This window comes from Narcine bancroftii, chromosome 12, assembly GCF_036971445.1.
Source record: "Narcine bancroftii isolate sNarBan1 chromosome 12, sNarBan1.hap1, whole genome shotgun sequence".
Taxonomy (NCBI): Eukaryota; Metazoa; Chordata; class Chondrichthyes; order Torpediniformes; family Narcinidae; genus Narcine; species Narcine bancroftii.
In genome coordinates, this window is record NC_091480.1 from 29,862,154 (window position 1) to 30,150,511 (window position 288,358).

Here is a 288,358-nt window from a genome sequence, read left to right on the forward strand (position 1 = left end):
AAGTCTTAGTTTCAAGAGATTCACCAGGCTAAGAGAGCACAACAGTTTGTGGTGGGGGGAAACTGATATAAAAATTTACAAGTAGTCATCTTACTGATTGAAGAACAGACTCTTTACAGCTCCATGTGGTTTTCTTTTGCTGCTATTCCCTTACACTAGTCTGGACATGGCAATAATAAATATGTTTTTTAGGATGTAACAAACATTGATTTGGACAGAGCTGTAATAAAATAGGTTTCCACCAAGGGAAATCTGCCCTAATACTGAATTACAGCACAAAGAAAAGCTACATGGTCTGGCAAGTGTAAGTATCAGGTATTTTCAGTGATACAGTACTTTGGTTATGCTGCACTTGGAGTATTTGCACATTTCTGATTGCCCCATTCCAGGAAGGATGTGTCAGCTTTGGAAAGGTACAGAAGAAATTTACCATAATACTACCTGGGTTAGAGGGTATGAGTTATGGGGTGAAGTTAGACAAACTTGGATTTTCTCTGGAGCATCATAGACAGATAGTTTATAAAATTAAGAGAGGTGTAGGTAGGTTAGACCGTCAGAATATTTTTCCCAGGCTAAAAATATCAAATACTAGAAGACATACATTTAAGAGAAAAGTTTGATGTGTTTTTACACAGAGAGTGGTGAATGTCTGGGACAGGCTGCCAGGGGTCATGATGGAAGCAGATACAATAGTAGCTTTTGAGAGGCTTTTAGACAGACACACAAACAAATACGTAGGGATGGGACGTATATGGATCATATGAAGGTAGAGGAGATTTAGTTTAATTTGGCATCACGTTCTAACAAAACAACAACCTTGCACTCACTGTCACAAAGACCAAGGAGCTGATTGTAGACTTCAGGAGGGGAAAACCAGAAGTGTACGATCCAGTGATCGTTGGTGGAATCAGAGGTGGAGAGGGTGAGGAAATTTAAATTCCTGGGAGTCACTATTGTGGAGAATCTTTCCTGGACCAAACACAAATATCATCATTAAGAAAGCACATCAGCGCCTCTACTTTCTCAGGAGTTTGTGGAGGTTTGGCATGACATCGAAAACCTTAGCAAACATCTACAGAGGTGCACTGGAAAATGGGCTAATCAGCTGCATCACAGCCTGGCATGGGGGCACCAATACCTCCGAGCAGAAAGTCCTTCAAAAGGTAAATCACAAAAACTCTCCCCACCATCAAAACAATCTGCATGGAATCAGAGAGAAGCAGCAATCATCAAGGATATACACCAGCTGGACATGGTCTGTTCTCTCTGCTGACATCAGGAAAGAGGTACAGGTGCCACAACTCTCGTACCACCAGGTTCAGGAACAGTTACTACCCCTTCACCATCAGCCTCCTAAACAACAGACTCAATCAGAGACTCATTTAAGGAGTCTTACTTTGCACATTGTTTATTATTGAATATTTATTTTCAGCATTCCAGTTTGCTTGCACTTCTTTCTTGTTTACATTTCTCTCTTTTGTATACGTATCTTTGATTTTATAGTTTTCTTTTTGCATTACCAATAGGTAGAAATTCTGCCTGGCCCAGAGGTAAAAGAATGTTAATGTGATGTATGTACTCTGACAATAAATCTGAACTTTGACTGTTCAGTATGGAATTCTGCAGCGAACTGTTGTACATTCTATGTTGTAAGCTTAAGTCAGCTCTTTTTAGCCACTCTCTCTTCCTGCCCTCTCCCTTTTGTATTTTTTTCTTAAAGACTTCCCTTTGAATGCTATAAATGAACCTGTCTCCCCTGGCTGAATATTTCAGACCCTGAATTAAAATGTTTTTCATTGTGTTTATTGGTTTTTTTTGCCAAAAAAACCCTTGTTCATGACCATTGTAAATTGCCTCTAGCATTGTTTGAATTTAGAATCTGTGGTGAGTTGATGGGAATGTGGGAAAAATATATTATAGGGAAATTAGTGGTATAGGCTGTTTTGCATGCCATGAATTTCAACAGGTGTACTGGGGAAAGTATAGTGACCAGTGGTATCTCAGCTTGGTTTGGGAACTGAGTGCCCAGGTTGACAGGAGGCTTCAGAAAGTGGCAAACCTAGCCAAGTCCATCACAGGCACTGACCTACTGTCCATTGAAGACATGTCTGTGAGGCTTTGCGTCAAGAAGGCAGCCAACTGAGAGGGGGGGGTGGGGGGTGGCTTGGGAGGAGGGAGGTGGGGGGGGAGAAAAAGTCACTGTATATGTGTGAAAAAGAAAAAGTGTATATCATGGCTAATGTGATTTATGGTGTGAAAAATAAAAAATTAAAAAAAAAAAGAAGGCAGCCAACATCGTAAAGAATCCCATCACCTTGATCACAATCTCCTCTTCCTGTTACCTTCAGGCAGAGGTTCAGACACCTTAAGTCCAGCACCTTTAGGTTCAGGAACAGATTTTTTTATCCAACAGCTACCAGGTTTTGAACCTCCTTACACTGCCTTATTCCTTAACAAAAGTTGCTCCAAAACCACCAACACACTATTGTAATGCCTCTTTAACCATATAATCATATAACCATTTACGGAGCAGAAACAGGCCATGTTGGCCTTTCGAGTCCACACCGGTTCACTGATTTTGTGCACCATATTTTTATTCTAATTGTAACTGCGAATATTTATTTATCTATCCTTTTATAGTTATAATTTTTTTTGCCTTGTAATATAAATTTAATTTATATTGTACTAGATGTAACTTATATTCCTGTGTCACTGCAGCATGTAAGAATTTCAGCGCATCTGTACTTTGTGTATTTGATAACAAAGACTCTCAAAAACTTCTACAGGTGTTCCATTGGGAGCACTCTGTCTGGTTGCATCACTGCCTGGTATGGAGGTGCCAAAGCTCAGGAGAAGAAAAAAGCTCTAGAGCAGGGGTGGCTAACCTTTTAATTTTTAAATTAGATGTACAGCACAGTAACAGGCCAATATGTACCAGGGGTGTAGGTTAATTGGGCAGCACGGACATGTGGGCTGAAATGGCCTGTTACCGTGCTGTATGTCTAAATTTAAAATTTAAAATTAAAAGGTTGACCACCCCTGCTCTAGAAGGTTGTTAACTCGATCTGTGACATCATGGGCATCAGACTTCACCCCATCGAGGACATCTACATGAGGCGGTGTCTTAAGAAAGCATCCTCTATCCTCAAAGTCCCCCACCACACAGGTCATGGCCTCTTTAGTCCGCAACCATTGGGAAGAAGGTAGAGCCTGAAGACAAGCACTCAACAGCACAAGGACAGCTTCTTCCCTGCTCCCATCAGACTCCTGAATAAACGATGAACCATAGACACTACCTCGCTGTCTTTTTTAAAATTTATTTTTAAAGATGGTTTATAGAAATGTTTGCACAGTGACGCTGCTGCAAAACAATAAATTTTGTGACATGTTCATGACAATAAATTCTGATTCAGAAACTCATCAACAACACTAGCTTCACTGGGTCTATAATAAACATTGCTTTGGTCTGGGTATAATGAAACCTAGTTTGAATTAAACTGTAATGAACATTGTTTTTAATAGGTCTGTATGGACTGGATACAACAATGGGGAGCTACGTTAAATGCTAGTTGGACTTGGCAAAATGAAATACAAGTTTGGACAGGAATGTAATAATCCCTGGTTTATTTGGCATTATTTTAAGCACTTTTTGGCAAGATTGTAAAAACTTTTGGTTTGCAAAGGGTATAATTAACAGTGATTATGATTAGACTTTTAATAAATAATAATTTGAGGTAGGTCGGTAATAAAGTTTTGTTTGTAATAATTTTTACATTTAGACATACAGCACTGCAACAGGCCAATTCAGCCCTACGAGTCCAGGCCACCCAATTTACATGCCATTAACCTACACCCTGGGATGTTTTTGAATGGTGTGATGAAACTGGAGCCCCCAGGAAAAAACCCAGGCAGACATGGGGAGAACATTAGATTAGATTAGATTAGGTTCAACTTTATTGCCATTGTGCCAAGTAAAATACAAAGCCAATGAAATATAATTAGCATCCAACTAGAAGTTAAAAAATAGTGCTGCATACAAATAACTACGTGCAAATAAAAACAAGCACATTCAGCAAGCAAACAATTGTAAAAGTACTGACAGTACAATGTGAGTGCAGTACCACACTCCATACAGACAGCACAAGATTCAAACTCCTGTCAGGTCCAGATATGTGTGTGTGTGTGTGTGTGTGTGTATCAGGACAACCTGAGTTTTCTTACATATCACACACACACACACACACACACACACACACAGTAGGAGGAAGCAACAATAAATGTTGGTTTGGAGATGGTGATGTATAAACTATAATTCACATTGTTTACTTTAGCATTCTTAATATCAGTTTGAACAAGAATGAGTTTGGACAGAAATGTAATATATGCAGACTTTGGGGAGTCATTCGCTGACTTCTGGCTTTGATAAAGAAAAACAGGACTGCATTGAAGCAGATTCGGATGGGAGCATTACTAAATTGCACGAAACTGAAATGAATGCATGGAGACGTCAGTGGATTTGGAAAAGATGCCTTTGGGTTTGATTGACAGCATTCTTGCGAGGACGAACTGGTAATTCTGAATTGACAAACTTTGGCTCCTCCTATTTGCCTAAGACCTTTTCCAAAGTTGTTTTTCCGTGTTCAGATTGGTTTTCTCGCCCTGAAGGCGGGTCGTATCTGCTTCTCCCTATTTTCAGCGCGATATGCCTGGAACTGTCAAGAGTGCCTGAGGCAGCGACCGGCAGCAGTAGGTGAGGCGTCCGGGGGCTGGGGAGGGAGGCGAATGGTGCAGGTGAAGTGTCGGGAGTTGGGGAGGGAAGAGAGGGCTGATGGTACAGGTGAGGTGCCGGGGAGGTTGGGACTGGAGGGGGGAGGGAAGTGCAGGTGAGACGCCCGGAGGTTGGGACTGCCTCCAGTTGGCAGAGAGTGCAGATGAGGCGCCGGGATAGGGGTGGAGGCGCCCGGAGATTGGGACTGGAGGTGCCTGGAGGTTGGGAAGGGAGGAGAGGGGATGTGGTGCAGGTGAGGTGCCGGGAGGTTGGGGAGGGAGGAGAGGGGATGTGGTGCAGGTGAGGTGCCGGGAGGTTGGGGAGGGAGGAGAGGGGATGTGGTGCAGGTGAGGTGCCGGGAGGTTGGGGAGGGAAGAGAGGGGATGTGGTGCAGGTGAGGTGCCGGGAGGTTGGGGAGGGAGGAGAGGGGATGTGGTGCAGGTGAGGTGCCTGGAGATTGGGGAGGGAGGAGAGGATATGTGGTGCAGGTGCCTGGAAGTCGGGACTGGAGGCGGCAGATAGTTCCCGGGGTGGGAGTGGGAACGTGACAGGGGCGCTGCGTTGGCAGTCAATAGGCTTTACCTTGTGGCAGCCGATAGCTTTCCAATGTTTTTATTTCTCCCCGTGGGAATGTCTCGCTGTCTCTGACACGTTTATCTCCCTCGCTGTCCCTGTCTTCCTTGATTCTTGTCCTCCCCTCGCATCATCCCTTTTTCTCCCAGGGACGCATCAAGCGTCCACTTGGGCTGTGAAACTCCATCACATTGATTCTCCCCTCCTTCCCCGGCTTCTCTCTCTCTCGCTCTTCTTCGCAATCTCAGAGCCAATGTGCGTATTTGTCTTCCTGTCTCCGTCCCTTCGCCCCCAGCCCTCCATTCCACTCTGCCCCCCTTCTCTCTCTCTCTCTGCCTCCCTCTCCCCTTTTGCTTTTTTGCCTCTGTCTGTGTCTGCCGTGCAATTGCGCTTCAAGTCATGACGGTCTCCCTGTCTGTCACTCGCCCCCTCCTTCTCCTCAGCCTTCTCCATTCCAGCCCTTCTGAGGGCTAGTGCACGTCTTTTTGAGTTGCTCCTCTCCGGGTCCAACTCCACATCGCAATCCTCTCCTTTCCTCGTTTCCTTCTATTTTACTTTAGCTGATCTTTTTAATCACGCCCCGTCTTTCTCTCTCTCTCTCACCCTCCGCCAGTTCTTTTACTTGTGTTTACTGAAACAAACAGAAGTGTCAAGGAATAAAATGCTCTCTTCTTGCTAAGTAATGGGGTAATAAACAGGAAGGTTTCGGCACCGGGGAGGATATCTGCGTGACTGATGGTGCCCAGAGACGGTGAAACAAAATTCTGTCCAGCCAATGTCACACATTGTTGCTTCATCGAGCGCTGCAGCTTCCTTGAGGAACTGGCCCCGTTTCCAATACCAGCCCGTAGGGGATTTATTTCGTCGAATAAATAAATAATAGAGACGGAGAGAAACTTCAGCCGATCGCGGCCGTGAATTCTGAGGCCGGGCCGTCAAAACCTGGGACCCTGACTTCCCCAGAGGTGTTTGGGGGCGTGGAGGGGAGCAGGGTTGTGAAGCAAGGCAGGTGGACGGGGGTGCATGGGCGAGACGTTCAGATCCTCTGAGGATTGCGTCCATTTCCTTTCTTTGTATCTCCTGTAGTCTGTCTTAACGGGATGTCTCCTCGATTGGGTCATACCTTGCCTTCCTCTTTGCGCAACACCCTCGCCTGTCTGATGTCCCAACTTAATTAGTTGCCCGTTAAACAGTTAACTACTTTTACCTTGGCCGGCTAATGAGCGGTGGCACCCAGTCCCAGCAAATGTCCACTTGGCAATCCACATATATTAACCTTGCACAAAAAGGAATGAAACACATCGACAGAAGGGTTTACCTAATGGATGTGTGCCTCCTGCGCTGCCCACTGCGTTAGAGAGAGGGACACGAAATGGAGATAAAGTATCCTCAGTAGCCACAAGTTGCAATCAGACTCGGCGACGCGTTTGACTTCGACAGGAGACGGCCTCGCCTGCGCTTGGAGGACTGAGCAGCGAAAGGCCACTTGTCGGATCGCTGGGCACTGCGAGCCCGAAGACGGGAGACGGTCTGCTGGCGGAGTGGAGACTAGGAAACACTTGCGGCACCAGGAGTCCTGGTCAAGAGGGAGTGAAGAGGCTGGAAGGGTGGATATCAGCTGTCAAAGGGAAGGAGAGTGGGTCTTTGGATGGCGACCTCCCAGATGGATGCACGCAATGAAACTAATGGAGATCAACTACCAGGGTGGTGGACATTGGAAGAGATGGGCCATCCGAGCGCTGAAACCCATTAGAGCACCTGTCAAGTGCTGGACTGGATTGGACCATCCCATTGGCCCACCTGCCAGAGAGCTGGATCACATTGGCCCTCGTGCCAGAGTGCTGGAGCCCGTTGGCCCACGTGACAGACGCCCATTGGCTTGCGTGTCTGAGGGCTGGACCCCATTGGCCCACTTTGTAGAGGGCTGGACCATATTGGAACACTTAGTCCATTGGCCTAAGTGTCAGAAGGCTGGGCCCCATTGGGTTACCTGTTAAAATCTGGATCCCATTGGGTCACCTGTTAGAGGTCTGAATCCCATTGGGTCACTTGTCAGAGCTCTGGATGTCATTAGGTCACTTTTCAGAGGATTGGACCATATTGGCATACCTGGACCTGTCAGAGGTATGCACATTGCAATAACACCCTTTAGAATGCTGGACAATAGGAGAAGACCTACCAAGGGATGTTACCTGTCAGACTAGGAAAACAAGATGGACATTAGCATTATATGTTGGGAATACTTGTTAGAGAAGGGAAGTATATTCTCAGAGGAATTCCCCTGATGTATTCTAGGAGAAATTCTGTAGATCTATGTGGTGTATTAACATAACAATTACAGCACGGAAACAGGCCATTAGGCCCTTCTAGTCCGCACCGAACCAAACACCCCTTTCTAGTCCCACCTCCCTGCACAATGCCCATAACCCTCCATCTTCTTCTCATCCATATACCTGTCCAACCTTTTCTTAAATAATACAATTGACTCCGCCGCCACTATTTCTCCCGGAAGATCATTCCACACGGCTACCACTCTCTGAGTAAAGAAGTTCCCCCTCATGTTACCTCTAAACCTCTGTCCCTTAATTCTTAACTCGTGTCCTCTTGTTTTAATCTTTCCTCCTCTTAACGGAAATAGTCTAAAATATTGTGTGCTGCATAGTCCCCGAGCCAATTCTTGTAACCTTGCAGTGTGTTTTCAGACTGCCTTGGTGTACATCTGGGGGTTCTGTGTACTAATATATAACACAGTACTCCAATCATGTATTCTCAGATTAGGTTCATATACCAGTGCAATATAATGATTATTGTGAAGTTAAAGCTTCAAGGTTACACTTGAGCCACGTCAATCATGGAACAGCAAAAAGGTTTGTTTTGCATGCTCTCCAGTATGATCACCCATACATCAGTGCAGCAGAATAAAACCCAATACAAAGTAGAGTTACAGTAAGGGGTCAGTTTGAATGGAGTAAGAAAAACATCATTTTACTAGTGTGAGGTTCATTTAGGAGTCTGATAGTGGCAGGAAAGAAACCGTCCTTGTATCTGATGGTGTATGATTTCACATGGAAAGATCTGTTTACTCATGTACCACATTCCCATGTACCCATACGGTATATTTCAACAGAGACCCTCTGCACTGCACAATGAATTCCCATAAGTGCATGTGTATCTGTTTGGTGTACTCAGGGAGAGGGGCGATGTGTGGTTGATGCAGATTTTAAAATTTGGACATACAGGAAAGTAACAGGCCATTTCAGCCCACAAGTCCATGCCACCCAATTTACCTCCATTTAACGTACACCCCCAGTACGTTTTGAACAGTGGGAAGAAACCAGAGCCCACAGAGAAAACCCACACAGACGCAGGGAGAACATACAAACTCCTTACAGACAGCCCAGGATTTGAACCCCAGTCCAGTCCTGATCACTGGTCCCATGAAGGCCTTGTGCTAACTGCTATACCAACCATGCCACCCCATATATTTACATGTTTTCTGAATAGAAATAGCAACATTATGCAGAAACACTAAGCACCTTTGTTGTAGTTTGAATAACTGAAACTCAAGACCTGGGTCTGATCTGGAGTGTACTGGCCCTTTAGAGTGGAGATAAGTGATCTCTGACAGCAGGTCAATTTGGGAATTTGATGTGCTGACAACTGCAAGGTATAATGTGCAACTTATGTGGGCACATCACAGATGTTGAGTCTGAAAATGACTCTAAAATTATGCTAATTTCTTCACTATTTTACATTACCTGTTTTCTTCTTGCAGGCTTGCATAATTTCCACCAGCTTACCAAGTTACACTGATCACATTGGAGTCCAGAACTTGTGCAATGCAGCAGGTCCGGAGTCACCAATCAGTCCGGAGGCCAGCAGCAGAGAAGGAAGCCTGTCCCACTGTGGGCAAGTCCAGGTAAGGCAGTTAAGAACTCATTCACTGCCTTCCCCATTGGCCCAGGTTCCTCTGTGCAATGTCCCTCCTTTCAGATGCGATACCAAGGAGGAGAAGGACCCCTTATTCGCTAAAACCTAACTCTGATGGGTACTTATGATATAAACTGGAGTTGAGAAACTCTTGGAAATTTATGTTGGCTGATGACTGCTCCAAACCATTTCTACCAAAAACAAGGTTAGAACTGCAGAACTATAGAACACCGCAGCACAGAAAAAGGCCTTTCAATCCTCCAGTCTGAGGTAAACTATTCTTCTGCCTAGTCCCACTCACCTTTACCCAGGCCATATCCCCTCCATTCCCCCCCATCCATGTATCTGTCCCAATTTTTCTTCAGTAAAAATTGAGCTTGCATTCCAATTTAGCTGGCAGCTCACTCCACACTCCCACTCCTCTCTGTGTGAGATTTCCCTCTAATGTTCCCTTTAAACTTTTCCCCTTTCACTCTTAGCCCATATTCTCTAGTTTTTAATCTCCCCTAACCAAGCTTGGATTTACTCTATTTATATCCATCATCATTTTTTACATTTCTATCATTTCTCCCCTCTTTCTTCTATGCTCCAGGGAATAAAGTCGTGCAATCTTTCCCTGTTTCCATCTGGATGTTAAGGAGTTGTAGATTATTCCTGCACGAAGCATATTATCAGAGGCTGCTGTTAGCTCATTGGGGCTATGAACCCTCTTGGTTGCGAGCTGTGGATTGCACCTCAGGACAGGGCAGGTTGAAAGTCCAGTAACTGCCTTCCGCAGGGATCACACCCTCCATGACTCCCTTGTCCACTCATCCCTTCCCACTAATTTCCCCCTTGGCTCCTTCCCCTTTGGACGCAGGAAGTGTCACTTCCTCCCTCAGGGCCCCAAACAGTTTTTGCAAGTGAAGCAATACCTCATTGCTAGTGGGAGTGATCTACTGCATCCAGTGCTCCCATTGTAGCCTTCTCTTCATCAGAGAGATGAGACACAGACTAGGAGATTCCTTCACTGAGCAACTTTGCTCAGTGACAGGGATCACCCAGTGCCCAACCATTTCAATTCTGTGTCCCACTCCCATGCTGACATGTCTGTCCATGGCCTCATGTACTGTCAAATTGGCATTAATATTGACTTCTCCAGTTTCTGCTAGCCTACTCCCCATTTCCCCCTCTTCCCATCCCTCTGTCTTTTTTCCTTCAGCTCTCCACCCCCTTCCCTCTCAATGCACGGAGCTATTCTCCCTCTCCTTGCTTGCAGGTGGGCCCTCCCTCCCTTATCAACCTCCTGCCTGTGGGACTGGGCCCCTCCCCTCCACTATTTTTTTCAGCCACCTGCCACATTTTGTTCATACCTTGATGAAGGGAAAACATTGGTTATGTATCTTTATCTCTGCTATATTAAGTACACTGACCTGCTGAGTTACTCCAACATTGTGTTTTTACTTCAATCATGGAGTCTGCAGACTTTTGTGTCTTACCCCTGTAAGTCCACTTCACTAAAAAAATCTGGGGATAAGGGAACATGTCATCAAGGGCAATGTAGAATAAATATATGTCATCAGGATTCTGTATTCCAATCCCTGGGCACCAGGGGTTAATAAATGAGTTGCTCAGCAGATGGATCTTTGTCCTTGTGCAGGGTAAATTAGAAGCATGCAAGGTCCAGCAGATCTGGTCCTGTTCTAGCAATGAGGTGAAGTGCACCAACAGCTCTTTCCCAGAGGGTGAAATTAGGAAACGGGTAAGCAGTCTACACCTGGTCACATTGGGGGATAGGCATTAAGTAAGAGGGAAGGTCAGTTGACTATATCCCAGTCCTTGGGATTGGGGTAATAAGGTAGTGAATCAACACACTATACCACAGGGAGGGAGATCTCTTTAGTTGCTACACAGGAGGAATTACAAGATGGTCCAGTGATCTGCAACCTGGTTCCTGTGTTTAATTAATCGTGATGTTTCCTGCTTTCTTTTTTTTTTTAAATTTTTTTATTTTTCACACCATAAATCACGTTAGCCATGATATACACTTTTTCTTTTTCACACATATACAGTGACTTTTTCTCCCCCCCCCTCCCTCCTCCCATGCCACCCCCACCCCCCCCTCATCCATTTTAGGTATATAATCTAGGTTGCATTAAGCCAGTCAGACAATGTTGTCATTCAACAAATATACACCAGAAATTCTACGGAGTCCATTCTTTTCTTTTCTTCTCCTTCCATCAACTTAGGTAATGTTTGTTCCCGGTAGGTTTTCGCTATTGTATTTAATGTAAGGCTCCCATACTTGTTCGAATATTTCAATATTATTTCTTAAACTATATGTTATTTTTTCTAATGGAATACATTTATTCATTTCTATATACCATTGTTGTATTTTCAAATTATCTTCCAATTTCCAGGTTGGCATAATACATTTTTTTGCTACGGCTAGGGCTATCTTAACAAATCTTTTTTGTGCATCTTCCAAGTCAATTCCAAATTCTTTATTTTTTATGTTACTTAGGAGAAAGATCTCTGGATTCTTTGGTATATTGTTTTCTGTTATTTTATTTAATATCTGATTGAGATCATCCCAAAATTTTTCTACTCTCTCACATGTCCAGATTGCATGAATTGTTGATCCCCTTTCTTTTTTACATCGAAAACATCTATCAGATACTGTTGGGTCCCATTTATTTAACTTTTGCGGTGTAATGTATAGTCTGTGTAACCAATTATATTGTATCATACGCAGCCTCGTATTTATTGTATTTCTCATCGTTCCAGAACATAATTTCTCCCATGTTTCCTTTTTTATCTTTATATTTAAATCTTGTTCCCATTTTTGTTTAGTTTTACCATTTGTTTCCTCATTCTCCTTTTCTTGCAGTTTAATATACATATTTGTTATAAATCTTTTGATTAACATTGTATCTGTAATCACATATTCAAGGTTACTTCCCTCTGGTAAAATCAAATTGCTTCCTAATTTATCTTTCAAGTAGGATTTCAGTTGGTAATATGCCAGCGCTGTATCTCCAGTTATATTGTACTTATCTCTCATTTGTTCAAAGGATAAGAATCTACTTCCTGAAAAACAATTTTCTATTCTTTTAATCCCTTTTTTTCCCCATTTTCTAAAGGAAAGGTTGTCTATTGTAAAAGGGAGTAGCTTATTTTGCGTCAATATTAGTTTTGGTAATTGATAATTTGTTTTATTTCTTTCTACATGAATCTTCTTCCATATATTGAGGAGATGGTGTAATACTGGAGAAGTTCTATGTTGTACCAATTTTTCGTCCCATTTATATAATATGTGTTCAGGTATCTTTTCCCCTATTTTATCTAATTCTAATCTTGTCCAGTCTGGGTTTTCCCTTGTTTGATAAAAATCTGATAGGTACCTTAATTGTGCGGCTCTATAATAATTTTTGAAGTTTGGCAATTGTAAGCCTCCTTGTTTAAACCATTCTGTTAATTTATCTAGTGCTATCCTTGGTTTCCCCCCTCTCCATAAAAATTTCCTTATTATTTTCTTTAACTCTTTGAAGAATTTTTCTGTCAGTTGTATTGGCAATGCCTGAAATAAGTATAGTATCCTTGGAAAAATGTTCATTTTAATACAGTTTATCCTTCCTATCAGTGTTAGTGGTAGCTCTTTCCAATGCTCTAAATCGTCCTGTAATTTTTTCATTAGTGGATTGTAATTGAGTTTATATAATTGGCCTAGATTTTTGTTTATTTGTACACCTAGGTATCTTATTGCCTGCATTTGCCATCTGAATGGGGATTCCTTCTTAAATTTTGAGAAATCCGCGTTATTCATAGGCATTGCTTCACTTTTATTTACGTTTATCTTGTATCCCGACACTTCTCCATATTCCTTCAATTTCTTATATAGTTCTTTTATTGATAGTTCTGGTTCTGTTAAGTACACTATCACATCATCCGCAAATAGACTGATTTTATATTCCCTGTCTTTTATTTTTATTCCTTTTATATTATTATCTATTCTTATCGATTCTGCTAGTGGTTCTATAGCTAGCGCAAATAATAATGGTGATAGTGGGCATCCCTGCCGCGTTGACCTGCTTAAGTTAAATTGCTTTGATACATGTCCATTTACTGTCACTTTCGCTAACGGTCCCTTATATAATGCTTTAATCCAATTAATATACTTCTCCGGTAAACTGAATTTTTGCAATACTTTGAACAAATAATTCCATTCTACTCTGTCGAAGGCCTTCTCTGCATCTAAAGCAACTGCTACTGCAGGTGCTTTATTTCCTTCTACTGCATGAATTAAGTTAATAAATTTACAAATATTGTCTGTTGTGCGTCTTTTTTTGATAAATCCAGTTTGGTCTAAATTTACCATTTTCGGTACCTGTTCTGCTAATCTGTTTGCTAATAGTTTAGCTATTATCTTATAATCTGTGTTTAGCAAAGATATTGGTCTATATGACACTGGTGAGAGTGGATCTTTCCCTTGTTTTAGTATCACTGTAATTATTGCTGTTTTACATGAATCTGGTAAGTTTTGTGTCTCATCAATCTGGTTGATTACATCCAGGAGGGGCGGTATTAATAGGTCTTTAAATGTTTTGTAGAATTCTATTGGGAGTCCATCCTCTCCTGGTGTCTTATTATTTGGTAATTTTTTTATTATCTCTTGTATTTCTACTGTTCCCAATGGTTCTGTTAATTTATTTTGTTCCTCTATTTGTAGTTTTGGTAGTTCAATTTTAGTCAAAAATTCATCTATTTTCCCTTCTTTCCCTTCGTTTTCAGTTCGGTATAATTGTTCATAGAATTCTCTGAAGTTTTCCTTAATTTCTTTTGGATTATATGTAATTTGTTTGTCTTTTTTCCTTGTTGCCAATACCATTTTCTTAGTTTGCTCTGTCTTAAGCTGCCATGCTAAGATTTTGTGTGTTTTTTCACCTAGTTCATAATATTTCTGTTTTGTCTTCATTATATTCTTCTCCACCTTATATGTTTGTAATGTTTCATATTTTATTTTTTTTATCCGCCAATTCTCTTCTTTTGGTTGTATCTTCCTTTATTGCTAATTTTTTTCTATGTTTATTATTTCCCTTTCCAACTGTTCTGTTTCCTGATTATAGTCCTTCTTCATCTTGGTTGCATAACTTATTATTTGTCCTCTAATGAATGCTTTCATTGCGTCCCATAGTATAAACTTATCTTCCACTGATTCCGTATTTACTTCAAAGTACATTTTTAATTGTTTTTCAATAAATTCTCTAAAATCCTGTTTTTAAGTAGCATGGGGTTTAATCTCCATCTATACATTCTTGGAGGGATGTCCTCTAGCTTTACTGTCAGTATTAAGGGTGAATGGTCCGATAGCATTCTCGCTTTATATTCTGTTTTTCTTACTCTATCCTGCATACTAGCTGATAACAAAAATAGGTCTATTCTTGAGTATGTTTTATGTCTAGTCGAGTAGTATGAGTATTCCTTTTCTTTTGGGTTTTGTTTCCTCCATATGTCCACAAGTTTCATTTCTTGCATTGATTTAATTATAAATTTGGTTACTTTGTTCTTCCTGTTAATTTTTTTCCCCGTTTTATCCATATTTGGATCCAAATTCAGATTGAAATCCCCTCCTATTAGTATGTTCCCTTGCGTATTAGCTACCTTCAAAAAGATATCTTGCATAAACTTTTGATCTTCTTCGTTAGGTGAATATATATTAAGTAGATTCCAAAGCTCCGAATATATCTGACATTTTATCATAACATATCTCCCTGCTGGATCTATTATTTCCTCTTCTATTTTAAATGGCACATTTTTGCTAATTAATATAGCCACTCCTCTTGCTTTTGAATTATACGATGCTGCTGTTACATGTCCTACCCAATCTCTCTTTAATTTCTTGTGCTCCAATTCAGTTAAGTGTGTTTCTTGGACAAATGCTATATCTATTTTTTTCCTTTTTCAGTAAATTTAGTAGTTTCTTCCTTTTAATTTGGTTATGTATTCCATTAATATTTAAAGTCATATAGTTCAGCGTAGCCATTTTATATTTTGTTTATCTTCTCCTTCCGTTTTTCCATCATTACCTTTCCTCCTTTTCCATTTCTGTTTTCTTATTTTCAACTCTTTACAAGACAACATTCCTACAACATCCAACATTTTCCTTATTCTCCTATTTCTTGTTTCCTGCTTTCTGATACATTCTTCACCTGAAAATTTTCAATTCATCTGAAAATTTTATATTTCACCTTTATCACCTCTGTTCCTAACAAACTGTATCTACTTTTCAATATTTTTATTGAATTTTGTAAGTAAAGCATACATAGGTAATAATAAGTATCCAACAAAGTAGATATTCTATAACATATGGCTACAAATAACCAATGTTACATTGAAAAAGACAAAAAAATAAAAAAGACATAATATGTAAAAATTATACTAATAATTAACCGCTCCCTTGTAATGTTAAAGTTCATTTCAGTCTTAGAACATCTAATTTTTTTCCAAAGTCGAGGATGTCATCACATCTGATAGTAGGAGGGAAAGCATCCTTCCATCTCACTAATATAGCTCTTCTTGTGATAAAGAGTGTAAAGGCAGCTATATGGGATTGTAGCCCAGACAAATTAAACTCAATTGGCTTACTCATTCCAAACAGGGCAAGAAAAGTTTCAGGAGTCATATGAATATTAAGAACGAAAGACAAGGTGGGAAAAATACTTTCCCAGCAGATGGAAAGAGAAAAACAAGACCCAAACATATGAAACACCGTGCCTTCTTCAGTCTTACAGTCACATTTTGAAGAAATATTAGAATAGAATTTAGCCAATCAAACTTTGGAGAAGTAGCTCGATGTACTACTTTAAATTGTAATAATGAGTGTCAGTCACGTTGTATCTTCATCTGTATATTATCTTCTCCTGCATTCTATCTGCACCTGTAAATCACCTCCTATCCCATCTGTACCTGTACTCACTTCTGCCTACTCTACTCCCACCTGTATATCTCCCAAACTCATCACCTGTACTCACTTCAGATTTGTGTCTGCCCATACTCTACCTCCATGTTCCCATGTGAACTTTCTCATCCCAACTTCCACCTCTCCCTGCACTCCACCTCTGCCTGTAACTATATCTATTTGTTATTTCCACCTGTACTCCATCTCAACTTTACACCACGTCCAATTCGTGCCAAAATTTGCTGTCGCTGGAAATCTGACATGGACAAATATTCATCCATACAAAAATAAATAAATGAATATTGTTTCATGAATATGAGAGTCTCGGATGGTTAGTGCGAACAGTTCTTTTGGTTGTTCCGCGTTCTCGCTGCCTGTGGGAAGAATCTGTTCCTCGGCCTGATGGTACTGGCTCTGATACTCCTGTATCTCTTTCTGTCAGGAACAGCTGAAAGATGCTGTGTGAGGGGTGGAAGGGATTTTGCACTCCCTCTTCAGATAACGATCCTGGTAGATCATATGGAGGGGGGGGGGGCATTGGTGATGGGGAAGGGTGACTCCAGTGATCCTCTCTGATGGTCCTGCAGATTGACCCCCAATCCATTTCTTGGGAGCCACCACACCACACTGTGATGCAGCCAACCATGATGCTCTTGATAGAGCTCCTATAAAAGTTTGACATAATGGTGGCCGGTAGACTTGCCCGCTTCAGTCTTCTCAGGAAAAGCAGTGACTGTTGTGTCCTTCTGACAAGTGGGGAGATGTTGAGTGTCTGCAATAGGTCACTAATTAGGTAAAAGACCCATTATTGACACGTAATACTACATTTAGAATTTAACATACATGAAATTCTTTAACTTTTGCCTGCCGTAAGACAGAGAGTTGTCACTTTGTCAAGTTCCCACCACAGAAATGAAACCCCAGCGAGGAATGAACTTGCAACCCCTGTTTACAAGACCAGTGTTCTAACCACTGAGCTCTCGGAACTGGAGTTAAGTGAACTTCAAGGAATTTGGTGCTCTCCATTCTCTCTTCTACAGAGTTGTTGATGTGAGGTGGAAGGTGGCAGTTCCTGGTCCTCCTGAGGTTCACGATCATCTCCTTCGTTATCCACATTGAAACTCAGGTTGTTAGTCTCACACCACTTCATGAGATTTTCCTCCTCTTCTCTGTAGAGCAGCAGGAGGGGCTAAATAGGGAGCAGAGGCCAGTAGACGGGCTTGTGTCCAGGGCGGAGAATTTGAATTTCAAAAGCTGGGGTGAAGCCCAGAGATGATGCTCATTCCCTGCAGGTAAACTGGAAGACAGCAGTTCACACATGGACCTTGCTGCATCCAACAACATGCCTAGTTTTCAGGGTGGAGTGAGGCATTCTGCTTTGAGTGTTTCAGCCTTCCTGGCTCACCTCTCACTATGTTCTCCAGGAAATTGTTTGCCTGGATCCTTTCAGTAGGCTTTGTTAAACGTTAAACTCTATGCTGAGAATTCTTTTAATTCCTCATTTTGTACTGAAAATTGGAAACTTTAGCTCTGGATCCTGTGCATCATTTTGATTCGGTCCCTGCGATATACTTGCAATATGAACAACACTTCACATACATACAAATTGTTGTTATGTCATCTCTCTTCACCTTTAAATTACAAAGGCTTCTGGGTATTAACAGGAGTCTGTGATGTTGTTCAGGAGAGGGGGACATACTGTTCCACCTAACAACTTCATCAAAGATTCAGCCCACATTGACATGGCTTCAAATTTAATTAATACAGGAATGAAGACATTCAATAATTGTAAGTAAACACATCCAGAAAAGTATATACTTATTATTTCTTAGGGAAGTTTGATAATTGACATTGCTGGTAACTTACAAATCTCAATGGGAGATATATAATTCATGCTCTAAAAAGACATCAGCTAAATTCATGACTTTGCACAATTACATTCACCATCTTTGAGGAGCTTAAGTTCAATTTCATAAATCCCCTCTCAAATGTTTGATATTGATCAGTGGCTCTCTCCTTGATTATATGAAACTAAAATATTTGAACTTATTTTAATAGCTTTGCAATAGCAGAGTTGAAACCTCTGATTTCACAACCAGCTCTCTATACCAACCTCTTCTTCCACTTCCCCTGCCACTATAATTCTTCCTGTTTTCAAATTCCCCTTTTTGCGCTCATACAACCTAAATGAAAGAGGTGCCTGGTGAATGCAGAGAATGAGACTTAATTATTGTATCAACACAGCTCTTCACCACACACACACCAGGAAACAGCAGGATCAGGGATTTTTACTGGAAATCATCTGTATCTGGGAAACCAACAGGATGAGGGAATGGGACTGAGGCACCATCAATAACTTCACAGACTAGAAGTTGTAGAGAAACTGATGGGCTTTTATTCGCAACAGAATGGATGTCCGTCCAACATAGTCGACTGTCCTGGACTGAGGAGGGGGCTGTGACACAGTTGCCTTTATTTAGGGGCCAGTGGGAGGAAGCTCAGGCACAGTCAGCCAAGGGGATGGCCTAGTACATCGAAACATATAAAGCACATACAAACATATATACAGTGATTTACCACAGGGACCTCACTGCAAATAAGCAGGATTAGTGGTGCTATGTGCTCTGAGTTGAAGAGGCAAGGGATAAAACATAAAGGTACCCAGTCAGAGGGTTTGAAATGTGTCTGTTTCAATGCTATTATTAGGAATAAAGGGGATGAACTTAGAGCATGGGTCAATACGTTGAACTATGATGTTGTGGCCATTACTGAAACTTGGCTGGAGGAAGGGCAAGATTGGCTGATGCAGGTACCAGGGGTTTAGGTGTTTTAAAAAGAATAGGATAGATGGGAGAAAAGTGGAGGGAGTAGCATTACTGGTCAGAATAGTATCACGGCTGTAGAAAGGGAGGATGCTGCTAAGGGAGTGTCCACTGAGTTGATATGGGTGGAAGTCAGAAATGGGAAGGGAGCTATCACTGTGCTGGGAATGGTCGATAGGCCCCTAAATAGCCATCGGGTCACTGAGAAGCCGATAAGCAGGCAGATTTGGAATGGTGAAGGAAATACAGGGTTGTAATTATGGGTGATTTCAACTTCTCTATTATTGACTGGCACCTACTGTCTGCAAGTGGGATAGTTGTCAGGTGTGTACAAGAAGGATTCCTGACACAGTATGTGGACCAGCCAATTAGAGGAGAGGCCATACTGGATCTGGCTCTGGGGAATGAACCTGGTCAAGTGGTGGACTTCTCAGTGGGGGAGCATTTTGGTGAGGGTGACCACACTGCCTTAGCTTCAACATAGTTATGGAAAAGGATTCTGATGGTGGAGGGATAGCAGCTGTTCTTGAACCTAGTGGTCCAAGTCTTGTGGCACCTATACTACTTTCCTGATGGCAGGAACGAGAACAGACCATATGCTAAGCAGTGTGGGTCTTTAATGATTGCTGTTGCCTTCTGACGGCAGTGTTCCCTGTAGAGGTACTCAATAGTGGGAAGGGTTTTGCCTGTGATGTCCTGGGCTGTGTCCACTATCTTTTGGAGGGATTTACGCCCAGGGGTATTGGTGTTCCCATACAAGACCACGATGCAGCTAGTCAGCACACTTTCCTCGGTAGAAATTTGCCAGGGTTTCTGGTGTCACACCAAACCTCCGCAAACTCCTGAGGAAACAGATGTGCTGACGTGCTTTCTTCACGATGCCATTGGTGTGTTGGGTCCAAGAAAGATCCTCTGAGATAGTGACTCCCAAGAACTTAAATTTGCTCACCCTCTCCACCTCCAATCCCCCAATCATCACTGCGTTGTATACCTCTGCCTTTCCTTTCCTGTAGTCAACAATCAGCTCCTTAATTTTGGTGACATTGAGTGCAAGGTTGATGTTGGGCCACCATTCAGTCAAGTTTTCAATCTCCATCCTGTAAGCTGACTCAAAATGGAAAAAGTGCTTAATTGGAGAAACTCAATCAGGGACTCCTTTATAGACTCTTACATTTGTACTTTATTGATTTTCTTTCTCTCTGTATTGCACAGTCAGTTTATTTACATTTCTTTACATGTGTACATTGAGTACAGTTTTTTTTTGCACTACCAATGAGTGGTAATTTTGTCTCACCCATTCAGTAAAAGAATCCCAGGATTTTTGAGATGTCGTGTACTTCATGGCTTCTGAAAATAAATCTGAAATCTATATATGAAGTAGAAGTAGGATAAAGATGTCAATGAGGCTCCCAGCTGGGTCAAGTTCCAGTGCACAACCACACACACTGGGTGCAACAGTCACAGCAATTCTGCCATTGACAGATCACATCAAATCTCTGTGATCTTACCAAATCAAGTTTTAAATCATTGCAGACAATTGTTGCAGCGAGCTAGTGAGAGAAGACTCCAGAACATCCCCATCCTCAGTGATGAAGGAGCCCAGCTCGTGAGACAAAGCTGAAGTATTTGTGATCATCCTTAAATGGAAATATTGAGTGAATAATCCACCTCCTGATGCTCCCAGACTGAAAGACAGCTGAGAATACTGAACGCAGGAAAGGTAACAGAATTTGACAATGTTCCAAGAAGGCTGTCTCCAGTCAAGCACTAACGGTACAATTACACATGATCAATACTTGCAGAAAGAATTGCCCAGAACTGTCCTGTTTAAAGAGTCTATTCAGACCTTTCTCACCCAAATCTCAACAAAGTGATGGAAAATGTTGTTCATCGTCCTCAGATGTTCAGTTTGTCACCAGAACCGTTCAGAACCAGACTTAATCTCAGCCTTGGACTAAAGAGCTGAATTCCAGAGGTGAGGTGAGAGTGAGTGAGGCAGCTTTTGGCAGAGAGCACCACAAAGCCCTGTTGAAATGTAAGTCAGTGGACACATGGTCAAGCACAGTAAGAATGCTGTGTGATTGCCTGAGTCCAATATTTTCAGTCCAGGATATTGATGCAGGAATCTTTCAGCATCTGAGGCTTAATTATATTCAGCAACTTCATATGAACAAACAATGAGAGGAATGAGGAACAGCAGTGGGCCTCTCCTCCAGTTAATAAGGTCATGGCGAATTGGACCAAGGCCTCAAATTTGATTTCTGGCATACCTGGAGTAATCTTTCACCCTTTCACTTGTCAAGAATAAATCTCTGCCTTGAAAATATTCAGACTCTATTTCCAACACCTCTTGATGAAGGAAATTCCAAAGACTTGAGACCCTCTGAGAGAAATCCTTTTCCCCACAGTCTTAAATGGGTGACTCCTTATCTTTTAAACAATAATTCTCTCTACATCTGCCCCTAAGCATCTTAAGTGTTTTAATCAATATCCCTCTCATTCTTCTAAGCTCCAGTAGCCTATCCATTCTTTGCTTATAACAACTTGCCCATTCATGGTATTAGTGTAGAAAACCTTCTCAATCTACTTCTAACGTATCTTTCAATAGGGATATCAATACCAAATCCAGTACTCCAGCCATAACCTCCCAACATTTGGACTCAATTCCCCTCACAGCAAACTTTCCCATTCTGTTCATTTTTATAATGACTACTAGCCTTTTGAAAACTTTGCACCAGACAACAGATCTCTCCACAGCTCAGATCTCTTAGCAATATCCTACTGTAGCCCTTTCATGTCCTTTTCGCAACTTACTTTCCTTTCAAATGTAGCAATGCCATAATCCAAGTCATTTGTATGATGTGTAAAAGTTCCCAGCAATGATTCCCGTGACACATAGTCTTGCCAATCAGAGAAAGATCTATGTCTGCCCACTTTCTTCAGGCTAGCCAATCTTCTATGTATGCCAGTATATCACCTCCTACACCACAAACTTTTATTTTCTGCTATAGGCTTTGATGTGGCACCTTATCAAATTCCATCTGGAGATCTAACTACACTATATCTACCAATACCCCTTTATCCAAGGTATGTGTTACTTCTTCAAAGGATTGCAATAAATCACTTAAACATCAATTCCTTTTCAAAAGGCCATGTTGACTTTGCCTGATTACTTTCAAGTCCCCTTCTATAAGGTCTTTAATAACAGTTTCATGCATTCTCCCTCTGGCAGATATCAAGCTAACAGTCTTCTTCCCTTTTTAAATAATTTGCTAATTTCCAGTTTAATTAAATCCTTTGAATCTTGGAAAACTGAGACCAACACTTCAGCTATTTCATTAGATATTTGTTTTAATATCATGGGATGAACCCAGCAGATGATTGTCATTTTGCTGGGTCTTCCCTCCTGTCTAATTTCCAAGTTAATGTCATATCTGAGATTTTATTTGGATTCTCCAGGGTGAAAATTGTTATAAGATGTCTGTTTAATTCATCTGTCATCTCTATCTTTCTATCTGAGACCTGTGACCTATAATGCCCAAAGAGATAACAGCATGGGAACACTGAGACTTTCTTGTTCCCTCCAAATCACACACCACCCTGACTCTCAAATATTCCTTCATCATGGATCTTCCTGCCCCACTGTGCCATGAATTGTTTCAGCACCTGCTCCATAGCGGCTCAAGGATAGTTCAATATATCAATTTAGCCTCCTCCTGCCTGGGAAATTGTGTGCAATTGTGTCCGACCAATTACAGAAAGGACATGGGCACTCTGGAAAGGGTACTGAAGAGATCTATGAGGATCTATGGACCAGTAGAACTCACATCAACAGTGATGAAGTGTTATGAGAAGTTGGTGTTGAAGCATATCAGCTCCTGTCTGAGCGGTGACATGGATTCATTCCAGTTTGCCTATTGTAGTAACAGGTCTATGGTGGATGCCATCTCATTGGCTCTACACAAAGCCCGGGAACACCTGGACATCAAAGGTGCATACATCAGGATGCTCTTTATTGACTCCAGTTGAGCACTTAACACCATCATCCCCTCAAAACTGATCAGCAAACTCCAAGACCTGGGAGTTAACACCTCACTGTGTAATTGGATCCTGGATTTCCTCATCTCTAGCCCACAACCAGGGAAGATTGGTAAGAACTTCTCCTCTACAATCTCCATCAGTACCAGAGCACCACAAGGCTGCATTCTTATCCCCTAGCTCTACTCACTTTACACCTACAACTATGTAGCTCTGCATGACCATAACACCATCTACAAAGTTGCCATGGTAGTGGGTTGTATAAGGATGGGATGAGTCAGCTTACAGGATGGAGATTGAAAACTTGACTGAATGGTGCCCCAACAACAACAACCTGGCATTCAATGTCACCAAAAATAAGGAGCTGATTGTTGACTACAGGAAAGGAAAGGCAGAGGTATACAACGCAGTGATGATTGGGGGATCGGAGGTGGAGAGGGTGAGCAAATTTAAGTTCTTGGGAGTCACTATCTTAGAGGATCTTTCTTGGACCCAACACACCAATGGCATCGTGAAGAAAGCACGTCAGCACCTCTATTTCCTCAGGAGTTTGCGGAGGTTTGGTGCGACACCAGAAACCCTGGCAAATTTCTACCGAGGAAAGTATGCTGACCAGCTGCATCGTGGTCTGGTATGGGAACACCAATACCCCTGAGTGTAAATCCCTCCAAAAGATAGTGGACACAGCCCAGGACATCACAGGCAAAACCCTTCCCACTATTGAGTACCTCTACAGGGAACACTGCCGTCAGAAGGCAGCAGCAATCATTAAAGACCCACACCACTTAGCATATGGTCTGTTCTTGTTGCTGTCATCAGGAAAGTAGTATAGGTGCCACAAGACTTGGACCACTAAGTTCAGGAACAGCTGCTACCCCTCCACCATCACAATCCTCAATGATAAACTCAATCAGAGATTCATTTAAAGATTCTTGTGCATTTTATTGATTTTCTTTTGTTCTCTCTTATTGCAGTTTGTTTACATTTGTTATCTGTTTACAATTCTTTTATTCATTTACATGTTTACGCTGAGTACTGATTATTTTTGCACTACTAATTGGTGGTAATTTTGCTGTGCCCACAGGAAAAGGAAGCTCAGAGTTGTATGTGATGTCATGTATGTACTCTGACAATAAATCTGAAATCAGAACCAAAGGAGAAGCTGGACAAACCTGGGTTGTTTTCTGTGGAGCACAGTGCTTGAGTGGGAATCTGATAGAAGTTTATAAAATTATAAGAGGCTAGATCAGGGGTGTCAAACTCAAATTCACGGAGGGCCAAAATTAAAAACTTGGACTAAGTCGAGGGCCGAACTAAATATTTATTGAAAATTTTCAACAACATCTGCATGTTTTCTCTTCTTTCAACATATGTAATGTTAAACTTTCTCTTATTAAAATAAATGTTTAATAATAGTTTTGGATAAACTCTTTCATTGTCATTGTCACTGGCCCATTTCCTTTGGAGCTCTGAAACCGTGCACATGACGAGTCAATGAGGGATGATTAAAGCAGTGGTCTTCAAACTTTTTCTTCCCACCCACAGACCACCTTAAGCAATCCCTTACTAATCACAGAGCACCAATGGCACAGGGACGCGAGTGGAAAGAAAAAGGTTGAGAACTGTTGTATTGTGGTAACTCCACATCTGATTAGGTTAATTGTTAGGCAAGTGGTCAGAGAGGACCCCCCCACCACCCCAAGAAAGGCTTAAATCACAGGAACAAAATAAGCTTCCGTCTCACTGCTCCCAATCTTCCACACAGTCCTGATGTGGAATGTGGGGTCACAGCTCCACGTTCACCCGAGTTCAGGTGCTGTCTGTGTGGAGTTTGTACGCTCTCCACTTGTCATGGACCAACAGGTCGGTCGCCTGATGAAGGCACCCGAACCTCCCGTTGAAACGCCGGCGTCCGGGGCGGTGGAGGAGTTGGCTGAGAAGAGCGCGTTGCTCCCACCCCCCTCCCATGGTTGGAGAGGGATTAAACTGCGATCTCACGGTGCCGGGCTCGTCTCCAACAAAAGGAGCGGGAGGCAGGGTCCGCCGCGCATGGAGCGAGGGGGAAGGCATCGCCAACGAGACGTTCGGTCCGGCGTCGCCGCTGAAGCGCAGACCCAGCGAGGATGGTTCCCCAACTCCAGCCGCGTCTGTGTGTCCGGGAGCCGGGCGGGCTGAGTGCAGCGCTCCGATCCCCGGGATTCGGGACTCTGAGATCCCTCCACACCTCCGGCGTCTTCATTTTCACCTTCAGTGTGCATGCAGTATACTGGCGCTGCGGCCAGTGGGCCAACTCTAATATATATTTAATATGATCTTGCGGGCCAAATATAATTATATCGCAGGCCAAATTTGGCCCGCGGGCCAGAGTTTGACATGTGTGGGCTAGATAGTCAGACATTTTTCTCCCAGGGTAAGAATGTCACATACTATGGATTTAAAATGAGGGCATAAAAGTTTAACGGAGATGTACAGAGTATTTTTTTATATATACACAATGAGGGGCGAGTATCTGGAACAGGATCCCAGGATTGTGGGGAATCAGATACAATGATAGCATTTAAGAGGCTTCTAAATAGGCACATGAATCCACAGGGAATAGTGATGTGTAAATGTCATGTGCCAACAGCAGGGTTTTAATTTAATTTGGGCATCATGTTCAACACAGACATCATGGGTCAAAGGGCCTGTACCTGTGGTGTACTGTTCTACATCCTCGGCTCCCATTTGTTATGTCTCATCATAACCGAGAACGATAATGGTCAAAGTGCATGTGGAGTTTGGTTGAGCACTGGGATGAAAGAGTGGGAGGAAATCAGTGGCTGGAAAACACAGCTTGTGGCAGTCACCTGGGAGACCAGCCTGCATGAACACATCCTAACTGTATGACTTCCAGCTGCCTGTTCCTGTCTGTCCTTTTTGACCTAATTCCCATTTGTCCCTTCCTGGTTTTGCTTCTTCCTCCATTCCCTAATGGTATATCTGTAAGTGCATAAGTGCATCTTTCTCTCTCTCTCTCTCCTCCCTCCCTCTCTCTCTCTCTCTCTCTCTCCTCTCTCCCCCCCCTCTCCCCTTATCTATCTACCCTTCCAATGTTTTTCTTGCTTATCTAGTGAATCTGGCCATCAGGATCAGGATGATCTTTAACTGATGGTCTCCTAGCAACAGGTCCATGGCTCAAGAATATTTCCAAACCGTAACCTGATTAGTATTCAAAGCACCTGTCTGCAATTCCCCCACCCTTCTCTTTACTATATACATGTCAAAACAGTTTTCCGTAACTGAATGAATGTGGTTCCAAAATATCTGGGGATCTCTATCCATCTGAAGATTTTGAAATCAGTATTTGAGTCATTTTCAGTAATGGAACAGTGTTAGTGTCAAAGATGGCCACAACCTTCATTAATGTCTGTACTGCAGTTGGATCAATATTCATTGTGTACCTGTGTCTGTAATAGGGGCATCAGAAGTCAGTGTGGGCACTGTGTAGGTACAAGGGGAGGTGTTGGTCAAAATTCAGTATGGAAAAGAGTCTGTGTACTGGAGAAGCCAGTATCTTCATGGAGGAAGGGGTTCAATGTTGGCGTTCACCTATATATGGGAAGGCAACAGCATTCAGTGCGAATTCCATATCTACTTCAGATAGGGAAATAAGAACACATGAAATTGTTCGCCCTTCAAGCCTTATCCTCTCTCACTCGAAGAGATCATTGCTGATCTCAGATGAAAAAACAAACGGCTGGAGGAAATCAGCGTGTCAAGTAGCATCGATGGAAGGAGAGGAATTGTCACTGTTTCAGCTCGAGACCCTGCATCAGGACCCGATTCAATCTTTGGCCTCACTGCAATTTTCCTGCTTAATTATCATGATTTGCGACTTCCCAAAATTCAAATATTATCTCTCCCTCCTCCTCAAAAATACTTGATCACTCAGTGGCAACAAGGTGACATTTAAGTTACCAAAAGGGCTCGGGTGGGGAGAGGTAGGAGGGATTTTAAAGGTGTGAAAGGTAAAATAAATGGCTGGTACATTTTATGCATTGCTTTGAGATGGATATTAGGGTGGAAGTTCGCCACAGAAATGAATTGGGACACGCTAAAATGTTCAGGGGTAGAGATATCAAAGGTTCACCACCCTCAGAGAGAAATAATTCCTCCTCTTTCGTGGCCAAACCTTCATCCTGAGACAATCTCCTTAGTTCCAGGCTCTTCCACTGAGGGAAATGTCCTCAGCTCAGCTGCTTAGAACTGAACGTATTTCGGTGAGATCACCACTTACTCCTCTACATATCAAATATCACTGGCTCATTCTGCTCAGTCCATAAAAAGTTCTGATTAACCTAAAGCTTTAACTCTGCTTCTCTCCCCACAGATGCAGCCTAATCTGCAGAATATTTCTACTTCAAACTTTCAAGGGCCCGCATAATATTTATTTTAAATTATTGCTTAGCCTTTTTTTTAGGATGATTCCTTATCATATGAATCAATTATTGAACCTCTAATGTGTTGCTTCTAATGCAAGTATGTCCTTCCTAAATAAGAACCAATGCTGTACATAAGGTGTGGACTCACCAAACCCCTTTATAGTTGAGTATGTCATCCCTCTCAAAAAAAATCAACATTCAATTTGCCATTTTAATTTGTTTACACTAGCATTTTGTGCAATTTGTACAAGGACTTCTAGTTCTTTTCACACACTGACAATTAATGATCTAACATGATTTAAATAATTTTCTGCCTTACAACTCTTTAATCAAAAAAGATACCCATATTTTCCCACACTGTACTCCACCTGTTATCATTTGCTTGGTCACTGAACCTTTACATCCCTTCCCAAATCTGTTTTCCTTGTCACTTCCCCCATTTCTTTGTACCTCAGCAAACCTGTTGACTTTTCGCTCTTTACCGCCTTCTAAATCACTTATATAGATTGTGAATAGGGTCATAATGCCATACAGGCATAGAGGGGGTACAGCACAGAAACGGGCCCTTCAGCCCATCACTTCCATGCCCATCTTCACTCATCCCATTTGCCAGCATTAGCACTCTCATTCTATGCCTTGCCTATTTAAGTATCTGCTTAAGTACATCTTAAATATAACATTGTATCTGATTGCTCCACCTCCTCTGGCAGCAAGTTCCAGACATCAATCAGCCTGCTGAGAAATTCCCCTCAAATTCTCTTTAAATTTCCCGCTGTTCACTTGAGAATGATACCCTCATTTTTGATTATCTGCCCTTTCTCTGCCTCCCATTTCAGCCTCCTCCACTCCAAAAACAAGCCCAGCTTATCAAATCTCTCCCTGTAATTAAAGTTCTCCATTCCAGGCCACATCCTCTGCACAATTATATCACTACTCTAAGTGTGGTCTAACCAGACTCACAAAGTCCATCACTTTGCACTTATTGGGGAATTAAGTTCCATCTGCAAGTGTTCTGCCCAATTTTGAAAAGAATCTTTTATTTTATTCCATGCCTTGACCAGGAAGGCAAGTTTATCATCTGGCATATGCACCAACCTAATTATCTATGTTGCCACTTTCAGGGAACTGTGGATTGGCCCCTAGATCTCCCTGATCATGAATATTTCTCAGTGGGCTACAATTTAATGGAAACCAGGACGTGCAGTGCTAATTTTCTTAGGTGCCAGAGCTCACCAAAAACTATGACAAGGAGGTGCTGGAGCTGCCCCATGAGATGCCTAGAGTGGCCCATTGAGGTGCCAGTGCGGCTCTCCACTGAGCGCCAGCAGCACTGCACCCCTGCTGTAAACATCCTACCACTATTTGATTTCCCAAAGTACATCAGCTCACACTTGCTGGGGAATTAAGTTCCATCTGCGAGTGCTCTGCCCAATTTTCCAAAGAATTTGCATTAAGCTGTAGACTTAAACAACCTTCCTCACTATCCACACACCACCAATTTTCATATTATTTGCAAGCTTATTAATCATTCCTCCTAGAATCACATCCAAGTCCATACAGACAACACCTATCATCTAGTTTTCACCAATCCCCTTGGTTACCTCCTCAATAAACTCAATCAAATGAACAGGGAGGATTTCCCCTCACAAAGTCATGCCGATTCCCCATCTCTCCAAGTAAATATAAATCCTGCCCCTCAGAATTTTCTCCAACGATTTTCCTGATGCAAAGCTCACTGGTAGTTATCTGGCTTATCCCTACTGCATTTTCTTTTTTTAAAAAAAGAGGAATATAATGAGCTATTTTCCAATCTTCTGGTACCTAGTCTGTGGCTAATGAAGCTGCAAAAATCTCCATCAGCTCTCTTCCCCTTTGTTCTTCGTAGCATTCTGTGATGGATCTCATCTTCAAGATATCTAACACCTCCATCATCTTAATACTTACATGGTCGAAGCAATCAACATATCTCTCCCTTCACTATCCTCCCCATCTGGGTGAATACAAATGAGAAGTATTCATCGAGGACCTTGCCACATTGCATGGCTCCACACACATGTACCCTTTGGGTAAAAGAGCTCTTAATATATAGAAAGACTGAGAATTCTTTTTAATCTTGCCTGGCATGGATATTTCATGGTCTCTTTTTGCCATCATAATTTCTTTCTAATGTATTCTTCTGTAGTCCTCATTGGAATTTCTTGACTGTTGATGTCTATTTCTATCATTTGTTTCTTTTATTTTCCTGGTATTCAAGGTTCCCTGATCATTACTGTCTTTTCCCTACACACTTACATGGTGACCCTGAACACTTGCCAGTTCTTGTGCAGGAGGCTCCCATTTATCTGATGCCGTTTTACCTGGTGAGGACCCAACACAGATCCTGATTGTACTCCAATAGTTTCTGATGCCAACCTGAAACTGATATTTTTTAAAATCTCTGTTTTCCAATCCTTTATTCCTGCTAAAAACCATTTACTTTTTATAAAACCAAGTTGACTCTGCCTAAGCTCTACTATGTAATCTATCATTTCCTTAATTATGGACAATTTCCAGGCTGATTCAGATGCTTTTAATAAATATATCTTTCCTGTAACAGGACCGATCATGGAGGTAACAATGACTTTTTTGACACGCTGACTGCCATTGAACAGAAGCAGGAGATCATGAAGCGGCCAGACTACACACTGGTATGGAACTGTTGCCAATTCACACTCACTCCCAGAGAACGGTGATCCATTATTCTGCCTGGATATGCTGGCCTTGGCTCCTCCGCAGTTGGACAACAGTGATCCAGCAATTGACCGTGTATTAGCCACATGGTGGGGGGGGGGTGCACCCGTCGAGGGGATGACTTTCCGGATGTAGGGCTGGGAGCAGAAAGTATCGAAGGGCACCGGTAAGCCCGTGGGGCCATAGGTCACATCAATAGTCACCACCTCAGGCAATTCCATATGGTCCATTCCTGTCAGTGCAGCTATTGTGTTCAGAATATATTCAACAGGTTCAAAGAGAACCAATTTGGACACGTTAGACTTTATTCACGCACAGGAAAATTCACAGAAGGTCACACACTCACAAACACAAGCAGAGCAATAATACACAAATAACGTCGGGTGCAAGTAAATAACTGCTAAACAATTTCATTTTCCGATTGTGAAATGAAGGTTAAATTTACAGTACTCACCACCCACAGGCATGGTATACTGAATAACTAAATGAGGGTTAAATCTACAGTACCCACCACCCAGGGGCATGGCATAAAAAGTAAACAGTAACCTAATCACAAGTAATGAGTATGTACACATGAACCTGGTCTCCAGTGTCATGCACGACTCAGGATCCAGAATGATCCTATTATAGTCGGCCCTCCAGGGCTTCCCATGGCCCGCAACCTGGAGTTCAACAATGATCTTAGGGGAGCAAAGTGAGCCAGCTGCTTCACATGGTGGGTTTTTTCAATCCAGAGCCTGTCCACACGACCTGCAAGGACCAGTCAAGCATCAGCCTCATCTGTGGGCAGATCTAACCATTGATTGGCAACTGGAGGACCAATCATACAGCAAATGTGAGAATCAATCATACATCAGCCTCACAGGTTGGCAGATCTAACCCTTGATTGATAGCTGAAGTCACTTCAAATCTGTTGCCTGCTGGAGAAGTCAGGTGACCCTTCCACTATAGCAGCAGACAGTGGATGTCAACAATGCCCAAAAGTGGTGCTCTTCAGTGCCTATGGTCAGTGCCGAAGGAAAGCATCCCTGGTCATGCCTGACAGTGTCCATGATCAGTATCCATAGTTAGTAAACCTAGTCAGTGTCCATCAGTGCCCAGTCAGTACCCATAGTCAATGCCCATCAATACCCATGGTCAGTGTCCATCAGTACCCATGGACAGTGCCACACTGCAGATGTCTAACAGCGTTTTGGAAGCAGTTGGAAATGTAATGAGACCTTTAATTGTTCACTGCAGCCTCCAGAGGACCTCAGCGACTTGGTTCCTCCTCAAACATCTGGATATAGTGACAAGCTGAAGATCTCACACAGAGAGGTAATGCCCACCTTTAATGAGAACTGTCAGTGACCTGAGAAGGTGGGGGTGATTTAGATGGGAGGTGGGAGAGAATGGTGCTAAGTGACATTGTGACAGAAAAGAGAGGGTGCAAGAAAGGGGATCTGGGTGGGAACTCAAGGGAGAGAGTGGAGATCGAGAGCGAATCACTTGTGTTGGGAAGGGATAATATTGACAGAGGCGGTGAGGTGACAATGGTGGTTGGGACATTGCAGAGCTGGCGAAGTGAGCTTGATAGAGGGATTGGGCAGGACTGTGTTGGGATTGTCATGAATGTAAGATTATTGGTGTTATATCTATCACTGCAGCTGTTGCTACTCTATGAGGATGCGCTCTACACCCTGATCCATCAAATCGGGGTTCCATCCAAAACACACGTCACAAATCAAAAGGAAATGATCCACTATCTACAGAAGGTAACCCTGAGAGTTCCACACTCTGTTGCACTATTTGGTATAATCACACTGAAATCCCAAATCGAGTGACAGTTCAACTGGATCACCCAGGATAGCTCTATAAGAGTTTTCTGAAAGAGAGAGAATTTCATATTGAAACCCCAGGATGGGGAGAGGAGAGAAAGAGAGAGAGAAAGAAAGAGACTGATAAGATTGAAGGGCCGATGAAAAAGAGAGAATCAGATTTTAGTTGCCCACCTGGGTGTTAAAGAAATCCTGCCACTCTCCCTTTGTTATTGTTTCAATAACAAGCAACCTTCAAAGCAACCAGTCTGCATCTTATTGAGAAATAGAAAATCCATTCACTGTAGGTTTATGGAGTTATGTAATTGTAGGTTACTGGTTGAACCTTGTAGCACAATTATCCTTTTACCTAAATGCCTGCACTCTCTGCTCACAGCATAGCAAAGTAGCTATTCTTGGGTTATACTTCAGACAGGGAGTAGGCTGGCATTGCCCAGGGTTTCTGCTTCTCTCCCCTGATGCAAAATAAATTAGATTTTCAGATTTTAGATTTATTGTCAGAGTAAATACATGACAATACAACCGTGAGATTCTTTTTCTTGCAGATGAGGCAGTATTACCACATTGGTAGTGCAAAAAAAAAACCCCCAGTATTCAATGTATACATGTAAACAAATAAAGAAATGAAAACAAACTGACAGTGCAATATAGAGAAGATTAATAAGGGCACAAGTGCGAGTCCTTAAATGAGTCCCTGATTGAGTTTGTTGTTGAGGAGTCTGATGGTGGACGGGGGAGCAGCTGTTCCTGAACCTGGTGGTACGAGTCTTGTGGTAGCTATACCTCTTTCCTGATGGCAGCAGTGAGAACAGAGGGTGCGATAGGTGGTCTGGATCCTTGATGATTGCTGCTGCTCTCCGACAGGAGTGTTCCCTGTAGATGTTCTGAATGGTGGGTTGAGTTTTGCCTGTGATGTCCTAGGCTGTGTCCACTACCTTTTGGAGAAATGGATGCCAGCATCAGAACAAGCTGGGAAATTAGAAACAGGGTCCCTGGCAGGGGAGAAAGTGCCCAGTCAGAAAAAGTGACATGTTACTATGCTGTGCAAGAGGCTGAAGCAGCTTTAAATGTTTTGCAGGTCTTCAAGCTTGACCTGTGTGACCAGGAAGCCATGATGTACAAAGTGAAAGAGGCTAAGGTAAAACTGTTGCCAAGTATTAGAATACAGCGCTGGGGTGACCCCTCACATTCTAAATCCTCCTCCAGTACAATCAGGAGACCAGCTGAACAAAGCCACCAGCAAAGGTGGTAGCGTATGTCAGAGTTTCTGCTTCATAGTTCTAGCTGGTGTCAACTTAAAATGATTGATAACTTCTGGTCTTCTGAACCTAATTCATTCATAAAATTACACTCCCTTCATATCAGCCCTAGCTGCAGGAGTAAACTCAGTTTACACTGCTTCCTTCTGCTAAATGGGTCTACCCATTCAAGGACATTGATCCAAATGAGACCAGACAGAAAGAAATGGTCAATCAGGTGCTTCTCTCTGATACTGCTGTTTCTTTTGTGCTTGCAACAAGGTGCGCTCTTGTATTATGTTCTCTTGACTGTCTTCCCAGGGTTTATTTTTGGTGTGGTTCTCTGGGACTATTCTAACTGTCAATTCTTGGGTGTGATTAACAGACTGTGTTGCCAGAGTGGGTTTCTGGGACTTTCTCCAAGTTCACTCTCAACATGTGTTTGTAGGGTACGCTCCTCTGTTGCATTTCAAGAACATTTCCAGAGTTTGTTCCAAGCTGCATCCTAAAAGAATAGAATGAATGTCAGTCCCTGAGGTTTACTCCTCAGATATGATATCCAGAATTCATTTCCAGGATGTCTTGTGTTTTGGGAACTTTAATGACAAAGTACAAAAAGTATCCTTTAGCTTGTAATGAAGCAGTCACATTAGTTGCAACCCTCTGATCTTTCCCCATATCTCTGGAAATCACTTACATAACTTTCCTTTGAAAGTTATCATTTGATTGTCTCCAACATCTTGAGTCAGGCTGGGATGTGCAATCCTTCTGCACTTTGTGTATGGTCTTTCAGTGCCTCCCTCCGAATATATATTTTAAATGGAACTTGAATTGAGAGAATAGAGGGCTGTAAAATCCAGAAGCTCTACCTGAAACATTGGCTTCCCCTCCTATCTTCATTGTCCCTTCTGTGGATAAGCAGAGATTTCTGGCTTTATCTGTAACACTAGACAACAACTTTTTTTTTCTAAAAGATTTGCTTCTTGAAAAAAAATGGGGATTATGATAGACAACTTCAAGCTGAACACAAAGATAATGTCAGATTTGCTGTATCACGTAGGAAGTTGAAGAAACATTAAATTAACTTTTAATGAAATGGAAAGTTGACTCTTCACCTACAGTGGTTACATGATGTAATGTCCTATCTAAGTTTGGAGAAAATTAGATACAACATTAAAGATAGAAAGTTTCAATTTGACAAGACCTGGGCCCTATTCATGGACTTTTATCACAACTGATAAAAGATTTAAGAAGCTTGGAGGCTCCTGGGGCTCTCAATCTGTTGTCTGGAGGTCACTATTTGATCCATATCTTTACAATTTCTACATTAACTTTGGTTAGAGGGAAGGGTTAGATTAGTTATATTAATTTGTTTTTTTTTCCTTTTTAATTATTTTTTAGAATAAATATATAACTATGGGTTTATGTGGTGATTATCATATATCATATCAACAAATAAGATGAAATTATATCTTCATCTACATAAAGGGGTTTTCAATTTTGTTCCATTTAATTTTCATTCAATACTATATTGGATACATTATGAGAAATGGATTAATCGCTAATTAATATATAATAGGATTAGATCTTAAGATGTGTGATATGTATAATGATATGACCTGTTATGCTATTACTAAGACTATGTATGTAGGTTTATATTAAACTCAATAAAAATATTTTAAAAAGAAGAAATGAACTTTTATTGAGTTTAGCGTGTTTAATTACATAATAATGCTGACACATTGCTTTAGTTCAACTGACCTAAAAATATTTTGCCGGTGATTTTCATTTGTACTCAGCATCTGATACCTCTAGTGTCAATGTTCAACAATAGTTAGCCAGCATTGATGGATTCCAGTTGCCCTGGTACCACTTTTCCATGGTCGCAATGTCCTGGTGAAACTATGTTCGTCACTAACTGCACCAAGAAGACCAAGTGCAAATGCAGAAAATGAATTTTCAATGAAATGCTACATTTCATGGTTTTGAATGCTTGAAGGAGACTTAAAATATGGCAGGAAATCACAAAAATAGGTTATATCTAAAAAAACAGTACATATTAGGAAAATTTTAAGGTAATATTTTGTGATCAGCAGCCCAAAATCAATAAAAATACACCCAAAAGTGTTCAGGAAGCAAAAACTTTGTTATCCAGTGTAAATAGACAAAGCATAGTTTAATTTAATGTGGTGATGTAGTCTCCTTCTTTATTGTGCTTGAGCAGGGAGATAGGAACTGCTGCCTTTATTCCCATGCTTGAAGTGATCGATTCTCAGCTCTTCTCATATGTCTACTTCTTTGTGTCTCCCACAGGCACCCTCTCTCAACCTGAAGGTGACCATCTTGGAGGCAAGAAACCTGTTGGCCAAAGATGCCGATGGTGCGTTACCTAGGACCTAGGATCTGCCCTCTGGCAGAAGATATTTCTTCTAATCTTTTCATTAACCCTCAATGCTGGGGCCCTCTGTGGAGGAACTCTTGGCATAAATCAGTTAATAATAAAAAAAACACATTGAAATGCTGGAGGAACTCAATCGATATTTTATCGATGATCCTGGCCTGAGCCCTTGTCGACACTGTGAGACCAGCTGAGTTCCTCCAGCAGTTCTGTGTGTTTTTACTACAATCACAGTGAATGCAGACTTTCAAGTTTTGCTCCATAAATCAGTTAAAAGATCAGGGCTGAAAGTAGACACATTAGTTTACACAGAAACTAATAATGAGCTAAACATACGTGTTAACACTGAGGTTTCTGCACCCATTTGTTCTTTCCCAGGTTTGGGCTATTTGTTATGTTCCAGTATCTTTCCCATTAAAAATAATGCCAGTGTTATGACGCAGCAGGTCAATGGGCCAGCAACCTGTTGAACAACAAGTGGCCATGCTGGAGATGGGAGCAGAGAATGGTTGGGCGGTGGAGTGGAGGGTATGGTGGTGGGGGGGGGGTTGCTGTGTTAAAGCTTTGCGGCCTTTATAATGCACAGGATCTTCCAATCAATTCCTGAGTGTGCACTGAGAGGGCCTGATCACACACATACCAGGCTGGAGAATGGGGCAGCCAGGAAACCAATTGGCTTGCTCATTTCAGAGTGTTCTGTGAGTGCCAAGGTCTCCCATCCCACTGATTACTCTGTCATCGCATTGGTAATTCTATGGTTCATGTGATCAGTCTCAGTGATGTTCTGCGCTACAGGCCTACCTCACACCCACCTGTGGCCTCTTCCAGTGTGCCTTCCCCACTTTTCTTCCCATACTCCCCATGCCAACTGTCACTTCACCCAAGCAAACACCCATCAACCTAGTGATGCACAGGAGAGCTCTCCCACTTTTGTGGATCTCTGCAGGTTTCAGTGATCCCTACTGTATGTTGGGAATCACACAAGGACACACCTCCCAGGAGGTGGAAGAGAAGAAGGGTCGCAAATTCAGTTTTCGGAAGAAAAGGGAGAAGATAGAGAAGAGGTCGAGCTTAAAGGATGTACTTCCAGCCAAATATATCCAGGTTACCGAAGTCAAACCAGACACATTGAATCCTGTATGGAACGAGAGCTACATATTGTGAGTATATTTATGGCTGAGCTAACAATTGTTTGCACTTTGATTATCATTCCCACAGCACAGACTAACAATTTCCATATTTGTCAATACTACAACTTTCTCTCCTCAATCAACATGTCTGGTGACCTGCAAGCCTGTTACAGTCTGGCACCAGCACAGCACTGACAATTGTCTGCACTGTGGGAGGGACAGTACTGAGGGAGCTCTGCACTGTGAAAGGCGCAGTACTGAGGGAACTCCCCACTGTGGGAGGGGCAATACTGAGGGAACTCCCCAGTGTGGGAGGGGCAGTAGTGAGGGAGCTCCGCACTGTGGGAGGGGCAGTAGTGAGGGGTGTTTCACAGTGTAAGGGCAGTACTGAAGGCTGTGTGAAACAAATAAAGGGAGAGATTGGAGCAAAACCAAGAAAGGATCTCTGATGGCAGGTGAATGGTAGTAACTCAGCATAACCAGCCGATCTTTGCATGGGAAGTTTACAGGCAGTGAGGCCAGCCAACAGTGTGTTAGAATAATCAGACCTGGTGGTTACAGAGGAAGGGATTAGCTAACTGGAGCTGAGTGAGTTGACAGAGATAGATGTGGGAAAAACCTCTGCCCAGAATGCTGATGAACACTTTAAGCTCATTTCTGGAGACAGTGGTACAGCAGTGGTGTGGTAGAGCTTGGAACCATCACTCAGCAAGTGAGAAATGATGCCAGATGCATGAGAGAGATCATCGTGAGCAAAGGAAGGGTTTCAGCAAGAGACCCGAGTGTTTGATCTGCTAGGCTCTTGCGTTGTAGCCATCATGTACACCACTCATTTGCTGCTGCAGCCCTCCTTTGTCACCCCAGAGTTTGTTATAATGATTCCCAACTGAATTTGTCAGGCTGACCTATTGACAAAGCCAGTGTCATGCAGGTCTCATCCAAGTATAATACTACCACCCCACCTCCCCCACCCCCTCCCCCGCCATATCCGCATCATCACCCCTTCTAGCCAGCACTCAGACAACTGGAGGTTCCAATGCATTGCAGCTTTGTTCATAGGGAAAACATTCTCTCACAAGTAAAAGGTCTGCAAATTCACCATTGTAATTTTTAAATGTCTTTCTGGTCTTATGAGTCTATATATTTTATGTTGAATCAAGCCTAAAGTATTTAGCTAACTTCCATGCAAATGGATCAGGACTGTTTTACTGCTGGGAGTAGTATTCAGATCCTTTATTCAGATCCTTGTCCTGTCTGCTTTCTGTCAGACAGCCCAGAGTGATCCAATCTTCCAGGGCTTGATGTTTTTTTCAGCTTGAGTGCCACTCTTTGCAGACGATGCCGCTTTAGTTGCCCATTCAGAGCCAGCTCTTCAGTGCTTGACGTCCTGTTTTGCGGAAACTGCCAAAATGTTTGGCCTGGAAGTCAGCCTGAAGAAAACTGAGGTCCTCCATCAGCCAGCTCCCCACCATGACTACCAGCCCCCCCACATCTCCATCGGGCACACAAAACTCAAAACGGTCAACCAGTTTATCTATCTCGGCTGCACCATTTCATCAGATGCAAGGATCGACAACGAGATAGACAACAGACTCGCCAAGGCAAATAGCGCCTTTGGAAGACTACACAAAAGAGTCTGGAAAAGCAACCAACTGAAAAACCTCACAAAGATAAGTGTATACAGAGCCATTGTCATACCCACACTCCTGTTCGGATCCGAATCATGGGTCCTCTACCGGCATCACCTACGGCTCCTAGAACGCTTCCACCAGCGTTGTCTCCGCTCCATCCTCAACATTCATTGGAGCGACTTCATCCCTAACATCGAAGTACTCGAGATGGCAGAGGCCGACAGCATCCAATCCACGCTGTTGAAGATCCAACTGCGCTGGGTAGGTCACGTCTCCAGAATGGAAGACCATCGCCTTCCCAAGATCGTGTTATATGGCGAGCTCTCCACTGGCCACCTTGACAGAAGTGCACCAAAGAAGAGGTACAAGGACTGACTAAAGAAATCTCTTGGTGCCTGCCCCATTGACCCCCGCCAGTGGGCTGATCTCGGCTCCAACCGTGCATCTTGGCGCCTCACAGTTCGGCGGGCAGCAACCTCCTTTGAAGAAGACCGCAGAGCCCACCTCACTGACAAAAGACAAAGGAGGAAAAACCCAACACCCAACCCCAACCAACAAATTTTCCCCTGCAACCGCTGCAACCGTGTCTGCCTGTCCCGCATCGGACCTGTCAGCCACAAACGAGCCTGCAGCCGACGTGGACATTTACCCCCTCCAAAAATCTTCATCCACGAAGCCAAGCCAAAGAATACAATAAACCCAAAGAATCTGGCACCTATGGGGATGCCAGATAAATGAATTTGAGGTTGCATGTTGTGTGGATTTGGTAACTGACTTCTTTTTAATATATTTACTTCGGCAATAATTTTGCTGGTTACCTGAGGCTGCTTGCGTTCCAGATAACGGGGGATTTTAACTGAATGCCATTTGGCCCATTGAGTTTGGAAAAATCCCATTAATCCTAATCCCCCCAATGGACCCCCTGAAGCCCATTCCTTCTCGTATGCCCATCAACATCACATGATTCTTCTTCCCTGCCCCTGTTACGGCGTAATTTATGGAAGCCAATGAACCCACCGATCTATTCAGTGGACTATGAGGAAACTGGAGCCCTGGGGGAAACCTTACATGGTTACGGAAAGAACACACAAACTCCACATGGAGAGCGCCAGAGGTCAGGATCCACCCTTGGCTCCTGGCGCCACGTTACACCTCTGTGCTGCCCAAGTCCTTCCCGTGGCTTTACTGCCACAATTAATTTGTGGCAATTAATTTGGAAATGGCCAGCACTCTCAAACAGTATTACTGTAGAAAAGTGGGGAACCTCCTGACCTTTCCAATATATGTGGGCGCTCTGAGTGGAAGAATCCCCTGGCTGAGTGAGACCCTGACAATCTCCAGCAAATTAGTTTCAAGACTACTTCATTGGCTGTGAAAGTATCAAGAGACAGTATGGGGTCCTGGAAGGGATTGTGAAAAAGCAAATCTTGCTTTCTTTGTTTAATGGCCATTGATTTCTTGTTTATTCCAGTGAAGTGGATGACATCCATATTGACCAGCTCCACCTTGACATTTGGTAAGTGCTTTTTCCCATTGATGTTTGCATGATGTCCTATTTCTGTTTTCCGTCTCTCTTTTTTCTCTCTCCATCTCATTGAGACATATCGTACATACGCGTATAATAGCCGATAACTTGTAAAAGTCGACCCCCTATTTTTAGCCCCCAAAGTTTTCCCTATATCGCATGTAAAAGTTGACCCACCCCCCCCCCCTATTTTTGGCCCTGGCTGCCCACCCACGGTTGCTCCCGATGCCTCAACCGCGGACATACCACTCGGTCCCAGCCGCCCACCTGAGCTCCCGACGCCTCAACTGATGCAAGTATTTACAGTGGTCGAAAGCAGCATGCGTGTAATTGTCAACCCTCTAAATTTTATCCAAAAAGTTGTTCCACAAAATTTGACTATTTCACACGTATATATAGAACTATCCTCTTTCTTACTGTGATTCCCTTCTCCCTCACTTTCTCTTGCTCCATCTGTTTCTGATCACATTCACCCTGCCCTTGTTCCATCTGCCATCCCTCTTTTTCTCATATTTTTTTCTTCATCTGCTCTATTCTGTATCTCTCTCTTTCTTCATATCAGTCTCACTCTCACCCTTGGTCTTTATTTCTTTATGTTGCTTTTACCTTTCTCTTCTTCTCTTGCTCCAAATCCCTTCCTCCTTTGCTGCCTTTTACTTTCATACTTTGATTCTCTTATTACAATTCTTTCTCAGTCTCTCTCTTATTCTCTCTCTAGAATGAGTAAAGGCATGAACACAGGAATTCTCATTCCCCTACCTTCCCAATCCAGAGCTGAGATCCTACATAATTCTGCCTGGGTTCTGAGAGTATGGTGATGGTCATGGTGCCAGGCAGTAATGGCTGTGGCTCCTATAACCCTGGAGTTAAATTGAAAGGAGCACCTTGCTCTAAGTTTGGCAAGAACACCTGTGGCAGGTCTCTCTGAAAGGGAGTGGCCTTTCAGCAGGCTGTTGTTGAGAATGACCTTCTCTGTTACTCCTGGTCCATCAAGAGAGGGGCACAGAGTTAAAAGAAGGGAATAAAGTATGGTAAAGTCATGCCTGACCAAGCCCAATCTCCTCCCTCTTCCTCTCCTAGGAGAAAAATATTTGCTTGACCACGATGTGCCTGGCGAAGATCTCGCCAGTGACACCATGAACAGGAAGGAGGTACAGCTTACACTCATCACCGAAAGACTGGGGAAACCTATTTACCTCCTTGAGCCTATTCCACAATACATTAAGGGTACAACAGATTTATGATTTAAGTTCATACACACTTTTTTCCCAATTTCCTTGAAACCATTGTTAACAAAAAAAAACTCCATTAATCTCAGATTTAAAGTAAACTATGTGTCAATGGCCATTTGTCGAAGGGAGTATGGTCACTCCCCCATCCCATTGGAAATTGTTTTCCTCCACCTCATCTGTTCCATTGAATAAAATGAGCATTTTGATCAAATCGTCCTGTAACATTCTTATTTCCAGGGTATATGACCCCATTTTCAGTGATGTCTCCTTGGGAATCCAGGTGCCAGCTTGTAAATCTGTATTGCACTCCCTCTCAGGAATTGTACTGTATATTTTCCCTAAGCAATGGTTCCCAGAACAGCTCAGGGAACTCTAAATGGGGTCCAACCAGGTCTTTGTATAGCGTTAAGTTGTACTCCAGTCCTCACTACATCCACTGGTCATTTTTACAACCAATGTGCAAGGATGCACAAAATCTTTGGACCACCATTTAGAATGAACACTATTCTATCATTCTCAGATGGAAATTGGACTTATTTGTTTGAAATCCATTTAACACAGTTCTTTTCAATTGTTTAAGCTAATTTTAATAGATTAAATGAAGACTAATCATGTTTCCAACCTTTTAGTAAGACTGGCAATGATTAGGCATCTGGTATATGAGTATCAATTCCATAATCTGAATACAGTGAATCTTTCTGACTTCCAGCATACATCCTTGCAGGACACCATGAGACATATCCTGTTGATTTGACAGCATACCCATTATCTGCCTCCTAGTCAGGCCATTAATTCATGAGCTTTATCTTTAACTGTCTATCACAAGGGATGTCTTCTTTACTGCTTGGAAACTCTTATGAATAAACATTCATAGACTTTCCCTTCTTCATGCTTTAGTTTCATCAATATGATCCACCCATCTTGCAAATCTATGGTGGGTCTCTGAGCAACTGAAGGTGCTCAAAATATTCTGTCTCTTGACATTTAATTTCAGACACATGGTTTCTGGCCCTCTCCTTACTCAGATTCCACTCACTTTCAAGCTGCTCATCCTGCAGGTATCTGAACCCTCCCTCAGAGGCCTTGGGAAATATGTCCATCCAGTGCTACCCGACCGCAGTTTCTCATGTTCAGAACTAGTTGGGTGTTTCATTCCCACCATGACTGTCATTAAACCAACAGGGATCCCACTCCCACCACTGACCCTACACAGGGCTTTTGTTTACCACTAACCACAAACCCACAGTCTGTGTCTCCCCCTGATCCCAACCCACAGCTTATGTTTCCTACTGACCCCAACCCATGGGGCCTGTGTCTCCCCCAACCCCAATCTACGAGATTTGTGTCTCCTACATGATCTCTTACCTCACCACCCCTGCTTCCATAAATGAATGTTTGTCTCTCTCCATTCCCAGACCTGAAACATTAAGTGTTTTTCCGTCCACTCCTGCATGCTGAATAATTCCAGTATTTTCTAATTGCATTTCACATGACTGACCATAGACTCCCAAATCAATTCTGTGTTCTGACCAGCATCATGACAACAAGGTTGCCAAGTAATCTGAGGTAAAGGTTCAAGGATTTTCTCACAGCCTTCTTCAGAAGGTGAAAGATCCACACTGCCTCACTTAAAGTTCAGAAACTATAATGGGAACAGCTTTGCATTCATTGCGGATGCTCAGAAGTCCAAAGTAAATGCCACCATCTCCCAAACTCCTAGAACTGACATCAAGCATTTCCTGCCTTACTTGAGGTGGCTTTTGTGGGTCTCTCCCTGAGTATATTGGCTCCTTCAGAGATTACAGGAGAGAAAGCAGGTCACCTTCAACCCCAAGGGACTGTTGAAGGAAAGGAAGGGTATTAAAGACTAGTCATTTCCTGACAGCCAGTCAGATTAATGGTCCATAATCCTCCACTTTTCCTCACAAGAGTTTTAAGCAGCAGGCTGACATGCTATCTAATCTAAATGATGATTCCTCAAATTAGACAGTGTTGGATAATTATAGTTAGACACCTGTAGCTTCTTTTAACGCTCTGAGATCATTACCATCTGCTCCTGGGAATATGTCATTCTTTAGTGTAATTTACTTCTTCCTCACTCTTATTTTGTTAACGTTCACTTTGGTGTATTACGTCTTGACTGATTAGCATTTTCTTGGATGGCTGAAGCTGCCTCTCTTCTGTAACAAATGCTGAAGCAAAGGCAACCATTTAATTTACAGTATTCGTTATCTCATGTTCAGGAGCCCTCTTTGTTGCTGGCCACTCTTATATTCCTGATACAAGAATGGACATTTTTGTTTAATTTTGATGGTTTTTTTTTTACCAATTTCTGTTCATACACCCTTCTGTTGCTCCTGTTCTCCCATTTTCCAAGATCTGTCCAGTTTTTAACACTTTGCATGCTTTCCATTAATTTCCCTCTGTCCTACATTCTCCCTGGATTTTGCGTAACATCCTGAGCTCATGCCTAGTGATGGGCCTGAACTGATTCTCCATCACAGTAAATTCTTCCCAAACTCTTCCACTGCACTTGAGTGATTTGCAGGTTTGCACAATTCATCATGGACAATCTCTGCCTCGACTGTAATCTAGTCTAAAATCTTAATAGCTATGTTTGTATTTCTAATTAAAGAATACAACATTGGACTCAATCATATTATAATTACAATGATTAAGCATTAAAGATGGTCACGATAATGAGATTGTTACCCATTATTAAGTGTGGCATAACCTGACACCATTTTGTGGATCACATTGTTGCATACTGCGAACCTAGGTTCACCATTCTTCAGACACTGCTAATTTGCTTTTCCTCATTCTCCATGAGAGTTAAGCTCCCCATCAAAATTCCACTATTTTTTATATGCTTGTCTGATGTTATGATGTATGCATTTCACAACGGCCTTCACTCGACTCCAAGTAAGTATTTTTTTCAATGTCTTAATTCTAGCGATGAAGCCCCTCGTCTTGGTTGCTGTTTATTCCCATTAACAATGCACGTGCAACATGAAGCACAGACTATTTATGCTCACTACCATTTTTTCTACCTTACCTGTGGACCTTGCAACTGGATATGTTTACCTCACAGTCCTGAACACCTTGTAGCTGTTTCATACCCTCCAACTTGAACTTGTGCAAGTAATTCATTCAATTTTTATACATTGCGCATTTTCAGAAAGCCAAATTACTCATAGTTCTAAATCATCCATTTGTCCAGTATTCACTCACACTTTTTAAATTTTATTCTCCGCGTTTATTACTTGCATCCTTTGGTTTTCCCTTTACTTATGGTGCCTGACAATTTTCTTCAAATGATTGGCATCCTTTTATCCCATTAACAATACCCTGTATCTCTCAGCATTCCCTAATACGTTTAGGATCCTTTCTGCTAGGATTCTGGTTCCAGTCTAATTTGAGGTTAATGGGACAGTTGTTGCATGTCGCAGTACATGTGCCAGTGTTGCATGGAATGAACGTGCTCAGGGCCACACTAAACAATATCCTTGTACGTTTTGCTGACAGAGGAGTCCTATGATGTGAAAGGGATAACTAATCAGTGCTGTTATTCACTCTTCAGGGACCATGATGATGATGTTTCAGTTGCTGAGGCATGTAAAAATCTAAATCAGATCAGTGGTTTAAAAGGAATGGGCAGGTAGGTCAAAATGCCCTATTCACTCTCAAATCAATCCTTAAATGTCATAAGCTTTGAACTTTTCTTAGGAGACCTTTACAACAATCTTAATTTTAATTCTGCTCCTTGATTCGATTGCCAATTAAGAGAGCATAGATACGCATGATGGATTTCTTCTTAGCTTCTTCAGAGTCTAACAATGTCAATCATGCATTTGCTTACCTTTAGCAAGAACATTTTGTCCTAATGTTCCAGACAGAAGCCACTGGATAAGTTTTTAAAAATAATTTAAATTTAGACATACAGTATAGTAACAGGCCATTTCGGACCACAAGCCCGTGCCTCCAAATTTACACCCAATTAACCTACAACCCCCAGTACGTTTTGACCCCCCCGTGGAAAACCCATGCAGACATGGGGAGAATGTACACATTCCTTACAGACAGCACGAGATTCGACCCCGGTCTGATTGCTGGCACTGTAAAGGCATTGCGCTAACCGTGCTGTCCCATTAGTTCCTTTACCCAGTTTCTTAATTAAAACAATAATTTTACAAAGAAAACCATAAGGTTTTGTTGTAACAGTGTGTAGACAAGGTTCTTCCACGCTCCTTTTCAAGCTCATAACCACCCATGGAAAACTATTACAAATGTTTTCATTTAAAAAAAAATAATTTAATTTAGATATACAGCATGGTAACAGCGTTCCTTCCAGCCCACGAGCACACACTGCCCAAATGCACCCAAGTGACCAATCAACCTGTACCCCTTTGGAAAGCTGGAGGAAACCTGAGCACCCTGAGGAACCCATGCAGTCGTGCGAAGAATGTACAAACTCCTTCTGGACAGGACTAGATTCAAACTCAATTTGCTGGCATTGTAACAGTGTTGCACTAACTGCTACGCTAACCCTGCCACTCATTATCTACCCTAGTCTCCTATTGTTTCAGGTCCTAACTTTGATTTGTTTAAAAAATGCAAATATGTTTTAACTCGATATTGATGCTCTCACAGTCAGTTTCTTTACAGGCATTGTGTCAATAGCTTAATGATTTAGTCAGCTGTTTTACTCCTTGAGCAACATTAACAAATCTGAGACCTGTTGCTAAATGTATTTTGACATTCTTCCTTCCTCAACAGCTGCACTCCCAATGGCACCTCAGTATCTTGTCACATGTCATTTGGTCTTTGGTCTCCGTGTCTCAGATAGTGACCTGGTTAGCTCAGGTACTTCTCTTAAAATGTCATTGTCAAGGACATGACATTGGCAAGAGAAAGATGACTCAATTAGATTTTTTTTTTGCCCTGAGCTCATCTTCTCTGTCTTCCTCACCTTATTGTCTTCCTCACCTTATTCCTATCATTTCTTTTCACCTATTTTAGACATCCCATAAACTTCAGTTAAACCTCAGAGGAGGAATGTTATCATCTAATCTCGTGTCAAAAACAGACATATAGATGAAATATTTATATTTGGCCCCAGTTATTAACACATTCTTGTTTAGTAGTTTAGCTACATAATGTACTGAAAGTACATAATTTATCATTTAAAAAATAATCCCGATTCCTTCCAACATCTGAATTGACAGTTTAATCAATTATAAAACACACAAATGCTGAAGTATCTCAGCGGCTCAGGCAACATCCATGGAAGGTAATACAATAAAATCTCCGTTATCCAGAATTCAAGCAACTGGCAGCCTCAAGTGGCCGTCCAAAAATTTTTGTGGAAAATAAATAGGCAAAAATCACGAAAGTTTAACATTGGCACCCACAGCGGTTAGTTCGCCAATCCACGCAACATGCAACCTCAAGCAACCGCAAAATTCACTTATCCAGCATCTACCAATCCCCATGGTGCTGGATACTGGGGGATTTTACGGTAGATTGACAGGATTTTAGCCCAAAATGTCTGTGATCTATTGCCTTCCATGGTTGCTGCCTAACCTGTTGAGTTCCTCCAGCATTTTGTGTGTTTCTCCAGTTTTCTAGCATCTGGAGTTGCTCTTCCTTTACAATTATAAAATTCAACTTTCCATTCCTCAATTGAAACTCTATTCTTCCAGTGCAAACCCCACATCATATTTTTTTTCATTTTCGATCAAAGTTTTCATCATTGCCTTAGAACAGTTAGCTTCTGCTCTCAGGTCATGAGCTGCTCTTTAAAGGAAAAAAGTGAGATGAAGTTGTCCCCTGTGAGCCACAGGCCACATGATCACTGATAAGCCAAATTGCAGTCCTCAGGAGCAGGCGGCAACAGGTTAGAACCTTGGTTCCAATATACTCAAATCTATCTTAGGAATTCAAAATATTGCCAAATTTCAAGGAATGGTCTGAGGTCATAAGATTCAAGATTCCATTTTTGTCATGTAATAATCCAAAGAATGTAATATACACAAAATTTCCTCTGCCTGCAAGAAGGCAAATCAAGAGTTGCCATTAGCATTGCCTGGTGCACCTTACTGTAAGAGAAAGGAAGCAAAAGAGAGTCCCTTCAGAGACACTGTCTGCGGATTCTCTTTGTGGATCCACAGCCTCTGCAGCCACACAGACACCTATTTGATTCATCAACAACCCGAGCTCCAGATCCAAACCTCCAATATGATTAGCACCCGAGCCCTTGGGGAGCCCTTCATGCCCTCAGCACCTTCTCAAATCCTGGTTTCGATAGCTGGCTCCCATGAGCCAGTCTCCAGCAGACCACGACCTGTGTAGGTCCTTTGACTGCAAGTCGCCAGCAGCCCACAGCCTGAGTGAATCCTTCATTCGCTGCTCGCTGGCCTGCTGCCAAGGTCACCTTTCTTGTTGGGTCATCTCCCATACTTCTCCTTCTCAACGGGGGTGGGGATGGGGGGGGGTGGGATGTCCTCCCAATTTATGGTGCCCTGCACCAGTCCACTGTTCCCCAGGAGTCTACAACCCCTTGTGGAACTCTGCCCAATTTAGGCCCCGCATGGCTTCGTAGTTGTGGAATTAAAAATAAACACCTACCACCTCCTGCTCTCTCATGTCTTCACCAACTGCTGTGTTGCCATTACACCAGCTCTGGCACGCTGCCATTTTTTGGGGGGGGATTTAAGTCCCACAGAATGTTCATGCAATTTAATAACTTGATAATGATATCATAACTCAGGGATGTCATAGGCAATACATTTTTATGTACAATATTTAAGAATGCCGACAGCAAAGATATGACTACTAGGGATTAAACTGTGGGTGACAGGATAATGGCTAATGCTAATAGCAGCAACAACCACTCATTAAAGATGAACTTTTAAACTAGATTAGTCAAACACCCAGAAACACTTTCAAACAAAAGGGATTTCCAGACCATTAGAATTCCAATTGCTCAGTAATTCTTCACGTTCCATCTCTGATTCACTTTTAATTCAAATTTCCTGCAAGGCAGAGCAAACAACACTAACTTTTCACCTCCCAAGTTTTAATATTGGTCTCAGCTGCTTTAACATAACTGAACATATATCGCCTGAACACACTCTGTGTTGGATTCCCTTAAATATGAACACATATTTTGAACCTTCTCCAACAGCAACTCAGGAGCCTTGGCATTCATCCTTAGCTAACTGAAACTCCCTGCACTATGCGCAGATCTGTTTTCCCTGAATGATTAGACACATATTTCCCATCTCCTTCCCTCTCTGCCTTCTGCAGGGACTGCTCCTTCCATGATTTTCTTGTCCACTCCTCCCTCCCCACTAATCATCCCCTTGGTATCTACCCCCTCACCTCCATTTGGGGTCCCAAACAGTCCGTCCAACTGAAGCAACATTTCACTTGTGAATCTGTAGGCGTCATCTATTGCATCCGGTGCTCCTCTTGTAGACTCCTCTTCATTGGAAATTCTGGACGTAGACTGGGCGATCGCTTCATTGAGCAACTCGTCTCTGCCCGCCGCAATACCGTGGATCTCCAAGTAGCCACCTATTTCAATTCTCCATCTCATTCCCTTGCTGACATGTCTGTGGGTGGTCTCATGCACTGCCAGACTGAGACCACCTGCAAATTGGAGGAACAACACCTCGTCTTCTGTCTGGGAAACTTCCAACTGGTTGCCATTAACATCGATTTCTGATTTCCATTAAAACACTCCCCTCCTTTCTTTCCCCTGTTGTCTTTCCCCCAGCTCTGTCTGTCTGTCTGTCTGTCTCTCTCTCTCTCTCCCCTCTTTTCCTTCTGTCTCCTTTCACAGAGCCAAAATCAATTCTCACCTTCTTATCATATCCAATGTTGCACATTTTATTGGTCTGGAGCCCTCCCCCAACCATTCTTCAGTCTTTATTCTTATGCCTTCCTGTCCTTTGTTTATTCCTTGAAGAAGGGTTCAAGCCCAAAAAATTGGTAATATATTTTTACCTCCTATGGACATTGTGAGACCCGCTGAGTTCCTCCAGCATTTCTGTGTGTTTTTGCTATTTTCACTAACAAACTACTTATCCACAGTTTCTGGCTTCATTCAATCAGTCAAACTTGAGGTACACCAACAAATAGTTCACAGAGTTTCCCATGGTTAGCAGCACCAACTCAAAGCACAGCCAGTCAGTAGTTCACAGAGTTTCCCATGGTTAGCAGCACCAACTCAAAGCACAGCCAGTCAGTAGTTCACAGAGTTTCCCATGGTTGGCAGCACCAACTCAAAGCACAGCCAGTCAGTAGTTCACAGAGTTTCCCATGGTTAGCAGTACCCTATCTCTAAGGGTCTCTTACTGCAACACATGAAGTTGAGTCTTATTAGTTTTCCACATGGTCCAAGTCACAAGCAAAAGTGAGAAACTGAACTAAGACAGTTCTTGAGAAACCCAAACCCTTTATTATCTCCAAGTTGGTAAATCTCCTCTGATAGCAACTTATAGAAGATATAATAAGTAAAATGTCATTGCAATGTTGGTTAGGATGTCAAAAAGATGACAGGGAAATCTTCAGCAGTGGGTTGAGAAATTGAAAGGGAAAGTGATTTAGCAGGAACAATCAAATACAGAATGTAAACATTCCTTGAGATCTGTAAAAAGAAAGGATTAGTGACTGTCACCTAGAGATTGAGAGAAGTTATCCTGGGGAATAAGGAAATGGCAGGAATATTAGATAAATAGGTTGTGTCTAACTTCATGAAATAAAATATTAAAGCCTGAAAATGGTGGAGAATCTTAGGTTTTTAATGAATGAAAAGCTCAAAGAAATTATTATACTGGAATAAATCCCCAGGGCCTGGTACACTGCATCCCCTGGTTTTCACAGAGGTGGCCAGGATCACTGTTATTTGCCTCCCAAAATTCCATTGATTCCAGAATGAATCTCACAGATTGGAAGTACAAGTAAGAAAATGGGGAATTACTGATTTTGACATCAATAGTAGTGAAAGCTAAAATGTATAACAAAGAAAGTGGATACAGAGCACTTAGAAAATAATACAATGGAATCTCAGTTATCCTGAATTCAAGCAAGCAGCAGCCTCAAGCAACTGGCAAAAAAAATTGCAGAAAATAAATAGGCAAAAAATACAAACATTTAGAATTGGTACTACCAAGTGGTCATTTAGTCTTATCCAGCATCTACCAACCCCCATAGCTCCTGGATACCAGACTTTTACTGTATTTGAATTAGCCAAGCACAATTGGGATTTATACTTGAAATTGTACCGGCACTATAACTCCCAGAAAACATCGAACCGGCCATGTGACATCAGTGCATGATGATGTCAGCGCGTGTCAAGCACATGATTCTGGCTTTTAAAAGCTTGCATGGGTGATGAAGAGTAAATCCATTTGATTCATTCTAGAAACGCCCTGGGTGGTTATTTTGTCGTGTCCACTGCAATTCCAGTGGCACAAAGTCATGCTTGACAAATTTTTAAAGAGTTTCTTTCAATTGTGACAGCTCAGTAGCTCCATGAGAACTGGTGGGTTTTCAGAGACCTTTGATGGGGTGCCACTCAAGAGATCAGTAAACAAAGTGCATGGGATTGGGCATCATAAAAGGGAGTGGACTGAGGATTGACTGATAGAAAACAAAAAATGGGAATAAACAGGTCAATTTCATGTTGGAAGGTTGTGACTATTGGAATGCTGCAGAGATGAGTGCTTGGACTCGAGCTATTAATCATGTTAATTTAATGTCAATTACTGCTGTTAATATCAAGGGCAGTATCTCCAAGTTCATCCAAAACTGCTGGGAGGGGGGGGGGGTGGCCTTTAATTTGCGAGGAGCATGTCAGGAGTTTTCTGCATACTACAGACAGGTTGAGTGAATGAAGATGGAATGTTATATAGAAAATGTGAAATCATCCTCTTTGAAAGGCAAAGTAATGAAACAATTGTTAAATGGTGAGAGACCGAGTGTCATCATTCATCAATTAGTGAAAATTAAGGGGGGAGGGATGGGGGGGTGGCTTGGGAGGAGGGAGGGGGGAGGGAGAAAAAGTCACTGTAAATGTGTGGAAAAGAAAAAGTGTATATCATGGCTATTGTGATTTATGGTGTGAAAAATTAAAAAAAAAAAAAAAAAAAATTAGTGAAAATTAACATGCAGATAGTAATTATGAATGCAAACAGCACATTGGTTTTTATTGCAAGAGGGTTTAAGCACAAGGCTAAAGACATTTTACTGTAATGGCCCTGGTGAGACTACACCTGCAATTTACTGTGCAGGTTTATTCTTCCTAACTAGGCTAATATGTGATAGAAGGAATACAGTGAAGGTTGCTTTTGCCGATTAATGGATTCTCAAATGAGAAATGAAACAGGTTGTGCCGATATCCTCCAGAGTTTAGAAAAATTGGATAAGATTTCATTGAAAGATACAAAATTATTACAGGGTTAATTTCCCTTGGGTGGGGTGGCCAGAAGCAGGGACAATGTTTCAAAATAAGAGGGTAACATTCAAGAGAGAGTTAGAAGATATTTTTCATCCACAGTAGTGAATCTTTCTGTTGAAGAGGGATTTGGAGGTTCAATCACCGGGTATAAAGAAGATAGATTTTTGGATATGAATGGAATGGAGAAAAATGTGTTAGTACAGGAATTGAAGTTTAAAAGAAAATACATGCAAGTCCTGCTTTGATTAAATGGAAGAGTAGGTAGGAGAGGTCAAATGCTCTTCAGCTCCTTCTATTCCGATGTTCCCATGTTCACTGGCCTTGGAAGAGGCGGAAAGGCAATGGTCTAGAATCCACTCTCTGCAATAGCTCTCGCTCTTCCCCTTGGAAGGCTCTAGTCATTGCACAGTCTGCACAGTTCAACTTTACAACGGAAAGCCACTGGTTCTTTCAGATGTCCTCTAATCAATTGGGGCATTAAGCTGAATCCTTTCCCCAAGTGATTCTACCCTCTCTCCCTAAATCTTTCCTGGAACACTCTACCTCACTTCCTCTAAATATAATTTTAAAAGAAAGGCAAGACCCTGACTTCAATCATTATTTTAACCACAAGAAGGATTTCTTCTGTGGTGATCTCAGAATAGATCTCAGCCTTTTCTGATCTTCCCTTTGTTCATCTTTGTTCAAAGAACATTTAACTACACTGGCCAATGGAGATTTTTCTTCTTGAACACTTTTGGGTGTATTTTATGGATTTGGTGCTGCTGATCATGAAGATCACTTTATCACATACTGTTTTTTAGATAGTGTCATATTTTAAGTCTACAAGAATATTGCCCATAAAGCAAGCTGTTTTGGTCAGTCCAAGCATGCCTGGGTATGTACTCAGGGCAAGTGCTATGCAAATGTTGACTTGGGCCTGGTCATGCTTAGTCAGGATAGATGCAGTCAGGCTATAAAAGCAGCTCACAGATACAGATGCTGTGCATTACATTGATTATCAATCTATAATCAGGCATATTGATGCACATGTTCTTCAGGCAATTGCATAATGAGGGTACTTAACAATAGCATTTATTGTCTTCGGGAAAATTCAAAACAGCAGAAATGTCTCGTCAATGTAGCCGCAGCCGCAATATATTCAGTTATATTTGTAGCAGAATTAAGGCTCAAAGACGCAGCATGACTGCACTTATTAAGAAAACCAATGAGCTCTACATTGGTTGTAAAATTGGTGACCAAGACAAACCCTGGGGTCCTCACATTTGTTGTGCAACATGTGCAGTCAATCTGAGAGCATCATTATGTGATTAAGCATGCTAAATTCAACAAAAGCTCACTTAATGTTTCTCCAACTTGCTACGTGATGTAGAAAATATGAAATGATCTTTCTGTTCATCTTGAAGTTGTCTATCGTAAACCACCATTTTTTTTCAGGAAGCAAACCTTTTGAAAATATTTGTTGTCCAGTGTATCCAGGTTAATAACAGAATCAACATTTGTCAATCAGCTCTATTCCTTCCTACCCTGGTTTTTAACTCTTCCACCAATGGGAACTTCCTTCCTCTTGATCTATTGAGTTATTCCAGAGCAAATACCATCAATCCCATTCCCCCTCTGGTCTAATAACTCCTCCCACCAGCCACCTGAACTGAGTAATTTACATTATTTACCCACTGGCCCACATATCTTTGGCATACAAGAGGAAATAGAAGCACTTGAGGGAAACCTATATGATCACGGTTAGAACATGCAAATTCCACTTTATCTACACTCATTGGCCATTATCAGTGCTTGAACGAGTAGCAAGATTTAGAATGTACTTGGCAAGAACCAATCAATGAAAAGTATGGATTTCGGTCAAAATAGCCTTAGCTCTTTCTCATTTGGGCACGGAGACATTTTATTCCACCTACCTTGGAAGATTTTGTCAGACCTTTTCTAAACAAGACTTTTTTTCTTTCTTATTAGGTTTATTTATAGAAAATTAAATATTACAGTAAAACCCTCATTATCCAGAATTCAACCAATGGCAGGCAGCCTCAAACAACTGGCAAAAAAATTGTGAAAATTAAATAGATATAAAACATAAAGTTTAAAATTGGCACCTGCAGTGGTCAGTTTGCCAATCCATGCAACACAGAATCTCAAGCAACCGTAAAATTCACTTATCTGGCATCTACCAATCCCCATGTGCCAGGTACCAAAGAGTGTTCTGTACCTAGAATTAATTGCTCTTGACCTCCAACTGCATAGAATCATAGAATTCTACGGCACAGAAACAGTCCCTTGGTCCATGCCGACCACACCTGGCTCACTTTTCTCTAAACCTTTCCTGTTAATCCATATTTTCCAATGCATAAATGTAAAAGCAGTATGAATTAATTGGGAATTTTCTTTCTATGCAACAGCATACTGGGAGTTCTGCAAGCTCCAGCCCAGCCTGTATAAAAGGGAGCATTGATATTTACTTTGCAGTTGCTGAAGGAGTTTGGCTAAATGCTCAGTTCACAATCCCATAACCACCATTCGCTTGGTGATGGTTTGTTTGTTAGATCCTGACCTCTGACGTCAAAATATCTTGACTCTTAAACTTCATTGACTGTCATTTTGATTATTTAGGTATTTCAAACAGATCATGAAGTCGGCTCGAGCTAATGGGACCTCTGGATCACAGGAAGAAAACAATGACGATTTTCTCGGCTGCCTCGATATTCCTCTCAGTGTGAGTGTGATGTTGGAAACAGGCAACAACAGGAGGAAGCAGATCTCAGGCTGCAGTCCAGATCCCCACAGGACCTAGATTTCAGGGTACATCATGTCTCACCACAGGTCCCCTGTCTGTGATCCAGATGCACTCAACCTGTACCCAGTCCCATGAACTAGCATCAGACCCACAGGCAAGGTCGGTCCTTAAAACAGAAAAAGACCATGTTGCAGAGCTTGGCTTTGGGCTGTGTTCTAGGCAACATCACTGGCCCCAGACCTCACCAGGTTACACCACTAACCCCAGATCGCAACAGGTTACAGCACTGATTCCAGACCCTAGCAGGTTACACCACTGTCCCCAGTGCCCAGCAGGTTACATCAATAACCCCAAATTCCAGACTCCAACAGGTTACACCACTGACTCCAGACTCCCAGCAGGTTACACCACTGACTCCAAACTCCCAGCAGGTTACACCACTGACCCCAGGGCCCTGCAGATTACATCAATGACCCCAGATCCCAGCAGGTTACACCACTGACTCCAGACCCATCAGGTTACACCACTGACCCCAGGGCTGAATAGGTTACACTATTGACTCCAGGCCCCAGCAGGTTACACCATCTACAGAAACCCAAGAGGAGTCCAAACCCTGCCACGGTTCAATGTCAGATTCATTTTGGACTGAAATCTAATATTTTATGTTCCTTCATCAGGAAATTCCAGTTGAAGGGATTGATATGTGGTATAAGTTGGAGCCTCGTTCAAGCTCTTCCCGGGTGGAAGGAGACTGTCACCTCCTTCTCTCGCTGACCATGATGCAGGTATTGGGATAGGGGGCTGGGATGGCACAAGCACAATTGCATTGGGAAAGTGATGCCACCATTACATGTGCTCTAGCATGGCTCAGTATTATGTCATCTGCTTCTTACTGAAAGGCTGGGCTTCTGTTTGTGGGAACTGAAGACTCAGCCAACCTGAAGCTTCAGGTTGCACAGCTTAGTATTTTGCTGAGGCTTCAGACATTGAAATATCACTGAGCAGAGATAAAGGAAAGGCTGATGAGAACAATGGGAAGATTCACCACCAGCTTCAGGAAGAGGGCCTATACATAGGGAGAATCAGTGACTGCGGGAGAATGAGAAACCTATTCCCCAGTAAAAGTCACTATGGGACAGGGAGGGACCCATTCCCCAGTGAGAATCAATGTCTGTGGGAGAGCGAGGGACCCATTCCCCAGTGAGAATCAGTGTCTGTGGGACAGGGAGGGACCTATTCCCCAATGAGAATCAGTGTCTGTGGGAGAGTGAGGAACACATTCCCCAGTAAGAATCAGTGTCTGTGGGACAGGGAGGGACCCATTCCCCAGTGAGAATCAGTGTTTGTGGGACAGGGAGGGACCCATTCCCCAGTGAGAATCAGTGTCTGTGGGAGAGTGAGGGACCCATTCCCCAGTAATATTCCATGTACCAGAGTCAGCACCTTCAAGAGAGGGACCGAAACCTGCCAGGTCTCATTTTGTTCGGTGAGAAGGGAAGAGCAGTGGGCTTACTGCCTGTGATGGCTGTTACCTCTTCTTGCAGAGAGATACAGAGTCATGCAAGATGATGGCACCCATGATGATCCATGAGTTGCTGCTGAGACAGCTAATAACAACCGACCTTTCCAAACTCCGGGTAAGTGCCTCTTGTCACAAAGGACTGGGGCAGGTTTGCAGATCTCAGGCTTACGTGGACATAGCACACACGAACGTTAACATTTCTCATGCATGTTCACACTCCTCAATTGAATGTTTTGTACCAACAACAGATGTAAAAGCATTTCTTGTTATTTATAATTTAAGGCGTGATAAGTGGGAGTTTCCTCGCGCTGCATGTAGATAATGAGGTGTCAGCTTCTGTTACTGTTTTGTGTTGATTCATCACAGTCAAAAAGAGATGAAGCAAGGAAATAGGCCCTCCAGCCCACCTGACCTGTGTTGGCCATCAACACTCACATGGTAAGGGATGGTTGGTTATTTGCATCCTGTGTTCCAGTGGGCTGAGGACTAAAGCCTAGCAAGATCCCATTCTTGTCTTCGTCATGAGAGGAGATCGTCATCAACAGTGATGGCCAAAACCTCAGGATTCTGCTCCCCTCTCACCATCATCAGTCCTTCTGGCTGAATGCTGAGTTGGCACCTTCATGACCAGGGCAGGGAGGAAACTTCTCACAGCACTTGTATGGCTGAAGGGGGCCAGTGGGTGGTTCTGACTCCTCTCCTTTCCACAGACTGACCAAAGCATTTTCCATGGAGGCCTCAGCAATCACGCTGTCACCATTCTCTCCCAGCATGCTATGCAAATGGACCTTTCACCTCAACAGAAGACATCTATGTGCGTATAACTCTCATTGTCCTTTTCCATAAGTAATAAAACCTTCTGAAGGTAGTAATGCTTTACATATTGTTATTGCCATTCATAATTTTGAGAGCCAAGTATTGGGAAGACATCCTTTATGAAGAGAGCTACGTCAATCACCCCCAGGACAGTTACAGCACAGGTTAGATGAAAAATAACATTTCCTCTACACTATCCTTTAAATATTCTCTCATGGAAAATAAGCAAGGGTTGGATATGGAATGAAACTCCATTTTTGTTGTTCATCAGATACTTTATAAATGAATGAACCACATGTAACAGAAAAACTGAGTGGGTAACTTTGTCCCTCATCCCTCCAGTGAGTGGCTGGCTTACAGCAAACATCATCAGCTCCAGCCTGTGGACTATGGCTTCCTTCTCCAGCTCCTTGAGGACATGGATGGGAAGTTAGACCTGAATGTTCTCACTCAAGAGCAGGTAAGGTTAAGGTACTGGGATCACTGACTATCGCTGGTAAAACCTATTCCTCTCTCCCACCACTTCACTGCTTCTTGTGGTGGAAAATTACAAAGATCCTGTCAGTTTACATTGTTCCCATGTGCTCTACTCTCTTTAATATTTCCCCATGTTACCAAACTATCCCCAAGACACAGCTTTAGTCAGGCAATGTTTGGATGGAATGTTTCTTTAAATGGAATGGTAGCGCGCGCGCGCGAGTTACTAAGCAATTCTGCATTTGTTTGTGTCCCTTGTTTGTTGATGTGTGAGTGAGTGTCTGTATCATGCATCTTGCTCTCTTTCCCATGCTTTTAATAAGGTACACATTACTAACAGTCGTGTGAATGCTCATGTGCACATCTCGATCTACGGGCTTTAATTTCATGTGCCCTGTTGTGTATTATTGCTATACTACATTAGTGCACTTCCTTTATAAGAATATTTCTTCTTAAAACTGCATGCAGGCTGAGCCTTTCATAAAGAAAGCAGCTATTGAATTACATCATTAAGTAGTGAATTTACCCAATTAATCATGTACCACAAGCATTGTTCAGATACAGTTTGCACTGGTGATGAACAAAGTGGGATTGTAGTTAACACTCTGAACATCCAGATCATACTTGTGTTACTGATTCTAGTCCTTTTCATGAGATTTACTCACAGCTGTCGGTAACTGTGACAGGATGTCAGATTACTCTGCGTCTGCAGAAGTAATTTCTAACAACTCGTCTCGTGAGCACAGTGTGCGCAGGCCAACCAAGATTGACCATTTACATTTGAACAAACAGTAAGACATGGTACATTTGGTGCAGCAACACTGCATTTGCTCTTTCGTAAGATGGCGACAGAAATGCCTAACCTTGTGCATTTGAAGCATCCTTGGTTCTGCCCACTGAACAGAGGATGGGGCAATGACAGGATCTATAATGACAGATAGTGCAAGGTACCATCAGAAGTGAAATAAATACCAGACAAGAACATATCTCTTGAAACCAATGACGGAGAACAAACACCCAGAACTCGAAGCAGTGTTGCTCCTTTAATGGCAGTTATCATGGTGCAATAAAGTCAAAGAGTTCTGCAACATGGAAACAGTCCCTTCAGCACCAAACCAGTTCCATCTGCTTGCATTCAACCCATATTCTTCTAAACCTTTCCCACTCAATATACAATACATGTCTAAATGTCTTTTGAACTTGAGAATGATCCCCACTTTTACCACTTCCTCTGGCAGCCTTGGCATGAAGAAGGTGCCCCTCAGGTCCCTTATAATTTTTCTCCTCTCACCTTAAATTTATGTCTTCTGGTTTTAGATTCACCTAAATTTAGGAAAAAAGCTGTGACTATTTACCGTATCGAGGCTCCTCGCGTTTTTATAAATCTTTCAAAGGTCCACTCTTGGCCTCCTAAGTTCATGGAGAAAATCCCACCCTATCTAGCCTCCATTTGTATTTCAAGCCGACTGGTGCTGGCAACACTCTCATGAACGTTTTCTATACCTTTTCCAGTTTAATGATATCTTTCTTGGCTCATTTATCCAGTTATCTGGATCATATTGCAACCTTAGATGACCTTCTTCACTGTCCACTTTACTGCCAATTTTGTTGTCATCGCAAACTTAACTCCCATGCCAACTACACATAGAAAAATGACCTGCTAAGGGGAAGCCCCACAAGTCACGTTGCAAGAGTTTGTCATTCAGTAAACCCAGTGCATCAAACCTCATCAGATCACAATTGGCGTAGCAGTTAGCACATTGCTTTTACAGTGCCAGCGATCGAGACTAGGGTTTGAATCCCGTGCTGTCTGTAAGGAGTTTGTATGTTTTCCGTGTCTGCATGGATTTTCCCTGGGGGCTCCAGTTTCCTCCCACCGCTCAAAACTTACCAGGGGTGTAGGTTAGTTGCGCGTAAATTGGACAGCATGGGCTCGAGGGCTGAAATGGTCTGTTACGGTGCTGTATGTATGTATATATCAGACAGCAATGTTGAAGCCAATGCAGAAGTCAATAATAATGCTAATAATTCTGAGTTATTTATCACATACATCAGAACACTTAGTCATGGCTGGAAGTGAACCTTTGTAGCTTGCCATTCAGTGTACTCGTTGATACAGATGGATCTATTAACACAATAAGTGAACCAGCATTTAACTCAGTGAGGAAATGCTCTGTGAGAACATTTCATAACAAAATAGTATCATATCTTTATAGGTTTGAAGTGTATTTCACCTTTAAAATAATATTTTCATCTCAAATAACATTAATTCCACGAAAGTCAACATGACATTTTATTTAATCTCATGTGGACGTGATACTCTTCTGAGTATTAACACAGCTCAGCTCCTTCCATTGTAAAAATCACAAATGAATGACTCCAGTGTTGTGAAGAAAGTGCCATAGACAATAAATATTGGTTATCGGAGTATGAATACAGGAACATGACATTAAGAAAAATCAAAACAGTAACTCAGCAAGATTTGTTTCATCCCTGAGAACAACAATTCAGGCACAAAATGGAAAACGATCATGGAACATACCCCCTCTAGTGATGTTATATATACACTGCAAATATACCTTTAAGTGTCCAACTGCACCGATCTAAGAACTTGAACTTGTCCCATTTTGCACAAAGGACACTGTGCATGGAGCTGATGAAGGAATGAAGAAAATTAAACAATGGTTAAGAAAGATTGGGTTCCTGAGTAGATGTTGTTTGATTGGTCACAAAATTACCAAAAACACATGAGAAAGAACCACATTTTTAAGTCAAAGGAACTGATATAAATGTCAAGAGTTTTCCAGAAGATCAGGGGTCAGTATTGGCTTTGCAGATCTATATTCTGGGGATCATTTGCTTGTGATTGTCGATGACCATCCTGCTGTAGCAATTATTAAGAACATAAGAAATAGGAGCAAGAGTAGGCTGTCCAGCCTGCGGTCTGCCATTCAGTGTGATCATGGCTGATCTGATGATAGGCTCATCTCCAGGTGCCTTTTCCCCAAATCCCTTAATTCCATTGCTATTAAGAAATCTATCCAACCTGGTCCCCTCCACTGCTTCAATGGGCAGCAAATTCCGCAGATTCTTCACCCTCTGGGAAAAGCAGTTCCTCCTTATCTCTGTCCCAAATTTACTACCCTGAATCTTGAGACTATGTCCCCAGTTCTGTTATCCTTTACTAACATAAACAACTTACCTACCTCAATCTTATCTACTGTATGCCTTTCATAATTTTATGTTTCTATAAGATCCCCTTTCATTCTTCTAAATTCCAACGAGTATAGTCCCAGACAATTCAATCTCTCCTTATAGGCCAACCCCTTCATCCCTGGAATCAACCCTGGAACCTCCTCTACACCACCTCCAAAACCGGTACATCCTTCTTCAAGTAAGGAGACTAGAACTGCACGCAGTACTCCGGGTCTCACCAGTACTTTGTACAGTTGCAGCATGACCTCCCTGCTCTTAATAAAGGCCAAAATTCCATTTGCCTTCTTGATCGCCTGCTGAACCTGTAACCAACCATTTGCAATTCATGCACAAGCACTCCCAAGTCCTTCTGCACAGCAGCATGCTGCAATCGCTTGCCATTTAAATAATATTCTGATCTTCCATTTTTCCTTCCACATTTGCCAACATTTCACTCCATCTGCCGGATCCTTGCCCACTCACTTAACCTATCTATATCTCTCTGCACTCTCTCTCTTATCCTCTGTACAATTTGCTTTTCTATTTAATTTAGTGACATCAGCAAACTTACTCTCTCCCTTCTTTCAGATTGTTTATGTATACAGGTATACCCCGCCTTACGAATACTCCCTTTATGCAAATTTGCTTTTGTGAAGAAACCGGTGTTCGCTTTTATAAAAGGATTTTTGCTTTTACAATAAAGGGGCCAGTGAGGCTGTCACAGGGAGGCTGGTGGGACTGTCACATGGTGGCCGACAAGTTGGTCACAGGGTGGCCAACGGGGCTGTCAGCACATGGCTGGTGTGTCTGTCACAGGGTGGCCGGTGTGGCTGTCAGCATGCGGCTTGCGAGGTGATCACAGGGCGGCCAGCGGGGCTGTGAGCGTGCGGCTTGCAGGCTGATCACAGGGCATTGGTGAATCTGTCACAGGGCGGCTGGCGGGGCAGTCACAGGGTGGCTGATGTGGTTGTCAGCACGTGGCTGGCGAGGCGATCACAGGGCAGCCAGCGGGGCTGTAAGTGGGGCTGTCAAATCTCGCTGTCTTCCCGATTCTGGTAAGTGAAACAACACTGTACATACATTATTTCTACTTTATATCGACTGTGTATTTATCATATCATTCCTGCTTTTACTATATGTTAGTGTTCTGACCATCGGTTGAGGATGGAGATCTTGTCGCTGAGGAGGACTTTGCCGTCTGAGCTGCGCAGCGGGCTTTGGACTTGGGGTGAGGGGCCGTACACAGCCTTTAGAGCCTCGTAGAAACCCCTGAAGTCGCCAATGTCCGCGCTGAGCTGTGTTCGTTTGGCGAGGCTAGTCCACCACTCATTTTGGATCTCCCGGAGTTTGCGCTGAAGATGGCTGCATGCGCGACGGAAGGCTTGTTTCTTCTCTGGACAGGACGGCTTTGTAAGGTGAGCCTGGTGGGCAGCTCGCTTCTTTGCCAGCAGCTCCTGGATTTCCTGGCTGTTTTCGTCAAACCAGTCCTTGTTTTTCCTGGAGGAGAAGCCCAGTACCTCTTCAGTGGATTGCAGTATGGTAGTCTTCAACTGATCCCAGAGGGTTTCAGGGGACGGGTCCGTGAGGTCCCTCAACAGCCCCTAAGGCTAGAGCTGGATGAGGTTCCCACCCTGGATGAGACATATAAGGCAATCGAACAACTGAAAAGTGGCAAAGCAGCAGGTATGGATGGAATCCCCCCAGAAGTCTGGAAGGCTGGCGGCAAAACTCTGCATGCCAAACTGCATGAGTTTTTCAAGCTTTGTTGGGACCAAGGAAAACTGCCTCAGGATCTTCGTGATGCCACCATCATCACCCTGTACAAAAACAAAGGCGAGAAATCAGACTGCTCAAACTACAGGGGAATCACGTTGCTCTCCATTGCAGGCAAAATCTTCGCTAGGATTCTACTAAATAGAATAATACCTAGTGTCGCTGAGAATATTCTCCCAGAATCACAGTGCGGCTTTCGCGCTAACAGAGGAACCACTGACATGGTCTTTGCCCTCAGACAGCTCCAAGAAAAGTGTAGAGAACAAAACAAAGGACTCTACATCACCTTTGTTGACCTCACCAAAGCCTTCGACACCGTGAGCAGGAAAGGGCTTTGGCAAATACTAGAGCGCATCGGATGTCCCCCAAAGTTCCTCAACATGATTATCCAACTGCACGAAAACCAACAAGGTCGGGTCAGATACAGCAATGAGCTCTCTGAACCCTTCTCCATTAACAATGGCGTGAAGCAAGGCTGTGTTCTCGCACCAACCCTCTTTTCAATCTTCTTCAGCATGATGCTGAACCAAGCCATGAAAGACCCCAACAATGAAGACGCTGTTTACATCCGGTACCGCACGGATGGCAGTCTCTTCAATCTGAGGCGCCTGCAAGCTCACACCAAGACACAAGAGAAACTTGTCCGTGAACTACTCTTTGCAGATGATGCCGCTTTAGTTGCCCATTCAGAGCCAGCTCTTCAGCGCTTGACGTCCTGCTTTGCGGAAACTGCCAAAATGTTTGGCCTGGAAGTCAGCCTGAAGAAAACTGAGGTCCTCCATCAGCCAGCTCCCCACCATGACTACCAGCCCCCCCACATCTCCATCGGGCACACAAAACTCAAAACGGTCAACCAGTTTACCTATCTCGGCTGCACCATTTCATCAGATGCAAGGATCGACAATGAGATAGACAACAGACTCGCCAAGGCAAATAGCGCCTTTGGAAGACTACACAAAAGAGTCTGGAAAAACAACCAACTGAAAAACCTCACAAAGATAAGCGTATACAGAGCCGTTGTCATACCCACACTCCTGTTCGGCTCCGAATCATGGGTCCTCTACCGGCACCACCTACGGCTCCTAGAACGCTTCCACCAGCGTTGTCTCCGCTCCATCCTCAACATCCATTGGAGCGCTCACACCCCTAACGTCGAGGTACTCGAGATGGCAGAGGTCGACAGCATCGAGTCCACGCTGCTGAAGATCCAGCTGCGCTGGATGGGTCACGTCTCCAGAATGGAGGACCATCGCCTTCCCAAGATCGTATTATATGGCGAGCTCTCCACTGGCCACCGTGACAGAGGTGCACCAAAGAAAAGGTACAAGGACTGCCTAAAGAAATCTCTTGGTGCCTGCCACATTGACCACCGCCAGTGGGCTGATAACGCCTCAAACCGTGCATCTTGGCGCCTCACAGTTTGGCGGGCAGCAGCCTCCTTTGAAGAAGACCGCAGAGCCCACCTCACTGACAAAAGGCAAAGGAGGAAAAACCCAACACCCAACCCCAACCAACCAATTTTCCCTTGCAACCGCTGCAATCGTGTCTGCCTGTCCCGCATCGGACTGGTCAGCCACAAACGAGCCTGCAGCTGACGTGGACTTTTTACCCCCTCCATAAATCTTCGTCCGCGAAGCCAAGCCAAAGAAGAAGAAGATATGTTAGTATTATTTTAGTTTTTATGTGTTATTTGATATGATTTGGTGGGTTATTTTTTGGGTATGGGAACGCTCAAAAATTCTTCCCATAGAACCAATGGTAATCACTTCTTTGCTTTATGCCATTTTGGCTTACGAAAAGTTTTGTAGAAACACTCTAGATTCGTAAATACTTGGAGTTAGTTGTTAGTTCTACATCTGTGAATGCCACCATACCAAAGCTTGAATGTATCGTGCTATTTGATGCACTGCAAGTAGTACGAGTAGATAATGTTCAGCAGTGAGAACTTCAGCAAGTACTCAAACTTACAAGGTTCACATATCACATCACACATGGCTGGCCACAAGCCAATGACAAAGTAGAACAATTTAAACAAATGATAAAAGAAAATCATCTGTATTGTTCATGTCATAGTGAAGCTTATTGGTTACGAAGCAATGCTGCAATCAGCAAATGGAACAGTACAAGCCACACTTGTTTTTGTGCAAACTCTGTATGAACATCTTCCAAAGATTACCCTGAGGCTGATAATCAACATCTGGGTCAACATGTGAAAAAACAGCAGGAAATAGATCATCATTGAATAAGAAACTGAAAGTCCTCAATTGATAAACAACCAGAATTCACCAGTTCTGCCCATCATCAGAACTCAATCGTAAGCTGAACCATTTGGGCCAGTCAAGTCAGCTTTGCAAAATTCTGTGGCTCCTCAGGCTCTGGTAATTTCTACTGACCAATTGGCAGAGGAGATGACTGATTGGGGTCTGTCGTTGAGGAAGTCCAGGATCCTGTTACAGAAGGATGGGTTGAGTTCCAGGTCTTCAGCTTTGAATTGAGTTTTGCTAGTACGATGCTGTTGTACGCCAGGCTGTGGTCAATGAACAGGAGCCTTATGAAAGTTGTTCCTGTGGTCTAGGAGAACTCCTCCTCAAGAATGCCTCATCCAACTTGATTCGCCCATTTATATCCAAGTTAAACCATTACAACTGCATGACATTCTACATGCATCAGATATTTCTTGGTTACAGTCTGTGCCACTGTAATTATATTATTTGGTAGCCTATAGACTTCTCCCACCAGCTTTTTCTTTTACCCCCATACTATTCGTAATCTGTACCCAGATGGATTCAACATTCTGCTCTTTCGATCTTGTATCATTTCTCACTATCACTCTGTTCTCATCCTTAATTAAGAGAGCTACCCCATCTCCCATACCTTCATGTCAATCGTTCTGCATTACCTGATACTTCTGGATATTTTATTCTCCTTTGTACTGATTTGTGCCAGAAGTTCATTGACCTTGTTTCGAATGCATTCAGATAAAGTCCTCTTACACTCATTCTCCTTTTAGAATTTAGGGACCTGCTCTGATTTTTTGACCAGACCCTCTAACCTTAGATATAGGAAATTCATTTTCTTAAATTAATTAGAAAACTTTAATCATATCACTTATGGAATGCAGCCATAGTTTATGTATACTTGCCTGTTTAACCTTTCCCTGTAACTCAGTTCTTGAAATCCGGGCAACATCCTAGTAAATTGTCTGTATACTCTTTCAATCTTGATATCTTTCCAGTAGTTAGGTGACCAAAACTACACACAATACTCCAAATTTGGCCTCACCAATGTCTTATACAACTTTACCATAATATCCCAACTCCTATACCCAATACTTTGATTTATGAAGGCCAATATGCCAAAAGTTCTCTTTACAATCCTATCTGCCTATGACACCACTTTCAAGAATTTATGTTGATGAGGGCTGAATCCAGAAGCTTGTAGTCTTGTCAGAAGAATTAACAGCAAATTGTAAGAGCTGGTTACTTTCTCACCATCTTCCACCATTAAACCTACATCACACCCACCCCTGGGGAATACAGGACACCGATGGTTTATTGCATCTAACTCTTGAGGCACCTAGCACAATACCTCCTCAGTGATCTTTTCCAACTGTTCTGGTTGTCTTATACCAGAGGCAGGCAACCTTTTGAGGGGTGGATGGTGTGTCTGTGAAATGAAATAAATACTGAAGCACAGATATTATGTAATTGAAGTTATAGATTGTCTCTGCTTGAAGTAAATAAGGTACAATGTATAAACATAAATGACAATAATTTATCAAAAAAAACCAATCTACAGAAAAGGTTCAAGCAACAAGATCAATCATATTCCTTTCAAAAAAAAAACTCCGACGATGCATTTCAGATCAGGGAAGGCATCTTCAAATCTGGAAATGCACCAAGAATCACGAGTTGAACAAATACACAAATGCTGGAGAAACTCAGCAGGTCAAACAATGCCTTTATGTAGCAAATGTAAAGATACATCACCAACGTTATGTATCTTTACCTTTGCTACATTAAAGGCACCTGTTTGACCTGCTGATTTTCTCCAGTATTTATGTGCTTTTTCACTGAACCACGGTGTCAACAGAATCTTGTGTTTTACCAAAAATCACGAGTTAGTCATTAAAATGACCCAAAAAACACATAAAAGTCACAAAGAAGAAAAATTAGTCATAATTTGAAAGCAAAATAACTAATCCCAAAACAGACATCAGCTCAATGAGTGGGAAACTTGATTTTGTTTGTTGTTCGAAAGCATTTTGATGTTGGGTGACATCGTTGTTAATGCTAAAAGTAAGACATCATCTAAATGGGCATTAGTCATATTTGTTCTCAAGTGGCACTTGGTGTACTTCATTTCTGAGAACAGTTGCTCACACATGTATGTACTGCCAAACAGTGATGCCATCTTTTTTGCGTACTCAACCAAGTTTTAAAAATTCTCATATGGAAGATCATTTTTGTCGGAGACAATCAAAGACACATTATCAGCATTCAATTTGGATTTCAGCTGATCGCTGCACTGCATCTCAATAAGTTCCATCTGAATATGGTTGGCACAGCAGTTAGCGCAACGCCTTTACAGCGCCAATGATCAGGAGTGGATCTGGGTTCGAAGAGTTTGTACGTTCTCCCCATGTCTGCGTGGGTTTTCTCTGGGGGCTCCGGTTTCCTACCATCCTTCAAAACCTACCGTGAAGTAGCTTAGTGGGGCATGGGTTGGGTGGCACGGACTCATAGGGCCGAATTGGCCTGTTACAGTGCTCTATGTTTAAATTTATTTTTAAAAATGTGTCCTGTTTTTGTGAGCACAACAGACTCGGGTAATTTTCAACATTAGTGTTTTGATAGATTAGACACTAATGAGCAACTACCACTAAATGTGCCACCCGACCTGAACCTTAGCGTTCATAACAATTGGCACCTGAGAAAAGGCTCTCAGCTCCTTTAACAAGAATCAGGCCTGGCTCAGTAAGAATTAATGGGAGAAGAAGTTTATCAACTGCAAACACAATGCTAAGGTATCAAGTTTTACCTTTCTGCACACGAAATAGCTCCATAGGCATAGACTTGTGGGATCCTGACACTAGCTTCACTCATTCACTGCCACTGGCCCAGTCTCGCCCTGCTGGCCTGATGATGTTAGTGTCTGTTACCTGTGAACTGAACCCGCACGTTCCAAATTCAACACTTGCCCGTTCAAAATTGGATCCCACTGCCCGCCTAGCATGGCAGCACTCAATTGTCCCACAATGCACTGCACTATGCCAGCCCAACCAACTGCTTTCGTGCAAGATGGCAATGTTGGTGGGGTTTTTAAAAAATGTGCAGCTAATTGCTGAGCTTGGGTTGCTGGCTGTATCCGGCCCTTGAGCCGTAGGTTGACCAACCCTGTCTTATACCTTTAATTTTGGTTTGTTGCAGGAAGAATCCCTGGGTGATAGTTTTGTCCTTTTTGTCGATTACTGCTGGATGTTGCTACACAAGATGAGGCAGGTCTTTCCCTTCAATGATCCGAAGGCACTGAAGCAGCTGGAGCTGATGCTTAGGTAATGCAGACTGAGTTGTGCTAGACCAAGCCATGCCAGATTAAACTGGGACAAGCAAAACCAAGCCAGAGCAAATCAGAAATTCTGATTTAAACCAGGCCAGACCATACAAGGCCAAAATGAGTCAAGCCAGACAAGACCAAGTGAATCTAATTGGCCCAACCAAATAAAGACAGACTGGGCTATGGTGGAACATGCTGGGCAAGTTGAACCACACTGAGATTGGACAGACTGGATTGAGATAACAGGATCTCTCAGCTCTGAATACACATGCAGGGTTTATCAGTGTATATCACACTTGAAGAAATGATAAATTGTCCCTTGCACCTTCCCCACTCCTGCCAGAGTGGTGTCTGTGATTAGAGAGCATTTCCAATGCAGCGGAAACTCAAAGGAGGCAGAGAAATTCCAAGACAAGGGAAAAGGCAGATCTTTATCTTCAGTGATCTGATGGTGATGAAGTGGCCAGAACTAATAGAGACTAAGTCAGGCCAGGTCAAGTTATAACAAGCCAAGGCATTCCAGGCCAGACCATGATGGCAGAGTAAGCCATGCCAGATCAAGTCAAACTGGGCCAGTGAGTGCAGTCACATTATTGATCAAGGAGAACTGATCTGAACCCCAACCCAGCCCATCTTCTCTTCACTGACTGGTGATCAACAGTGGTAGTCATGTTTGATACATTATCACAACAATCAACTCTTCAGTGACCAGCTCAGCCATTCAGACAGATGATTGGACCTGGGGATTTCTTGGTCCATGTGGCCCAGAAAGATGGTCATCATAGAAATGGTGCTGGGTCCACGGTACTGAAGAGAACACAGTTTAGCCAAAAACAAATGACACTTTTGCTCTCTAATTCTCACTCCCCATCTCCATATCTCTAATGGGAAGGACTTATTTTCCTTGAGGTAAGGAATCAAAAATTAACGGTGTAGATTTAAAGTAATTGGTGGAAGGATTAAATGGGAGATGAGGAAATATTTTACATCCTGAGAGTGGTTAGGGTGTGGAATCCATGCCTGAAAGGAGATTAAGGCAGAGACACTCACCACCGTCGAACAGTACTTGGATGTGTACATGAAGGGTTGTGATCTGCAGGGCCACAGACCCATGGCAAAAAGATGGGATTAGGTAGGGGAGCCCTTTTTTGATTGGTATGGACAGCTGGTTGACTCACCTTCTCCCGTGTTGTAAATTTTTCTCTCCCTCTTTTGCCTTTCACTCACTGTTGCACCCAATGTCAAACTTTCTATTATTCTTTCTAGCTTTCTCTTGCTTTTTCTCTCTCTCCTGTTTATTTTTGAACCAAATCACTCTCCCCCTATCAATTCTCACCTTTCCTTTCTCCTGGTTTCTTCTCCATATCCAATTTTCACCTTTTCCTACAGGTCTGCACTCTTTCCCCTGCCATTGCTTTTATTCAAGAGCTGCCTGCTTTTCTCATACCTTGAAGAAGGGTTCAGGCCCAAAATGTCGGTAATATATCTTGACCTCCAATGGATGCTGCAAGACCAGCTGAGTTCCAACATTTCTGTGTTTTTACTGCAATCGCAGCGTCTGCAGACTTCCATATTTTGCTCTATTCCTCTGACCCTGTCCTGGTTCTTTTACTTTATCTTGTTCTTTCTCCGATCCTCCAGGCTCCCGTTTCATCTTCAATTCTTTTTTTCAGGTGCATGCTGAAGATTTATTCCATGGAAGCTTTTAAAGTCCTAGGTCCTGTTCACAAACCACTCCACACAGAGATAGTTACAATTGTAAAGGTACGTTGTGAACTTCATTGCCAATAGTCTGAAATGGCAGCATAAACTAGAAAGTAGTATCATAGACAATCTACCTCAGTTGAACATTGTTCATGGAAGGAGAGGTAATCTGTAAGCTTGGGTCTCTTATTAATTAAAATATTCTTGAATAATTATAAATATTTATTTTACATTATATTTTTATTTATGCAATTATTATACGGTTGTGTGTGCGTATTTGTGTGCACACTGTATTTGGGGTGGAGGGCAGGTTGGGTTTGTGATTTTTGGGTGAGAGGTTTGGTGGTGTGGGGTGGTGAGCAAGCTGGGATTTTGGAGGAGAATTGTGTTTGGGCGAGAAGGTAAGTTTGAGTTGGGATTATAAAGTTGAGTTGAGTTCAGATGGGTACAAGTTGGATTTAGGGCTATGAGGGTGAGTTGGTTTCAGAGGGGGGCAGGTTGGGTTGGGGTCCAGAGAAACACTTTTTCGTCTGGTGGTAGATGGACAATCAGATTATTACAAACTTACTTTTTAACTTGATGCAAAGCTTTCAATAGGGTTGTAGATGAAGTGTCATTGGCGAGACCTCTCTGCCACATAATCCTGGATGAGACATAAAATGTCTATGGAGGAAGGTCACAGTGGGAAAGATGCTAAAGGATCCTTTGTTCATCCTTATTTATAAAGAAGAGGTGGAAACATAGTCTCAACAATATATAAATTCACCAGACATATAGGCTAAGAGTAGACAATCAAGGGAAAAAGTCAAATATGGATTAATATCAACAGAAATGCTGCACATTTATTGTTCTTGTTAAATAGTGGCAAATGGCATGAGGGCTCAATGGGAGTTGGAGAGAACACACCGAGGTGGTGGATGATCACATTCCTACCGTACTAGTTGCCATTGCCACGTAGCTCAATTTTTCCATTACCTTCATAGTGAGAAGGAAGGCAAGAAAGGTTGTTTCAGAATCTGCAGTCATCTCTAACTTTCATCTGTTGATTCAAATGGATAGAGACATGTCAGCAGAGAAAACTCAGGGAGCCACAGGAATGAGTGTTCAATTCCTGAATTGTAAGTTTTGTGCTGGTGCCAGTGAGGGTTAGATCTGAGGCAGTGATTAGATTTAGAACTTCAAATCTTGGAATTTACAATGGTAGCAAGTGCCTTCGTTCAACACAGTTGCAATCAGACTCAGGATATGTTTAGATTGTGACAATGCATCAATTGGCCCTGCATAAAGTGACATTGAGTTAATTTGTACCATGCTATTTTTATAGAAATCCACATCTGAATGGTATGAAAAAATGGATCATAGCCTCAAACCCGAAAATGAGGTATGTTAAAGTGAGAAAGGCAGGCCGTGCAGATGTTTGGAATGTTGCCCATCGCGGCTGGGGTACTCAGTCTCTCTGTTCATTAATGAATTCATGGCCAACTTGAAGACCATTTGTTTGAACTCACTGGAAATCATTTCATCAGTTCTGACAAAAAGAATTTGGCCTAAAACGGGTTCTTTTCTCACATATGCAGCCAAACCTGCTTAGTACTTCCACCATTTTAGATTTAGAGACATTCTCTTTAGCATTCCAGCATCTGCAATTTAAAAAAAATTAATGATAAGTTTAGATTATTGGGAAATTATGACTGTTTCAACCGAGTTAAAGGAGCATGTTACTGCATCCTTTAGTTAACTGAGACTAAATGAAGTGGCTCCATCCCAAGGGATCTGTCTGCAGGAAAGCAATGGGCATGCTTGAGAGTGGGAAAGACAAAAATAAAAATAGACCTGTTGGGATTCTGAAATAATGACAGAGAATGCTGGAGATAACAGTCAAGTGGCATCTAGGAGAGAGTAAAATGTAGGTAATGTTTCAGATTGAGAACCTTTCATCAGAATGGGGTGAGTTTTGTTTGGATAACATTATGTTTGGAGGATTTTGAGGTGCAGGGTGGGTTGAGATTTTGGGGATGAGCTGGGTTGAATTGAGGTTTGGGGGACGTTGGGTTTAGGGTGGAGGGAAGTTTAGGGTTTTTGGTTTTGAATTGTATTTGGAGTGGAGGGCAGGTTGGGTTTGTGATTTTTTGGGTGAGAGGTTTGGTGATGTGGGGTGGTGAGCAAGTTGGGATTTTGGAGGAGAATTATGTTTGGGAGAGAAGGTAAGTTTGGGTTGGGATTATGAGGTTGAGTTGAGTTTAGATGGGTACAAGTTGGATTTAGGGCTATGAGGGTGAGTTGGTTTCAGAGAGAAGAAGGTTGGAGTTGGGGCTGTGGGGATGAGTTGGTTTCGATGGGGGTACAGGTTGGAGTTGGGGATGTGAGGGTGAGTTGGTTTCAGATGGGGGCAGGTTGGAGTTGGGGATATGATGGTGAGTTGGTTTCAGATGGGGGTACAGGTTGGAGTTGGGGCTGTGAGGGTGAGTTGGTTTCAGATGGGGGCAGGTTGGAGTTGGGGATATGATGGTGAGTTGGTTTCAGATGGGAGCAGGTTGGAGTTGGGGCTGTGAGGGTGAGTTGATTTCAGAGGAGGGGACAGATCGGGGTTGGGGTTATGAGGGTGGGTTGGGTTCAGTCTGTGGGGGAGATTATGGTTTGGGGGTGGAACCGAGTTAAGTTTAGAAACAGATGATTCCTTGCATTGTAAAACACTAACTTTACATTGCAGTCGGACCATGCTCGGCTGAGGGCTCTGGTCCAGCTGGTCGACACAGTTTGCACAGAGCTACGCAAAAAACAAAACGTCTACAACAACATTTTTGTAAGGTAAGGATCAGTTTTTTTTTCTCTTTTATAGAAATTTAATTACTTTATGAAGGATGTCCATGCTATAAAGTATAACCTGTACTACAATTTGGATCAGGTACATTGTAAAGCTTCTTCCTTTCCATCACTCTATGGTGTATTCTATGGAATTATTTTCTGTTCTGTTTGAGGGCAGGTAATTCACTGCAAACATCACCAGATCTAAAGCCCTTGCACTGAGTAGCTTCAATTTTTTTTACTTATTATAGACTATTTTCTCAGTTCAAAGCAAGCTTGGATTTGGTGAGGAAGGTACAGGGATGAGATTGCAGGATCTGGTCAGAGACCAGGAGCTGGAATAATGCAGACTGAGCTTGTTCTTGGAAAATGGCTACACATTCTTGTTTTCTTGAATCCAGTTTTGGTTCACGGATCTGGCTGGACCATTTTGATGATGTGCTTTAGTCTTTGTCAGGGAGTAATAAGATGTGCCATAGAGAGGATGCAATATTCATGGAAATATTCAAATAAACTTCTTCAGAGATTATAACTGCACTGAGCTGATGATCCTTGTAAAATGAAGATTTCTTTCTGTTTCTACTAGTGTTCTGAAGATCGATTACTTCAGTGTGACTTACCAACACCTGGAGAAACAGGTAAGATTAGGAATATTTGAGATGGAATCTACTGTGTGAGAAACTGAGATGCTCAGAATAAGCCCCCAGTCTCCATCTGAGAAACTCCTAGTGTAAGCCCCTGATGTATGTGAGTGAGTCACAGAAGAGTCTCGTGTGAATGTGAACCATCTCATGTGAGGGACAGAGAACTTCTGAGTCTCCTAGGTTCTGAGAGTAAGCCCCACTCTTCTCCACAATGGGAGACTTTGTGAGTGAACCTGTACTGTGAGGGGTCCGAGCACCCCATGTGAAAGGCCAGGTTGTAATCAGTCACTGTCCAAAGACAGTGTAAACTAGGGATGGGTAACCTTTTAATTTTTTATTTAGGTTGTAATCAGACGCTGCCAGGGATGGGCAACCTTTTAATTTTTAATTTAGGCATATAGCACAGTTACAGGCCACTTCAGCCCACGATTACGTACAGGTTGTAGGTTAATTGGGCAGCATGGACTCGTGGGTCGAAATGGCCTGTTACTGTGCTGTACGCCTAAATTAAAAATTTAAAGGTTGACCACCCCTACTGAAAAGATTTCAGTGACCCAGCGTCCAGGTTCTGCTCTTCACTGATAATGTGCCTCAAAATATAATCTCACAGCATTTATTTATTCCTCTAACTCCCACACACTGTTTATGTTTCCTGTACCACATCTCCCCCTCCTTATTTAAGGATTTATAAATGAGTGTATTGTAGAGCTCGTCGAAAGAACCAAAGACTTGTTGATCCAAACCAAGGCTTTTATTAGCAAAAGACCGGAGCTCTTCACAGGTGGCCGACCAGTCCGGAATGATCCGACCTGGCTAGGGACACAACCCTTTAAGGCCCAAACAATAGGTGTGGCTTAGCTCTCAGCCAATCGCTGTAAGCACAGTCTAGATACAGTAACTATATACACTATGTACATTGGTGATAGATCTGTACTATCACATGTATGATCTTGGAACCCAGGATATTTCTGTACCTGGCTGTCACAATAAGGGCATGGGATCCAGTCTATATGGATATTGTCAATCACAAATTAACCCTGTCATGAAAAGAAAACTTACTGCATTCAGAATCAGAGGATTAATCATGACCTGCAACTCCACTTTATGTTTACGGTCCCTAGCAGCCACCACATGTCCAGCACCAGTATATCTCCTTAGATCTATCAGATTGTTTCTGATTGGCTCTTTCGGGGAAGAGCCCAATAAGATTATGACAAAAGAACACTAGGGTTCTCCTCAATCTACCTCTCCCTATCTCCAGGTGAGTCACAAACTGTTTTGTTAAGCTGTCTGTTTGATGCCTCTTGCAGGTTGCAGATGATGTCCTGGCACTAATGGGAGAGCTGGGAACAGAAATAGAACAGGATAAATCAAGAATGACTCAGCAGATTGCAGAGACCCTGTTTGAGCTGTACCTGTCACTGAAAGAAGTGAAAAACTTCAAGGAATTCCTGTCATTGAAGTGAGTGGATGGAAGCCACAACTCCTTAAAATAAAAGATAAAAATTGTTAGAAATACCCTCGATAAGAGAGCTCCAAGAGAAACAATTAATGTCTCAGGCCAATCACCTTTCATCAAAATTAGACGTTAAAAAAATAAAACAAGTTTCAAAGGGCAAAGAATGGGGATCAATGCAGAGAGGTGTTTCTATTGAGGTTGAGGGCAGAATGACAAAAGGAGTCTGGTGGGAATGATAGAAGGTACATAAGCGTGGAAGAGGAAAAACAGAAGATGAATAAAATATACAATTTTTAAAAGTTGAAAATTAGAAATGCAAAACGTGGATTTGTTGATTATCTGAAATAGTTAAATTTACTGTTCAGCCTGAAAGTCTGTAATGACTTTAGCGGGAAGAAAAAGTATTGTTTTTCAAGCTTACATTAAGCTTTATTGAAAAAGTGTAAGATCCAAAGACAGAGGGAGTCAGGGAGGAATAGACTGAGAAAATAATAAGGAGGAAGTGACAAAAAACTGGAAGATTGGATCGGAACTTATACTCCACATGACCACTAAAACTGGAAGAGGTATAAGTACTTCCCCTCAAATATTTGGAGGTAAATGAATATTGCCTTGCATTTCAATAGGAAGCTGCTGTGAACAGGGAGTGTATATTATTGGAGCTAGAAGAATGAACCAGAGAATCATGAAAGGAACAGTTCCTTCAATAACTTAAAAGAGGAGGGGAAGATGCATTGGTGGTGGCATTACCCTGGGGGTGTTAGAAATTATGGTGAACCATCCTTAATGTGGAGGCTGTTCAGTCGCATGCTGATGGCCACCCTTCACTCTCCCGTCACTGCTGTTTTTGTTACCCTCTTCCACACACTGTTTTTGATAATTTCTGATATGAACTGTTTGGGTTATAGTTCTCAGGGACAGAACCCTAGTTTAACCTGGGGACTTCCTATAGAGAGTTTTGTGATAAATAAGGTTACCAGGTCTAATCAGCAATGTAAAGTTAAGATGATAATTAGATAAGGTATAATCGTAGGGAATATGTAGCAGGTTCAAGAGGGCCAGTAGTTTACTCATGCACCTAATTTTTGTGTTTATATGCAGGTTTATTTTTTTTTGCTGAATACAGTATTTCAGATCTCAGTCCCATGGATATCAACCCTTCTGCCACTGAAAATAGATTCTCCTTATTTACTCCATTTGACGACCTTGATGAAAATTTCCCTTAATAAATGATAATAAAAGGAACCCCAGCTTCTCTACAATGAAGTGACTCAAAGTCCTTTATACCAGGATTGTTCCATTCCATTTCATCTTCTCTCTTCTCTTTGGCTTGGCTTCGCGGACGAAGATTTATGGAGGGGTAATGTCCACGTCAGCTGCAGGCTCGTTTGTGGCTGACAAGTCCAAGGCGGGACAGGCAGACACGGTTGCAGCAGTTGCAAGGGAAAATTGGTTGGTTGGGGTTGGGTTTTTCCTCCTTTGTCTTTTGTCAGTGAGGTGGGCTCTGCGGTCTTCTTCAAAGGAGGTTGCTGCCCGCTGAACTGTGAGGTGCCAAGATGCACGGTTGGAGGCGAGATCAGCTCACTGGCAGGGGTCAATGTGGCAGGCACCAAGAGCTTTCTTTAGGCAGTCCTTGTACCTCTTCTTTGGTGCACCTCTGTCTCGGTGGCCAGTGGAGAGCTCGCCATATAACACGATCTTGGGAAGGCGATGGTCCTCAAGAAGGAAGCCCCTTTAGGAAACATTCTGAACTTGAGCATGAAATCTACTCTGATTATCCGGTGCAGCAGAGTTGAAGCAACTTTAAATTGAGGGAAAAACCCCTCCCGAGAAGAAAAGCAGTTGTTCCATTTTAGACACCATCAGGCAGGGAATGTCAAACACACATACGCCACTCAACAAGCAATCATGTAAACAAGAGAGACTGCAGATGCTGGTAAATATCTCGATGAAAAGTTCCCTGATCCCTGATGAAGAATGTTGACTCTATTGTCTTCTGCAGAGAGTTCCTGGCCCACTGAGTTCCTCCAGCATTTTACGGGCTGTTTGCAATACTCTTTCCAATGAGCAGGCATTGGTCTATCATCAGATCCCAAATAAAATTTTATTTTGCTGAGCAGATTGTGTCTAATCCTGGATTCCTAAATCTGTTTATTCCCCTCACTCCCTCCCCACTCTCAAACAGGGACTCAGAGCTAAGAGTTGGGAATTTCCATGACTGGTTCCAGACATCCATTAATGAGTGGCTACACATTGTTTACGAGAAGGCATGTGAACGAATCACAAAGGCAGTGATGATGGATCAGGTAAATGGGATCCGCTAACAACTTTTCATGTGGTGAACACATCGACAAGGTAGGCCATTTGCTCCTATTTTCTTCTTGCATACAACTGTGCTGAGATTCAATCTGTTGTGCAGAGACTACAAGGTAAAACACTCACATCAGTAAACTGTAATTCATTATGAGGGGGTAAAGCCATGATGGGTTTGTATGAGGTATTCATATAGATGCAATGAGAGTTCATGATAGGAAGGTGCTTATGTAGAATGTGACAGCAAATTTTGTGGGTAGGTAGAGATGGTGACGGGAGAAAGGAGATTCAAAGTTTGGATAATGTCAACAATGGGAAATTATACAAGGTTTTTATGTGTGATTTTCTCCATGTGGTGCTGATCTGTGGTCTCACCGACTGAATTCATGCTGTGCACGTCTCTCCATTGGTGAATTCCGTGCTGCTCTGATCTTCTTTCTGTTGATAATGACTACATGTTTCTGTGTTTTTTACCAGCTTGATCCTGTTGACACACTGTCCAAACACAGCAGCTCAGCTGTCGATGTGGTAACCTGTTTCACTCAGATCAGGAGCTTCTGGCTGCAACTGGCCTGGCCTGACCCAATGGGAGCTTTTGTGTTTGTAACCAAGATTACTGATGTGAGTACCCACTCAGATTCCTCCAGCTTTCTTGACTGAGCCTGAGCAACCATGCACACTCGCCCTGAACATGAGAGAACTAAGTGGGCCTCTTCTCTTTTTATCAGGTTCCAGCTCTTTGTCTTCTAATCATCCGCTCCCCTCTGTATGTCTCATCATCCTCCACCTGGGCATTTCTTGCCTCTCTTCCATTGTTTACGGAGAGAAGGCGGGGACGGGGTACTGAACTTTAAGATCAGCCATGATCCCGTTGAATGGCGGAGCAGTCTCGAAGGGTCGAATGACCTACTCCTGCTCCTATCTTCTATGTTTCTATCTGCCATTCTCCTGCCTCGTCCATCAAACTTTGATTCTCCCTGCTTCACCAATCCCACGTGAACCTCTGTCCTTCTCTTCCCGCTATGCCTTCTCTTTATTCCTAATCATGATGAAGGGTTTTGGCCTGAAATATCCACCATTTTTTTTCCTTCCACTGATGTGGCTCAACCCGCTGGCTTTCTCCAGCAGGTTGTGTTTAGCCTCGGGCTCCAGCATCTGTAGTCTCCTGTGTGCCTCCATGCACGTTAGGCCTGCTGGGATGTGGAACAGTCTCCTTCCTATATTTAATTAGTAGACCTTCTAGCTGGAATGAAGGAACTGGAATAGTGGAGCTGAGGACTGAGTGATAGTCACAAGGCAAGCATCAAGCATGATTGCTTCATAAACTGAGTTTATGGTTTCCAGCCAAAATAGTTTCCACCTCTGTAGATCCAGAGTTGTTAATGTTCTACATATATTTCATGTAAAACACAGGAATGATGGAGGTACTCGGCAGGTTTTGCACGTCCATAGGAGGTAAAGATATAACCAAGATTTCAGGCTGAATCTTTCTTCAAGGTAGGAGCAGAATGTAGACAGACACCTGAATAAAAAGGCTGAGGAGAACTGAGGAAAGAGCAAAGTGGAAAAGCATGAGCCATCAAATAAAAGGCCATAATTGGATATGGATAGGACAGGAGAGAAAAACATTGATCAGGGGAAAGGGTGGCTCTGTGAATACAGAGCTGGAGGAAGGAAATAGGGATGAGGGAAGGTAAGATTGTGAGGTGGGGGGGGGGGCTAATGGAAATTGGAGGTTGATGTTAATACCATCTGGTTGGAGGGAGCCCAGACGGATTATGAGGTGTTATCCCTGCAATCTGCCATTGGTCTCAGTATGGAATGCATAAGACCAAAGACACACTCCTCCAGTGGCTGAGGGAAAGTGGTGAAGGCTGTCTTCAGGAGATGAATACTAATAGAGATGAATGGGACAGACAATGCTGGAACCATGAGTTGTAGAATGTTGCCATTGCTGGCAATCTAGCAAAAAATGCAGGGAAATACTCAGCAGAATGGACAGCATGATGGCAGAGAACTCTCCTTGTGGATCCATCTTATTCAAACACACTAATATTTCTTTCAGGATATTTGTAATGCAGCCGTAATGTACTCAGAGAAAATCAGACAAAAAGCAGATGATCAGAAGAGAATTACACAACAGGTGAGCATTGAGAAACTGCACCTCATTCTTATTTCAACTAGTACAATAGTCGATCCCGTGTAATAGTCGAAACCCCGCCTTTTTTGCCCAAAAATCACATTATTTTCTGTATGATCCGTGTAAAAGTTAACCCCCCCCCCCCCCCCAAGTTTTGGCCTGACTGCCCGCTCATCCAAGCTTCCGGCACACCAACCACACTCCTACCCAAGTTCCCAATGTTCTGACAGCCCGCCCACTGGAGCTCCCAAGGTCTCAACCGTGGATCCTTGCCTTTGCCACCCACCCACTGGGGCTCCTGATGCCCCAATCGTAGAACCTCACCTTGACCATCCATCTACCAGAGCTCCTGATGCCCTGAAAATGGACTTCATCCTCCCATTCCTGGCCATCCCAACGCCTTGAACGATGCAGTTACTTACCACAGTCAAAAGTCGACCCCCACCCCCCCAAATTTAACCTAAAATATTGGTCAAACAAACGAGTATTACACGAGAATAAACAGTATCACATAATATAGTCTTTGACTCCAGATAGAATCCTCCTTTCTATTTACTGCTAGTATACAAAAGCCCAAAGGACCAAACCTTCCTATTCATTCCCACTAAACAGAATCCAGATGGGCAGTGTCCTTTCCATTCGCTCCAATTCAACAGAATCCCAAGAGGACCAAAACCTTTTCCATTTGGTTCCACTGTACAGAATCCCAAATGACTTGACTCTTTTCCTTTCATCCCAACATGTGAGAAGATATTCAGAGTAATGGCCTACGGTGTTGCCTCCAGGTAGCTTTGGTGGCCCAGAGGCAAGCCATATGTTGTAGCTCTCTGTTGTATTCCTGGTTGGAAGGAACCACTCCAGCATACACAAGCTTTTCTTTGTCACCTTAATTAATATGCCTGAGATGGAGTCAGAACACGCTGTGGGACCAGGGATGTCTAATCCGTGACCCTTGGGTTTTGAATGGGGTGAATGTTGGGGGAATTTGACTCCAAAGCAAATACATCAGGCAGGAGTACTTTACCACATCTTTCAATTTCTCCTAGTCTCCTTTTAGCTGCTAGATCTGGAAAACCCTCCAGTTACATTTAAAGCTACAAAATTTTCAAAAAATAAGCTTCCAAATTTTATTAAAATATTTAAATAATCAAAACATTTGGGGGGAATCGTCTAGCTTCCCATCTTTTCTCATGCCTATAATAAATCAAGAAGTGACAAGTTGAGAGAAGGTCTTGGAGAGTAAGAATATTACCTCTCTCCGACTAAAGCTTGATTTACCTCCAAATTAAAGTTAAACTCCATTGTCCTTTGAACAGAAATGTCCTTCCTCTTCTGCTCTTTATGTCTTGCAATGAATCTTTGCAGTGAAGGTCTAATTGGGTCAGGTGAGAAAGGGGCAAAGTTACTGAATGCTGCAGTTCCTATTACTGGGACAGTGACAATGGGACAGACCTCTCAGAGACTGTCATGTTGACTGAAATCTTTCCAACTCATGGCAGTGTGGTGGCATAGTGAGGTGCTACCTCACAACTCCAGGTTTGACCCTGACCTCCTGATCCTGTGCGAAGCTTGCACACTCTCCCTGTGACTGTGTGGATTTCCTTCGGGTGCTCTTGCTTTCTCCCATATCCCAAAAACATGGGAGTTGCTCTGACCATTAAATCTAGTGTAACTTGTGTAAGTGGTAGAATCTGTGGGAGTGGAAAGATATGTGATTAGTGTGGGATTGGTGTAAATGGATGCTTGGAAGTCTGCATGACTTGATGGGATGAAGGGCTCTATGTCACTGCAATTAAGTTCCTGCCAGTTTTCACTAAGGGAATTGAGTGTCTGCAAGAAAGCAACTGAACAACCAAGTGCAGATGCTCTACCTGACAACTGCTGATTCCAATCTCCTGTTACTGTCTTGGTGTTTCTCCTCCTTGGCATAGCTATTACCCTTTCTCCCTCCTCAGCTGTGCATGGTCCTGAATAATATCGAGCATGTGCACAAGTACATCTGGAGTCTGCCAAAGGAATTGCAATGGCAGGAAGTGGAGACCTCTGTGGAGCAGCTGTGCGGGCTGGAAGGGAAGCAGCATGTGCAGAGAGCACTGGACACCCAGCTGCAGAGCATTGATGCAGGCATGCAGCGGCAGTCAAACTACATGATCAACCAGTTGGTGGAGAAGGTAACCAGCAGGAAGCTAGAACAAGGGCAGCAACAGCAATTATATTAGGATGGCGACTAGATTCATTGGTGAAATTCAGAAATCACCATGGTCTAATGATGATCAGGACAATCCATTAGTAGATGGTTTAAACCAGTGAATTTGACTTTGATCTGGTATGGATAGATTTGATCCAGTTTGGATTGTTTCAGTCAAGTTGGAATCAACTTGCTCTACAGGAATCAGTTACTTCCAGTTGGATCCACATGCATCCACTGGAATTAGTTGGATCTGGTAGAAAACGATTCGATCTGGCCCAATGGGAATCATCTTAACCTAATGGAGATTTAAATAATTCAGTGTGTCTTATTGTCTCCAGTTTATTATTGATCAAACTGGAATTAATTGATCAGGTGAGAGTCAGTTTGGTCCAATGGGGTTCATTGTTCGCAAGGAACTAGTTTGATCCCATCAATATCTGTTTGATTCAGTAGGAATCTGATTAATTTGGCAAGAATTAGATCTGTTGTAGACAATTTGATCTATTCAGATGTGACATTCCTTTTTTAAGATTGATTTAGTGGAGATTAATTTTACCCTCCAGAAATTGGAATTATTTGGCTAATATTGATTTGATTCAGTTGAGAATTAGCTGGGGTTGTCTGGATATGTAGGACGGGAATTCAGGGTGACCTAATACCAACTGAATCCAGCCATAAAACTGGTCAGCACCCTCAAGGTGCAAAGGATGTACATGCCTGTTCCTCATTCATCAATCTGACATGATACTGTTTTCTACGGCTTTGTTTTACAGATGGTCATTGACTTGCGAAAGTACATTCAGCACATTAGCCTATCTCCGGATTCCATCCAACATGATGACGTACGTGTCTTGGTGAGATAGTTCTACTAGAATGCCTAGGAACTGCTCAGCAATAGGGGCAGGACCCATCCCTTATCCTCACACGTGGATCAAATCCACATCAATTTACCTGATTAAGCAGGAAACCAAACTGTGTTCTCAGAGGGGGAGGTTGAATGGGGTGTTGGGAGGAAAGGGTAGATATGAAGGTTGATAAGCAATGAGAGGTTGCTGAGGATGGTATCGTGGATAGTTTTCTGAGAGGGCACATCTCTGAGAAGATTGGATGGGTAGAATGGGCTTGAAAGTAATGCCATCAACCACACGTGCTTCTGTCTTGTTGCAGGCAGTATCTCCTCTGATGAAATTCCTGGATGATAATCTAATCATCCTCAGTGAATGGCTTGTACAGGAGAACCTTTGCAGGTAACTAAGTTCAACAAGTTGGAAATAAAAACACAAAACAAAAGCATTTCTACAGAGATGTCTATACCTTCAACACATTCCAAAGTTCATTTCAGGCAACTGCATGCCTCTGAGGTGTAGTCACTGTTGTAATGTCAGATTGATAGGGGTTATTGGCTTCAATTTGCAGAGTGATTGAAGTTGCCCCACTTTGAGGCCTTGTTGCAGCAATTGAATGAGACAATCATCACATTTGATTCATGATCTCTTGGAACCTGGAGTCCAACCCAATCCAGACTTTATAATCCCTACTCCTTATCAGGTCTTGGGGGGGATTTTATTCTGATTTCATGAATGCTGTTCTTGTCCAGAAATGGCTTGTGGAACAATGAGATAAACTTTCATGCTCTACTACTTAGTGATAAACTTTCATGCTCTTCTATTTAGCTAAGACAGATGGCTCAGAGATTAAAGGGAGCATCACTCTATTTTAAATTAAAACGGAATATGCTGGAAATACTTAGGCAGCATCTGTGGAAAGAGAACCAGTGTTAATTTTCAGGTCAAAGTCCTCGAGTCAGTTTCTTCATTTTATTTCAAATGATCAGAATCTGTTATTTTTATTTTTTGAGTTTTATATTTACCCCATGTTTTGTCTGTGCTACAGAACTTTTTAGTATTTTGGCATTTTGAAAAGAATCCATTCCAATGACTAATGAGCTACAGTTCCACTGTATGGCCTCATTGCTTCTTACTGGCATCACTGCCAATAGATTTTTTCTGTCTTTCCCCAGGATATTGACTACTCTGTGGAAATTGCTGTTGGATTTGATTGCTGAGGCATTGGATACAAATACTGGGGTGTCTGCTGAATTCTACGAGCGATTTCATTTTACTCTGGAGGTTAGAACACAGTACGAGGTCTAGACACCAACACTTGCACCAGCCCATCCCCATCTTGTGCTCAGATTTCTGTGTGGCAACAACTGTATCTGTATCCATTGCATCCTGACCTTGACCACATGAGTTGATGCTTAATACTCCACAAAAACATGCAAAGATCTTCATTATCACATTACATGTTGCTTTGTTTGTCCAGCTTACTTCTATCTTCAATGTCTGACCATTGGGTTAGTACATAGCTCAATAGTGGACTTGTTAAATGGTTGTTTAGCTAGCTACAGATCCAGGTATTTTTAACTCCACAATTCTTTTGCCCTGTGACACACAATTCCCGAAAGCAAACAAAATGAATGTGGGCACAATTATTTGCTTGTTTCCCTATTGGTTAAGAGAGGTTATTTTATTTTGCTCATTCACAGTGAACACAAATTAGAAATAAAGTGTTTGTTTTGAGTCACAGTGTCAGAGAGAAACACCATGGAAACCAGCCTTTGAGCCCACCAAGTCTACATCGATTATGAACAACCCATTTACACTAATTAATCCCATTTTTTATTCTCTCCACTCCTGACAGATTTTAATATTCACCAACACACTAGGGCAAATTTACAGTAGCTAATAATCTTACCAACCTGGATGTTTTTTAGATGTTGGTAGAAACCAGAAAGTACAAACTTCACACAGCTCCCGAGGTCAGGATTGAGCTTGGGTTGCTGCTTTGTGACTACACTGAAATTGTATTACCTGCTAATCTTTGCGCAGGGAATTCCATCCAATATCCATTAGTTAACAGGATTACATTTCAGCCTGCATTCCCGCAAGATTAAAAGTTTTTGCCAAAAGCTCTATAAAATTTTTATTGGTCTCAAGATGTCTTTGTTCTCATCTGCTCTAGGCTGCTTCTACTGTCTTATGTTGGATTTCCTGCTGGAGTAGGGTGACCAGATAGCAAGTGTACAAAGTAAGGACCCATTCTTTCAGTAAGGCATGCATTTGGTGCTAGGGGTAGTAGCATATGAGGTGTTAAAACATAGCAGAACAAGCACATAGATTGGGCTCCAGAGCCTCAACTAAGTTGACGTATAGGTCCTCTGAATAATGGATTTGTAGGAAGTGGGTAAAGAAGCCCTTGGTGGTTTTATATGTCATTTGCCCAAAATGCTTTCAATGTCTGTTTAAAAATAATGTTTAGTGAATTAAATATTGCTTTGCAAAGTTCATGATGGGAACATTCATTTTATGCAGTAATGAGAATGGCCTTATCAAAATTTGTCACATTTTCTCTTCCTTTGAAATTCAAAATTCAGCATCAAGTCTCCTGGCATCTTGTTTCCCAATTCTATAGTTTCTCCATGGAGACCCGTCCCTAATAAAAATAAAGATTGTTGGAAATTCTCAACAATTCTGGCAGCATTATGAGACATAGAAACAAGTCAATGTTTCAGGTCAACAGTCTTTCACAATGGAATAAATTTGAAATGGAACAAATTAAATGTTGCAAAAGGAGGGGACCGAAAGAGTGGAGACAAACAAAGCGTAACCTAAGAAGTGAAGGCATTACCTGAGAGGCTGGTAAAGGATAGAAAATAACATTAGGTGTGTGTCTAGGGAGGTGTAATTAGAAAGAGGCAAATGAAATATATTATAAAAAATTGTAGTTGGCTGAGCGACCGCTACAATGGGCCAAATCGCTGCAACACGCGGCCAGTCCAAGATGGCGTGGGCTCCCCTTCACTGCCGAGAAGGAGCCCGCAGATGACATCTGTAGGCTAAGCCACCCTCCACTTCTGCGTAGCGCCCCACCGGCCAGAGAGTGTCACCACGGTAATAATCTCTGGATTGCTGCCCGTGCCACGAGCTAGTGAGGGTAGAAATAGGAGGATGTGGAGGATGAATGCGTGGCTAAAGAGATGGTGCAGGGGGCAAGGGATAAGATTTCTGGATCATTGGGATCTCTTCTGGGGAAGGTCGGACCTGTACAAGAGGGACGGACTCCACTTGAACTGGAGGGGGACCAATGTGCTGGCAAGCAGATTTGCTAGAGCTGTGGGGGAGGTTTAAACTATGTTGGCAGGGGGGTGGGGAACAGAGTGTGAGAGCAGTGTCCAGGGAGAATGGCCACCTAGATAGGAATAAAAAAGATAACAAAGGTAGGATGGAGATTAGGGTAGAAGGTAAAAAAGAGAATATATGTGAGGGTCATTCTCTGAGATGCATATATTTTAATGCAAGAAGCATAGTGAACAAGGTAGATGAGCTGAGAGCATGGATAGATACTTGGGGTCACGATATTGTGGCAATTAGTGAGACCTGGCTACAGGAGGGGCAGGACTGGCAACTTAATATTCCAGGATACATTTGTTTTAGATGTGATAGATCAGGGGGTAAAAAAGGAGGAGGAGTTGCTCTGCTTAAGGAGGACATTACTGCCGTGAGGTGGCAGGATGCTATGGAGGGATCGACCAGTGAGGCTGTTTGGGTGGAATTGAGGGGTGGAGGAGGCAAGAGGGTGCTAATAGGGGTGTATTACAGACCACCAAATGGGCCAAGAAAATTAGAGGAACAAATTTGTAGGGAGATAACGTATATGTGTGAAAATCATAAGGTAGTGATCATGGGAGATTTTAACTTCCCACACATTGATTGGGATACCCATACGGTTAGAGGGCTGGATGGGCTGGAATTCGTTAAATGTGTTCAGGATTGTTTTCTAAATCAGTTAGTAGAAGAACCGACTCGGGACGGTGTAATACTGGATCTCCTGTTAGGGAACGAGCTAGGTCAGGTAGCGGACATTAATGTTGGAGAACCAATTGGGTCTAGTGATCATAATTCTGTTAGTTTTAGGGTAGTTTTAGGGAAGAGCAAGGAGAGGCCTAAAGTTGAGGTTCTGGATTGGAAAAGAGCAAATTTTGAAGGAATAAGAAGGGATTTGGGGAGTATTGAGTGGGACAGAATATTTTCAGGTAAGGATGTTATTGAAAAATGGAGGATATTCAAAAAAGAAATTTTGAGGGTACAGAGTAGTTATGTCCCAGTGTGGATCAAAGGAAAGGCTGGAAGTCATAGGGAGGCTTGGTTTTCGAGGAATATTGGAAATTTGGTTAGGAGAAAAAGGGAGGTGTAGAAGAGGTATAAAGAGCAGGGAGCTGAGAAGTTGAAGGAGGACTACAAGGAGTGTAGAAGGAATCTTAAGAAAGAAATTAGAAAGGCCAAAAAAAGGCATGAAGAGGCTTTGGCTGACAGAGTAAAAATAAATCCAAAGGGTTTCTATAAATACATTAAAAGTAAAAGATTAGTGAGAGATAAAATTGGACCCCTTGTAGATAGCGAGGGTAGGCTGAGTGAAAAGTCTGAGGAAATGGGGGAAATTTTGAATGATTTCTTTGCCTCGGTATTCACTAGGGAAAAAAATGTTGAACCAGTTGAAGTAAAGAAAAATAGTGGGGAGGTCATGAAGCATATAAGGATAACCGAGGAGGTAGTGATGGCTGTGTTAAAAAAGATAAAGGTGGATAAATCTCCCGGACCGGACAAAATATTCCCTAGGACACTCAGGGAGGCTAGTGGACAGTTAGTGGGGCCATTAACAGAGATATTTAGGATGTCACTGGCCACAGGGGTGGTGCCAAAGGATTGGAGGGTGGCGCATGTGGTTCCTCTGTTTAAGAAAGGGTCCAAATGCAAACCTGGGAATTATAGGCCTGTAAGTCTGACGTCTGTGGTGGGCAAGTTGATGGAAAGTGTTCTGAGGGATGCTATTTACAAATTTTTGGAGGTACAGGGATTGATAGGGAGTAATCAGCATGGTTTTGTCAGGGATAGATCATGCTTGACAAACCTGATTGAGTTCTTCGAGGGGATTACAAAAAAGGTTGATGAAGGGAAAGCTGTGGATGTTGTCTATTTGGAGTTTAGTAAAGCTTTTGACAAAGTTCCCCACAGGAGGTTAGGAAAAAAGGTGGAGGCATTAGGTATAAATAAAGAGGTAGTGAAATGGATTCAGCAAGTGGTTGGATGGGAGGTGTCAGAGAGTAGTGGTAGAAAATTGTTTGTCCAATTGGAGGCCGGTGACTAGTGGAGTTCCTCAGGGTTCGGTCCTGGGTCCACTATTATTTGTTATATATTAACGATCTGGATGTAGGGGTGGAGAATTGGATAAGCAAGTTTGTGGATGACACAAAGATTGGTGGTGTTGTGGACAGTGAGGTAGATTATCGTAGATTAAAAGGTGATTTAGGAAGGCTGGAGGTGTGGGCTGAGAAATGGCTGATGGAATTTAATACAGATAAATGTGAGGTGCTACATTTTGGAAAGGCAAATTTAAATAGGTCATATACATTGAATGGTAGACAATTGAGGAGTGCAGAGCAACAAAGGGATTTAGGAGTTATGGTAAATAGTACCCTCAAGGCTGATACTCAGGTAGATGGTGTGGTGAAGAATGTTGGCCTTCATAAATCGGAGTATTGAATTCAAGAGTAGGGAGGTTATGATGAAATTGTACACGGCATTGGTGAGGCCAAATTTGGAGTACTGTGTACAGTTTTGGTCACCAAATTATAGGAAAGATATAAACAAAATAGAGAGAGTGCAGAGAAGGTTCACGAGAATGTTGACAGGATTTCAGGGTCTGAGTTACAGGGAAAGGTTGTGCAGACTGGGGCTTCTTTCTCTGGAGCGTAGAAGATTGAGAGGGGACTTGATAGAGGTGTTTAAGATTTTAAAAGGGACAGACAGAGTAAATGTGGATAGGCTTTTTCAATTAAGAAAGGGGGAGATTCAAACTAGAGGACATGGTTTAAGATTGAAGGGGGAAAATTATAAGGGGAACATGAGGGGAAATTTCTTTACGCAGAGGGTGGTGGGGATGTGGAATGAGCTTCCGGCAGAGGTGGTCGAGGCGGGATCATTGGTTACATTTAAGGAAAGACTGGATCATTACATGGATAGGAGGGGACTAGAAGGGTATGGACCGGGTGCTGGTCAGTGGGACTAGGAGGGTGGGGATTTGCTACGGCATGGACTAGTAGGGCTGAACTGGCCTGTTCTGTGCTGTAAGTGGTTATATGGTTATACCACGCGGTGACGTCACTTCTGGAAACCGGTGGGTACGTCACCGGAAGTAGGCGGTCCAGCACAGAGACGTGGCAAATTCAAACCAATAAACTCAGTCTTTGGTTCTCCCTCACTCTGTGTGGACATGTCCTTACTCCGTAGCACTGCCACAGCAGTCACACAGTCACTACAGCGGTGACCCTGACAGTTCCAATATTTTTTGGAACCTGCATTAAACGAAGCAGGATGCAGCAACCAGCTACATCCACAGTTGCAGTGCCGGCCACCAACACAGTGGGCCTGCATCTATCGCCCTTCTGGGCAAACCAGCGCAGGAACTGGCTGTAGCTGGCTGAGTCCCAGTTCCACATCAGGGGAATTGTTTCAGAGTACACCAAGTTCTGGCACGTCATCAGCACCCTGGACGCTGCCACAGCTACAAAAGTAAGCTCCTTCATAGAAAACCAACCAATGGAGCATAAGTACGAGCAGTTTTGAAGTTTCCTCCTCGACACCCTTGAGCTCAGCCAGCATAAGCATGCCATCTGCATCCTTAACATACGGGGCCTGGCTGACAGATTCCCTCCGAACTTATGCATGAGATGATGCCCCTGGCAGACAGGCACACCGTTCTAGGCCCTATTCCTCTCAAAACTACCAGTGCACGTAGCCTTGGCAGTCTCTGACATGGAGTTTAGTGTCCCGTACCTCGTGGCCAAGAAGAGAGATAAGCTGTTCCGCATATCACAGCAGACAACCTTGGCTCCATGTGCAGCCAGTCTACACGTTCAGTGCCGCCAACCCGCCCAGTCCACCAGAAGCATCAGTGGTAGCTGCAGCCCAGCAGCAACATGAAGAGCGCATGGAGAAGAACAGCAAGTACTGTTTCTACCATCGCCGATGGGGCAAGAACACCCAGCGGTGCACCCTCCCCCCATGTTCGTACCCCACTGCCGAAGCCAACACGGCAGCAGGAAATGGGCAGACCAGCTGCTGATAGTGGCCTCAGTAATAAATTTGGAGGAAGTGGGTAGGTATAGCCATTCAATAATTTTCTAGCCATCCTAAGTATGTGTAAACAGAATTGAGACAGAAACATGGTAGGTCCCAACTTATTTGGATGTCTGATCACACTATGCTAAATTAGGCTTGCTTTCAGCCATACTTTAAGATCATTCTGAATTTAGCTGAAGTTTTTCGATGCCTAGGAATTCTTTACAAAGCTTTCTGACTTGAAGGTGTATCAGGTGTCCAATTCAATCCGTCAGCCATTCCCACTATCAATTTTCCTCTAATATGCACACTTGTCTGTAAATTTGTGTCCATTCATCCTTGTCTTTGGAGTATGTTGGCTTCTGTCCATTCATTTCAAAATATCTGTTAAATCTTATCTCCCTGTTACTGACACATCTCCAAATATACAAACCAAATGTGCCAGTATTTTCTGTATTGGCCTCTTTTCCCATCTACCCTTTGCTATGTCTCCCATTTTGCAGCTGCTTCACTCCAGATTAAAAGCAAACAGTATTCTTGCACTAAGCATGTGAATTGCCATATGATCAGGTTTCAAACCTCCAATTCTGCAGTTGATGCCTGTGTACATCAAAAGGATGTATAATGCCATTCCTTGTTGTTTTGGAGGATTGTGTTTGTATAGTAATAAATGTGGTTTCTATAATGAGAAGCTACCCTCATTATAGTGAGCAGAGTGTATGATCCACTTGAATGGTCAAATCGTGTCCTCCACTGTCCTGCACTAATATGTCAGCTTAAACTAGGGGTTCTTAAATTTTTCTGTATGGAACTCAACATTATCTTCTCAAGAAGCTCACTGGCTTCTCAAGATCCATTTTATGTTTGACAACATCGAGGTTGTCCAAGTCTGTCCTACTGTCTATCCTTCAAAATTACTTACCAGGAACTGCAGTAATAAATGTGATCCACCTACCAGCTACTCACTCACTCGCAGGTAAGCATGTTCCCTGATTGCCAGCTACCATCCCCTTGAAGCCTAATGCAGCTCTCTCTTCACCACCTGTTACAACCAACCACCACTCTGACCACCCCTGCCTGCCCCCTCATCTCTAGACCATCCTGCAGAGAAGCTTGGTGGGAGCTAATTGTTCACAAACTGGAGACTAAAGGATCCAGTGTGGTGGTGCAATGTTTTGCATTTCTGGAGCACTAATTCTGTTTCTCCTTAGACTCTTGTGATGTTTCTTCATGCTGAGGGACAAGGATTGTCACTTCACAATTTACGGAATGAAAGTTACAAGGTAAATGGTGCTGGTTTTATGCTCACTGGTAATCAATAACTGGAATTTCTCAAGAGGGAATTAACTAACAGTGGAAAATTGTGGGAATATCAAAAGGGTGAAAGGAGAAAGATCCCTTTGACAAGTTTGAGAAAATACATGATTCACACTGGAAACAGATTCATAAGGTGTTCCAAATGGAGGTTCCATTCCAATAATGGAAGCCTTGTCAGAGCAAATTAGAGAGAGACACTTATGGAGGAAAAGTATTAAATGGTCCAGAGAAAGGACAGAATTGGGGCAAGAGAAGAAAGCAGAGGGGTAAAGGAAATAACACCATAGGTGTAATGCCTCCTCTTCTGCAAGTATGTTTATCCTTACTGGAGAGGGGCAATTTTTTTGGTAAATTTTATTTTTCATTTCCATCAATAGAAGTACAGTATTTATTTATATTATGAAAAAATTAATAAAAAAGTGATGCAAAAAGAATACATAATTTTATATTTTCTTCCCCCCCCCAAAAAAAAGGTAGGAAAGATAGAAGAAATAAAAGCCTGGCTGATAATCATATAACCTCTTGATTAATTAAATTTAAAGTTACCTTGAAGTAACTAAGGTGAGTTGGAGTGGGATGGCGGATGCAGTAAATAAAGTCATAGCAATAAGATCCATATAAGGCTTCCAAATCTTATCAAATTTTTCTGATTGATTCTGTAAATTATATGTTGATTTTCTCTAATGGTATACAATTTAGTAGTTCCATTTGCCATTTATTCAACCCCACATTATTGTCTAGTTTCCACGTTACGGCTATACATTTCTTTGCTACTGCTATTGCTAAACTTAAAAATTTCTAATAGGTATCTAACTTCAAATCAAAAATATCTCCTCATAAAAAATATTTTGGGATCTTTCAAAACTTGCACCTTCATAGCTCGTCCCAATAAAATACTTATATCTTCCCCAAATTTTCCTACTTTTTCACATTGCCAAACTGCATGGAGAAAAGCTCCTACTTCTTTATTACATCTAAAACATTGATTAGAACAATTTGAATTAATTCCATGTAATTTGTATGGAGTATAATATAATTGATGTAAAAAATTAAATTGTACCATTTGGTATCTAACATTAATTGTATTAGTTACACTTCATGACATATTTTTGACCATACTTCTTGAATTTGTATATTTAAATCTCTTTCCCATCTCAATTTAGATTTAAATAAATCCTTTTTCTGAATAGTCTCTTGCAATTTTATATACATATTAGTAATAAATCTTTCGATAAATGTATCCGTTATTAAGTATTCAAATTGACTTTGATCCAGTAGTCTAAAATTCATCCCTAACTTTCTCTTTAAATATGATTTAAGCTGATAATAAGAAAAAATGGTATTAGAGAGGGGCTACTTAAGAATAATTTTAGTAGGTGCCTGAGGATACTTTCTCCAAGCTCATATTCTGCTATTACTGTTCTCCCATCCTCTCCTCTCTCTGTTCCTCTTTCCTCCATTGTTCTTTCTCACCATCATTTCTCTCCTTTTATTTAACTCAATTTTTCACACCATTTCTCTTCCTGCTCTCAAGTTCATCATCTCCTCATTCCTGCTTCTTTTCTCTCTATAACTCTCTTCCATTTTTCTCTCACTCTACATTCCTTATTTTCCATTTCTCCCACTCTTTTAGGATGAATATCCGAGTAAATATTCATGACGTACCCTATCAGTCAGAGTCTTTTTTTCTTTTGCTTCCCTCACCATCCCTTCAACACTATTTACTTATGCTTTAACCTCTCTGGGTTGACCCCTGAAAATATTGTTGCATGGTTGCAGATTTCCTAATCTTCTTCTCTACATGTTTTCCTCATTCCTTAACTGTTGAAACGGTTCTTCAGTCTCTGAAGGAGGAGTTGCATCTAAACAAGTGCTCAACACAGGAATTAATTGAGAAGGCCTATCAGGCGAAAATACAACAGCAGGTAGGTACATTAAGGATCAGTTACAAGGCAAAACTTGATGTACTAGCTGTGGTGATATGTAATTACACCACTAGGTCACCAGGGGGCATCCCGGTGACCTTGTATATAAAGCAGTCCAAAGCTACAGTCTAGCCTTCCAGGTTTGTCTTGCAGAGAGACAAGACCTCTTAGTGTACATATTAGTTTATCAAAGCTGTCTTATACTCACACTGCTGGTGTGGTTATTGTCAGTACAATTTAATAAACTAATATGTACACTAAGAGGTCTTGCAGAGAGACAAGACCTCTTAGTGTACATATTAGTTTATCAAAGCTGTCTTATACTCGCACTGCTGGTGTCGTTATTGTCCGTACACTAGCTATCAAGCATACCCAGGGCAGGGACTGCACAATGCAAACCAAAATGCAAATACTGGAAATATTCAGCACCATCAGAGGACATAGATGATCTTTCATCATTTAGGAATTAACCATGTTTTAAGGTGCAGAGAAGCAGGAGAAAAGAGGGAACAGAACAAAGGAATTGTCCACGATGAGCTGAAGACAAAAAAAGGCTGATAGATGAGTAGCGGTATATGGGTGAATGAAAGCAAAGGATCCAAGAGAGAGAAAAAAAAACAATGCTGGAACTGAGAGATTTAAAACACTGCAGTTGTTGGAAATCTGAAACAAAATAGAATGCAGGAAATACCTGGCAGATCAATTGGCATCGGGGAGATAGAAAACATTGCAGGCTGATAAACTTTCATTACAACGGGCTAGTTCTGATTTTAACTAAAAATTGTTGAATTTGATGTTGGGTCCTGAAGGCTGGAACATATCTAATCATTAGATGGGTTGCAGTTCTTCCAGCTTAAGTTATATGAAATTAGAGTCAATGAGCTCACTGTGGACTGAACAGATGTGTATGTCTCCTACTATGTGTTTGGTAGTGGAGACTACATTGCAGTAACTGAATATAATTCACTAAACTGCAAGTGAATCACTACTTCATCTTCACTCCTTCCTCTGCTCTGCACCATGAAACATGTCTTCAAATGTTTCTAGTGCTCATAAAGGGTGATTAATCAGAAATATTTGTGGTTAAAGAAGAAAGTCTACAGACACTGTAATTGTAGTTTAATACACAAAGGCGCTAGAGAAACTCAGCATGTCACACAATATTCATAAGAAGTATAGATACATAATCAACGATTCAGACCTGAGCTCTTTGTGAAGGTATGAACAAAAAGCAGGCAGGTGTCCGAATAAAGAGGAGCACAGGCCAACAGGCAAGTGGGTCATAGGTGGATATGGGTGGGAGGGCAGAAGAGAAAAAGGCTGAAAAGTTATAGGGGTAGCAAAGACATATATCATATATATCCATTGTTGGGTGTTGTGGTTCAATGTCTGGACTACTAACTTTCACCCCAAGACTAACAATCTGGAAATCCAGAGCAGGTGGGAAATTAAATTCAGTTAAAAATAACACCATTTTTAATTATGGTAACCATGAGACTATTGGGTTGACAAAAAATGTTTATTAAAACCCTTCAGGGAAGGACATCTGTTGTCATTACCCAGTCTATCCTGTACATGATTCCAGGACTGCATGAATGTGATTAACCCTTAATCGTTCCCTGGGTTTGCCTAGGAAGGCAGACAACTGCATCCCCTATCAATAAAACAGAATAAGGATAATACTGAATAACATTCCATCCCCTACTCCACAACAGTAACTCAGTCACAACTTGGCTGCAGTTCTAAGTCCTGTATTTGAAGGTGACAAAAATGTTCTTAGCCCAAGCATTCTTGCAAACTTCTCCATGAACATTTGGGGACTGGTGTTTATATTGGGAGAACTGTCACATAGACAGTGAAGCAACACACTGACATAGTTATCCTCAATGAATTGCATCTTACAGACAAGAAGCCAGAGCCTTCCTTCATAATCCCCAGCAGGACGCATCCACCCGAGATGGTAGCAGTGTGATATATTAGCAGGAAGTGCTAGCTCTTCAAGGCTCCATGATATCTCATGCCATCAAGCCAAATATGAGCAGACTTCATAATTTGGAAGAAGGGAGGAATAAGTGAGAAGGAATAATTTCACTATAAATGAATGTTAATTTCAGTATTCCTTCCCAGAAATCCCAGGAGCCAACACCATATGGAATGCTTTGCATTAAGTGCTACTATGAAGCAGCTGAGCACAAGCTGTACATTGAAATCTTACACGCTACAAACCTGATTGCCTTGGATGCGAATGGTGAGGGTGCCTTATTTGCCAGACATTTTTATACAAGTTAGAGGCAAATTACACAAGATCAGCATCTGCAGAAAGGACAAGTAGTAGGTGTAAGGACAAATGTACGATGTGTATTCCTCCTTCAAGAATGGTAGGGATGTACTGTATGAGGTCATAAAAGTAATCATTAAACAAAAACAGAAGAATGTCAAAGGAATGGAAAGAAAAAGTGGGAAGGGACCATGTTAAATAGCATTGCTTACATTCCACTTGTCATTCTCTTCCACTTTTCGTGAGATTTTTCATTACAGTAGTACGAGAGTCTGTTTCTATCTTCTGTGTTGTAAATATTGAGAGGACTCAAGAGTCCAAAGCAGTTGGGGAGATGGTAAATTGGTGAAACCATTCTCCAATATTATGGATTACCCAAAAAAGAATACTGATGAATCCTTCTTTCTTTACCTTTTAAAACAGTGGTTCTTAACCTTTTTCTTTCCACTCACATACCACTTTAAGCAATCCCTGTGCTCTGTGATTAGTAAGGGATTGCTTAAGGTGGTATATGGGTGGAAAGAAAAAGTTTGAAAACCACTATTTTAATCGTACCTAAATGACTCATTATGTGTAAGGTTTCCTAACTCCATAGGTAATGGGGCAATGACAATTTTTCTCAAGCAAAATATTTCAGTAACAATTGAGTCTAGAGCAGTGATTTTCAACCTTCCCTTCCCACCCACATACCACTAAGCAATCCCTTACTAATCACAGAGCACCAATGGCATCAGGAATACTTAAAATGGTATGGGAATGGAAAGAAAAAGGTTGAGAACCACTGTTTTAAAACGAGCAATTTTAGACTTGTCAAGGCTCAGTTACTGCAGGTTAACTTTGAAACCAGATGAGAAAGAACAGGCTTTTGGGATTTGGGGGATCAGGGAGAGAAGGGGCAGTGAGTTTTGTTATGAGTTTGATATAGGTGGCGAGGATGCTGAAGAAGGAGGATTAGATGTGGATTTACACAAGATGATAGGAAAACAATGAGGAAGTTAGATTTTTTTGAGCTTTGGGGGGGCTATGGGATTAGGGTGGGACAATTAATTTAGCATAACCAGCTTTGGGAGATTTATTTTTGCTACTTATTTTAAAACAGGGAATACACTTCAAAGAATGTATTTAGAACATAGAACATTACAGCACAGTACAGACCCTTCAGTCTATGATGTTGTGCTGACCTATGAAAACATAGTCCACAACTCTCTAATATTCCCCTACCTCACACCCATTCTCCTCTATTTTTATTACATTCATGTCATTGAATGTCTCCAGCAATGCATTCCAGGCACCCACCTGTTAAATTTCCTCTGCACCCTCTCCAAAATATCTACATCCTTCTTGAAATGAGGTGACCAGAACTGAACGCAATACTCCACATGCAGCCTTACCAGAGATTATGGCTCCAACACGACCTCACAGCTCTTGAACTCAATCCCCCAACTTATGGAGGCCAATACACCATATGCCTTCTTAACTACCCCATCAACTTGCATGGCAACCTTGATGGAACTATGGACCTAGACCTCAATATCCCTCTGTTCCTCCCCACTGTTAAGAATCATGCAGTTAACCACATAATCCATCTTCAGGTTTGACCTTTCAATGTGCATCACTTCAACTGACATCCTACATTTCAACAGCTAGCTTCTTAGAACCAAGCTGAAAGTAAGCTGTGCAAAGAGTGTTGGGTTCATAGAGCAACCAACAGTGCGTGTTTCCATTTACACTACTATCACGATACAAACCTCTATCTGGCCATCAAGGTCTGACCAAATGTGGTCTCTTTAAATCCACCAATTCGGCTCCACACCTCGATTTAAATATATTCAGTTTCACTCTGATTGCTAAAATTAGTCACACCTAGACTATCACACAGGGTGCAATTTGCTGAAGTCCAGTTGATCAATTTTTGGCTGGGTTCGGAATGAGCTGATGATATCAGAAAGCAATGGTTTACTGTTCTCTTCGCCTCTGTGCTTGCAGGTCTCAGCGATCCTTTTGTTATCATCGAACTTGCTCCTCCACACTTCTTCCCAGGAGTTAAGAGCCAGCGAACACAAGTCAAGAATAAAACATTGCACCCCATTTTTGACGAACAGTTTAACTTGTCAGTATCCTTCTTGTTATCTGATTTGCTGCATTCTTTCTCCCATCATGACACAGGTTAGAAACAGAATTAAGTTTCCTTCAGTGTCCCTCTCCAGGCAGGTAAAGCACAAATTACATGTAGAATAAGCTCCCTCTACATTATCCCTCCAAACACTACTGAGTAAGGGTTAGCTAAAGCATAAAGACCCTTCTCTACTCCCCCTGGTTCATCCGATACTCACAGCAGTGATTAAAGTTCCTCTAACACAATTTCATCAAACTCTTCTAACCCATCTCTACACTGACCATTCAAATACTGCCATGATTCCAGTTGTGTTATACAGTATTAATAATTGAACATTATCCAAATTTACTGGACATGTAGTCATCCATCTTTCACTCATATCTCATACTACAAAGGAAGGATTCTTCTTTTCCATTATTTATTGATTGTGATGTGACTTTTTTTTTCAGCGTGGTGATGGAAGGGATATGCAGCAACAATATTGCATGTATTCACTTCGCAGTCATGGACCATGACTGGCTCTCAGCCAATGACTTTGCAGGAGAGGCTGTGTTGCTGCTACGGGAGATTCATGGGTTCCAAAAACCTGCCATCGCCGGCGGAATAAAAAATGTCTCCCCAGTATTTCTAAAACTGACTCACCCCGATCCCAATGGTAAGATACTAAAGTTTAAAATCTACTCTTAAAATGCCAAACTTCCAATCAAAGTTTTATTTTTTACAATGTAATTAAATATCAGAAATCCCATATGTTTGTTTGGCACTCCCAATAATTTGGCATCTGATTCACCAGGAATGGATTCCCTACTCCCTTTAATACAGCGTTCCTTTTCACACGCAAGTGCCACAGTTCCTGGATCCTTGCTTACTGCGCTCTCTTTACATTTACCTGGGCCCAAGTTCCATTCTGGTTTTCCTTTAATCCTAGCAGGTTCACTGTTAAACCTATCTAAAAAAGGTGAATTAAAAGTACTGAAGTATTCATTGGAATCCAATAATTTACAAAATCCACCAAAGTTCCAAAGTGCAGGATTAACAGAATTTTACCGAGTTTAAATTGCCTGTTTAAACACATCTAATTTATGATACGTGGGGCTGCAATGTAATGCCATCAATCTATCAGTGGTGGTGTGGCGGTGCACAGGGCTAAATTCATCCTAGCATTTTCTCCGGCAGGTTATTACCTTAGGGGTAACATCACTTTTGTCAAAATTATATCTCTGTAGGGCAACAATGGCATCACAAGGAATTTAACTTGAATTTAACACAAAATTAAATTTACAAAATCTTAATTATTCTTCAAAAAGCTAACTTGCTAAAAAAAACACACTTCATTAAGGGAGCAGGCTATGCAGGAGTTTGTGGACAGCATCACACTCCCATAAAATCACACTCGCAGTAAGTGGAATCTTGTGCAATTTATTTTCGAGTGGACTGGAGTGGAAGCTTACTCATTTCATGTATATGTCAGTGTATGGACAAGTGTTAGGACACTTTGATTTAAGAGGTTCACTCATCCCCTCTTAAATGCTAGTTCAGAATGATCACTGGTCAGGCTCATTAGGGTATGATTGCAAGTTCACCAATTGATGTCTTTTAAAATAAGTGAATGTAAAAGATATCACATGCATTGAATTAAATTTTCCAGAATTGTGTAGATTTTATAATGATGCCTATATATTAGAGGACACCAAATATGACCATTAACCATTGTATATCAGAACATCACTCAAATTTCCCTCCCTTCCATGGTAACGTTTGGCTTGCCTCACTGCCTTAATGCATGACGCCATGCCGTAGGGATTATCCTCCATTCCTGTGCAGTCACATCTCCTACAACATGATCTCTCCATTCCTGCGAAGCGGAATTGTTCACAGAACATTGACCTCGCCACTCCTACATCTCTCACACCTCAACCCTGACCTCTCCCCTCATGTTGGTTGCATTTTTCCTACACTGGAGCATTTTTCTCTTGTTTAACCAATGGGAACGATCTCCCATGCTCTTGCACGGACCTCTCCAACTACTGATGTGCTGGTCCGACCCAAGAAGCTTTCCTAAAACTGAACTTCCCAAAGGTTGGTGGGGAGAGAATGATTGCAACTTGTGCGTTGGTTTTAAGATGCTCCTGTGGGTGCTGAGAGGTTGGTTCCCTTGGCTGAGGAGTCTAATAAAACAAAATGGTGACGGAATCAGAATAAGTATTTTGTCACTCAAGCATTTAAAATTCTCTATCCCTAAGCACTTTAGCTTTTTAGTCAAGTTTTTGAAGATTGTGATGGTAGATTTTCAATCCTTGGTTGGGGATGGGGGTGGGGGGGGGGGGGGGTGAGAAGAAATCAAGGAATCTGGAGACTAGCAAGGAAAGCAGATTTGAGAATTAATCATGATCCCAATGAATGGTGAACCAGATTCAAGAAGGCAAATCCAAGGAAATTCCAAGTCTTTCAAAAAGCAGCTAGTTCTCTTGCTCAAAAGCTGACTTTATCAGAATTCCAGTTGGCCTCATTATTTTGAGAGACCATTTAGCATGCAACGTATAATCCTGGCAGAATTTCACTGCTCAACCTTTTAAAAACTCCAGTTTCCTTTTGTGGTGTTGAGGCATGCTACCATCAATACCACTTCTCGGGTACAAGTTTCTAATTTTCTACTATGGATGTGAACTATCCACAAATGCTTTCATTAGAAAAAAATGTTTGCAGGATTAACATGATGCTGCCAAGGACATTGTTAAGTGTCTTTTGGAAGGCTAATGCATAGTGAAGATATTTTCGCAATGACGTTGAACTGGATAACCGAGAGTTTGACCATGAAGGACTGGTAATATATTTTCAAGTCAGAATGGTAAAACATAGAGGGCAACTTTCAGGTGATAAATGTTTTCATAGACTATCCCTCTAAATAGGTCGCAGACTCAGGAGGGAAAACATTTTGTAACTCAGTAGACTAGCCATTGTATGGTGATGGTAGATTGAATGTTTTAGATGAACTAATCCACATTTGACTGGTAGAGATTACACATGAACATAATGCACTTTCTGTATGAATCCGAAGAACAAAAGCTATGACCAAAGTAATGCTAAAAGCATTGTGAAGTTACATCGACCGTATAAATCAACACACTTCTCTTGATATACACACTATCTACTGAAAACTAATGACAATCCTTTTCTTGCAGTGATGAAACCAATTGTGAAGATACTGGAAGGACGCACTGGTGACAGAGAAGCACAGGATATCGTCAAGATGATGAAGGAGATGGAGATGTCTCCAGAGTAAACGAAGCAAATTTTCAAAATGTGAAAGATTTGAATTCAGATATGCATTGAATGTTGAAATTATGGTTTTAATAAATGAATGAAGTATAGGAATGTAAACTTGACATTAACGGTGTTCCAGATCTCCTCAACAGAGACTCTATTGATTCGGTGCTGCAGGAGAGGGCAAGGGGCAATTTGACCCAATGCCATGGGAGGTAATATTTGTCTTGTGCTGCAAGGACAAGAGGGTAGGGATATTGATCAGGTGGCATGGGCCAGGGAAATAATGATCCATTGGTACTGAAATGATACAATGCTATGAAGACAATCTAATGGTATGGGAGCAATAGTGATCCAGCAGCAAAAGACAATCCAGTGTATATAAAACTGATCAAGTCCCAGGATTTGGAGGTTGGTGGGGGAAAGAGGAGGAAGAACAGTATTTATCCAGTGCTATAGCATCTGTCAATATTGTGGAAATGGTGTACTAGTTTCTAATATCTTGCAATTTTAAATGCTATCTGAAGCTTCTCACCACTGTGTAGGCAGTCATTGCAGTGTTGTAGCTCCCATTTATTACAATAGAAAGACAAATCAATGTTGTGGTTATTTTTAATTGGAGTTTTGTGATCTGTCTATTGAAGAATGGTTGTACCTTTGTCCAAAATTCTGTCCGATTTTTGTAAATGTAATTTTGAAAATGTTTAAAAGAATTATTCAAGTGAGGCATGCTCTTTGTTGTCCTGTTGTGATTTTAAGCCACAATCTCACTTGGTTATTATAAATTCTTTGACTATATGAGTAGAACAGTGTCCCCAAACATCCTGCACATCATTCAGCATTAAGCAATCCCATTCTATTTAACTGTTGAATCTTACTGAGCTAACTGGCTGTCACATTTGCCAGAGTCACTGTCATTGATGTTATTTCCAACTAATTCATCTCACTCAAAGTGAATGGAAATTACCTGGACTACACTGAAGGTTGTATCTCACTTCACATTAAAGTCAATAGAAAACTGTGACAAATGTTCTACAGAATTGCAAGTCAAGTGGGCGGTACCGTTGGCATAGCAGTTTGTGCAAAGCCATTACAGCACCAGTGATCAGGACCAGACTGGGCTTCGAATCTCACGCTGTCTTTAAGGAGTTTGTACGTTCTCCCATGACTGCATGGGTTTTCTTCGAGGGCTCCAGTTTTCTCCTATTGTTCAAAAGCATACCGGGGATGTATGTTAATGGGGTGTAAAATGGGTGGCACAGACTCATGGGCCAAAATGGCCTGTTACAGAGCTGTATGTCTAAATTTTTAAAAAGTGATTGGCACCATGGTACAATTAGAAGTGGAAAAGATGTGAAATAAGATAATAAGGAAAAATAGCTTCACAAAACTATAGAGTCTCTGTTGCCAAAAACACATGCCATTAGAGATGTTGGCAGAATGCAAGAATAAGATGAATAAAAATTAGATTTAAAATTCAAGTGAACAATCGTGCAGAGCACCATGCTGAAGGTACAATTATTTGACTCCCCTGAATTCTACTTTTAGCTCCATGAAGCTGAGTGGGTTCTGAGACAATCAAAGGACAAGGTGAGATGTAGCTGATCATTTACACAGGCAGCAAGACAGCTACAGGGCAATTGAAAACAAATTTCAGCACAGGAAGAGACATCAAGTCGTCTCAGAGCACTTTGGGGAATTGCGAGTTTGCGCCAAAGATGGTGACCTTGGGCATTTGTGTTCAGCAAGATTGACCTGAGCAAACATTTATGCAGTAGATTGCTCTATCTTGAATCTTTCTGGCTCTGAAATTGAGAATTGGAGCTATTCCAAACCAAAATAACTGGAAAAGTTGTTTTATCCATCTGTATAAATGCTGTATGTGCATTAATAAGAATAAAGTTTGTTTGAAGGATATGGAAAATGCAGAATATGGAACAGGAGCCTATCCAGGGTGGTAGTGGGTGGGGGTCAAGGAATAATGTGATCATTGTAATGGATTTCATAATTATGGGGATACTTTTTAAGTTGGTTTGAGCCCTGTATGGAACATTGCCCATATTGAGCAAGGGTAAAGACTGGGTGAACCCAGCCTTGATGAAGGGCTCCAGCCTCATATGTATACCATTTTTTTTTCTCCACTGATGCTATTCAGCACAGTTAAGTAGATTGAGTTTAGCCGAAGAATATCTTGTCAGTTTGAAAAGATGTTAGCATCTGATCCAGCCTGGCTACACAAGCCATGCCAGACTGTCAATACTCTATGAAAATCATAACACTCCAAAAGATGGAAATCTAAAATAAATCTAAAAAAATAGAATCTGTGGTCAAAACTCAAATGCTTTGGTGTTGTCCAATGATGGTTTTTGGCCCCACAAAACAAGCTGGTTAAAATGAAAAAGCCATGGTGTACAACAGTGTGGCAAATTGGAATCAAATTTGGCAGGAAGAAAGGGCTAACTTTTGGGTTTGTTTTTTGCAGCTAGAAGACATCTTCCAGTTGGGCTCCACTGGGCTCAGTCACTTGCTGTTTGTGATGTATATCACAGATGATCCCCGAGTTACGATGGTCAGACTTACGAATTTTCAAAATTACGATGACTCAAATCCATACTTTTGATTTTGAGTTCCAATATGTCCCCACGCTTGTGATGTACAGCACACTATTCTCATGCGATTCTGGGTGATGGGAGCATTATGCAAGAGTAGTATACAACATACTCTTTCGCAATGCTGATTCAACATGGTGCATTCAACATTTAATTATATAAATGGTGGGGCCAGTACTGCGCGCACTGCACTCCACCTAAAAGCTCCTTTGCGCAGGCCCGAGGACAGGTCCACGTCCTCCCCCTCCACGTCCTCCCCCTCCACGTCCTCCCCCTCCACGTCCTCCCCCTCCACGTCCTCCCCCTCCACGTCCTCCCCCTCAAATATAAATGGTAGGACTGGCATTCTTTTTCGAGTTACAATTTTTTCCGAAGGCAATGCCAGAATGCAACCCCATGAGTTGAGGAGCACCTGTATTGACAGAGATTAATGAATATTGGCATTGGTGAGGGTAAGGAATGATAAGAGAGTTCACAGGTGACACAGCAACTAGCCATGCAGTTTTTCATTACAAGTAAAGCTTTAGATTGCAGGAGGATGAGCGGAATTGCATGGTATAACCAATGGGGAAAAAGTGTCAACTTGAATTTAGTCTGGAAAAAGTAGATGATAATATATTTAGGGAGGAGCATTAAAACAAGAAAATATGATAATTAGGAAGGTGTTCAGGGGCATGGAGAAACAGAGTAAATTGGAGAGCATGTCCAAAGATGCTTAAATGTAAGATAGGGCAATAAGAGTTAAAATGACATATGAATGCTTTATTAGACAAGTCACAGGGTGACAGGCAGGAAGTTGAACTACATACATTAAGTCAGGTGATGTTGGCTCTTTTCTGAAACTAGTTTATTTATTTCCAAGATGAGAGATATACTGTTATTCCAAGTTTTAAAAAAATTTATTGGTTGTCATTAATGATCCCAAGCATCCTGTACTTTTAGATAATTTTAAATCAATTTTAATTTCAGTATGTACTTCCCATTGAATACAACAGCTGATCTCTAGCCAGTGGATCAAAGTGCAATGGCATACTACGACTAAGTTGAAGAATGGTTGCTGTCAGAGAGCAGCAGCAATCAAAGGATCCGAATCATCCAGGACCTGCTCTATTCTCACTACTACCACCAGGAAAGAGGTCTAGGTGCCGCAAGATAGAGGTCTAGGTGCCGCTAGATTCGTACAACCAGGTTCAGGAACAGTTGCTACCTCTCCAACATCAGACTCCTCAACAACAAACTCAATCAGGCTCATTTAAAGACTTTTACTTTACACATTATTTATTGAATATTTATTTTCTTTATTGTACGCTTGTTTGCACTTCATTGTTTACATTTTTCTCTTTTGTAGACTTATCTTTTCGTGAGTACACTCTGCGTGGCCAGCAGGAAAAAGAATCTCAGGGTTGTATGTGATGACCTATATGTAATCTGATAATAAATCTGAACTTTGATTTTTTTTCCAAGACATTAAAGTAACCAATACAATAAATACTTTAATGAAACTGGAAAAGCTGCCGTTGGAAGAGGAAAAAAAACCCCAAGAAGCTGAAACCCCAGAATCCACAGAGATTCAATAGAAAAAGGGTTGGCAGCAGCTTTGAAGAAATTTGGATGGTTTGGCAATGCAAGAAGAGCAAAACCCTAACTTAAGATATGTAAAGGCTTGTACCAAGGTGTGTCAATAAGGGTACTCAAGGTTATGAATTTTTTGTAAAAATAAAACAGCAATTCCACTGTCATGATGTTCTTTTTTCTAAAAAAAGTATAAAAGGAAATCCAAACTAGTCTCCTCTACTTCAGCGGAATCACTTGCACCTAACTCAGTACAGCAAAAATATAGTTAGCAAGAGATCCAAGATGCCAGCAAGGGGCTTGTCGGGTGATCCAGAGGAAAAGAAAATAAAGAAGATACAAGATCCCATAAAATAAAAAGACCCCAAAAAGTAGGAAGACAACCAAGAATAGAAGTGTGAGAAGGGAAAGAAAAAAAATGGGAAAAAGAATGAAGAGACAGGATGGAGGAAGAGACTCACCGTGCAGTGGAGGTGGAGTGGCTGACCCGGGGCCTAGAGGGACGTCGGCAGCAGCAACAATGGAGCCCCGAAGCTTCCTGAGGAAATGGGACTCGCCCAGGAAGGAGAGACAGGATGGCCCCAAAAGATTGTGGGACCTGAGGTTGGGGGGGGGCACAGCAACGCTGGTGGCACCGTAGAGAAAGATCCCATGGGTCGGAAGAAAGAGTAAAGTAGAAGACAAGGACTTATCTGATAAGGCCGCTTCAACCGGTGAGCAAAAAGAGGTCAGGTCCGAGGCATCAGATGGCGTTCGAGGTGTCGGGCCTGGAGGACTCCAGAGGCAGTGCAGCCAGAGGGGATTAGGCAGGAAAATAGAGTGGCAAGATGGTCTAGAGTCGGAAAGTGAGGTGGAGGAGTCGGAAAACGAGGTGGAGGAGGAGGAAGAACAAGGGAGTAAAAGGGCATTACAGGGAGCTGAAAGACAGATAAACGGGGCAGAGGGTCTGATGCCTTTTGCCAGAGATACTGGAGGCCATTGGCCAAATAAAAAGAACTTGAAGACTCACCCATTGTGTAGCCTCCTAGTCATTGGAATTGATCTAAACAATCAGAGAATAGAACTGATTGCTCCTGACAGTTTTTATATGTGACTATCATGGTCCAAGTCTCACCACATGTAGTTAAACAAGAAACTCTGCAGATGCTGTGATACACAGAAGTAATGGAGAAACTCAGCAGGTCATACATCATCGAAAGGAAGCGAAAAAAACTATCAACATTCTGACCTTGAGCCCTTTGTTGGGAATATGGAAAAAGGTTGGGGGGGCGGGGGGCAATGGTAGAGAAGAGGAGGGAGGAAGTGGAGGAGCACAGGCTAACAAATAAAAGGTGAATACAGGTGGAAGAGTAGGAGACAGAAGCTGAGATATGAAAAGCACGATGTAGGGTAGATCTCTGATAGGAAAAAGCAGGGATAGCTCACATTACGAGAGTTACAACCAACTCTTATACCCATTGTTAAGCCGTTGAATGCCATGGAAGATATTTCAGAGCAGAGGTGTTGTTTCTTAACTCACTGCAACCATACGTCCATTATTATGTTGTTTTCAATTTATTAGGCCTCGGAGGCCTTGACTCTCAGCAAAGCCAGACAACTCCACAATGAAATTGTTACAAAGCACCATTCTTTTATTTCCTGAAGGTCTAGTTCCAAACTATAGTTATGTAATTTCATTGTTTAATTGCCATCAACTGCTTCTCAAAACAATTCCCGATTCACAACTGTGTGATAAATCAAGTTTTTTTTAAAAAAAATCTTTCAATCAAATTATTATCAATTTCCTTATATTTTCTTAGCATTCTCAGAGAATTTCACCATTAAGCATCATTGCACTTGGAAACCTCCAAATGTTTCTTCAAACTGAAACACGCCATTTCTGTGTTCAGGGATGGTCATCTTTAACCCTTTGACGACTGCACCATGAACCTCAGACATCATACGGGAAGGATGTATATGATGGTTTCCTTTTTTTTTGTTCATCATTAACATGGTGGACAGAATCGACTCAGTCTAGGATTCCAATACAGTAAATTGGTTCTCAACCTGATGGGATGCATGTTAATTAATTAATAGGACAAGGCACTAAATTTGAAAGACATGAAACCAATGTGGAAGGCAGCATTAAACTACAACAATGTTTTATTAAAGTGAATGGAGAAGAACTGCAATAAATGGAATCCAGCACAGTGCATTGAAGGCCACCAATTTGAATCTCAAAAGGATAAAACAGTATTTTTTTTTTTAAACTAGGAACACTGGAGATCTAAAGTGTGTTGAAGTACCCAAAGGAGTTCAGGGAGATAGAAATTATGCTACGGATTTACAAAGCCGTGGTTTGGTGATGTATGAAATTCTGGGAATGATGTCCTTGGATATAATGATCTGAATTTGCTACAGGAGTGCAGCAATAATGTGCATGGACAAAAAAAATGAGGACTGTCTATGACCACGTCGAGGTAGAGTAATGTGGAGATTTTAATTCGACAAGGAAATGTATGTAAATTTATTTCTCGACTGTATTACATATTCCAAAGTGAGGGCCCAAAGCCAGGCTTACACAGGTTAAGGGAGAAATGGGAGTCAGACTTGGCACAACAATCAATGAAGAGTGGTGGCAAGACCTGTGTTTGGATAGTGTGACTGGGGTCATTAACGCCTGATACAGGTTAGTGCAATATAACTTTTTCCACCAGCTGTACCTCACACCACAAAAATTACATAAATTAAAGCCGGAAATGTGCTTCAAGTGTGGTGTGGCGATTGGAACCTTTGCCCACTCCACCTGGCTATGTACAAAGGTGACACCCTTCTGGGAAGAACTGGGGGTCATTTCGGAAAGAATTACAAAAGTGGATTTTCCACAAGATCCAGGGTTGCACCTTTTGGGAGATATTGGAAATGTGAGTTTTCGACTGTCCAAATATCAAATTCAGTTCACGAAGGTCGTCTTGGCAGTAGCCAGGAAGTGTATAACGGTTACGAGGAAGAATGACTCTCAATTAAATACCACACAATGGAATATAGAAATGCAGAATTGCATTCCCCTGGAAAAAAAATCACTTACAATCAAAGGGGGAAACATGAAACATTCGTTAAAGTGTGGCAGCCATATCTAGCTCCCCCTCCCCATGAAATATGGATATAATAAAAACCTGTCTTAATAGGGAAAGGACAGAAGTAAAGGAAATGGAACATGGCACAGACGACATGCATGCTTTCTTTATAGCTTTTTTTTTATATAAAAAGTTTGTTTTATTTTAGTTTGGTTTTTATTTTATTCCTTACTTGGGTTATTTAATTAGGCTGTTCATTTTTAGGTTTTCGGTGGGAGCTCTGAACCCCACTTGTATTTGTATAATCGGAATGGCTATTTGTTTGCGGGTGGCAGGGGGAACAAAACACAGACTCTGTACGTTCTAAGAAATGTGAAAAAGATTGTATTGATTGTTGAAATTAATTTGAGAGTGTAAAAAAAATTAAAATAAAATATTCAAAAAAATGTACATGGACCAAGTGCTCGATCACAGAGACAAATTGCAGAACTAGGATTGTATTCCTTTCAGAAGTTTAAAAGGTGATTTGAGCTTTAAAACATAGTCCAAAAATTAAACCAAAGTCATTCAAAACTGTATTTAGTAAATACATCTGCAACGTGAAAGACAAATTTGGATCCCACAAGTGGATAGAGGGGAAAAGAAATGGAGTGCATTAAAAGAAAAACAGAGCAGCTGTAAACTCAATGAATGGTAGAATAGGTTTGAGAACTAAATGGTTTACTATTCATACATTGTGAAAGATACTGCAAAAGTGCAAGCACTCTTCAATTTGACCACATAAGCAGGGTTCTATTTAGATCAGTTATAAACAATTTTTCTCAGCAAACTTGATTTTTTTTTTAAGAAGTATCTATTAACTGAGAGAACACGTCCTATCAATTTCTATAGAGATCTTCCATTACATTCATGCTCAGTCATGAAGAGGTTTTCAGCAAGTTGATCCCCCTCAATGCTTGTTGGATGCTCTTCATACTTACTGTAAACCTTTGCTTCATTTCCTTCATCTGGTTTACTGTCTTCGTCATCTTCCTCAGAGCCTTCATCACTTCTTTCTTCGAACTCCACACCTCTTAAACAACATTAAGTGAAAGACACAAGAAAAGGTGAACGCAAAGTTTTCTTAGCTCTGTTAGGTCTGCTTTGTTCATGAATGAGTGAGACAAACACCAGACTGAGTCGAAATCAGGGTTCTTTGTTCTTTATTACCGGATTGTAACACTTGCGACTAACCATGTTAGTCGGAGAATGCATTCTGCCGTTATCAGCAAAATGGTGATTTTTTATACCCTTGGATACATGCTTAGAACATCATCATATCATTACTTGTCCAATGACTAAAACTGTTGCTATCCTTTCCCTGCTAGCTTCCTGCCTCTCAATCCATCAATGTCTCTCTTATCTTGTAAGTACAAGGATGCATTTACATCTTGTTACAGCCCTGTACAGGGCAGGGTAACTCCTTACACATTCCCATCTCATGATGTTTTACCTTACAGCTCCCATGGGCTTAAAAGTTGCTGTAAGCTCTTCACGTCATACTCATTAAAGTATTGCCCTGGGGAGTCACTCCCATTTCTGGAAATCAGTTATTTTAATAATGACTGGACCTACTAAGGTCTAAAAAGATCTGCAGCCATATGACCTTGTTGAGGGTCAGCTCACAGAAATAGGAAGAGTTCATGGATAGATGCCCAATGAACAGCAAAAATAAAGTGCATATAGGACAGAGCAGCCACTTAGACTTTAGTTAGATTGATAAAATAGTAATCAGGTGAGTGCACTTCCATTCACTTGGTGAAAATAGGTGTTGAAAGGCAGAGGAGTAAACAATTATATCAAAGACCGTAGATAAGTTAAGAAGTACAGATTATTTTATGACTTTTACACAGAATGCCCAATTAATTTTGATAAAATTTCACTCATCCTCATTCCTATGGGAGAGGTTAATGGAAAAATACAAAATAGTTTTATTTTGTATACAATTCTACTGTTGGTTACAAATTACCAGCTCCAATGTATATCCATGTATCAGAGGAATTCTCTTAAAGCCAGCACAATGAAGAAACTGTGAAAGCACAACACCACCACTACCATTTAACAAATCTGAGGAGATCTGGCATTTCGTTGAACACTCTATAGAGGTTCTAGAGTATACTATTGAAAGTAAACTGAATTTGCATGATGGCCTGGTTTGAAAACTCGAGTACCCATGAACACAGAAGGCTAAGTGGCAAGTGTAGAAAGTGGCAAGCCCAGCCATTTCCATCACAAACACAACCTCTCAGCTATTAAAGACATCTTTGACATGATTCTTCAACAAGGCAACCAACATTATAAAGGATTACCATCATCCTGGCCACAATCTCTTCTTGCTGGACTGCACGGAGAAGGTACAGCACCTCCAGATTCCAGAATAGTTTTTTTTTCTAACAGCTACCTAGCTCTAGAATCTCCCCATACTACTACAACCACCCTGTGGCTACCAAAAGATCTGTCTGCACTATTGAAACATCACTCTTTTTCCTGCACTATGCTTTTATATTTATAATCTGTGGTAATTTAATTATGCTATTGTAGTTATGTGTTTTACGTACATGTTTGCCTCACATAAGAATTTTGGTTCATAAATGACAATAACTCTCACCAAAAACAAACTTGCACCAATCCCTTCAGACCCTACTATAACCCCAAAACCACTAGCAATTACAGAACTCTGTCATTTCTCCCCCTCATAGTGACATACCTTGATACCCTCCACCTCTCAACCATAGTTAGGAGCTCCTTTTATAGTGCAAGGCCACAGTATTCCCGTAGACATGGCCCGTCTTAGGAAGCTGGCTTGCATGTTCACACAGATCCGAAAAAAGCCGGCTCCATGGGTCAAAAATGCTCACTTCTGAGACTATCTACCAAGATCGAAGACGGGCAAGTCTAGATTCCCCCAATCCACTTTGCAATTCTTACACAGCACGCAAAAGGCGGATAAAATCCAGCCTTCAAGCTCTGTGTAAAAGGGCCGACAATCACTTCTCTTGATTGCTGATACACCATCGGTATTCAAGCAGCTCCTCTATTTGACAATGTGAACAATGAAGAAACTCAGGTCCAACAGGATACAGAGGCTTCACAATGCAAGGCATTATCCAGCAAGTTGGCGGAATTGAAAGAGCTAGCATTTTCTTTTAAATCAATAGCGGTGAGCAAGTTTTCCTTTCCTAACATCCAATTAGTACAAATATGATAAATTAAAATGCATATATGCGCTTCATTCTTACCTTCCAAGGGTGGGCCTGTTAAGATTGCAGAATTCTTTTCCTGAATCAACATCAAATGGATCTGCAAAGAGGAAAGTGGTTTAATAACCACCCGCTACTAGCATCACATTTCCTAGTGACTTTATTCCGATTTCTCCTGCACGTGCAAACTCTCATCTGATTTCACCAGTGCAACAAGGGAGGGAGCACAGTTCTGGTTCACCACCCAGAAGTAGCTACTGGAACAGGAGCCAAGCTCAAGTGTTTTGTCATTACTCAGACTGCATTCAAAAATGGCCCAGAGAGGCCGCACCTATACAGAACAAATGATGTTTGAGAAGGCAATATAAAGGATGAGCTTTTACCCTCTAGTTCTTCTGGCTCTTGCATTGCAGTAAGCCACTCCTGTTCAGCCTGTTGAACCTCCATCTCATTCTGGCACAGGCTATACTTCTCCAGTGCTGTTTGGTTCAGTTCCAAGAAGGTTTTCCCCCATTTGAACTTCTTCAGTAGAATCTCAGCTAATTCTGGAAACCCTGCAAGAAACAAATAGAGTAGTAAGTTCAGGTCCATCTTTCCCCAAATTTTAGTCTCTCAAACAGGTTATTCCTGTAACCTGCTTCAACTCCTTTCTCCCCATTCCTGTATCAGCCCCACCATTCTCCACTTATCTTGGAGCACACACTACTAACCCTATCTATGTCTTGCTCAAAAACTTTAGCCACATCCCTTCATCATACAGACTAGATGGGCCAAATGGCCTGTTTCTACGCTGTAGTGTTCTATGGTCCTATCATGCCCCCTGAGTACTACATCCAATCTGTACTTAAGAATATCAGAATGTGAAGAAATGCAGGATCCTATTTGGCTGCATCTCCCTCCATAACCTAATTACCAACTCTCCTTCACTGATTCAATGACAGTAGAAATGTTGGATTCCGTAAATCACAAAGCTAATTTGGCTCAATCTGGAGGGAAAAGATTGGAACTGATGAAAGGACAGACCTCTAACCGTCAACTTACCCACAATGGCGAAGGTGGCAGCAAAAGCCTCAACACAGGAAAGCTTGCAGGGTCGTCCATAGTTCACTGGATTTGCAGCAATGAGGTGGGGCAATAGCCGGAGGTGTCTGCTCTTCATCCTTGAGAAAGGAGTGTCTACTAATTTAGCCCAAGAACAATCGATTACGGCCACACCCCGCTGCTCCACGATCTCTCTAAAGAGGTAGAAAATTCAGAGCTAGGAGGATAGAATGTTAGATAATGTAGTATCGGTCTTCATCGGTATTTGAATTATACGATCCGTGCAGTGGTAATCAACTTAAAACAAATCCCAAAGTAAAACACTGCAGGAACTGGAACTCAGAAATGTGCTGAAAAAAGACAGGAGTTCAGGCAATAACTATAGACAGGGTAAGGAAATGAAATGTTCAAATGAATGACCTTTCAGAACTAGAACAAGTTTTAAGTGAGTGGACAAATTGATGTCAGATGCAATATAACATGGATCCATGTGAAATTAGCCACTTCAGTAGGAAAAAAGGAAAATATTATTTAAATGCTAATAGACTGGGAAATATTGATGAACAAAGGTATCTGGGTGTCATTATACATCAGGCATTGAAAATAATCACGCAGGTACAGCAAGAAGTTAGGGAGGAAACAAGTAGATTGGCCTTTACTGAAAGAGATACTGAAGCAAGGATGTCTTACTATAATTGTACACATGGTGGGTCACGTCTCCAGAATGGAGGACCATCGCCTTCCCAAGATCGTGTTATATGGCGAGCTCTCCACTGGCCACCGTGACAGAGGTGCACCAAAGAAGAGGTACAAGGACTGCCTAAAGAAATCTCTTGGTGCCTGCCACATTGACCACCGCCAGTGGGCTGATATCGCCTCAAACCGTGCATCTTGGCGCCTCACAGTTCGGCGGGCAGCAACCTCCTTTGAAGAAGACCGCAGAGCCCACCTCACTGACAAAAGACAAAGGAGGAAAAACCCAACACCCAACCCCAACCAACCAATTTTCCCCTGCAACCGTGTCTGCCTGTCCCGCATCGGACTTGTCAGCCACAAACGAGCCTGCAGCTGACGTGGACATTTACCCCTCCATAAATCTTCGTCCGCGAAGCCAAGCTAAAGAAAGACACCTGAAACGTACTGTGCAATTTTGGACCCCTTATCAAGAATGAATGCAATTTTCATGGAGTGTAGCAAAGGTTTAGCCGATTGATTTGTGGGATAGCATCAATGACTCTTCACATCTTGAGTCAACAAGACCTATACAGTAAAACCACTGGCATCCGGCATCTATGGGGATTGGTAGATGCCGGATAAGTGAATTTTCCAGTTGTTTGAGATCGCGTGTGGCATGGATTGGCGAACTAATGGAGAGGCACATCAATTTTAAACTTCTGTATTTTTCACCTATTTATTTTCTGCGATTTTTGTTTTCCCAGTTGCTTGAATTCTGATAAAAGAGGTTTTATTGTATTTTCTCAAGAAAGAGAGGCTATTTCAAACAATCTTTCAAAATTTTGACTGGTCTCAATGTAGGAAGGTAATTTCTCTTGGATGGAGGTTGTGAGAATATCTAGAACCAGGGGTCTTAGGATACACAAGGCATTTTTCACTGAGATGAGGAGACATTTCTTCACACAGACAAATGTAAATCCGTGGAATTTGTTTCTAAAGATAGCTATAAAGGTCACATTACTGAATATATTTAAAGGGATAGATAGATTCCCTGAGAAAAAGGACATCAAGAGATAGGGGGAGAGTACAGGAATGTGGGGTGGAGGATCAGCTAAGATAGTACTCCACACACACACACACACACACACACACACACACACACACACACACACACACACACACACACACACACACACACACACACACACACTCACTCAAACAGTCAAATGAACCACTCCTACTTTGGAAAAAGTACAGAGGACTGTGGTTAAACTAAAAGAGAAGAAACAAGGTCTGCAAGAGCATAACAGTACCAGAGGAGAAATGTATTATCACTGTCACCACATCTAAACCAACTGGTCAACAAATGACATAGTAAAACAAGGTCATGTTGCAGTACTTGCATAAACATTTTGTTTTAAATTTCTTATTAGTTATTTCACTTACCTGTCAGAGGGGGAGACATATTTGGTTCCAACAGGAGTCAGAACTAATCCATTGAATCTCTCATTGATGCGCAGGTTGCGGACAAACCCTTTGCGAACAAGTTTTCTGCCAGTACATCTTTTTGGATCACAATGTCCCAGTTCCCACATGGCCAGTGGACAAGGGAAGAGGAATTTTGGGCACATTCCATCCTCGGATGCTCCATCACCATTAGCTGAAATATCAATGACGCCCAAAGATCAGAGCAAAAGAAACACACCACGCACATGGTCTGACATCCACACTGTCAGGTCTGCCAACAAGGAAGACATTTGAAAATCAAGGCAGAATATGGTTGGCCATTCAGTCTGGTTGTATTCCACTGCTTTACTAAAAGGCATGCAGAAGTGACCCACACTTCACTGTAACAAACAAGAGTTTATCAGTGGAATCAAAACACTGATCACATATAGGATACAAAGGGCTGAAAGGGCAACAGCATCCCCAACAAATTATAGATTAGGACATGGCAACAGTCAGGTACCTTGCAGAGCATTGTGAAGATCCTCGCTAAATGACTCCAAGGATCGCCCCTTTTCCCTATGACGGATATCTTTCCATCTTGGAGATGCATGTTCCCTTTTCTGTAACTGTTTCTTCCGCCCCATCTGAACAAGAATGACATTGATAGAATTAAAGGTGTTGACAATTCAGGAAATGTTAGCTGCAACACTGTGAAATAAAATCAAGAAATAAAAGTAGAAATTGTATGGTCAGCCCGCATAATAATATCATGGATGACATTTGACCTTTGCATCAACTTGTGCACTAATATATCTCCTTGTTTCCTTCACATCTCAAAATCTATTGATCTGACTTGAATGTAGTCAAGGGACACAGAACTAGGCTATTCAGCCCATTCTGACCAGGTTGACTGTCAAGTTCCTAACTATACGGATCTAATTTTTCAGCATGGCTCAAAGCATTCTACAAGCTCATCTCTTTCTTTGGCTTGGCTTCGCGGACGAAGATTTATGGAGGGGGTAAAAAGTCCACGTCAGCTGCAGGCTCGTTTGTGGCTGACCAGTCCGATGCGGGACAGGCAGACACGATTGCAGCGGTTGCAAGGGAAAATTGGTTGGTTGGGGTTGGGTGTTGGGTTTTTCCTCCTTTGCCTTTTGTCAGTGAGGTGGGCTCTGCGGTCTTCTTCAAAGGAGGCTGCTGCCCGCCAAACTGTGAGGCGCCAAGATGCACGGTTTGAGGCGTTATCAGCCCACTGGCGGTGGTCAATGTGGCAGGCACCAAGAGATTTCTTTAGGCAGTCCTTGTACCTTTTCTTTGGTGCACCTCTGTCACGGTGGCCAGTGGAGAGCTCGCCATATAATACGATCTTGGGAAGGCGATGGTCCTCCATTCTGGAGACGTGACCCATCCAGCGCAGCTGGATCTTCAGCAGCGTGGACTCGATGCTGTCGACCTCTGCCATCTCGAGTACCTCGACGTTAGGGGTGTGAGCGCTCCAATGGATGTTGAGGATGGAGCGGAGACAACGCTGGTGGAAGCGTTCTAGGAGCCGTAGGTGGTGCCGGTAGAGGACCCATGATTCGGAGCCGAACAGGAGTGTGGGTATGACAACGGCTCTGTATACGCTTATCTTTGTGAGGTTTTTCAGTTGGTTGTTTTTCCAGACTCTTTTGTGTAGTCTTCCAAAGGCGCTATTTGCCTTGGCGAGTCTGTTGTCTATCTCATTGTCGATCCTTGCATCTGATGAAATGGTGCAGCCGAGATAGGTAAACTGGTTGACCGTTTTGAGTTTTGTGTGCCCGATGGAGATGTGGGGGGGCTGGTAGTCATGGTGGGGAGCTGGCTGATGGAGGACCTCAGTTTTCTTCAGGCTGACTTCCAGGCCAAACATTTTGGCAGTTTCCGCAAAGCAGGACGTCAAGCGCTGAAGAGCTGGCTCTGAATGGGCAACTAAAGCGGCATCATCTGCAAAGAGTAGTTCACGGACAAGTTTCTCTTGTGTCTTGGTGTGAGCTTGCAGGCGCCTCAGATTGAAGAGACTGCCATCCGTGCGGTACCGGATGTAAACAGCGTCTTCATTGTTGGGGTCTTTCATGGCTTGGTTCAGCATCATGCTGAAGAAGATTGAAAAGAGGGTTGGTGCGAGAACACAGCCTTGCTTCACGCCATTGTTAATGGAGAAGGGTTCAGAGAGCTCAGTGCTGTGTCTGACCCGACCTTGTTGGTTTTCGTGCAGTTGGATAATCATGTTGAGGAACTTTGGGGGACATCCGATGCGCTCTAGTATTTGCCAAAGCCCTTTCCTGCTCACGGTGTCGAAGGCTTTGGTGAGGTCAACAAAGGTGATGTAGAGTCCTTTGTTTTGTTCTCTGCACTTTTCTTGGAGCTGTCTGAGGGCAAAGACCATGTCAGTGGTTCCTCTGTTTGCGCGAAAGCCGCACTGTGATTCTGGGAGAATATTCTCGGCGACACTAGGTATTATTCTATTTAGTAGAATCCTAGCGAAGATTTTGCCTGCAATGGAGAGCAACGTGATTCCCCTGTAGTTTGAGCAGTCTGATTTCTCGCCTTTGTTTTTGTACAGGGTGATGATGGTGGCATCACGAAGATCCTGAGGCAGTTTACCTTGGTCCCAACAAAGCTTGAAAAACTCATGCAGTTTGGCATGCAGAGTTTTGCCGCCAGCCTTCCAGACTTCTGGGGGGATTCCATCCATACCTGCTGCTTTGCCACTTTTCAGTTGTTCGATTGCCTTATATGTCTCATCCAGGGTGGGAACCTCATCCAGCTCTAGCCTTAGGGGCTGTTGAGGGAGCTGGAGCAGGGCGGAATCTTGGACTGAGCGGTTGGTACTGAAAAGAGATTGGAAGTGTTCTGACCAAATTTTCAAGTGAAACAGTGCAAAAGACAAAATAAGTTTCCAAAAAAGTAATATACATTCATTAATACCTATTGCATGTCTAACTGTAATTAACTGTACCTGCCCTCCCCTCCCCCGAGAAAAGAAAAATAGAAAAAGAACAGAGAGCAAGAAAACAAGACTAAAACTAAAAAGAGAAAAAAATGAGAGGTTGTCAGGTATGCACCATCCACCGTCTCGGCCTTAAATTATCTAGCTTTTCTAGATGGGGGGGGGGGTACAGACGGGGCATTCTGAAGTGAAGGGGGAAAACTAAAACTTTACAGCTATTTGCTGCCAAATGTTGATAAAGACATCATATTTGTTCTTCAAACTGTAAGTGATTCTCTCAAGGGGAACACAACTTTGCATTTCCATATTCCACCATGCCATTCCCAAATGGGAATCAGACTCCAGGTAACCGCTATACATTTCCTGGCCACCGCCAATGCGATCTTTACAAATTGCATTTGAAATTTAGACAGCCTCATTATAGGTCTTACGCCCACGATGTTTCCCAATAAAGTATGGAAAAATGTTGGCAGGCATCCTTACGAAAAGGTAAGGGGGTGGGGGGAATGAGCATGGTCCCAAAGGTGGAGAGGAGAGGGAGGGCACAGCAGCAATTAGGGAGAGGAGGGATGGCTAAGTGAATAGTGAGGGAAGGGGCAGAGAGCCAAGGGGAAAGAGAAGGGAGGAAGAATGCAGAGCAGGCTAGCAGAAACCAGAGGAGTTGGTGTTAATGCCATCTGGCTGTAGAGTGCCCACACGGAAAATCAAGTGTTATGCCTTCAATTTACAGATGGCCTTGGTGGGACGGTACACGAGGCCGTGGACAGACGTGTGAGCATGGAAGTGGATCGCAGGACTGCAGTGGTTGGCCACTGGTGCGGACAGAACCCTCTTCACGACTCAGGGGCCCTGTTCACCACGTTGCCCTGCAGCCACCACACGCTGCGTTCCTCTCTCGGCAGCCCTGACTCCGTTCAAAGTCTTTAACCTTCCTCTGTGGCTGCAAAAACTCACCAACTCCCCGAGCCCGCACCGGGAGGCGAACGGCCCTGACTCCGGAACCGAACGCAGCGGAGCCCCGTGCTCCTGCCCTCGGAACGGCTCCGCCAATCAAAGCGTCGACACCTCGCCCTCCGGAGCCAATCAATGCACCGTAGGCTCTCACGGCTTCTTCACCCCCCCCCCCCCCCGAAAGTTCCTCTTGCTCTCGGATGATTTCCTACACCCTCGCTCGCCGAGGCCTGTTCTCATTTTTTTAAAAAAGATCTTCCTGGGCCCTTTAGCCCCCGACGAAATTCGACCGCGAAAGGGTCGGTGTCATCCCCGGATCGCCCGTGGCGGGGGTACTTCCGGAAGCCGGCCTTTTGCCCCGGTCGTCGCCATGGTGATGGGCGGTTTTGGCCTCCTCTGGCTGCTGGGTGAGTTCGCGGACCAGCGGAGACCTCCTCCTCGTCGGCGGAGGTGGAGACGGGGGGTACGGGTCTATTGGGGTGGGGGAGGGTACGGGTCTATTGGGGGGTGGGGGTACGGGTCTATTGGGGTGGGGGAGGGTACGGGTCTATTGGGGGGTGGGGGGGTACGGGTCTATTGGGGGGTGGGGGGGTACGGGTCTATTGGGGGTGGGGCTACGGGTCTATTGGGGGGTGGGGGCTACGGGTCTATTGGGGGTACAGATCTATTGGGGGTGGGGTTACGGGTCTATTGGGGGGTGGGGGTACGGGTCTATTGGGGGTACGGGTCTATTGGGGGTACGGGTCTATTGGGGGTGGGGTGTACGGGTCTATTGGGGGGTGGGGGGTAGTCTATTGGGGGGTGGGGGTACGGATCTATTGGGGATGTGGTGTACGGGTCTATTGGGGGTGGGGGTACGGGTCTATTGGGGGTGGGGGAGGGTACGGGTCTATTGGGAGGTGGGGAGTACGGGACTATTGGGGAGTGGGGGGTACAGGTCTATTGGGGGGTGGGGGTACGGGTCTATTGGGGGTGGGGGGTACGGGTCTATTGGGGGTGGGGGGTACGGGTCTATTGGGGGTGGGGGGTACGGGTCTATTGGGGGTGGGGGGTACGGGTCTATTGGGGGTGGGGGGTACGGGTCTATTGGGGGTGGGGGGTACGGGTCTATTGGGGGTGGGGGGTACGGGTCTATTGGGGGTGGGGGGTACGGGTCTATTGGGGGGTGGGGGGTACGGGTCTATTGGGGGGGTGGGGGTACAGGTCTATTGGGGCGTGGGGGGTACGGGTCTATTGGGGGGTGGGGGTACGGATCTATTGGGGGTGGGGGTACGGGTCTATTGGGGGTGGGGAGGGTGCGGGTCTATTGGATGTTGGACTAAGTTGTCTGACCCACTGACATGGGTTTCGGCCAGTCGGCAGGTCAGTCAGGAGTTGGAGAAGGGATCCTGACCTTCTCCAGCTCCCCCTCCTCTATGTATTTCACAGGCAGTTGTTGACGTTTCTTTATTTGTTTACATGTGCACATTGTGTACCTTTATGTGCACACTGCCCACTGTCTAACTTTCTTTTTTGCAGTCCCAATAAGTGGTCATTCTGCCTTGCCCACAGGAAAAAGAATCAGAATGTATTGTCATTGTTTGTATTCTGAGACTTTCTGTTCTATACTGCTTCTTGCCTTTCTGATTTTTTTTCCTTGAAGGAAGGCTCAGGACTGAAACACCGGCAATAGATTTTTGTCAACAAGATCCTAGTGCTGGAGTTCCTGCAGCATTTCAGTGTTTTTACTACAATCACAGCGTCTGCAGTCTATCGGGTTTCTCCCAAAAGAATCTCCGGGTTCGGGACTGGATGTAGCACCGACTCCCTACTCCGAATAACCCCCTCCGCTCTGACACACTAGGCATGAGCATTTACTGCCATTATACAATGACATTGTACCCTTATGATACACTCTGAATGTGTGAATGTGAACACTTTGCTTTTTGTAGAAATATGACAAATTGACATTGTATATGTATTTATATGTATATGTATGTATATGTGTGTATGTATGTATGTAGCAGCCCGTGGTATACTCTGCAGCCCGACACGAGTAGAGACGTCTGAACATGATGATCGAGCAGGCAGGACAAGCCGAGACAACCTTCTTCCACAGCCACAATGGCAAAGGAATAAACGAACCAATCAGCAATTGGCGGAACGGAGGCCAAGCCTGTTGATAACGTAGCAGCAAAGCTCAGCTGGCCTATAAAAGGCAGAGCGAGTGACCCATTCTGATTGTACCCTCGAGTCTGCATATCTTCTCTAGAGCTCTAACTCCAGCCACACACTACATTGGTGACCCTGACAGGTCCAAACGGCAATTTGGACCAGAACTTGGACAAGCAATCTTCAATCAACACAACGTCATTGAAGCTTCCGACGTTCTGGGATGTCACAACCACGGGTGTGATTCCAACAGGCTAGGGCACAATTCGCCATTCGACACAATACGGCCGACACCACGCATTACTACTATGTTGTGAGCTCCCTTGAGCAAGAGACGGCAAATAGGATCATCGATTTTTCTCCAGAGTAAGGGAAGTATGTGGCCCTCGAACAGTAATTAAACCGCACTTTGAGACTCTCGAAGCACGAACGCATGGCCCGATTGTTGCACATGGACGGCTTGGGGAACAGGGCCCCTTCCACCCTGATGAGGAACATATTTGCTTTAACCGATGGGCACATTCCTTGCCTGCTCTTCAAGCAGATTTTTCTGGAGTGACTGCCGGAGGAGATCAGGCTACTAATCACAGTGGAGGATTTCAGCAACCCCAAAAAAGTAGCTGCCTGAACAGATGAACTCTGGCAGCAAAAAGGGACTCGGTGGAATGTTGGAGCAAGTGACCACACCCTGTCTACAACGAGCAACAATATAGCCATCCAACCAGCCAGCGAATCATCAACAATGGGGCTCCAAGGCCCATCAATGCCACTCCCCCTCCCCTACGCGTTCCAGGGAAATACCAGACCCAACCATCACTGATGGCTGCGGTGGCCTTCCTACAAGACGGCCTCCTGCACGTTTGGGACTCCTTATCGGCAGCCAGTTCCTGGTCAACACGGGCTGAGGTCAGTGTCCTTCCTCCTTCCAAGTCTGATACCCGCAACAGAAATATGGGCCAGGGCCTGAGGGCAACCAACAATTCGGACTTTTGGCACCCACACCGTTCCCCTCCACTTTGGGAACAATCGGTTCACCTGGAAATTCACACTGGTGGCCATATGATGGCCACTCCTGGGGGCGGATTTCCTCAGGGCACACTCCCTATTGGTAGATATCAAGGGGCGTAGACTGGTGCATGCCAAAACTTTCCCTCTCCCTTGAGGGAACTAATCTTACTGCCCCCCCACCTACACTCAGTAACTAACACCGACAATGAGTTTGCTCAGATTGTGACTGAATTCCCTTCCATCACGATGCCCCTCACTTTACCTCGGCAGAACGTAAGCAAGGTGGGGCACCACATCCTCGCAGAAGGTCCGTCTTTTCATGCCAGGTCACGCCGCCTGCCCCTCATAAAACCTCGCAAAGGAGGAGTTTTGAAAAATGGAAAAGCTCAGCATCGTGCAGGGCTCCAACAGCCCCTGGGCCTCCCTACTCCACATGGTGCCCAAGGCAGCAGGGTGTTGGAGACCTTGTGGGGATTAACACTGCCTCAACAAGGCCACCACACCAAACAAATATCTAGTGCCCCACATCCAGGATTTCACCGTCTACATGCAAGGGACATGGATCTTCTCAAAGCTGGACCTCATCAAGGACTATCACCAGATCCCAGTTGACCCTGAAGACATTGCAAAAACTGCAATGACCCCCCCCCCCCATTTGGACTGTTCGAGCTTATCAGAATGCCTTTTGGACTGAAAAACGCTGCTCAAACTTTCCAAAGACTGATGGATGGACTGGGCCAGGACCTCGTTTACATTCATATACTTGGATAATATTCTGATAGCCAGCCGCAACCATGCCAAGCATGTGGCCCACATAAGGCAATTGTGCACCTAGCTGAGCAAATTTGGTTTGACAATCAACCCAGCCAAGTGCTAATTCGGGTGAGAAGAAATCAGTTTCCTGGGGCATAGAATAAATAAAGATGGGGCCAAGCCTTTGCCTGAAAAGGTGGAGGCCATCTGGTCTTTTGCAAAGCCAACTTCAGTAAAAGGCCTTCAAGAGTTCGCTGGTATGGTTAACTTTAATCATCACTTCATACCAGTGGCCGTCCACATCATAAGACCTTTATTCTCCCCTATGAAAGGTCAAGAGAGAAATCAAATGGACTCGGGAAGCATCAGAGGGTTTCCAGGAAACCAAAGACATCCTGGCTAACGCCATTCCTCCTGGTGCCTCCAAGGACATACACCTCCAACACTGTGATCGGGAGAATACTTGAGCAGCTGGTCGACGGACAATGGTAGCCTCTAGCTTTCTTCAGCAGGCATCTCTAACCACCTGAGCTCCAGTACAGTGCCTTTGATTGAGAGCTCCTGGTGTTACTTCCTGATATTTACAGACCATAAGCCACTCACTTTCAGCAAAATATTAGACCCATGATCAGTCAGGCAACAAAGGTACCTGTCCTATATATCAGAATTGTCCACAGACATCAAACACGTCGGCGGGAAAACAAACATGGTAGCCAATACACTATCATGGCCGTCCATACTGGTATTACAACCAGAAATCGACTATGCAGCCCTGGTGAAGGCAGTACAATCAGACCCCAACATCCCCGCATACAGAACTGCAATAACCGGTCTCCAGCTCGAGGATGTACACATCGGCCCAGGGGGAACAGACACTTCTGTGCGACACCTTGACCAGAAGACCTCGACCTATTGTGCAGGAAGCATGGAGGAAACAGGTTTTCAACGTGGTCCACAACCTGGCTCCTCTAGCCATCAGAACCACGGTCAAGATGGTGATCTGCAAAGAGATCAGTCAGTGGGCCAGGACCTGCACACAGTGCCAGGCATCAAAGGTGCAGATGCACATCAAAACGTGCTTCCCCCCCCCCACCCCCCCTCAGTCTTTCAAGCTGGCCTGACGAAGGTTCTGCCATGTGGACATTGACATTGTGGGCCCCCTAACAATATCAAAAGGAGCATGATACCTCTTGACGATGATGGTCCGCCGGAAGCAGTTCCCTTGGCAGAAACTTCCATGAAAGTATGCACCAGAGTCCTACTGAACACAGTTTGGGGTTCCAAAGCATCTGACCTCAGGCCTTTGGGCGGCCTTAGCCAACACATAGGGGACACAGCTCCACCATGTGTACCACCCTCGGGCCAATGAGTTGGTGGAAAGGTTCCACAGGCATCTCAATGTAGCCCTCATGGCCCAGCTCACAGGCCCTAACTGGGCCAACGAACTCCCATGAGTTCTCCCAAAGAGGATTTTGACGTATTGTCAGCGGAGATGGTCTACGGTGAACCCCTGGTCAACCTTGGCGAATTTGTTGCCAAAAATATAGACGAACTGCCAGCAGCGGCCCTGACTCGCCTAAGAGAACAACTAGGCAAGCTGGCCCCAGCACTTCCCAAAGCACACAGCCAGCTCAAAACCATTATCCCTAAACAGTTAAAGGACTGCAGACTCATCGAGCGCCACTTCCGTGGCCTTACGAAGGACCCTACTCGGTGCTCAAGTACAATGGGACCACCTGTGTGCTAGACATCAGAGGCAGGGAGGAGACATTCATGATCAACCATCTCAAACCAGGACATTTGGACCCTAGTCAGCTGATCACCCATACTGTCCCACGGCGCAGATGCCGGCCTCTCAAGGATAGAGGTGACACAAAGATCGCTGGTACTTGGTGGGGGGGGGGCGGTCATGTAACAGCCTGCGGCCTGACACAAGTAGGAACGTCCCAACTCTATGATCGAGCAGGCAGACAGGCCCAGACAGCCGCCTTCCATAGACCACAATGGCAATGGAGGAGATAGATCAATCAGCGGATTGTAAAGCCACCAATCAGTGATCAGCGGAGTGTAGGCCACGCCTGCTGATAGAGCAAGACTCATCCAGCCTATAAAAGGCAGAGCGAATGACCCAATAAATCAGTAGTTTGTAGTCTCAAGTGTCTTCTCTGGAGCTATAACCGCAGCACATACACACATACATACAGCTGTATCTAAATTATTATTGGTAGCCACACAGATACATGTATCAACAACAATTATATAAATTAAATTTCCACAAAAATGCCATGAGGCAGAAAAAGAGAGTAAATATAAAAGGATAGGTAAAAAAGTGATATTTCAATAGTGTAGATCCTGAAGTAGATTAAGGTTAGTGTAGTACAGGGAAGTTCGGAGACTTGTCTTGGATTCTTCTTGTTTAATGCTATGCAAACAACAGCTGCTTTCAATTATTCCTGTATTTCAATTTTCACATTGATGGATTTGTTTTGTTTCTCTGCAGTTCTCAGCATCTCAGCTGCTAAAATGAAAATTGTGGAAGAGCCCAACACCTATGGGTAAGTAAATGTAATGACTACACTCCATGATGGGTCAGAATGGTGGGACGGTTCAGGCAGTGGTGCTGTGCACAAGAACACATTATTTATCTGCTATTTTTTCTCCCAATGCCATACATGGCTATTAGTCTTGTTGCTTTGAGAGTCAAAAGGTCATGGGTCAAATTCTTCTCCGAATACTTCAGTCCTAAAAGCTAGAGTGACACTCCATTGTAATTTAAATGTGTGTTGGGGAACAGTAAGGTGAACTATCAGGAAGGTATAAACATCTCATAACACTATATGAAGTATTATTCTCAATGAACTGGAAAGATTATGATACTTTGGATAATGTAAACACATTGTTTTTCGTAGGAATGTGATAAATTGAAATTGTGACATGCCATATAAAATAATAGGAAATCCACTTTAAAGTGTATTTCCAAACTATATATAATGGAAAAAATCCCCAGCACCAGGCTGTAAAGTAGCTGTAAATATTGCATATGATCTAACTATACGCTGGCTCCTAGATGACTGGTGTTTTATTCTGATGCAGTGGCCATTATTTTCATACTCTGGTCTTGATGAAATAAATCCTGGTGTATACCCCATCAAGCTCCATCTCTCATTTTAAATTTCAGCATTAAATTGTATTTTATGCAGGCAGGCAGGTTTAGGAGTCAACTACTGAAGCTGTGCTGCACTTTCTCCACGGCAAGTACATCTTTCCTGAGGTATGGAAACCAAAAGTGTACATTGTATTTAACATTTGGACTTGTCAAAGTCTGTAAAGTTGCAGATGGATCTTCTTGCCCTTAAACCCCTTCCAATAAACTCTTGGAAATGTTCGAAGAATGAGTGATATTAGAGGGTAGGGATAATCAGTTGTAAGTTGCATTGACAGAATGTGCCAAATCAAATTCCAGAAGAATCTGGAGATGCTTATGTGTTATTGACAGTTAGTGGAATGAAGTATCCTGTAAACCATTAATGAATATACTGCACAGTTTCTGCTCTGTAGGTTCAGGGAGAATTAATGATGCATTTACCAAGTTATTAAAGTATTATTGATAGGTACAGAAACTATTCAAAAAATGTAATAGACTGCTTTGTTATGCAGACAAAGTACAAGAAATTCAGAATGCTGCAGCTACACAAAACCCTAGTTTGACAACATCTGGATTCCTGGAAGCAAATCTGGTCCCCCAACCATAGGGGAAAATAGAGTGGTCTTGAAAGAAATGTGGTGTTGATTGACCAGAAATTATATGTGGGTCCCATGTTAAATTATAGGTATGTATATTCCTAGAACTTAAAAAAGTTACAAGGTGGTTTAAATTAAAATTTCTTAGATAATAAAGGGAACAGAAAGAATTGACAAATCATTTTGCATTAATTTGGGAATTTCAAACTAGGAATAAAGAAAAAAAAATAGATTACTGAAAGGGAACTTTTTATTTCCAAACTCTAAATTGATGGTAGATGAACTGTTAATTTTAAATGTGTTTTATTTTCGTGAACTGAGCAGACAAAAATATAGATACCTGGAACCAGGTCATAAATCAACCAAGAATTAGATGATGGTTCAACCTGAGATGTTTGTATTGTGTGGTTGAGAGAATAATTTGTAACCCTTCAGGAGAATGTAACTTTGTAAGCAAGGAGACCAGATCTAGTTTCACCTAAACTAACTACCTATCAAGACCCAATCAGGTACAGTCTGCAGCTAGGGTGTTCTCTGTGACAAGTGGAGAAAAATAGAAATTTTGGATATATCAGCACCATGTCCACCCACTTTTTTGGCACTAATATCATTGTATCTCCAAACATTAATAAAATGCACCTATTTATATTTCAGGCTGAATAATCATTTCATGTCCCAAGTAAACCGGCTTCAACCAAAAATCAATCCAGCTGCCATTTCAGGTAAAAGTTTATAGGACTTCTTGCCTACATGCTACCGTGCCTCAATTTCCATTCACCACCATTTGCTTAATTACCTTCATCTACTATTTGTGTTTTCTGCACACCTTTGCCCCAGACTAAATCCCCTATGCATTAATGCATTACATCTGTTCCCAGCTCTCCTCTTTTACCACTCTTCATTCTGCTGCTCTCCCTCTTAAGCTTTGATCTTATAACCAAGTAACTCTGCCCAGGAATGAGGCTGATAATCAGTAACTAGTATATTGAATGTATTGTAGCATTTGCTATGGCAGTGCTATGGAATAAACAGGCGTCCACACGGTGCGAGGGTGAACTGGTAACTGACTTTATTATTTGAATTGCTTGTGGTGACGTGCGCCAGCTTCCGGAAGTGATGTCAGCACATTGCGGCATCGCTCCCTGGCTGGTGGTGCACCACCCAGAAGTGGGAAGTTCCCCTGGGCAACACGTGGTGTCAACCGCAGGCTTCTCCTCAGAGGTGAAAGGGGGCCCGCGCCATTTTGAGTCAGACGACTGGGGCGGCGATTTGGCCCATCTAACCGCGTGGTCACTCAGGCCGCTACAGTATGTTGTAAGTGGTTTGTTTTTTTAGGCCCACCTCATCTGCACAGACTTGCCGGGAAATGCTTCAGTATGATCGAGTCTTCGTGAGTACAAATTTTATGAAATATAAATCTCCCAATTAAATAAGTGGTAAATTTTAATAGCTTTTTGTATAAAGATACATGGTCAATATAAAATCAATAATTTTAAAGGAAAATGGTGTTCATTCAGCCTTTGCTTTTGAGTACAACCCAGTAATTGTAGTGTCGCATTTGTAAATCTTTGCATCTACTCTAGTGCCTCTATTCTTCCATAATGAACCAAATCAAACTGAAGTTCTGAAGTGAACTGCTGGCATTTAACTGCTTGTATGTAAGTACTGTAAAGGTTAAACCTTGTGTTTTTTTAGTTAATTTTATGACAATCCCTTTAATAAAGATCGTTGTTTGTAGTATTACCATAGATATTATGACATCATGTGTTGTAATATCTGGGCATACGGGGAGCTTGCTTTCATGGAGGAAGTGTAAGCTCTCGAAATACTTTTAATTTATCTTATTTCATCTTAATCATCCCTTATTATTCTCTTGTATCATTATGTCTTCAAAGCCAAATGCTTTGTTTATCCATCATTATGGAATCTTGATGCGAAGTTATGCAAAATGTTTATACATTTATATCAATGAATTAAAGTTACTTACAGCTGCAAATACAGAGTTTGGTTTATTGGAGTAAAAAGATAGTAATTTGGAATATTTTTACTTACATTTCTGTGAAGATAACATGTTTTGAAATTGGGAAAGACGAGAGATTGGAAAGTATCATCTACATTCTTATTCAAAGAAAAATAAAATTCTGAACTTTGGAAGAAGGAATTGTACAAACTTGTCTAAGAGAATTTACAACCAGATATATAATTGAGAAACAGTCTGTGAGAAAATGTTTACCATCTATGTCTGTTTGAATTGTACAGTTTGAAACCAATCAGCTGATGTCTTGCAAGACACCTGTGGCCTTAGAAAGGAGATAAAAGCTCTGGTTTGTAGAATTGGCAGGAAGCTTAGAAATGTTTTAAAAAGTTGTAAAAACATAAGATCAGAAAAGCTGTGTGTAGAGCCAGCCAGAGAAATCCTCTTAAAGAGACCATGCAAGATACAAATTTGTTTACAGTTCCCAGGAAACATAAGAAGTGGCAAGAAGACAGGCTACAATGTGAAGAGCCCAAGATGGATAATAAGAAGTCTCGTCAGGCTAAAGACCTCAAGCAAACAGCACTGTTTGATCATGAGTTGAGCCAGCATGGCGGACTGACAAGCTTGGCATGAGATTGGAGCCAGCACCAGTGAAGAAGCGGCTTCAACTACCAAGCAAGAAGAAGACTCCATTAAGGCACAGTAGACTTCATTAGCTGGTTTAAAGGTTAGTGGAACTGAAACAGATGAAGGTATGTTGCGAAGCCCAACTGGTGCTGTATCAAGCGAAATGCTGAAGATAGAGACTCAATCAGTGGTATCTGAATGTTCAGATGTGAATCCTGATTATAGTATTTCCAAGGTTATGAGCGTAGGAAGATCTTCGAAGTCTTCGAAGGTATCTCGATCAAGTACAACCTTGCGTGCTTCAAGCATATCAGCTATGCATGCTAAGGTGCAAGCAGACTTGGCTACTATCAGTGCACAATGTGAGTGGTTTGAGAAAAGACATGCTTTAGAAGATATGGAAGCTGAAATGAAGAATCAGCAACTGAAGTTACAAATGGCTAGTGAAGAACTAAAAAGATTATTGAATAGACAAAAGACTAGAGCATGAGGAACAATATGCTATGAATATGGCCAGAGTAAAAGCATTATCTCAGGCTTCTGCAAGGTCTATCACACAAAGTGAAATATCCAAAGGAGTATCATCTAACATTCCAACAGGTCAATGGGTACCGCAGCCACAAGAAATAAGTATACTCAAGCAAGGAGCAACGAGAGGTGCTGCTAGTACTCGAATGTCAATGACTAACCCTGTGGAAAGGGCTAGCGACATTCAATCTTTTCCAAGCACACAGTTTATGAATCTTCCCCAAAGGAGAGTATTTCGACCAGGTTCAACCATGCGAGTTGATCATATTCAACAATGAATGTCTCTCTGCTTTGCTGAAGAGCCAGTGGCAAGTCAAGGATCCCCGCCAATGCCATTACTTACATACCAAGGAACCCCTCCAATCCCATCACTTGCATACTAAGGTCCAACACCTATCTGATGTTCATAAATTCCTTTGAACATCACATTGAAAGTAATACTAAAAATGCAAAAGATCGTCTATGTTACCTAGAACAGTATGCTATAGGAAAGGTGAAGAAACTAGTCAAAAGTTGCCAATATATGGAACCAGACCAAGGTTTTAAAAGGGCAAAAGAATTATTGATCATCATTATGGCAATGAACATCAAATTGCAAGGGCCCACATCGACAAGATTCTTTCTTGGTCAACAATAAAATCAGAGAATGCAAAGGCTTTTCAAGCATATGTACTCTTTATAAAAGGATGTTGTAACGCAATGGGAAGTGGTGTATATTTGCAAGAGCTGAATTTGCTTGCTAATTTGTTGATTATTGTCAATAAATTTATTTACAAGCTGAAGGACTTGTGGAGAACCAAAGTTGCAGAGCTTAAAATGATTTCTGGAAGGGACACCACTTTTGAGGATGTTGTACAGTTCTTGGAATGGCATGTGTATGTTAACACTGTACCAGCATTCGGAAATGTTAAAGATGCTCAATAGTTCCTAAAGATGTAAAGAAGTCTAAATCATTGTCTCAACAGAAACCAAAGGGAAGTACCTTTGTTATTGCTGTGTCAGATACAAGTACAAGAAAGAACAAGGAAACAATGGAAAAAGATCAGACTGCTCAGGAAAGTTGTTTGTATTGCAAAGATAAGCATGCTTTAGAAAAATGTTCACAATGAGAGAAAAGGTCGTATGATGAGAAATTAACCTTTTTAAAGAAAAATGGAATATGTTTTGGTTGCTTGTGCAAAGGACACATCAGCAAAATGTAATAAATGGCTCAGTTGTGATATATGCAGTTTAAAACATCTCAAATTACTGCATACTCAACAAGTAAAGTTGAGAAGGATGTCAAGCAAGCTGAATCCAAGACTAAAGACACAGTCAAAGAGAATGCGTCAGTTCAGACAAATAGACTTACTGAGGCTGAGGACACAGCTCTCTCAATAGTTCCTGTATAGGTTAAAGCTAAAAAAGAAAGCTTCATACTTCATACAAGGCTTGTGCATTTCTTGATCCAGGAAGTACTGGATTATTTTGAACTGTTGAATTGATGAATAAACTTAATCTTCATGGTAAAAGATCACAGATTTTGTTGAAGACAATGAATGATGAAAAGAACATTGAAACTAATATAGTTTCAAGTTTACAGATTGCTGTATTAAATAGCAATGAATTTTGCAATCTTCCAAATGTATATACTGTTAGGTCTGCTTTGTTCATGAATGAGTGAGACAAACACCAGACTGAGTCGAAATCAGGGTTCTTTGTTCTTTATTACCGGATTGTAACACTTGCGACTAACGATGTTAGCCGGAGAATGCATTCTGCCGTTATCAGCAAAATGGTGATTTTTTTTATACCCTTGGATATGTGCTTAGAACATCATCATATCATTACTTGTCCAATGACTAAAACTGTTGCTATCCTTTCCCTGCTAGCTTCCTGCCTCTCAATCCATCAATGTCTCTCTTATCTTGTAAGTACAAGGATGCATTCACATCTTGTTACTGCCCCGTACATTCCCATCTCATGATGTTTTACCTAACAGGAGTACAAGGACACCTCCCCTTCTTGTTACTGCCCTGTACAGGGTAACTCCCTACACATTCCCATCTCATGATGTTTTACCTTACAATACTCAGAAGACTATGACATATCAGGATGATATCAAATAGTGAGATCATCTAAAAGATTACCCAAGGTTGTTAAGATCGAGATGTTAATTGGATTAGATGTACCAAAAGCTCTTGAACCTCCAGAAGTAAGAAGGAGTCAAAATTACTTGTGCTGTAAGAATGATGCTTGGATGGACAATTAATGGACCTTTAGAAGGAAAAATGAATAATGATCAGGAGTGTTGAATGTAAATGTCAACAGAATTTCAGTTGTCAAACTTAACGATCCGTGGGAACAACAGTTTAAAATTGATTTCCCTGAATGTCGCAAAGATATTCAAGAACCTTCGAAAGACAATCAGTTTCTGGATTTAGTTTCAAATTCTGTTAAACATGTTGATAATCATTACTCTATAGTATTACCTTTGAAGGAAAGAGAAATTTGTATGCCAGACAATAAATTAATTGTAGAACCGTGATGCTGAATTTGAAAAGAAAATTCAGGAGAAATTCTTCCTTTAATTTGGAATATACCAATGTCACGTCAGATATGATAACCAAGGGTTATGTAGAAAAGGTATCAGAAGATATCTTGGAATGTAAAGATGGTAGAAAATGGTATTTACCTCATCATGGAGTGATAGATCCACAAAAGGAGAAACTACGTGTAGTATTTGATTATGGAGCATCACTTCAAAGAGTTTCATTGAATTCTCAATTTTTGCGTCCAGACTTAGCCAGTACTTTAATAGGTGTTCTGATAAGATTATGTACGAGCCTATTGTAATTGCTGCAGATATTGAAGCGATGTTTCATCAAGTGAAAGTACCATCAGAAGATTGTGATTTTCTATGATTGTTATGGTGGCCTAATGGTGATTACAGTAAAGATATGATTGAATACAGGATGAAAGTTCATTTATTTGGAGAAACTTCGTCACCAAGTTGTGCAAATTTTGCTCTTAGAAAATGGGCTGAAGAGATGAAGAGCACTTTAGTTCTCAAACTATAAACATCATCAGAAATAATTTCCGTGTTTTTGATGATTGTCATACTTCAGTGGTTTTAGAAAAAGAAGCAATAGATCTTTATCATGAGTTAAGATATCTGCAATAAAGGATGTTTCTTCCTGACAAAATGGATTAGCAACAGTCGAAGTGTTGGCTCTTAATTCTGAGACAGAAAGAGCAAAGGCAATATAAAAACATCTTGACTTAGATTGTAACGTTCTACCTATTGCAATAATTCAAGGAGTGCAATGATATGTTTAATCTGATGTTTTTAAATTCAAAATTGTTTTATAAGAACAGCCTTTAACAAGAAGAGGTATGATCCTTTTGGAATATTGACACCAGTAGTATTAATAGCCAAGAAAATTCTGCAAGAAGAAAATTTGGATGGGGTGAAATTATACCAGATTTCATCGCATAAGATTGGATGAATTGGATTGAGAGTCTTAAAGTGTTAGAAATCTTTGAAGTCAACTGATGTTTTAAATCTAGACTTTGGAATAGCCACATTTGCTCAGTTACACCACTTTGCTGACGCAAGTGAAGGTGGTTTTGGTCCTGTCAGTTATTTAGTACTAGAAAATAACCAAGAGCAAGTACATTGTGGATTTATAATGGGAAAAGCCAGAGTGGCTCCATTAAAGCCAGTCACCATACCTCGAATGGAATTAACTGCTGCTACTATGGCGAGCAAAATGGACACTGTGTTGAGAGAAGAATTACAGATTGAATTCGCAGACTCTGTTTTGGTCTGATAGTACATCAGTGCTTAAATACATGAATAGCAAAACCATGAGGTTTCATACCTTTGTGGCTAACAGAATTAATAAGATCGAGAAGGTTTTGCTTGCTAATCAATGGAGATATGTTAAAACAGTGGATAATCCAGCTGACATGGCTTCACGAGGATCAAAGGTACGATTGTTTCTGAAAGAGCCAACACTTAGGTGTTTGGTCCTCTATTTCTTTTGCAATCTCAAGAAAAATGTCCTCAAAATCCAGAAAAGTTAAAAGAAGTTTCATTTGAAAATCCAGAAATCCAAAGATCTAATGTGAGTAATATTCAAATATCTTCTGAGAATGATCTGATTATTCAATTAACTTATTATCATTTTTCATGGTTTAGTTTGATAAAGGTAATAGCATGGATTCTTAGATTAAAAACTGTTTTTATATCATATCAAGAAAGAGAATCTGAAGTTTTGAAAGAGCTGTTACCTAGCAGTAGATGAATTGGCGAATGCTGAATTGGAGATAATTTGTTTTTGTCAGAGAAAGGTGTTTGACAATGAGATATCAAAATTGAAGAAGAATTTGAATGTTTGTGTTTACAAGCTAAATCCTATTCTTGTAAATGATGTATTGAGAGTAGGAGGAAGATTGGAAAAAGCAATAATGCCAGAAGAAGTGAAATATCCAATTATATTAGCAAAGGAATTTCATATTTTTTAATTGATTGATCGACATATACATGGTAGTTGTAATGATGTGTTGTCAGAATTGTGCCAGAAATATTGGATACTTGGCGCTTCAACATTGATCAAAAGAATGATATCAAAATGTGTTAATTGTCAATGTGCAAATGCTAAACCAGGACAACAACAAATGGCAGATTTGCCACAAGACAGAGTTTTGCTTGATTAACTCCCATTTACATATGTGGGATTTGATTATTTTGGTCCTTTGCAAGTAAAGCGAGGAAGAAGTGTTGAAAATGATACGGAGCTATTTTTACTTGTTTGACTATGAGAGCAATTCATACTGAAGTAGCGTCATCACTTGACTCTTTTATCAATGTTCTTCAATGTTTTATGAACAGATGTGGTCAAAGAATTACATTCTGATAATGGATCTAACTTTACAGGAGCTCAACTAGAGTTCCGAAAAGCAATTCAAACAAATTCACGATGCATTGCTTCAAAAAGAAATTAATTGGATATTTAACCCACCTACAGGATCACATCACTGTGTGGGAAAGAATGATAAGATCAATCAATAAAATTCTTAATTCCATTTTGAATAGTTTAATACTGAATGATGACAATCTTCAGACAGTATCGTGTGAAATCAAAGCTATTTTAATTAGTCGTCCAGTAATGAAAATTCCTGTTGATTCAAATAACTTTGAGGCACTTATCTCTTCTTAAATCCAAACTTTAAATGCCTCAGGGTCAATTTCAGAAAGAAGATATCTATGCAAGAAGCATATGGAAATGTGCAGTCTATTGCGGATTTATTTTGTTCAAAATGATCTAAAGCTAAACACAATTTTGTATGTGGAGACATTGTAATTATCATGGACGATTCTGCACCAAGAAATTCTTGGTTGCTGGGGAGAATCATGGATTCAGTTCTGGACAAAAATGGTTTTGTTTGGCAAGTGCATATTAAATCCAAGACTGGTTACTTAAATTGACCTAATACTAAACTCTGTCTTTTACAAGAAGCAGAAAGTTTTGATTTCTAATTTTATACATGCCACATTTACCTTTGTATCTGTAATAGTAATTATTATGTATTACTCATTAATGTCTTTTATAATAATTAGGGGCCGGAATATAAAGGTTAAAACCTTCTGTTTTTACATCTTGGTTAATTTTATGACTATCCCTTTAAGAAAGTTTGTTGTTTATAGTGTTACCATAGTTACTATTATGTCATATGTTGTAATATCTGGGCGTACGGGAGCTTGCTTTCAATCTTTGAAGAACCATGGAGGAGGCGTAAGCTCTCAATACTTTTCTTTGAATTCATCTTATTTCGTCTTAATCTTATTATCATCTTGTATTATGTCTTTAAATATAGCCGAACGCTTTGTTTTATCCATCGTTTATCCATCGTTATGAAAATCTTGATGCAAAGTTATGCAAAATGTTTATCCGTTTATATCAACGAATTAAAGCTACTTGCAGTTGCAAATAGAGTTTGGTTTATTGGACTAATGATAGTAATTCGGAATATCGTCGCTTACGTTTCTGTGAAGATGACATGTTTTGAAATTGGGAAATATGAGAGATTGGAAAGAGTCGTCTACAAGTACAGACAGCTCCACTAAGTCTGGGGTGGATTAAGTAATAGATTTACTTTGCTTATCTCAGCATGGAATCCATTGGTCAAACTGATGGTGTTGGAGAGCTACCCATGTGATCCTAACTAGGCTTGAATTGATATGTAATTGCAATCCTTATTCCAGTGAATAGGGATTCACAATCCAGAGATTAGGATGAAAAAGGCAAGTTGATTTTTTTTTCTTATTTTAATGTTTCTTATTACAGGTATATTCAACTTTACAAAATCTTTTGTAAGCTGAATGGCAACCCATTCACTACTATTGAATGCTATTTTCATATGTGGAAACCCATTCAAATTTCTTTTGGATAGTGAACACTGTGTACATAAAAGCGATTTTGCGTAAAGCGAGTATTCGTAAAGTGGGGTATACCTGTGTTAGTATTTCATGCTAGGTTAAATTAAAATTCTACTTTAATAAATAAATCTCAATAGTTCTTGACTGTGTATTTAAAAACTCTTTTTTAAAAAAACTTGTCAGCCTTGCCAAGAGGTTAAATATTGAATTTTCCAATTTCAGTTATTCTACACTCCCTGTGCTCTGTTCAATTTCCTCCTCAGGAGTTTCATTTTCAATTTCCTCCTCAGGAGTTTCATGCCCTCTTCCTCCTGCCCATCATCTCTCCCTGATCAGGTTCCACATCACCTTCCTTACTAGGTTCTGGCATCAGCAGTATCTTTATGTTTCCACTTACCATCTTCCAGATTCCCCTGTCTCCATTGGCCCCTTTTCCTCTTTGTGTCATGACCTTTCAGCCAAATGACTCTTTCCACCCTCACCCTTCTCCATTTCCTTCCTCACCTGGTTCCGTCTACACCTGTAATGCCTGGCTCATGCTTCCTATCCACGTTCTCTGTCCTAATGCAGGATTTTGATCTGTAACAGCAGCTATCACAGATGCTGCCTGACCTGCTGAATTTGTCCAGCAATTTATTATTTGCTCTAGATTAAAGCATGTGCAGTCTTAAGTCCCCATGATTTTGGGAAATTGGATATTGCTTTTAATTTTTTTTAAGTTGTGCAGTAGAACAAAAAAATTTTCCAAAGATTCCAGAAAGCTTGAGAGGTACATGGGGAAAGTTTCAGGGGAGCATCGTAAGCAGAACCAGGCAAGTTTCAAGAACGTGCAGGAACCCAGGCCCTGAGCAATGAGTAGGGTAGGAATCCTCAACCAGTGAGCTAGTGTGTGAACCCTTGAAATTTCCAGATTGTCAAATTGTGGATTTTCAGATTGTTTTGTAACTGGTATATCAAAAGTGCTCCAATCAGAATTGATAAAAGTTTTTTTCAATTCTGTGATGACTTGATCTACGTAACAACTCTTAATGTGTTAAACTCCTGGATTCTCTTGTAACTTAAGACAGTACAGTTAGCACAATGCTATTACCGGCACCGACTGTAAGGAGTTTGTATCCTCTTCCTTTGTCTGTGTGGGTTTCCTCAGGGCACTCCGTTTCCCTCCCATTTTTCAAAATGTGTGAGGGTTGTAGGTTAATTGGTGTATTTGGGCAGCTTGGGCTTGTGGCCCAGAAGGGCCTATTACCATGTTGTCTGTTGAAATTTAAGATTTTTAATTTTTAAAAATTTAAATTCCTAGACACTTTTGTTTCATTTGCCAGGCATTCTGTGACTATCTTTTTTAATGTGTGTGGTAGTGGATTTCATTAACATTCCCAAAATGTCCTTCCCTAGTGACCACATCTACCAATTTGATACTTTGGTCCTAACTGCAATTTTGGGATAAAATCACTATTTCCATATCACTTAATCAAATAGTTATTCACGGTAATCCCAGGGCGAATCCTGTTGGAACCTACTGACCATCTTCTCCCTGATGTGGTTTTTGGCTGCAATATATAGCTGCTTTTGTTGTTCCTTCACTCTATATTTCATATTTTTTCCATGACCTGATTCAGTAATCATTTATGGCACTTTATTAAATACCTTTGGAAATCTACAATACCAAGCCAGTCTTCACTGGTGCCCTCACTGAGGGATTCAGTGATTTAAAGGGAAAATGTTGGATTGCGGAGAAAGAGTCGGAGATTGAAACTAATTGAGCAGCTCTACCAAAGAGCCAATGCAATGGTCTCAACGGAGCCCTACTGCTTCATCTATGATTTCAATGCTGCCTTTTTGTTTTCTGCAGGTACAAGTACGAGTTCTGCCCTTTCCACAATATTACGCAGCATGAGCAGTCATTTCGCTGGAGTGCATATAGTGGGATCCTTGGGTATGTCCTTAATATGGAGACAGAGGAGAGAGATACTAGAGCACAATAGTGAGAGCTCGGTCAGTCCTGGAGAAGTGATTGAATGTATTTTGGACATTTCATGACATTTTTTGACAAGAATCCAGCTTTATTCCAATTGGTTATGATAAAAATTAACTCAAATGTGAACCATTCTTCAGTGTTACAAATCTGGGACTCTCTCATGGTTACTTTTTAAGATTGGAAATACAGATGACCCAGCATTTTTCTCAGTCTGAAATATCTGAGAGTGCATGCAATGGGATGCTTAAACTTATGGAGCTTTATGAAAGTTCCAAAACTTATTTCCACTTTCCACCATACAAGTCAAAATTCAAATTCAGCATAAAGTCCCAAAGAGAATTCCAGTACCTGACACCTTTAAGACTTTTGTGCCGCATGAGCAGGTTTTCTGGACTATTAGATTATACTTGGATTATTACATCAACACACTTTGATAACATGTTGCACAGTGGTATAATAACTTTTCCAGTGATCCATAGAGTTAAAATAAATAGAATATTGAATCTTGCTAAATTTATAGGGAATGTGAGAAAGAGCATCCAGTGAGATTAATTTTTTCTTTATTTTTTGAGCAAAAGCATCCAATCATGGACCCAGTTCCAGCTGCTAGCACCCAGAATCCTGACCTCTGGAGTTCTTGACCAAAGTAATAGACCTCCAGTAATATACTGTTAACCCCTCAGTTATACAGGTTGCAAACAGTGAGGACTTAGTCTACTAATGAGCAAGGCAGATTTCAAACAATGAGACTTCAGAACAATTGGACACTGGATTATTGGAGTTTTATACTTTGACTGGGTTATAGGCATTGTTTGGTAACAACTTAAATGGGCTTCAAGAAATTGTATTCTGGGTTACAAGAAAGGTACCAGGGCAGAATTGTGAATAAGAGAGGTAGATGTGTTAAAAGAATTCCAGGAGAAAGATTCTTAATCGAACTGATGTCAAAATATAATCTGTTACTTTAAAATTATTCCCATTGGCAGGTGATGTTGTTGAGACAAGAAATGGGGTAAATTGTCGTGCCGTTACATTTAGGCTGGGGAATAAATGAGAAGTGAATCAGTATCAAGGAAAAGTGGGCAGCAATTTGATTGTGTTTTGTTCTGTAGAATATGGCAGGAATGGGAGATTGAAAACAACACTTTTGTGGGAATGTGGATGAAGGAGGGAGATTCTTGTGCCACCAGAAACAGACAGACCAAGGTAGGTTTTCCCTTTCCTGTGCTCAATGCACTGAATCTGAATTAACACCACCTCAAGCCCCATTTCTGTGCCATCAGAGACAACCAATATTTCCAAAATTCTTTTTGCTGCTGTTCAGATAAAGAAATAGCATATTATAAGGAAATAACTTGGGCTCTATTACAATGGACTGAGTTTTATAGACAAGGGAATTGTTCTGCTTGCAAGGTGGTTGCAGTCTTTCACAGCTTGCAGGTAAAATCTTGGGTTCCAAAAGCAAAGTGAAGTTAATAGTTCTGCCCCTGCCTGATCTTATTCCTCCGTTAAATAAAAGTCTTTCCTCTCCTTCACAGGTCCTTTTGACATGTGGAGCTCGTCACAAACTGGCCCGTGTTTCCGAGCCCTCCACTTGTATCTACTGGCTGACTTTCGAGACACCATTTGTTTGCCATCCTCAGTCCTTACTGGGTGAGTAAGGAAGGTATGGGAGGGCCGAGAATGGGTGTTCAGGCAAAGCGATGTTATCACTCCCCTCCTGGAATAGAGAGCTGCAAAGCGGCTGAATGCTGCCATCCCATACCTGGGAATTGTAACATGCTTTGACCCAGCCAGAGCTGGGACGTGGCACTGGGGTGGTGGTGTTAGTACATTTCTACATTTTGTCAAGGGGCTGGGATACTTGAGGAATAAATGGTCTGAATGCAAGAGGATTGAAGGTGAGAAGGAGGGATTGTGTGCTTAAGGAAGAGGGTTGTGATAAGTTTGAATTACTCTGGAGTGGTTTAATCGGAGTGAAATTGAGTGTGGGGTAGGTGGTGGAATGGGGGAAGAGTGTTACACAGCATCTTTAAGATTTGTTTATTTCTACAGTTTACCCTAATCTGAAGGAAGAGCTGCAAAAGAGATGGAACCAGGCAGAGCAGTCACTTTATGATGGCCTCATTACTCAGCAAGTACGTTGTGTGTTTAATTGGCCCTAGGATCAATAGGTGCAAACTAACTATGAGATGTAAAGGGTAACACTAATGTCTGGTTTAAGGATAATTAACGAAATCAAGGTCTTCTCTGGAGGAATTCAATAGTATGGCACAGGTTCAAGCCCTTTGACTCACGATGTCAGTGTTGACCACGATGCCAAATTAAACTAATTCCATCCGTGTGTATGTGGTCCATATCTGTATTCACCCCTGTCCATCTGTTGTCTAATTCCTCGAAAAAACATAATTATCTACTTCCACCCTCTTCTCCAGCAGCACATTCCAGCTAACAACACTTGAATTAAAAAAAAAAATCTTACTTGGCACTTCTCACTTTAAAGCTATGTCCTCTTGTATTTGACAAAGGAATCCTGTCTGGACCACTTAAACATTTAATAAATTGCTATCAGGTCATCTCTCAACGTCCAATGCTCCAAAAAAGCAATCTAAGTTTGTCTCCTTATAGTTAATACTCTCCAATCTGGGCAGCTTCCTGGTCTTTTCTACACCCAATCCAAAGCCTCCACATCCTTCCTGTAATGTGGCAACCAGAAAAGTGCACAGTACTCCAAACTTGGCATAGCCAAGTTTTATACAGCTGCAACATGACTTCCTGATGGCACCCTAAATGATGAAGGCAAGCATGCCACACATCTTGTTTACCACCCTCATCTACTTGTATTTTCATTAATAGGGAGCTCTCAACTCATATCCCAAGTCCCTCTATACATCAATGCTCATAAGGGTCCTGTCATTTATTCCATACTTTCCCCTTGTATTTGATCTCCCAAGGTGCCATGCCACACCCTTGTCTAGATGAGATCTTGCCTACAGCTATAGAGGATACAAAGCTCTCTGTTGAAGCCCCTTCAACAGAAGTAATCTTCTCTCTTGTTTCTCTCAATAACTTGGGTAGACCAAGATTCAATTTATTATCATAGTAATAAAACAGTGTCATTTGACATGAAATTTGTTTTTGCCTGCTGCAAGGCAGACAGATTCGCCACCAGCAGGAATTGCCTAAGCGCCTCTTGCAGTCTGACTTATAGTCAGAAGCAAAAGAGAGTCCCTCCAGTCTAAACATTGGCAACCTGAGCTCCAGATCCAAACCCCTGACACAGTCAGAAACCCTTCAGCACTCTCGGTACCTCGCATCCCGGTTCCGATACCTGATACCCCCCCCAAGCCATTTTGAGCCAGTCTCCAGCAGTCTGCAGCCCAGCGCATCTCCAGGCAGCAATCTCCAGCAGCCCACAGCTTCCACGGGTTCCTCGCCTTGAGTCGCCAGCAGCCCGCTGCATGCTCTGGTCCCTCAGCCGCAGACCCCCTCCACCTCACTGCTCTGCCGCTGTGCTCACTGTCCCTGTGGGTCGTCTCCTACACTTCTCCTCAGACAATGCATGATCTTCCCATCCTCTGGTGCCATGCCTCAGTCCTCCGCTTCCCCAGAGTCTGTAGCCCCTCGTGGCTCCTGCCAATTAATAGGTGCCACCAGACTTGCAGTCGTGGGATTTCAACTAAAACCATTGTCGGCTTCTTTGTCGGGCTGTTCACAACCTGTGCAGAGCTGACGAAAGTCAACTGGGCAGCTGGACCCTGCAGGAGTGCTGCATCTCCACTCCCCGTGGATCTGCACCGGGGATCACACAAGGCCATGGGGACATGTTCACCTCAAGAGACTATGTACCTTCTATTTCTTAATAGCAATATGCCTTAGATTATTAGCAAAGTCTCACACTGATCTTGCTATCTCCATGTCCATCTTCTTGGTGCATACTGATGCAAAGTACTCACTTCATACTGAACCCACTCCAGGCACAAATTCTCTCTGTCCTTTAGTGGACCTACCCTCTCCCTAGCAACCACTTGGTTTTATTGTTTGATCGCCTAAATCATTTCATTGCCACCCTCTCTCCCTTGGCCTGCCTGATCCAAAAGAATGATCAGAATGGTAGCATAAATGCTGGAAATTTAAAATTGTGTTTAAGTGACCAGATTGTCTAGACACAGGTTCAGCTACTGTAGATCCTCCTGCAGATCTAGTCACAGGTTCAGCTACTGTAGATCCTCTTGCAGATCTAGCTACAGGTTCAGCTACTGTAGATCCTCTTGCAGATCTAGCCACAGGTTCAGCTACTGTAGATCCTCTTGCAGATCTAGTCACAGGTTCAGCTACTCCATATTAGCAGGTCATGCTAATAGAGAAGCAAAATGCTGCACGTGATTGAAATAAAAAAACAAAATGCTGGAAATATTCAGCAGGTCGGTCCATGAGCTTTAATGAGGCACGTGAAAGGAAAGATTAAATGAACAAAAGCAATGTTGGAACAAAGCAAGAAAATGTCAGTAGGGTAACTAAAGGAACAGCGAGAGGAGCTGTATATTCAGAATAATTGTCAACTACCAAAGGATGATGGACTGATTGCTGGAAATCTAGAATAAAAAATGATTATTTAAAATTTAACGTCAAATCCAGATGTTTGGACTGTTTTCCAGAAAATCAGATAATATTTATTGTCATGTAATAAAGCAGAAATGCAAAATTACACAAAATTGCCTTTAGTCTGCCATAAGGAAAACAAATATTTGTCATTAACATTGCCCAGTGCCCCTTACAGTCAGAGAAAGAGAAGCAAAAGTGAGTTCCTCAGTCACTGAGCATCCGTGATTTGCCTTCAGCATTCCTGTGGCCTCTGCAGCCACATGACTCAATTCATACCATATGCAACCCGAGCCCAGTTTCAAATTTCTGAAACGATGAGTAAGCCTTCAACACCCAGGGTCCTTTGGGATCCCTTCTTGCCTTCAGCACCACTTGAATCCTGGTTCTAATGTGTGGTTCTCATGAGCAAGTCACCTTGATCTCAAGCCATCCTGGTTCTAATGTGTGGTTCTCATGAGCAAGTCACCGTGATCTCAAGCCACCAGCAGACCCCGGTCTGTGTGGGTTCCTCAGCTGGAAGTCACCAACTGCTTGCTCCCTTTGTGTGTCCTTCAACTGCAGAGTCCCTTGCTTGTCTGCCACAATGGTCATCATCCTTGGGGTTATTTCCTCTGTTTCTCCTTGAAAAGTTATTGGTAAACATACAAAATACACTTCACGACAAAATTTTTATATATTTGAAAATAAATAGAAACCCCACCACCCCTTCAGCCAGCTCTCTCAAGGAGAGCCAAAGAAATATATATGGGAAAAAAAACTAAAAAAAAGAATAAAATAAATCCAAATATAATGGCCACTTATTAACAGAAAAAGAATAATTATCATCCAAAACATAAATAATTTTATCCATAACAATACAAGCTTTCATTTCATTCTGCCATCGCATTATATTAATCACTATTATCCTTCCATGTACTTGCTACACATTTTCGAGCTATGGACAACGCTAAGTATACAAATGCAATTTGAAATTTATCCAACCCCTATCCCTTTAAAGGAATCACATAACCCAGTAAAAAAACAGATGGATCTAATGGTAACTTAATCTTATACAATTTTTCCAAAATTGACTTAATTTCTTCCCAAAATGGTTGTACATGTATACAAGACCAAACAGCATGTAAAAAAAGTTCCAACACACGTACCACATCTAAAACAGGAATCTGAATTACTAAAGCCATATTTTTTCAATTTCTCAGGAGTTAAATATAACTGATGCCAGAAAATTATAATTAATCATTCCATATCGTGCATTTGTCAATCTATCATGACACATATCCATCCAGTAATCTTCAGGAAAAACATGTTTCTCCTTCTAAACGAGGGGTGTTCTCCCCATTACTGGTGCCCTATGCCCGTTACTTCCCCCAGAGTCTGCAAGTCAACTTCCAAACATGGGCACTGCCATCACGTCCCATATCTTGAACATGCATTGAGATTCATATGAGAGAGCTGAGGTTAATGGGAATGAGACAAAGAATTATAAAGTCAGGTAACTGGAAGCTTGGGTCAAGTTTGTGGACTGATCAGAGATGTTCCATAAAGCAATCCCTCAATTTGCATTTGATGTCCTCGATAAATGTACTGTGATGAGGAAGAGGGAAGGTGGCATTATTTTGGTGATATTGCTGAGGATATGTACACCTTTGAATAAACACCTTAGTATAAACAAGAACTGTTTCTTGGTTCAGGGAAGTATGGGTGGAATTGATAGGGTGTGGATCCCTTCAACTGTGGTGAAAGGGAAGCCACAATGTCAAAAGAACTGTTGAAAACACATTAATGAAAGTTGTAGAGTGTGCCAGCTTCCTCCAGTTTTGATGGAGGAGAAGTTGAGAAAATCAACGTATCTTTCTGTCTGACTGTCATAGCCATGGAGACAGCATGGAGACAGTCCCGTTGGTTCACCAGGTCTACGTCAAGCAAGAGCAACCAATCTACATTAATCCTATGTTAATTTAGTTTAATCCTCCAACACCCCCATCCCCCACTAGATTTCAAAACTCTCCTTCATACTGGAATCAATTATCAGCCCACATGTTTTGGAGGTGGGAGAATCCAGAGGGAACTTGCATAGAACCATTGGACAGTACAGCACAGGAACAAGCCATTCATCTCATCTAGTTAGTGCAAAAACTATTTTCCACGCCTTGTTCCATCGACCTGCACCCAGACTATAGTCCTTCAAACCCTTCCTATCCATGCACCTATTCAAGATTCTCTTAAATGTTGCATGTCACAGGGAGAACATGCTAAGTCTCCAGACACTGCACCTGAGGTCAAGATTGAACCAGGTCTCTGAGGCGATGAGACAGCAACTTTATTTACTCCGCCACTGCTGCTTTCAAACTATTGATACAAGTTTTGAAAAGTAATTTCATCTAGGAAAGCATCACAGCCAGGTTCAATTAATATGTAAAATTATAATGTTGCTGTTCCTAATCCCATTGTTTTCCGTCACCCATCAGCTAGAAGATGAGTAGTCTCTTGTGACACTATTGACATCTGATTAGTGGCAGTCAAGGTCCATTTGTATTTTGTGTATTTCAGGGTTACAAAAAATTACTGAAAGCAATATTTGAAGATGCAGGATACTTGAAAACTGGTCAAGAGAAAATAGAAACTGAAGAACAAAATCAATTGCAAAAGGAGCCCCTGGACAGGTGCATTGAGGTAGGGCCACTGTGATCTCCAGTGGGGATATGGGACAAGGTTATAAGAGGAGAGTTTATATGGAGAAGTGCTTATTTTAAACCAACTTCCAATAGATTCAGTTTGGAAATTTCTTTCTTTTTCAATCTTTTTATTATTATTATAATTTATAAACACATACAGTTCAAAGAGATTTAAAAAATACATAGTAAGTAATGAATTAATACAGAGATATTAAAAAATAATATTACAGAATAAAAATATATCATAAAAAAATTTTAGATCAGATTAGGGTGTGAACTATCTCTAAATAAAAAGATATAATTAATAACAATATATGAAAAAAGAGAAAAAAAAAACCCAAAAAAGAAAAAACAAATCTGAATTAAAAAAACTTTAAAAAAAAACTTAGAAAAAAACCTACAGATATAGCTAAACCACGTCGATCACTCCGATCTCATCTTACAGCCCAATTATCATACATAATCATAGAAAGAAAACAGAGCCAGATTAACTCACCACAAATGAAAATATTGAATAAATGGTCGCCAGGTTAACTCAAACTTAGAAGGGGATTCATAGACAGAGTTTCTAATTTTCTCTAAATTTAAACATAGTATAGTTTGGGTAAACCATTGGAAAACAGTGGGAGGATTAACCTCTTTCCAATTCAATAGTATAGATCTTCTAGCCATTAGTGTAAGAAAAGCAATCATACGATCCGCAGGAAGAGATAAATAAGTCAAATCTATCATAGGTAATCCAAAAATTGCAGTAATGGGATGTGGTTGTAAATCAATATTCAAAACAGTAGATATAATGGAAAAAATTTCCTTCCAATAATTCTGTAAAGAGGGACAGGACCAAAACATATGTGTAAGGGAAGCTATTTCCAATTGACATTTATCACATATAGGATCGATATGAGAATAAAAGCGATGGAGTTTATCTTTAGACATATGAGCTCTATGAACAACTTTAAACTGTATTAGTGAATGTTTTGCACATAGAGAAGAAGAGTTTACCAGTCGCAGAATTTTATTCCAATTTTCATTAGAAATATGAAGGTTGAGTTCTCTTTCCCAATCATTTTTAAACTTTTCAAAAGTCCCAGAATTTATTTTTGTAATTATATTATATAATTTAGATATCACACCTTTTGGAGGGAATTTTAAATATAGTATATCCTCTAAAACAGTCGTAGTCTCCCGATTGGGGAAAAGAGGGTAAAGTCCAAACTAAGAAACTCCTAATCTGCAAATATCGAAAGAAATGAGATCGAGGTAAATCATATTTCATGGATAATTGTTCAAATGACATGAAAGAGTTATCCAAGAATAAATCCGAAAAGCATGTTATACCTTTAACTTTCCAGAGTAAATAAGCTTGATCAATTAGAGAGGGATGAAAAAGGAAATTTAGTACAATAGGAGTTTCCAAGATAAAATGACTTAGGCCAAAAAATCTCCGGAATTGAAACCATATACGTAGTGTATGTTTAGCCATTGGATTATCAATTTGTTTATATAATTTAGTAAGAGTAAAAGGGAGAGCAGCTCCCAAAATAGAGCTAATTGAAAAATTTTGTATCGGTTTAATTTCTAAATTTACCCAATGGGGATTTAGAGATAATTCTGAATAATTCAACCAATACCTTAAGTAACTAATATTAATTGCCCAGTAATAAATTCTAAAGTTGGGTAATGCCAACCCTCCCTCTAGTTTAGATTTCTGTAAATATTTTTTCCCCAATCTAGGATTCTTGTTTTGCCAGATATACGAGGACAATTTAGAATCAAAAAAAGATTTAGGAACAAAAATAGGTATAGCTTGGAATATATATAAAAATTTAGGTAAGATCATCATCTTAATAGCATTAATTCGGCCTATCATGGATAGGGATAATGGTGACCAATTGGTAAGTAAACTGCCGATCAGGTCCAATAGAGGGAAAAAATTAGTCCTAAACAAATCTTTATGTTTTTTAGTAATCTTAATCCCTAAATATATAAAATGGTCTCTAGCTATTTTAAAAGGCAAACTATCATAAATAGGAACCCATCCATTAAAAGGGAATAATTCACTTTTATTTAAGTTCAGTTTATATCCCGAAAAATTACTAAATTGGGCTAATAAAGATAAAACTGCAGGAATAGAATTTTCAGGATTGGAAATATATAAAAATAAATCATCTGCATATAGTGATACTTTATGAATATCCCTGCAACGAATAATACCAGTAATATTGGGTGCTTCTCTGATAGCAATTGCCAAAGGTTCTAAAGCTAAGTTAAATAATAAAGGGCTAAGGGGGCACCCTTGCCTGGTGCCCCGAAAGAATCGAAAATATGGCGATCTTTGGGTATTAGTAAAAACCGAGGCAACTGGGGAATTATAAAGGTTTAATCCAAGATATAAATATCGGACTAAAATTAAATTTTTCAAGAACTGTAAATAAATAAGGCCATTCTACTCTATCGAAGGCCTTCTCAGCATCTAGTGAAATAACACATTCTGAAGACTTATGTGAAGGAGTGTAAATAATATTCATCAATCTTCTAATATTAAAGGAGGAATAACGATTTTTAATGAATCCAGTCTGGTCTTCAGAGATAATATATGGTAATATATTCTCTAGCCTTGTCGCTAGAATTTTAGAGAAGATCTTAAAATCAACATTCAACAAAGAAATAGGTCTATAAGAAGAACATTCGGTCGGGTCTTTATTTTTTTTCAAGATTAGAGAAATCGTAGCTCTGTAAAATGATTGTGGTAGTTTACCCAATGTGATAGATTCATCAAACATCTTAATCAGCCAGGGAGAGAGAATAGAAGAAAAAGCTTTATAAAATTCCACAGAATATCCATCGGGACCTGGTGCTTTCCCCGAGTTCAGTGAGAAAATAGTATTATTGATCTCCGAATCTGTAATGGGTTTACTTAATTCTAAGTTATCTTGAGGTAATACTTTTGGGAGTTTCAAATGTTCTAAAAAATTAAACATATTACTAAGGTCTTGAGGGGATTCTGTACTATATAAGGATGTATAAAAATTTTGGAAAGATTGATTTATCTCTTCCTGGTTAACAGTCAGTTCTCCATTCTGTTTGCGAATCTCCACAATTTGGCGTCTAGCTGAAATATTCTTCAGATGATTAGCCAACAGTTTACCCGATTTCTCACTACGCACATAAAAATCAGATTTAGATCTAATTAGCTGGTTTTCAATCGAAGATGTAAGTAACAAATTATATTCCATCTGCAGTTCAATTCTTTGTTTGTAAAGTTCTTCAGTAGGATCAGTCACATATTTCTTATCAATTTCTTTAATCTTCTCAACCAATAGATGAATCTTGTTTTTGATGCATTTCTTCAAAGCTACTGAAATAATTTGACCACGAATATAAGCCTTGAATGTATCCCACAATATTCCATAAGAAATTTCCGTAGTGTAATTTGTTGAAAAGAAAAAGTTAATTTGTTCTTTCATAAATTTAACAAAGTCTAAATCTTGCAATAATGTAACATCAAAATGCCAGTGCTTAATAGTAGAAACAGAGTCTTTGAATTTAAGAGAGAGTTGTAATGGAGAGTGATCCGAAATGGCTATAATGTCATACTTACAAGCAGTTACAAGTGGAATAAAACGTGAATCAATAAAAAAGTGATCAATTCTCGAGTATGAATGGTATACATGAGAAAAAAAGGAAAACTCTTTATCTGTCGGGTGAAGAAATCTCCAAATATCAACAGCTCCAGAGTTAGTAAGGAAAGAGTTAATATATGTAGCCGATTTATTCAGTAGGAGCTGTGAAGGTTTCGACCTATCTAGCAGGGGATTCAGACAACAGTTAGAATCCCCACCCATTATTAAATGATATTCATTTAGATTGGGTAAAATAGTAAACAAAGATCTAAAAAACTCAGGGTGATCTACATTCGGGGCATAAACATTAACCATGACAACCTTAATATTGAATAATAACCCAGTAACCAATAAGAATCTGCCGTTAGGGTTTACAGTGATGTCATGTTGAACAAATGTAATAGAGGGATCAATAAAAATAGATACACCTCGAGTCTTAGAGCATGAGTTGGCATGAAATTGTGGGCCTTTCCAAGATTTAAAAAAACGCAGATTATCCTCCTTCCTCACATGAGTCTCCTGTAAAAAAATAATCTGTGCTTTCAGTCTCTGGAATACTTTAAAGACCTTCCTCCTTTTAAACATGTTGTTTAGACCATTAGCATTCCAAGAGACAAAATTAATGTTTTGATCCATTACTTAGGTCAACCCTCCAGTATATAAAGGGTTAACCAAAGCAGGGACCCATGCGCCCGGAAGAAGAATTAAGATATAAGGAAGGACCGGAAATGACGACGTGTCAGCCATATCTGTAGTTCTAAAAGAAAAATCAAGAAAAAACGAAAGAAAATGAAACATAAAAACCCCTGAAAGAAAAACAAAACCCACCCCCCACCCACAAAGCCCCCCATCTGACCAGAGAGTGATCAGAGAAAAAAGAGATAATACTAAACCTACCCCCATGTCTTCAGACGGCAGCTCCTAATATTAAGATAAGATCCACCACCTAAACTTATAAAAAGGATAACTCAAGCTAAAATCAAATGCTAAATATTGAAAGAAAAATATTTAAAAAGAAATAAAAGAAAAATCGTAATTGTGTAGTACCTGCTGATAAAACAAAGTCATAAAGAGTTAAATCATTTTAAAATTACTTTATTAAGAAAGACAAAGAGAAAATGGCGAATGTAAAAAAAAAACCATGAAAAGTTTTAATAAACAAAAAATAAAAAATTGCCATTTTCAGTAACTCAGAAATAAAATAGTAAAGAATATAATCATATTATTAGTATAGATTAATATAAAATTAAACAGGAAAATTTCATTCCCATAGTTTTCCTCTTGGGTGATGGGCAGAGTGAACCTTGAACAGAGTGGGCTTTTCATATTTTCAGCCTCCAGTTTTCACGGCCGTATCACTTCCTAATGCATATTTCTCTCAAGTTCTTTTGGAACTATCCCTTTTTATTTTACACCGTTACTTGGTAATTTGTTTTAAAAACAAAGTGTTCTAAAAATGGAATATTCTGGAAATACTCAGCAGGTCACATAACATCTGTGGAGCGATCTGCAGCTCTTCTCATCTGGTCTGAGAGGAGATGAACAGGATACACTTCCTGCACACTTGATTTCTCCCTGATCTTCCACGTCTCACAGGGGGTGCCTGCACACCACTGATTGTCATTTTTGCTCTGAAATTAGAACTGGGTTAAAGGAAAAAGGGCCTTTCCTTGATGTTGCCACTGCTAGCTAAAGCCTCTCTCATTAAGGCCTCTGAACCTTGAACTCAAGTACAACATTAGACAATATAACAGCCATTCTCAAAATGCCACTCTACTCTGTTGGTCAGAAAAAGCCAGACAAAGGACAGTCTAGTCACTGGTTACATACTGACTTGCCCTTTGGCCTCCCCCACCATCTCTATATTACTTGCTTTCTGAGTTCATGGAAGATCTTTGACCTGGAACATTAACTTGTTTTCCTTTCCACAAATTTTACTGAACTGGCTGAGTTCTAGCATTTCAGTTTTTGGTTCATATAAATCAGAGCCGTACACCCTTAGGCATCGTGGTTAGCATGGATGAGTTGGGCTGATCCACATCAAACTCATTTGCTTGTATTAGGTCCATATTCCTCTACTGCTTCCCAAATGCCTTTTGTACATTGTTATGGTTCTGCTTCCACCACCTCTTCTTCCATATAACCACTACCCTCAGCTCTCCTTTAAACTTCTCTCCTCTCCATTAACCTATGTCCAATAGTTTTAAGTAACCTTACCACGATGAATATCTCTTCCATTCTTTCTAATGCTACCATGTCCTCACTATAAAATGCTGATCAAAACTTTACACAGTGTAGCCTAACCAGTGGTTCATACAACTAAATGTGATGTTCCAAATCTAATACTCACTCAGTGCTTCAGCCAAATCCCTACTTCTGTACCCCATCTACCTGTGACAACATTTTTAGAAACTGGAACTTGTATCCGTAGACCTTTCTGTATATCTGCATTTCTAATGTCCCTGCTATTTCTGGTTGCCTAAATTAAATTTAGTCTGCCGCAGCACTTTCCAGCTGATCTGTGTTCCTCTGTATCCTTAGACAAACTTCTTTGCTGTCTTCAATTTCCAATGATTTTCGTGTTGTCAGCAAACTTACTAATCAGACCACCTATATTCTTATTTGAACTGTAAGACAAACATTTAATATTTGTGATACACCACTGGTTACAGGCTTTCAGTGAGAGGAAAAACCTTCCAAATTTTTAACATTTAAATTTTTTTTAAATGTTTTAAAATTCAGACATAAAGCATTGTAACAGGCTCTTTTGGCCCATGAGCCCTGTGCCTGCCCAATTACCTACAATGCCAGTATGTTTTTTTTTACCATCCACCATTATCCTATTCCTCCTATCACCAAGCCAGTTTTGAATCCAGTTTGCCAACACATCTCGGATCCCTTATGCCTCATCCTTCTGAACAAACCTACCATGCAGGATTTTGTCAAGCCTTGCTGAGGTTCACATAAGCCGTGTCTGTTGCGTTGTCCTCAAAAGAAGATTGTGAGATCAATTTAATGCAATTCCTTCCATTTGCTGTGGGTTTTTTTTAATTGACCATTTTAGGAGCGGAATAAACTCTCAGCAGATGTGCAGAAGCTGAAGGATATACTGACACGCCACAATATCTCCACATTCTTGTCTGGTCAGTATTGTTTTCCAATCTCTTTGCAAGTCATTCCTCCTCTATACTAGACTGAGGTCAGTTTCATACAGGCCTAATAGACATAGTTCATGTTGAGCTGAGGTCCAGGGTCCCTCCGTGATGCTAATCGCATCATCTGATTTGGGTCAAGATGTTTCTCATGGATGCAGTGCTGACAATCTATCAGTTGGGCACAACCCAGATCACTTCCAGCTCAATTTTGTATTTCAGGAAAGAAATACTGAACAATTGAGCCCTTGTAGTTGGAGAATCACTCTCATTGAAAACTCACCTCTATTCTGGATGTCCAATCCTTATTTTGAGACTGACCTCTGATCTGGAAATCTTGCTATGCTTTAAGTAAAAACACACAATGCTGGAGAAGCTCAGCAAGTCAGTGTCCTTTATATTCCAAAGGTAAAAATATATAACCGACATCTCAGGCTTGAGCCCTTCATCAAGGTAAATTGTTTACAAATTCACTCCACCTCCTTCCATTCTCTCTCTTAGCTATTCAGTTAGAGAACTGCTTAGCACCAGAGAATTTGGGTGGCAGAATTGGGGAATGAGGAGTTTGGTATTTGGATTGGAGAGGATTATGCTTGGAAGTGGATTCATGGGAGCAATCAGTATAATTGGTTTCAGCTGTGGTACTAATCATCACTGAACTAACGTTTCTTGTTTCTCAGTAACTGAAGAAATACCTCCATCGACCATTCCTCAAACACCGGTGAACAAAAGACAGCGGGGGGACTTAGGATGAGTCGCTGTGAGCAGCAGCTGGATGGTTTGGGCCTTGATACGGGCATTGTGTAATTTACAGGAACTGATTTTTTCAGAACTCCATCAATGTATATAGCCCTTCTTCCATTGCCTTCATGCCTATTTTTTTGGTAAAGAGTCCTCACCCTGCCCCCCACTCCCCTGCCCCCCACTCCCCTCCCCCAACCGATGACCCCTTGAGTGTCCACCACTCTCTTTCTTCTTGGAGGCTCCCTTCAGGTCTTTTACCTTCTCTTCCTTTTCATTTTAAATGTTGACACCTCAACTCCTTTCATCCATTATAACCTCATCCCTCTGAATGCGGAGCACTCCATTCTCTTCACACCAACCCTAACCTTGACACTAAACTGCAGGCAAGAGTGATGCCATTGTGGTCTGGCAAACTGATCTTTACCTTGCAGAGTCCAAATGCCAGCTCTCAGGTATCTGCTGCTGGACCACGACAGCACCAACAAACATCAGGTTTACGTATTTCATTGCATGAGATTGCCCCTCCACAGTGTCTGTCTGCTCTGGCTACACTGCGTTATCTCCTTATGTCCTGCCTCCATTCTCTCTTCCCACCTTCATCTCAAGATGAAGCCTTCCATTCCAGCACACTTGAAATGTCTTTTTTCAAGCACACAGCTTCTCTACCACTGTGGACAATGGAGACGTATCCTCCATTTCTTTAAGTTCTGCTCTTAAGCCTTCCCTCCTTCCAATCAACAGGGATAGGGTTCTTCTAGTCCTGACCTGTCACTCCACCAGCTTCTGCATTCAGCACCACCAACTTCAACTGGATCCCACCACCAGACACATCTTAACCCTCCTCACTCTTCTGCCTTCTGTGAGAATGGCTCCCTCTGAGTCCATGAGTCACCACTTTGTGACCCCCTGGTACTTTCCCTTGCAGTAGAAGGAAGTGCAATACTTGTTCTTGCATCTCCTCAAACACCACAATCCAGGTAACTAAACAACCATATCTCATAAGGCAAATATTGACATGCATCTCCCCCACCCTCACTACCCCAATGTAGACACCTCTTCATCAGAGAGACCAAGAAGAGACTTGGGAACTGTTTCTCAGACCATCTGCAGTGGCCACCCTGAGCTCCTGGTTGTGTTTCATTTCCACTCCTCTTCCTGGGTATCATGGTTGGTGTGGTAGTTTGTGCAACACCTTTACAGCGCCAGCGATCGGGACCAAGCCTGGGTCTGAATCCCATGCTGTCTGTAAGGGGTTTGTACATATCTGCGTGGGTTTTCCCTGGGGACTCTGGTTTCCTCCCACCATTAAAAAAATATGTACTGGGGTGAAGGTTAATGGGGTCTAAATTGGATGGCATGGACTAGTGGGCAGGCCTGTTACAGTGCTCTATGTGTAAATTTTTTAAAAATCCATTCCCACAATGACCTGTCTATGAGCTGGGCCTTCTCTACTACCAATACAACTAGAGGAACAACACCTTGTATTCCATAGGTCAATAATTGGAACGTAAAATTTTCTCATTTCAGATGATGAATCCCCTCTCACTTCCTCCGTACCTCTTCAGTTCGCTTCACCCCCCCCCCCCCCCCCCCCATTCCCATCTGCATTCTCATCTTCCCCTCTGGTTTTCAATGCCCTTCCATCCACATTGCTCCTTTGATTTCTTCACTCTCTTAAACCCCCTCCCCCATCCTTTGGTTCCATCTGCTCTTTCTTTACCAGCACTGATAGATTTTGTTTACCAAATCACCTACTACACCGTGACACTCATCTTCCTGCAGCTGACCCTTTTTTTAAACCTTGTATCTGCCAATCTTCTGCTTCTGTCTGTCATACTTCACCTCTCCTTCAATGGGGCCCTGTCCTGCCCCTCCCACTCTGTCCACTTTGCAACCCTCTGTATCCCCAGTCTTGATGAAAGGTTCCAACCTCAAATATCGACCATTCTTTTTCTCCCATTGATACTGTTCCACCAGCAAAGTCTGTTTAGCTTGTTTCTAGCTTCTGCAGTGTCCTCTACATCTAAAAATTTTTTTTTAAATGGCTTGTACGTTTCCTGATAAAATAAAGTGCTCAGATTAGAGCAAGGACTAGAAAAGTGAAGTGGTCTAAGGTGTTAAACGTTCAAAAAGCAAAAACTGCAGATGATGGAAATCGGAAATAAAAACATAAATGGCAGTTGGTACCAACACGTGAAGCAGCAACGTGCAGTTTGGAACCAGAGTCAGTGCCCCGGGTCACTAGCCATGTATCATTGTTCAATGTATTATCAAACGCAGCTTCATAACAATTAAAACCCAAGTCTAAGACAGAATTAATTTTATAATATGAATAGAATGATTAAGAGCTCAAGGTGAAGGCAAGCATTTAGATGACAAGGGAGGGCAGGGTGGTGCCCGTTTCTGAACCATAGCCGGACCATGTATGCCTTGGAGCGAGTAGGTAGGCACCAGACTGTGCCTGCGAAGTGAATGAAGGCCAGGGGATTTTTTCATTTGCTGCCTGTGTCGTTTTGCGTGGAAACACAATAAGATTGCAATAAGCAGGGGTTACGAAACGCATCTGCGATCTTGCCCATCTCCGATTACAGAACTCCATTTAGCATTCAAGCAAGGTAAAATGGCAAGCTGTAAAGGCGGATGTTCTCCACCCTTGCGTCTAGAGACGTTCCTTTCTGAATGCATCGTGGCCGGCTCTGAATGCAACCTCCATGGGGAAGGATCATCGGCCTAGCGCTGCGCTCTACTGCCTGGCTTGAATATCTTCTCTTTTTCTCTTTGGCTTGGCTTCACGGACGAAGATTTATGGAGGAGTATGTCTACGTCTGCTGCAGGCTCGTTGTTGACTGACAAGTCCGATGCGGGGCAGGCAGGCACAGTTGCAGCGGTTGCAAGGAAAAATTGGTTGGTTGGGGTTGGGTTTTTCCTCCTTTGTCTTTTGTCAGTGAGGTGGGCTCTGCGGTCTTCTTCAAAGGAGGTTGCTGCCCGCCGAACTGTGAGGCGCCAAGATGCACGGTTGGAGGCGAGATCAGCCCACTGGCGGTGGTTAATGTGGCAGGCACCAAGAGCTTTATTTAGGCAGTCCTTGTACCTCTTCTTTGGTGCACCTCTGTCTCGGTGGCCAGTGAAGAGCTCGCCATATAACACGATCTTCGGAAGGCAATGGTCCTCCATTCTGGAGACGTGACCCACCCAGCGCAGTTGGGTCTTCAGCAGCATGGATTTGATGCTTGCGGACTCTGCCAGCTTGAGTACTTCAATGTTGGTGATGAAGTAATTCCAATGAATGTTGAGGATGGAGCGGAGACAGTGCTGATGGAGGCGTTCTAGGAGCTGCCGGTAGATGACTCATGATTCGGATCCAAACAGGAGCGTGGGCATGACAACGGCTCTGTACACGCTGATCTTTGTGTGTTTCTTCAGGTGGTTGTTTTTCCAGACTCTTTTGTGTAGTCTTCCAAAGGCGCTATTTGCCTTGGCGAGTCTGTTGTCTATCTCTTTGTCGATCCTTGCATCAGATGAAATGATGCGGCCGAGATAGGTAAACTGGTTGACCGTTTTGAGTTCCATGTGCCTGATGGAGATGTAGGGGGGCTGGTGGTCATGGTGGGGAGCTGGCTGATGGAGGACCTCAGTTTTCTTCAGGCTGACTTCCAGGCCAAATATTTTGCCAGTTTCTGCAAAACAGGACATCATGCGCTGGAGAGCTGGCTCTGAATGGGCAACTAAAGCGGCATCGTCTGCAAAGAGTAGTTCACGGACAAGTTGCTCTTGTGTCTTGGTGTGAGCTTGCAGGCGCCTCAGATTGAAGAGACCGCCATCCGTGCAGTACCGGATGTAAACCCCGTCTTCATTGTTGAGGTCTATCATGGCTTGTTTCAGCATCATGCTGAAGAGGATAGTAAAGAGGAGCCTTGCTTCACGCCGTTGTCAATGGAGAAGGGTTAAGAGAGCTCATTGCTGTATCTGACCCGACCTTGTTGGTTTTCGTGCAGTTGGATAACCATGTTGAGGAACTAGGGGGGGGCATCCGAGGCGCTCTAGTATTTGCCAAAGCCCTTTCCTGCTCACGGTGACAAAGGCTTTTGGTGAGTTCAACAAAGGTGATGTAGAGTCCTTTGTTTTGTTCTCTGCACTTTTCTTGGAGCTGTCTGAGGGCAAAGACCTTGTCAGTAGTTCCTCTGTTTGTGCAAAAGCCGCACTGTGATTCTGGGAGGACATTTTCGGCGACACTAGGTATTAGTCTATTAAGGAGAATCCTAGCGAAGATTTTGCCTGAAATGGAGAGCAGTGTGATTCCCCTGTAGTTTGAGCAGTCTGATTTCTCGCCTTTGTTTTTGTACAGGGTGATGGCATCACGAAGGTCCTGAGGCAGCTTTCCTTGGTCCCAGCAGAGCATGAAAAACTCATGCAGTTCGGTATGCAGAGCTTTGCCACCAGACTTCCAAACCTCTGGAGGGATTCCACCCATACCTGCTGCTTTGCCACTTTTCAGTTGTTCAGTTGCCTTATATGTCTCTTCCCGGGTAAGGACCTCATCCAGCTCTAGACTCAAGGGTTGTTGAGGGAGCTGGAGCAGGGCGGATTCTTGGACTGAGCAGTTGGCACTGAAAAGGGATTGGAAGTGTTCTGACCATCGATTGAGGATGGAGATCTGGTCGCTGAGGAGGACTTCACCGTCTGAGCTGCGCAGAGGGCTTTGGACTTGGGGTGAGGGGCCGTACACAGCCTTTAGTGTCTCATAAAAACCCCTGAAGTCGCCAATGTCGGCGCTAAGCTGGGTTCGTTTGGCGAGGCTAGTCCACCACTCATTTTGGATCTCCCGGAGTTTGCGCTGAAGGTGGCTGCATGCGAGACAGAAGGCTCGTTTTTTCTCTGGCCAGGAAGGCTTTGCGAGGTGAGCCTGGTGGGCAGATCGCTCCTTTGCCAGCAGCTCCTGGATTTCCTGGTTGTTTTCGTCAAACCAGTCCTTGTTTTTCCTGGAGGAGAAGCCCAGTACCTCTTCAGTGGATTGCAGTATGGCTGTTTTCAGCTGATCCCAGAGGGTTGCAGGAGACGTGTCCGTGAGGCAGTTTGCATCCTCGAGCTTTGCTTTGAGGTTTGCCTGGAAGTTTCCTCTCACTTCGTCTGACTGCAGGTTTCCAATATTGAACCTCTTTCTGTGGGCTTTACTGTTCCTGGGCTTTGGCTTGAAGTGAAGGTTGAGCTTGCAGCGAACCAGCCGGTGGTCAGTGTGGCATTCCGCGCTGGGCATGACCCTGGTGTGGAGCACATCTCATTTGTCTCTTCCTCGCACTAGGTCGTAGTCCAGGAGGTGCCAGTGTTTGGATCGGGGATGCATCCAGGTAGTCTTCAGGCTGTCTCTCTGCTGGAAAGGGGTGTTAGTAATGACAAGTCGCTGTTCTGCTCGGAGCTCCAACAGGAGGCGCCCGTTGTCATTGCACTTGCCGACACCACGATTCCTGACCAGGTTTCTGGGTCTTTGCCTAAGCCAGCGTTGAAGTCGCCAAGGATGACAACCTTGTAGGCTATAGGGGTGCGTTGAATGAGGTTGCACAGATCAGTGTAGAACTTGTCCTTGTGGCTTGAATGTACAGCAGCTGCAAACAGCTGGTTCGGAGCAGGCTGATGATGCCGACAGCCTGTGACCCCTCCCCCCTCCCTCCCTCCAAGGCAGCAGGAGTGGGCGGTAGCCTTCAGGGCAACTTCACCGGGGCTGCTTAGGCTTCTGCAGCTCAATGCGCAGCAGAACAATGGCCAGCTTCCCTACCCATAATCCCCTACGCAGCCGGAACTGTTGTGGGAAGTAGCGCTGTTTCGGCTGCGTGGGGGATTATGGGTAGGGAAGATGGCCATTGCTCTGCCGTGTATTTATGATGGGTGACACAAGACACCAGTCGGCCCAGCTCCAGGGGGCCGCTCGACATGAATGCGACACTTTTAGGGCTGCTCTATGAAAGTTAAGTTTCATGTTTCCCCTCCGCGCTTGCAGCGGCCTCCAGGCGGAGGCCGAGCACGAAACGGCCTTCAGTCAAAAGCTGCAATCGGTGTCGTGGAACAGCCTCCCAGCATTCAGACAAACCCGTCTACAGCGATTCTCAACAGAAACTGCTCCAGGGAAAATCATATCAGAGAAATGGTCAATCATTTCGGCGGTCCTGCTGAGTCCAGTCGGATGGATGGATATGACCCAAAGGTATTCCGGGAGGTTTAAAAACTAATTTCATTTACGGTTCCTTATTTATTTCTTCAAAATTCACGGGGGACGCTCCTCTTTGAGACCTCGATGTGCGCAATTTTAACGCGTTTCCTCCAAGTATTTCAGAAGCTGCAGCTCTCGCAACGCTCCTGAGTAAAATTATAGTAGAAATAAGACATTTGTTCTGCAAACAAAATACCAAGCTACTATCGAGCCTGTGTCTATCCATCGATGTTCATTTATTTTACGGGACTGAATCACAAGTTGAGTGAACTGTTTCAACCGTGAAGTTGTCGCCATTATATTACTAAGTGCTGCACTGTTTGGACTGCCTAAACCCGAGCACTTTCACTTGGCCCAAAAGGATATTATTTAGCAGACAATCAAGCAATCGATTGCTCTGTCATATCATTTCGTGCGGCAGTTTTGGCGAGTTTCTACTAAAATCAATGGTTTCGACCGCGTGGTTGATTAACCGCGGGTCCTAAGTTAACTTGTATGTTTTTTTTTAAAGTAGGGTGTTTTTATGCTCCATTTCAACCCGTGTGCTGGCAGTTCCATGGTGTAAATAAGCAACCGCAAGGGAAGCTGGTTGACAGACATTGGGGGGAGGAACACTACTCATTCATCCTGTGGTAATATAAAATCAACTCCTACTTCTAAAGTTCCAGATCACACCATTGTTGTTTAATAAATTGCCATTAAGGGAGTCTAGCCACTCCTGGATGAAAAATATGGCAGAAGGTAAATCGTTGCTTCCCTTTGGGGATGGGAAACAAGAACGGCAGGTAAGCTGCCTTACCTGTCGAATCCATTTGATTACTACTGCTTAGTTGGTGATGGTTTTTTAATTCAACATTTATTGCCATTACATAGAAACATACTAGTTTCTACTTGTCAATTATCCCCTGGGCAGTCCTGTCAGCACCTCTGCCATGTCATATCCAGAGAAAATAGCTTAGATTGAAGTCGACTTTGAGGTGTATTAATCTTTTTAAAAAAAGATATTATTAGCAGGCATGAAAAATCCAAAATAACACCATCGAGAAGTTGGCTACCAGTCAGATTACTCCAACTTCGATTTTTTTTCCTCTTTTGACTTGCACAATAAATAATCCTGTGTGCCCAAAATTAACACCTGCCATGCTGTCCTATCTCTGATTGATGAGCTCGACGACATGAGCGACTTGCAAGCATCCCTGCTCTTCACCCAGAGCAGCCAAAATGTATTTACAACAATATCAGACCCCACTTAACAGGTTTTAACTAAATTTGGCTATGGATTAAGACACAGAAGGGACATGGCACTCAACCAACTCCCCCAATTAGTAGGCTGATTATCTCTAAATCACCATGCAATGGGTAAAACCAGGAAACAAGGATGAGATCCAGGTCTCTCCTCCCATTCATAAGAATTAGGAATGAAAGTTTAGGAGAAAGACAACTACAAACATGAGGATCAAAAATTATTTTAATTCCCATATTGATAATAAAAATAATTCCATGAATTCTGTAAACCACTGCATAAATGCTATAGTGTAAAAATCTTAACAAGTGTTAACAATTTAAAACAATGAACTAGAGTAAAATGATTATGCATTTATAAATACCTTCTAAGAACATTCCATTCAGATTTCCATTGTTTGTGTACACTCACCTAGACCTCATACAACAGGCTTCCATAAATTAATACACAAAATGAAAAAAAAATCCCATAATATTCAATTAAGGTCTTGTTTTGACCACACAAAAATTAATATACCAGACAATATTTCAGTAATATTTAGACACTAGTTAAGATATGAGCTATTCCACATCAATACATAAATCACAGAGTCAGGGATATGTTACTAATGTAATACATTTTTGCCAGTGTAATGTCACTGAATTCTCGCACCTTATGATTTTCTTGAATATCACCATGAACACGGTGGCTAAAGAAGTTGGTTCCAGATCCAAAGCAACTAGTCACTGGTTTAGCTGTATGCTACCTGTGCAAAGTTCAAGATTGGTCATTCTCATATGCTCTGATTTTTAAAAAATGCTGGATGAGACATACACAATTATGATTAGGTAAAAAAAAAAATGGGTATTTCATTTTATATGAATGAAGTGGTGATGTGCACAGATCTAGCATTACTCCCTAGCTGCTGGATATTTCCAACAGCCCATCATGTATGTTGCCCTTTTCATCATAAATTCCCCCTTCAAAGAGTTCCAAAATAAAGATCGACATATGCAGCTTAACTGCTAACAGAATGGTTTACAGATTGTTCCTTGTACCCTGAGAAAATGTGAGTTTTCCCCTCCCGTTTCACTGCTGTTCCAAGGCTGAGGAACTTGCATACAAAGAATCTGAAAGTGTGTTCACATAGAAACTAAAACCCATTAAGAAATTAAAATTCGGCAACAATGATCTTAAGACTGAAGTGACCTTTACTCTATACATTTACTTCAATGTAATTAATTACTGTCAGGTCCAAGTTGAAGGTTAGCCTCAGACTCGTCATTTCACCACATCTAGCACCTGACAATTATGGGCTACTACAATCCATTTTTGTTTCCATGAAAAACTCTGGCAGTAAAGAGTTATAGTTTAAAAACTATAACATATTCACTATTTATTGTTAGTTCACTATTGGGTCATTCGGATTTGTTTTTGTATAGATCAAAAAAGAAATATTAAAATTTATAAACTTGACTTAGATATTTTCTGCAAGATTTGTAGAATAAGTTGAATCTGTTACTGCAATAGGCACAGAATGTAATACTTTTATTGACATGGCAGGTAGTTATTTCTGTAAGGAAGCATGAGCCTTAAAACTCATGAGCAACAAAGCACATCACTCACTGGGATGGTACAAGTATATTAATATCCCAAAGAGTTGCACTTCTGTTGAGGGCCAACAGGGAAGTCCACGAGCATAACTAATGAACTCTCTAAAGGAGCTAATCAGACTGTGATGAGGAACTGAATTGTTCTCATCTTCCCCATTTCTGGCTAATTCCCAGTTATCAGTAATAAATTTCCAAGTATAAATTAATTAGAAGAATGCAATGAATCAAATATAAAGACAGTAGGAGTGAATAAAATTGGGAATTGTTCACTTTATTCTTTCCATAATAAAAGAAAATTAGCCAATTTGAAGAAATGTCACTAAACTAACTAATACCTATTTTAAATAGTAGTGGTGGAGACCAAATCATAAAATGATCAAGTTTTTTTTTTTAAAAAGCCCATCAGGTCTGTGGTAGTTGGAAAAATGCCACCCCACCTAAACCTACCTTCCTATATAATCCTATACTTCACTGTTCTTGAAGCATGTCAAGCTGGTGCAGTATTCCACTATATTTTGGAACCATTGTTCACTGCAGTTAACCGTTATAAGGGAAAATAGTTTGTATACCAACACACATTCAGGGACTTAACATACCTGGAAAAAATACAGTTCAACCCTGTTGCACAACAAATGACAAGATACTCGCGATGGGAATTTCAGCAATTCATTCGTTTCAACACTGCATGTAACTGTTACCACCTTCCTGGTCTTGAATATCAACCTACAATTCTACTCAAGTCCATTCATTATAAAAGAATATTCAATGTTCAGAAGCTTTTGAAAGATTTTTGTTGGATACCAGTTGTTGATTTATTGGGGATGGGGGCATGGTATTCGGCATTTCATGGTTCTTAAGGCAGTTTTGGCACTGTTTTACTTTCTAAATTCTCTATGTTGACCATTTACTCCTTCCTACTAGTTTGGCACAATTAAGGATAACAATTTCTTCCACAGGTTATTTCATATTTAACATCCAGCATGAAGTGTGCAGACAGGAGAACATTTGCATTTGATAAATATATTTAATTTTCACCATCAACTAACTGTTAATAGAAAGAATAAGGGGGAAAAAAATCAAACACTAATTTACTGCTTTATTTAGGGCATTTTGTGTTTCAAGGTTTCAGATTTCTGATTAAGTGCTCTGCAAATACAACTGCATTTCAGATTTTTGTTTTAAAAAGTGGAAGGTAATTGGATTTTTATTTATACAAAATTTGCAATAGTGCTAAGTAGTGGGGTTGCCAGGAATGCAAGTGTTGTGAGACAGTAGTTTACACTAGACTTTCACAGCCCCTGATCATTAAACAGCTTGAGAAGGTTTTAGAGTTCAGATCCCGTCTCAAATTTTTTTGCAGAGAATAAAAAGGGAAAACAGTAGAAGAATGCAAATTGGTCAATTCTAACATTACCAGCACGTCTCCAGTATTTTGTTTTTGATTAATTCTTCCCTTTTGCTTTTGGCCGAAAGTATTTTATAATTTACAGTGACAGAGATGGGGGAGGGAAATAAACAGATGAATTCTGCTTGGTTGATCCACTGTGCTATGCAAACTTTGTGAAAGAGTGATCAAACTATTCAGTGCTGCATAATGTACATGTTCTGACATGGTTGCAAAGAAAAAAGGTTAGTTTGGACATTTGCAGTTGGAAAGCCAGAATTCCACCAGAACTGTGACATCCATCTCACAAAGGTACACACTGAATGCAAATAATACTAGCTCAGGTTGTCCACACAACTTTGAAACACACAGATTTCTACAATATACTAGTTAAGAAATTTTAAGTAAATAGAGTGGGCATTGTGCATAATATTGACATTTGTATCAATACTGACCTACAAGACTCAAGGAGAGCAATAAAACTGCAAGCAATCTGACATTTGTTATTTTTACGTCTTTGGCTTAGGCAGCTATTGGGGAAACTGCCTTCTTAAATTTAGAGTTAACTAACACTGATTTATACTAGCTCTCATTTCTCCATATTGTTTCCTTCTAATTACAAAACATTGGCCAAATTGTTAGCTTGGTGCAAAGGGACCGAATACATACTCAAATGTACAATGACCACTACAAGTCAGTTGATGGTGTGCATCCAGCCCCCAAAGTATAAATAAATGGGGGTTTGTTTCCCCAATACCATGTGTTTTCTCACAATGATGGCAGAATACAGTTCATGCAGTAATGAACGAGTTTAACATAGTTCCTCATGAATATCAACAGTAGTGCACAAGCATTAATATGTAATAGGCTTAAACATTAACATGTTTCAATACAAAAAAAATCTATAAAATTCTTATAAGCAATTTAATTAAGCATTGATGCATATGGCCACTATTTTGAAAAAAAAAACCAAGCAAAATTTTTCTTCACAATAATCTTGAAAGTAAACCTCAAATTCTGGACTGCTTGTGTAAAGTTGCTATTTTTCCCCCAACACAATTTACTTTATAGCTGCAGAACTCCACATTCTCTTGAAATAAATGTTGGCAGTCTGTGATCAAAGAGCATTTCATGTAATAAGTTTCATTTTTATACAAAAAGTGGAATCTTTCTTCCCTCATTGAGAACATGATACAGAATTAAAATGTCTAAATTTTGGTCACTGTTTCAGCAATTCTGCTTATAACAAGCTACCATTTAGTATATACATGTCTTGTTAAAACTACAGATAATAAATTGCTGTACAGAAAAGTTCTTTGGCAAAGACTACATGTTGATCCAGAAGTCCATTATAACACCACCAAAGTGCCAAGTGCTTGTTTGGTTGTGCACACAGCTCAACAACAGTGAATACCTGTCCTCTGAAGGTTGTGGGTGGATTTAGGTTTTGGGAGGTAGAGAATATAAATTAATTTCACAAAGTTTTATTACCCTGGAAACAATATCCACTTAGTGGCAACAGTAATATTGATGTAGATAAGAGTTAAAAAAGCAATGGAAATTCAAACCTGAATTAACGACTAATAACATGATGAAAACAATCTCCAAGCCAAGTGCACGAGAACAATTTACTCAGTCTACTTTATACTTGGAAATGAATTCCAAGGTCAATGGTAGTGAGTTTTTACACACACTATGAAGTTGGTCCTTCACTAGTGCATTTAGTTCACTGTATTAATAAGAGTTATTAAACTTTCAATCAACAATGGACCCACCCTTTAAAAAGAATCATCAACAAATAAAAATCTGAAATTAAACATTTAAATGGGACATTGGTTCTGTTTTTGAGGATTTACCTTGATTAATCTAGTATTTAATACATGATGATATTTCAATAATTAGAAGATTTTTCTCAAACCCCATCAAGTTATACAATAAACAAACAGGCATTTCAAAGTTGCTCTTATTACATGCTACTATTAAAAATATGGTTCAACACCTGCCTCATTTCAGATATTTTTTTAAACCAATAAGTTGATCAGGTGCAAGTTTAAATAGCAAGTTTGGTTTGGACATCAATTTTCATGAGCATCTACACAGAACTGGACTTTTTCCAATTTCATATGGCACTTCCTAAGTTATGACTCGAAGATGTTCCATCAAGAACCAGGCTTCCCTCCATTTGCACGAACGACTAAGACTTGGATCTCAATATAAATTTTAAAATTTAAGGTTTGCACACATTAGTTCGTAATTAATTTGTGACCTATTCACTCAGGACACTAAATACACTTTACTACATACAGTTTCATTGGGGGTAAAAAAACAGCAATTCAACACTTGGTTGGCAATATTATTAATGGACTTCTAATACAGAATGACAAGAAGTGAAGACAAATAATTTAAAGCAACACAGTAATAGGGTCAATTTTTTCCATTCTTAATTATAACTTGTACACAATGCTGTTCAATCAAGTGACCAATGTAAAGGGGAGGCAGGTCTTGGCTCTCTGGCAACAAATATACTCAAAATATCAGACAGAAGCAGTGGATTTTTCAAACACCCACAATCAGTATGGTTTCATCCTAAATTTTATGCATCTTACCTCTTTTCAAATAAGAGAAAGCTGGTCTGTGGTTTTGCATTAACTTTATAATATAATATATATTTATAATATATACAATATAAAATCAGTGCAAAGATCTCACAAAGTACCTTTGCCTGTCTGACAAAAGTTGTCATTGCAATTGAGATTTAGGCAAGGCAGAAGGCACTTGGTAACAGTGGCCAGAAATTAGATAGTCATTTAAAATACTTACAAGGCTAGGAGTTGCACCAGAGGAGAGAAAAATAAACCAAATAATTAAAAACTTTAATGATGCTAGCTACAAAATCTCCAACAAGCTGAACAATGCAGCTCATTTTGGAGAAAAAAAACCCCCCAAAAAACTGGTTCATTTTATTATATAAAATAGCAAACTTCTCTTCAGACTATTTGTTTGCTGAGTTTAGCATATGTGCCTTTATGAAACTACTGCTGGTTATCCTTTTAAGCTTTAAAAGTTTACATTTAATTTATAAATTCAAAAATGTAAAAATCCTAGCAAGTTGCACAATACTAATATTTATAATTGGACTTAATTAGAATAGGAAATCTAACAATGTTCACTGTACTATGATTTAACAGTAAGAATTGGAATACCAAATATCTATTAATAGGTTTCACAGTACACATACAAAGCTTTATATCATCACATGTTCTGAAAAAAACTACAAAGCAGCTTAAAAGCAATTTATTATAACCTCTAAATGGAAAAAAAAACCCAGGTTAACAAAGTGCTTTACAGGAAATTAAACCTCTTCACATAACCTAGTCTTTTTTTTCTTTTTAAATTTTATATGTAAAATACTAGAACATAAAAATGCTAAAGCTGCAGTGCTCTGCATGCAGTATTCATTGGAAATACACAGCAAGTCGATCCTACACCAGAACTGAGTATCTGAAGTGTCTAGAGTTTACTTCAATTTTATTTCTGAAAGCATGTGGCAAGGATCCAGTTGTAAACTCAAGTGATGGAATACAGCAAAACTGCTTTTCAAGCATGTCAGTCACATTAAACCTAACTATATAGTTAAATGTGCTCAATGTGAACAACTGGCTTACCATTTGCGTATTGCAAGTTTTCCCAGGGAAAAGAGCTTATTTTTTTTTAAAAAGTTAATAAATACAGAAACAAATGCTGTATTTTGTAGGGTAGGATATACTCACTGTGTAATTTAAAATATTTCCGACATGAGGGGGGCACTACAGCTTTGATTTGTTAGAATAGTGTAGTCGTTCTTCAAAAGGCTAGTCCCATGTACCTAGAATATATTCATCACCAGTTCATTACTTTAGTTTTACAATAGGGACATTCAATTTTGTTAGGTGCACAGTGCTCACAGAGGACATAATGCTGGCAAGGCTGCAGTAATATAGAACGATCGCGTTCCTGGCATACAATGCATTTCTTCGACTGGAGCTGATATATTACCTGTATTGAATGAAAAATAAATTGTGATCTGAATAGAGCAGTTTTTTTTTGTTGCTTAGGTTATAACATTGTACGTACATTTTATTCAACTTGTAAAAGTTGAAAGACATATGTTACACGTTCAAAACTATTCATGGTGCCATGAATATTCAATCTTATTACAAGCTCATTATCAGTTAGTCTAATCCCCCCACCTTGAAGCAAAATGTCACAAAAGAACATAAGAAACAGGGGCAGGCATAGGCCATGTCGAGCTTGTTCTACCAGTGAATGTGATCATGGCTGATCCGATGATAGGCTCACCTCCACCGACCTGCATTTTCCTCATATCCTTGAATACCCTTACTATGTAGAAATCTATTCAATCTGAGGTCATCTCCACTGCTTCAATGGGCAGCGAATTCCACAGATTCACCACCCTCTGGGAAAAGCAGAGCCCTCACCCCCATTGATTGAACCCACTGGCCTGCAAGTCAGCTGGTTTGTAGATCATTGTTTCTAAACAAGTTCCACTCTGTTGAGGAAAAGTGGAGAGGGGAGCAGCTAAATTTCCAAGATTTTTGTCTGCAGCAGATTACTATCACTCAAGTTGTTCTACTCATGAAGGTGCCTATTCTCAGTATGGTGCAGTCCTCAAGAAACCAGTCAGCATTAATTGTGGAAGTGCAATTCCAATAAGTTAGAAGGACACACAGACACACACACGTCAGTTGTACAGTGGGCAATGATTCTCACTTGGGTAAATAATGGAACAGAGGTTTTCAAATATGATGAAGAGTAATAAATAAAAAGTTTTTATGCCTCTTATTTTCTACATACTAAACAAGTTCCAACTCACCCCATCTACAAGGTCCAAATCTGCACGCAATTGGCTTTGTATAGAATGAAGCTTTGGTAAAGGAAGCTTGTCTATATCCCCATAGTTTCTAAGAAGGGGAAAGTTTGGAGAACGGCATAAAGCATCAAAATCGTCCTGAAGCTTCTTTAGCTGCTTATCCACTTCTTCCTTCTGTTGCGTTACTATTTGTCGGTCAGTATCAGCCACTTTTGCCCTTTCTTTGGCTTCCTGAGCTTCCTTTTGCCATGCATCACATGCCTGATAATAGAAACAATGTCATTAAAAAAAAAAGGAGAGGGAGAAAGACACTTCTCATAGACACAATTCATTCTCAAAAATAAACAGGCACCTCATCACGACTACATTTCAAGTGCAGTATCCACAACTCCATATAAATTCCTGATTTTCCCATTCAATCTGGGGTCCAAGCAGCAACACTGCACAAATAACATTATTGGCTGATGTAAAGAAATGACATTGTAGAAATCTCCGCGCGACTCGGAGATGCACTAAAATGTAGTCTATTTCTGTGGTGATGACATTATTACCAAGAATGGTTCTGTTCATGATAGAGTCATTTGGTTACATGGTTTGTTGGAAAAAGCAGATTATTTATTACATTTAGTTGACGTCATTTAATAGCAATAAAATAAACTTGATCGGCAAATTTAACAGACAAGCTAGAATGAGAAGACATTATGACTTACAAAAAGCCCATGCAAATTTCTCAAGTATGAACTATTCCACTGCTGGCAAGAGTCTTATATTCTTTTACCAACTTTTGCACGAATCAAACACGCGTACAATCTCAGACCCTTCTCTCTATTAATGATGGTCCATGTTTTCTAGTAATTTGTAGTATACAACCACTATCTCATGGGAGGGAGAACACCAAGAACTTGTCCAAAAGATTAAAGTTGCAAACTATCTCCTTCACACGCACCTGCTTTACTTGCTGCCATGAGTCTTCCCACTGTTTGATCTTCCGTTTTGCTTCCTCAAGTTCTCTCCGCACTCTGGTGAGCTCATTGTTGCTAGAGCCAGCAGTAGTAGTTGTGGCACTACTACTGAATACAGGAGATGGACTGGGAGAGAAATTGCCACTAACAAAGTGATCCCAGATGCTTCCAGAAACACCATTCAAACCTAATGGAAGGAAAACAGATTTTAAAGTGCACAATTCATCGGGGAAGAAGGGCAATGAAATGAGATGTAGGTTCTGATACGGGTGCCCCATCATACACAAAACCTGGCTCAGAACACAAACCAGAACAGCAGTAGCAACTTCCAGCGTTCATTCTTTACAATGAACATGATATTCATTCAGCTAATTTCCCCAATTTCTTTCTATTCCACAAATAATGCTATTTTATACCATTGTTAAATCAATATTCAATTTTTTTTCTCAATATTAACCAAATTTAAGTTTATTGGTGGAAACCCTCTCTAAGTTGGCAGGAGAACAGGTACCAGTATGCAGAAGAAAAAGTGAGGAACATTTGATATAAGGAAGTAGCAGTTTGCATTACAGTAGTGTCTTGAGACAGAGTAAATGAAGTGAGGCTACGAGAAAAACCAACCATGGATCTAAAAAGTTTGTGCAAGTGCACAAAGTGGCAATCAAGGTTGGTGAACAGACACAAAGATGTGGAAAACTTGATGTAGCAACAATAATTGACACATTGCTCGAAAAAAAGAGTAGAACTGGACACTATACAAATCTAGATACAAAATATGCAGAAAACTGTTGTGATAAAAATTATTATTGCAGAGTTTTCCATATTAATGTTAAAAGAGGGGGCTTTGTCCTTAAGGGAGTGAAGGTTGAGTTGAGGAGAACACTATCAAGCTATTGGGTATATTCTGTATACACCAAATCACAAGGATGGCTGAAGGAAAACTCCAGAACAATTAAAAAGATGTGCATATCAAACTATTCCAAGAATAAAAGGATTTCAGAAACATTTGAAATTTGATCCGAAGAACTTTCTTGATCAGTATGCTTTTGACTTTACGAGGGAGAATGCAGTGATAGACTTATTTCAAAGGAATGAAGAGAGTTAAGTGGACCATGTGAATGGAGATCTGAATTATTCCTTCCACCTGTCCAATACAAATCTAAAAACAGAACTTAATTGGAAGTAGGCTTAACCTATGGAAGGTGGGGGGAATCTGGCCAAAGTTGCATAATTGATAAAATGGTAGTGGAACAATGGAAGATCATTAAAGAGATGTTTCAAAAAGAGATGAAAGTTCGGGGGCAAATCAAAGCCAGAGTTCACTGGATGGCAAAAGAGGCAGAGAATAAAACAGGGGAAAAAAGGGTGTACAGAGATGTGATGGAAAGTGTGCTGACTGGCTGCATCACAGTGTGGTATGGGAACACCAATATCCCTGAGTGTAAAGCCATCCAAAAGGTAGTGGACACAACCCAGAACAAAGGCAAAACCCTCCCCACTACTGAGTACATCTACAGGGAACGCTGCCATCATCAAAGACTCACACATTTGGTTCTCACTGTTGCCATCAGGAAAGAGGTCTAGGTGCCACAAGACTCACATCACCAGGTTCAGAAACAGCCACTACCCCTCCACCATCAGAATCCTCAATGACAAAGTCAATCAGAAACTCATTTGTGCACTTTATTGATTTTCTTTGTTCTCTCTGAATTGCAGTTTGTTTCCATTTGTTATCTGTTTAGTTCTTTTATTTGTTACATGTTTACGCCATGTACAGTTTATTTTTTCCACTACCAAATAGTGGTAATTCTGCTACGCCCACAGGGAAAAGGAATCTCAGGGCTGTATGTGATTCATGTATGTACTCTGACAATAAATCTGAAAAAGAATTCAAGTGAAAACCAAGCTGAATACAGCAAGCTGAGAGAAGAGATCAAAAGGAAGGAAATTGGAGAACATGGGAGAAGAATGCCAGTTATCATAAGAAACAAGACTTCTATAGGGATGTGAATATCACGTAGATTGAAAGGGATGGATCAAGGAGAAAATTTACACATTAATGCAGGTGGCAAAGCTGAAATACTTGAAGATGAATTAGCATCAGAGCATTGAGAGGGTTTCAAAGTAAGAGCATTCTCATAAACTTAAAGTTTGAGACTTAAACCCATTGGCCCCTGGATGACAATGTGCATATAGGAATAGGAGAAAGGCAATGAGTTCCTTGAGCCTGCTCTGCCAATCAATAAAACTTGGCTGATCTGACAGTTACCTCAACTCAGCATATCTGCCAATCCTTGTTAGTAAAGAATCTATATACCCCTGCCCTATATATATTCAAAGACTCTGCTTCTCCCATGATTTGAGGAAGAGAGATCCAAAGACTCAGGAAAAAATTGCACTCGGTCTTAAATCTCTCGTTTTCCCACAAGCAGAAACATTCTCTTCACATCTACCTTGTCAAGATACCTCATGTTACATCTTTCCTCAATTTTCAAATCCTTCAAAGATACAGGGCTGTGCTAGAATGAAGAATTGCAAGAGAAATTTAGTGGAGAAATCAGAAGTGAAACATTTTTTGCAGAAAGACCCAAGAGATAATGAAGACCAAAAAGTCACAGATTTAAAAGGTGTGCTAGAACACAGGGACCCAACTCCTTGAATTGGCAGGACGCACTGAAAGAGGGTTTGGGGTTCTGGAATGAAAATCATTTTCTATTTTTATGTCAGAGTTTAAGCAACTAGAATTTTTAAATATATATATTTTCACATGGGATCCTCTATTCATAAATAGAGGCTTATAGAGCAGGGAAGTTAAGTTAGACCTTCACAAAACGCTGGAATGCAATGGAGTATATTTATCACCATACTCTAGGAAGCATGTGTTGTACTGAAGAAATGGCTCTGAGAAAGAGTTTTCAGCTATATTCAACTAAGGAAACAGAGATCCTACTTGAAGCAAAGAGGTTTGATAGAGGTCAACAAAAAGCACGATGAACTTGTGGTAAATTGGGAGAAGCTGTACCAATCAGCAGATGCCATCCATTCAAAACATGGGTAAAAGGCAGCAAAAGCACAAGGAATTTTTCTTCAGTAAACATAAGTGTGTGGTTATAATTGATGTTTTACCACTTTCAAGGATGGTGGAAACATCAAGGGTTTTCAAAGAAGTAGATGGGGATCTTTAGGAATTTTTTCCCCCTCAGATCTGTCAGAAAACAGTAGGGACTGAACAGATTGTTCTACTGCAACATAATGGGTCAAAAGACTGCCATGACTGCAAGAATACGTCTGTGATTTTACATTCCATTCATAACAGAAATGATACTATTAAGTATCTCATGCCGAAATACATGGGCGACCTATGCAATGGTTTGTTTCTTCTGAAAAGTTCACCTTACACATGAGCATTACTTAAAAGTCAACAATGAAATAACAGATGCAAGATCCATCCTCATTTGGTAATTTCTAAACTTTTAACTTAAAGACTAGTGAAATTAAAATGTACAATTAAATCCTGAGAATAACTTACCCAAGGAACTGTGAGAAGAAGCTGAAGTACTAAGGAGAGTATGATCAGATTTTGATTGCTGCTGAGACTGTTGTTGTGGAGCCATTGTGGATGAAAGAAAAGATTGGGAAAGGGAACCAAGTGGAGAGGCAGATAAGGAGGAAGAAGAATGCAAAGAAGAGGAACGAGCAAGAGATCCTGGAATATTTACAGGAGCTGAACTGCCCAACAGTCTCTGACCTGCAAGTGTAAAAGAAATGAGCATTGAATTAAAACATTTGTCAACTCAGGAAGAAATGCAAAAACAAATTCCCAACTTACGGATTTCATATTATTAAATTCAGAAGACTGACGCACGTGCACACGCTTGTGCCTTCAAATAGGATAACTATGTTCCTCTTTTAGGAATTGTTCTTTCTCAGTCTTTTATCATTCAATATGACACGGTTCCCCTATCTAGCAATTTTTGTGCATTTGCTATCTTCGGAACAAAATTAACTTTAGGGATCTGTAATAATGGAACCTGTTTGTTACACGGGGACAGATTTTAGTCCATTACAAAATGTTCATTCGAGCAGTTCAGAGTTCTGTTAAGCCTTGAAGCACCCGAATACGACTGCTTTGCAACTCTCAAGTCAAGCATGCTCAAATGACAATGGGCTAGAGTTTAGCACAAGAAAATAATAAAATGCAGCCAAGAGGAAGAGCAGGGAAGGGAGAAGAACACTCATAAATATGTGTTAAAGAGCAAAGCAATGACTTTGTAATTCATCCAAAGATTGCAGAGTCAAGAGTCACACAGGAAATGCAAGCACAATTTGGAGATACAGCATGGTAACAGGCCCTTTTTGTCCCACGAGTCTGGCCACACAATTACATCCACATGACCAACTTACGTCTTTGGATAGTGAGGAAACCCACGTGGATATGGGCAGATAGCAACAAACTTATACCTGGGTTTGCTGGTGCTGGAACACCATTGCACTAAACACTACGTGATGATGTGAGACTGCATCAGAATATACTGGTAGTAAAATTCCAATAATCTGGGATCATTGGGGCTTTGGAGGTACATTTTCTAGACTATTGGATAATATTCCAAGTACTTCAACAACATTTGCAATTCACTAGGTTTTTAAATAAGATATTATAAAATACTGTTTCCAGCAACCCATCAAGTTAAGGAACCAGGAGCTGGGTCTTAGGCTATCAGAAAAAGCCCAAGAATCCGAGCCACAGTATATCAGATGAAGCCCAGGAATTGGGGTCCAAGTGTATCAAAGGGGGTGTACAAAATGCATCGCCAGTGCCACAGAGGGAGTGAAAGAACCAGGCTCAGTGTGGCATGAGAAGTTTATGGTGAGCTAGATGCTGAACCATTGGGATTTCCTAACTAGTGGACGCTGGATTATTCGACTTTGACTGCTCTGTATCATTGGTGATTGTGATTTGTTCAGACTGTCCCTGAATTTTCCAAGAAAGCAATTTAAAAGTGATTCAATGCTAGAAAACCAAAGGTGTTTTATAAATAACTATTAAAATCTCAGATTAGAATTGACCTGCTTAGCAGGTGGTAAATGCAATTGCCACAGTTAATCTCTACATTCTGAAGACTCGATTATTTTCCTAGCCTTTACTGCCAAAATGGTCATGGCTGAGAGCATTTTAATGAAAATCAAAAAGTCACTGATTTAATTGCTATTTAAAAACATGTTCATAATTGTGCAATTCTAATTATTTATACTTTTTTCTAGGGAGATTTGCTTCTGTTGAAATAATCTAATTTCGTAAACAGAAATCAGAGAATCCTGCTGCAAGATTTGGGTATGTGGTAGCCACTTGGAGAACAAGCTCTCAATACCTCTATGATCATTCAAGTAAATTGCAAAGTGATATTGCCCAAATTCAGCCAAATCCAGTAAAGAAAGATTGGCTGCAACCATAAAAGCATAGATCACTAGCCATCGAGACAGAAGGCAAGAATGACATTACATACCTTTTAATCCTATATCCCCAGTATCTTGATCCTCTAATTCTTTATCAAGAGATGCAACATTTACATCACCAAAATGAAGATCTAAAGCAGAACCTAATGTGGGAAACAAAATATGGTTAATCAGTCAAATGAGAATCACAGAATGTCAGTTAAATTTGAGAGCGCTTCAGTGCATGTTCGGTAGCTTTTCCTTCCATAAACCTACCACAAGAGAAGTTGTCAATCTCAATCGGTCATTATGAAGAAACAGCAAGTGAAAAATCAACGACTGGTTTTACAGGATACCATTGATACTATGCAAGGAATTTGTTGCACACCAAGCTCTACTGCTAGAGCATTGATTAAGAAATGAGGAACTTCAAATACTTGGTGAAACGGCAAAATTCAGGCAATGTTTCAAAAGAAGAGCCTTAAAGAGCATGGGAAACAGGTCAGGTAATTACAGTAGCATTACTTTTGCATCTGAAAAAGACTGCAGAATTCATAGAAGACAAGGCTGGAAAATTTTTTATAAGCCAGTTAAGATCGTTAACTGGAAAATAATATGAGCATATAAAGAATTTCTGGAGGAACTCTAATCCAATGGCATCTATGGTCTCACCTGCCTAGAGTAGGGTGCACTTGACTCCTGTCATGGTCTCACCCACTCGCTGCCTTTACCATTGCGAAGGACAAGAGTGGGGTTGCTCAGGTCCACTTGGAGAATGTTCCCAACAAAAGGAAAACTCCAGGGCCCCAAAGGGTAGTTCTCACTCTTCTACCTCTTCATGAAGTCAAATACCAGGACAAAGACAGTACAGCAGCACCATGAACCTGTCAAAACCCTTCAGCAGGAGCCCAGACAGAGCTGTGATCTCCACATTCTCCAGAGATATTGATCAGTACACAGAGATTGCACAGTCTGTGTGGGGAAAGCACCTGGACAACTTCACTGGCAGACATTCACACTCACCCTTCACACATCTGACAGACATAACACTGTGTACGCTCTCTAGCTCCACACCCTGCAGGTGAGTTTGTGTCAAGCAACAGATTGTCAAACTTCAATCATTGCTTTCAAACATCTTCATAAACATTCACATGCCGATTAATTTAACAAAATGAACTTCCACTGTTCTGCTTCAACCACAAGCAAACCCTTTCTTCGGGAGGGAGATCACACTTGTGCAATATATTCCAGAGGCAGTTTTGCAAGGGCCTAACTCTTGATTCACAACTAAACCCTGCACACTGTTTTCATTGCACATCAGTTGCTGCCAATGTTTGTTACCTGTGGGATTTGTGCCAGGACACCATGTTCCTTTTTCCACCAACACCATTCACTCTGTTACCACTTGAAGAGGTTGGGCAGGTTTCAGGAGGGGGTGAGGGGAGAGACAGCCATGGGAATGTTGTGAATTGCTTCAATTAGCTGCTACAATACCACTTTCCCACTCTGTACTTCTATCCCATTGTTATCTGGGTTGCAGTGCCTCTCCACTTCTATTTTTCTTCTTGAAGGGGACTTGCTGCAGGAACTCAGCACTTCAAGTTATTGTCACCTTATAGAGTAAGAATTGTTCTTCCATGAGCAATGCAGCAAGTCAGCTCGAACCTGCAATTTAAGCTGTGACCAATTGCCGAGAGCTGTTGGGGAGAAATTGTCTCTCAGCTTGTTGGGGCATGATTTCCCTCTTGAACCTTCCCCCAATGAAGTGGGGTGTGTCCTTCAGTACATTGGCTGTCTTTCCTCAGCTTGTGGGGGATGGGGATGCATTTTCAGTGCTTGCCACAAGCGCTATTTTCCCTCGATAAGCCACTGCTAAAATAGAATTGTGAAAGCAATACTCTTACATAGAAATTACATACTGCAGTACAACAAACCAAATTGAACCAGAATAGACTCCTGCCCATATTCTAATACCACGAGGCACTGACTAGAAACTTCCATTCATAGCTGCAAAGACCTTACACAGGAGGGGAAGGTCTGAAAGCATCAAACCTAGCAAAAGTAAATCAGTTCCAGGTTGTAGATATAATGACTACTATAACTGCATAAATTGATGGTCAGAAAATATTGACAATTGCTCAGGAGAGCAGGAAAAAAAAGAGGGATTCATAGAGGGGAGCAGTAGCTCAACTAGCTGATCTGATGCCTCATTGCTCAATGCCCCAAGGTTAAATCTGGTCATGGAGAAGGTTAATGGTAAAATGGGATTAGCATAAATGAGTGGTTGATGGTCAGTATATGCTGTGTAATAACATGCAACCTGTCAAAGACAACTTTTCTTCCACATCAAATTTTATATTTTCATGTTTCATTGTTCATTCTGCTCCTCTTAAAATGGCACATTGCAAGGATACAATTTTGATCATACCCCAGGATGTCTTAATCTTCACCCAACAACCACCATCCATTTACGAAAGGAAGTAGCATACAGTCAATTAGATCTCCCCAACCAGAGGTACTTGGACAACTGCATGAGCCTATATTTATAGTCGATTAAGAAATGAATTCAGAATAGGTAAAAACAAAACTTGAACTTTCATTTGATTTTAAATTCATTTCCTAACCATACCTACCCTCCAAAAGATAGTAATGAACTGCCTTCATAACGGAGTGTTTTGTAGGTCATTTCAGAGGGCCTTACATCAACCAAGTGGAGTAAATCTGGATCATGGATAGACTGTGCAAGGTTGGTAGTTTTTCTTCCCCTGAAGTTTTGAGCAAGCTGTTGGGGGGGGGGGGGTCCCTGCTAAATGTCAATTTAACTTTTTTCACCAATTGTCCCAAAGACATCATTAGACTACATTTGCAACATCCATTCCTTAACCTCCCTCTACCTAATATATAGCCCACTTATTTATTTCAATGTCTCAATGCTATAGCCAATTACTATAGATTTTGTCCCCTGCCAAGTACCTCTAGTGTAATCTCCTGATCTACCAAACACAAAGGTCCAGTGTATCAACTAACCACCGAGACTCAATCAGTTGTCAATACAAAGATTTAGGTATTAATATGAAACTTTACAGAAAGATCCTCCCTTCACTGCATCTTGTTGAACAAATACACATGCATAAAAGCGACAAAGAATATGCACGGTTGATTACAGTTCTCAACCTAATCCACATCATACAGAATAGGTTCCTACATTCCTTCCTCAAACATCTACACTGATCTATTCAAATGCAGAGAATGCTATTTCCTCAAACCAATTCATACAAAATTATAGTAATCTACCTAATTGTGAATTTTCTTAAAACATTTATAAAACTCGAGAGGAAATTTTTACCCAGCAAGGTACATGAAGTATTAATGCAACTTATAGCTAAGGAACTGATAGCTTAGCAGTAAATAGTATCTGCAGGAACTTGTGAATTCTCACAGTAAATGTGTCCTCACCTTGACGGAGTAAGCTGTTCCGGACTCTCGTTCTGGCCTTCTGACTGCTGAGTCACTCTGCACCAGCCTCTGTTCCACACCCATTTCCAGTCAGAAACACCCCTCCCTCTTCACAAACGGACTAATCAAAGCAATTTGCATCACGTGTTCTCTGCAGCCAAACGCATTAAAAACCCGACACCTCTGAAGAGAAAGATGGCTGTATTGTGACAACTTCATTTAACACTGTCATCACCAAGCCTGCTTTTAACTGCAACGTGACTGAGCAGCTTGTAAACGGACAAGTTGAGCGCTTAGTGTGAACAGGTCTGTCCTCCCAAAGTTGTAAAGGCTAATAATAAACAAATTCAACTCATAAATACAACTAATTAATACGAACAGATGGATGGATAATTGCAACATATGGAGTAAACAGTGACCATATCTGCAGCAAGCATTGACTCTGGATAACACTGCAACATAATGGGCAGGAGGCGAATTATCTGGATGCAGTAATTTAGCCATCTCTAAACTGGTGAATGGTTAAGGACAACTTGGTGAGACTGTAGAAGAGACAGGTAGAAGGAACCAGAGGACTGTTTTGGAGGTGTCTCATCCCTTTCCCTTATCCAACATACAAAGTTCTTACTCCTCCTTTGGACCAGGATGGGGACTGCAGAGAATATGTGCAAATTATCCAGAGCACCACAGAATAAGGAACAGAGATTCAAATGGGCAGAGAAAAGAGAAATATTGTTGTCATATGGATAACATAATTAGTGTGAGAGATAATAGATTATAGGAAGTAAAGTTAGTATGAATAAAATAAAGAATAGACTAGAGGAAGTTAAGTAAGTGCTGAATAGGGATGAATTCCGATAAGAGTGTGAGGAAGGGTTACGCAAGTACAATAGAATAAGGGTCTTATAGTGATAGAAAGAATTAGCAGGTTCTGCATGTAGAATTAGTAAGTCCTGGGGGTTGAGATGTGTGAATAAGGACAAAGGCAGATTCATGAATAAGGACAATGACATGATGGGACCCAGACAGGATACCCCATGGTCTTTCAAGATTACAGCACGTAGGCAGACAGAATTACCAAATGCCAAACCAATCCAGGAGCCAGAAGAATGTTGGGGGAGGGGAGGGTACCTCTACACTGAAATGAACTGTATAAAAGTTGGGTGAGCCCCAGTATGTGTGTGTATTCCCAGGGTAAGGGGAAGCACCCAACTTTGCACTGTTGTACAATAAATGTTCTTTGTTCTCAATTTTTGTCTCGAGCGAAATCTGTGAAGGTACATCTGTTTCTCACATTAGGGTACAAGACACTGTTCTCTTCAGGAAAAAGAATCCTAAATGTCACATTGTCTGCCTGGTGCTATAAGGTTAAAGACACACTTCTGGACTGGAAGAAAAGTTTGGAATGGGAAGAGAGAAGATCTAGCTGTCATAGTCCACATAAGGCTTTTTTAGGTGCATTCTCTGCTCAGAATGCGCCTGAAGAAGCAGTTCAGGTGGCAGCGTTGAAAGCGCAGCGCTGGCCACCTGAAAGGACAGCTGCGCCTGGATGCGCATCTGAGCGCATTCCAGTTCCTGTCCCTTGAGCTGTCAAGTCAGGATGGCTGGCTGTCAGCTAGGAGGTATTTACTGCCAAGTTGAATCTCAGCTCATTCTGGAACACTCTTTCAGATTTATTGTCAGAGTACATCAATGACATCCTGAGATTCTTTATCTCCGGACCAGACAGAATTACCACTTAATGGTAGTGCAAATAAAAACTGTAAACATGTAAATAAAGAATTGTAAAATGATAATGAATGTAAACAAACTGACTGCAATACAGAGTGAATTTTTAAAAAAAATCAATGAAGTACACAATTAAGAGTCCCGAGTTCTTGATTGAGTTTGCTGTTGAGGAGTCTGATGGTGGAGGGGCAGCAGCTGTTTTTGAACCTGGCGATGAGAGTCTTGTGGTACCTGTACCTTTTTCGTGATGGCAGCAGTGAGAACAAAGTCTGTGCTGGGTGGTGTGGATCCCTGATGATTGCTGCTGCTCTCTGACAGCAATAATCCCTGTAGATGTTCTCGACAGTAGGGAGAGTTTTGCCTGAGATGTCCTGGGCTGTGTCCACTACCTTTTTCAGGGGTTTATGTTTAGGGGTATTGGTGTCCTCAGACCAGACCACGATGCAGCCGGTCAGGACACTTTCCACCACATCTGTAGAAATTGCCAGGGTTTCTGGTGTCATACCAAACCTCTGCAAACCACTGAGGAACCACTGATGTGCTTTCTTCATGATGCCATTAGTGTGTTGGGTCCAGGAAAGATCCTACGAGATAATGACTCCCAAGAACTTAATTTTGCTCACCCTCTCCACCTCTGATCCCCCAATAATCACTAGATTGTATACCTCTGGCTTTCCCTTTCTGAAGTCAACAGTCAGTTCGTTCCTTAATTTTGGTGACATTGAATGCAAGGTTGTTATTGGTTCACCATTCAGCCAGGTTTTCATCCTCTCCGCTGGTTTCTGACTTATCTTTCTTCATATAACCCACTACTGTAGTATTGTCAGCAAATTTGTAGATGGTGTTATTGTTGTACCAAGCCATATAGTCATAAGTGTAAAGTGAGTAGAGCAGGGAGCAGGGAGCTAAAGAAGACAGTCCTGAGGTACTCCAGTACTGATGGAGATTGTGGAGATGTTCTTGCCTATCCTCACTGATTGTGGTCTGAAAGTGAGGAAATCCATGATAAACAAAGTCCCAGGACTTGGAGTTTGCTGATCAGTTTTGAGGGGACGATGGTGTTAAATGCCAAACTGTAGTCAAAGCATTGCAGGCAAAATCTTCGCTAGGATTCTACTAAATAGAATAATACCTAGTGTCGCCGAGAATATTCTCCCAGAATCACAGTGCGGCTTTCGCGCAAACAGAGGAACTACTGACATGGTCTTTGCCCTCAGACAGCTCCAAGAAAAATGCAGAGAACAAAACAAAGGACTCTACATCACCTTTGTTGACCTCACCAAAGCCTTCGACACCGTGAGCAGGAAAGGGCTTTGGCAAATACTAGAGCGCATCGGATGTCCCCCAAAGTTCCTCAACATGATTATCGGGTCAGATACAGCAATGAGCTCTCTGAACCCTTCTCCATTAACAATGGCGTGAAGCAAGGCTGTGTTCTGGCACCAACCCTCTTTTCAATCTTCTTCAGCATGATGCTGAACCAAGCCATGAAAGACCCCAACAATGAAGACACTGTTTACATCCGGTACCGCACGGATGGCAGTCTCTTCAATCTGAGGCGCCTGCAAGCTCACACCAAGACACAAGAAAAACTTGTCCGTGAACTACTCTTTGCAGACGATGCCGCTTTAGTTGCCCATTCAGAGCCAGCTCTTCAGCGCTTGACGTCCTGCTTTGCGGAAACTGCCAAAATGTTTGGCCTGGAAGTCAGCCTGAAGAAAACTGAGGTCCTCCATCAGCCAGCTCCCCACCATGATTACCAGCCCCCCCCACATCTCCATCGGGCACACAAAACTCAAAACGGTCAACCAGTTTACCTATCTCGGCTGCACCATTTCATCAGATGCAAGGATCGACAATGAGATAGACAACAGACTCGCCAAGGCAAATAGCGCCTTTGGAAGACTACACAAAAGAGTCTGGAAAAACAACCAACTGAAAAACCTCACAAAGATAAGCGTATACAGAGCCGTTGTCATACCCACACTCCTGTTCGGCTCCGAATCATGGGTCCTCTACCGGCACCACCTACGGCTCCTAGAACGCTTCCACCAGCGTTGTCTCCGCTCCATCCTCAACATCCATTGGAGCGCTTACATCCCTAACGTCGAAGTACTCGAGATGGCAGAGGTCGACAGCATCGAGTCCACGCTGCTGAAGATCCAGCTGCGCTGGATGGGTCACGTCTCCAGAATGGAGGACCATCGCCTTCCCAAGATCGTGTTATATGGCGAGCTCTCCACTGGCCACCGTGACAGAGGTGCACCAAAGAAAAGGTACAAGGATTGCCTAAAGAAATCTCTTGGTGCCTGCCACATTGACCACCGCCAGTGGGCTGATATCGCCTCAAACCGTGCATCTTGGCGCCTCACAGTTTGGCGGGCAGCAACCTCCTTTGAAGAAGACCACAGAGCCTACCTCACTGACAAAAGGCAAAGGAGGAAAAACCCAACACCCAACCCCAACCAACCAATTTTCCCCTGCAACCGCTGCAATCGTGTCTGCCTGTCCCGCATCGGACTTGTCAGCCACAAACGAGCCTGCAGCTGACGTGGACTTTTTACCCCCTCCATAAATCTTCGTCCGCGAAGCCAAGCCAAAGAAAGAAAAAGTCAAAGCTCCACAGCCAAGAAAGCCCAGCAGTACCTCTACTTCCTGAGAAGGCTGAGGTAAGTTTATCTCCCACCCTCCATCCTCACTACATTCTAGAGGATGTATCAAAAGCATCCTGTGCAACTGCATCAGAGCCTGGTTTGAAACCTGTACCTCCTCGATCTGGAAGACCTTGCAGAGGATAGTGAAATCAGTGGAAAAGATCATTGGGGCTCTTCCTACCATGAAGGACATCTACAACACTCGATGCAGGCAAAAGACAATAAACATTGTGAAGGACTCCACACACCCCTCAAGTAAATTGTCTCCCTTCTGCTATCTGGTACAAGGTACTGCAGCATTCGGGCCCTTGCGTCCAGATTTGACAACAGTTTTTTTCCCCCAAGTCATTAGACTCTTGAATTCCCAGTACATTAGGGAACATTTGTGGACTGTTACTGTACAAGTCTTAATATTTTAATGTGTTTAATTTCTATTATAACTTATATTTATGTAAATATGCTTTGTGGTCCTAGAGAAATGTTATCTCACCTTTACCATGCGATAAATAAAGGTGACTTAACTAAAGAATGCATCTTTACCGTCCAGGTGTTCCAGGGCTTTGTATAGGGCAAGTGAGATGACATCCACCATAGTCCTGTTGCTACAACAGGCGAATTGGAACACATCCATGTCACCTCTCAGACAGACCTGATATGCTTCAACATCAGCCTTTCAAAACACTTTGCTGTTGATGCAAGTGCTACTGGCCGATAGTCATTAAGACAGGTTACTAACTCTTCTTGGGTACCGTAACCGGTATGATTGATGCCTGTTTGAAATAGGTAGGTATCAAGATATCCACGAATACCTTGGTAAGCTGGTCAGCACAGATCTTTAATACTCAGCCAGGTACTCCAACTAGGCCGGATGCTTTCCTCAGATTCTCTCCTGAAGGCAGCACACACATCCTCCTCAGATATGGACAGGAGGGGGTCATCAGGGGGTATGGAAGGATGGTTCTTCGGGGTTACTGTCGTCAAATTGGATGTAGAAGGCATTGAGTTCCTCTGGGAATGAAGGTTTGCTGTCTGCTACTTCACCAGATCTGGTTTTGTAGCAAGTTATGGCATTTAGGTCCTGCCACAGCTGTCAGGTGAACCTTGTTGTTTCCATTTTCATCCGGAATCTCCGCTTCACCCGGGAGATACCTGCTCCTTCTATATTGATCTCTGGACTTAAATGCCTGTGATCTGGTTCTCAGTAAGTTCTGGATTTCATTTTCATCCAGGGCTTCTGATTGGGTAAAATCCTGAATGATTTGATGGGGACTCACTCATCCACTGCAGTTTTGATAAAGTCAGGTGTATCTAGTGCTCTCAGCAACTTCTTGAGCCAGAGAAAACATCAAATCTGTACCTTTGAAATCAAGAATCTTAAATGCTTTGTTTCGCTAAAAGTTCGTCTGGTTGTGCTTTGGTCACGTCCATTTATTTCTCCTCCAACAAGAAATCAACCATCTCTGGAATCAATCTGGTGAACCTTCACTGCATTCCATCCATCATACCTATAGTTATTCTTTGATAGGGAGACCAGAACCGTACACAGTATTTCAGATGCCGTTTTACCGAGGTTCTCTATAATTAAAACAACATCTCTTGCACCAAAGACCAAGTTCAACACATGAAATGCTGGAGAAACTCAGCTGGACTTGGCAGCATCCATAGGTTATTAAGATAGGACTTTGAAGAAGGACTCAGGCCCGAAATGTTGGAAATACATCTTTTTCTCCTATGGACGCTGCAAGATCGGCTGAGTCCCTTCAGCATTTTGGTGTCTTTACTACAATCACAATGTCTCCATACTTCTATGATTTACTCAAGACAGTGCGCTTACTAAATTGATGGGAAAGAAAATAAAGTTGTGCTAAAGATCCTTGCAATCAGGACTGTCAGTTCATTTCCCTTTACTACCACAAGTTAGAGGTCTTAGATAGAGACCCCTATATAGTATAGAAGAATGAGGTGATTTTATTGAATCAAATATTCTCACATTAGATACTGTTCTTGTGTTTCCCCTAGTGGGCTATACTGACAACAAAGGGTTATCAACTTTAGAAGATGAAGAAATATTCCTTTCTCAGCAGCATAAATCTTTGGAATTCTCTACTCCAGACCTAATGGAGTCACTGAATATATTCAAGGCAGAGATTGGAAGATATTTAGAGTACACGAGGTATGAGGAGTGTGCGTAAACATCGTTAAGGCCAACAACGGATCAGCCACGATAATCGAGAATGGCAGAGCAGGCAGGCCAATGTTTACTGGCTCTTCTCTCTCTTGCAGAACACAAGATTTCTGAAGTTCATTTAACAGATCTTGTCAATTGGGAACAGGTTTCAGGACTGAGATCTATAGATACATCATCTGGTTATGTCCAAATAGGTCATGGAATTATAATTAGCACTTACCAATTACTGATTCTACAGTATTGCTAGCAGGATAAAATGGAACCGCTTTGGCATTCATTGTTGACAAAGTAGAGGGAGATGAAGTATCAGATCCAATACTAGACGCCAAACTAGATGTTATACTGGATGCTAGTGGATTTACCACTGAAAACACATTTAAAAGGTTCTGCAGGAGACAGAAAATGCATTTGATTAGAAGATATTTAACAAGTGCTTTTTTGAGAAAAACAGTATTAAGCACCATTCACGATAAACCACAATGCAAATCCATCAACACTTTTTCCCCCCAATTGCTATTCAAGATAATTTTCCCTTATTGAAATACAAGTACCATTTAATGAATTGAGGATGAGGGTCACTATTTAAATCATCTATTTAATCACCTATTTAAGACAGACAACATTTTCTTCTCCTTCCAAAGAGTTGAGTGCTTTTGGAATTCTTCTTCAAAACAACAGTGCAGAGTCCTAAAATCTTTGAAGCAGAGGTAGATAAATTCTTCATAAGCAATGGGTTGAAAAGTTATCACAAGTAAACAGGAACACAGAATTGAGCTTACAATCAGATCAGCCATAATCATATGGCACAGAACAATTACAGCACTGTATCAAGACACCTTGGCCCCTAGACTGTGCTGAACTTTTTTTTTTCCTAATTCTATTGATCTGCACACAACCCATAGCCCTACATACCTCTCCCACCCATGTACCTGTCCAAATTCTTCTTAACTGTTAAAATTGAGCCCGCATTTACAACTTCAGCTGGAAGTTCGATCCACATTCCTACCACTCCGAAGTTCCCTCTAAACTTTTCGCCTTTCACCCTTAACCCATGTCCTCTGGTTTGTATCTCACCTACCCTGAGTGAGAAAAAAAACCTACCTACATTTACTCTGTCTATCCCCCTCATAATTTTAAATACCTTTATCATCTCTCCTCATTCTTCTATTCTCCAGGAAATAAAGTCCTAACCTGTTTGAACTTTTCCCTGTAAGTCAATTCCTCAAGTCCTGGCAACATCCTAGTATATCTTATTTGCAATCTTTCCCTTAGTTAGGTGACCAAAACTGCACACAATACTTCAATTTTGGCCTCACCAATGTCTTATACAACTTCAACATAACTTCTCAACTCCTGTACTCAATACTTTGATTTTTGAAGGCCAATATACCAAAAGCTCTCTTCACAACCAATGCCACTTTCAGGGAATTATGCATCTGTATTCCCAGATCCCTCTGTTCTACCATACTCCTCAGTGCACTACCATTCCCTGTGTATGTCCTTTCTTGATTTGTCCTTGCAAAATGCAACACTTCAAACTTGTCTGCATTAAACTCCATCTGCCATTTTTCAGCCCATTTTACCAGCTGGTCCAGGTCCCTCTGCAAGCTTTGAAAATATTCTTCGCTGTTCATAACACCTCCAATCTTAGTGTCATGTGCAAACTGGCTGATCCAATTTACCACATTATCATTCAGACCACTGATATAGATGACAAATGACAATGGACCCAGTTCTAATCCCTGATGCACACCATTAGTTACAGGCCTCCAATCTGAGAAGCAATCTTCCACCGCTATTCTCTGGCTTCTCCCCTCCAGCCATTGTCGAATCCTGTTCACTACTTCACCATGAATACCTAGTGTCTGAACCTTCCTGACTAGCCTCCCATGCGGGAAATTGTCAAAAGCTTCACTAAAGTCCATATAGATAACATCCATATCTATCCTTCATCAACTTTCCTGGTCACCTCCTCAAAAAACTCTACAAGATTGGTTAAACACGACTTTCCACACACAAAACCATGTTGATTATCCCTATCCAATTAATTGTATATCTAATCTCTCAGAACATCTTCCAACAATTTACCTACTACTGACTTCAGGCTCACCCATCTATAATTTCCAGGATTACATTTGGTGCCTTTTTTAAAACAATTGAACAACATGAGTTACCCTCCAATCCTCTGGCACCACATCCATGGCTAAAATATTTCTGTCAGAGTCCCTGCAATTTTTGCACCAAGGTAATATCTTGTCAGGCCCTGGGGATTTATTCCCCACTTATTTGCTTTATGATAGCAAGCACTTCCTCCTCTTTAATCTGTATAGGTTCCATGACCCCACTGCTCGTTTTCCTTATTCTCACAACTCTGTGCCTGTTTCCTGAGTGAATACTGATGGGGAAAACAAAAACATTTAAGATCTCCCCCATCTCTTTTGGCTCCAAACAAAGCTGACCACTCTGATCTTCAAGAGGACCAATTTTGTCCCTTTGCTCTTAATATACCTGTAGAAACCTTAGGATTTTCCTTCACATTGTCTGTCAAAGCAACTTCATGTCTTCTTTTAGCCTTCCTGATTTCTTTCTTGAGATTTTTCTTGCATTTTTTATACTCCTCAAGCACCTCATTTGGTCCATGTTGCCCATACTTATTTTGTACCTCTCTCTTCTTCTGAACCAGATCCCCAATATTCCTCAAAAACCAAGATTCCCTGCATCTTCTAACCTTGCTTTTGATCCTGACAAACAAACTCTGTACCTTCAAAATTTCACTTTTGAAGGTCCTCCACTTTCCTCGCACATCCTAAACCTTCTTCGCATCCATCTGTTTGTATTGAATACCGATATGCAATATGAATGGATATATAGAGGGACTGGTTCATCAGAATGATCTCTGGGATAGCAGGTTTGTTGTTCAAGAAGATATTAAGCAGTCTGAAAATGCACTTCCATATTCAGAAAAAAAGAGTTTACTTAATTGAGGCATGACAGGGAATATGGAGTGGAGTTATTTTCCAAATGTGGATGCCTATAAACAAGGGCCCTTTCAGGAACCAAGGAGATATCTCTTCAGTAAAGGGGCAACAAATATTTGAAATTTGCTTCCCAATAAAGTTATAGAGGGATAATGAATATATTCAAGACTGATAACAATAATTTTATTTTGGATATCAAAGGAATCTAGAGGGTACAAGATTAGTGGCACAGAGTTTTTAAAAAAGCAATGATTTTATTGAATAAACAAAAGGAGCAAAATTACATACAATACTTCTAATACTTAAGATACCTGAATTGTACAAGCAAAACGGCTATAGAAATAGTGGCATCTTTGCTGAGTTAATCTTAAAATGAGTTAATCTTAAGCCCCTTTCACACTTGTAAGAGGTCCCAGGAATTAGCAGCCAATTGGCCTAAGAAAGGACTAGTGTGAAATGAAAATCTTCTCAACACTGGTGTGAGATGACATCATCTCATGCCGGGGATAGAGTGCCTAGGCCCCTAGTACAATCCCCGGCATATGCAGATGCCAAGTTGCAATCAGGCAAGTGTAGAATGGGCAATTGCATTCTGGGATAGGAATGACCCAAATTTTGTGTGAGTTCAGGCAGAAAAGATTAAAATGAAGGTATAAGCATTGCTGTGGGGGGAGGGGGGAGGAGAGAGGAGAGAGAGAGGGAGAGAGAGAGAGAAAAAAAGAGAGTTAGTAGCTCTATAGCACACAATTTATAAACACCATGGGGAAAAATCATGGTGGACCTGACTTCCCAGAATGCCCTGCAGCAGAGCAACTCCTCTGTGCCTGAAGTCATGCATACAGTCTTTTCTCTGCCACGTGGAATTCTGGGAGGGAAGGTCCGCCATCACTCCCCTACCCCAGTATTTGTAAATTGTACGCGATAGCGCTACTAACTTTCCCAAGCTGTACAAATTGTATACAATAGTGCTACCAACTTTCCCACGCTGTATAAAAATTGTCCACTATTGTTATTTACTGCTAGCACCTTCCCATGGTCCCTTATAAATGTTTATATAGGTCAGCACAACAACAACAGGAGATGAAGGGCTCATACTGTGCTATACATAAAGCTTAATTAAGTTATAATTAGGCATGATTAATTTTGTTCAGATACAAGATCATAATACATTGATCAGGATTTAGGGCAGGTCCATCAACACTCGATGTAGTAGGACGTCTCTGGTAGAAGGTAGTACAGTCCTAACCCTGGGGATGCCCCTTGCAAGTTTGAACGCGTGCCGTGTCCCAGTTAAGCGTGGTCAAGTGTGAACAGCAAAAAACGCCATTCCTATCCCGGGACAATGAACGGCCAATTTAGTGGGACGCAAGTGTAAAAGAGGCTTTAAACAGCATTGTGAAGATGCATCAAATAATCGAGGATAGAATTATATAAAACTAGGCAACAGGATGATGTTTGTCTTTTAAAAACTACACATTAACCTAATAACCACTGACGCGCATGCTTATTTTTGGAAGATGGACCAAAAGGTTGGCTGAAATGATGCTCTTTCAAGTCTGACTATTTAAAGGTTGGTAGTAAATAAAAGGGCTATGGGGAGGTGAGAGGTTGAGAAGGTGGCAATGAGCAAAAAAAAAAAATTACTGCTACTCTTGGTTTCCTTTGGAAATATTCAATAAATACATAATGAATAAAATCAAATTGACACCTTAGATAAATGTGGTGGGTTTTTTTAAAAAAAAATGACTGCATTGGCTAAACAAACACCTATCTGAAAAGATAATGCAGACCACTCATTTTTATGCATAACATAAAAGCCAACACTAAATCATGTTAAATCACTGAAGTAAAAAAAATGTTTTAAATTTCTCTCTCACCTGTTTACTATCATGTTCATTTAATTTCTGGCTGTTCTCCAGTGTTTGGTTCTTGTGTTGCTTTGCCTGCAAGTAAACACGTTCTAAGTACATCTGTTTTAACACAAACATTCTAATCATTGATTACTGCTTTCATTAGTACTCAATCTTCCTGCTCACCATCTCTGGAAAGGGTAGTTTTGCAGCAATCATTTCAGTAAACAGAAAGACATCTGCACCATTTCTTCATAATAAAGTGATGAACAAACATCTAAAATTACTCAATCTCAACATATCCACTATGTGTATAAAACACCAAAAAGCTGGAGCAGAAATTGCCATTTTTTTTCCAAACCTTCTAGATATCCCTATTTACCCAAAAGAGTTTGTTTCAATTTATCAGAAAAATAAAGTGACACCAAATATCAACTGCTTTTAGCCTTTTGTTGTGGTCAAAATACTTTTGTTACACCAACAGCAGATGCTGGAGTCTCAAGCAGATGGAGGTGGAGGGACTCGGCAGGTCAGGTAGTATTCATGGAGTGAAATGGACAGTCATTATTTCAGGTCAGAACCCTTTTGAGACTTTATGTTTGCTATATTGTCTTGTTTATTGGCACAGGATGCAAGATTCTGTGTTGCAATACTAGATTTCCTCAGTCTGAAAAGTTACTGTTCTAATTAGTGGTGGCTTCAAAAATAGAATTTGACAAGAGTGGTTGTGATTGTAAAAGAGCAAATTTGATCTGTGGGGCAACTTCTAACAACTACTATGCAAAACACATTTAAGATAAACTGTAGTACAAGTTTATCCTAAAGCTCCTCTACTTCCTTAGAAGTTTGTGGAGGTTTGGCATGACAGCGGAAACCCTGCAAATTTCTACAGATGTGTCGTAGAAAGTGTGCATTGCGGTCTGGTATAGGGACACCAATAGCCCAGAGAATAAAGGCCTGCCCAGGACATCACAGTCAAATCCCTCTAAACCATCAAGAACATCTACAGGGAACGCTGCCATCAGAGAACAGCAGCAATCATCAAGGATCCACACCACCCAACACATGCTCTGTTCATGCTGCTACCATCAGAAAAGAGGTAGAGGTGCCACAAGACTCACACCACCAGGTTTGGAAACAGCTGCTATCCCTCCATCATTAGACTCCTCAACAACAAATTCAATCAGACTCATTTAAGGATTCTTACTTTTGCACTTCAATTTTTTTTCCTCTCTGTATTGTAGCTGTTTACATGTTTATGTTGTGTGTAGTTTTTTTTGCACTACCAACAAGTGATAATTCTGCCTCACCCACAAGGAAAAAAATCTCAGGGTTGTGTGATATTATGCATGTACTCTGACAATAAATCTGAAGTCCACCTGCTGCACACTTTAGAGAGATGCATAATGAACAGGAAGGTAGACTGTTTGCAGAGGGACAGCAAAATATTGCTTCAAAAGTAAACATTTTCTTCCTCATCTTCAAACAATGCCCTCAAGATATTTTTTGGTTCCTGTTAGAACTTACCTGTATGGATCTGGAAAACTTGTTCCAGGATCTTATGACATTTAAGTGGAAGATGTTACACTTCTGCAAGTCCATGCATCAGAGATATCAATAATCAACAGCTGACATCTAAAAGGAAACCAGTCAAAACAGTTCCAAACTATGAGATCACAGACAAGAACCAAGTTCTACATCTTGGAAGTTGCAGTGTATAGAACAGGATGGGCTTAGCTGGCATGGCCAGCCTCTGCTGCACATCCCCAATAATAGGGATGATTCTTGTGCTAAAGATACCATTAAATGTGGAGTTCCAGGATTTTGACTCAAACCCAAAAAAAGTGATATAGAGTGTAATGAGCCCAGAGGACCCCAAAACCCAGCAGCAATAGATATTCACAAGACAAATGGTTACTTAAACAAAAGTTGCTTTTAATTATCTTTAAACATGAAAATAGAATCAAACTTTAACTTATCACTATTGACCACCTTAACCCCCTTCTAATTCAAAGCGCACGTGTATGTAAGGTGTGTGTAAGTTCAGAAAAGTTCTTTGGTTCACATCCAGTCTCACTTCTCATTCCTCCAATTTCACTGTTTGTAGGCAATTCTTATACTGTGCACAAAACATTTATAAAGTTCACCAGGCACTGGTGCTTGAAAGGTAAATGGTTACTGCTCAGGAAGGTTCTTGTCAGTCTAGAGAGACTCAGCCACTCCAGTGTCTTGCTGATGAAACATGCCGCCTTTAGGGTTCTCCAGATGATAACCTCTTTCTTTCAGGTCACCACAGAGTTCCTTTTTGTTTCTCTTATTCCAAATAAAACATTAGACAGCCAGTCCTCTCCTCTTGCATGAATCACAAGGGCTTTGACCAGACTGTCTTCCAAATGGGGTTTTCCACAAGCTTGCCAGCTTGTCCTGTTCCAGTCCCAGCTGCTGTTGCTAGCTGTAACACTGTTTCTCTCTCTCACTGTTTCTCTCTCTCACTGACTTTCTCTGCTTGCAAAACCACATGATCTTCTTAGAACAGCTCCAGACAATCTGCAGCTCCAGCAAGATCTTTCATCAGTTGCCTTTTGTAAACAACAATATGTTAGTGAAGTCTCTTGGAACTCTCCAATGCTCTTGCAAAGACTGTTGGCCCCGACATGTCTAGCATGGAGCAGAGCTCCAGTATTTTAAATAAGATCTGTTTTAAAGTGTTTGTATGTAACCTATTCTAACAAACCTTTCCCAATTTATCTCCCAAAAACAGATCTATATACTCTGTCACACATCTGAAACATGATGCATGCTATTTGGAGAAATGGGCAAAATTTGCTGTCAAAGGTTTAGTGAGTTGTTGAATGCACACTGCAGCTGCACAGTGTAGCTAAGAAGCACTGAAAATTAACAGAATTAATGTTCAGATTGAAAGATGGATATCAATGAACTTGGATTTTTTTGATTGAGGTTTTCTGGGAGCTGCACTTGCAGAATTTAAGTGACTGACCCAGTTAATTTTTGTTTCTGGGAACTCAGGATAGTGATAATTCAACAATGGGGAGTTAGTTAGATGTGCTTACTTAGCTCTCCAAACCCAAATGCAGCTTAGTAACATGTAATCATGGAAATACAACTGTGCTTTCCACTTAGACTAAATAACTGAAGAATGGTCATTAATGAAGTAGCTGAAATCTATTTAGTCCAGGAGATAAATTTTCAACATGCTAGAAGTTGAAATAAGTGGCTTCCAACAACCATAACAGTATGCTTCCCCTTATCCGAAGTTCCGTTAACTAAAATGGTCCATTAACCAAACTTTTTTGCAGTGTCAACATGACATCACAAGTTGAAAAAAATTATCACCCGAGTTGCCCATGACGCTCTGTTGGCACCAGTTTGGTAACAACAGAGCTCAGAACCAGCCGGGAAGATAGACGCTGAATGGCTGGATGTCAGTTCAGAGAAGCAGGCTGGAATGGAGTGAAGAGAGGAAGTCAGTGGGGCAAGCAGCGCATGGGGAGAAATTAGAACACTGGTTGTCCTCATTTCAGGTTGCTGCCTCCCTCTTTCCATTTCTTCTTTACGTTCCGCTGTACTCGGTTTACAAATTGTGTGCCACTGTTTCCCAGCCGCAAGTAGTTGGAAGAATCCTTTGTCCTGGTGTCAAAGAGAGAGTGGCCTCCTGGACAGGAGCGGGCACCATGGTTTGAATTGGCAGAGGTGTTGGGGTCTGCCGAAGGCAGTGGGGAAGTGTCGGGGTATGCTGACGGCTGATGCTACTGTGCTGGTTTTGGGTTTTTTTCAGTTTTGTTCCATTAACCAAAAACCATCTGGTCCCAAGCTTTTTGGATATGGGGAAACGTACTGTATTTTTATGCAACATACAACTCCAACGTTTTGTCCTGCTTCCTATTTACTTTAATGCTACTAGGATTATTTGCTGTCTTACTTCCTTGCATGCTGTCTTGATGTCAAGAGCAGTCAAGTTTGATCACACCCATAAAATTCAGTCCTATTGTCCATTAGATCAAGATTGCAATAATGTCCAGAACTAAGAGTTCCTGATGGATACCATTTTGAACACCTGTTAACAGGTTACTGCAAACACAAAATAGGAAAAAAAAAGCTATTTTAAAAAAAAACTAGCCCTTAGCACCATTCATAATGCAGATATTTTTGTATTCAAGTTACCTGATCTTCTCGTTCAAAGCCTGGTGCTTTTGGATACGTAGACGTTGGTGATGAAACACTGGATGTCGCAGCGTCTGAACATAAACTACTGTTAGTAAAATATTTGCACCTATTTATTGCTCCAACATGATAAAATGAACTATTACTACCTGAACTTGAAGTAACCGTTGGGCTGCTTGATGATGAAGCCTGGAAAAGAAAAAAAATTGAAAACAAATATTTTTCATAATTATAAGCCACGACAAAATTTTGATAGACATTTAACTGTTATAGTTTCAGAATTGTAAAATTACTCAATATAGTTTAAGAGCAATATTTTTCAATAATGTAAAATTTCTTTTAAAAAAAACATTTAAAGGCACAGATGCCAATATTCTTGCTGCGCCACTACAACATCTTTGCTGCTTTTACTATTTCCTCACTGCCGTTGAGGCAGAGTTCTTGTGTATAGTTAAGGCTGAGATAGATAAAAAGGAATCAAGGGGTTTCAGGGAAAGGGTAATAAAATTAACTACATCCTAGAACTAGAGGGCACAGGTTTAAAGTGAGAAGGAATAAATTGAAAAGAGATCAAGTTTTTTCACACACACACACACACACACACACACACACACACACACACACACACACACACACACACACACACACACACACACACACACACACACACACACACACACACACACACACACACACACGGGTGGCCAGGGCCAGGTTGAAAATGTTCGTCAGAGGTGTCAAGAACTCCAGTCTGGGTGCAAAGGAGACAAGAGTTTGTGACGGAGGTGACGGGAGCTCTGGCCAGTGGAGATACATAGATAAGTTACTTATGGATACTTGACCTTCACTACATCAACATCCTCAGAAATGAAAGTCAAGATATAAATGGGAGAATATACAATTTGGGACAAAGAAGTCTGCTCACATTTCCTATCTGTCCATTATTGCTGGCTGGATTGATACTCGTGCTCCATTCATTAGTAGTACCAAGACTTTCTGTAGAATAAAGACGAGGGCCTTGCTTGGGCTGAGCAATTGCCACAGCTCCTGCCTGCATCATCGAGGCAACCTGATTCATGATCTGAACTTCCTCAGAAGAAGGTATTCCTTCAAATAAAAATAATCAGAATTAATATCACATGCTTTGTTCATGAAAGAGTATTAACCGAACACATACTAGCCAGTTGCTTTACAAAATTTCAAGTTTCTAATAACTGATAATTACTAAATACAGAAAATTCGAAGAACTCACTCACAACATCAAGAGCTGCATTATAAATAGAACTATTACACAACATCTGTTCAATTACTTTAATGCTTCTAAACTCTACTTGTTTCCTCCCTCAAAATTAATTGTCTGCCATAAAATCAAATCTCCAGTCCTGCAACCTGTGAAAGGAATAGAGATGATGCAGAAGGAAGAGATCTTATTATACACACATAGCTATTAAGAAATATTATAATGAAAAGGGATACCATTGTATCTATTGATCTTAGACAAAGCAAGCCACATCAAATCTCACTCCATTACCTTATCCCCATTCTCTTAAACTGTTTTCCATTCAGTATCCCTTAAAATTAACAGATATTAAAAGCTCCAACAATCCACTAGATGAAGACATTTTTCCTGAGAATCAATATTTAGAGACCACCCTGAGAAGATGTGGTTCTTTTGTTACAATGAACACTCCTGCTTTTGGCCTCTTATTGTAGTACTTCAGGTGAGCATAGTTTCTCATTCTCGAAATTTCAATATGGAATCTGCAAAATGTTTTTTATGCTTATTGTATGATGACAAAACTGAAATTCCATTATAGTCCATTCACAGATTTCATGCAAGATGTCATATCGTTAAATTGATACCCAAAATACACTTGGCAGCACGGTTGGCATAGTGGATAGCCCATTGCTATTACAATGCCAATGAATCTGATGCCATCTACAAGGAGTTGAACATTCTCCCAGTGACCTGTGGAGGTTTCAAATGAATGCTCTGGTTTCCTCCCGCCCTCAAAAAAAAGAAAAAAAAAGAAAAAAAGAAAAAAGAAAAAAAAAAAAGGTCAATTTTGATGTATTTGGGAGACCAGGCTGTGGGCTGGAAGGCTACCTGTAACTCAAAAGAAAATATAACTCCTGGTATCCAGCACCGATGGGGATTGGTGGATTTTCCAGTTGATTGAGGCCTTGCTCTTACAATGCCTAACTAATATACCATCATTTAAGATCATTTAATCCTGATCACAAAATACCACAATTCATTTTCCCCTCTCTTTTATTAACAGAAAATCTGACTCTTTCAGTTACCAATCTTTTTTTTTAAATTAGGAACTTTTCTTCATTTACCTTTTCAAACAGTTCCCAATTTTCTTTTTAAACATTTGTATTGAGTTTAACATACAATCCCAATTTTAAATATGAGATTTTACACTTTTGCTCAAGGAAAAACTGTTCTCCATGCAGAATCAAACTCTAATCCCTCCTGCTATTCCAGTAAATTGCAACTACATCCACATAGATTCCTTCAAGTTCTTCCTGAAATGCAGTACCCAGAATCAAATAATTAGTGCTTTATAAAAACTAGCTTTTAAAAAGGTTAGGAATACTATACAGGAACTTTTTGTGTACACTATAACCATATAACAATTACAGCACAGAATCACACCATTTTGGCCCTTCTAGTCTGCACCGAACTAAGTATTCTCCTCTAGTCCCACCTACTTGCACCCTGCCCATAACCCTCCATTCTCCTCCCATCCATATACCTGTCCAATTTTTCCTTAAATGGCAAAATCGACCTTGCCGCCACTACTTCTCTGAGAAGCTCATTCCACACAGGCACCCCTCTCTGTGTGAAGAAGTTCCCTCTCATGTTACTCTTAACCTCTTGTTTCAATCTCTCCTACTCTCAATGGAAAAAGCCTATCCATATTAACTCTATCTATGCCTTTCATAATTTTAAATACCTCTGTCAAATCCCCTCGCAACCTTCTGCACTTCAAAGAATAAAGACCTAATTTGCTCAATCTTTCTTTGTAATCTAAATTCTGAAACCCAGGTAACGTCTTCACAAATCTTCTCTGCTTTCTCTCTTCCTTGTTGATTGCTATAATTCAATGATCATAACTGCACACAGTACTCTAAATTTGGGCTCACCAATGCCTTGAACAGTCTCAAGATCACTTTCCAACTCCTGTATGCTATGCTTTGATTTTCAAGGCCAGCATACCAAAAACCTTTTTCACCACCCTATCCATAAGATTTTACCTTGATGCAACGATGCACCATTATTCCTAGATCTATCTGCTCAACTGGATTCCTCAATGCCCTCCCATTTACTATGTATGTTCGGTTTTGATTTTTCCGATCATGAAATTATATTATTTGAATGATCTGCATTCCCTCATTCTTTACACCAAATTCAATCATTTCATTTTTGAATTAAAAATGAGAGAGTCAGCAAGAAGCAATGGGGCACATAATTTCCAAACTTGTGTCAGTATGATCCATCTGAGTGAGTACAATAACACAGTACAGGAAATTTTTTAAAAAAGCTTAACTCACTAAATCTTTCACAAATGATGCCTGGAAGCAAGGGTAAACATGAGCGAGGGGGAAGGGAAGGTGGGGGGAGGGAACAGGGAGAAAGGAAGTTGTGGGGGGGGGGGGGGAGAAGGAGGGAAACGCTAGGGACCAACTTGTCGGAGTGGCAGCGGGGTGTGCAACTGAAATGATTGGCCACTGGGAGTCCCTGCTATTGCAGTCGACAGACTGATGTTGCTCAACAAAACAATCTTCTTGTCTGCATCCAGTGTCTCCAACATAGAGGAAGCCATAATGGGAACACTGGATGTAGAAGATGACCTGTGTTACTTCACTTGGAAGGACTGTTTGCAGCCCAAAAGGTGTTGAGAGCACTTGTGGGCATGTGTAGCACTTTCTGTAGTACAAAGGGGGCAATTAGTGGGAAGGAATAAGTGGATGAGCAAGTCACGGAGGGAGAGCAGTATTTGTACAAGGCAGAGAGGAAGTGCGGGAAATAGAGGAAATAAAGATAAGGGCTGAGTTGATGGTGGCAGAGGGGAAGCCATGTTATTTGAAGGACATCTGGATGATCTGGAAAAGAAGACCTCATCCTGGGAGTACATGTGACAAGAGGCATAAAAATTGAGAGAAAGAAAAAGAATCCTTACAGGGGATAGGATATGAAGAGGTGGAGTGAGATAACTGGAAGTTGGTAGAAAATATATGTTGAGAGTTTGTCTCCCAAGATGGAGACATAGAGATCTAGAAAAGGAAGAGTGTTGCTAGAGATGGACCAAGTGAATTTGAGGTCAGGGTGAAAGTTAGAAGCAAAGTGGATAAAGTTAATGAGCTCATCATGGGTACATGAGGCAGCACCAATGTAGTCATCAATGTAGCAGAGGAAGAGTAAAGGAGCTTTGCCTGTGTAGGCTTGTATCATGGATTGCTCCACATAGCCAACAAAAAGGCAGGCATAGCTGGCACCTTTGGCTACCTCTTTTGACTTGGACACAAGGGGATATATCAAAGGAGAGGTTATTGAGGGTGAGAAAGAACTTTGTACCAGAAGAGTTATAGAACATTTGTTAGATAGAAATTTCCCTTCCTGAAAGAACCTTGAATTAAAGGGCAAAGTTTCATAATAAGGAATTGCCCATTACGAGGAAATTTCTTCTCTCTGAGGGCATATCTCTAGAATTTTCTAACCCAGAAGTCTGTGGAGGCCAATTTATTTAATGTATTAAAAGCAGAAACAGTGTTTTTAGATTAAAGGGGAAACATATTCATGGCATCCATTGATTTCATTCATATTTAGACCATTGAAAGTTTTTAAATTGCAACTTGTATTTGAGAAATACCAGCAATCTTAATCTAAAATTAAGGTTCCGAAGAGTACAGGTGCTCCTCAACTTATGATGAGGTTACATTCCAGAAAACCCATCATAAGTTTAAAACTGGGAAATCGATAAACAATACAGGTATACCTTGTACAACACCGTTTCAGTCCCCACATTCATCCCAGTGCTAGGCTCTCTCCCCACAGCCCTTTATCATTCCCAACACTGATCCCACTGCTCTGTTCTCTTCCGACAGCCTGAAGTAAAAGCGATTAACCAAGGAGGCTAAAGAGAATTCACCTTGGAGGAATTATCAACGTTTATTGGAAAAAAAAATCAATAATGCTTGTGATTACCTTAATTTAACATACTTCATGAAAGTAAATATCGACAGTCATGCTATTGTACCATCGTAACTTCGAAAAGTTGTTGTCGGACCAACATAAGTAGGGGAGCACCTGTATGGCACCAACTGAGGGCATCAATTTAAAACAGAGGTGTGAAAAAATCTCTTTAGCCAGAGGGTCACGAGTCTGTGTAACCTGTTGCCACAGGAAGCGAGTTTGTTTGTTGCATTTAAGGCAAAAATTGACAGATATTGGATTCGTCAGGGCTTCAAGGGTTAGGGAGAGAAGGTTGGGTATTGGGACTCAGTGGGAGGTTGGATCAGCTCGTGATACTCATTGGCCTACTTCTGCTTCTATATCTTGTGATCTTGTGAAGTATATCAAGTTATTTTATTTGATCTCATGATGAGAATTTATTATCGTATACACGAATGCAATTAGACTATTGCTTGCTGCAGCCACGCACGTACCAAAACACAATAGTAAAAATTAAATCAACAAATGCGCCACAAGAGGAAAAAAAAGTCATACAAAAGGATAAATAGACAAATATTCTCTTGCACAAATGCCTCATCAATCCCTTAAGATTGTAGTCTGCAGTTTTGCTGTCTTTTCCTCAATTTCCTTCATTTTGATTATGAAAAAAATAATTGTTTTGAATTAAAAATGGTTGGTTTTCAAAGGACCTCAAAATGGGCATTTCTGAATAACAGGGTGTCAAAAAGATTTTTTAAAATATTAATTTGCGATTTATTTTGTTTATGATCAGGAATCACTTATGTTTCAACGAAATAACTGTATACAGCTGCCTGACAACAGTCAACTAAAAAAGCTTCAGAAAGTGAACAGTCAGTACAAATTGGAAGCAACATCTCCTCCTCACTGATGATCACATGTGCACGTCAAGGATGTGGGCTTAGCCCATGCCTCTACTCACTCTACACTCATGACTGTGTGGCCAGGCACAATTCCAATGCCATCTACAAATTTGCTGATGAGACCAAGGTTGTCAGCAGATTCACAGACAGCAATGAGGATCAATTAGTTGAGTGGTGTTATGACAACAATTTTGCACTCAACGTTAGCAAGACCAAGGAGAAGATGGTAAACTTCGGAGGAAATCTGGAGAACACAAAACAGTCCTCAACGAGGGGTCAGCAGTAGAGAGGATCTTCATATTTCTGGGTGTCAACATCTGAGGATCTGTCCTGGAGCCTCCACATTGATGCAATCACAAAGAAGTCTCACCAACTGTTACACTTTGTAAGGAGTTTGAGAAGATTAGGCACGTCACCAAAAACTTCTACAAGTGTACCATGGAGAACTTTCTGGTTGGTGGTATCACTGCCTGGAAGGGAAGAGCCAATGCTCAGAACAAGAAAAAAATCTCCAGATTCTTGTTCACTCAGCCTGAAACATCATGGGCATCAGTCTTCTCTCCATTGAGGATATCTATAAGCAGCAGTGTCTTAAGAAAGCAGCCTCTATCCTCAAGGACCCTCCATCACTCAGGCCATGTCCTCTTCACTCTGCTACCATCAGGAAAATGGTACCGGAACTTGAAGACAAGCACTCAGCGGCACAAGAACAGCTTCTTCCATTCTACCATCAGATTCCTGAATGAACAATGAGCCATGGACACTACCTCACTTTGCCTTTTTCTTGCACTATTTTTATTCATTTGGTAAAGTGGTTTATATAAATGTTTGGACTGTTGTGCGGCAGCATCAGAACAAATTTTGAGACATGTTCATGGCAATAAATTCTGAAAAACAGATGGCCAACTTACGTTCAACATGTGCAAATGCACAGAAAGGCCCACGTGGGCAGTATCCAGTCTGGCGCATATCATTGCATTTTGTAGATTTGTAGATCTAAAGGGCAATAGAAAAGAAGTTACTGCAAAGAAAAATACTCTCTAGCTCACCTAGATGTGAAACTCTGATTATGCTTGACTGCCATATTCACTATTCAAATCATCACTTGGCTGGTCTCAAATACTCCAGGGTCAGCATTCACAAAGTGAAGAGTTGGATTCTGAGTAACAAATACATAGCTCTGTGAAAATGGCAATACAGATGGACAAAACATTGAAGGCAGCTTGTTGCAAGCTTGTTTTTTGTTGGTCAAGGCATCAAACACGTGTTGGAACATCTTGCTAACTGAACAAAACATTGGTTCAGCTGCACTTGGAATTTTGTAAGTAGTTATGGATATTATACTGTAGGAAGGATATTATACTGTAGAAGGGGGCACACAGGCAATTGTGTGTAAACTTGTTTCATCTAATACAAAGAATGATAACCAGAGTGGGAAAAATTGGAAATAAAGGGAACTCCAGAGAAAGGGGATCAGAAAGCAATATTGAACATTATATAGAAACTTCTTCAACAATCAAATTTAAATTCAAACCACATGAATGCAGCCAAGTCCATGACATGCATCCAATATGGGCAATCTTCTGACTCCTGTCTTGAGTTATTGGACACTCAGAACATTCTAAAACAATGACAATCCTAAAAGCATGGGAATGACAAATAATACTACATGAATTTTAAAAATATCAGGGTTAAAGATTGTTGGAGTTATCCAATAATGGAAAATATCTGAAGTTACATAAATACATGAGCAGACATCTATTTTTGCCAATGAGGTTTATATTTATTAAAGGTCAGACTTCAAGAGTTGTCCCGATAGTAAAAGACTTTCTCTGAAACTAAGCCCCCTTATCTCATCTCATCACTGTGATTTTAAATTAATTTTACAGACAGGTCTGAAGGAAGCAGAAGCAGCACCAATGCTGCTGCCCCTTGTCACAAACCAATGGATTATAATCCAACTACACTTTGGAATACAGAAAGTCAGTCTCAGCTGTGTCCTCTGTCAGGTGCCCAGTGCAAAAGGTCTTGCAAAAATATCCACCTTTCAACAGTGTAAAAGTTTAGGGATGAGAATGGGGTAGGGGAAGAGCTCCCCTGCACTGTCCAATTTTAGGGCAGACGCATTCTCTCAAGACGCATTCTCTCAAGACGCATTCTCTCAAGACGCATTCTCTCAAGACGCATTCTCTCAAGACGCATTCTCTCAAGACGCATTCTCTCAAGACGCATTCTCTCATAGAAGTCAAGCAACCAAACTGCTTTCTGATTTAGGTTTATTATTCAATTACTAGTTAAATGCTTACAGATTAATAATTTAAAACTGAAATGCACAGGAACAACTTCTTATAGAGTGTGTGGTTTTTTTTGGAACTTACTGTCCAAATGGATTGTTAATTATTGGAAGTACAATATCTAAAGTAGTAGATATATTTTGAAGGATCTGGGAATGGGGAGTGGGGTGGGGGCAATGGTAAACTATATACAAAGGGAAAGAGGTCTGGAGCACTTAAGCTTCTTATTGACAGGCTGGAGGGGCTAAAGGCTAACTCATACTCTTACCTTCATACAAAAATGGTGGTGTAGCTGGAGCTGCTGATCCATGGAAACAGAGCACTTCTGCGGGGTCCAACCGCCCAGTCAGACTGCTGTAAGCTCCGTACAACCTTTAATGGCCGATTAATGGAGCCAAAGATAGTTTTATTTAAAATTTCTGTGACTACAGGGGTCTGGACCCAAGATGGCAGCACCTATGATCAGCACCAACCTTGAGGGGTTGCAAACTCTGGGGAAACAGAAGTCTAAGGTAGGGCACAGTAAACGGGAACAACACCTCCAATTTGAGAAGGAGAAGATCCATGGGATGGTGGTAATGGCAGAGGACCAGTGAGGGGTTCTGCAGCTGAAGTACACACAGGTGGCAGCTGATGACAACTCCAGACAAGGAACCTGCGCAGGCTGTGGGCTTCTGGCAACTGCGATCAAGGGATTCACACCAGGCGGTGGACTGCTGGACACTGGTTGACAGTGAATCAAGTGTTGGAACCTGGATGAAAGAGGATGCCAAGGATGCTGAAAGTTCCCTAATTATATCAGAGATTTGGATCTGGAGCTCCGGCTGCTGATGGTTTGGACTGGACTCTGTGGCTGCAGGACCAATGGAGGTGAATCCATGGACACACAGTAACTCTGACTCTCTTTCTCTGACTGTGAGATGCTTCAGGCAGTTTTTACAGGTGGTGAATTTGTCTGCCTTACAGTAGATGACCGACAAAAGGCAAAGGAGGAAAAACCCAACACCCAACCCCAACCAACCAATTTTCCCCTGCAACCGCTGCAACCGTGTCTGCCTGTCCCGCATCGGACTTGTCAGCCACAAACGAGCCTGCAGCTGACGTGGACATTTACCCCCTCCATAAATCTTCGTCCGCGAAGCCAAGCCAAAGAAGAAAAGTAGATGAAAGCAATTTCCATGTATTATTGCACCGTTTTTATTACATGACAATAAAGGAATCTTGAATCTTTATATGTGAAGAATGGTCTGCTATGACGAGAAGCAACTCTACCCAAATTTTGGGGAATGAAATTCTGGAAAGTTGAAGTCATAATTTCAGCCCTTTAAAGAACCTCATTCACCAACAACCTTTCATCTATTTACACATTTTACAATCTCACCTCTGGGTGGAATTGCTGCTCTGTGCGAGAATGACAGTATTGACAGTTATCTCCACTCTCACATTTTGTAGGTTCTCCCCATTCATCCCCATGTTTGACATTAGGACAAGGGGTCGACCTAAAATATGAATCAAAAGGAGTTTATTGTGCAAGGTATGGATTAGGAACATTATAATCAGTACATTAATAGATCCCTCAGTTTTTCAAGGATTAACAATGACACAAAAGTGAATGCTAAGGAGATATGTAATTTCAAAACATCATGAGATTTTGGTAACTAGATCTCCAAGATTATTTTCAAGATCAGCAATATATGAATAAGTATTAGCAGGAAATAACATGCAATAAAATGTTTCAGCTGTTTAGGCAAATACAAATTTAATAATGTCTGAGATGTTTCAAAAAGGAAATAAAAAAGAACATCATGCCACCTGCTACAAAACAAACTAATATTGCAAACAGAGGCATCCTCTATAATCTGGCTAGTCCATTTTTGAGACTATTACCCATATCATTAACATTTGTATTTGCTGGTACGATAGCAAAGTCTCAGTGTGCATGCAAGTATAGCACCACCTCGAGACATCAGGTGTAAATGAAAATTGCTGAAAAGTGCAATAGAGAGTCCAGTTTAAAAGTAAAGTGGCGCACCACCTTGAGACATCAGGTGTAAATGAAAATTGCAGAAAAGTGCAATAGAGAGTCCAGTTTAAAAGTAAAGTGGCGCACCACCTTGAGACATCAGGTGTAAATGAAAATTGCTGAAAAGTGCAATAGAGAGTCCAGTTTAAAAGTAAAGTGGCCCATCATCACCACTTGGGCATAAACTTGTGATGTGCAATAATTGCAAACCTCATCAGTTACATCCATTTCTAGATTTTTTTCAAAAATACTTTTTTTGGGTTTTTTTTTACAAACACTTTTAAACATCATATCCAAATTAACAAAAAAAGAGAAAATGTTCAGGTTAGGCAGCATCTACAGAATGAAGAAAAAAAATTCCTCAGATCTGACCATATATTTTTAAATATTGCTGTAATTTTATTAATGTAAATAGATGCTGTCAACACTAAATTTCATGAAAGCACTATGCAACTAGGCTTATTATGAAACAAGAGCCAAGGAGATTCCTAAAAAGAGCTGCACCCGAAGTGGGATCCTAATTTGAGACTCTGCAACTTTATCATTAGTCTACGATTATCACCATAAATTCTGAATATATTCAGGGCACGGACTGCTTCATGTTAAGTTGACAGTTTTATCTCCTTCATCATACTCTAGATGAAAGAGTGTAACGCAGTACAGCACAGCATTAAGCCCTTCAGCCCACGATGACTTGATGTCTGTGCTGAACAGGATACCCAAATGAAACCAAGTCTCTGCTGCTTGCACATGATACCCTACCACCCCCCACCCTTCATTCCCTGCATATTTGACTAAAATCCTCTTAAACACCACTACTCTTGACAGCCCATTACAGACACTACTACTCGGTGTTGTAAAAAAAAAAACTTGCCCAGAAATATCCTTTAACCACAACTACCCACCCAGATGAAACACATGTTAACTAGTGTTTGATATTTCTACCCCTTTCAGTATCACTCATAAAGACCCTTATCTGGTTGCTCCTCAGCCTCAGGTACTCCAGAGAAAACCACACATTTTTCCAATATCTCCTTTGAGATCATATTTATTAATCCAGGTAGCATCCTGATAAATTTCTTCTTCAGCCTTTCAAAAACCCCCATAACTTTCCTTTAATGGGGCGACACAATTGCACACAATATTCCAAGTGGTATACAAAGTTTCATACATTTGCAATGTGACTTCCTTACTCTTATTCTAAATACCTTGATCAATGAAGACAAGCATGCCATTCGCCCTCTTTTCCATCTCACCTACTCAAGTGGCCACTTTCATGGACCTATGAATACATCCAGATTCCTATGTAATCAATGCTTCCCTTAAATACAACTTTCCAAAATGCAACACCTTACACTTTTCTGGATTAAACTCATTCTGCCACTTCTCTGCCATTATCTGTAAATAATCTATATCCTGTTGCATTCTTTGATAACCCTCTTCACTGTTCATAACTCTGCTAATCTTTGTATTATCTGCAAAATTGGCAACTCCTCCCATCCATCTACTTTTACATCCATCTTGTATATAATTGCATTCCAAAAGTGATCCTTGACCTCTAGCCAGCGTAACACCTTTCTACCACTACCCTCCATCTTCCATGAGCAAGCCAATTCAGAAAGAAAATGATCAATTCACTGTGGAGTCCTTCTGGATCAACCCACCACAAGGGACCCTGCCTAATGCCTACCAAAGTCCATGCAATCAACATCCACTGCTCTACCCTCATCAACCACCTTCATCACCTCTTCAAAAAACTCAATTGTACAAGACATAATTTGTCCTGCATTTACTGTCCCCCAACCTGGTTGTGCCTTTCCAAATGCAATCAAATCCCATCCCCAAATATTCTCTCAGTTGTGAGGTCCACCAACTTATAATTTCCTAGATTATCCCCATTTCCTTTCTTGAACAAAAATAACAACTTTGGTTACTCTTCAGTCCTCAGAGACCTCACCAATTGCTTGCAAGGGCACAAATATCTTTGTCAATCCTCTGTAATCTTCTCCTTCACCTCTTAATAATCTGGGATATATCCCATCAGGCCCTGATGATTAATTCCCTTCAAAAGACCCAGCATCACCTTTCTTGATCTCAAAATGACCTTCTATCACCACCTTCCATGTTTTTCTCCTTATGATTACCCACACAAAGAACCTCACTCACTTCTGATTCCTCCCTTCACCCTTGAGTGGTCCTATTCTTCCTCTAGTAATCCTCATTTTTAATCTAAGTAGAAATGCTTTGGGATTCTCTTTAATCCTGTGCAGCCAGGGTATTTCACGGCTCCTTTTGGCCTTCCTAACAGCCTGCTTGACCTCTTTCCTGCTATCTTAAAATCCCTTTAGGTCCCAAGCTGACTTTTGTTTCCTAAATCTTACAGTTTTCTTTTCTTTTGACTAAATTCAAAAATTTTTTTTTCTCGTCATCCAAGATATTTTTACATGGCCATTCTTATCCTTCCTATTTTCTGAAACATGCTGGCCCTTTAACATCTCCCATGTTAGATGTTGGCTTGTCCAACTAACTCCTGATTAATAATTTCATAACTTACTCTCCCCACTGTAATATTTTCCCACAAGGTCCAGGCCTCACCTTGCCCTAAACATTTTAGAAGATCATTAATCAATGATTGCAGAATCAACCAGAACCTTCCCTTCTAATGTTTTAAGCTTGGCAAATGGAAAACAATATAACAGTCAATGAATGTGCTAACTAAAATGGGCACCAATACACTGTATTGGAGAACATGAGGGTAGACAAAATAAGTCTCCAATCCTAGCCTGTCTTCCTGCCAAGTCAGGTACTTCATGCAAATAAACTCCAAAATTATGACAAGTACAAAAATAAAGTGCAAGTTCAAACATTTTTTTTTAAAAAGCAAACAAACCACACCAAAAATTACCTGTAGATACATCTAAGCAAGGTGAAACTTGTGAATGTTCAAGGTTACACAAAAGCAAGCAATACTCCTAGAATAAAAGTGATTTTTTTACCGATATTTAAATTTTCTTGGGTTCCTTCTTCGGTCTCGGCTGTTATGATAATGAGGACAAGCATATCCTTGTCGACAGAGTCGAGGTGGTTTATTACACTGATCAGTCTTGTAATTTGCTAGCACGAAGTTAGTTTCTGCAAAATAAACAAATTTACATCATAACCGAGCTGGTCAAAACAAACACACACACACACACACACCTTTCCCCCACTCCAATCCAAGAGAACCTACCTCCTACACAAAGACTCTACCCCCATCCAAACAAAAAAAAACCTTTGCTTGCACATTCCTTTCCCTGCAGACAAACACAACTGTTAGACCTCAAATCCTGCTGTGTCTTACACCAACACTTTCCATCTAACAAAGGTCTATAGGCACCTCTCTTCAGCCCTCAGACTGACCTTCCTTTGCAGCGTAGAGCATCCCTTGTGACAAACAGTCCTTGTCCTACTAACGACAAAAGCTATCGAAAAAATGATTAGCCTAATGATCAGTTAATTCCACTAATGATCTCTTGTATTTCTCTACATTTCATTGTTAAATGCAAAATTTAAATTCATTTGTCAAGTATTTTAATGCACAAGCTGATAATGATCACTGTTTAAGACAAGTTGCATTTCCTTCAATGTCAGAATACCACTCACAAACAGACTGGGTAGCCCCAACTACAAAATTCTTAAACTTACTTTTTAGTTTACAATTCTGCTTTTGGATAAGAGCCAAATTCTGTGTAAATGTAGTAGCCACCATGAAGAAGCCCTGTGTAAAATATTCCCTTCATTAAGGTACAATTCCAAAACACATTAATGTCTTATGTTAACTCTTATACCAATTATTTGCAAACATAACTGCAGTTAGAGCATTGTGCTTTCATAAAATCATTCAGAAAAGTCCACTGCGAATAGGTTTTGATAGGATTACAAATCAGAATCAGGTTTTTGTCATGAACACGTCATGAAATTTATTGATTTAAGGCAGCAGTGTGAAATAAGGTGCAAAATTACTATAAGATTTAAATTACCTAAATGCAAGATTTAAAAAAAAATGAATTAGTGCAAAAATCAAAAAAGAGTGAGGTAGTGTCCAAAGGTCCATTGTCCATTCAGAAATCTGATGGCAGAGGGAAGAACTGTTTTAGTAATGACTCGTGTACCTCCTCCCTGGGTAGCAATGAAAAACAAGGACATGAAGATGCTGCTTTCTTGAGGCACTGCTTCTTAAAGCTGCAATTAATGGAGGGAATGACTAATGCCCATGACCTCAAATTCGCATGCGCTCTCTAATTCCTCAGAGGTTATGGGGAGAAGGCCAGGGAATGGGGTTAAGTGGGAGGATGGATCAGCTCATGATTAGAATGGCGGAGCAGACTTGATGGGCCAATGGGCCCATCTACTTCTGCTCCTATATCTTGTGGCCAAGTTTACCCTCTGTAGCCTATTCCTGTCCTGTGCATTGGCACCTCCATAACAGACAGAGAAGCAACCAGACAGAATGCTCTCCACAGTACCTTTGTAGAAATTTGCAAGAGTCTTTGGTGACATAACAAATCTCCTCAAACTCCTAATGGAATATAGCCGCTGGTGTGCCTTCTTCATCATTTGAATCGACATGATGGCCCCAGGGTAGGTCTTCAGAGATGTTGACACCCAGGAATCTAAAGTTTCTTACCCTCTCCACTGCTGATCCTTCAATGAGGACTGGTTTGTGTTCTCCTGGCTTCCCCCTCCTGAAGTCCACAATCATTTCATTTATTTTAGTAAAATGAGTATAAGTTGTTGTGAAATCACTCAACTAGTTGAAGTATCTGACTCTTGTACATTTCCTCATTGCCATCTGTGATTGTGTTCTCAACAGTGGCGTCACTGGCAAATTTGTAGATGGCATTTGAATTGTGCCTCACCACATAGTCATAGGTGTAGAGAAAGTAGAGAAGTGGTCAAAGCACACATCCTTGAGGTGCATGTTGGTGGTCATTGAGATGTTACTGATGTAAATTGACTATGGTCTTCTAATGAAGTCAAGGATCCAGATGCAGAGGCCCAGGTTTTGAAGTTTGCTGACCAGTACTGAAGGAAAGATAGTTTTGAGAGGCTAAGCAATAATCTATGAAAAGCAACTTGATGTAGATATTACTATTCTCCAGGGCTGAAAGGAGGCCCAATGAAATTGCATCTGCTGTGGAACAATTGTGACAGTAGGAAAATTGCAATGGGTCCAGGTCTTTATTTATGTAAGAGTTAATTCTAGCCATGACAAACTTCGCAACACATTTCACTACATTAGATTTGAGTGCTACTGGCTGATCATCATTGAGGAAGCTCACCCTGCACTTCTTGGTCTATGGTATGATTGATGCCCTTTTGAAGCAGGTGGGAATTTCCAACTACAGCAGTGAGAGATTGACAATGTCTGTGAACATTCCACATGATTAGTTGACATAGCCATTTATGACATGAAGTTTTGCCTTGTAGGATGCAATTGCCTGCAAGCTCTGCCATAGCGACATGAATCTGATCCCGTTCCCAACTTCACTCACTGTTAAGATAGCCTTCTGAAGGTTGTACCTGGTCTTCACATGGAGTTCTGGATCACCTGTCTTGAACACCCTCGATCTAGCTCAGCAGGCTTCAATTGTTTTGGTTCACCCACAGCTTTTGGTTAGGGTACTCTTGATATGTACATGAACTCACACACTCAACCACACAGGTCCTGAAGAAGTCAAAGAAGACTGACATTCATTCAAATATGAATATGAATCCTTAAATATGGTCCAGCATAATGATACGGCACTCTTCTACCTCCCTCGACCGTACCTTCACTGGCTTCACCACTGCTGGTGTAGTCCTCAGTCTCTGTTTCCACACTGTGAGCAGAATTACAGCCAGTTGATCAGACTTGCCAAAGTATGGGTATGGGATGGCACAGTGGTACCACAAAGATCAAGTATGTTGGCTCCTCTTGTTGCACAGGTGGTATCTTGATGATATTTTGTGAGAGACTTCTTCAAGCTGGCTTGAAGTCTCCTGCTACATCAGGAAGGCATTAGGGTGTACTTTCTCGTGGCTGCTGAGCCCCTCTAGTCCAACTTGATGTTAGCCTGGGGAAGAATTTACAGTGGAACCAGCATGATGGTAGAAAACTCCCTCAGCAGATAGGATGGATGACACCTGATGATTAGGAATCCCATACATGGCCTGGCTGGCTAGCGCAAAGTCTTTACAGTGCCAGCAATTGGGTCTGGACCAAGGCTTTGAATCCTGCACTGCCTGTACATTCTTCCTGCATCTGTGTGGGTTTTCTCCAGGGGCTCCGGTTTCCTCCCATCATTCAAAATGTACTGAGGCTGTAGGTTAATGGGGTGTAAATTGGGTGGCACATGGGTCAAAATGGCCTGTTACCATGCTGCATATTTAAATTTAAAATAAAAAAACCATAATTCTATACGATGAGAGCAGAAACCAACCCCACAATCTGACAATGATTCTGAACTAATTTCAGAGAATCTCAGGTGATTCGTGTTCCCTACATAGGGCAACTTTCCAATCTGAACAATGCTAAAGCCAGGCAGCACCGTTAGCATAGCAGTTAGCGCAACACTATTACGGCTCCAGCAACCTGGGTTAAAATCTAGTATCGTTAGGAGTTTGTATGTCTGCATGGGTTTCCTCCAATTCTTCCCACCCATCAAAACATATGGAGGTTATACATAAATTGGCGTTTCTGGATGGCACAGACTCGTGGGCCAGAAGGACCCGTTTCCGTGCCGCATGTCGAAATTTAAAAATTTAAAACAACATTTTGCAGGACAGAAACATGTTTTCGGCCCAACTGCCCATGCTGTCTATACAATTTAGTCCCATTGCCTGGATTTGGGTCATAGCCCTCTATACCTTTCCTACCCATATAACTGTGTGCATGTCTTTTAAACATTACGTCTGTACCCCCTCTACTACTATCTCTGACAGACTATTCCCATGACCCTTAGGGGGAAAAATGGTTCCCTTGAGACCCTTTTTAACTCTTTACCTCTCACTGTTAATCAATGCCCTGTAAGTTTACACTCACGTAACTTGGAAAAAGACTGACAATTCACTTTATCAATGCCCCTCATGAGTTTATAAAACTCTATAAGCTCACCCCTCAGATTCCCATGCTCGAGGGAGAAAAGTCCTAATCTATCCAGCCTCTCTTTATAATTCACACCCATCAACCTCAGTAACTTTCCCAGTTACAGTCCGTTAATAGAACTGATAAGTTTTCTTTCTCCAGAGCTCTCTAACATTGATCCACAGGCCTCAGTATTTCCTAGGAAAAAACAACTATTTAATGGCTGGTGAGAATACCCAAGATTAAAGGCTGATTAGTCTAGATTCACAAGATAAGCAGGCAGAGAATCAAACCTCTAATGTTTTACTGCTGATAGTTTTTGAAATCATTTGAGACCAACTGAACCATCAATAAAATTAAATTCAACAAAAAGGATAAATATGATGTATATCACTGGACATATTGCATCTTCGATACAAGAAATGTCTGAATTAATAGTTAATACTATTTTATATCAACTGCAGCAAATAATCATAAACAGCGTTTTAGCTCCTTGCCAAATCCAGTAGATGGCAGTATTTACTACTTTTTTTAAACCAAGTAACTGAAAAAATGTACAAAGATCCAAAACAACATTTAATGATTTTCAAAAGAGGACAGACCAATATTTCACCCCAAAAAGAAATTTGAAATTAGGATACAGCTCCTTGTTACTTGGAATTAAACCATTGCCCGTGGAACCATTTCTAAATGTGAACATTATTTATCTAGTTACTTCAACCTTAAGGCTGTAATGTACCTGGAAGCAATATTGCAACAATACAGCAGACCATATTTTTCCCCATTCGTATAGCCTGGCCTACTGGGCAAGACGCTCAACGTTGCTAATAGCAAAACATTACACAGACAAAGTAGCAGAGTCTGATCCTAATTGCTAAAATTACTCATTTGGTCTCATCTTAACCTGGCAAAAAAAGCAACCAGTTCAAATCCACATGTGAGCAGCAACAAATGAATTATAAAAGCTTAAACCTATATACCCCATGTTGCAATGGCAGACAAGATTGCTGAGAAATTTTCAAATCTTTTCTGGCCATCGAAAGGTGACAGATGACTGAATGTCACCACACAAGCTAGATACATTAGTGAAATCAGACAAAAAAGTCTGAGGAACTGGATTAAGGGGCCACTTCGAGAAGCAGGAATTCAAGATGGACAGTCAGCATGGCTTTGTTCAGTGGAAGAGCTATTTATTTTGACTTTTCCTTAAAAAAGATAGATAACTATTGGACCTATTTACTTTGATTCTATATTAATGAGGGTAGCATGACTTTAGAAATGGCTTTGTTATGGTTCCACGTGGAAGACAGATGCAAAAGGAAAGAACTGACAGTATCTGCTGCAATTCAGCAAACTGGATCTGAAATTGATCTGGTGACAGAAGGCAGAATGCAACTGCTTTTGTGATTGGAAGTAACCAGAGATGCAATGCATTTATTAGCAGTAAAATACTTGCTATTTTTTGTTACATACATTAGTGACCTAGAAGTGAATGTAGGAGATAATATCTATTCAAGTTCATATTTGACACAGATCGCTGCTGTCACTAGTAGGATGAAAGGAAGTATTCAGGGACAGATGATATTGAACAGTTGGATGGGCAGAGAAGGAACACATGGAATGTAATCCTGAAAAATATGATAAGATTCATTTTGGGAGGACTAAAGCCCAGGATATGCACAATTAATGACAATACATTAGAATGTACTGCACAACAAAGAAAACTTGATATTCATTCAAGGATTCTTTAAGGTAGATAAAGAAAATAAAAGCAGGAGGTTATGGTAATAATTATACAAAATATTAAGTTAGAGCATAACTGATATGCAGTTCTGCCTACTGCAGTTCTGATAACAGCATAAAATGAAGTGTTTATATTGGAAGATATAGAAAGGAGATTCACCATGCTGTTGGCAGGAAATGAGCCTATTAACAATGAGCAGAGACTGAACAGGTTGGATTGTTTTCTTTGGTGAGGCCAAGGCAAAAAGAACCTACTTGAAGTACACAAAATTATGAGAGATATTGATAAGACAAAACAATTCCCCTTAATAGAATCTATAATCAGAGGAAAACAGCTTAAGATAAGGGGATAAGGGATTTAGAGGAGACTTGATTTCTTTCCCCCCATTCAGATGGTGGTGAGAATCTGGAATGCACTGCCTCACAACATTTTAGTTTTTAGATGAGTGCTTGAAATGTTATGATGTAGCATACATGTTCCAGGTGTTGGAAAATACATTTAGTATAGACAAGTACTTGAGACCAAAGTGGGACACAATAGGCCAAAGGCCCTTTCTGTGCTGACTGACTCTTCTGCCTTCAAATACCATACCATTCTTGATGTGCCTTCTCAGATTCTGATGCACTATCCATATTGAAATGTTTTGTTGCTTTGTCATAAAGAAAAAGAACAGTTAATCACACACACTGAAATAATGCAATGCATCCAAAAATTAAAAAAAGACTGACATGATAAAGGAACCAAATCAAGAGAGATTTCATAACACAAGTTGGTTCATTCTTTCCTTACCCTGCCATCGTGGATCTTCAGATAGCGTTTTTTCTATCATGGCTTGACTAGCCAAAACTCCTGGCTGGAGATCAGGAAGACCTTCCCCTGCTCCAAGTTGGCCATTCTGCAATGCTTCTTGCGCTTGAAGTTCCCTGCAAAAGAAAACTGTGTTTAAGAAAGTGGTTTAAGAGAAACATCAGCTACTTGTCTCATCTCACTTTGGGTAATGATGTGGACTTGCATTGACACACTTTAATGAGAAATAAGTAAGTAACTTTTTTTTGCTGGTTTGTAGGATATAGAATACTTTCATCTTTTTAAAAAAAATTAGTCTACAACAGCAATTCTCCCTGATATTTGCCATTTTCCCTGCACACTCACAATTGTGTAACCAAGTTCAGCTTCAACTCCATATACAAATTCATTGATGACACCATCAATGTTGGCTGAATAACTGGAAATGAATCAGAATACAGATGGGAAATAGAGAATCTGGTTGGGTGGTGCCAGATGAATAGTCTTGCTTTCAACATTACAAGACTAAGGAGCCTATCGTTGACTTTAGGAAGGAGAGTCTGAGGGACTCTGCACCTGTCCATGCTGATAAGGTGGAGATGGTTAAAAACTTTCATTCCTGGGAGTCCATTTTGTAGAATAGAGCAAGTACACTGAGGCAACTGTGGAAAAAGTCACACCAACGCCTCTACTTTCTTAGGAGCTTGGGGAGATTTGGCATGTCATTGAATACTCCCTCAATCTACCACAAGTGTACTGTGGAAAGTAGATTTCTTGGTTTGGGAGTTCGACTACCTAAGAATGCAAAAGGCTTCAGAGGTTAACAAAAATAACCAGGTTAATCACAGGTTCCCATCCACTGAATGCGTCTATGTGCTACCTGAAGGCAGCCAACGTCAAAAAGGACCTACATCACCCTGGTCACAATTCCTCTCACTGATACCTTTGGGCAGAAGGTACAGAAACCTGAAGACAGCACTTCTAGGTTCAAGAACAGTTTCTTTCCAACAGCTGTCAGCCTCTTGAAACTCCCCTTGTTACACTAATCAGTGACTGCTCCAAAACCATAAAAGGATTATCTGTATGATTGCAAAGTTGCTTTTTATGCATAACGATAACTCCGAATAATTTAGTTTACATTTATTGTCTCTTTTTAATTCAATGAAATACACCATTGTAGTTTTTATATTTTATTTAAATCAACACATATGATAATTATAACAGTTAATCTCAAATCACAATGTTAGTGTTTACAAATGTATGTTGATGATATATAGTAAAGAATAAAGAAACTTTAAACTACTGAAAAAAACTAAACAAAACCTTGAAAACCAAATAAACCCACCCACCAACCCTTACTAACCCCAATATCTAAAATACATGATAATGTAACAATATATTAATTTGGATTGCTTCAGATGACGCTCAAAGATCCCAAAAAGAACATTTTTCCCAAAGACCATAACTCATTTAGGGAAAACTTCACTGGTTTGGAGAATTCAAAACCAAAAAAATGTAGAACTTTAAATTCATTCTAGTGTATGGACTCCAAACTTGTAAAAATACAAAATATTTACCCGTTAAATTTTTTTATAAAGGAATACAACTTTGAATCTCTGTGTGGCATCTTCCTAGTGTTAATGAAACATCTGATTTCCAAGTAACAGCAATACATTTCCTCGTTATTACCAAAACCAACTTAATACATTTCAATTGGAAATCTGATAAAAAAATAATTTAGGAGTTATATTTCCAAAATTTCCCAACAATAATAATTCAAGATTTAATGGAAAAACACTGGCAATTCATTGTAAAAACTGACAAACAGAAATCCAAAAGGGTTTAAACTTTGAACAAGACCATGTCGAATGAACAAATGTTCCATCTTCTTTTCCACATCTAAAACATAATTTTTAATTGATCAATTGACATCAATCTATCATGACCATAAGAATGTCTCAATTTAGAAATTCCTTTATTATTCCAAATATTCAAAAGAAAGGTTATCTTTTGAAAAAAATTGAGAGGATTAATTAATGGTATTTTAATGATAAAAGATTTCCATCAACATTTAATTTAACTTTATTCCAAATATTAAGCAAATGCTTCAATATTGGGGATTGATTTTCAGATATAGTTTCTCCAATTTTATTTAATTAAATTTCAATCCAAGATGGTTTCATTTTCGCAAACAAAAAAAATCTTAGTTGTGCTGCCTTAATAATTTTGAAAATAAGGAAGTTTTAATCCTCCTGCTTCATATTTCCATTTTAATTTTTCTAATGATTTTGTAGCCATTTTTCCTTTCCAAAGAAATTTCCTAACTTGTTTATTTAAATCCTGAAATAATTTTTGAGATATAGAAATAGGTAAAGTCTGAAATAGATATTGAATTCTCAGAAAAATATTCATTTTAATACAATTCACTCTTCCAATTGAAGTAATAGGAAAATTCACCCACTTTTTAAAAATCTTCATCAAGCTTCTTAAATAATGGAATATAATTTATTTATTTTTTTCAAATGATTATCAATACGTATATCTAAATATTTAATCTTTTCTGTCCATTAAATTAAATTTCTTTTTGGCATTGTAAATAATCTCCTTGAACCAATTATATTACTTCAATTTTATACCAGTTTATTTTTTATCCTGAAACATCTCCAGAGTCTAACAACTGCTTATAAAGGCTGATAACTGTGGCTGAGTTAAATACACTAACACACCATCAGCAAATAAACTAATTTTATGTTCAGTCTAGTTTATTACAAATCCTTTCAACCGTTGATCAGTACAAATCATTTGTGCAAGTGATTCTATAACCAGAACAAACAATGCTGGAGATAGAGGACATCCTTGTCTACTCAATCTAGTTAAGTTAAAAGATTCAGGCATCTGTCCGTTTGTTATTACTTTGGCTTTAGGATTTTTATATAAAGCTTTAATCCAATTTATAAAATTCAGTCCTTAAATAAAAAATCCCATTCTAACCTATCAAAACCTTTATCTGCACCTAAAGCCACAACTACACTCAAATCTTTTTTCTTCTGTGCTAAATGAATTATACTTAGTAACCTTACTATATTCTCCGAAGTTTGTCTATTTTTAAACAAAGCCTGTCTGATCCATATTTATTAATTCAGGAAGATAATGATTAATCCTATTCGCTAATACTTTTGCTATAATTTTATAATCAACATTTAATAAAAATATAGGTCCATATGAAGCTGGTTTTACTGGATCTTCATCTTTTTTAGGAATAACCATAATTATCGCTGTTGAAAACCTTTCTGGAAGATAATGCAATTTAAAAGCTTGTTCTATATTACCTTCATAAATAGAGGAATCAATAAATCTTTAAATTCTTTGAAAAATTCAACTGGAAACCTTTCCTCTCCTGGAGATTTATTATTTTTGTAAACAATTAAGTGCATCATAGACCTCTTGATCAGTGAAAATAATCTCTAAATCATCTTTACCAACTTCAGTTAATCTGGGTAGTGCCATTTGTGACAAATATTCATCTATATCTGCTTCATCATGTAAAAATTCAGATGTATATAATTTTTCATAAAATTCCTTAAATGTTTAATTTATTTCTTGTGGTTTAAATGTCACTTCACTGTTATCCTGTGGTATTGTGTTACTTGTTCTAGAGGTTTGTTCTGCTTTTAATTGCCAAGCGAAAACTTTCTCCTGGTTCATATTTCTGTTTTGACCGTAATATCATTTTTTCTGTTCTATATGTTAGCAATTGTATTATATTGTAATTTCTCATTAGTTAAACTTCGATATTTATTCTCAGAATATGATTTTTGAATCTCTTTTTCCAATACTGTTATTTCTTTTCCTAATTTATCTACATCTTTCATATATTCCTTTTTAATTTTTGAAGTATAACATAATTTGTCCTTGTAAATAAGTCCTTGTAAACAGACCTATAAAAAGGTTGGGTCGGAGACCAAGGAATATCTCCGGGGAGATCTCAGGGAACTTGGCGGTCCGGGACCATGGTTGAATAAGAGCTCAGGGACTTAGTATGTTTGTGTGTGTGCTTGCTGAGGGAGCTCAGGTTTTGGGATCCTGAGGTACAATGGGGAATTGTGTAGATACGACTTTGAGGATAATAATATAATTCAAAAAGTTTCTGGGAGAGAAGGCTGGTCATTGGGGGCTACTTGGGATGATGAATTCATTAAAGAGGCTATTGGAAAGTGGCGCCTGTTAGCATAAGAAAGGAGATAGGCTTACAGGTTTCCAAACTAACGCAGTAAAACTGGCGGGGGGGGGGGAGGAAAAACAGTAAAACCTATGGATGTCCTCCAGAAAGAATGTGCACATAAAAAGGAGCAGGACAGGAAAAATCAAGAAAGGGGAAAAAAAACCAACGGTTAGGCAGGAGAAGCCTCCTGCACAGGAGGATAAACAAAGACTACGTAGTCAAATGGAAGTCCTAAGGCTGAGAGATGAGTGACCCTGAGCACACCTCGGGGACCCCCTAAGGACAACCACTAGCATATCATCTGCCCGTATCTTGACCCCTAGCAGCGGTTCCCTCTGTGCCAGCAGTACCCAAAGTATTTTCGGATCCTGTTAGTGCTCGAACCCAGAGCCATGATAAATCATCTGGCCACTGTAACAAAGAAGTTAGGATTTAAAGAAAGTCTGTGGAAAATTCTAGAAGCTTTTGTTAAAACAAGTTTGTCTGCATTTCCACAGTTTAAGATTAAATTGTTCTCAGTGAGGACAGAGAGAACTCGGCAAAAAAACATAAGATACCACTCTCTTCTTCTTTGGCTTGGCTTCGCGGACGAAGATTTATGGAAGGGTAAATGTCCACGTCAACTGCAGGCTCATTTGTGGCTGACAAGTCCGATGCGGGACAGGCAGACACGGTTGCAGCAGTTGCAGGGGAAAATTTGTTGTTTGGGGTTGGGTGTTGGGTTTTTCCTCCTTTGTCTTTTGTCAGTGAGGTGGGCTCTGCGGTCTTCTCCAAAGGAGGTTGCTGCCCGCCGAACTGTGAGGCGCCAAGATGCACGGTTTGAGGCGATATCAGCCCACTGGCGGTGGTCAATGTGGCAGGCACCAAGAGATATCTTTGGGCAGTCCTTGTACCTCTTCTTTGGTGCACCTCTGACACGATGGGCAGTGGAGAGCTCGCCGTATAACACGATCTTGGGAAGGCGATGGTCCTCCATTCTGGAGACGTGACCCACCCAGCGCAGTTGGATCTTCAACAGCATGGATTTGATGCTGTCGGCCTCTGCCATCTCAAGTATTTCGATGTTAGGGATGAAGTCGCTCCAATGAATGTTGAGGATGGAGAGGAGACAACGCTGGTGGAAGCGTTCTAGGAGCCGAAGGTGATGCCGGTAGAGGACCCATGATTTGGAGCCGAACAGGAGTGTGTGTATGACAACGGCTCTGTATACGCTTATCTTTGTGAGGTTTTTCAGTTGGTTGTTTTTCCAGACTCTTTTGTGAAGTCTTCCAAAGGCGCTATTTGCCTTGGCGAGTCTGTTGTCTATCTCGTTGTCGATCCTGATGAAATGGTGCAGCCGAGATAGGTAAACTGGTTGACCGTTTTGAGTTTTGTGTGCCCGATGGAGATGTGGGGGGTCTGGTAGTCATGGTGGGGAGCTGGCTGATGGAGGACCTCAGTTTTCTTCAGGCTGACTTCCAGGCCAAACATTTTGGCAGTTTCCACAAAACAGGACGTCAAGCGCTGAAGAGCTGGCTCTGAATAGGCAACTAAAGCGGCATCATCTGCAAAGAGTAGATCACGGACAAGTTTCTCTTGTGTCTTGGTGTGAGCTTGCAGGCGCCTCAGATTGAAGAGACTGCCATCTGTGTGGTACCGGATGTAAACAGCCTCTTCATTGTTGAGGTCTTTCATGGCTTGGTTCAGCATCATGCTGAAGAAGATTGAAAAGAGGGTTGGTGCGAGAACGCAGCCTTGCTTCACGCCATTGTTAATGGAGAAGGGTTCAGAGAGCTCATTGCTGTATCTGACCCAACCTTGTTGGTTTTCGTGCAGTTGGATAACCATGTTGAGGATCTTTGGGGGGCATCCGAGGCGCTCTAGTATTTGCCAAACCCCTTTCCTGCTCACGGTGTCGAAGGCTTTGGTCACCATCCAGGCAAATTGGCAGGAAGCCCAGAAGAAATAACACAGCCAGTTTGTGCAGAATACTACAGAGCACAGAAATAAGACAGCCAGGAATACTCTTAAAGGGGCCACGCAAGATACCAATTTGTTTGCAGCTTAAAGTTGAGCACATACCCATGATAAAAATGTGATTTCTTAATGAGACAGCAGATTAAGTAGCTAAAGTATCTAAAGGGTTATTAGGATTGGGTCCCCAAAGATTTAGTTCAACATGAGTCCTCCTCAACGAGCCTTATACCTTCCATCCAGGAGATTAGACTCCACCAGAGGGACCAGAAATTGAGTGATGAAAATGTTCCGGTTGTTATTATGATGTACTTGAGATTTCGGTAACCCCAGCAGGCAGGGGGTTACTATTGTGGGAAAGTGGGACATTTCAAATGGGAATGTCCCGAATTAAAGAGGGAAAGGGATGCTACCCCTCTGATGACTTTAGGGGTTTCTTCCTCCCGGGGCCCACGAGGAACCTTTGATAAATTTCCAGGTGGGACCCAACAAAGAGGATGCCATTTTTCTGGTGGACACAGAGGCCACTAGATTATCGTTAAACTTTATACCGAAGGGAGTTAGATTCACTTGTCAACAATTAAAGGTATCAGGGGTAAAAGGGGATGGGTTTTCTGTACCTATTTTGGAGCCCATTATGATCGGAACGGATCATGAGGAAGTGATGTGGCAATTATTATACATTTCGGATATTGGAAGTATCCTCCTGGGTTACAACTGGGGTTAGAAAAGGGGGTAAAATATTTGGGACACTTAATAAGTGAGCGAAAAAGGAAAATGAGTCCCGAAAGGATTAAATGGATATTGGAACAGGTTCTCCCGATAAGAAAGAAGGAACTAAGGAAGTTCCTGAGACTGATGGGTTATTGTCGACTGTGGATAGATTCATATACATAAAAGACTAGAAACTTATACTTCACCTCTGGGATACTTCAAGAACAATGTAAAAGTTAGAAACAACATGGGATTTTCATACCCCATGGCATCCCCCTTCCTCAGGATAGGTAGAACAAATGAATCAGACATTGTCCAAATTGGTGCTAGAAACAAAGTTACCCTGGACTAAATGCTTGCCTATAGATAACTGCGAATCTGAACAGCACCTCGAAGGAATGTCAGATTGTCCCCTTATGACATCATATTCTGGACTGCCATTTTTGGGAAGAGAAGGGGAATTGCCTACTGTAGAAGTCACTGACAAATTTCTAAGGAAATAGGTCTTGGGGCTCACTTCTTCTTTATTTGTTCTTAGGAAAAAGGGTCTGTTGGCCCAGACACCTCCGCTTGAATTTGCCGTTCACAAAATACAACCAGGTGATCAGGTTCTGGTTAAAATGTGGTAGGATGCCAAGCTTCAGCCAAGTTGGGAGGGAACATTTCTAACCCTCCTGACCATTGAGACGGTGATAAGAACTGGAGAAAAAGGGCGGACACATCACACCAGAGTGAAAGGACCAGTGAGGACCCCTGCTGAGCCACCAACTTGGCACATACATCCCACCAAAGACCCGCTCAAGATCCAGTTGAAAAGACATTGATGGTCATTTGAACAGGACTTTGAATAGTTTATGAAACACAAGTTAAATACCTATGTACAACCCATCTCCTTCGGTTGAAAGAAACATGAGATGGTGATGGATATGCTGAATAGGGTTGGTAAGTGGGAACAGGGTTGGGCTGATGAGATTCATACCCAAGTAAAGAGAGGATTGGAATCCATCGTCAAGCCCTCAGAACTAGTAAAGTTCACCATTACCATTCCCGAGAGTTCTAAACCGCAGATGATACGGTTCGATGCTTGTAGTTTTAATAAAATGTGGAGGGATCAAGAGTCAGAGATGATAGTGTTCAGGAGAAATATACGTGTCTTAATAGATACTGCCCCTATTGGAGTGATGTATGGTGGACTACCCAGACCCAGGGCTAGATGGCTAGTACAAGATCTCGTATAAAAAGTCATATCAATTCGGAGAGGACCTCTTGTCACAAACTGCAGGAACAAAGAGTGTAATCCTGTATATATGACCATTAAACGAACCTCATGGATTGAGGAAATAAATGGAAAAACCAACCCTAAAGGGGTAGATGGAAAAAAAAATTTTGAAATGGGGATAAACATCAGTGGAAAGGACCAGTTGGCGTGTTGTTTTAGAATAATCGTGGAAAGATCCAAGACTAATCCAACTGATACTACCTTCACAATAATGCCCAACGTGAAACCCTATACTTCACCCAATGATCCGAAAATAGTAAAGATAGTCGAGGTAGAGGACCTTAGACAGACGACTGAGATTGAGACAGGATATGGGGATACAAATGCCTGGGTAGAATGGGTAAAATATACAGTGAAGAGTTCAAACAAGTGCAATTGTTATGCGTGCGCTTCTGGATGTCTGATAGCACAGGTGGTTCCACTTCCGTTGGGGTGGGGTAAAGATGGACAAGGAATGAGGTGCACGATGGCTTTGTATCAGGATAGAGAGGCCTGGGGTAACCAGTCCTGTAAATCTCTGTCCTTGATATTCCATCCTCTGAAGAGGAAGGATGTCCGGATTCTGCTGGCATTCTGGGCTGTGTCAGGGAATCACACATTTCAAGACAAGGAAGATCAGAAAGGTTCACAAAGGAGCTAAGAAAGCTACAACTATGCACAAAGGTACAAGATGTGACGGAGGAGAGGGGAGGGAACTACTTAGCCTTGAATGTACCTTGAGCGGATCTATGGTGGTTCTGCGGAGGCAGAATCCTTAGACCAATTCTTCCTCCCAATTGGAAGGGCACCTGTGCAATCATTCAATTGGCCATACCCTTTACCTTGGCATTTGAATGGGAAAAGGTAATAGGGATAAAGAGGGAGTTCGTTGGGACATCTTTAGATAACCAAATTTATATTGATTCAATTGGGGTGCCAAGGGGAGTACCTAATGAATTTTAGGCACGCAATCAGAGCACCTATGGCATAGGGATTACTTAAGGCAGTACGTGAGTGGAAAAAAAAAGTTTGAAAACCATTTGTTAAATTCAGACAATTGTGCAACCTGTAAAGTTAAATTCCTTTGTCCACTTTTCCAGTTGATCCACTTTGGCAAAATTGGGTTCCTGCAATGATCAGTGCAATTTGGCTAAAAAGTTCAATATCCTGTACTGTGGTTGTCAAGTCATATCAGCTTGCTATTTATTCCATGCATTTTAGGTAAATATTGTTGGGAGAGTTTTCATGGGCATCTTCAACACTGCAGTGCTCAAGATCGCTAGATGGTTAGTCTTTTTTCCTACCATAGTAGGGGAGTTGAGTTGATAATTAGAGGGAATAAGTTGAAGAAGAGAGCAGAGAGGGTTTAAAGGCAACCTGAGGGGTAAATTTTGCTACATAGGTGTATGGCTTTATGGAATGAATTGCCATAGGAAATGGGAGAGATGGGTACAATTACAATGTTTTAAGAATATTTGGACAGTTCGTGGATAGGGAATGTTCAGAGAGATATGGGCAAATGCAAGTAAAATGTTTAGCATGGATGAGATGAGCCAGAGCCAGTTTCCATGCTGCATGACTCTGGCTCTAGATTCAAAGTGATCGAATTCATACTGTACACAGCCCTAATTTCATTTAAAATCATGATACAAATACCACAAAATATCTTGTGTTTTTCTCATTAACTGTCCAATTCCACAAGCATCCATACATTTCAATAAGGTCACCTCTCATTCTTCTAAACCACTTCATCTTTCCTCATCACTTCACCACATTTCCTCAATTCTAGGAGTGTTCTGTCTCACTTGCCTTCCTAATTGCATGCTTTAGCTGAATATTAATGCTACATTCTTTGAACAGCAGTCAAACGTTCTGACAAGGATTTTCACCTTCTACATTACTTGGATTCCTCTTTCCATACAGTCTGCCTGACCTTTTGAGAGTTCCTAGCATTTTCTGTTTCCTTCAACACAAGTTCTCTTTGAACGCCAACACTTTTCAGTCTCACAATTCAAAACTGAATCCTCCACATTAAATTTTCTATTAGAGTGGATGATGTTCAAACATGAAAGTCTGCAGATGCTGGGACTGAAGTAAAAACACAACACTAGAAAACTTCAACAGGTGAAACAGCCTACTTTACATTGCTCGTGATTCTATTCCTTTCTCTCAGTTCCTCTGTTTCCATTGTATCTGCATTCAAGAGGAGGTCTTCCAGTCTAGATCATCAGAGATGTCCTCCTTCAAAAATAAAAATGTGGCTTCCCCTCTACCACCATCAACTCATCCCTTATCCGCATCTCTTCCATTTTCCGCACATCTGCTCTTGGCACTTCTGCCACTAGACGCAAAAAAACCAACACAGGATTCCCTTTGTCCTCACCAACCACCCCATTGGCCTCCACATACAACATCCATCATCGACATGATCCCATCATTAGCCACACCTTCTCCTCTCCTCGCTTCTCCATCTTGCTTTGGGAGCACTCCCACATCACTTATCCCTTCCCATTAATCACCTCCTTCCCCTGTGACTGTAGCAAGTGCCTCCTCCCTTATCATCATTCAGGACTCCAAACAGTCCTTCCAAGTGAAGCAACACTTCACTTGTGAATCTGCAGGAGTCATCTACTGCACCTGGGATTCCCATTGTGAGCTTCTCTACGTCGGAGAGCCTGGACATAGACTGGGAGATTGCTGAGCACCTTATTCTGTCTGCATCAATAGCTGGGATCTCCCAGTAGCCAACCATTTCAATTCTGTGCCCCATTCCTGCACCGATGTCCATCCACAGCCTCATGCACTGCTAAACCAAGGCCAGCTGTAAAATGGAAGAGCGATACCGGATATTCCACCTGGATGGCATTAACATCGATTTCTCATTTCTGCTAGACCACTCTCCATTCTCCCTCTCCCCGGTCTTCTTTCCTCCAGCTCTCCATTCACAGAGCCATTCTCCCTCCCACTGCTTGCTGTTGTGCTCTCCCTCCCTCATCCACCTATTACCTCTTGCATGTGGGCCTGTGCTTCTCCCCCATCATTTTATTGGACATCTGCTTACATTTTGCTCATACCTCAATGAAGGGCTCAGGCTCGAAATATTGGTTATATATCTTTATCTTTGGTATATAAAGTACACTATTTGACCTGTTGAGTTTCTCCAGCATTGTGGACCCGCGTAGAGCGAGGGAACAGAAATACAGCACTCCCGCATCTGCTGTTGGGAGACTTGTGCCACACTGCAGACTGCTAGAGACTGGCTCAAACTGGCTGGAGGGTTACCGAGTACCGGGATACGAGGAGCGGCCAAGAGCGCTGGAGGATTCTTGACCACATCAGAGGTTCAGATCTGGAGCTTGGATTGCCGATGAATTGGACTGGACTGTGTGTGGCTGCGGGGGCTGTGGAAGCACTGGAGGCAAATATATGGATACTCAGTAACTCTGGGGGGGGACTCTCTTTTGCTCCTCTCTGACCACAAGAGACTCTTAGACAATTCTTACCAGCAGTGAATCTGTCTGCCTTACAGCAGACAAAAAGAAATTTCATGTAATATGGCACTATTTAATTACTATTACAATAAATTGAATCTTAAACTTCCTTTTAAATTTCCATGTCTAATTTTCAAAACAAGATCATGGAAGATGGCAGATCTGCCTAAAAAAATGTCAATGTCATGCTCAAACAACAAGGGAAAAATGTAAATGTGAATATTCAAAATAAGATGACTATTCCTTCAGGTTTTAAAAATGCTGTCAAACAGTTATCATGTTAGTTATATACAGTAAGTTTCCCCATATCTGTAAAGCTTGGGGCCAGACATTTTTTAGTTAACTGGATTTTTCGGATAACCGAATAATGGCTTTAAGTAGCCCAGTGGGATCAACAGAATACTTGTATCAGCGGATAAACAACAAAAAAAAACATAATGGAAGGCTTTTTAAAAATGAAATAATGTTTAATTCTTACCTAAAAACAATGTGATCTCTGCTTTCAAAATAAGATAAATGCTTCCTCCTTTTCACTGACATCGTAAGTGCTATCTGTAGACCTTTTTTTGCCATTGTATAATATACAAGAGCTCCGTTGAATTCAAAATGGCATCATCAGCACTTCAAAGCCCCACATGAGCATGTTGTGTGAAATTTTTTTAAACAATCTGTGAGGTCGTGTCGCCGCTGAGAAAAAGTTTGGATAATTGAACTTTTCGCTTACCCGAATTTCGGATATGGGGAACGTGCTGTATTAACATGATCATTAGTTCTTAAGCTGCTTTTAGCCTTGTATATTGCTTTGCAGTTATTTTCTGTCCCAGAGACTACTGATATATATCTTTCTTTTCTTTGGCTTGGCTTCGCGGACGAAGATTTATGGAGGGGGAAAAAAGTCCACGTCAGCTGCAGGCTCGTTTGTGGCTGACCAGTCCGATGCGGGACAGGCAGACACGATTGCAGCGGTTGCAGGGGAAAATTGGTGGGTTGGGGTTGGGTGTTGGGTTTTTCCTCCTTTGCCTTTTGTCAGTGAGGTAGGCTCTGCGGTCTTCTTCAAAGGAGGTTGCTGCCCGCCAAACTGTGAGGCGCCAAGATGCACGGTTTGAGGCGAGATCAGCCCACTGGCGGTGGTCAATGTGGCAGGCACCAAGAGATTTCTTTAGGCAGTCCTTGTACCTTTTCTTTGGTGCACCTCTGTCACGGTGGCCAGTGGAGAGCTCGCCATATAACACGATCTTGGGAAGGCGATGGTCCTCCATTCTGGAGACGTGACCCATCCAGCGCAGCTGGATCTTCAGCAGTGTGGACTCGATGCTGTCGACCTCTGCCATCTCGAGTACTTCGACGTTAGGGATGTAAGCGCTCCAATGGATGTTGAGGATGGAGCGGAGACAACGCTGGTGGAAGCGTTCTAGGAGCCGTAGGTGGTGCCGGTAGAGGACCCATGATTCGGAGCCGAACAGGAGTGTGGGTATGACAACGGCTCTGTATACGCTTATCTTTGTGAGGTTTTTAAGTTGGTTGTTTTTCCAGACTCTTTTGTGTAGTCTTCCAAAGGCGCTATTTGCCTTGGCGAGTCTGTTGTCTATCTCATTGTCGATCCTTGCATCTGATGAAATGGTGCAGCCGAGATAGGTAAACTGGTTGACCGTTTTGAGTTTTGTGTGCCCGATGGAGATGTGGGGGGGCTGGTAATCATGGTGGGGAGCTGGCTGATGGAGGACCTCAGTTTTCTTCAGGCTGACTTCCAGGCCAAACATTTTGGCAGTTTCCGCAAAGCAGGACGTCAAGCGCTGAAGAGCTGGCTCTGAATGGGCAACTAAAGCGGCATCGTCTGCAAAGAGTAGTTCACGGACAAGTTTCTCTTGTGTCTTGGTGTGAGCTTGCAGGCGCCTCAGATTGAAGAGACTGCCATCCGTGCGGTACCGGATGTAAACAGCGTCTTCATTGTTGGGGTCTTTCATGGCTTGGTTCAGCATCATGCTGAAGAAGATTGAAAAGAGGGTTGGTGCCAGAACACAGCCTTGCTTCACGCCATTGTTAATGGAGAAGGGTTCAGAGAGCTCATTGCTGTATCTGACCCGACCTTGTTGGTTTTCGTGCAGTTGGATAATCATGTTGAGGAACTTTGGGGGACATCCGATGCGCATATATATGTGTGTGTGTGTGTGTGTGTGTGTGTGTGTGTGTGTGTGTGTGTGTGTGTGTGTGTGTGTGTGTGTGTGTGTGTGTGTGTGTGTGTGTGTGTGTGTGTGTGTGTGTGTGTGTGTGTGTGTGTATATATATTCATTCTTTGGCTTGGCTTCGCGGACGAAGATTTATGGAGGGGGTAAAAGTCCACGTCAGCTGCAGGCTCGTTTGTGGCTGACAAGTCCAATGCGGGACAGACAGACACGGTTGCAGCGGCTGCAGGGGAAAATTGGTTGGTTGGGGTTGGGTGTTGGGTTTTTCCTCCTTTGCCTTTTGTCAGTGAGGTGGGTATATATATATATATATATATATATATATATACACATATATATATATATATATACACATACATACATACACATACTTCATGTTCCAGTGAGTAGTTGTTTATAAATACAGTATGTACAAAAGAAGGATTATCTATGACATATTTTAATGTAATTTAAACATTCTGCTCTCTGAGATTCATATTGGTTGCACTGTATGTGCCATTTTGTTCCTTTTTGTGCAGGAGTATACTTTGTCTTACCCACAGAGCAGAGAGACAGGTTGACAAATCCTGCAAACAATGAGATTGCTCAAGAGGAGAAACTACAGCCTTCCTTCAGTTGCTTGTGAAATATGTTAATTTACCCAGACATTCATATTTCTTAGAGCTGCAGCCACACTTTCTGGCTTCACTTCATTATGATGATAGCTGTGATTTCATACCAGTCAGGGGTGAACAATGAATTTCCCAGATTTGATGCACATGCTGATATATCTACAGCCATACATTGTAAATAGCCATGCAGAGTAAAATTTGAGTTGGTGAAAGGTACTTTTATTCTCAGGTAGGCACTTTCAAGGAGTCACGTGATGGAGTAATGGCTGGTCAAGTGGAACCAGCCCTCTCCAGAGAAAAGAGAAAAAAAAGTTTGAAACAAAAAAAAGAGCTCAATAAACATAAGATACAGGAAGAGAAAGATAAAGTTACAGAGAAGAAACAGGAGATGGCACCCAAAAGAGAAATAGTAAGAATAACAGAGAAAAAGGAAGAAGGAAAATCACTGGAGAAGAAAGAAGGCCTTACTTGCACATCGGAGCAGAGAGCCACCATGGAGAGGAGCGGCCGATCTCCGATGTTGGTGAGTCCCCAGAGGAGCGGTGTACTCCCGACCGGCGGACTTCAAAAATGGCTCTCAGAGCCAAGAAGAGGACCGCAACTGCGCATGCGCAGTGCTCAAGTAAAAGAAAAGGTTAACATTGGCAGGAGGGGGACTCAGCTGAGGAGCGGCCAGCTGAGAGATGCCCAGTATCGGGGCGTTTGGCTGGGGGAAGCAAACAAGAAAGAAGAAGAGTGGTGAGAAAGAGAATGAAGGGCGGGAAGAGGATGAGCGGCAGCGGGTCGGCCCAGAAAAGGGTCGGCCTGCAGCGGGAGGCCCAGCAAAGGGTCGGCCTGCAGCGGGAGGCCCAGCAAAGGGTCGGCCTGCAGCGGGAGGCCCAGCAAAGGGTCGGCCTGCAGCGGGAGGCCCAGCAAAGGGTCGGCCTGCAGCGGGAGGCCCAGCAAAGGGTCGGCCTGCAGCAGGAGGCCCAGCAAAGGGTCGGCCTGCAGCGGGAGGCCCAGCAAAGGGTCGGCCTGCAGCGGGAGGTCCAGCAAAGGGTCAGCCTGCAGCGGGAGGCCCAGCAAAGGGTCAGCCTGCAGCGGGAGGCCCAGCAAAGGGTCAGCCTGCAGCGGGAGGCCCAACAGCAGGAGACACAGCAGCTGGAGGCTCAGCAAGGATACAGAAGCAGCTCACCAGACAAGGATAAAGATACACAGATACAGAGAAGAAGATGATACAGACAAAGATACAGACACAGAAGGAGGAAGATGACCAAGAATTTCAAAAGATGGAAGAAGGTAAAATAGAAGGACAAAGTATAGATAAAGCCTTTTTTGAAGAACAAATGAGATCATTAAAAGAATGGCTATCATTAGAATTTAGTTTAAAAAAAATTGAAAAGAGCTGAAGACAGAATGCAAAGCTTAAGAGTTGGTCATGACTGAAATAGGGAAAAGAGTAGAAAAAGTGAAGGAACGAGAAGCTGCTGTAGAAATGGAGATAAATTATTTAAGAGGGAAGTTGGAAGAGAGCGAAAAAAAATTAGAGAAGATTTATTGTCACAAAAAATTGACATATTGGAAAACTACAGTAGGTGAAACAACAAAAATAGTGGGCCTGAAAGAAGGCAAAAAGGGTCAGATATGAAGGAATTTATAAAAGGATGGATCCCGAAGGCGTTGGGAACGACAGATTCACATGAAGAAATAGAAACCGAAAGGGCGCATAAAGCATTAATACCAAAACCGCCACCACATCAAAAACCGAGATCCAAATTGGTAAAAGATATACGACAAGAGAGAACATATTGAAGCAGGCAAGAAAGAAGGTTAGAGAAGACAATAAACCATTGGAATACAAGGGACAAAAATTTTTTTTTTTACCTGGACATAAGCTTCAAACTTTTAAAGAAGAGCAAGGAATTCAACACAGCAAAAACAATCTTATGGAAGAAAGGTTATAACTTTATATTAAGACATCCAGCAGTACTCAAAGTACTTATTCCTGGGGAATAGAATAGACTGTTCTCGGACCCAAAGAAAGCCCAAGAATTTGCTGAAAATTTGCAGGACAGGAGAAGAGAGGAGGAGGAGTGACAAGAAGGAAGACCGGCAAGAAAATATACAAAAATACATAAAAATATAAAGTAAAGATAATATAAAGATTTAAAGATGGATAAGAGAAAGGGGAAAAAGGGGGGAAAGAAAGAGCTTTGTTACATGTATAGGAAAATAGTGTTCTCTGGTGGGGGGGGGGAGAGAGAGAATAATGATCACTGCGAAATCAATTGACGCTTGCGAGTAAGTTCGCAAACCGAATAGAAAGGGGAGTTGTGGTTGCCGTCAAGGGACAAGGGGCAATTCAAGGAGGGAAGGTTCATTTGGGGTTAAAGGGTTATTGCTTGTGGTGATTGTTGGGGTATTTCATGTCTTAAGTATGTTGTCATATATTGAGATTAAAAAGGAAAACTTAAAAAACATTAATGGAAAAAAAGGGGATGGAGGTGGTGAAGAGGCGGGAAGAAGTGAAAATAAAGATACAAGTTGGCCACGTTGGACTCTATCACTATAAACATTAATGGAATATATAACCAAGTTTAAGTGTATCCCATTGGGGGTAAAAAAAATCACATAATTTAAAAGACAAAGTTACAATGTTTGAAAAAACCTGGGAACCATATATGGAACATAACAGAATGAGTAGGCCTCGGACCACCACCACCTAAAATGATAAGAAGATAAACACAATCAGATCTAATGTGTATAAGTAGATGACATGTCTTTTTTGTTTGTATTCCTTTTGTATAAAGATATTGTTTTATTGTATTTTATATGTTCAATATTTATTGTTTTTGGAGGGGGGTGGGAAGGGAGAAAAAGAAAATGTCACTGTGAATATTTAAAGAGATGCATCTGTAAATATATTGGTTGATATGGTTCATAGTGCGAAAAAAGGTAGGCACTTTCAATGGGTGTACAATCAGAAGTAACATGGTATCAAAGATGAAAGAGTAAACTTTTCAATTTATTAAGCTGAAAATATGGCTTGTTAAAAGAATTGTCATAGATCAGCTACTCATAAATCTAGTTCAAATATCCTCATTCGTCTAACCTGCCTTCAATTGAAAACAGTGGCTTTTCAGCATAAAAAGTATTTATGATGATCATATTGCAAATTAGTAACTGAATAATTAACAAATAGAAAATTTAGCAGTAATCTATATCCAAAACACATTTTTAGAGAGGGAATTCACCTTAAGCAGGGGAAAGACAAACACAGCAATATACATTTGCTTCATATACGGCAGCTGCTTTTGGAACACAAACATTAGATCTCGTCATAAACAGTGATTTTATAACAGTACTTACAATGTAGTTCTGTTTTCATTCATCTCACATCATAATTGAAGTTTAGAATTAAAAAGTCAAATATATTCTTCACTGTCTGAAGAAATTTCTGTATATTCATTGAATTTCTCAAGCATTTGTCAAATAACTAAAACAGTTCAAAGTCCAAGGTTGGCCTTATAGGGAAAAGATGGGGAATGAGCACAAGTTTAGTCCAATGATCAACTCTAGGCCCTTTAAACTGCCCTTGAAAGACTGTAATTAACCGCCTTTTAACCACTTCACTTACCTGTGTGGACACAATGAAACTGGGATAGGGGGTCATTTTCATCCCAGTACTTATCCTCCAAGGTAGGTAGTATCAAACTCGATGCATTTCACATCAGCTCCTGCGTAAAAGGTTTGCCCTCCTTCCTGGGACGCCTTATGGTAATGCTACAGGTTCCAGCTCCTTTTGCACTGGGTTGCCAGGTTCCTATGCAAAAGGTTGAACTGAACCAGCTTTCTTGGTTCAGTGTGAATGCTCCAATCCGAACCAACCTGGCTTTAAACACAGGTCATTGACACGCCAATTTAGTGGGATCTCTGTGTAAAAGGGGCAATAGCTACCTCTGATAGAGGAAGGGGAACCAGACAATTGATAATTAATTGAAATATTCAGCAAATTAGCCAGCATCAGGTTTAATTCTGGTGAAAAGTTGTCAAAAACATTAATTTACCCTCTCTCCATATATGCTGTCTGACCCATCAAGTATTACCAGCACATTTCAATTTGACCATTATATTTTACCATTCCTTAGCACAATACATGAAGTACATTCCAGCTCATGGCAAATGCAAGACACACACACACACACACACACGCTACACACACACACGCTACACACACACACGCTACACACACACACGCTACACACACACACGCTACACACACACACGCTACACACACACACGCTACACACACACACGCTACACACACACACGCTACACACACACACGCTACACACACACACGCTACACACACACACGCTACACACACACACGCTACACACACACACGCTACACACACACACGCTACACACACACACGCTACACACACACGCTACACACACGCGCTACACACACGCGCTACACACACGCGCTACACACGCGCTACACACACACGCTACACACACACGCTACACACACACGCTACACACACACGCTACACACACACGCTACACACACACGCTACACACACACGCTACACACACACACTACACACACACACTACACACACACACTACACACACACACTACACACACACACTACACACACACACTACACACACACACTACACACACACACTACACACACACTACACACACACACACACACACACACTTGATTTTCTGAAAAATCAGAGGAACATCAACAGGTTCATTAAATATATTTAAGAGGGAATTAGTCTATTTCTTAAGTATAAGGGTATTAAAGGTTACGGAGAGAAGGCGGGGACGGGGTACTGAACTTTAAGATCAGCCATGATGTCGTTGAATGGCAGAGCAGGCTCGAAGGGTCGAATGACCTACTTCTATATATCTTCTATGTTTCTATGTATTATGAATGTGTTGATTTTTTTTGGCACAGGGGAAAAAAAAAGGCAAGACAGGAAAAAAAAATCTCTTCCAGTACTAGGCAATAGATAAAATGTTCAAACAATATACAAAACACAGATCTTGTATCATGTCAAGACTCATTATCTTAAAGGCAATATTTTCACTCTCGTCTTCAAATTAAATCTATGACAAGCTCTGCATTTAAAAATCACATAAAATAAGAGCCCACTCTGGTCCAACAGTTTAGATTCAGAGCCCAGTGTGCCAATTAAAATTAAGAAAATTTAACAACCAACTTAGAATGGAAACATCAAACGAATGCAAGAGATTCGTGAAATGAAGGCACGTTTGAGGCAGATAGCAGTTCCACACTTAACACTGGAAAATAGAGAACAGAGTCCACACAGGGAGCAGAGCTGAAATATCAACATTAATCAACTTAGAACCAAAATTGATTAAGAAACAACTAGGAGTTTCTCAAGGTAACAGAACTATAAAGATGAGAGTTTCAAAATGGACAAGATAAAACAAATGACCTACTATATCTTAATTTAATAAACTGTCAATTATGCCATTCAAGATAGCAGCATGGAAATAGGCTTTGAGACCACACTGACCCTCAAACATTCATAATTACAATTAATCCCATTTTTAAAATTCTCTCCTCACATTTTCTTCAATGGACCCAGATTTATACCCCTCACCTAAATATCAGGGACAATTTAACATTGACCAACTAATTTACCAATTTGCACATCATCGCATTTCATGAGGAAACTACATGCAACTGAAATTGAAAAGAGTCACAGAAAAACAAGTCAGGGAAAGAATCCAAGTCAATTTGGATCTTTTGATGTCGAAATATAAATTACAATGACCAATCAAACAAGCTAATCTTTTGCAGTGTTTCAGCTCAATACAAAGTAAATTTTATTTCTAAAATGGTTAGTAAAACTTGTCGTTGCCTCGTAAATCACCTGACGATTAGCAACAATTATATACCACATATTTCAGTATACAAGTCGACCTTCAGATTAGTCAGGTCCCCGTATTTATTCAGCGTCATTATCATGGTTTTATCATATATCAGGGATATGTCGACTCCCCCCCCCATCCCCCCACCCCACCAATTTTCAGCATGTGCCAGAGACTTGTGTCTGGGCCTACCAGCAACAACCCAAACTTTGTTACAACACCCCAATTGCCAAGTAACATATCTGTAAATTAAGCAAGTTTGAAAAAAAAAGTTGCTTCTGGCCAGGATGATGCCAAACTATGCTGGATCCAAGTCTTCAGTTTTGGCCGCCACCGAAATCGGCCCAAGGGTGTCGGTTCAGGACCTCTGCCTACCAGGCATGAGCAGGGACCTCAGGCTCTACAATTGCAAAATGTCTAGGCGGTTATGGCAGCACCTGGCAGTTGGTGGGAAGGTGCTTCGGGTCATTTTTATACACTGAATCCATGTCAAGCGGTTTTGTTTTAGTTGAACTTAATGTCTCATTTTTGTATCTGACATACATTGACCCGTGGTTTTTTGAAGCTTTTTGAGGACTCAAAAGACAAAAGACTCAACTTGTATGCCAAAATATACATTAGACACACCCACACAAAATGTAAAACATACAATATTTACTGTTACCCATGCCAGATCCAGCACATTACTGCATTGAAACTATTCCACTTCACCTAATAAAACAATGCACAACTACAGCAAGGTATACCCAAAAATCAGGCTGACAAGTTCCTTGATGAACATGAAAAATACAAAGAGCAGAATTTGAGCAATGAAAGTCAAAAAGGGTAACAATTTCTTTGGAAGATTGGATGTAAATATCTTGTTAGAAAACATTTGGACCAAAGGTTATAGACAACAGAAAAAAAACAGTTAACAGTTTGACAGATTATGTTGTGTTTTATATTGTATATCGATATATATTAAAGGAGATAAATTGCAGCAGGTTTTTTTTAGTGTAGGCCACATACAAACACTTCAAAACAGATTCATTTAAAATATTGGAGCATTGCTCAAGTTAGGCAGTCCAGCTCAGAGAGCCTTTGGAAAAGCTTTGGGAGTGCCTGCAGACACTTCACAAATGGATTGTTTTTTTGAAAGGCAACAGATGAAAGAACTCTGAGGATTAGATTCAGAGTTGCAGGCTGTCTTAGTGTAGTTTTGCTTTATTGCCTAAGAGGATCGTGTGGTTTCGCAAGCAGTGATAGCCAAACAGGCTTTTCTCGGGGCGGGATGGGGGAGACAGAGAGAGGGAGAGAATTCAGTTCTGCAGTTTTACAGTTCAGCAGCAGCAGCTGGGACTGGAACAGGACAAGCTGGCAAGCTTCTGGGATAAACCCCATTTTGAAGATGGGTTGTGAGTGCTTAGTTCAGTCTGGTCAAAGCCTTTGTGGTCCATACAAGAGGAGAAGACTGGCTGCCTAATGTTTCATTTGAAATAAGTGAAACAAAAAGGAATTCTGTGGTGACCTGAAAGAAAGAGGCTATCATCTGGAAAATCCTGATGGGACAAGTTTCTTCGGAAAGACAATAAATTTCTCTCTGAAAACCGACAAGAACCTTCCTGAGCGGTAACCATTTACCTTTCAAGCACCAAGGCCTGGTGAACTTCATAAATGTTAAATTCTGTGCACAGTACAAGAACTGCCTGCAACCAGTGAACTTGGAAGAATGAGAAGTGAGATTGAACTGTGAATTAAAGAAATTTTCTAAACTTACACACACATTACATAGATTTGCACTTAGAATGAGAAGGGGGTTAAGTTAGGTTAAGTTAAGAGTAATAAGTTAGAGTTTGATCCGGTTTTCATTGTTTAAAGATAATTAAAAGCAACTTTTGTTTAAGTAACCATTTGTCTTGGTGAATTTCTATTGCTGCTGGATTTTGTGGTCCTCTTAGTTTGTAACAACAGGCATTAAAAAAATAAAGTGTTATCACAATAAATTCAAAAGTACCTTATGTCATACACTGGAGGGCGAAGATCATGTGGTCCATGAGCAAATGCACAATGAAGTCCATTTTTCACACAGTGCCCACGAGCATCTGTTTCGTGGATACATGTACCAGTCTTATAATAACGTAGATGATACTTTCTTTCTGTGTCACCAGTTGTTCGATGGAGATACGGACAGCTTTAAGAGAAATAAAATTTGTTAAGTTTCATTAGTTGGAGTTCATCAACATAGTTGTTTTTCAGATTAGGCTCAAATCACGCAAAATCTATTTAAGGAATTTTTTTCTCAACTTTTTAAAAATAATAGAAACAAGATTCTAGTGTCATTTATTAAGCAAGACAGTTTTGGGCTCATCCATAAAGGTACCCCAAACTCGTGTCAGCTCAATAGGTTGGAAGTTTAAGATCAAGAGATGGTAATACAACAAAAGTCCACTGAGGCAAGAGCTGTAAGGCATCAAGAGGGCAAAGAAAAGGCAAACTATTATAATTCTTTAGACAATGAAGGAAAAAGAAATAATTATTACATCTGTCGATTGAAGGGAAATTAAAATAATTGTCATCATTTATACAAATTTTGGCAGACCCACAATACACAGCATCACTCTTGCACTGGTCCTTGAGAGGATTGGGATCAGATTGGAATGGTTGGTGAAAATTTTAGACGGGCAGATCTTTAGAACTTTTCAAGCCTTACCCCTGCCCTGTTGTTCCAGCACTTTGGAGAGAGGGCAATCGACTCCGTTCATGGCCTTTCACATCCCTCTATCAGAACCCAGTCCGCATGGTTTCCTCTCGTTTTGTGTGCCATGATTTGCAGAAAGAGGTCAGGGAATGGGCACGGACGTGCATGCAGTGTCAAACTGCCATGGTCCACAGGCACACCAAAGCCCCTCTCCAGCATTTCTAAATGCTGACCCGCAGGTTTGCCCATATACACGTCGACATCGTGGGGCTCCTGCCAGTATTGCACAGCTACCGGTATCTCCTTACCATAATATTACACCAGGTGGCCTGAGGCTGTCCCAATCACTAAAACCACAGCTGACTCCTGCGCTAGGGCCCTGCTGTCAACGTGGGTATCCCATTTTGGCACTCCGGCACATATAAACAAAGACCAGGGAGCCCAGTTCACTTCCGCCCTTTGATCTAAATTAACCAGCCTCCATGGCAATGCAGCTACACCACAGCACCGCCTACCACCCCCAATCCAACAGCCTGATTGAGCGCTTCCACAGGCACCTCAAGTCAGTGCTCATGGCCAGGCTAATGAGCCCCAACTGGGGAGAATGAGCTCCCCTGGGTCCTTCTCGGGATCCGCACAGCCCCAAAGGAAGAGCTACTGGCATTGTCAGCTGAAATGGTTTATGGCGCACCCGATAGTCGCTGGCAAATTCCTGCCGGTAACCCACAACTAGGAGGCAGAGAACACCGCAGTGCTACAGCGACTCCACGAGAAACTAGGTGACCTCGCATCTAGACCACCAACCCACCATGGACAAACCCCATCCTCCATCCCTAGACTTAAAAAATTGTCCACCAGGACACACACCATTCATTACTCCAATGACCACACAAGGGCCCTTACAAAGTAATATGGAACAATGGTTCAACTTTCATTCTGGACACTGGGGGAAAGGAGCTTGAAGACAGCACACCTGGACTTAAGCCAGCCAGTCTGATTACAGCCAGCCAAGCGCCAAGGTAGACCTCCTAAATGAAAGACTGTACAAATTTTGAGCAAGGCAGACACAAGCGCCGGTTCTTGGGAGGTGGAGGGGGGTTGTGTGGCCATGTACATTTTTGATGGCCAGGCAAACCTGCTCTGTGGGTTACGTGCATGCCATTGGAGCAGCCACAAAGTTGGCATCGCGCAGCCTTCTTTTCTGGTAGGAGCTCGGGCCTCCATGCGTGCAGGTAGCGCACTTACATCACGATGACGTAGTTTACGGCAATGTTCAAATGCCTTAAAATTGGCAGTATGCTAGTCAAAATAAAGCTCATGAGTTCCAATGAAGCCACTGACTGCTGGCCTTGTTCTTTCACTCGGTTAGCATGCTCACTACTTAACATTTATTAATGACATGTTTCACAATAGTATATAACAAACCAATATAGATTCCCTTCCAGCCCAGCGATTATGGCTATCATTTGACCCAAAAGTATTTATTCAGCATCCTATTGAATAGTTTATGTTTTGTGAACACAAGAGACTACAGATGCTGGAATCTGGAGCAAACACAAACAAACAGCAGGATTCCTGTGCCACTCTATTCTGGTGCAGGGAAGGGTCTCAGCCTAAAACGTCAATAATCCCTTTGCCACCACAGATGTTGTTTGACCTGCTGAGCTCCTCAAACAATTTGTGTTGGCCCATGTTTTATAGTTGCGCTCAGAATTAAATTCAGCTTTTGTCATTAGTACAGTACTGTAAAACTCATACCAACATTGGGATTTGTACACATACAAACTTTAACTTAAATATCTTCAAATTCTGCCATTGTTCAACCTTACTACTGCAACCACAGGAAATAAAGATTGATTAAAACTTCAAATATTTACATTCCAGTCTCACTTTTAAATATTTAGCACTCTGGAAAACTGATAAATTTGTTGAGGTCAGAGAGTTTGTTAAAATGTGAACCATGTCATAATTACGGATTTGAAAACTGATGTAGGTTCTGTAAATGCTTCTAGTTTTATCATGAAATAATAGAACGTTTTAAAAAGCTTATGAGATTTTGGTTTACACCTTAATCTTACATTTCTTTTGTTCTTCCTCAATTTCCTTGCCAATTATTATAGCAGGCCCTCTGGATGACATGGCTTTTGTCTAAATTGATACCCAACTAAGTTTAAAAAAGGGAAGAGCATGCTGATCAACATTTCAAGGTCAATGATGAGAATCACTGCTTTGCATCTGCGCAATACTTCAGGTAGAAATGGTGAGAGTTTATCATAGCCGCAAGTAATGTGGAAATGCACTGAAATTCTTTCTTGCTGCAGTTTCACAAGCATGTTAAATTCGCTAACAAAAAGTACAAGTCAAATTAGCACACAAGAGAGGACGGATAATAAATATTCACAATTGCAGTTCGTGGAAGAAAATGTGATACTACAATGGTGAAGACACATCTTTGGTCCTGAAGTAGCTTCTTTATGAAGGTAGTACAGAGATAGTCAAGAGCTTGATTGATAGCTATTGGAAAAACATCTGATCTTGAACAGAGATGTGCTGGACTTCAAGCTTCTGTACCTTCTCTCTGAAGGTAGAAACAAGAAGTGTGTGGCCAGGGTCCGTTAGGGTCTTTTATGAGGTTGGCTGCTTTCATGAGGCAGTACATCAAATAGATATCTTCAATGGACAGGAGGTCAATGCCAGTGATGGACTTTCGTAGGTTGGCCACTTTCTGTAGCCCTGTACATTCCTGGGCAATTTAATTTACAAACCAGGCCGATTTATTTATCTGGTCAGTAGATAAAACAGTAGATCAAAAGCTATTTATAACAAGGAACTAGTCAATATCCTTTCTAAATCAAAGTTCTTGCTAATTTACATTATTGTATCTTATGTACCAGCGTGGCTGGAGCAGGCATGTTAGTGCATTTGTACATTGTATTCCAATAAAATCCTATCAATGCACTTCACATTTTCTGCCTTAAACAACATACAAATTGATAGCATTTAAATAATCAAGACATTTCTCAAATATTTCCCCTCAAAACTATCTAGACAAATTGAGATAGATATATAGGAATGTTGAATTCAGATTTATTGTCAGAGTACATACATCACATACATCCTGAGGTTCTTTTCCTTGCAGGAGAGGCAGTATAGTCACTTATTAGCAGTGCAAAAATACTGTACCCAAAGAACACGTAGACAAATAAAGAAATGTAAACAATTTGCTCCGATACAGAGAGAAGAAAAAAAAGTGCTGAAGTAAAAGTCCTTAAATGAGTCCTTGATTGAGTTAGTTTTTGTGGAGTCTGATGGTGGAGGGGGTAGCAGCTATTCCTGAACCTGGTAGTGCAGGTCTTGTGACATCTATACCTATAGCACCGAGAATAGAGCATGTGCTGGGTGACATGGATCCTTAATGATTGCTGCTGCTCTCTGATAACAGCGTTCCTGTAGATGTTCTTGATGGTGGGGAGGGTTTTGTATGTGATGTCCTGAGCTGTGTCCACTATCTTTTGAGGGCTTTCTGCTCATGGATAATGGTGTCCCCATACCACACTTTATACCACATATCTGTGGTAATTTGCCAGTTTCCGATATCATTGCTTAGTAAAATTACAGCCAATGTTCATTTTGTCAGAACGTATTAACCTGATAAATCTTTAGGAAATGGATGATGAGTTAAATAATGAGCTACCAAGTACTTCAAACATCAGGAAACAATCACTTTGCTTACAACTGGGGCACTGTTGGCATACCGGTTAGCTCAACACTTTTACAGGACCAGTGATCAGGGTTTGAATTCCGCACTGTCTGAAAGGAGTTTGTACTTTCTCCCTGTGTATGTGTGGGTTTTCCCTGGGGCTCCAATTTCCTCCCACCCTTCAAAACATATACCAGAGGTTTAAATTAATTGGAACTCAAAACGGTCAACCAGTTTACCTATCTCGGCTGCACCATTTCATCGGATGCAAGGATCGACAACGAGATAGACAACAGACTCGCCTGTCCCGCATCGGACTTGTCAGCCACAAACGAGCCTGCAGCTGACGTGGACATTTACCCCTCCATAAATCTTCATCCGTGAAGCCAAGCCAAAGAGAGAAATTAGGCGGCACCGACTCATAGACTGAAATCATCCGTGACCTGTATGTCTAAATTTAATTTAAAAATTTTAAATAAATCATCTTGCAACTTCATTTCCAAAATTGCCCCTCCATTCCAAAATTGTAAACTGTGAGTTGAGAACCAAGTTTCCTAATGCATTTGATTAACTTTTCAGTTAATTACATATAAATTCACTATTTGGTCATGTTTCCCAACAAAGATATTAAAAATGATTTCCCTATTCATATTTGTTCAAAGTATCATGCCTTCTAGAATCTCAACCCCAATTCCTAATGCAAATAAAAACAGAAAGTAGTGGTCAACTGATCCAGGAGGATTTACGTGGAAAAAGAAAACAAGTTAATTATAACTTAATGACCTTTCATCAGAACTTTCATATTTAATGCAAAATTATAATGTATTAGTAAAGGTGTATAAGTTTAGAAACCTAATGTCAACAGAAGTTTTGGAAATCAGTAATTAATGGATAATTCCCTTGATTATACAGCAAATAACCAAAATCTTTCATTCTTCATTTTTAAAAAAATAACCATAATGTAACTTCCTGCTATTTCCCACTGATGGAAATAGAAATGAAAAAAAAATTGTTGCTGTCATTCCTTTGATGACCTCAAAACATTCCAAAGTACTTTACAGCCAATGAAAAGCATAATTGTAGCAAAACATCAACTGACTTGGAACTATGTAGGAAATTTTGGTTACAGCTGTAATTGAATTGCAGTCAGTGCATCATTTTGGAAGGTAGCTACCCAACTTCAGACAACAATATCAAATCTTTGAAATGCTCTTTTCAAGGGAAAGATATATAAACAAGGAGGGTATGAAAGGTTATTATGGTGAAAATTATGAGTCGAGTTTACAATCATGTACCAGTAGTCACACCAGTAGCGCTCACACCCCTAACGTCGAGGTACTCGAGATGGCAGAGGTCGACAGCATCGAGTCCACGCTGCTGAAGATCCAGCTGCGCTGGATGGGTCACGTCTCCAGAATGGAGGACCATCGCCTTCCCAAGATCGTATTATATGGCGAGCTCTCCACTGGCCACCGTGACAGAGGTGCACCAAAGAAAAGGTACAAGGACTGCCTAAAGAAATCTCTTGGTGCCTGCCACATTGACCACCGCCAGTGGGCTGATAACGCCTCAAACCGTGCATCTTGGCGCCTCACAGTTTGGCGGGCAGCAGCCTCCTTTGAAGAAGACCGCAGATCCCACCTCACTGACAAAAGGCAAAGGAGGAAAAACCCAACACCCAATCCCAACCAACCAATTTTCCCTTGCAACCGCTGCAATCGTGTCTGCCTGTCCCGCATCGGACTGGTCAGCCACAAACGAGCCTGCAGCTGACGTGGACTTTTTACCCCCTCCATAAATCTTCGTCCGCGAAGCCAAGCCAAAGAAAAGAACCAGTAGTCAACCCTGCTGAATTAGGAGCAGGAATGGGCCACGAGGCCAAAGCAAAGCCACAGCATTCACCTTAGTCTGCTTTGTATTCTACCCCACCACCCACCCTCATGGAGGGCTGTGAAGGTCTTGCAAGCCAGACATATCTTCTCATCAAGATTCAAAGAAATTCAAGGCAAATCCTGGTTTAAAGCAGTGGGGTTTTTTTATTTTTATTTCTGCAGTACCAAATATTGAATACATTTCCTTCAGAATATAGGGTGGAAAGTCTGATGCAAAGAGGTATCAGCAGGTTGCAATCACTTGTCCAAGAGCATTTTTAATATTAAGCAGATCAGAAATTCTACAAGTGCAGGACATTGATCCAGGTCACATTTACTCTATATTCATTGGATGCTTTGAGACTTTGCTATGTCCAGAGATGCATTTCTTGCAATAGTTGCAGAATATATGCATTTGAGCTATTCAGTATAAAATGATAAATTTTGCAAAGTTTGACAGCGTTGTCTCTAGATAGTACAGAATTTGACATTTAATGCCATTGATGTAAATGGACTAACCTGCTTAATGGAATTTCAGTCATCTTCAACCAATATTTGTTGAAGCTTGGGAAAGGGGGAAATCCCCCAAAACTTCCCTCAGAAACCAAGAAGTATAGGAGCAAAGATTTTTTTTTGAACAGTTTGCTCTGGCCAAGCATTACTTCACTCTTGTACATGGATAGATGCCATACCAAAGGACAGATATGGAATTAAATGGGATCATACATTGCATTATTAGACCACTGATGCAAATGGATGTTGCCAGCAACCGACACAAGGGAATGTCATCACTCCACCAAATATTAGAATGGAAGCCTCAATTACCCATTTTGCCAGTTTCTACATACACTAAAAGATGGAAGATCACTGCTCAAATTAAGGAATTTAACATGGGAGTAAAATGCAGAAATTAAACATTTCAGTGAGAAATAATGAAGATCTTAATAAAATGGCAGCAACATTTCAAAGACAATCACTGAGCCCATGGAATCATTATCAGAATGAGACCTTTTTTTGCAAGACTTGGATGATTCTCAACCCCATACAAAATGGACATGAAATAAGTGGTCATCTTTTAGATTGGTAACTCAAATGAAGTCCTGGTTGTGAATGATCCAACACGAAATGTCAAAGACAATCCTTCCTATCTTTAACAAGACACATGGCTGACATTCTGATAGCCACAAACCAGACTAGATCTAAACTAGATCTAAAAATCTGCACAGTGTAATGTACAAATTATTTCAATTAGATCATTTTACAGACACTGATTATTTTCTAGGCTGGAACATGATACTTTATCCTAAAGTCTCTCAAATTCTTTCACCATTATTAGCTAGTTAAGAAATATTTTATACTCTCCAGCATTTTTATCCATGTACTCAATCTATCTGCATTGCTTACAACCTTCCCTATCTTTAATTTAAATTAACTTGCTTCAGTCGCAAGGGTAAATGTAAAATCAGGAGGATCTACAGAAAATGTGACATGTTCAAGGAATCGAATGACCTTTCTTTTCCAATGCAAGAAGGATCTCCCTCAGAAATCTAATAGATAAGTTGAGGAGATATTCTTCAATTTGCTGTCATTGCTTCATTCTCCACAACTTGATCAGTTTAGGATTGCCCCTGCCCAGATTTGCACATTAGTTATTCGCTATTGTTGTCCAATTCCTGCAGCTTAAAAAAAAGAGCGATTAAAGTACTAGCTATTCTACACCACTAAATTACTAACAAAAGATCTATACAAGACATTCCTGGCGATTTTCCTGCTGTCACTTTCAAAAAAATAAATAGTAAACATTTACTCTTTCATGTTAATAGCAATGGGCTATATTGCAAGATGCAAACCTCTAGATAAACACAGAAACAGTTTGGCCATATTACAGTGTGCCAAGAAGCAATTTAAAAGGGCCTGCAGAATTCTGGAAAAGGTCTTGGGGACAGATGAGACCAAGATTAAGCTTTTTAAGAGTGATGGCAAGCAAAGTATGAAGGCATAAAGGAACTGCCCAAGATCCAAAGCATATCACCTTTGTTATGGTTTGCATCTTGCAGTGTCGCATCTGTATCTCTGTTTATGAGGCCTTCTCCACACAATAGTCATTGTCACATCCATATCTGCTTCCTGAAGAATGTTTGTGATCTGTCAGAAATGGGTTTGGGGATTTTTCTGCATTATGATGAGAATTATTCTATCATCAGTAGTGGACGTCTTCCTTGGAATACAGTCCCTTTGCGATTACTGAGCTCATCAGTGCGCTCTTCCTTCTTAAGAATGCTCCAAATGGTAGATTTTGGTTATCCTAAAGTTTGGGCGATATCTTTTAATGTTTTATTGTTTTTCAGCCTCAAAATGGCTTCTTTGACTTTGATTGGCATAATTCTGGTTCTCGTTTGTAAAAAATGGCAACGACAGACTCCAAAAGTGATCAAAAACTGAGAAGCAAGCTGAGCTCTCTTATACCTGCACTAATGTACAAGTAAACATGTCCAAGTACTCACAAACACCTGGAAAGCCAAATGTCCCAAACATTGTGATGCCCTGAAATGTGGGGACTCGCGCGCGCACTCGCACACACTCGCACACACTCGCACACACTCGCACACACTCGCACACACTCGCACACACTCGCACACACTCGCACACACTCGCACACACTCGCACACACTCGCACACACTCGCACACACTCGCACACACTCGCACACACTCGCACACACTCGCACACACTCGCACACACTCGCACACACTCGCACACACTCGCACACACTCGCACACACTCATATCGTGTTATATGGCGAGCTCTCCACTGGCCACCGTGACAGAGGTGCACCAAAGAAAAGGTACAAGGACTGCCCAAAGAAATCTCTTGGTGCCTGCCACACTGACCCCCGCCAGTGGGCTGATAACGCCTCAAACCGTGCATCTTGGCGCCTCACAGTTTGGCGGACAGCAACCTCCTTTGAAGAAGACCGCAGAGCCCACCTCACTGACAAAAGGCAAAGGAGGAAAAACCCAACACCCAACCCCAACCAACCAATTTTCCCTTGCAACCGCTGCAATCGTGTCTGCCTGTCCCGCATCGGACTTGTCAGCCACAAACGAGCCTGCAGCTGACGTGGACTTTTTACCCCCTCCATAAATCTTTGTCCGCGAAGCCAAGCCAAAGAAAGAAGATATATATATATATATATACATAAAAAAAGTGCTGTAATTTCTACATGGTCAAACCAAAATGTATATCAATAACCTTGAATAAAATCTGGAAGGTACACTTTCATTACATGTGAAGTGTTGGATTATAAATGTAAAACTGTGCTCAAGGGCAAATAAAGGGGGGGGGGGAAACGTCTGCGTCAAGCATTATGGAGGGTACTGAAACACTTGTCTGGGTTCTTTTCTTAATTAATTAAAGACAATGATTCAAGGGACCATTGCCATCCCTGCACATTTGGCAAAGACTGCTCCACCAACCAACACCATAAACACTCAATTAACTAACCATTCATCACTTAATTATTTAAGCAAATTGCTAACTTGACTACATTTCAAATATCTGCACTTTAAGGTTAACATTAATCATCATGTTTTTCAGATCATCGTTGGAAAATTTATAAAATACATTTTAAATTCCCATTTTCATGCTGTCTTGATTGTAGCTGGACTCTCAAGACCAAATATCGTACAGGTCGAGTACCCCTTATCTGAAATGCTTGGGACCAGACTTTTTCCGGTTTTGGGGTTTGTTTTTTGGATTTTGGAACAAAAACTAAGCAGCACAGTAGCATCAGCAGAATAACCTGCATCAGTGGATAAACAACAACAAACGACTGCAGGCTTTTTGAGCGCCAACATAATGCCACAAGTGGAAAATTCACATGAAATAATGTTTAGTACTTACCAAAAAAAAACTTGATCTCTACTTACAAAAGAAGACCACCTCCCTCCCCGCCTTCAGTGGCTCCCAACTACAGTCCTCACTCCTGCCTGTGAGCCCAGGTGACATCTTTGACATGGACGGCACCACATCCAACATTGAGAATGGAGTCGCTGACTCCAGCTGAGGACAATGCTGAAAACTTAGACCCAGCGTCTACCCGGCCAGAAGCAAAGATTTTTTAAAAACTGTTATTGTAACCAAACTGGCACCAATAGAGCGTCAGAGCCCCACGTGGGCAAGTCAGGAGTTGAATTTATTTCTACCTGTGACATCATGTTGGCGCTAAAACAATTTCGCAGTTTTTGGATTATTGCAGAAGGGGTACTTGACCTGCATTAAAAGGTTATTTTTAATAAAAATGTAAACACTTTTGAAGTTCTAAGTTCTTGTTAACGATGTGTTCTGGAACAGTACTAGGCTATTTGTAACGTCAAGATCAAGCAATATGAATGAAATAGTCATGAAACAGAACACAGGAGGCCTGAACAAAACTTGTTGACAATTCTAAAGGATCATTTGTTTCAAATACAATATTGACAAATTCTAATGAAAACACTAATTGTCTAAATCTGATTTAAATGAAATTTTTTTGGTCCTGTATGAGTAGTTTATTTAATAATACATTCAGAAACTAAAGCAAAAATGAATGTCAGCAGGTATTTACAAATCAATGAGAAAATTTCATCCATGATCTTACTGAACAGGATAAGCAGGTTCAATCGGTTTTATGTCCAATTCTTTTTTTTTGGTACAAAAATTAGTGAAAAGTAGTTTTCTGATGGAAAAATACTGCATCATCTAATTATATTACCCACCAAAAACTAATCCAGTGAATTTGGAAACTATTACAACTTTAATTAGGAATTCTACTCAATGAAATATTATATGGAATATTGAGCTCATAAACAAACTACACATCCAATGATAAAATGTATTACTCAATATTCCTCCTGCCCTTCCTTATCCTACTCTTAAAATTACCCACAAATCTTTTTTTGTTGCCAACTTAGCTTGTCATCTTAGCTACATCCCTTTACAACACATAGTTCTTTCTCACTAAGAATCTGCCCTTGCATAAAATTAAAAGCTAATCCACTTGACCATGGCCAAGCTAATCCCAATAAGAGCCAGATCAACCAATCACATTCAAAATCCTTTCCTAACCTTGACATGTAGTATTAAAATTACAGTAGTCATTTATTTAGAAATTCAATTAGTAGAGAGCCTGACTACACGATTCTGACCCAAAGCAATAGCAAATACGTTTTCTACGATAGATCTAAACCTAAACATAATACACACAGTCTGATCCGCAGAAGACTCCTGTTACAAGCCCAGAGGACCCATAAACCCAGCAGCAATAGATATTCACCAAGACAAATGGTTACTTAAAAGTTGCTTTTAATTATCTTTAAACATGAAAACAGAATCACACTTCAACTTAACTAACCTAACTTAACCCCCTTCTAGTTCTAAGTGCACATGTGTGCAAGTTCAGAAAAGTTATTTGGTTCACAGTCCAATCTCACCTCATTCCTTTAAGTTCAGTGGTTGCTGGCAATTCTTATACTGTCCACAGAATTTAATATTTATAAAGTTCACTAGGCTTTGGTGCTTGAAAGGTAAATGGTTACTTCTCAAGAAGGTTATTTTCGGTTTTCAGAGAGAGATTTGTTGTTCCAAGACATCAGCGACTTCAGTGTCTTGCTGATGAAACTTGCTCTGTCAGTGTTCTCCAGATGATAACCTCTTTCTTTCAGGTCACCAAATAATTCCTTCTTGTTTCTCTTATTCTAAGTGAAACATTAGACAGCCAGTCCTCTCCTCTTCCATGAACCACAAGGGCTTTGACCAGGCAGTCTTCCAAATGAGGCTTTCCACAAGCTTGCTAGCTTGTCCTGTTCCAGCTTTTGTTACTGGCTGTAACACTGTAGAAGTGATCTCTCTCTCTCTCCTTCTCTGTCTCTGAAAGAAAGCCTATTTGACACTCTCTGCTTGCAAAACCACATGACCCTCTTAGAACAACAAGTTCTCTTCCAGAGAATCTGCAGCTCCAACAAGATCTTTCATCTGTTGCCTTTTGTAAAAAACAATCCATTAGAGAAGTCTCTTGAGCACTCTCCAAAGCTCTTGCAAAAGCTGTAGAGCCAATATGTCTAGCATTAGCAGAGCTCCAGTATATCAAAAGAGATCTGTTTTAAAGTGTTTGTATGTCACCTACTCTAACAGACCTTTCCCAACTTATCTCCCAAAATCATATCTATATACTCTGTCACACTCCCATTCTGGAAAAATTTAATATCCTATTAAATTTCTTGGTAACATGTTGACAGCTACTAGTTCCCCTTTTCCCCGCAAAAAAAAAAACACACTAATAAAGCATTTCATCATTCTAAAGGTCTGCATTGGTCATCCTTCAGTCATCACTTTTCAATGGAAAAGAGCACCATATTCTCTCCAGTGATTGTAAAACCCTTTAACAATCTAGTGATCAGAATTTCCATTTTCACCAACTGTAAATTTGCTCATCGTCGACTCCCCATTCATGACACTTTTTCCCCTCTCTGCAAAAATAAAGTTCCTCCAGTCTCCAAAATGCACACCAGCCTGCACACTTAACAGATCATAATCCTATTTTCAACAATTTTGACATGACATCGAAAAATTCATATTCCCTCAATATTCTGAATTGATTATTCCTTGCAGAATGCTCTTTTATTCTTCTAACTTCTTCAATAATACCTCCATTCCTACAGCATTGTCTCAAGCAATACATTGTCTTTACTTTCTCTTCCTACTAGCTAAGTTCCTCACCTTCAACAAAAATGTTTTTGTAATGGTTTGAGTGAAAATATAGGTGGGTCGATCACAATTATGCAGACGACTCAAAAAATTGAGAGTGATGGAGAGAGGAAGTCTGTCATAGTCTGTGATTATAGTTTGTGATGCAAAATACAAAAAGTAGGATTAATATACAGAGAGATCTCAGGTGAATGTCCAAAGATCGCAGAAAGTGGCAATATTAGTTAATAAAGACACAAGACATGTGTAATGGAGGATTTAGACCCTGCTTTTGCTTATGCAAGGCTGAGTATCAGTAACCTGCTTTGAGAATAATGTAGGAATCAGCAGGCAGAAGCTAAATTCCACCAGAGATCCAGTTATCTGACAAAAAGACGTCTGGTACCAAGAACGTTTAATCTTCCTGCTTGTTAGCCGGTTGCTGAACTTTGAGATTGATGGGATTGTTGGTTGCAGACTGTCAGGCGAGACCTTGAAGCTAAGTAAACCATTGTATTCAAAGAGATAAGCTAGAAAAAGTTATGGTATTTGATAAAAGCCTTGGCGTGCTCGGTTATCTTTTTTTGCGCAGGGAATAGGTGCTTGAGTAAGCAATTTTGGGGTAATATAAGCCGTGGTCCCGCTGCTGAAGTTGCAGACTCTCTGAGGGGTGGAAACGTCTCTCAGCAAGAAGAACTTCTAGAGACCAACCAACATCCCATTCAGGGGAGGTGGAGAAGTTGCTACCAGCGCCCCGGCAACCTACTACAAGTGTGCGGTCATTGCCTTGCTTCGGCAGTTGGGACCAGTCCAGGCATTGATAAGTATAATTGGGAAGGGCTTGCATATTGTAGTTTGAAATCAGCTTAAGATTTTCTAATAAAGATTTGTATAACCTGAAGTGCTCTCGGCGTGTATCTGTTTTCTTTCGGTAGCTCAAACACTGTGACCAATCTAAAATGATCAAAATGAAAGGTATAAGTTTACCCAAGATAATTGGTGCTCCGAGCAGCATTGATCTCAAGGGGTTTCGCCGAAAGAAGGAGGTGAGCCCTGAGCAGTTCTTGATTCTGGGATGGACTTCCAAAGACAATGGGTTTGACATGTCGGCCAATACCCTGTCTTTGTTGGGACCACCCATTAGTTGGGATGAGAGGTTAGATCCACCAAGTGCGCCTCTGGGAGAGTAGGTTGCCACTCTCCTTCAAGAGATTAAATTTCCTGATAAAAAGGGGATGCTGATGGACGGTTTTTGGCTGCTGGCCACAGCCTTACGCCGCACCGTTCAGCGTGATGCAGAATTAGTTCAGTGAGAAGTAGAATCCCAGCACAAGAGAGAGCAACTAGAGAAGATAGAAGCCATGCGACAACATTGTTCCATGATGAGTGAGATTGTTTGCACCAGTCAGGACCGAGCCAAAGAATGGGAGGATAAGCATGTCCAAATGATCAGCTGTAATATTAAACTCCGGCAGTAGCTCTGTGCAGAGAAGGGGTAGAACCCGATCCACATCGTATTCGTGCCATGATAAGGAATGGCGATGATCCTGATGCAACGCGACTTCTCTATAAAAGAGCTGGCCGCCAATGGAGATCAATTTAGGCAAAAGATGGGAGAAACACTGGCGGCCTGGCTCCTGCATGTTTGGGAACAAGGAGGTAATGTATATTTGACCCCTGAGGAATTGTTGGGATTAGGAACATTGACTACTGATATCCAGGTCACTGCTGAGGTACATGGTAGAAGGAGAGAGTTGGATTACTTACTTGGCACTCTAGGGGATGTTACGAGTATACCCGTCACCAGTAGATTGGGATTTACATTTGCAGAACAATTGGGGCACCCCAGAGGAGGGTATAGCAGTAATTCGTCAACAGGCCCTGGCCTCTGCCTTGTATGCAGGGCGTTTGAGGCTGTGGGTATATGGGGGGAGCCCCGACGAAGAGATGTTCGCGGCTGGAATGCGTACCAGATTGGTTCGTTCCGCCCAACCCACAGTACAGGGACTGGTTCTGTCCATTACTAGTCCGCTAATTCGGCACCCTGTGTCTGAGGCGGTGAAAGTCTTATCTGGGTTTCGAGAATTAGAGTTGGGAGGTAAAATCCACTCACGTACAACCCAGGTTAAATCAGACAAGCAGGATGAAAGGGGAGGGACTGCTGCTAATAACGGACCGACAAGAAAGGACCTTTTACTAACCTTGTTAAAGTTAGGCATACCTAAAAGTGATATTGATGGGAAACCTACCGCAGTCCTTTATGCCCTTTATAAGAGGAAGGCAGGGGAACATCATCCCCAGCTGTTGAGTCCTCCTGGCCCAGCTGTGCCTTCTGCTCCCACTACTGCTCCTATCGAGCCAGCTTCTCTTCCTCCAGTTACCCGTGATGAGATACAACAATTGGTTAAAAAGGCTCTTATGGATAATAGTAGCATGTGGTCCTGGAAGCCACCGAACCCTATTAAGGCATGAGGGTGTGGGCGGGATTCCCTTGTCTACTCCATTGAGATTCGGCGGATACACGGGGACCCGCAGCCCGACATACCGTTAACAATCCATTGGGGTGGGGGTAATGACAGCTAATATTTGGCCTTGCTCGATACCGGTGGGGAGCATTCGTTGAGTCCTGGTAACCCCAACCTCTGAACTGGACCGACATTTCGAATAGAGGGGATGGGAGGAGCGATCACCCTGATGAAGGAAATAAAAGTCCGCACCACGGTGGGTGATGGCCCTTCCCCTGTATGATTACATGCCCTGGTGGCTGCCACTGACGAGTGTATCCTGGGTATCAATATGTTGGCCGGTACGGCCCTTAACACTAGCCAAGGTGGGATTTGCATTTGGAATTCGGACTATTACAAAAAGACCAGTGGTGGGTCGGTTAAGTGGGATCCTGTGATGGTGCCTCCCCCCCCCTCCCGAAACCAGTATGCATTCCACAATATCGCCTCCCTGGAGGGCAGGAAGAGATTACTGCCAGCATCAATGCTTTGCAAGAAGAAGGGGTAGTGAGGCCTGCAACGTCGCCCGTTAATACCCCTGTTTGGCCGGTCCAGAAGCCAGATGGCTCCTGGAGATTGACAGTTGATTATCGTTTTTTGAACAAACATGCCCCACCACTTGTTTCGGCAGTTCTGAACATTGTTACCCTTATTGAAAACATTGCTACAGGGAACTCGGGAACATGGTATGCTGTCATTGATCTCGCTAACGCCTTCTTCAGTATTCTTATAGACGAGGTCTCACAGGATCAGTTCGCCTTTACCTGGAAGGGGCGCCAGTATACCTTCACCCGCCTCCCAACTCTAATTCTCGAAACCCAGATAAGGCTTGCACTGCCTCAGACACAGGGTGCCGAATTAGCGGACTAGTTACGGACAGCCACGATTTGCCACAGTCTAATTGTCCGTGATTTGGAGGCAGTGCCAGTATCGCCTTCTCTCTCGATTCACCATTATATTGATGATGTGATGATCCAAGGGGCCACGGAAGAGATGGTACAGGAAGGTATGGAGAGTGTCCAAGATACCCTGATGCAGAGGGTGGGCCATTAACCCCACCAAGGTGCAGGGCCCATCCCAGACAGTTATTTTCCTTGGGATTCAGTAGCATGCTGGAGAACAGGTGGTTCCCAATAAAGTTCGTAATAAGATTGTAGTCTTGTCCACTCCTACGAGTAAAAAGAGACCCAGCGTTTCCTAGGGTTATTGTGATACTGGCGACGCCATATTCCACAATTGGCGTTGCTTTTACGTCCTCTATATAAGGTTACCTGAAAGAAATAGACATTTTATGGGGTAACGATCAGGAAAGGGTGGTCCAGTCTGCCAAGCAGGCTATTCTTCAGGCCCTGCCCGTTTCTCCCCGCATCCAAAATACCCCCTACGAACTACAGGCCTCCGTTACTGATGATGTGGGCTCCTGGAGCCTCTGGCAGAAACAAGAGGGCTGCCGAATCCCACTGAGATTCTGGTCACGAACCATGCCCAAGGCTGCCACTCGTTATTCTGCTTTTGAACAACAGTTACTGGCTTGTTACTGGGCCCTGCTAGAGATGGAAAGAATGACAGGCGATGCAGATGTTCAGTTGCGACCTGCACTTCCAATAATGAACTGGGTCCCGGCTAATGATGCTAAACTAAAGATTGGGTGGGCTCAGCAATCTTCTATTGTTAAATGGAAGTGGTATATTCAGAGTCGCGCGACCAGAGGGCCTGAAGGGGTGGGTCGCATACACGAACAGGTGGCTGATCTTCTGTCTCGTCATGAGGATGTTGAACCCATCTTCCCCTCCCCTACCCACTTCACCAGTTCAGTGGGGTAAACCATATGATTCGCTCACTCCAGCAGAACAAGAGGATGCCTGGTTTACAGACGGTAGTAGCCGGTGGGTGCAAGGAAAACAGAAGTGGAAGGCGGAGACTTAACATCCCAGGTCGGGATCTCACTTATCGGAGGAGGGGGATGATGGCTCCAGTCAGTATGCTGAGTTGAAGGCAGTCACTTTACCACTAGACCCCCATGATCACCCTCTTCGCTTGTTTACTGATTCCTGGGCTGTGGCTAATGGACTAGTGGTATGGCTGCCTGATTGGCAAAAGAACGACTGGCTGATACATGATCGCCCAGTATGGGGCAAACAGTTTTGCCAGCTGTTGTGGGATGCTTCCCACCATCTTGAGATAACCGTATATCACGTTGACGCCCATACCAATGGGACGACGAACATGGCACAAGATAATGCTGTAGCAGATCAGCTTGCCACTATCGGCCGCGCCGATACTGTCCCCCTAGCTCGATGGGCACATGAACAGAGTGGTCATTTGGGGGAGAAGGGATCAGCAATGTGGGCCCATACACATGCCTTACCCATCCATCAGGATGATGTGCGCATGGTCATGTGGACATGCGCAGCATGCCAGCTTGGCAAGTCCCGCACTGTTCCTCCTGGTCCGCATGGCAGAATACGACAGGGAGCTCGCTCGGCTGCAGTCTGGCAAATTGATTACATGGGCTGTATGGGTAAACGTTACGTCCTAGTAATGGTTGACACTTTTTCAGACCTAGTTTTTCCTTTTCCCAAGGACTAAACCATTTAATTTCTTGTTATGATGTACCAGAGAAAATTCAGTCTGATAATGGCTCTCACTTCTCCGGAAAGGCAATCTGTGATTGGGCAACTGACAACAGTATCTTATGGGTCCACCATATTCCTTATTACCCACAGGCCGCCAAGTTAGTTGAACAAATGAACGGCTTACTGAAGGAACAAATTCATTTGTTAACACCACTGGGGACCCTGAAGGGGTGGTGCCATGTGCTGCAGCAGGCAGTCGACAATTTGAATCATCGCCCTTTAAAAGGAGGTACACCTTTCCACGAACTTCTTCACGCTTCTGAACTACAGCCTATTCCAGAAGAAAAACAGTCATTGCCCCCCCCATTCCCAAGCTCGAGAATGCCGGACAAAAGGTATGGGTGGCACCACCAGGTAGTGGCCCTCCTGTAAAAGGGAAAAAAGTGACACTTTCCCAGGGTAACACTCAGTGAGTAGCTATTGAGGGACAGGATGGTTTAGTTTGTTTAAATATTGAACGCTTACGGCATCGTGAATGACATATGTCAGGCTTCTTTGTTCCAGGTCCTCCATCTTGCGCTCCTGCTGATCTGGCTTAACCGCTGCTTTGGTGCCAGCAATTGGATTTGTAATGTCGAGGACGTTCCGAGGGAGTTGCCCATGGGGTACACGGCCCGATGCATTACACCAAAGAAGTCCTCGGTCACCCACCTCAAGTGCAGCTTGTATAAATATGTTATTGCCGGTCACGGATCCTATATTCTGTTTGTGGATGGACCAACTGATGGGAGTCACCCTCTACTTCTGTGATGGTCATTTTTGTATCCGCTTTTCATCTTGTGATAACTTTGCACCGCCTGTCGCTAAGTGGTGGGAGGATTCCTGTTCTGTGGGGGGGTTGGTGGCCTACTTCACCATCAAATATTCCTTCCGATTTGTCCGACATTTCCTTTCTCCATGTTTCCTATGCGTATGCTCACTGATTGAATGTTTCTGATTGTTGGATTTGTACCGTAGGCCCTTTGCATACCGGTATAGGCATTCCCATGATCCCCATTCCTTTCACCCGAAAGGAGGTTGCTGCCTGGAAATATTTTGATCCCTCCAAAAGCAGGGTTCACATTGATGTTAATAAGTCTGTGCCTGAGGAGGCCCAGTTCTTTAGTCTATGTGACATTTTAGGTATTTTTCAAGGATGTCATATTCCTACCCCGCCTTATAATATGACACCCCCCCTATTTTATTGTTTCTCAACATGTTAAGGGTTCTGTCTGCTTTTGTAAGTTCCCCAACAGGCCTGTCGATGCACTGGGATACAGTGATTGTCTGGCATATTCCACTTTTATTTCCAAGCACCCTATCAACGGGACCTATTGGGTTTGTGGGTCTCATGCCTTTGCATGGCTATCCCTTACCTGGGGTGGTTGCTGTTATTTGGCATACGCCGTCCCCTACCTGCATCATATTTCTCATTTACAGGATCATCCCTTGCTTTTATTAAAAGTTTTTATTTTTCACACTATAAACCATATTGACCAAGATACATACAGACATTTTTCTTCTTAAATATATAGTGTCATTTTCTCCCCCCTTTTTCCCCCTCCCTTCCCTCCCTCCCTCACCCCCTTCCCCATTTATTTGAAATTCAATCTATCAGATACATTGAATCATCCCTTGCTTATGCGTATGTCCCCTGTCCTTCGGCATAGACGTGCTCTCTCAGGTGCCGAGATTTTCTTTGGTGCCTTGATCCCAGGTTATGGCATTATTCGCGTTTCCCAAGAGGGTCACAAATTATATGATCTAATGAGCTCTATTACCAATGTGACATCCTTCACCCTTTTGTCTGTCAGTCAGGTCCTTAATGACCTTAATCACGAACTCTCTGCCATCAGGACAGTGGCTTTACAGAATCGTATGGCCCTGTATTTTCTTTTAGCAAAACAGGGTGGCACATGTGCCCTTGTCGGTTCTGAATGTTGCTTGTATGTTCCTGATGTATCCACTAATATTTCTGATATTGTTCAGCGTGTTTCAAAATCTGTTCGTGAGCTTCAGCGTCTGGGTATTGTGGCCCACAAGGATAGTTTGAGCCTTGGTTGGAATCCTTTTTCATGGTTGACTGGTACATTTGGGGGGTTGGGCCACACTATTTTGCGTTGGTTGCTCGCATTATTGCCTATTTTTGTGATTATTGTAGTTTTGGTTTCTCTTTTTTGCTCCTTCTGTACTCAAATGCTTGTTAGGTCTCGTAAGTGACAGACTGCGACCAAGGGGTGGAATGTAATGGAGGATTTAGACCCTGCTTTTGCTTATGCAAGGCTGAGTATCAGTAACCTGCTTTGAGAATAATGTAGGAATCAGCAGGCAGAAGCTAAATTCCACCAGAGATCCAGTTATCTGACAAAAAGACGTCTGGTACCAAGAACGTTTAATCTTCCTGCTTGTTAGCCGGTTGCTGAACTTTGAGATTGATGGGATTGTTGGTTGCAGACTGTCAGGCGAGACCTTGAAGCTAAGTAAACCATTGTATTCAAAGAGATAAGCTAGAAAAAGTTGTGGTATTTGATAAAAGCCTTGGCGTGCTCAGTTATCCTTTTTTTTGCGCAGGGAATAGGTGCTTGAGTAAGTAATTTTTGGGTAATATAAGCCGTGGTCCCGCTACTGAAGTTTCAGACTCTCTGAGGGGTGGAAACGTCTCTCAGCAAGAAGAAGAACTTCTAGAGTCCAACCAACATCCTGGTCGTGGGAGGTGGAGAAGCTGCTACCAGCGCCCCGGCAACCTACTACAAGTGTGCGGTCGATGCCTCCCTTTGGCAGTTGGGACCAGTCCAGGCATTGATAAGTATAATCGGAAGAGCTTGCATATTGTAGTTTGAAATCAGCTTAAGATTTTGTAATAAAGATTTGTATAAACTGAAGTGCTCTCGGCATGTGTCTCTGTTTTTTTTTTTCGGTAGCTCAAACACTATGACCAATCTAAAACAAACAAAGTGAGACGTACAAGTTTACCAGAACAACATGTATGCCCTCTTCAGTCAGGACACAAGTCAGGAAGTCATGTTATAGCTATGTAAAACTTCAGTTAGGGCACATTTAGAGTATTTTGTAGCATTCTGGTTACCAAAGGATGCAAAGACTTGAGAGGATGCAGGAGGTTCACCAGACCATTGCTTGGATTAGAGTTTATTAACTAAAAGGAGAGGATGGAATAAACTTTGGAGGATAGAATAAATTTGGATTGTTTTTACTGGAGATTAGTAGCTCAGGAGAAAAAATGATAGAAGTATATGAAATTATGAAAGGCATAGATGAGGTAGATAGTTAGAACCTTCTTTCCCAGGGTAAAAATATCAAATTCAAGAGGTCATAGGTTTAAGAGGAGTGGGGAGCACTTTAAAGAATGCAAAGGGGGGGGGGAAACACCACTGAGGGGGCATGAGAAAGAGCAGCACCGGGGGGGGGGGGGTGGGGAGGGGGGTGGATGGAGAGAAAGAGCACCCCAGGGGTGGGGGGAGGAGGGTGAAGCATCACAGGGGTGGGGGGGGGGAAAGAGGAGGGAAGGAGGGGGAAGGGGGAAGCATCACAGGGTGGGGGATTGGAGGGTGGGACTTGAAATGTGGTTATTCACATTGGAAGGAAGTCTGGTGAGACTACAAATGCTTCCAGACCAAGTGATCTAGATGTCTTGGTATAGGAAACAGAAAAAAAGACATTAAATTAGAGCAGGTATTAGGAAGAAGCACAGAAAAAGGCCAATTTTGGTCCAACTTTACTTGTCACTAGTAAGAAAAGACCTGGAATATTGGCCTTAGTCTGGTCTTCATAAAAGGTGTGCAGGCATTGAAGACATTTTGCAACATTACTTTTGTTTTGAAATGAAGTTTATCACAAAAAAAAATGCATGTTATTTATTAAATTCATGTTACATACTTTTCCAACTAAATGTGCTCCTTTCTTCTCAACCTTGTCACTTAACCTAGAGCCTACTTCTTTGAATACCATCATCACTCATCCTCTTAAATTGTTCTTCCTAATCGAGAACAATACTAGAGAGCCATACCTTTCGAGCTGTGATTGGCAGCTCTCAAGTATCCAATGTTAATATGCTCCATCACAGGATTCCATGCAGAGTCCAATGAGAAAGCATAGAGATACATTTTAACAATGGGAGAGCAAGATCTCTGACCTTGCTGGCATTTCCATGTACTGCAATGGAAGGTGTGGGTGAGAGGGTAGAATAATTGCTTCTCCAATTAGACCAGGTTTGAGTGACATAGCATCAGGGGACCTCAAATTCTTGGCACTTGGACAGGATTCGCAGCTTGCAAAATAGGAGAAGCATATTGCTTTAAACATGACTTTAATGTTTTAAAAGCTTGTTACTTTAGTGAACAATTTCATGGCTTTTGTATTCTTAAAGCTTTTTGCAATTTTTGGGGAATTGGGCTTGTGGCCTATGCCATTTTGGAGCCATTCTTTTCCTGTATATCACCTTCCCACTCCAGAATACAGAGATGCAGGTCAGATCTTATTGAATACTGCTCAGCTTCATACAGGTGGTATGGAACATAGCCGAGGTTCTCAAGTAGAATTCAAACAAGAATTCAAACAGTGTCTCTAGTACCCTGGGGAACACCACTATCTACTATCCTCTCAGCGAATAGTTGACTTTTAGACACAGTCTGTCACTAAACCAATTTCTTGTCCATGCTATAATTGCTCCTTTTCAAAGCACATTGTATGGCATTTGGTTGAATGTCTTTTCAAAAGTTAGCCTGAGCTATTTCAAATACATTGTTCTCACCATTCCATACCAGATTAGTTCAATACAATTTACATTTTACAAATCTGTGTTGGTAGTGGAGCACTACAGGGCTGAGTTCTTATCCCCACCCCCACTGCTCCACTCACTTTACACCCCATAACTGTGTGGTTCAATACGACAAAATCATCTACAATTTTGCTGAGAGAACCACTGTACTGGGTTGTATCAAAAGCGGCAATGAGTCAGCATACAGGAGGGAGAATGAAAACTTGGCCAATTGCGAGGTCATTGTTGGTGCACCAATATCAACAAAACCAAAGGGCTAATTGTTGATTTCAGGAAGGGAAAACCAGATGTGTTCAATCCAGTGATCATTGGGGGATTAAAGGTGAAGAGGGTGAGCAAATTTAAGTTCATGGGAGTCACTTCCTCAGAGGGATCTTTCCTGGAGCTAACACACTAATGGCATCATGAAGAAAGCTCATCAGTGCCTCTACTTCTGGAGTTTGCAGAGGTTTGGTATGACATTGGAAGCCCTGGCAAATGTGTCATGGAAAGTGTGCTGACCACCTCCAATCACAATCTGGTATGGGGACACCAATATCCCTAAGCATAAAGCCCTCGAAAAGGAAGTGGGCATAGCCCAGGACATCACAGTCAAATAAACCCCTTCCCACCATCAAGAACATGTACGGGGAACGCTGCCATCAAAGACCAGCAGCATTCATCAAGGATCCACACCACCCACCATGCACTCTGCTCCCACTGCTACCATCAGGAACCACAAAACTAACATAACCAGGTTCAGGGACAGCTGCTCCCCCTCCACCATCAGACTCCTGAACAACAAACTCAATCAGGGACTCATTTAAGGACTCTTAATTGTGCACTTTATTGTTTGTTTATTTTTTTCTCCTCTATATTGCAGTTGTTTACATTTGTTTACACATGTACATGGTGTGCAGTTTTTCCTTGCACTACCAATAAATGGTAATGCAGCCTGGCCCACAGGAAAAAGAATCTCAGGGTTCAAAGTGTTATCCTGTATGTACTCTGACAATAAATCTGAAATCTAGTCTCCATTAACTAATCCATGATAGTTAACTGTGTCCCAAATTGTTTTCAAAAAGCTTTCCATTTAAATAATTAAACTACTGCCTTTGAGTTGCTATGTTAATCTTTTTTGAATAATGACATAACTTGCAATTCTCTACTCCCCATTTTGAAGAATGGCTGGGAAATTATAGACAGTACAGCTTGCAATTATCTTTCTTACTATCCTTATACCTTGGATACAATCCATCTACGAATCTACCTCTCCAGCACCTCATTTTTTGGATTTTTAGCACTTTTCTTCTCAAATATATAGGAAATTTCCAGCCTCCCTCCTCAATCTCCTTACTACCCTGTTACGATTTTTCATCTTATTTGTGTCAATACTGGCATGACTGGAGATTTATTATTCTGCTCATAGGCACCTTGCAATCTCCTTTCTATCCATTCCCATTGTGATTACAAAATTCCACCAAGCTCAGTTTATATTTAACATTCCATTGTCATCTCGCTTTAAAAGAGGCAAAAATAAAGTGAATGACAAATCTGTAGCTTCAAAGGTTGCGACTGACTGACTGTTATTAAATCAACAAAATTTTCCTACCTTTAACTACCTCATTAACTATTTTCTGTCACATTTTGGCTTTTTTTCAGAAGAAAAAAGCCCAAAGAACATATGGCTAAAGACCAAAAGTTGCTAGAAATGATTTTGTTTCATCATTCCTTCTCTATTTTATAAAGTTGCTTCATTTTTATTTAATAAGGAAACAGTAAAAGGCAAAAAGAAATGCTACTGTTAAACTAATTCTAATACTTCAAAGGACAATACATGCACATTAATCCATTTTTAAATTGCTTTTCTTCCTATTCTCCTATGGAACAGTTATAACAACGAAATTACAGCTGAGTTCAAATCTGCCACCATCTGCAAGTTTGTATGCTTGCCCCGTGACCTGCATGGGTTTTTTTCCCCCAGGTACTCCAGTTTCCTCCTGCCCTCCAAAAATGTACAGGGTTGATTAAGTTAAGTGGGGGGCATGGGTTTTAATGACCAGAATTTATGGATTTTTAAAAAAATATACAGGTATTTGGCTTAAAATTTTACATTAACAAGATACAAGTTCAAATATATTGATATTGAAGTTTCATGAGACTCTGTCCTGGATTAAAAAGGAGAATCTGAATTGCAGTATTATTTAAATTCTGACTGTGTAATGTCATCACATTAAATTCTAAATGTAAAAGGTTCTGTCAATAGACATCAATCATACACAACTTTTATTCTGTAACTAGGACACTAAGTGGTTTTTTGCAAAGGTCTACAATCAGGCCAAAATAAAACCCTCTTACCATACTCCGTACCACTCCTCACAACCAGCTTTAACTGCATCCTGCAACTCTTTGCTACTATATTTCATAATTACTTATGCTAACGTGGTCACTTTTTTCCTTCTGCAGTTACTCCAGCCATTGTTTCAACAGTTTGGACTGGAGCCATTTAAAACAATGACTGTGATAAAAAGCAACAGTCATACTCATTAGGCTCAGAACTCCATACCTTGATGAAGGGCTCAAGCCCGAAACGTCGGTTATATATTTTTACCTTTGCTATATAAAGACATTGTTTGATCTGCTGAGTTTCTCCAGCATTGTGTTTTACTTCAACCACGGTGTCTGCAGATTTTCGTGTTTTACTTCAGAACTACACTACCTGATTATATCTTTCTCTGTATACCTTTCTGTGATTTCTTCTTTTCTTTCTCGTATATTTTGAATTGCTTTCATCTCTCCTCACTTCCTTGCTACGTCTCCTTTAATTGAAAGAAGGATAACAACATTAGTTTGCCAGTACAAAACACTTTGCTCAAGCTTATGTACATTCCCCAGCTTAATTCTTTCATCACATCTTTCCCATGAATTTGCCAAATGAATCCATAATTTCTATCATACCACTTCTGTGTCCTTGGTTTCTGGCATTCAGTTTTTTTATTTTGGATTGGATTTTTATTTCTTTATTGGCATCCTTCAGACTTGTGATACACACTGCCTAAATGCACATGAAAAGGTATACAGCAAGCATCAACTTCAAGTTGCACATCACCCCGAATTTATTTTGCCATTGCTTCATCATGGCTAATTTAAAACACAGAGGTTCACTGTCAAACAGCACTTTACCTAGCTAGATTTTCCACATCTAACCTTCAGTTCAATAAAAACTAATGCAAATCTCACAAATTAGAACTCAATTATTTTATTTTGGTCATACTATATTTCAGTGGTTCGTCACAATATTTTTGCACTTCCAAATTTGGCATGAACTTGGCTGCCATTAATTTAATTTTAGTTTAGACATTATAGCATGGTAACGGGCCCTTTCAGCCCATGCCACACAATTACATCCAAATGACCTACAATTATAAAATTGGAACATGTTGGAAATGCTACATTTGAAATACTGTGTGCAGTTCTTGTTCCTCTGCTATGGCATTAATTGAGAAAGGATACAAAAAAGATTCACAAGGATGTTACTGTGACTTGAATTATAAGGAGAGACTGGAAAGGCTAGGAATTTTATCTCTGGATCTTAGGAAGTTGAGGTGAAATTAGAGGTACACAAAATCATGAGGGGGCAACAGCCATCTTCTTGCCTCCAAAGTAGGAGAATCTAAAACTGGAGAGTCATTACTAAAATGACTTGAGGGACAACTTTTACCATAGTGGTTGGCACATATAAATTAACAAGAATAAAGTCTTCTTTGGCTTGGCTTCGCGGACGAAGATTTATGGAGGGGGTAAAAAGTCCACGTCAGCTGCAGGCTCGTTTGTGGCTGACAAGTCCGATGCGGGACAGGCAGACACGGTTGCAGCGGTTGCAGGGGAAAATTGGTTGGTTGGGGTTGGGTGTTGGGTTTTTCCTCCTTTGCCTTTTGTCAGTGAGGTGGGCTCTGCGGTCTTCTTCAAAGGAGGTTGCTGCCCGCCAAACTGTGAGGCGCCAAGATGCACGGTTTGAGGCGTTATCAGCCCACTGGCGGTGGTCAATGTGGCAGGCACCAAGAGATTTCTTTAGGCAGTCCTTGTACCTTTTCTTTGGTGCACCTCTGTCACGGTGGCCAGTGGAGAGCTCGCCATATAACACGATCTTGGGAAGGCGATGGTCCTCCATTCTGGAGACGTGACCCATCCAGCACAGCTGGATCTTCAGCAGCGTGGACTCGATGCTGTCGACCTCTGCCATCTCGAGTACTTCGACGTTAGGGATGAGAGCGCTCCAATGGATGTTGAGGATGGAGCGGAGACAACGCTGGTGGAAGCGTTCTAGGAGCCGTAGGTGGTGCCGGTAGAGGACCCATGATTCGGAGCCGAACAGGAGTGTGGGTATGACAACGGCTCTGTATACGCTTATCTTTGTGAGGTTTTTCAGTTGGTTGTTTTTCCAGACTCTTTTGTGTAGTCTTCCAAAGGCGCTATTTGCCTTGGCGAGTCTGTTGCCTATCTCATTGTCGATCCTTGCATCTGATGAAATGGTGCAGCCGAGATAGGTAAACTGGTTGACCGTTTTGAGTTTTGTGTGCCCGATGGAGATGTGGGGGGGCTGGTAGTCATGGTGGGGAGCTGGCTGATGGAGGACCTCAGTTTTCTTCAGGCTGACTTCCAGGTCAAACATTTTGGCAGTTTCCGCAAAGCAGGACGTCAAGCGCTGAAGAGCTGGCTCTGAATGGGCAACTAAAGCGGCATCGTCTGCAAAGAGTAGTTCACGGACAAGTTTCTCTTGTGTCTTGGTGTGAGCTTGCAGGCGCCTCAGATTGAAGAGACTGCCATCCGTGCGGTACCGGATGTAAACAGCGTCTTCATTCAAGAATAAAGTATCAGAGCAGGAATAGCCCATCTGGCCTATTGGACTTCTGTGCCATTCAATAAGATCATAGTTAATTATACAGTAGTTAAGTGTGCTCAACTGCACTTATCCACCTAATCCCCACAGCCTTTAAATCCTAAACGAGTCTCAAATATATTTAAAGAGGTAGCCACTATGGACTCCTTGGGCAGAGAATTCCACAGATTCTTACTCTTTGTTTCTCCTTTTCAGTCTTAAATTTACTCCCCTGAATTTTGAATCAATGTTCACTAGTTCTGGTCTCATCTGCCAGAGAAAACAACTTACTGGTTTCAACCTTATCTATTTCCTTCATAATATTATGCCTCCATAAGATTTCCCCCTCCCCCATCCTATTAAATTCTAAACTTCTTGCTCACTCAAGAGCTTACCCCTTCATTTCCAGATCTATTTGGCAAATCTTTGCGCCACCTCCAAATTGGTATTTTCTTTCTCAAGTAATTTAATTATTTCAAAATTTAATTTAGACATAGAGCCCTTTCAGCCCAATTATACCCAATTGACCTACAACCCACAATATATTTTGAATGGTGGGAGGAAACCAGAGACCCGAAGAAAACCCACACAGACATGGAGAGAATATACAAATTCCTTACAGCGTGGGATTCGAACCGTGATCCTGATTGCTGGCGCTATAACAGCGTTGCACTAACATTAGAGTTTTTCAAGAAGGGATACTAGGAAAGTTGATGAAGGAAAGGCTGTGGATGCTGTCTACATGGACTTTAAAAGCCTCTGACAAGGTCCCACATGGGAGGTTAGTCAGGAAAGTTCAGATACTTGGTATTCATGAAGTAGTAAATTGGATTCGACAGTGGCTGGATAGGAGAAGCCAGAGTAGTGATGGATGATCCTCAGAGATCAGAGCTGGGATCATTATAGTTTGTCATCTTCCGTATATTTTGGCACACAAGTCAACCTTCAGATAAGATGGGTCCCCATTTTCATGGTTTTATCATAGATTGGGTGTATAAGACAACTGCCAAAAATCACATTGACTGAGCTGTTGGATATGGTTGTTGTTATCAAGGAGCCTCCAGCAAAATGATGAAAGTTTGAAGCAAGTTTTAAGTTAAAAGTCATAGAAGTGGCCAAGGAATCTACCAACTCTGCTGCTGTAAGGATATTTGAGATAAGTGAGAAGTTGGTAAGAGATTGGAGAAAGAATGAATTTTTTTTTGGCATTTTGGGTCATCTTATACACCAAATCTATATCAACCAGTTTTTTATGGTTGAATTTAAGGTCTTGTTTTTGTATCTGATGTACGTCTCCTGATTTTTGAAGGCTTCAAGGATCGACTTGTACGCTGAAATACACAGTATATCAATGATCTGGATGATAATGTGGTAAATTGGATCAGCAAGTTTGCAGATCAAATTAAAATTGAAAGCATTGTGGATAGCAAAAATAGTTTTCAAACCTTGCAGAGTGATCTGGAGCAGCTGGAAAAATGGGCAAAAAAAAATGCAAATGGAATTTAATGCAGACAAGTGTGAGGCATTGCATTTTGGAAGGACAAACCAAAAAAAGACATACACAGTAAATGGTAGGGCACAGAGGAATGCGATAAAACAGAGGGAGAGGACTACAAAAATATAATTCCCTGAAAGTGATGTCACAGGTGGATAGGGTTGCAAAGAGAGCTTTAGGCATATTGGCCTTCATAAATCAAAGTATTATGTACAGGAGTTGGGATGTTATGGTAAAGTTGTATAAGACTAGTTGTCTTGGCCTGTCTCACTCCATGATTTGCATTGTTCCTTTCTTTCAAGACTAGTTCAGAAAGACCTCAGGAGTGGCCAACCTTTTAATTTAGACATACAGCATGGTAACAGGCCAGGTAATAGTATATAGCACTGTAACCATTTCAAATTATTTAACATCTCATCTTAAAACAGTATTCTGAAATCCTATTGATGTAATTCTTCCATGGTGGTGGCAATCTCTAAACAACAAGTCAAATAAGCTTTTAAGAATATAAATACACATATTATTAAAGTTGAATGTTGAACAAGTTTAATTTAACATTCTTCAGTCCAGTTGCTATTCAAATCTGAAATTATTGTTCACCAGAAATTCAAACTACAACATTCACAAAACCAAGCAAAACGCCCTGGTTTTGCAACACTCCAACTGAGTACTTTTAATGGGCATTTCTGCAGTTCTTAATCTAACAATTAGATTGCCAACATATTTTCCAAAACTTGCTTAAGAATCATGGTAGTAGTATTTTGCATTCTGCAATATACAACAGGTTAGCTTTGCACCAACAGATTCAGGTTTGTTAGTTTTTTTTTAAAATATAGCCAAGCAGAGACAATGTACCTTATTAGCTGTACGACTTGCACATTATTTTATGATAAATAATATACATATATGCTATTTTTAGTGCACAAATTTGTTGATGTCCTGAGTGAATTCATCAGACAGATATTGGGATCAATTCCCAGCTACTCAAATTCCAAGTTTCAGAACTTGCACATGAATGTCCTATTAATATAAAACCATCTAGAGCAGAGAACATTTGAGTATCATGAAGTACAACACCGAAAGGCATCTTCAACTTAAAAGGGTGGCATGGCACAGTTGGCGTAGCGGAGAGTGCAACACCTTTAAGGTGCCAGCAATCAGGATCGGGATTCATATCCAGCGGTCTCCATAAAGAGTTTGTACATTCTCGTCTGCATGGGTTCTTCCCCCCCCCCCCCACCCCCACCGCCAAGGGCTCCGGTTTCTTACCACTGTTCGAAATGTACCAGCATTGTAAGGTTAATTGGATGCAGATTGGTCAGCATGGACTCATGGGCTGAAATGGCCTGTTACCTTGATGTATGTCAAAATTTAAATTTAAAAAAAGTCACTCCCCAGTCATGGGCTTTTATCCATTCACTATGATTCTGGATTTGCCAGCATGAGTCAAGATAAAGTTAAAACAACTAAATTAGCCCACTTTCTTTTTAAAATTGATATTTGTGTCCAGTAAATGGGTTCTTTGGTGCTAATAACCAGACTAATAGCCATGAATGAAACGATAATTCCCTAACAAATCTGGTAAATCAGTTGCATGCAATAAAGGTCTAAGGGAGAATAAAAGGCGTAACCACATAATTCCACAGCATGGAAACAAGCCCGGTTCAGCTTGTTTGTGCTGAATAATGTGCCTTTTTGCTTTACTCACATTTGCTGCATTGGGCCAAATCCTTTCCAATAGTTATCCACGCATTTTTTTTTAGAAAGAGAAAGCTAATGTACCTGCCTCCACCACTTTGTATGTGACAGTTTGTTCCACATGCCCACCATCCTGGGTGAAAAACTGTCCCTTCACATCCCTTCTAAATCCCATTCTCCCTCACCTTATAGTTGTGCACGACTCTCAGAAATAGACCGTCACTATTCACCCCATCAACGCTCCTCATGATTTTGTGGTGCCCCACTTATGCAGAAAATAAAGATGCAGTGGAGAATAGACAATTTCCCCTTCCATGGCTTGGATTACTAAGTTCAACCAAGATGCACAAAGTGACCGCAGATTCGATCCACGTCAATAACTCTTCTTAGAGCCAAGCAACTTGCAAACTCTTGTCCAGGAACACCCACTTCAAAAGAATTTCCAGTTCAAAACCTGACAGTTTTTCAACAGCAGAAATACTCTACTTTAAAAAAAAATCTCATAACATGTCAGGGTCGCAACTTGTGCATCAAGTTTCTCATTTTGAAGTCAGGTTGTGGCGACTGGCTTAGTTATAGGAAAATCAGCCACATTTGAAGACATTATCTATTAATACCTTGAGCATGCGGAGAAATTGAAATTCTGGAAGCTTAAATCAAACTGCAAAACATTGTTGCTGTTGTGTACTTACTTCATTGGGAGGAGGAGAGTGAGAGTGTCAGAATCACCCGTGCGACAGTGAGCCAATGAGAAGGTCAGAGGAGTTTAGCTGAGTGGTGTTTGGGGAGTTGAAGAATGAATTGTGTCTAGCGAATAATAAAAAGAAAGTCGACTTCATGATGTGCTGAAAGAAACTAGTGAGTGTATACTTTATTTTTTTGTGCCATTATAACATATCTGACATCGACTTTCTAATTCACTAAACAAACCACAATGCTCATCTTCCAAGATATACAAAGCTACTGCGCTCAAAATTTCAAATTTAACCATTGTTAAAGTTCAATTTTATTTTAAAAATATTAGCGAACTCTTAATTTCCCCCCACTCAAAATTAAGTTTCACATTAACAGTGCCAGGCATCAGGAAAAGCAGTATTTTGTAACAGCAGTACAGAAATAATACCACAGTTCTCTCAGTGAAACAGCACAAAAGGCTGGACAAAAGCCATGCCACAATGAGGCCAGTAAAAGGATATAGTGCTTGATATGCCATAGACATTGACCAGACAAGTGTCATACTAATACTGGGCTTTTATTAACAGACTATAACCACTATTAAACTGGCCAGTGGGAAAGCATCTTCATCTGTTATACCAGTAGGGTGGAGTATCTCTACAGCAATAGCAAGCAGTCAGTATAATACGCAGCCCCCCCCCTCCCATTACATCATCACAGTGGTCAGTCACATGAAGGGAAGAGGGTAGGTACATATTCCTATTTTTAAAATTTTGTAATCTATTGCATTTACCACTGCCATTAAAACACTAACATCCAAGGTTCCACATGACCAAAAATATATTTTCTACCACTTATTATATTGAAAGCTGAACAGTTTGGTGGGGGGAAGGGGAGGGAAAATCATATGCTTCCCCAATCAGGGGGGTTTAAAAAAAAATCAGTACTCTCTCTAATTAACAAACTTTTGGACTAAGTATCTAAAGCTATCACACATCAATAAGGCTTTCAAAATTATCAGATTAATTTTTGTCCATGGTTTATCAATTAATTTTGATACAAAAAGATTACCATTCTACATCAAATACTCAATGTACAAGATACATCTTCTACAGGCTATCCATAGTTGTCAAATGGGTTCCATTTTTACTTCTGTCCATAAATAAATTGTCCACAAGTATGAAAATATATAAAAATCAGTCGACATGATAACCAAAGCACACAAGAATGAAAAGAACGAACAAGTACTAAAATTGAAGAGAGATAAAACTGCGTGCCAGATTTTTGAATTTCATATTATGGGAGCTGGCTTGTGTGTTTGGTTGTCCAAAAGTCAGATGATTCTTTCAGGTGAAAGGGAAAATTCCACCATAATAAAAATGTCTTGCACATCTTTTATTCAGCTCTTTCAGAGAAGCAACAATTGTTTTTAGTAATTTTTATGAGATGTTTTTAATTTGAGTTGCTGCAACAATATAGATGCAAAGCTCAAAAAGATTAATGCAAAATATTGCCCTTTATCTCACATTCAGAGATCCTGAAATACTGCCATGAAGAAGACCCATCATTCAGCTGGCTTTGCTTGTTTACACTGAACCAAACAATGCCGGCATAATGCTGCCCCAGTGTGTCATTTTACAAAGCATGCCCGCATTCTGGAAACAAGAGGTGCTACTTGTAACACAACAGAGTCGGCCTCTAGTGTGACATATTACATATACATCCTTTCCCATACTGCTGGCTCACCTTTTTACAGACGATTTGCCACTGTGACTACCTCTGCTGCCGACTTAAAGGCAGGACTACAATCACCACACCCATTCTGTGTCTGTACCTTTTATGCAGGTGTGGCACAATAAAAGTGCAATATTCTCATCTTGAAGTGGCTGTGTAAAAGGGGCTACAGTAATGGACATTTCAAAAGCAAGGCATGCCACTATGATATTTAAGTCATTACAAACATTATTTTAAGAGATGGACAGGACTGCCAGCACAACACTCCAGGCTATGGGTATTTCTGACATGACAGAGTGGGCGTGAAAGCAGGTGGGGAAGGTGCATCAGTAATTAGTGATAATGTCACTGTTACACATCTCCTCAACTGATGATGCAACTGAGAGGATATTTTGACATCTCATCCACCGAGGATATATCAATAAAGTGCAATTACTAATGCTGGGGCCTTCAAATGCTTAGTGAGCTGTGGGAACAGACCATAATAAGATGCAGAAACAACAGGGGCATTGTAGTTCTCCAGTATTGACTGGAGAAGAATTTCTTGTGTGCATCTAGGAGGGTTTCTTGAAACCCTATTCTCCAACTGGCAACAGGGTCAAAACTATATATTGGGGAATATGTCTGACCAGGTGATCAAAGTTTCAGTGGGAAAGCATTCCAGGAACAGCAAGTTTTAAGATAGTTATGGATAAAACTAATCCTTAGGTGAAAGTGCTATATAGGAGTGCTGATAAAGAAAAAAAGGCAAATTAGTCTTCAATTGGTCTTAGTAAAGCACCAGACAAAGAAGATTCTGAAGGAGACTGTTTTGCCAGGTTGTGCATGTATTCTTTCTTCTTTGGCTTGGCTTCGCGGACAAAGATTTATGGAGGGGTATGTCCACGTCTGCTGCAGGCTTGTTGGTGACTGTCAAGTCCGATGCGGGACAGGCAGGCAAGGTTACAGCGGTTGCATGGGAAAATTGGTGGGTTGGGGTTGGGTGTTGGGTTTTCCTTTTGTCTTTTGTCAGTGAGGTGGCCCCTGTGGTCTTCTTCAAAGGAGGTTGCTGCCCGCTGAACTGTGAGGCGCCAAGATGCACGGTTGGAGGCGAGATCAGCCCACTGGCGGTGGTCAATGTGGCAGGCACCAAGAGATTTCTTTAAGCAGTCCTTGTACCTCTTCTTTGGTGCACCTCTGTCTCAGTGGTCAGTGGAGAGCTCACCATTGAACACAATCTTGGGAAGGCGATGGTCCTCCATTCTGGAGACGTGACCCACCCAGCGCAGTTGGGTCTTCAGCAGCATGCATTTGATGCTTGCGGACTCTGACAGCTCGAGTACTTCGACGTTGGTGATTAAGTAATTCCAATGAATGTTGAGGATGGAGCAGGGGGGGGGGCGTGGCAAGATGGCGTAAGGATCAGACGTGCCTTCCAGTCCTCTCCTGACTCTATCTTATTGTTTTGTCTAGAAATGCCCGTTAAAATTCTTTAAAAGTTTAGATAATTTCAGTGCTGTTAATAGAGCCCCCTAAAGAGGGCGCCAAACAGCCTTTAGAACAAAGAGTTACTCAAAGGCATTTGTCAGCTGTAGAGCTGGCGCTGCAAACTGCATCTCTTGAGATACAAGAACCTATACAACTTGATGTACTGGGAGAATTTAATACATTATGGACTGGGGAAAACCCCGGCCAGCGTCCTCCAGTCATTGCTGGAGAGGCTGTGGCTGGGGTTTCCACACGCAGTCAAACTACAAGGAAGGCAACCAGAATGAAGGAAGGAATAGAAGATCCTTTGGAGAAGAAGCAGGAATCTGTTGAGCCAAAATCTCTTCCAATTGAAAAGATTTTTGTGAATCTTGAATCTAAATTATCTTATACAATTCAGGCATTATTCAAGATTATGACTGAACTTGGTACTAGGTTTAATACTTTGGTGAAAATACATTCTCAACAGATGGCTGAGTTTGGAGCTTTTAAGCTTGAAGTGAGAGATAAATTTAATTTGTGTGAAGAAGATATAGACGAAATACAGGATCAAGTTTTTGATGTGACCAAAATGGTCGAAGACTTACAAACTCAAAATAAAAATTTGGTGAAAAAGATTGATTATTTGGAAAACCAATCTAGACGGAACAATATAAAGATTATTGGTTTGCCGGAAGGTATGGAGGGACCAGACCCAAGAAAATTTTTTACTGAATGGATTCCGCAGCTGTTGGTCAAGAACATTTCCCGGAAGGTATAATACTGGAATGTGCTCACAGAGCCTTGCGTAGAAGATCTATTTCAGGTCAAAGTCTAAGACCTGTTTTGGTTCGTTGCTTGAATTATTACGACAGAGAAATAATTTTACGAGTGGCTATTAGAAATGCACAACAGAGAAAATCACCCTTGATGATTCAAAATAATCGAGTTTTCTTCTATGCGGATTTGAGTCAAGAAGTTATGTTCCAACGACGGGAATTCAATCCTGCTAAAGAGTTGTTGTGGAAGAAAGGTTATATGGCAACCTTTAGATATCCAGCTGTTTTGAAGGTTTTTCAAGATGGTTGCCAACCAAAGTTCTTTGATTCTCCAAAGGAAGCTATAGCATTTGCTCAAGAGCTGCCAATTACTCAGTTTCAACAGAGACATAGTCTGCTGCGATCTCTAAGGAGACAAGAGATGGAAGAAAAGAGCCGTGCTCCAAGAAGGAATGGTTGTAATGGTGACTCGGCAGTTGGAGCTGATTAAAAGAAGAGTTGTCCTTTTTTTTTTCTAATGTTTTTTTTAAAAAAAGGGATATTAAATAATGATGATGTTAGTTTAAGATGAAGTGAGAGTTGGGGGAGAGAACTGGATAGGCACTATTTCCTGAAAGTCATCTGCTACGTGTGAGTTATCTCACACCCATTTTTTTTGGGGAGTTACCGCATTGCGCGGTTTAGATGGGAGGGGGTATTTTTAATCTCCTACCCGTTTTTTTTCCATTTTTTTGTATTATTAGATTAAAGAGTGAAGGGGGTTTTTTTTTGTTTAAATATTTAAAAAAAGCATAAGAAAGTATTTGATTGTTTAAAAAACTAAAAATTGATGTGGTTTTTTTTGTAAAGTTTATTCAGTAGATAAGGAATATCTGAAATTTAAATGTGAATGGAATGGATAAGTTTTTTTTTAATATATTTTTTCTTTAACTTTAAGGTGAAAGGAGTGGTAATTCTGGTGTATATTATTTTGCTATTTTAGTTATAGAACGAAGGGAATAATGGTGAAAGTTATGAATTGAATTGTACAATTCTTAATGAGGCTTGAATTTTGTTTGTGGTTTATGCTCCATTTGTTAAAGATATAGATTTCGTTGTAGATGTGTTTTTATTATTTGGATATCTGAATTTTAACGTAATGATTGGGGATATTTAAATGTGGTATTGGAGCTTTTATTGGATAACTATTTAAGAGTAAAAGGGAAAAATGGTGGAAGAGTACTAAAATTGAATTGTACAATGGTTAATGAGGTTTGAATTTTGTTTTAAGATCGTGGTTTATGTGACTAATATGATGATAGATGTGAAGTTAGTTGATATTTGGTGAAGGTTTATCTCTATAGAGAAAGTTTGTTTTTCATGCTACAATATTTTTTTAAGAATTGATTATTGTTTAAGAATTTTTAATAGATAATGTTACTAACTTTACTAATTTTTTATATTAAGTTTGAGTTAAATATATGTTTCATCTTAACTCCGTTTGTTAAATATATGCATTTAAGTTTGATTTAAATATGTTTTTTATGTCTGATATCTTAGTATTAATTACTTTTCTTTTTGTTAGTATTTTAATCGGTTATGTTTTTGTTTTGTAAGTGGGTTTTTTTCTCACATATATTATTAACTTTATTAATTCTTCACTCTTTATTTTGGGGGGGAAAGGGGGGGTTGGACTAATTTGAGTTGGGTTATTAATGTGTAATAATTATTGGGGAGGGTATAGTTTATTTAGATTACTGATATTGTATTGTAATTTTATTATTTTATTCTTAATTTTTTTTAATGTAATCCTATATGTTATAAAATCTTAAATAAAGTTTAAAAAAAAAAAGAGGATGGAGCGGAGTCAGCGCTGATGGAAGCGTTCTAGGAGCCGTAGGTGATGCCGGTAGAGGACCCATGATTCGGAGCCGAACAGGAGTGTGGGTATGACAACGGCTCTGTACATGCTGATCTTTGTGTGTTTCTTCAGGTGGTTGTTTTTCCAGACTCTTTTGTGTAGTCTTCCAAAGGCGCTATTTGCCTTGGCGAGTCTGTTGTCTATCTCTTTGTCGATCCTTGCATCAGATGAAATGGTGCAGCCGAGGTAGGTAAACTGGTTGACCGTTTTGAGTTCTGTGTGCCCGATGGAGATGTGGGGGGGCTGGTGGTCATGGTGGGGAGCTGGCTGATGGAGGACCTCAGTTTTCTTCAGGCTGACTTCCAGGCCAAACATTTTGGCAGTTTCCGCAAAACAGGACGTCATGCGCTGGAGAGCTGGCTCTGAATGGGCAACTAAAGGGGCATCGTCTGCAAAGAGTAGTTCACGGACAAGTTGCTCTTGTGTCTTGGTGTGAGCTTGCAGGTGCCTCAGATTGAAGAGACTGCCATCCGTTTGGTACCAGATGTAAACACCGTCTTCATTGTTGAGGTCTTTCATGGCTTGGTTCAGCATCATGCTGAAGAAGATAGTAAAGAGGAGCCTTGCTTCACGTCGTTGTCAATGGAGAAGGGTTCGGAGAACTCATTTCTGTATCTGACCCGACCTTGTTGGTTTTCGTGCAGTTGGATAAGCATGTTGAGGAACTTGGGGAGGCATCCGAGGCGCTCTAGTATTTGCCAAAGCCCTTTCCTGCTCACGGTGTCAAAGGCTTTGGTGAGGTCAACAAAGGTGATGTAGAGTCCTTTGTTTTGTTCTCTGCACTTTTCTTGGAGCTGTCTGAGGGCAAAGACCATGTCAGTAGTTCCTCTGTTTGCGCGAAAGCCATACTGTGATTCTGGGAGGACATTTTCGGCGACACTAGGTATTAGTCTATTAAGGAGAATCCTAGCGAAGATTTTGCCTGCAATGGAGAGCATTGATTCCCCTGTAGTTTGAGCAGTCTGATTTCTCGTTTTTGTACAGGGTGATGATGATGCCATCATGAAGGTCCTGAGGCAGCTTTCCTTGGTCCCAGCAGAGCATGAAAAACTCATGCAGTTTGGTATGCAGAGCTTTGCCGCCAACCTTCCAGACCTCTGGGGGGGGGGGGGGGGGATTCCATCCATACCTGCTGCTTTGCCACTTTTCAGTTGTTCAATTGCCTTATATGTCTCTTCCCAGATGCATCCCCAATCCAAACACTGGCACCTCCTGCACTACTTTCTGGTGCAAGGAAGAGACAAATGAGATGAGCTCCACACCAGGGTCATGCCCAGCGCGGAATGCCACACTGACCACCGGCTTGTTCGCTGCAAGCTCAACCTTCACTTCAAGCCAAAGTTCAAGAACAGTGGAGACCCCAGAAAGAGGTTCAATGTTGGAAATTGCAGTCAGACATAGTGAGAGGAAACTTCCAGGCAAACCTCCAAGCAAAGCTCAGACATGTCTCCTGAAACCCTCTGGGATCAGCTGAAAACAGCCATACTGCAATCCACTGAAGAGGTACTGGGCTTCTCCTCCAGGAAAAACAAGGACTGGTTTGACGAAAACAACCAGGAAATCCAGGAGCTGCTGGCAAAGAAGCGATCTGCTCACCAGGTTCACCTCGCAAAGCCTTCCTGGCCACAGAAAAAACGAGCCTTCCGTCTCGCATGCAGCCATCTTCAGCGCAAACTCCGGGAGATCCAAAATGAGTGGTGGACTAGCCTCGCCAAATGAACCCAGCTTAGCGCCGACATTGGCGACTTCAGGGGTTTTTATGAGACACTAAAGGTGGTGTACGGCCCCTCACCCCAAGTCCAAAGCCCTCTGCGCAGCTCAGACGATGAAGTCCTCCTCAGCGACAAGATCTCCATCCTCAATCGATGGTCAGAACACTTCCAATCCTTTTTCAGTGCCAACCGCTCAGTCCAAGAATCCGCCCTGCTCCAGCTCCCTCAACAACCCTGGAGTCTAGAGCTGGATGAGGTCCTTACCCGGGAAGAGACATATAAGGCAATTGAACAACTGTGCATGTATAATCAGACGACAATAAACTTGACTTGATTATCAGCAGCCATTTAAAGGCAAATCCTCACCTAATGTGGGAGGCATTTAAAAACCAGATGATTAGATTGCAAGTCCAGCACATTCCTGTGAGGATAAAAAGACAAAGATGGAAAGACTTGGGGACTTTTGACTAAACTTGCAATATTTGTTGTCATCAAAAAATAAAAGTTTTTGGAAGATGAAATCAGACAATCCCTTGAGAAGGATTTAGGAAGCAAGAAAGAACAAAAAACAAGAAATTTGGAGATAAAAATAGCAATGAATTGGACTTGCCAAGTGGAATTAAGGAGAATCCATGGCATTTAATTTGTATATTAAATAAGAGGCTGACTGGGTGAGAGTGAATCCAAGGACAGAAGGAATCTATGCATAGAGCTAGAGGAACATAGCAAAATTTGAATGTGTACTTGGCATTGGTATTCGACAAACATGTTAATATACAGGCAATCCCTGGGTTACGAATGAGGTCCATTCCCAAGTCTATCTTTAAGTCGAATTTGTTGGTAAGTCAGAACAGGTTCTTATTTAGCGTCAGTTAGTCAAATGTTTGTCTCAGTGTATATTTTACCTTGCTATGCATATAAAATTACTGGAGTCAATTTCTTGAAATAGGCACAATCAACACAGTGTTAACAGCAACATGATCGGACTTAAAATGCAGACAGCATTCTCCTTACTGGAGCTGAGCGTAATCTGTTCATAAGTACAAGTTGCCTGTAAGTTGGATAGTCATAACCCGTGAACCGCCTGTACATCAATATTTTTGGTCATCTTAGAATTGAGGAGGTGATGTTGGACATTTTGAAAAATGTCACATTTGATAAATCCCAAGGACTGATGGGATCTGTCCCAGAAAACTGAGGAAAGCAAGGAAGGAGATTTCTGAGGCCTTGACAGAGATCTTTGTTCAATGTTCAGACTTGTTGTCAGAGTATGTCCATGACAACATATACAACCCTGAGATTCTATTACCTGCAGACCAAGTATAATTTCTGCTCATTGATGGAATAAACTGTACACAAAAGAAAGGGAGAAATGTAAGCAAAGAAAAATGTAAACAAACTAATTGTGCAATACAGAAAAAAAATGTTCACTAATAAATAACTTGCAAAGTAAGAATCTTTGAATGCATCTCTGATTGGGTTTGTTATTAGGAGTCTGATGGAGAGGTAGCAATTGTTTCTTTTGATTTATTGACAGAGTACATACATGATATTGTATGTACTCCACTGCCACTATTGGCAGTGGAAAAAAATTGACTCAAAGTACACATGTAAACAAATAAAGAAATGTAAACAAACTGCAATACAAAGAGGAAAAAAATCAATAAAGTGCAAAAAGAGTCCTTAAACAAGTCCCTGATTTGAGTTTGTTGAGTCTGATGGCGGAGAGGTAGCAGCTCTTTCGGAACCTGATGGTGGAAATCTTGTTGCACTTATACTTCTTTCCTGATGGTAGCACCAATAAGAGAGCTAGGTGACGTGGATCCTTGTGATTACTGCTGCTGAGGACAGCATTCCCTGTAGATGTTCTTGATGGTGGGGAGGTTTTTACCTGTGATGCCCTGGGCTGTGTCCACTATCTTTTGCAGGGCTTTAAACTCAGGGGCATTAGTGTCCCCACACCAGTCCAGGATACAGCCAATCAACACACTTTTCACCACAGATCTGTAAAATTTTGCCAGGGTTTCCGATGTCATACCAAACCTCTGCAAATTCCTGAGGAAGTAGAGGCACTGACGTGGTTCCTTCATGATGACATTCATGTGTTGGGTTGAGGAAAGGTCCCCCCCAAGATAGTGACTCCCAGGAATTTAAATTTGCTCACCTTCTCCACCTCTAACCCCAAATAATCACTAGATCGCACACCTCTGGTCTTTCCCTTTCCAGAATCAGCTCCTTAGTTTTGGTGACATTGAGTGAGAGATTGTTATTAGTACATCATTCTAATAACAATGTTAGGACAAAGGCAGCATGGTTAGCATAGCGGTTCACGCAATCCTGTTACAGTGCCAGCGATCAGAACTGGGATTAGAATTTTCCCTGGGGGCTCTGGTTTCCTCCCACCTTTCAAAATGTATCAAGGGGTTGTAGGTCAATTAGGTGTAATTGGAAGGCTTGGCCCTATTACTATGCTTTATGTCTAAATCTAATTCAGCCAAGTGTTCAACCTCCTCTACAATGACCCTTAAAATACAGCCCACTACTGTGGTATCATCAACAAATTTGAAAAGATGTTGTACCTAGCCACACAGTCACGAGTGTAAAGCAAGTAGAGCAGGGTAAGGACCTATGTATGCAACCTTCTGGTGCTCCAATGCTGATGGAGATTGTGGATGAAATGTTCTTGCCAATCTACATTGATAGGGGTCTGGAGAATCCAAACCAGATTGAAGTGCAGGGGACTGAGACCTCCCCTACTATCCATACTACTGGTAAATGTCCAGTTATGGAAAATAAAATCAACGACCTGCTTTATCAGAGACAGATAAGACAAATTTCAGTTGTTTGCTGCGCTGAGGCCTGGCTAATAGAGAACGTACCAGACATCTTGATCTGACCAGAGGGTGTTACCATTCACAGATTGGACTGGAACTTGAATTCTGCCAAAGTGATAGGGGTGTTATGTTTTTAGTTAATACTGGATAGTGCACAAACATTAGGGTTATGTTGACTTCCTGCTCCACTACTTTAGAGCAAATATCAATCTACCTTGAGAGTTCTCACCAGTGATTCTCACTGGAGTTTATATCCTTCCTGATGATGATTACAAACAGGCACTTGTGGAGCTGCATGAAGGTCAGTACACAAGAGATGGCCCATCCCAATGCACTACAAATAGTTGGTGACTTTAACCAGCCCCCTGCCCAAATATCACCAGCACGTAACCTGCTTGTACCAGATTACCAGCATATTTGATCATTGCTACACTGAGATAAGGAAGGCCCATCGTTCTATCCTGAGACCGTATTTTGGCTCCAGAGATCAGCAAAGCTAGAAGGTGATCGTGGGAGATTGAAGAACAGCTACAGGACTGCCCCAAGTCAGTGGATTGAGTAGAGTTCAATAACTCAGCTGGAGGATCTGAATGATTACACCAGGGCAGTTACAGACTTGGTCAAAGCAGCAATGGACGAGTGTGCCCCCACCAAATCACTCAGAGTTTTCCATAACCAGAAACCCTGGATGATCAATGAAATCTGGAACCTACTGAGTGCCAGATCACAGCCTTTGAAGTCCAGAAATCCAGAACACTACACAAGGACCAGGTATATCCTATGAAAAGCCAAATCCAGGTGAAGTAGAAATTCCAGACGCGAATGGAAACAAAGGAGGATACCAAGCAGCTGTTGCAGTGCCTAAATTAAACAACCTGCTACAAAAAAGAAATCCAGTGCAATAGAAGACACCAAGACTTCACTCCCAGATGAGCTCAATGACTTCTACACCTGATTCGACCACCAGAACAAGGAAGAACCATGCCCACTGATCCTCAACTGTCAGTACCCAAAGAGAATATATGGGCTCTCTTTGGGAGATCTGGATGTTGGTGAACCCCATTTGGAGCATTGTGTTAAGTTTTGGTCACAGTGCTTTTGGAAAAATGGCATCAAGCTGAAGATGGTGCAGAGAAGATTTAAGTAGATATGGAGTCATGTGATGCTGAGAAAAATGAAGGAACAACTGGAGTTCCTAGAAAAACAGAATATTGAAAGTAGTAGAGGAATATCACAGTAAAGAGAAAGAAGGGCAAAAAGATCACTTTAAAAGAAGCCACAATGTTAGTACCCCATGAGGATCAAGAACAGCGGCGTCGTGGTGGGGAAGATGGCAGACCCTGTCCAACATATCCAGAGGCAGGAAAAGAGAAGTTGGGATTGCGACCCACTCAGTGGGTGGATGGATCGCCTGCCTGAGACCTCAAAAGCAGCGGACCACGCATACTAGCAGGCTTAGAAAAAAAGCACGGACACTGCTGGAGTGGAGGCAACGCCAATGCTACAGGGTGAGCTCCGCGTGTGGAGGGAAGGGGCAAAGTCAGTTGGAGACGACAACAACCCTGTGCCAAGAGATCGGGGGAAGGCGCAGGCAGCTCCACAAAAACGACCCTGCCTGCGGAGTGGGATGAACCTCACAGACAGTGATGGGGGACAGCAGCAATACGGGCAACTTTGAATCAGCGACGCAGACGTCGGGGAGCAACACAAGGAGGAGAACGACCGGTCATCATTGACAGAGAAAAGGGCAGAGAAAGAAGGACTAGAAACCTGTATGAGGGATATTAAAGGAATGATGGAAGATATGGTAGAGGCATCTGAAAATAAAAGAAAGAAAGTTTTAAAGGATTTATCAAAGGAAATGGAAGAAATTAAGAGTACTTTGGGAGAATTGTCAGGGAGGATGTCCATGGTGGAAGATTACATGGAGAGACTGGAAATAGTGGGAAAGGGAAAGATTAGATGTATTAGAAAATTTAAGCAAAAGAAATAACAAAAATAGGAGGGGTAAAAGAGGAGGAAGACGGAAAGAGACCCAATAGCATTTTTCAAGAACTGGATGCCAGAAATATTGGGGAAAGAGCGAATTGGTGGTGGGGGCGGAGAATGATTTGCAGATAGAGGGAGCCTGTCGATTCCCTCTCCCGAAACCAGGACAGAAACATCGCTCTGTCTTGATCAGGCTTGCGAAATATCATTACAGAGAAAAACATACTGCATGCAGCAGCTATAGTGGCTAGAGAATGGGTGCCCACAGAATTTGAAGGAGGTAAAAGCCTCTTTTATCCAGGTTTAACCAAGGTGCTCAAGAAAGTGAAAAGCGTTTGATCCAGCTAAAAAAGCCATAAGAAACGAGGGAATTGGGTATACCTTATTGTACCTGGCACCCTGAAAATATTTCTAACTGGGAGTGGGAGAAAAATCTTTACGGAGGCCAAAGAGGCACTAGAATATGTAAATATCTTGACTTCTGCCCCAAAAATCCCTTAAGGGATATGATAGGGGTAAAAATTAAAGGAAAATTCTTTTGTGAGTAATTGGCTATATATAATGTAAATACCATAGAAGTAAGAATTACACTCTGTTTAGCAAAAAAGGGGGAAAAAAAATGTTGGATGTGGGTGTGGGTGGTCGGGACCAGGCCTATTTTGGATAAACATGTTTTTTTTTCCCCCGGTAAATTGGTCATTTTTTAAAAACAGCCCAGTAGCAACAGCAAATCACTTGTAACAGAGTTTAAACAACAAACAAGAAGGGAAGGCTTCTTAAGCATTAAAATAATGTTTAATTCTCACCAAAAAAAATGCTGGCCATGCCAATCACTGTTACTTCCCCACCAAGTTCCCGCATGTGCTTGAAACCCGAGGGTTCCGCTCCTGCCCAGGAGCCTGAGGTCCCTGGTCAGTTTGGCTCCAAAAAAATTTGGATAAATGAGGATTCCTGATTTGATTTGGATTTTTAAAATTTTCAGATAACTGAGGATTTCTGAGAATTGGAATTATACTGTATATCTATATACATATAAAAAAGGGGGAAAAAAGATGTTACGAGCTCCAGAATGACTGAAATGGTGGTTAAGGGAGAAGACGGGTGTAATATGCATGCTGCAAGATGAAAAGGGAAGTGGCGCCAAAAGATCTTGGGTTGGTGCCAGGGGTTAAGGAAAAATCTTGGCTGGGGGAAAAGATATATGGATGATAGGCCATTTTTTGGGTTTTTTTTAATCCCTTGTTTTAGTTTTCCAGGATTTACTTTGAGGGTGGTCGGCAGAACAAACAGAATGAGCACCTTGGACCGGGTGAGGGACAAATGCTTTGGGAGGGAGAAAAAGGGTGGAATCCTAGAGAAAGAATACCAGGGTAATGGAAGAAACAGTTAAGTTCCTGAGCTTCAATGTCAATGGCTTAAATGGAATGATGAAAAGGAAGAGAGTCTTGGCATATGTTTAAAAAATGCAGGTCGATGTGACCTTTTTACAAGAGACCCACCTCAAACAACAGGCATCAAAAATTTTTAAAAAGGGGTTGGGTAGGACATGTGTTAGCATCCTCTAACTCCAAGGCCAGGGGAGTAGTCATTTTAATAGGGAAAAATGTTCCACTAAGGGTGAAAGACATGGTCATTGACCCAGAGGGAAGATTTGTAATGGTACACTGTCAAATATATTTGAAACCCTGGATACTAATGAATATATACACCCCCAATTTTGACAATGAAAAATTTATCCAAAATGTCTTTCTACCTTTGGCAGATGGGCAGGAAAATGTCTTAAATGAAAGGGATTTTAATTTCTGCCTGGATCCAGCATTGGATAAATCTGCGAAACAAAGTGACAAGAGCCAGGGTGGCAAAAACAACTCTAGCTCTCATGAAAGAGTTAAATCTGGTGGACATTTGGAGACATTGGCATCCAAGGGAGAAGGATTATTCTTACTCGAAACAGGATTCTTACACCAGAATTGACTTGTTTCTAGCCTCAGCCCAGCTAGAGGGCAGAATTATAGAAAATGTATATACAGCAAGGCTAGTATTAGATCATTCACCTTTAACTTTAACTATTATCATGCCAAACAAGCTACAGCATACAGGTGGCAACTTCATCGATTGCTATTGAAAAAGCCAGAACTCTATAGCTTCACTAGAGCTCAATAAGAAATATTTTGGAAGGCAAACTGTACCTCCACTGCCAACAAATTTCTGTTATGAGATACTTTAAAAGCTTGTCTGAGAGGACAAATATTTGGATACAGTAAAGGAATTTTTAAAAAGTATATGAGTGAAGTCAATGAGTTGGAACAGGAAATAATTGGAAAAGGACTATCAAAAATCAGGCTTGGAGGAAGAATACAGTACACTAATAAATAAAAAGCTCAACACTATGCAAACATACAAAATTGAAAAATCGATATTAAAATCCAAACAAAAGTACTATGAACTAGGAGAAAGGGCCCATAGGGTATTATCTTAGCAGTTGAGGACAGAAGAAACCACAAGAATAATTAATGCATCCAAATAGAGGCAGACAAAATCTCCTATAAATGAAAAAGAAATAAACAAAGCAGTTAGGCAGTGATACATGCAATTATTAAAATCGGAATCAATGATGACTTTGATAAAATGAAGGAATTTCTGTCTAATTTGGAACTGCCAAATTTGGAGCCAGAGAAGCAGGAAGAATTATATATGCCCTTCTCTGAGGAAGAAATAGTGAAAGCACTGAGCTCGTGGCAGACCAATAAGTCTCCGGGAGAAGATGGGTTCCCTCCAGAATTCTACACAGAATTTAGGGACCTGTTGATACCATTGTTCATGGGTGTGATGAAACAGGTGCTGGAGACCCATACTCTTCCGGAAACTTATTCAATGGCAATTATCACAATAATCCCCAAAAAGGATAGGAACCCATAATAGCCAAAGTTCTGGCAAATAGATTGGCTTGGAATCAGCCAAAGCTAATAAATCCAGATCAGGTGAAGTTTGTGCAGGAAAGGCAATTGGCAGACAATCTAAGTAGGTTACTTAGTGTAATACATCTGGCAAAGTCAAGGGTGAACCCAAGTATAGCTGTGGCATTAGATGCAGAAAATGCCTTTGATAGACTAGAGTGGGACTTCTTGATTAAAAAATGTTGGAAATATTTTGTTTGGGACAATCATTCATAAATTAGGTCAAAGCATTACATCATAAACCCAAAGCCAAGGTTGTTACCTACAGACAAATGTCTTCAGTTTTCCCACTGACTAGATCTAGAAGGCAGGGCTGTCCTCTGTCCCCAACTCTATTCATATTAGCCAATGAACCGTTGGCGAAGCCATTTGCTGGGATCCAGGCATTGAGGGGTTTAGAGTGGGCCAGGAAGAACACTAAATCAACTTATTTGCAGATGATGTGTTAATATATTTGACAGAACCAGTAGGGTCACTGGCCAAGTTGCAGACCATACTGGCGGATTATGGTAAAATCTAGGGATTCAAAAATCAATTATGATAAGAGTGAAATAATGGCACTTGCAAAAGGGAATTATGATGAATACCAACAAGTTCAAGTGGCCACAAAAGGAGATTACGTATCTGGGGATAAAGGTGGACAAAATTTATGTAAACTGAATTACCTTCCCCTGCTTGAGAAGATTGAGGAAGAGGACTTACACAGATGGACAAACCTGCCCACAACATTGATGGACAGGGTTAACTGCATTAAAGGCTACAATACCTTTTTCAATCTTTGCCCATGCTATTGCCCCAGACCTTCTTTTAAGACACAATGGAAGTGTCAGACAGTTTCTTTGGAGGAATAAGGTAGCCAGTTTCCATGGAGAAATTGACTTGGGATTACATTCTGGGAGAAATGAGGCTCCCAGACATTTTTTTTTTTTTTTTTTTTTTTTTAAAAGTTGGGTGGCCCAGTCGAGGCGTATTGCATGTTTCTTTAAGGAAAGGTGGTATACCCTCCTGGGAACAAATTGCTCTACGCACGGTAGTGGAGATGATAGAAGAAATTATATACAAATGGTATAATAAATTAATAACTATAAAAACACACAGCCCTATTTTAAAGCACATTATTCAAACATGGCAAAAGATAAACCAGATCATCAGGTTAAAAGTAGGGCTGTCCCCCAAAATGTTCCTAATCCAGAATAAATTAATTCTTATGACTATGGATAATAATATCAGGGACACCTGGTGCCAGAAAGGGATCAGAGGTATTGAGGACCAATTAAAAAATAAATTTAACCTATCAAATAAAACCTTTTTCTGCTATCTCCAGTTAAGCTCTTTTTTTGAGGAACAAGTTAGGTCCAATGATGCCCCTGTCTCTGTGTAGCAACATGGAGGCTCTGATTCAAAAGGGGATCACATGCAAATTCATCTCAGCTGTGTATCCAGTGTTCAAAGCCAGGGCCAGAAACTGGGTCATCATAAATCGAGACAAAGATAGGAGTCAGATTTAGGAACAATTCCTGAATGATGCTGGTCCAACTTGTCGGGACAGTTATTAACGTCAGATATAGACTGGGGCAAAACAATTTCCTGCACCAGCTATACTTTATAGCTCAAAAATTGCACAAGGTTAAACCAGAAATCTCAGAATTGTGTTTTAGATGATGTGTAGAGACAGGAACCTTTGTGAATTCAACCTGGCTATGCACCAAGATGAGACCTTTCTGGATAGAATTGGGGGACATTCTGGAAGAAATTACAGGGGTGGAGTAACTATAGGATTCAGCATTGTTCCTGTTTGGGGATATTATGGACGCAAGTCCGAGGTTGTCCAAACACCAAATTCAATTTGTAAAACTTGCCTTGGCAGTGGCCAGGAAATGCATAACAGTTACTTGGAAATTGGACTGTCAGCTAAGCATAACGAAATGGAACACAGATGTGGAGCTGTGTTCCCCTGGAAAAAATTACCCACAAATTGAGAGGGAGATAAGACACATACTTTAAGATGTGGCAGCCATACTTGTGATGCATTCAGGCGCAAGTATGATTAACCCTCCCAATGTCTCTCACAAGGAAATAGTAGACAACAGGTCCACACAATCGGATCATACAAGCCCAGGAATGTCAAGAATGAGGAGATAAATCAGAGGCAAGGCCAGCACCCCTCTAACCCCCATCTCTTTTTTCTCCTTTCCAAGTGTATTTACATTGTCATCTTTAGTAATTGATATAGGTCTTTCTTTGTTAAAGTTGGGGTGGGGGGAGAATGGGAGGTGGGGTAGTGAGGAAGGGAACGTGGGGGAAAATAGGGCTTGATACAAATAATCTGTGAAAGGGGAGGAGTGATCCTCTGATGTTTGTAAAATTACAAATAAAATTTTCAAAAAGAATTTAAGTGGATACGACCAATGGTCAGGGGCTTGACTATAGCAAGAGATTGCGCTGGCTATGGTTTCGTGCTTTGGAGCACAAGATAAAGGGTGATCATAAAGGTGCACAAATTTATAAGAATAGATTGGATGAGGTTTTTTTTTTGCACAAGGTAGGGGAAAATTAGTAACCAGAGGACACAAGTTTAAGGTCAGGTGGAAGAGATTTAATAGGAACCTGAGAGGTAAGGAACAGGCCACCAGTGGAGGTGGTTGAGGCAGGTACTATTGCAAGGTTTAACAAAATATTGGACAGATATAGGGATAGGAGTTTAGAGGGATATGGGCCAAATGGAGACAGATGGGACTAGTGTGGGTGAAATATTTTGGTCAGCATGAGCAAGTTAGACTAAAGGACATTTTTCTCTGTTGTAGGATATTGATCAATTAGAAATTTGGACAGAGAAATGGCAGATTAAGTTTAATCTGGATCATGGTGAAATTTTGCATTTTGGGAGGTCAAATACAAGAGGTATGTATACAACAAGGACAAGTCTCTTGGTGCCTGCCACATTGACCACCGCCAGTGGGCTGATATCGCCTCAAACCGTGCATCTTGGCGCCTCACTGTTCGGCGGGCAGCAACCTCCTTTGAAGAAGACTGCAGAGTCCACCTCACTGACAAAAGACAAAGGAGGAAAAACCCAACACCCAACCCCAACCAACCAATTTTCCCTTGCAACCACTGCAACCGTGTCTGCCTGTCCCGCATCGGACTTGTCAGCCACAAACGAGCCTGCAGCTGATGTGGACATTACCCCTCCATAAATCTTCATCCGCGAAGCCAAGCCAAAGAAGAAAAGAAGGTTCCTTAGAAGAACTGATGTACATAGGGATTTTTGGATGCAAATCTAAAGCTCTCTGAATGTGGTATCACAAGTGGATAAGGTAGTAAAGGTAGTTTTTATCAGTCAAAGCATCAAGTATAAAAGTTGAGAAGACATGCTAGAGCTGTACAAAACTTTGGTTAGACCACATTTGGAGTACTGTTTGCTCATTACCACAACACAGAAAGGATGTAGAGTCTTTGGAGAAAGTACACAAGAGTAAACCAGGATATTGTCCTAATTGGAGTGCATTAGAAAGAATGGACGAACATGGACTGCTTTCTCTGGAGCTTTGGAGACTGAAGGAAAACCTGATTGAAGTTTATAAAATTGAGACATTTTTAGGATAAAGATATTTTTACCACCAACAACTCCCCCCCACCCCAGGATGGAAAAGTCAAATACTAGATGGCATAGGTTTAAGGCAACAAGTTTAAAGGAGGCTTGCAAGGCAAATTTTCTTTTAATATCCATGGAGTAGGACGCACCTGGAAATTGCTGCTAATGCAAGTAGTAGAAGCAGATACCATAGCAATGTCTAAGATGCATTTAGAAAGATACTTGAACAGGCAGGGTGTAGAGAAATATGGACAATATGCAAGACAGGTGGATTAGCATACTTTGTTTTCATGGTTGTGCAGACCAGAGAGGCAGAAGGACCCATTTCTGCACTGTACATTTCCTGTTCCCCTGCATCCTCACAACCTTCCCACAGTTTTGTAGCCAAAAGTAGATGCAGTACTCCAGTTAAAAGGAGCATTTTGGACCTCTTCAATTTTCTGCTCTATGCTTTTTTTTTCCAAAATTCAGGATCCTGTCTTTTTTAAACTCTCAATTTATTTTGCAATCTTCAATTCTATATAGAATCAGACATACAGTCACACAGGATAGAAACAGGCCACTTATACCCAGATCGTTTAGAATCACACCTTTTGAACAAAATATTGCATTATTTTGAATCATACGCTTTGAACTAAATATTCCATTATTTAGCATTGCTTTGCATTATGTCATTTGTTCATCCATTCCAGAGGTCTATCTTTGGCTCTTTTTTTAAATTTTTCACACTATGAACCATATTAACCAAAATACACACAAACATTTCCCTCTTGAATACACAGTGACATTTTCTCCCCTTTCCCCCCCTCCCTTCCCTCCCTCCTTCACACCCCCCTCCCTACCCACTAAACGTTCAACATATACAATAAACCCATTAAACAATGTCATCACAGATGAAAATAAACAAGAAAATTGTGTCATCTACTTTTACACACTGGGTCAGTTCATTTCGTCGTCTTCTCATTCTGTCATTTTAGGGGGTGGAGGTCTGCGGTGTTGTGTTCCATGTACAGTTCCCAAATTTGTTTGAATACTGTGACGTTATTTTTTAAAGTATATGTTATTTTTTTCCAATGGAATACATTTATTCATTTCTATGTACCATTGCTGTACTCTCAGGCTCTCTTCTGATTTCCAGGTTGATATTATACATTTTTGCTACAGCTAATGCTATCATAATAAATCTTTTTTGTGCTTCATCCAAATCGAGGCCAAGTTCTTTACTTCTTATATTACTTAGAAGAAATATCTCTGGGTTTTTGGGTATGTTATTTTTTGTGATTTTATTTAATACCTGATTTAGATCTTCCCAAAACTTTTCCACTTTCTCACATGCCCAAATTGCATGTACTGTTGTTCCCTTTTCCTTCTTACAGCAAAAACATCTATCTGATACTGTTGGGTCCCATTTATTTAACTTTTGGGCCGTGATGTATAGCCTGTGTAACCAATTATATTGTATCATGCGTAACCTCGTGTTTATTGTATTTCTCATTGTTCCGGAGCATAGCTTTTCCCATTTTTCATCTTTATGTTTAGATCTTGTTCCCACTTTTGTTTGGGTTTACAGCTTATTTCATCGTTCTCTTTCTCTTGCAGCTTGATGTACACGTTTGTTATAAATCTTTTAATTATCATTGTGTCTGTAATCACATATTCAAAGCTGTTTCCTTCTGGTAACCTCAGCCTGCTTCCCATTTTGTCCTTTTTTTTTTTATAATTTAAAATTTTTTACTTTTCACACTATGAACCATATTGACCAAAATCTATAAACATTTCCCTCTTGAATATACACAGTGCCATTTTCTCCCCTTTTTCCTCCTCCCTTCCCTCCCACCCCCGCCCCCCCACAATTTGTCCTTCAAGTAGGTTTTCAGTTGGTGGTATGCAAACATTGTACCATGAGTTATACCATTTTGTACTTCATTTGTTCAAAAGATAATAAATTATTTCCCAAAAAACAATTTTCTATTCTTTTGATCCCTTTTCTCTTCCATTCTCTAAAGGAAAGGTTATCTATTGTGAAAGGGATTAGTTGATTTTGCATCAATAATAATTTTGGTAGTTGGTAATGTTTTTTTCCTTTCTACATGAATCTTCTTCCAAATGTTGAGCAGATGGTGCAGTACTGGTGAACTTCTACGTTGCACCAGCTTTTCATCCCACTTATAAAGTATATGTTCTGGTACCTTCTCCCCTATTTTATCTAGCTCTAATATCTTTGGCTCTTGATGACACTGCCGCTCCACAGGGTCCTACTGCTTGGGTGTCAAACCAATGGCTCTGCACAGGCTTTAAACAGCTTGTTAGAGGAGCCAAAGGTGTTTTTTTTTCAAATCCTCCAACCACTGAGGTCTTTGCCCAAGAGCACAGTACCTGTACTGGGCAGTGTACCACGAGATTGCAGACTCCAGAAGAGCAGTGGACAAGCAAAGGGCACTCTCTCCCCCCCCGCCCCCCCGCCCCCCCCCAACTGTGAACTAGACAATTCAGATGATTCTCCCTGCCAAGGGAATTATTGAACCAAACTGTAACAAAATAAAAGGTCACTTTGATTAACCCGTATTTGGGTAAAGGAAGCAGGAGAACTGCTGTATCAGATCATGACCAAAGTAATGGTTATTTCCTCTGATCCTTGCTCTGATACCTGGGTTTTGGAGGTATCGAGCAAGTCATGCATTTCTTTTCCCCTTATGCAACACGCACACACACACACACACAAGCAAGTCATGCATTTCTTTTCCCCTTATGCAACACACACACACACACACACAAGCAAGTCATGCATTTCTTTTCCCCTTATGCAACACACACACACACACACAAGCAAGTCATGCATTTCTTTTCCCCTTATGCAACACACACACACACACACAAGCAAGTCATGCATTTCTTTTCCCCTTATGCAACACACACACACACAAGCAAGTCATGCATTTCTTTTCCCCTTATGCAACACACACACACACACACACACACACACACACACACACACACACACACACACACACACACACACACACACACACACACACACACACACACACACACACACACACACACACACACGTATATTATCACATCG

General features: G+C 41.3%; 5 protein-coding genes across 18 annotated transcripts in view; 3 read left to right on the forward strand and 2 right to left on the reverse strand.

Annotated features, from left to right (window-relative positions):
* Window positions 1–4,633: 4,633 nt before the first annotated feature.
* On the forward strand, window positions 4,634–100,805 carry baiap3 (BAI1 associated protein 3). 4 transcript variants are annotated; one of them, XM_069906601.1, is made up of 34 exons: window positions 4,634–4,750; window positions 9,117–9,260; window positions 30,086–30,176; window positions 31,459–31,536; window positions 31,866–31,973; window positions 33,115–33,174; window positions 35,588–35,654; window positions 36,619–36,832; window positions 39,905–39,949; window positions 44,771–44,848; window positions 54,278–54,380; window positions 55,079–55,186; window positions 55,946–56,038; window positions 56,634–56,737; window positions 57,082–57,199; window positions 67,614–67,738; window positions 69,414–69,504; window positions 70,769–70,825; window positions 72,155–72,252; window positions 72,836–72,887; window positions 74,204–74,355; window positions 76,538–76,658; window positions 77,143–77,286; window positions 78,731–78,808; window positions 80,761–80,976; window positions 81,770–81,838; window positions 82,164–82,243; window positions 83,017–83,125; window positions 90,388–90,459; window positions 92,335–92,418; window positions 94,546–94,666; window positions 96,683–96,806; window positions 97,262–97,467; window positions 99,995–100,805. In XM_069906601.1, exons 2-34 carry the CDS (start codon window positions 9,181–9,183, stop codon window positions 100,093–100,095), a joined length of 3,447 nt encoding a protein of 1,148 aa, XP_069762702.1. In that variant the 5' UTR covers window positions 4,634–4,750; window positions 9,117–9,180; the 3' UTR covers window positions 100,096–100,805. The 4 variants fall into 4 exon arrangements, with proteins under 4 accessions (XP_069762702.1, XP_069762704.1, XP_069762705.1 ...); XM_069906603.1 differs by having other exon boundaries at window positions 4,634–4,746; XM_069906602.1 differs by lacking the exon at window positions 4,634–4,750 and adding an exon at window positions 6,583–7,465.
* Window positions 59,805–117,791, reverse strand: tsr3 (TSR3 ribosome maturation factor). 6 transcript variants are annotated; one of them, XM_069906614.1, is made up of 9 exons: window positions 117,643–117,788; window positions 114,238–114,361; window positions 113,715–113,928; window positions 111,594–111,787; window positions 110,936–111,106; window positions 110,592–110,652; window positions 108,294–108,385; window positions 74,309–74,379; window positions 70,281–70,483 (listed from the first exon to the last, which is right to left on the reverse strand). In XM_069906614.1, the coding sequence occupies exons 2-8, from the start codon at window positions 114,359–114,361 to the stop codon at window positions 74,348–74,350; spliced, it is 888 nt and encodes a 295-aa protein (XP_069762715.1). In that variant the 5' UTR covers window positions 117,643–117,788; the 3' UTR covers window positions 70,281–70,483; window positions 74,309–74,347. The 6 variants fall into 6 exon arrangements, with proteins under 6 accessions (XP_069762714.1, XP_069762715.1, XP_069762717.1 ...); XM_069906613.1 differs by lacking the exons at window positions 70,281–70,483; window positions 74,309–74,379 and adding an exon at window positions 59,805–59,869 and having other exon boundaries at window positions 117,643–117,789; XM_069906616.1 differs by lacking the exon at window positions 74,309–74,379 and having other exon boundaries at window positions 70,283–70,483; window positions 117,643–117,787.
* Window positions 117,792–117,807: 16 nt separating this feature from the next.
* On the forward strand, window positions 117,808–153,725 carry gnptg (N-acetylglucosamine-1-phosphate transferase subunit gamma). Of its 2 annotated transcripts, XM_069906619.1 has the most exons (12): window positions 118,012–118,046; window positions 124,052–124,106; window positions 124,752–124,822; window positions 125,947–126,014; window positions 126,628–126,682; window positions 136,702–136,785; window positions 137,940–138,033; window positions 138,366–138,480; window positions 138,883–138,965; window positions 143,983–144,105; window positions 150,795–150,873; window positions 151,563–153,725. In XM_069906619.1, exons 4-12 carry the CDS (start codon window positions 125,963–125,965, stop codon window positions 151,634–151,636), a joined length of 759 nt encoding a protein of 252 aa, XP_069762720.1. In that variant the 5' UTR covers window positions 118,012–118,046; window positions 124,052–124,106; window positions 124,752–124,822; window positions 125,947–125,962; the 3' UTR covers window positions 151,637–153,725. The 2 variants fall into 2 exon arrangements, with proteins under 2 accessions (XP_069762719.1, XP_069762720.1); XM_069906618.1 differs by lacking the exon at window positions 124,752–124,822 and having other exon boundaries at window positions 117,808–118,046.
* A 5,553-nt stretch (window positions 153,726–159,278) lies between these two features.
* The window catches only part of unkl (unk like zinc finger), a 131,310-nt gene continuing 2,230 nt past the window's right edge, over window positions 159,279–288,358 (reverse strand). The window contains exons 2-17 of one of the 5 annotated variants that reach the window (XM_069906608.1): window positions 260,324–260,399; window positions 234,711–234,887; window positions 212,388–212,521; window positions 205,746–205,881; window positions 202,108–202,225; window positions 199,344–199,428; window positions 193,274–193,455; window positions 192,498–192,537; window positions 192,349–192,422; window positions 188,194–188,259; window positions 183,559–183,724; window positions 173,384–173,476; window positions 171,409–171,627; window positions 167,864–168,066; window positions 166,921–167,178; window positions 159,279–166,082 (exon numbers count right to left, since the gene is read on the reverse strand). In XM_069906608.1, the coding sequence (XP_069762709.1) occupies window positions 165,927–166,082; window positions 166,921–167,178; window positions 167,864–168,066; window positions 171,409–171,627; window positions 173,384–173,476; window positions 183,559–183,724; window positions 188,194–188,259; window positions 192,349–192,422; window positions 192,498–192,537; window positions 193,274–193,455; window positions 199,344–199,428; window positions 202,108–202,225; window positions 205,746–205,881; window positions 212,388–212,521; window positions 234,711–234,887; window positions 260,324–260,373 (2,157 nt within the window). In that variant the 5' untranslated portion in view covers window positions 260,374–260,399 and the 3' untranslated portion in view covers window positions 159,279–165,926. Of the gene's footprint in view, window positions 166,083–166,920; window positions 167,179–167,863; window positions 168,067–171,408; window positions 171,628–173,383; window positions 173,477–183,558; window positions 183,725–183,941; window positions 184,007–188,193; window positions 188,260–192,348; window positions 192,538–193,273; window positions 193,456–199,343; window positions 199,429–202,107; window positions 202,226–205,745; window positions 205,882–206,433; window positions 206,616–212,387; window positions 212,522–234,710; window positions 234,888–260,323; window positions 260,400–288,358 lie in introns of those variants that run through there. The other 4 variants (XM_069906607.1, XM_069906606.1, XM_069906609.1 and 1 more) reach the window with 4 other exon arrangements.
* LOC138747417 (histone H3.3A) overlaps window positions 255,621–288,358 on the forward strand; it is a 64,719-nt gene continuing 31,981 nt past the window's right edge. Inside the window, exon 1 of the mRNA XM_069906628.1 lies at window positions 255,621–255,630. The gene's annotated coding sequence lies outside the window, so the exon portion shown is untranslated. The remainder of the gene's footprint in view (window positions 255,631–288,358) is intronic.

What these genes read in the sequence shown, in the direction of transcription:
- baiap3 (XM_069906601.1), top strand. Translation starts at nt 9,181, where the DNA reads ATGCAGCAGGTCCGGAGTCACCAATCAGTCCGGAGGCCAGCAGCAGAG. An exon ending in GTTGGCCAAAGATGCCGATG is followed by an intron (nt 35,655 to 36,618) that starts GTGCGTTACCTA and finishes GGATCTCTGCAG; the next exon opens with GTTTCAGTGATCCCTACTGT. An exon ending in GTACAGGAGAACCTTTGCAG is followed by an intron (nt 82,244 to 83,016) that starts GTAACTAAGTTC and finishes GTCTTTCCCCAG; the next exon opens with GATATTGACTACTCTGTGGA.
- tsr3 (XM_069906611.1), bottom strand. Translation starts at nt 114,361, where the DNA reads ATGGGGCGGAAGAAACAGTTACAGAAAAGGGAACATGCATCTCCAAGA. An exon ending in TCTTCACAATGCTCTGCAAG is followed by an intron (nt 113,929 to 114,237) that starts GTACCTGACTGT and finishes TTGATATTTCAG; the next exon opens with CTAATGGTGATGGAGCATCC. An exon ending in TATGTCTCCCCCTCTGACAG is followed by an intron (nt 111,788 to 113,714) that starts GTAAGTGAAATA and finishes CTACCTCTTTAG; the next exon opens with AGAGATCGTGGAGCAGCGGG.
- gnptg (XM_069906618.1), top strand. Translation starts at nt 118,010, where the DNA reads ATGGTGATGGGCGGTTTTGGCCTCCTCTGGCTGCTGG. An exon ending in GCATATAGTGGGATCCTTGG is followed by an intron (nt 136,786 to 137,939) that starts GTATGTCCTTAA and finishes TTTGTTCTGTAG; the next exon opens with AATATGGCAGGAATGGGAGA. An exon ending in CCATCCTCAGTCCTTACTGG is followed by an intron (nt 138,481 to 138,882) that starts GTGAGTAAGGAA and finishes TTATTTCTACAG; the next exon opens with TTTACCCTAATCTGAAGGAA.